Source organism: Diabrotica virgifera, chromosome 9 (assembly GCF_917563875.1).
Source record: "Diabrotica virgifera virgifera chromosome 9, PGI_DIABVI_V3a".
NCBI classification, from domain to species: domain Eukaryota; kingdom Metazoa; phylum Arthropoda; class Insecta; order Coleoptera; family Chrysomelidae; genus Diabrotica; species Diabrotica virgifera.
In genome coordinates, this window is record NC_065451.1 from 39,591,882 (window position 1) to 39,880,239 (window position 288,358).

General features: G+C 33.7%; 2 protein-coding genes and 5 long non-coding RNA genes across 9 annotated transcripts; 2 read left to right on the plus strand and 5 right to left on the minus strand.

The window, feature by feature from the left end:
- Nucleotides 1–14,859: 14,859 nt before the first annotated feature.
- Nucleotides 14,860–64,564, plus strand: LOC114332828 (lipase 3-like). Of its 2 annotated transcripts, XM_050662304.1 has the most exons (7): nucleotides 14,860–15,126; nucleotides 18,629–18,942; nucleotides 28,514–28,757; nucleotides 41,448–41,612; nucleotides 55,162–55,246; nucleotides 59,803–59,945; nucleotides 64,170–64,564. In XM_050662304.1, the coding sequence occupies exons 1-7, from the start codon at nucleotides 15,025–15,027 to the stop codon at nucleotides 64,335–64,337; spliced, it is 1,221 nt and encodes a 406-aa protein (XP_050518261.1). In that variant the 5' UTR covers nucleotides 14,860–15,024; the 3' UTR covers nucleotides 64,338–64,564. The 2 variants fall into 2 exon arrangements, with proteins under 2 accessions (XP_050518261.1, XP_050518262.1); XM_050662305.1 differs by lacking the exon at nucleotides 41,448–41,612.
- A 2,909-nt stretch (nucleotides 64,565–67,473) lies between these two features.
- LOC126892663 (uncharacterized) lies at nucleotides 67,474–71,307 on the minus strand. The gene is made up of 2 exons (XR_007700957.1): nucleotides 67,685–71,307; nucleotides 67,474–67,608 (listed from the first exon to the last, which is right to left on the minus strand). It is a non-coding gene; the product is annotated as an uncharacterized LOC126892663 (long non-coding RNA).
- Nucleotides 71,308–92,914: 21,607 nt separating this feature from the next.
- Nucleotides 92,915–136,735, minus strand: LOC126892664 (zinc finger protein 226-like). Of its 2 annotated transcripts, XM_050662307.1 has the most exons (4): nucleotides 136,620–136,729; nucleotides 136,297–136,567; nucleotides 108,189–108,523; nucleotides 92,915–93,913 (listed from the first exon to the last, which is right to left on the minus strand). In XM_050662307.1, the coding sequence occupies exons 2-4, from the start codon at nucleotides 136,529–136,531 to the stop codon at nucleotides 93,809–93,811; spliced, it is 675 nt and encodes a 224-aa protein (XP_050518264.1). In that variant the 5' UTR covers nucleotides 136,532–136,567; nucleotides 136,620–136,729; the 3' UTR covers nucleotides 92,915–93,808. The 2 variants fall into 2 exon arrangements, with proteins under 2 accessions (XP_050518264.1, XP_050518263.1); XM_050662306.1 differs by lacking the exon at nucleotides 92,915–93,913 and having other exon boundaries at nucleotides 105,237–108,523; nucleotides 136,620–136,735.
- Nucleotides 136,736–139,088: 2,353 nt separating this feature from the next.
- On the minus strand, nucleotides 139,089–139,696 carry LOC126891798 (uncharacterized). The gene is made up of 2 exons (XR_007700573.1): nucleotides 139,424–139,696; nucleotides 139,089–139,349 (listed from the first exon to the last, which is right to left on the minus strand). It is a non-coding gene; the product is annotated as an uncharacterized LOC126891798 (long non-coding RNA).
- A 12,916-nt stretch (nucleotides 139,697–152,612) lies between these two features.
- On the plus strand, nucleotides 152,613–170,393 carry LOC126892285 (uncharacterized). Its single transcript, XR_007700763.1, has 2 exons — nucleotides 152,613–152,844; nucleotides 170,183–170,393. It is a non-coding gene; the product is annotated as an uncharacterized LOC126892285 (long non-coding RNA).
- Nucleotides 170,394–259,282: 88,889 nt separating this feature from the next.
- On the minus strand, nucleotides 259,283–261,564 carry LOC126891359 (uncharacterized). The gene is made up of 2 exons (XR_007700496.1): nucleotides 261,129–261,564; nucleotides 259,283–260,495 (listed from the first exon to the last, which is right to left on the minus strand). It is a non-coding gene; the product is annotated as an uncharacterized LOC126891359 (long non-coding RNA).
- Nucleotides 261,565–271,076: 9,512 nt separating this feature from the next.
- Nucleotides 271,077–273,354, minus strand: LOC126891358 (uncharacterized). Its single transcript, XR_007700495.1, has 2 exons — nucleotides 272,919–273,354; nucleotides 271,077–272,289 (listed from the first exon to the last, which is right to left on the minus strand). It is a non-coding gene; the product is annotated as an uncharacterized LOC126891358 (long non-coding RNA).
- Nucleotides 273,355–288,358: the final 15,004 nt, after the last annotated feature.

Consider the following 288,358-nt stretch of genomic DNA (forward strand, 5'->3'; position numbering starts at 1 on the left):
TCAATACTTTTCGAGTTATTTGGCAGTGAATATGTTCATTTTTTCAACAAAATAACCACGATTTTAGACAGTTTTTCGCAAATAACTCAAATTGTAAGTATTTTGTCGAAAAAGCATTCCTAGCAAAAATATAGCCTATAAAAAATTTAAAAAAATAGTGAATATATCACGTTTTTTTATTTAGTAGAAGCAGAGTTATAGCTAATGAAATATAGGTTCACATTCGTCAAATTCCAAGTGGAATACTTTAACGTGAAATAACCAAAAATGAAGCACATTTCGGGGAAAACTCATTGAAACTTATTTAAAGTGTTTAAAAAAAGCTTCATTTTTGTTTTGTAAAAAAAATTTCTAGCATCAAAATTAAACAAGTTACGCTCAAAATAAAGTTAGTCCATTTTGGTTTTGGTAAAAAAATCGAGAAAATCACCCCCTAATTAGTATCTTAAATGAACTTAATCGTAACGACTTCACAAGTTTCTTGAATCGTGTATATATTGTTTATATGATCTGTAAGTTTCATCAGTTCAAAGTTCTTATTATTGAAACGGCTGTAGTTAAAAGGGGTTGAACGAGTCACTGATCACGAATGTATGCAAATTTAGAAACACCAAATCTTGATCAATTTTTGTCTAACAGAAAAACAAAAAAATACATGATATTCAGAAAAGCAAATCTGACTTTTTTTGTATTTCAAGACTTTTGGTATCTCTAACAATTTTTAAGTTATTTTGAAAAAAAGCATATTTTCAAATTTTAAATTTTTAAAAATTTTACTTTGAAATCAAATTTTTTCAAAAATAAACACTTTGAATCGATGAAACTTACAGATCATATAAACACAATATAAGTAAAATAATTTATGGAGCGGCAACGATTAATTTCATTTAAGTTGCTAATTAGGGGGTGGTCTTCCCGATTTTTTTTTGCAAAAACAAAAAGGACCAACTTAAATTTGAGCGTAACTTGCTTAAATTTCATGCTAGAAACTTTTCGTAAAAACAGAAATAAAGCTTTTTTAAACACTTTAAAAAAGTTAAAATGGATTTTCCCCAAAAAGTGCTTAAATTTTTGGATATTTCACGTCGAAATATTCTATTTGAAATTTGGTGAATATGAATATATATTTCATTGGCTATAACTCTGGTTCTACGAGATCCAGAGACCTAACGCGTACACCATTTTTTTTACTTTTTTATAGGCTATATTTTTGCTAAGGGCGGTTTTTTCGACAAAATACTTACTTTTTGAGTTATTTGCGAAAAACCGTCTAAAAATGTGGTTATTTTGTTGAAAAATGAACATATTCACTCGCAAAAACTCGAAAAGTGTTGACTTGGCGAAAAAGCTCTATAGAACAAAAGTTACTTAAAATTAGTCAGTTTACCCATTTCCGGAGTTGTTTTGGACATATATTTTTTCACCCCCAAGAGGGGGTGAAAGTCACCCCCAGGGCAAAAGCACACGTCGGCACAATATCACTTTTTTTCTTTGACATGTAAGCTATGCGTATGCCAAATTTCATGTCAATCCAAGCGGTTCTTTAAAATTTAGAGAAAAAACCGTGAAAGAATGGACTAATATAATAGCCAGGGAGGTAGTGTCAAATTTGACCGGAGCATTTTAGCATGGCTGCTTTCTTTTTATTTAGGTAGGTGTTCCAAAGCTTATTAACAAATGATGTGTCAGCTGGCCCAAAACCGGGGATTTTAGTCAAGAAAAGGTGAAACATGAAAGTTGATGGACCAACGCTAGAGCTTAAATGTCAAATATTTATATACGTTACTCAGAACATTTAATGGACTTGCTTACTTGGCACCTACCTTTCACTCAGGAGATCCGGGTTCAAATCCTGCCGCGGAAAATTCTTTTTGTTTTTTTTAAATTGACATTTTATTTTGAAAAATATTTATTTTTATAATACCACGTTTTTACTATTTATACGAGACAATATAAAAAAATCTATATGTCTTTTATATAATTAGGCATAGAACTTATGAAATAGCATATATACATTTGATCATAAATATGATGATTGACCTTAATAAGCAAAATTTTTGTACATGAACCCCTGAAGCTTCCTGAGTTAGTACGACCAATCTAAGTGAAAAAGGGGGTTGGCCTCCCCACCCCCCTCCCGACATTTTTTTTATCTTTTTAGACAAACTGTTTTTTGCATAATTTTATGTGATGTAAAACCAAAAGATACATACAACCCTAATTTTTCACTTTTCTATCACCAACCCCCATTTTTTTAATAGCAATCTAATTATTTCCCTGTTCTCTATAACATATAAAAATAATTTTTGTGTGTATGTCCCTTATAGAATCGTAAACTATGCATTTAATCATATGATGACCTCAGCAAAGTTTTTGTACTTACATGAACCCAGGAAGGAGTTAATACTTAATAATATATATACTTAATATACTTAATAATTAATAGAGTTAAAAGAGTTAATACTTTTTTATTATTAACTAGCTGACCCGGCAAACTCCGTACCGACTTAAAACTAAATAATGTTTGAATGTTTAATACCTAAAATTACCAGAAAGCCAAAAAATACTAAAAAATATTGCGTACCTATACTTTTTTCTCCCAAATGCATAGTTTACGATCATAGGTACAGACAAACATTCATTTTTATATATTATAGAGAATAGGGAAATATTTAGATTGCTATTAAAACATGGGAGTTGGTGATAGAAAAGTGAAAATTTAGGGTTGTATCTTTCGGTTCTACAACATATAAAATTAAGAAAAAACAGTTTGTCCAAAAAAATAACAAATAATATCTCCCTTTTCACTTAGATTGTTGGTCTTACCCACTAAGGAACCTTCAGGGGTTCATGTACAACAAATTTTCTTATTAAGATCATAATATTATGACCAAAAATGCATAGTTTGCGATTCTATAAAAGACATACAGATTTTTTTATATTGTCTCGTATAAATAATAAAAACGTGGTATTATAAAAATAAATATTTTTCAAAATAAAATGTCAATTTAAAAAACAAAAAGAATTTTCCGCGCCAGGATTTGAACCCCGATCTCCTGAGTGAAACGTAGGAGTCAAGTAAGCAAGTCCATTAAATGTTCTGAGTAACATATATAAATATTTTACATTTAAGCTGTAGCGTTGGTCCATCAACTTTCATGTTTTACCTTTTCTTGACTAAAATCCCCGGTTTTTGGCCAGCTGACACATCATTTGTTAATAAGCTTTGGAATACCTACCTAAATAAAAAGAAACCAGCCATGCTAAAATGCTCCGGTCAAATTTGACACTACCTCCCTGGCTATAAGTACAAGTATAGAATGCATTGTAAACTGACAAATTAATTTTAAGAGGCAGGATCGGTTGGGGCAGATTGGATTAAATAGACGTTTGTCCTGAAACCGGGTTTGACCGGTAACATATATACCTAAATGTATAATAAAAAAAGTTATAATGAGAAATTGTCGGTCAGACGGCTCAGTGGGCAAAGGCGCACAGTAGGCGGGCAAAGGAGCCTCAGCCCGGTCATTTGAAATTAATAAAACGGCCAACGTCGTAGTTAAAATTCTATATAGAACCTACGACTTGGTCTGGAATAAACTGGTGCCTGATAAGCCTATGGAGGAGCGGTACGGCAAAGTATACGGGCTTGCGTCTTGGTGATACTCCTCCATCGATCCCTACTGAAGGGCTTTGACGCCTAAAAACGGTGTATATACAGTATGTCCCTGTAAGTTGTATCCATATGGAAAACTTTTTTATTAGTAATTTTACGGAAAAAAGTTATTCTTCATAAAAAGCTCTGCATGGTCCAAAACCTAAGATTCAACCATCAAATATCAATTTTTTTGAATATTATACGAGGTATGTCAAAAAGTTTGATTTTCACTCAAGAGTAAAGTAGCTTTATTTTTCACATATTGAAAATTGCTATTATGAAAAGTTGTTTGGAATTAAAAACTATATTCTAATATGCAATTACATCCTTCTAATTGAACAATTTTTTTTGAAAAATTATGGATAACATAACATTATTTTCAGTTATTTCAATTATGATAACTCTTTTATTATTAATTTTACGAAAAAACTGATTCTTAATAAAAAGTTTTGGATGGTCTAAAACCTAAAATGCAACTAACTTATATCAATTTTTATAAATTTTATACGAGGTATGTCAAAAAAGATAAATTTAGATCAAAAGTAAAGTACCTTTATAGTTCAGAATATTTCAATTAAAAGGATGTAATTACACACTGAAACATAGTTCTTAATTATAAATAACTTGTCATAATAACAATTTTCGATATTGTGAAAAATAAACGTATTTTACTCTTGAGCGAAATTCATATTTTTTGACATACCTCGTATAAAATTGATAAAATATGACATAAGATGGTTTTATTTTAGGTTTTAGACGAGGCAGAATTTTTTATTAAGAATCACTTTTTTTCGTAAAATTAATAATAAAAGAGTTATCTAAATTGAAATAACTGAAAATAATGTTAGTTATCCAAAATTATTCAAAACAATTTTTTTTATTAGAAGAATGTAATTGCATACTAGAATATAGTTTTTAATTCCAAACAACTTTTCATAATAGCAATTTTCAATATTGTGAAAAATAAAGCTACTTTACTCTTGAGTGAAATTCAAACTTTTTGACATACCTCGTATAATATTTAAAAAATTTGATATTTGATGGTTAAATTTTAGGTTTTGGACCAAGCAGAGCTTTTTATCAAGAATAACTTTTTTCGTAAAATTAATAATAAAAAAGTTTTCCATATGGATACAACTTACAGGGACATACTGTATAATGAGAAATTTAAAAAATAATCTGAAAAAAACAAAAATTGTTATAAGTGTATAAAACTTGCTGAAAAACCATAACTTGCTTAAAAATAATCGTACAACCTTATACAATAGATCATTTTAATGGTACCTAATTTACTTCTCTACCTACTAAATGTACCATTGCATGCATATACAATATCATTGTACCTAGAAATGCGTAGAAAAAAGTTATAGAACAATGTTTGCGAAATAATGGGGAAAATGGCCCAAAAATGCTGTGAGCAGCTAACTTTGAAAAATCATATTTCGGAAACTGTAAATCCAAGAGACTTCTATCAAACGTCATTTTAAAGAGGAAGGATGGAATTTTTTTTGCGTAGCAATGCATATTATGTATCTATATTCCCGTGGAAAAAGTTATGGGGCAAAAACCAAAATTGCTTTTTTCCTTTTTTTGTTTTTTTTTTTAATATATTTTTGTAAACAAAAATATTTTTGACTTTAAAAGGTGATATTTCGATAGTAAATTTAATTTGGAACAATTCTTCTGTAGACGTGTTTGTACCAAAAGCAGTTCCGGATTTACCACTAGGCCGACTAGGCCGCGGTCTAGGGCCGCAAGCAAAAGGGGGCCGCGGCGTTTTGTAAAAAAAACTTTTTTGGTAAAAAAATATGTAAAAAAAGCCGTGTCCGAATATGGGCACTGCTTTGCGCATTCTACTATGCATGATGACATCTAATACATCTGGAGAAAGATCATTCAGCGTGTTGAAAAGTATCAAAAATTGACGAAGATTCTAGATTGTCTAGTTTGGTTAGTTTTGTTTCAAATGATAAGAGCTTTTTCAAGCCTTAGACTTTAAAGCCATCGGTACATAATACGCAAATATTTTACGGCTATCCCTATTTTTAGGGCTATTCTGTCTTTACAAGGCAAATTAAGTGTAGTAAAATTCTCACTGGTATGGATATGCAAATATTACTACTTGACAATGTCATCATTAACTTTAAAGAGATGGCTTTTGAATGTCCTTGGATAACTGTTACTTGTATAATTGCAAATTATTAATTAAGTTGATAAATTTATGATTATTTTTTCACTAATTATGTATTCAGTGATTGTAATAATTTATATACTGTACAACAAAATCTAATACTCAATCGAGAAAAGAGAAAATGTGGTAAAGTGATTTTTTAATAGTATATTGGTTCTATGGAAAGCTTACAATTTTGAACATATTTAACAACAAAATACTTGGATCACAGAATATATCCTGGTCAATTCTCTGCTTGGAATTCACTTTTTATTAAGTTTACGTCTTGAATCAATTATTTATCAAATTCACTATCAATATTATTTAATCAACAACTCAAAATATCCCCGATACCATGTCAAATATTTAAAATTGTTACTGCCTTGTCATCATATTCTATTTGACTATGTAAGTGCGTTGTATGACAAAGATGGCGAATGTTGAAACACGACAAATTAGATAAACATGTGATGTACATAAACTTAGAAAAAAATTCGTGCTACATAATTTAAAATCGCACAGGCGGCTCTAATCATCAAGAGATTTTAGGGTGTGAGTTCATACAACAATATTTAAGCTAAAGAAAAGAAATTATTAATTTTTTGGGCGCCATTAATAGATCAGAATCTATTGCTATTTATCTATATAAAAATTACAAAAATGTTACGAAAAAAATGGTATCCCTTTGACTACTAATGGTACTTACCCTTGTTGTCTGTGGTAGGCTGCGTTTCCTAATACAATAAGGATACATAGATGGATTGTGCGAACAGAAAAAGACGAAATAAGTTTTAACATAGTTACCATTTATTTATATAGAAAACTGTCATTAAACTGAGTTGATTAGAAAAATAAAAAAAAATAAGTCTTTCGCGTTTCATCTTAAAAGTTCAAAAAAAAAAGAAAAAGGAACGAAACAGTTTATTGCAAAATACCTGGTGATGATCCGTTGTTGTTGAATTGCTGGAATCGGGTTAGCTCGCCAGAGTTGTGGATACGACGAAATCACTTTCACTTTTCACTTTCATTTTTAGAGTTAAAGTACTGTTACATAATTGTTATTATATTATACGAAAAAATAAAAATTCCATAGTTCTTTTTGTTTTAGGAAAAGAAAATAACTGCATTCATGATTATTAGTGCTACTTCTCACTGACTTGATAATTAAACATATTTTATTTAGACCATTGTCTTTTAAAAAAATGGAACTGCGTTCCACGAAGATTGAATTAAGTGCGGTTTATATGAGACATATTAAACGGAAGTCTGATCCGCAAATGTTGAACTAAGTTCTGTTTGAACGAAACATATTACACGCCGTACTAAGAAAACTATTATTTTATCGTACCGGACACAACACAGAGAATATACCGGTATGGTATTTAAGACAACATATCGCACTTGCGATTTTCACGACAGAATCTTTAAGATTCCATTTTGCCTATTTAGGCACAGACAAGAAAAAATGCAGGTCTTCACTGCATGACCGCTAGAACTTAATTGATTTCTTCTTGTCCTACTCTCGGACAAGATTCCTCTCTGCTCTCCATATTCACCTCCCTTTTTCACAGCTATCACCTAATTTGACCAATAATCATCATTCCGAAATTTTCGTACCAATCACATAGCTGGAAAATAATGTTTAGACCAGCCTTATTATGATCATACGTTTCTTTTTCGGCCAATCACCACGAGTGTCCTTTTTGTAACCGTTTAAGGATTCCCACGAAAGTTACTGCGTTGTACTTTTTGTGGAATTCTTAGATTTCTATCACTCAAACATTTAACAATCTTTCCTATTCTTCTTTTTATGAGGCATATCCTGTGCAAAGTAAATACTTTTAGGAAAGCTGTCTCCGAGCTCTAAAGTCTCTTTGTGATTTTACTGCCTGCAATAGCTAAATTATCAGCTTAGACGTCTAGAATTTCTTAAAATATTAATCCTTCCGCTTTCTTGTGGGTGGCCTAAAAGAACGCGTTGGGAAGTACATTTCGTCTTACTTCTATCTATAACGGCAGAGACGGACTTTTGCGATATTTAGATTGTGATTCTTCGAGCCTGTTTCAATGTTCGATTTGGAAAATATCACCACGCACATGGTGTCCATTTTTTTCAAATCCTGAAAAGACTAATAAATATTTTTTAAAAATTTAAACGCAGAATGAAAGACTAAATTATTATCGAGGGCCGAAAGTCCCTTAGAATAAATAAAAAGTTTCGTTTGAACGAGATATTTGAAATTAAAAATCGCACTACGTTTTCTCTTAGTGTTTCATCCCTGTACCTTAAGAACATGACATTGACGTTTTTTCAGTATAAGAGAATAATGTGGCAATTTAACGATCTAAAAGTTTATTTGTGGTATTCTTAATATTTATTTTATTTTTCAGTACTGTTATACAGTTCATATTATTTTGCTTGTTCTTTTATTTGTAAAGTCTTTTCAACTCGCCTTTTTTATCTTTAATTATCACCTGTATCTACTTTTCCCCTGATGAAACAAATGCTATTTAATTTTAACAATTAAGGACAGAGGCGCAAAATGTCGCCTGTCAAAATGTTCAATGTGATTTACCAATATACTTTTTGTAGTACCAATGTTGTACCAATTTTAAAAAGTAAAATTAAAATAAACGTTATGTAGTAATATTATGTGCTTTATGCTTTAATTACATAATCGTGAAGTTATCGGGGGCCGCTCGGGGTAATTTGACATAGGGCCGCAAGCACCCTAAATCCGGCACTGAGTCCAAAAGTACATAGAACTTACCCTAACTCACCCTGTTCCTAGGGACTAATTTACCTCTTTCTTAAAAATGCACCCCTTTAATGGTAGCGCTTCGCGGTTTCTTCATATTTAGAGGTCCATTGACTATATGAAACAATAAAACCCCGTTAACGTTGTAGTTCCTGTCTAAAGTACGCAATTAATAGCCTAAATAGTGCATGGCACATGAAGAAGTTCTGTTAACCATCTTTATTTTACTGCTATTATGTCTTTTGTAATCTTGCTGTCTATGCTACGCGACTACTGGAAGGGTAAATATGAAGAATACAGGGGAAAAACAAGGAATGTCACTTTTCCATGAGTTTTAGCTTTTCTCGCCAAGTGATAGCAAAACCTGAGTACTATCGACTAGACTATCGATTCAGAACAATAACCAGAAAGATTTTTTTTCTCTGATTCTGGCCTTGGTTTAGAACTAGAACCTTTAGCCACGTAACTGTATAACTTATCACGTGTGTTGAGTGTCTTGTTACTTTGCAAAGTCGACGTCATTGTCTTTGCAAAGAGACGCTAATTGTATCCGAACGTCTGCGGTCCCTCCAACCAGAAAGATCAGTCTATATATATATATATTTTTTTTTTTTATTTGTATCCAGGCGAAGGACCCGGATGCATATTTACAGACGCTAGCGTGTGTAGACACCAGGGTGTTGAAATCAGTTAGGGTTTGGAAAAACAGTACATTGTACAGATGCTAGCGCGTGTTGACACCACGGTGTTAAAATCGGTTAGGGTTTGGAAAAACAGTACGTTTACAGATGCTAGCGTGTGTTGACACTAGGGTGTTGAAATCAGCTAGGGTTTAGAATTTAGAAAAACAGTACATTTACAAATACTAACAGATTTGGACACCAGAGTGTTGAATGCAGCTAGCTTTTTTAGTGGTAATACATGCATATGCTAACGGTTGTTGACATTGATTTTATATACCTACTGCTGTGGAAAAGTATTTAAGTGATTTAGGTATTAATAAATAATTAAACGTTGTTGGGATATAAACAATAATATATGAACACAAAAGAACAACACAAAAAATAATGTTGTTCTGAAGCTATTTCCTTGTGGCATTTTTATAATTAACTATTTAGATGGGAAATAAGCCACAATTAAATTGAAAAAAATAATTTTATTAACGTTTCGACGCCTAAATCGGGTGTCGTTGTCAAAATACAAAATACTACTAAATTAAACAAAAATGTTGTTGCTTAGTAAAAAATTCTTCTAATAATTGAAGACCTAAATGAAAGAAGGAAGTATGTTACAAAGCCTACCTTTTTAGATATAGGCAGTTAAAGTTTTTATTCCTCTACTTTTATCATGAAAATATTTTTTGTGTTATTTGGTTTTATTTATATTGCTATAATCATTCCTTTACATATAATGTTGATAATTTGTTTTGACTTTTAGTATTTTTTCTAAAAATAAATAAAAACTTCTTCCATTAATTTTAGTTTGTATAACTATCCTTTATCTGAATGGATGAAGGGGGTATGTGGCATGAAATAATGCTCTATATTCAGTTTTAAAGAAATTTATGTAATTGAACACAAAATAATCTTGTTCTTCATGTTGCTATGTTCATGTTGGCTATCAAACTGGCTATAGTAATTTTGTTAATGGCAGCTCGGTAAAGGGATGCAGAGGATCTGTTAAACCATTCTTACAGGTGTCTAAGCCATGACGGTCTTCTGCGACCTGGCCTTTCTTCTTCGACCTGGCGTTTCTTCTTTCGTCTACCTTGCCTTTTTTATTAATAGCTACCCTAGCCTTAGCTACATTTATAAAAAAAAATTTAAAAAATCAATTTTTTCAGCCTGTGTATATTATTTTAGGTTCTTTTGATCATTGGAAACAAAAAAGGTCTTTTGTAATTTTTCAAAGTTAATAGTTTCGAGTTATAAACAATTTTAACCTGAAAAAGACGAAAAATGTTTCATACCTCCTTCTTTCATTCAAGAATTGTATTCTATATGTTACGTACCTCCTTCATCCACTAGAATATCTCTTATTAAGCTTTTTAGAGGTACAGTAAAAGTGGCATAATATGATAGTTAAGTTACATACCACCTTCATTCACTAAAAAACTCAAAATTTTAGAAAATGTTACATACCTCCTTCTTCCACCTAGGTCTTCAATTTATTTAATCTTATTTAAATATATAAATAATATATTTAATATTATAAAAATGACTCATTTATATTGGCAATTCAGACATATATTATACATTTTAAAGTATTCTTTACTAAACAACAACATTTTTGTTTAATTTAGTAGTATTTTGTATTTTAACAACGACACCTGATTTGAGCGTCGAAAGGTTAATAAAATTATTTTGTTCAATTTGATTGTGGCTTATTTCCCATCTAAATAGTTAATTATAAAAATGCCACAAGTAAATAGCTTCAGAACAACATTATTTTATGTTTTTCTTTTGTGTTATTTGTAAATGTACTGTTTTTCCAAACCCTAATTAATTTCAACACCCTAATGTGAACACACGCTAGCATCTGTAAACGTACTGCTTTTCCAAACCCTAACCGATTTCAACACCGTAGCGTAGTGTCAACACGCGCTAGCATTTGTAAATGTACTGTTTTTCCAAACCCTAACTGATTTCAATACCCTGGTGTCTACACACGCTAGCATCTGTAAATATGCGACCCGGATTGTCCTCACGCCACTGGAAGAAAATAAGGAATGTTAGCAGTATTTTGGTACATTATTAAATTAATAAGTTAATATAGTCCAGGAACCGAAGCTTTTCAGAATGGATCGATTTGATTGAAAATTTGAGAACAAGTATTGGATAGTCCAAGGATCAAAATCTATATCATGCCGGAAAGGCTTTTACCATAGGGGTGGTTGCCACCCAATCTCGGGGGTGGAAATTTTTTATTATATTTTGATCACAAAGGTTGATAAAAACATTCATTCTAAGCAAAAAATGCTCTATGCATTTTTTTGATGAAATTAATAGTTTTCGATTTATTCGCTATCGAAAGTTTTAGTTTCATACCGATAAAATCAATGTTTTTCGATAATATACTCATTTACGATTCACTCAATATTTGCCGTAGAAAAGAATTTTTTAAACCTAGTTCTTGGGAATTAAATAACCTACAATTTCATATTTAAACATTTTTTCGTATCTCTGATGCTAATCTTTCTATTCTGAAGCAAATGGCATGTTTTACAAAACTACAAAAATTCGTTATTCATCTTTAACTCTTGTTTTTTAAAAAACTAATCATTTTATGCCAGTCAGACTTCTAAAATCTATTAATAATACATAAATAAAGAAGAATGAATAAGGCCAATGACTAAAAACACCGCTAACTTACATTGTTATGCTTCCAATTGGATTTTTTTTTCAAAAAAATATATTGATTTTTTAACCGTAACTTTTTTATTTTGTATCTTAGAAAATTTGGTAATACGAATTTTGTAGATTTTTACAAGATCTACAATCCTATTAAATCTTTTTAAAATCCTCAGTCGCAAATACAGGTGACTTTGAAAGGGTTGGTAAAGGTGGTTTTTGCATGCTATTACAAGTTTTCATTGTCAATAGCTCACTCAATTTTTGCCTTAGAACAAATTTGTGTAAACCATCTTCTTGGGAATTAAATAAGCTACAATTTTATATTGAAACATTTTTTCGAATCTCTGATGCTAATCTTTCTATTCTGAAGATAAAGCCATTTTGTCCAAACTACAAAAATTCGTTATTCGCTTTAAACTCCATTTTTGTAAAAACTAATCATTCGAAGTCTGTCAAACTTCTGGAACCTATTAATAATACATAAGTAAAGAAGACCAAATAAGGTCAATGACTAATTTCAATTAGGTTGGTGATTAGGAGGTTGCTTCCGATCACTTTTCGCTGAAAAAATAGGGACTGATATTCTTTTCATTATAAGTCACTTAATTTTTAAGCTAGAGACTTTTTTTATTTCAGAAGATAGATATTTTTAAATACTTTAAATTAGTTTCAACAAGTTATCCTCGAAGAATGCATAGTTTTCCCGTCTTTTGATTTTGAAACTACAATATTTAGCGTTTGACGAAGAAGAGCTAACATATAATAAAGTATAGCTCGATTACTATTGGTCTTAAAGAAAATTAAAAACGCAGTTTTGTTTATTTTTTCAAAAGGTACATTTTTGTTAAGTAAAGTTGTTTTGGAGTTATTAGCATGAAACTTATTAAAAACATTGATTTTTCGATATAACACTAACACTTTCGATATCGAATAAATCGAAAAATATTAATTTTATCAAAAAAATGTATAAAATGTTTTTGCTTAGAATGAATGGTTTTACCAACTTTTGCGGTCAAAATTTAATAAAAAATTTCCACCCCCGAGATGGGGTGGCAACCACCCCCATGGTAAAAGCGCCTTTAGGCATCATATAGATTTTGATCCTTGGACTATCCACTACTTACTCTCAAATTTTCAAGCAAATCGATCCATTCTGTAAAAATTGCGAAGTTTTGGCCTATTTTAAGCTTAATTACTTGGACTAATATAGATTAATATTATATTTAGGGCCGGTTGTTCGAACGCTAATCAACAATGATCACTATCAAATATTTAATTACTGTCACTAACTGTGAATTTCAACTTTGATTGGGTTGCTGAAAACATAATTGATTATAATTATGAGATAAGTCAATCAATTAACATGACAATTATTAACATAATTGATTAAATAATTTCATAATTGTAATCCATAATTATGTTTTCAGCAACCCAAACAAAGTTGACATTGACAGTTGGTGACAGTAATTAAATATTTGATAATGATCATTTTTGATTAGCGTTCGAACAACCGGCCCTAAGATTATAGACTAATAGACAAGACGAAAACGGCGGGATCGTTGCGAAAAATATTCTCATGAATTTTTTTGCATAATTACATCCGTGAGACATCCCAGAATAAAGTTCAAGAAGTCGCCCACGTGAAAAGTGGGCCAAATTTGTTTAACAATATTTTGTAATCAAATTGCAAAGATCAATATTTTTGGCCCGGACAATCTTTTTGTAGGTTTTTTGGACCATTCTGGATAAAAAAGGTCTCTTATAATTTTTCTCTAAAGTTGATCGTTTTTGAGTTATAAGCATTTTAAAATTGAAAAAAAACGTAAATGGCTATTTTCAAGGCTTAATAACTCGGTTAAAAGTTATTATTATGAAAGTCAGAAAGTGACTAAATCAAAGTTTAATGCCCACCTACAAGATCCTAAAGAAATTTTTGTCATTATTTTATTACTAAGCTGTTATTTTTAAGTAATAATATTGAGCGCCATGCACGTGGTATCCGGCCGTAAATTCTGAGTGCGAGAGAGATGCCACTCCGGCAGTCCAATTGTGCATCTTACTTGCACTCACATTTACGGCCGCCTACCACGTGCATGGCGCTCATTATTATTACTTAAAAATAACAGATTAGTAATAAAATAAAGACAAAAATTTCTTCAGGATCTCGTAGGGGGGGGGGGGCATTAAACTTTGATTTAGTCACTTTCTGACTTTCATAATAATAACTTTTAACCGAATTATTAAGCCTTGAAAATCGCCATTTTTCGTTTTTTTTTTTTCAATTTTAAATTGCTTATAACTCGAAAACGATCAACTTTTAAAAAATTATAAGAGACCTTTTTGATCCAGAATGGTATAAAAAACCTACAAAAAAATTGTCCGAGCCAAAAATATTGATTTTTGCAATTTGATTAAAAAAAGTGTTAAAAAAATTGAACCACTTTTCACGTGGGCGACTTCTTGAACTTTATTCTGGGATGTCTCACGAATGTGATTATGCAAAAAATTTCATGGGAATATTTTTCCCAACGGACCCGCCGTTTTCGCCTTGTCTATAATAATTGCTAGAATTCTGCTAAGAATCTCCTAAGTAGTTTTTAGATATCATACGAATTAAACCTTTATTGGTGTTTATCTCAATATGTATAAAATGTGACAATCCTTGTTTTTCCCCTGTACTCTTCATATGCAAATTTTGGTTCAACATTGTCGATAAATATATGGGTAACATTTAGTTGTTATGCTTGTTAATATAAACAAAATTAATCAGGTAAGGTTCGGGTAAGGTGCAATGCATGTAAAACTGTTGTGTTACTTCTAAATGATAATAAGTGTCCAAACTAATGGTAATTTGATGTACATATAGGTAAATATTTGTAGTTTTACACATTTTTGTAATTAACTTTTAAACAGGTACCAATTTTAACAAGAAAATTTTGTATTTTCACAAGATTATAAGGATAGTATTTACTACTTAGCAAGGCTGTGCATTATGTTAAATATTAAAGTGGATATTATTCCAAGCTAATAATGTCACAGACTACATTGATAACTTGAGTTTAGCTATTATTAGTGGACTGTAAAATGTTAAAACGTTTGATAATTATTTTCAGCACATTACATTTAAATATTTTAAATTCTGAAGCCTTTGATTTTCAATTTCATCCTGATAGCCGGTTGTCTATAGTAAGTATGGATATTTTTTAATACCTATTTTTTTTTTTATTTACAAAACCCGCTTTAACCTAATCAGGTTGTTATCGGAGCGGTAACAATGCATATTTTCGTTCTGTCTTGACTCCCCAAATAGTGTTATTAGACCGGACTGTATCGTCGCCCCCGTTAGCAAAATTATTCCGATTCGATTTTTTTGGCAAAAACTTACTCAAAAAGAGGTCCTTATAACATCTCCACAGGGTGCCGGGCGGTGCCGTGGTCGAAAAATTGTTTAAACAATTTTTTTAAACAAATTCACAAAAATAATTTTTTCATTTCGAACCTTTTTTTAGTTAATTTGGGTCATTCTGTAACTAACGAAAAGCGTTTCTTAAAAATATTATTTTCATATTTTTTTATTTTTTACTTTTTAGTCTTAGACTTTTCAAACATTAAAATAGATCGTCATGTTTAATAAAATATGTATAAAACGTATGATGTACAAACATGAAAAGTAGTCGGAATCGGCAAAAAATTTGAAACTTTATTGTTTATTTATGAAGCATAACGTAAACAATTAACGTAAAAAGTGAAATTATGTATAGTTCATATCATTAGCTACAATCAGTAAAAGTTTTAAGTTTCTTCATGGTAAAAAACAAGAGAATTTAAGCATTTTCCGTTAAAATCTTTTTTTTTTATTTAAACAATTAATAAATAAAAAATGTTTTATTAACTATTCGTATATTGTTCCCGCAAATGCGTATGTCTGCACTTCTTCTTCTTCAAATGCAAATCCACTAATGGATGTTGGCGATCACATTTTCCATTAACTCTCTGTTTCTTGCAATGTGGATCAGTGATTGTATGTCGGTAATCCCTGTCCATTGCCTTATGTTTCGGAGCCAGGACATTTTCTTGCGTCCTATTCCTCTCTTGCCTTCAATTTTACCCTGGATTATAAGTTGAAGGAACTGGTATTTTTCGTTTCGCATGATGTGACCCAAATATGCCGTTTTTCTTTTCTTGATGTTTTCGAAAAGCTGACGTTCTTGGTTGATTCTTTTAAGGACATCCACATTTGTGACTTTCGCCGTCCATGGTATCTTTAGGATACGGCGATAAAGCCACATTTCGAAGGCTTCTAATCTGTTTATATCCCTCGTTTTGAGTGTCCAGCCCTCTATGCCATATAGCAGCACCGACCACACGTAGCATTTAGTAAACCTTAGTCTCAGTGTAAGGTCGAACTCTGAGCAGCTCAGTACCTTCCTGAATTTTACGAAAGCTTGTCGAGCTTGCTCAATGCGACATTTTACTTCCCTGTCCGATGCCCAGTCTTCAAAAAGCCACGTTCCTAGGTATTTGAATTTGCTCACTCTCTCAATGAACTTAGTATTCAGTGTTATGGTGGAGTTTTCAAATGCATCCAAGTTTCTGGAGATGATTATGAATTTGGTCTTTTTGGTATTAATCTCTAATCCCATTCACTTACTGTATTCTCCGATTATAGTGACAAGTTGTTGAAGATCTGCTATGTTGTCGCAAATTAAGACAGCATCATCAGCATATCGTATGTTGTTGATTAATACTCCATTCACTTTGATTCCCATCTCTGCATCTTCCAAAGACTCTTGAAATATGGCTTCCGAATAAATGTTAAATAAAAGAGGGGAAAGCACACATCCCTGCCGAACACCCCTTCTTATATGTATGGATTTGGATATAGAATTGTCTATTTTTAATTGTGCTGCCTGATACCAGTACAAGTTTTCAATGCATCTTATGTCTTTTTGGTCTATATCAAGCTTCTTGAGGATCTGCATTAACTTGTGATGTTGGACACGATCAAACGCTTTCTCGTAGTCTAGAAAGCACAGGAATACGTCCTTCCTCTGATCGTAACAATTTTGGAACAACACCTGTGTTGCTACTATTGCTTCTCTTGTTCCCAAACCTTGCCTAAACCCAAACTGAGAATCACTGATGTCCCATTCACATTGTGTCTGCACATTTCTATTCATTTGCATTGAAGAAAAGGCAGTCAAATTAACGTCCAAAGATTTGACCCAAACGATTGAGCTAAAGAACAGCCGATAAACGCCGAGTTATATATAAACAAATATATGAGCATTCAAAATTTGAACCTTTATTGTTTATTTATGAAGCATAACGTAAACAATTAACGTAAAAAGTGAAATTATGTATAGTTCATATCCTTAGCTACAATCCGTAAAAATTTTAAGTTTCTACATTGTAAAAAACAAGAGAATTTAAGCATTTTTCATTAACATCGTTTTTTTTTATTTAAACAATTAATGAATATAAAAAAAAATTTATTGACTATTCGTGTATTGTTCCCGCGAATGCATATGTCTGCAGATTTTCATTCATTTGCATTGAAGAAAAGTCAGTCAAATTAACGTCTAAAGATTTTATGCAAACTATTAATTGAAGTAAAGAAAAGTGAGGAAACAGTAGCGATCAAGAGGTACCGAAAACGCGTTCCAAGATTGCGGCTGTAATTTTAAATATTTTTTCGAGATATTTGGCACACGTATTCGTAATATAATAAAGAATGACGGTACAGAGCTCAATTTGAAAAATATATTAATATGTGAAAATTACTCTGTAATTAAATACAATATTAAAAAAACGAGCATGTACAACCATTAAGAAGAACAAAAAATACACTTTCTTCAAATAAACTTTTTATCCGATGCCTAGATTTTGTGTCATTTTGGAACTACTAATGAAATAAAAAATTTTAATAGTTCCAAAATGACACAAAATCTAGGCATCGGATAAAAAAGTTTATTTGAAGAAAGTGTATTTTTTTGTTCTTCTTAATGGCGGTACAGGCTCGTTTTTTAATATTGTATTTAATTACAGAGTAATTTCCACATATTAATATATTTTTGTAATTGGGCTCTGTACCGCCATTCTTTATTATAATACTAATACGTGTGCCAAATATCTCGAAAAAATATTCAAAATTACAGCCGCAATCTTGGAACGCGTTTTTGCTGCCTGTTGATCGCTACTGTATCACCTTAATAAAAATGATATATTTTATACTTGAATAAGTAACGCTCGGTTTCATAATCAGTTAAAGTGGACTTAAAATTTTAAGCTGATACCTTTATCAATGCAATTCGTATGGGTAAATGTCAACTTTAAAGTGAACTTTAGTTAATGTTCACTTTAAGTTGATTATGAAACCGGGCGTAAGTGTTTTAGCTTACAATTCCATGTAAATGATAAATATCAATCAAACCGTTGTCTTTTTTTTTGCTTTTACATTGTTATTTTCAATTCTCGATTGCATTCGAGTGTGAAACATTCTAGCAACATAAAGTATAACGTTGCTCGAATTATCTCGAGTGTGCACAGTTTGGCCAATCTAGGGCGCTCGAGTTAACTCGAGCTTGTAGATTAAAGAGTTAAGATTGTGAGTATTGACTCACTTTTTATACATTAGTATTATGGACTCACATTGGCAACCTTTTGATCATTTACGTTTTGCATTTAGACTCAGATCTTAACAAAATACGGCTATCCAGTTGAAATCCATAACGTTATTACTGAAGACGATTATATCATTACGGTATTCAGAATACCCCATGGCAAAAATTCCACAAAAACTCATAAATATCCAGTAATATTGGTACCAGGAACATGTGGTTGCTCAGAAAATTTCATCGGAGCAGGAATAGACCATGCTATAGGTTACTTTTTATCGGATAGAGGATTTGATGTCTGGTTGACAAATACCAGAGGAAACCTCCACGCTCAAAAGCATAAGACGATGGACCCTGAGAGAGATAGAAAATTTTGGAATTTTGGGTAAGTTGTAAAACGTATCAAACTTTTTCAAACCTTTACTTGTTCTTCTAGTGCCGACTCCACGAATGAAGGTTGGCTATAACAATTAAAAATTCGTCTCCGTCTTCTGCTTGTCTTAAAAACGTATGTGTGTTTAATCCGGTCCAGTAGCAAAATTTCTTCAGTCAGGATATTTGTTGTCTATCTGGACTCCTTTTTTCTTCGATTTTAAGGGTCGTTTAAACACAGCGATAAATCAAACAACTTATCAAGGTCAATCGAGTTGTTGCAACTTATCATTGTGTGTAAACGGTGCATCGCACGACTTATCAAAGTTGGAGTTGGGTTGAAGTTGGTATCGGATTGAATCAATTTGGATTGAATCGTCGTGTCTAAACGGTACAGCGATTTATCATTGGAGTTGGGTTGCATCAATTTAGGAGAATCTTACCGAATTAGAATTTATTTACATATCCAATTAAATGTACAGGGTGATTGATTAGTGGGGTAAAGCTACGTAGATCCGTTATAGTAATATAGATATAATAATTATATAAGTATATAGATCCAATAAAAGTTAATAACAAAAATTGTAGCCAACTTTGAGATTCACATTTCAAAATTAATTAGAATGTTCGATAACATAGTGGCAGACCTAACTTATGTTTTTTTAAATGGAACACCCTGTATTTTATTTTATATTCAAAATCTTCTTAACTTCGCTATTACAAATGTATAAAGGATTGTTATGTTATACAGGGTATTTTACAAAGTTATAACCAATTTTAGACGAAAATTGTAACAAGTTAACTCATTGTATAAATAAAAATAAGCACAAAAGCAATGGATTATTGATGCCATATTTTTTTATTTATTATCAAAATTTTCATAAATTATTATTCTTCTTCTTTTTGTATAGGCATGACTGCCTGTTTTTTCAATGTGCCTCTAGTAAGTTGTCGTTCAATCGTTTTCATGGTCTTACCACTGATCGTCTGCCTATTGGGAAACCGTCTCTCGCTATCCTGACTACTCTGTTGTCATTCGGCTTATGTGGTCATTCCATTCTATTCTTCTGTTTTTTACCCTGTCTTCTGTCCTTCTGCACTTCCAGCTCTGTCCCATAGAGTCTCTCCATCGATTTTTCGAAGGGTTTTCATCTCCGCTGTTTCGAGCAATCTTTTGGTCCTCTGTGTGTCAGGTCGTGTTTCTGCACGCGTATGTCATCATTGTTCTGATGACTGTTTTGTAAATTCTGCCTTTCACATCTTTTCCGATATTTTTATTTCTCCATATTGTGTCATTCAGGCAACCTGCGGCTCTGTTTGCTCTATTAACTTGATCTTCCACTTCTGTTTCGAACCTTCCGCAGCTAGATAGTGTGATGTCTAGGTATTTAAACTCCATTACTAGTTCTATTATCTGACCTTCCAGCTCCAATTTAAATCTTATTGGATCTGCTGTTATAACCATGCATTTTGTCTTTTTTGGGGAAATTAACATGTTAAATTTTCTGGCGGTTATGTTAAATTGGTGCAGAATACGTTGTAAATCATCTTCATTTTGAGAGATTAGTATTGCATCGTATGCATAGCAGATTATTTTGAGTTGTTTGTCTCCCATTTGGTATCCGTTTTTAGTTCTTACTTTTTTTATTATTTCGTCCATGATCAGGTTGAACAATAAAGGACTCAATGAATCCCCCTGTCTTATACTATTGCCGGCTTCAATTAGGTCAGTTAGTTTATCTTCCACTTTTACTTTTATTGTGTGGTTCTGGTAGATGTTTAAGATCGTTTTAATTATTCCTAGAGGTACCTCACTCGAGTATAACAAATGGATAACGTCCCTTAATTTGACCATGTCAAATGCTTTCTTAAGGTCTACGAAACATAAATATGCCAGTTTGTTGTATTCCAACGATTTCTCTTGAACTTACCTCATTATAAATATAGCGTCAGTGCATGACCTTCCCGACCTAAAACCTTGTTGTTCTTCTGCTAATGGTATAATTTCAGTCAATTTGTTTGTTATCACTTTGGTTGTTAATTTGAATGTCGTGTTTAATAAGTTAATTCCTCTATGATTCTCCGGGTCCGATTTTTCTTTATTTTTGAAGGGAGGTATTAGAATGCTTGATCTCCATTGTTGTGTATGCTTGATCTCCATTCTTCTGTTTTGTTCTATTATGTTTTGTATTAGTTTTAATAGTTGTTTAGTTAGATCTTGTTCTCCGTACTTTAGGAGTTCGTTCGTATATTATTATCATAAATTATTGATATTGCTAATTTTCTTTATATTGAATACAGGGCGAATCAAAACGCAACTACCTACATTTTCTCAGTAATTTTAAATGGAACACCCTGTATTTTATATCACTATCGAAAAGTATCATTACCGTACTTTAATTTTTATAAAACATTTCCTATGTCTAAAGGACCCCGCACAAACCTTATGGAAAATAGGTCCCAGTGGATTTCGTTCATATTTTGGGAAAATACTCTTTGAAGCATCCTGATAAAAAGTTCTCATGGGCACAACTCAATCGTATGAAGGATTTTCAAGATATAGAGGTCCAAACTCGGAAAATTATAAGATTTACGGGGTATTCCAATTCCGTAAATTACTGGTTATTTGGCAACTTGTAGAAGTTTGGATCAAGAAAAAGTACTAGTAGTATATGATTTTATCCTGGCTATCCAATGTTGACCTTTACTTTGACCTTGACCTTCAACGGACGTCATCTTCTAGAGATTCGAGGGTTTTCGGCATTCAATTGATATAAACAGATTACTTATGGATTTTTGGGATCGCTAAACACGAATATGCCATCAGAATTGACCTCCGGATGACGTGGTGGCCAGACCCTCTACAATGGACGTCGTCTTCTAGAGTTTCGATGGTTTTAGGCATTTAATTGATACAAATGAATTACTGGAGGGTTTTTTGAGGTCGCTAAACACAAATATGCTACCAGAACCGACTCCCGGAGCACCTGGTTTCCAAGGTCAATGAAAGGGGCTCCTGGAGTTTCGAGGGTCTTTGGTATTACATTGATGCAAACGGATTAATTATAGGTTTTTGGGGTTGCTCAACACGAATACGTGATCACATTGTGCCGTAGGCACAATGTGATTCGTGGGTCGGATCTGATAGTGTATGCATGTTCAGCAACCCCAAAAACCTAAGAGTAATCCATTTGATTCCTCCGAAACTCCAGAAGATAACCTGTCTTAGGCACCAGGTGCTCCTGTGTCTGTGCTGATCACGTATTCATGTTCAGCAACCCCAAAAACCTATAACTAATCCGTTTGCATTAATGTAGTACCAAAGACCCTCGAAAAACCAGGTGCCCCTTTCATTGACCTTGGAAATGAAAATATCTCGAAAACTAATAAATTTAGACATAGGGAATGTTGCATAAAAATTAAAGTACGGTAATGGTACTTTTCAATAGTGATATAAAATACAGGGTATCTCATTTAAATTTTACTGAGAAAATAATGTACTTGAGTTTTAACTCACTCTGTATTAGATATAAAGTAAATTAGCAATTAATCATTTTTAAAATTTTTGATAATAAATAAAAAATATGGCATCAATAAACCATTGCCGTTGTGCTTATTTTTATTTATTTATACAGTGAGTTGAACTTGTTACGGTTTTCATATAAAATTAGTTATAACTTTGTAAATACCCTGTATAACATACACAACCTTTATATTTTTGTTATAAAGAAAGTAACAGGATCTATTTGTTTATGATGAAAACTAGTTAAAATTTATTGAAGGGTCTAAAATGTACACAATGCTCCCCTCTTCAACTTGTTGTGGTCAATCACATCGCGATAAAACACATCAACTTATCGCAGCGTCTAAACAGCGTTTCAACTTGTCATCACAACTAGTTGCTGTGACTTATCGCTGTGTTTAAACGACGCTTTACACTTCATAATCAGCTGCAACAACTCGTACTTATCATTTCTATGTGTTCCAAGGATGCTGTATTTCACCTTTTAATCCTTTCTCCGTTTAGTCCTTTCTTCTTTTTAATTATGGTCTAAAGATATCTGTCTCTTCCATTCGGTGCAACACCATTTCGTTTGTCATTTATGGCCGGTGCATAATATTTATGAAAGGCACCTGGCGGATCATAAGGGCCTTCACATTTTACTCATTTTCAACTAGTCTTGAGTGAAATGTCTTTAATCTTTCCTATCAGCCTCTCTTGGCTAACTCTTGTTTCTTACGTCCGACCCCGAATGGCTATTAGGTTTCCGAGGGCAGACGGGTCACTATATTTCTTTCTACTACATACTCTTCACCGAATGATTGCCGGTATAAGCAATCCCCCACTTAATGACCAACGGCTTCGGGCGGATGAGTTGGTAAGTGGTCGGGCACTCTTTTGTCCTAGGGTCACGAAATTGGCCCTAAAGGCGGATGAACCAATGAAGTGGTCAACGGCATAAGGATACGGAAGGGAACAGAAAACCACTATATTAAAGATCTAAAATGGCATTGCTAGAGAATCATAATGGCATTTGAGAAAGCCCAAAGACACCTTACTGATCATGGAAGTCGGAAACCAAGATCCGGCAGGAGAGGTACACTTGAAAAATATGAGGCCTCCCAGGTCGTCAGCAAACTAAACCCTCATAATCAGAAGGAAACCAAGAAAACTATTTGTTTAGAAAAAATAGAAAAAGGAAGAACCCTAAGACTGGCCACATGGAACGTGAAGAGTTTGTATCACAGGTAAGCTCGATAACCTAACAGCTGAAATGGATCGCCTTAAGATAAATATATTCGGTATCAGCGACGTTCAATGGCCCGATTCAGGAAATTTAACCACAAACAACGGCATGATGTATTATGTTGGTAACAATGATCCAAGACATAGATATGGAGTTGCCATACTTGTAGACAAAGAGACAAATAAATCTGTAGTTGGTTTTACCCCCTACTCAGAAAGATTGATGATGATTCAGTTACAAACATTCTCTAAAAAGATAAACGTTGTCCAAATATATGCACCTACTGCCGACAAAGATGAGGCCGAGATAGAAAGGTTCTACATGCAATTGAACGAAATCATAAGATCCACAAAAAAAGATGACATATTGTTGGTGATGGGAGATGTCAATGCCAAGATTGGAAAAGGAAAAGTGGATGGACACGTGGGAGAATTTGGCTTGGGAGAAAGAAATGAAAGGGGGACAGACTTGTCGAATTCTGCCAAAGCGAGGAGCTGGTAGTAATGAATACCTTATTTAAGTTACCTAAAAGAAGACTGCATACCTGGATATCACCGGTGGATTCGGAAGATCACATTGTAATAAATCAGATAGATTACATTTTAATCAAATCCAGATATAAAAACACTATAAAGTCTGTGAGAACATACCCCGGAGCTGACATAAATTCAGATCATAATCCATTAGTACGCGTAATAAAGATAAAACTGAAAAAGATCCAAAAACAAACAAATATACCACGACTTGATGTCTCAAATATAACAGAAGAACCTCTACGTCAGAGGCTAAAAGAAATAAATGATAACTTAAAGAAAATCAAACAAGACGTGATAAAAACAACAGATATTAATTACCAATGGAACATGATACAAGAAACGTTAGTAGAGGCAGGAAAGAAGATATTACCCACAAAAATAATAAAAAAACAGAGATGGATGACTTCATAAATCCTAGAGCTAATGGAGGAAAGAAGGAAAGATAAAGGCAGGAGTAAGGGAAAATACAAGGAAATCCAGAGATTAATAGGAAAGAAAATAAAAGAGGCCAAATCCACCTGGCTGACAAATCAATGTAGTGAAACAGAAGAATATTCTAAAAAGTATGATAGCTTTAACATGCACAAGAAAATAAAGGAAATCACAAATACACAGCGAAAAAAGAAAGATGGCCTTCTTAAGGATATAAATGAAAAAATTATTATAGAAGTCAAAGAGAAATTAAAAAGTGGAAGACATACATAACAGATCTGTTTGAGGATAATAGACAAGAACCGGAAGAAATCGACAGTGAAACGGGACCAGAGATTATAATAGATGAAATCGGACAAGCAATACCAAAAACAAAAAACGGAAAAACTGTAGGTCCAGACGAAATACCTGCGGAATTACTGAAATATCTAGACGATGAAACTCTACCGGTACTACTGGATCTGTTTAATGAAGTATGTATATAAAACCGGAAAAATCCCTCAGGAATGGTTGGTGTCCACCTTTGTAACAGTACCAAAAACAATTTATGCCAAAGATTGTTCGGACTATAAGACAGTGTCAGTAATAAGCCATACCCTCAAAATATTTCTTAAGGTGATTCATGGAAGATTATACAGAAAGCTAGAATATGATATGGACGATACCCAATTTGGATTACGCAAAGGACTTGGAACAAGAGAGGCATTGTTTGCGTTTAATGTCTTCTCTCAAAGATGCTTAGATATGAACCTGGATATTTATTTCCGTTTCATCGACTTCGAAAAAGCATTCGACAGGGTCCGACATGAAAAACTAATATAATTATTGAAAAACAGAGATATAGACAGACGAGATTTACGAATTATCATCAATCTGTATTAGAATCAAAAGGCCAATATAAAAGATAAAAGAACAAGAATCCGAGAATATTAATATAAAGAGAGGAGTAAGACATGGTTGTGTTATGTCGCTGCTACTGTTTAACCTGTACAGTGAAGCCATATTTCAGGAAGCGATAGCGGAGCTAAGTGATGGAATCTCTATAAACGGAAGAATAGTAAATAACATAAGATTCGCTGATGACACCGTTATAATGGCAGACACCCTGGAATCGCTACAAGAATTGCTAAATATAATTAACGATTATTGCATTCGATACGGACTAAAAATAAACAAGAAAAAAACTAAACTTATGATCGTCTCAAAAACAGAACATGGAAATGAAAGGTTAATGATAGAGCAAACCCAAATAGAAAAAGTTAAGACATACAAATATCTGGGAACCTGGGTTGATGACAAAAGTGACCAAAGCAAAAAAATTAAAGTCCGAATTGAAACTGAAAGGCAAGCATTTATAAAAATGAAGACACTGCTTACAAACAAAGACCTTCAGTTGCCTCTCAGATGGAGGGCTCTAAGATGCTACATATTTTCTATATTGCTATACGGAATGGAAGCTTGGACATTGAAGAGACAACACATAAGAATTATAGAAGCGTTCGAAATGTGCTGTTAGAGAATAATATTGAAAATTCAGTGGGTTCAAAGATTACCAATGTTGAAGTGCTACGACGTTTAAATAAAGAATTAGAAATTATGGAGAGTATAAAAACTAGAAAACTGGAATATTTGGGTTATACATTACCAGAGGAGAAAAATATGAGTTGCTGAGAATTATTATGTAAGGAAGGATCCAAGGAAGAAGAAGCATAGGAAGAAGACGCATCTCCTGGCTGAGGAACCTCAGAGAATGGTTTAACTGTAGTTCATTACAACTATTCAGAGCAGCAGCCAACAAAGTTACCATAGCTATTATGATATCCAACCTCCGATAGGAGAGGGAACTTTAAGAAGAAGAAACATGATATTTTCAACATTCTCCTAAAAAAGCCACATCTCAAAAGCTTCCAACTTTCTCAGTAGTTGATCTTCAACAACTTGTCATTATAATCGGAGAATACAGTAAACGAATGGGATTAGAGATAAATACCAAAAGTACCAAATTCATAATTATCTCCAAAAACTTGGATGCATTTGAAAACTCCACCATAACACTGAGTACCAAGTCCATTGAAAGTTTGAGCAAATTTAAATACCTGGGAACGTGGCTTTTTAAAGACTGGGCATAGGACAGGGGAGTAAAATGTCGCATTGAGCAAGCTAGACAAGCTTTCGTAAAATTCAGGAAGGTACTGACCTATTCAGAGTTCGATCTTCAACTGAGACTAAGGTTTACTAAGTGATACGTATGCTCGGTGTTGCTATAAATATGACGTAGATGGCTGGACACTCAAAACGATGGATATAAACAGATTAGAAGCCTTCGAAATGTGGCTTTATCGTCGTATCCTAAAGATACCATGGACGGCGAAAGTCACAAATCACTTTTCAAAACCATCAAGAAAAGAAAACGGTGTTTACGGCAGTTCCTTCAACTTATAATCGAGGGTAAAATTAAAGGCAAGAGAGGAGTAGGACGCAAGAAAATGTCCTGGCTCCGAAGCATAAGGCAACGGACAGGAATTAACGACATACAATCTCTGATGCACATTGCAAGAATCAGAGAGTTAATGGAAAATGTGATCGCTAACATCCATTGGTGGATTTGCATTTGAAGAAGAAGAAGAATTATCAAAGATGCAGTAACAATGTTAGTAAAATACAAGCTATCCTTTAATACGGAATCTACATATTAATACTTACGCACAGACTCTAAACGACGCTATTCCTCAATACGGAATAACTCCACACAGTATCGCATTCACGGAATCAAAATATCAACAACCACACACAGATCCTTGCATCTACTCGATCCCGACTGGCGAACGAAGCGAGCCTTCAATACAGAACTGCTTCGGGGCAGGCTCCGACTCCATACGTCGCAATACTGGGGATGTTCCCAACTTTATTCGTTGGGCACTGGGTGGCCACCGGCTGGTGGCTCGGGTGAGTTCCTTTTAGCTCAGTACGCTGGGTGGAACCGATTTTCTGTTGCTCCGCTCTCTATTAAATATTCTGCCTCCATATTGCAAAATGTAGAACCTACTGGCACTTTAATTTATCTGTTTTTTCCCTTGTTCAGTGTTTAGTTAGATGTTAATTTAAGTTTGCCACCAAATTATTTATTTTAATTAAATGACATTCGAGGATACCTTCTTTTTATTGACGAGATGCCCCTGAGGATGCGCTAGATAGCGAAAGTATACTTGGGCAAGATTTAATTAAATTCAGTGCTCGATATCTGCCTTTTGACTTTTAAAATTCATATATATTCGAGCATTCAACCATTTCCTATATTTCTCTATTAAATACACTTTCGGCAGCTCATCTCCTGCGCTCATCGGTATGACGGGTCATGTTCGTCCGTCTAAAAATCTGGTCTACTGGCAAGGATCTATCCCACCGTAAACCGATAATCTCAACGGAAATAAGGACTAGTGCGACAGTCGTAGCCAACTACGATTGCCTAATAAAGTCACATTGATTTGAGCCTTTCGACTCTCGGAACTCCAAGAGATATCGTTGCCACCTTTGACGGATAGAAAGGATACGGCCTTAGAGGCGTTCAGGCATAATCCCACGGATGGTAGCTTCGCACTATTACCAGCTCGCCCGCTCGAGTAAGTGCGTCAACCAAATGTCCGAACCTGCGGTTCCTCTCGTACTGAGCAGGATTACTATCGCAACGACGAGCATCAGTAGGGTAAAACTAACCTGTCTCACGGCGTCTGAGTACTTAGTACCCAGTCTAGGTACAAAGTCGGCGAGTTGAACTCATAGCTAGAGAAGCCAATCGTTACAACCTGTCATAAGATATAATAGTGTACACTAATCATTTCCATATTTTATCAACATATTTGTTTTCAAGGTGGCACGAGGTCGCTATTTATGACACAACAGCTCTAGTAGATTATATTCTGAATGCTACCAAAGCCTCTCAAGCATTTTATATCGGGCATTCACAAGGTACCACTTCTTATTTTGCATGGCTTGCAGAGAAACCAGAGTACAATGAAAAAATTAAATTGGCAGTTCATCTTGGTCCAAGTGTTATATATACAAACGTAAGGAGCCCTGTTGCTGTTATGGGAAAGCATGCAAGTTTGATTGAGGTTCGTATCTAGGGTAACGAAATTTTAAATAAGATATATTAGGGAGTAGGTTTATTAGTCCAGAAACTGAAGCTTTTCACCTCGCAATTTTTACAGAATGGATCGATTTGCTTGAAAATTTGAGAACAAGTAGTGGATAGTGCAAGTATTAAAATCTATATGATGCCGAAAGGCGCTTTTACCATGGGGGTGGTTGCCACCCCATCCCGGGGGTGGAAATTTTTTATTGTAATTTGACCGCAAAAGTTAATAAAATCATTCATTTTAAGCAAAAAATGTTCTATACATTTTTTTGATAAAATGAATAGTTTTCGATTTATTCGCTATCGAAAGAGTTAGTTTTATATCGAAAAAATAAGTGTTTTTCAATAATATACTAACTTACGATTCACTCAATTTTTGCCGTAGAAAAAATTTTCTCAAACTAATTTCTTGGGAATTAAATAACCTACAATTTCATATTTAAACATTTTTTCGTATCTGTGATGCTAATCTTTCTATTTTGAAGAAATCGACATTTTTACCAAACTACAAAAATTCGTCATTCGATTTTAACTCCAGTTTTTTAAAAACTAATCTTTCTAAGCCAGTCAAACTTCTATAACTTATTAATAATACATAAATAAAGAAGAATGAATAAGACCAATGACTAACAACATCGCTAACTTACATTATTATGCTTCCAATTAGATTTCTCCTTTTTTTTTTAAATATATATTGATTTTTTAACCGTAACTTTTCTATTTTTTATCTTAGAAAGTTTGGCGAAATAGAATTTTGTAGATATTTATAAGTTATATAAGCCTATTAGTATTAATTCTTTTTAAAATCCTCAGTCGCAAAAAGAGGTGACTTTGAAAGGGTTGGTAAATGTGGTTTTTGCATGTTATTACAAGTTTTAATTATCAATAGCTCACTCAATTTTTACTGTAGTAAAAATTTTTGCAAACCAGTTTTTTGAGAATTAGATACGCTACAATTTCGTATTTAAACATTTTTTCGTTTCTCTGATGCTAATCTTTCTATTCTGAAGAAAAAGCCATTTTTTTTTCAAACTACAAAAAATCGTTATTCGCTTCTAACTCCATTTTTTTTAAAACTAATCATTCTAGCCAGTCAAACTTCTAGAACCTATTAATAATATAAAAATAAAGAAGACCAAATAAGGTTAATGACTAATTTTAATTAATGTGGTGATTAGGAGGTTGCTTCGGATCACTTTTTCGCTGAAAAAAGTAGGGACTAACATTCTTTTCAATATACGTCACTTAATTTTTGAGCTAAAGACTTTGTTTTTATTTCTTTTGATAGATATTTTAAAATGCTTTAAATTAGTTTAAACAAGTTATTCTCGAAAAATGCATAGTTTTCCCGTCTTTTGACTTTGAAACTACAGTATTTAGCATTTGACGAAGAAGAGCTAACATTTAATAATGTATAGCTTGATTACTATTGGTCTTAAAAAAAACTAAAGGAAACTGTTTTGTTTATTGTTTCAAAAGGTACATTTTTGTTAAGTAGAGTTGTTTTGATAAAACGAAAACTTTTGGAGTTATTAGCCGAAAACTTATTAACAACATTGATTTTTTCGATATAAAACTAACACTTTCGATAGCGAATAAATCGAAAACTATTAATTTTATCAAAAAAATATATAGAACGTTTTTTGCTTAGAATTAATGTTTTTACTAACTCTTGAGGTCAAAATATAATAAAAAATTTCCACCCCCGAGATGGGGTGACAACCAACCCCATGGTAAAAACGCCTTTCAGCATCATATAGATTTTGATCCTTGGACTATTCACTACTTATTCTCAAATTTTTAAGCAAATCGATCCATTCTGTAAAAATTGCGAGGTTTTGTCCTATTTTAAGCTTCATTACTTGGACTATATTTGGACTAATTTCAAAACAGTTTTTATGTACTCGATACAGGGTGTAACAAAAATGCCAGTCATAAATTAAATCACATATTCTGGGACCAAAAATAGTTCGATTGAACCTAACTTACTTTAATACAAATGTGCACATAAAAAAAGTTACAGCTTTTTGAAGTTGAAAAATGAATATCGACTTTTTTCAATATATCGAAAACTATTAGAGATTTTTTATTAAAAATCAGGAATCAAGACAGGAGCATCGTAACAAAAAATAACAGTGAAAGGACCACGGAACACTCCTTGGAAAAGTGGTCCCGGTCAAATTTGATGAAAGTTTGGTCAATGATACTTCTTGATGTGTAGATTAAAAAAGTCCATGGCACCTGGGTCTGAATAACTCCTATTCTCGAGTTACAGCCTTCTGAAGTTATTGGATTCGAGTGCTCAGTTTACGTTAATTGCACTAATTTACGGTCAAGTGAACTAAAATATTTATTATTAGAAGAAGAGAAACTCCTGTTCTTCATACATACTTGCGTGTCGTATATGAATTCGTGGTCAAAAATAATTGGATCGTATTTTAGTCTTCAGAAAACCTCCGAAAAGTCCTCAGAAAACTAAAGAAGTGCGGTATAAATGCTTCTCAGTTATGGAATACCAGCAAAACTGCAGGTCTGGCTTATCTTTAGAAAACTACTGAACAGTGGCGGATCTAGGGGGGATGGGGGTAATTCCACTCGTAACATGTTTCAGAATAATTAAAGAAAAAATTGTTTAAACATAAAAAAATACATTAGCTGGCATGTAACTTGTCCTGCATATCAAATATAAGACAGGTAGAAAACATGGACTTGATTTCAATACAAAAAAAAACAAAGTACCTGGTAGTCTCTAAATGCTAAATATTAATTACAATTGTCTATGGAAAAATCGGGTTTAAATCATCTTCGACTATTTGTACGTTAAAATTTGGCTGATTTCTTTTAGACGCATCATACGTCGTGTTAACTAACGACCTATCAGGATACTTAACATTGGGTTGATGCCTTGAAAAGCCTAAAAACCATAACACACTGGAGATTGACAGGTACAGTAGTACCCGTTAATCAGTTCTTCTGCAGGCTCATCTTCATCATTATCTTCATCAACCGTATAGGAAATGAATACTTGGCGTTTTGAGCTTGCTGAACTCTTATGAATCCCGGTTCATCCATATTCTCATCAATTTGAAACTCTTCGTCATTTTCTCTTATTATTTTATCTTGTATGTAAGATGGTGCCAGTTTAATTTGATATATCCCAATCGTAAGGCCTTTTAGGTAGTCTAAGTCGAAAACAGGAAAGTTAGCAAAATAATGATTATGAAGCCTTCTCCATTGACCATTTCTTCTAGTCAGATTATCAGTCTTAACTCTAGCTTGTACAACATTGGGAATTAGTAACCTCTGTAATAACTGTTCAGCTGCTTCAGCTGTAGCACCTTGCATGTGGATCGGTGGGTGATTTAATAGTGCACCAGCAATACGGTACAATTCATTTAGTTTTTTTGCATGGTCCATGTTTATAGGATTGGCAAAGAATTTAAAGATAGAGCGTAAATGACCATTTCTTCCTTCTAAAATCCATCGATTTTTCGTAATAATGCGTGAGTTATTAACATCATACTCTGGGCCATGCGGGGCGGGCCCCCTTACTTTTCGGGTACTTTGAATTATATATGGTTATTCAAAGTATACAAAATATAATGTGCAACATCTTCACGTTTGCCCCCCCCCCCCTAAAAACTTTTATAGGGGCGCTCGTGCTCTGGGCCTACGTCCTTTCGTCACACTATCCGCTCTTTGGATATAAATGTGTTTTGATGGCTCCATCTCGTTCATTTTCGTTATATAAAGTTTTTCATTAATTCTGGAACATGTAACCGGTGGAATTACCCCTATCCCCCCTAGATCCGCCACTGTTCAGTAGTTTTCTAAAGATAAGGCGGAACTGCAGTTTTGCTGGTATTGCATAACTGAGAAGCATTCATGAAAACGTGATAATGCTTATATCGACATTTTATACCGCACTTCTTTAGTTTTCTGAAGACTTTTCGGAGGTTTTCTGACGACTAAAGTACAATCCAACTATTTTTGACCACGCATTCATATACAACACGCAAGTATGTATGAAGAACATGAGTTTATCTTCTTCTAATAATAAATATTTTCGTTCACTTGACCGTAAACTAGTGCACTTAACGTAAACCGAGCACTCGAATTCAATAACTTCAGAAGGCTGTAACTCGAGAATAGTAGTTATTCAGACACAGGTGCCATGGACTTTTTAAATCTACACATCAAGAAGTATCATTGACCAAACTTTCATCAAATTTGACCGGGACCACTTTTCCATAAGGAGTCTTGCGTGGTCCTTTGTACACCCCATAAAAATTTTATGAGGTTTTGATCCCTTAAACCCCCCAAACTTTTGTGTACGTTCTAATCAAATTATTATTGTGGTACTATTAGTTAAACACAGTGTTTTTAAAAAAAATTGCCCCTTATTATTTTTTCGATAAGCCAGTTTTGATCGAGATGCAGCTTCTGTTTTAATATGTTTACATAAAAATTGTATGGGGGTTTTGGTCCTTTAAAACCTCCAAATGTATGTGTGCGTTCCAGTTAAACTATTATTGTGGTACCATTAGAGTTAAACACAGTGTTTTTAAAACTTGTTTGCCTCTTAGTATTTTTTCGATTAGCCACCTTTCATCGAGATGTGGCTTATTTTTTAATATGTTTCAAAATATACCTAACAATGTAAATTATAAATAAATTTCAGATTATTAATAGGTCTCTATAATCGTACTTAACCATATAAAAATGGGTGGTGGATTCAAACAATATTCAAAATATCTCGATAAACACTTGCTTATCGAAAAAGTACTAGGCAAAAAAATGTGTGTGTGTACTTTGTACGCACGTAAGAAGTTATACTTCTATTATATGATTTCGACGAAATCAATATATTATCTACTTTAAACAGCTTTTTGTATTTTATTTAAATATTAAACTAATTTTAGAAAGAACTAAAAGAATACCAAAAAAAAAAGAATATGAATTGTCCGGATTCGAACTCGGAACCTCTCGATCTGTAGTCGATTGCTCTACCAATGGGCTACCACCGTTCTGTTTACATACAATCATTTCTCGGAAATAATTACAATCACGGTGACAAATAGATCAAGTGAATATACATGTTCAATAATACTTATTATCTTACTCCCGAGGAAGACAAATCCAAAGACACATCTAAAAACACTAATATATTATTTTCACACACACCTTATTTGCGCTAAATAACTTAAAATATTTAGCAACTAATACCATACTAAAACACGAATTCTCAACATCCACAAAAAGATCAAAGAAGCAGCACGCATATATAAATCAAAAAGGCCGGGACACTTAACAGACGCTCAAGGAAATCCAATAGTTGATATTGAAGAAACAAAAACAACATGGATGGACTATGTGACAACAGCATTTGAAGACGATAGGAATGTCACCATCACACAAAATAAAAATGACGATACCGGACCACCTATTCTCGAAGCGGAAGTAGAAGCTGCTATAAACAACTTTAAGGAGGGAAAAGCCGCAGGACCAGACAAGTTCTACTCAGAATTTTTGAAAATAATGGATAAAGACGAAGTAAAAAGACTTACCTTGATCTTCAACAAAATATACCAAAGTGGAAAAATACCCCAACAGTGGCTAAGATCAACTTTTATAACAATCCCTAAAAAACCCAATGCCAAAAAATGTGAAGATTATCGAATAATAAGCCTTACGAGCCATCTCCTGAAAACTTTTTTAAAAATTATACATAAAAGAATATATAAAAAGTGTGAAGAACACATGACAAACACACAATTCGGCTTCAGGGATGCATGAGGTACTCGAGAGGCACTTTTTGCAATACAAGTTCTCTTTCAAAGATGTAGAGACGTGAATTGTGATATATATGTGTGTTTTGTTTATTACCAGAAAGCGTTCGATAGAATAAAACATGACGAACTGATGAAAATATTAAATTCAATTGGTCTAGACAGCAGAGATCGCCGTATAATAAACAATATCTATTACGAACAAACTGCAGCTGTTAGAGTAGGGGATCAGTTAACAGAAGACATAAAGATAAAAAGAGGTGTGCCACAGGGATGTATATTGTCCCCATTATTGTTCAATACATATTCAGAGCACATTATGAACCTAGCGCTAACGGACATAGACGAGGGAATACTTATAAACGGAGATCGATTGAACAACATAAGATACGCTGATGATACTGTCATTTTTGCAGACAGTCTTGAAGGTCAGCAGACACTTGTCTCCAGGGTGGCAGAAGTAAGTAGCAGGTTTGGGCTTGATTTTAACATCAAAAAACCAAATACATGGTTATAAGCAAAAATAGGATACCACCTGGTCAATTACTAGTTAACCAACAACCTATAACACAAATCACCAACTTTTGTTATTTGGGTGCAAACTTAAATGAACAGTGGGGCCAATCAACGGAAATTAAGATAAGGATCGAGAAGGCAAGATCAGCCTTCGTCAAAATGAAAAAAATCTTTAACAGCCACGATATAAAATTGGAAATAAAAATTCGTTTACTAAAGTGCTACGTATTCTCCGTTCTTTTATATGGCGTGGAGTTATGGACCTTAACTGCAGCATCACTGAAGAGAGTCGAAGCATTTGAGATGTGGTGCTATAGACGCATGTTGAGGATTTCCTGGATAGACAGAGTTACCAACGAAGAAGTTCTACATAGAATGGGTAAAGAGCGCGAACTAGTCGTAACCATAAAACGTCGCAAACTGGAATACCTGGGCCATGTAATGCGCAATGAACAACGATATGACCTACTTCGGACCATACTTCAAGGTAAAGTGCATGGGAAAAGAGGTCCAGGACGAAGAAGAATATCCTGGCTGCATAACCTGCGAAAATGGTTTAACTTAACCACTACCGGACTTTTCAGGGCAGCAGTCAACAAAGTCAGAATAGCCATGTTAGTGTCCAACATCCGTAACGGATAGGCACCATAAGAAGAAGAATACCATACTGTCGGTGTGCGCAGGCGCGTGGGATAATAAGAATTCACTCTCAATCGCGCCTAAAGAAGTATAACTCCAAAAATTAAAAACATTTTGTTTAACTAATTGTACCACAATAATAATTTAATTGGAACGTACACAAAAGTTTGGGGGGGGGTTTAAGAGAACAAAACCCCCATAAAATTTTTATGGGTGCACAAATTTCACTATAATTTTGTTTCACGATGTTCCTGCCATACGAATGCCACACATGTCCATTTTCAATAAAAATCCTTTAATAAAAAATAGACTAAGCTTTCAATCAAATAGCACATAAAATAACACTAAAAATATTACTCTACATCCCACCAGATTCAAAACAATGGGAATCTTCTCTGGTTACACCTCCGAGGCTTCTAAAATTTGCAAGCCATAACGGATGCTGAGAATAAAGAAGATGGGGGAATTTTACAATTTATAATTCACGTCCCATCTGCTCAGCGTGGTAAAGTTCCAACGAGAATGGTTCCCTTCGTACTCCAATCAGAGTAAACATGTAAATCAAAAATAAATAACGATTTTCAATTTCGTTGCAACACGAAACTATAGCCGCATCATATTCTCGTTCATACAGACAGTACTGCACGCCGGGGTTTATCCTGTTTGTATCAGAGAGATCAGTATATGTGCCTCCTGATGAGAGACTAATAAGTTTCGAAACCGGTAGATGTATTTCAGTGGCGTACTGAGCATGTTTCCGCGGGTTTTTTTTTGAAAAATTAACATCTTTACTCACAAATAACTCGAAAAGTATTGAATTAGTGAAAAAACTCTGTAAAATGTAAAGGTGGCTTAGAATTAGTCAGTTTATCCAATTCCGGACTTATCTTAAACGTATGTTTTTCACTTGAGAAAGGGTGAAACACCCTTAGCGCAGAAGGGCACATCGGTACAATAGGTCAGTGATTCTCAACCTGTGGGGCGCGCCTCCCTAGGGGGGCGCGCTTTTAGCAATGAGGGGGCGTGAAAATATAAAAAAACACCTAAAACATTGACTAATTTACTAAAATCAAAGCAAAACAAAATTCTGACAAACAAAAAATAAAATACCCATGAACAAGAAGCTATTCATAGTTATGAGCACTGAATACAAAATCAACTAGTTTAATGTAAATTTGTGACTTCCTTGGGCCTGTTTTGCAGAGCAATGCTTATCGAAACAGGGTGTAATATTAGAAATAGACGCTCTCAGTTCTTTCTCTATATTTAGCTGCGATCTTTATTTGGTCTTTAAAGCAGCCATCGCGGAAAATCCTGTTTCGCAAAGGTAGGATGGTGAAAACGGTAATAGTATACGGAACGCTCTGGTTTTCAGTGCAGAAATCTCATCATTTACCCCTGCCCAAAATTCAAAGAGGGATCTAATATTAAACTGTTTCTTGATTTCGGCATTTGCTGTGAAGTCTATGAAGATTTCTTCTTCTGAAGTAGACAGCTCTTCGGGTGTAATTTGAAACGGATTCCCGACCCACTCATAACTATTAGGTACGTATTAATTGGTCGTCGGCAAAAAAGTATCTTCCAAAATTTTTTGTCAGCATTGCTAAATGATTTTCAATGGTTACAAAAAAAAATTTCACGTGTTGTTCTTCAACCTGGTAAGTTTTAAAACATTCATCCACATTTTCAAATATTTCTAGGTTTTTTGCTTTAAATTTCTGCTCCGCAATTTCAATTTTCTACAGAAAGCGTTAACTTTATCATTCGTATCAAATATATGTGTATTGGCCCCTTGAAGTTGTAAGTTCAAAATATTTAGTTTCTCGAATATATCAACCAACTAACTCAATTTCATCAAAAATAAACCATCGTGAAACATTTTGGTTTGCGGCCTCTTTTCTTCTTCTAGAAAAATGGCGATTCCATGTCTTAATTCAAAACACGTTGTAAAAATTTCCCACGTAATAACCAGTTTGCCTCACAATAAAATAATAATGCTGAATGTACCGCATCCATGTCTTTGCAAAGTACAGAAAAGATTCTAGTTTTCAAAGGTCTCATTTTTATGTAGATAATTAGCTATTTTTAAAACCGTAGTTAGCAAAATTTTCAAGCCAGAGCTTCTCTGTTGATCATACAGTGTCTCTATTTTTGCTTCATCTATATAATCATTTACTTACTTACTTACTTACTATAATCATTTAACATAGCAAATAATGCAAGCGACTTTGCTATCAATTCTATTGGTTTGCAGAAAAGTAGTTCTGCTACTGATCTGCCATCACAAAATCGAACGCAGGCAATAAAATGAGCATATTTATTGCTACTGTTGCCTCATCAAGCTGAATCGAAAACGGCTTTCCACGCAACTTCCTGATTAGCTGATCCTGTACATATTCAGCTATATCACCAATTCGGCGGGCAACAGTATCATTTGATAGAGGTATAAACTCCAATTTTTTAGCAAAATTATCTCCAAACACAGTTTCTACAATTTTGATTGCAGTTGGTAATATAAGATCTTCACCAATAGTGTTAGGCTTTTTAGATCTGGCTATTTGATATCAGACTTTATAAGAGGCAAGTAAAGCTATTTCATTCACAGTCAAAGTTTTTATTAAAACTAATTTTTGCTTTTCACGCCATTTTAATTTTAACTCGAAGAATTCTCGGGGTTTGTTAATGAACTCACTATATGAAGCGTTTCCCAATGTCTTTTTAGTTTATTAGGTTTTATGCTGCTCAGAGTATATTATTATTGCATAGATATATCGTTATTGAACGAAGGGGGCGCGGTGAAAATAATTATGGAATATTGGGGCGCAAATGGTAAAACGTTGAGAAACGATGCAATAGGTATCACTTTTTTTTGTTCGACATGTTAGCTAGGTGTATGCCAAATTCCATCTCAATCCAAGCGATTCTTTAAAATTTACAGCAAAAACCGTGAGTATATGGACTATAAATTAGCTTGAGTTTTTATGATATATTTTATGATATAAGATGAATTATATTTAATGTTTTGGGCGGGGGTCCCCATCCCAACTGGAACCAGGGTACGCCGATCTATCACTATGCTACTGATGTGCTTGCTGCACTGTCTGATTGAACTAGAATATGATGCGGCTGTAGTTTCGTGTTGCAACAAAATTGAAAATGGTTATTCGTTTTTAATCCTTTATAGTCCAATAAATGACCGTTTTGGAGTGTAATTTCCAGAGGCAACTCCGAATTGCATGAAAATTTGGATTAATGTTCTACTTACCCTCCATTTCAAAGTTGAATTTGTGCCGTTGGTTGCTTTTACTTGGGGGTGACATTTACCGCTTTTCGGGGGGTGAAAAACGCGTGTTTAAAATAAGGCCGGAAATGGATAAATTGACTTATTTTAAGCACCTTTTGTTCTATAAAGTTTTTTAGGTAAGTAAATACTTTTCGAGTTATTCGCGATTTAAAATGTTGATTTTTCGACAAAAAAAACTACGTTTTCAGACCGTTTTTCCCAAATAACTCAAAAAGTAAATATTTTATCGAAAAAAATATTTTTAACAAAAGTGTCGCCTATAAAAAAACGAAATAAATGGTATAAATGGTAAAGTCTACAAATTGAGAAGAAGCAAAGTTGTAGCTCATGAAAAATACGTTCTTATTCGTCTAATTCCAAATCGAATAATTCAACGCGAAATCACCGAAGAAAGAAGCGTTTTTCGGGAAAACCTTATTAACATTAAAGTATCGAAAAAAGCTTATTACTTGTTTTTTACAAAAGTTTCCAGCATCAAAAATAAACGAGTTACACTAAAAAAAAGAGTTGGCACCTTTTTTTTGGTAAAAAAAATCGTGAAAACCTCCTTCTATTTGGCACCCTAAATGAAATTAATCGTTTGGCTTTACCATCTATTTTAACTGTATGTGTATTGTTTATATGATCTGTAAGTTTGATTGATTTGACGTGCTTATTTTTGAAAACATTTGGTTTTATATTAAAAAAAAAATTTTTGAAAAATTTCATTTTTTCAAAATAACTTAAAAAGTATTATTGATAAGAAAAATCTTAAAAAGTAAAAAAATGTAGGTTTTGCTATTATAAATATGCTAGTTTCATTTTGTTTCTCCGTAAAACAAAAATTGGTTAAGATATGGCTGTTCAAAATTTGCATACACTCGAGATTAGTGACCCATTCAAGCTTTCTCAATTATAACCCTTTCAAAAATAAACACTTTAAACCGGTGAGACTGACAGATCATATAAAAAATAGATAGGTAAGTAAATTGTTTGTAAAGCAGTAGCGATTAATTTCATTTGGGGAGCCAAAAATTCCCCAAATAACATTTGGGGAGAGCGAGATTTTCATGATTTTTTACCAAAAAAAAAAGAGGGCCAACTTTATTTTGAGCGTAACTCGCTTATTTTTAATGTTAATACTTTTGTTAACAATTAAACCAAAGCTTTTTATAATAAACACTTTAAAAAAGTTTAAACGGGTTTTTCCCGAAAAGTGCTTAATTTTTCGGTGATTTCACCTTGAAATATTTGATTTGGAATTAGACGAATAAGAACGTATTTTTCATGAGATACAACTTTGTTTTTATTTGATTGATAAACTTTACTAATACACCACTTTTTGGGTTTTTTATAAGCTACACTTTTGCTAAGGATATTTTTTTCAATAAAATATTTACTTTTTGAGTTATTTGCGAAAACCCGTCTGAAAAAGTAGTTTTTTTGTCGAAAAATCAACATTTTCAATGGCAAATAACTCGAAAAGTATTGACTTAAGTAAAAAACTCTATAGAACAAAAGTTGCTTAAAATCAGTCAATTTATCCATTTCCGGTCTTATCTTGAGCGTTTGTTTTTTCACCCCCCAGAAGGGGTGACTGTCACCCCCCAAGTAAAAGCAACCAACGGTACAATTTCAACTTTGAAGTGGAAGGTAAGTAGAACCTAAATCCAAAGGACATCGCACACATCTTATGGAAAACATAATGTCACTCAAATTCAAAAAAAAATTTTTACGAATAGATGCGTTTTAAATTAACGGTCAAATCTTATCATTGCGCCAACTCTATATTTTCAATAATAAGAGCAGAAATTGATATAAATAAATCTGAAATCAAATGGGTACGTACATAAGTTAGAGAGAGAAAAAATATTTTAAAATACCCAAATTGTCGGTACTCCATAAATCAGCGGATTAGTTTCACTAATCCGCTTAGACCCAGCGGGGTTTAAGCTCTTGTGAATAGCACCCAGAGCAATAGTAATTGTAACTGGCACTTTTACTGACTCAAAAAATGTGATTTCGATCAACTTTAATTGCAATTTGCGCCGTAATTAATCATAATTAAGAGTTGGAGCAATGATAAGATTTGACCGTTAATTTAAAACGAATCTAGTCATATAAATTTTATTGAATTTGAGTGACATTATATTTTCCATAAGATGTGTGCGATGTCCTTTTCATGCAATTCGGAGTTGCCCCTGAAAATTACACGGTATCGCCGAATTTCCCGTTCATTTACTGGGCTATTAATATTTTCCGATATATTGGAAAAAATCGATTTTCATTTTGTAACTTCAAAGGGCTATAACTTTTTTTTGTGCACATTTTTGTACTAAGGTAAGTTAAGTTCATTCGAACCCTTTTTGGTCCCAGAATATGTGGTTTCATTTATGACCTGCATTTTTGTCACACCCTGTATATTATTTTCTTGTTTTAGAAAATAACGAAAGCATTCGGTTTACATTATTTGTTTCCAAGACCAATCACTATGTTCCTGAATTTTCTAGTTAGAACATTATGTGCAGAGATGACAGTATTCGTGGATTTGTGTTATTTGATCATCTATTTTGGGGCTTATTCTAAAACTAATTTCGTAGAACCAGTGAGTACAATGTTTTTTTTAATTTCACGTAGAGGTTACATACAGGCCGTACAATGTACAGGGTGAGTCACCACTAACGGGATGGAAGATTACAGCGAAATGGTAAAAGATTGGTAAAAAATTTTAAATGAATAGTTTGTAAGTTGATAAAAGCTACATTCTAAAATTATTTTGAAATATACAGGGTGTCCCAATAAATAGCGACGTATCAAAGTTATATTTTTCTTATGGAACAACCTGTATTTTATTGCATTTTTAATTGTCCGCAAAAAATAAGGTATAGTTTCATAAGGTATACCTATGTACAGAGTGTTCGGAGTTATGTTGATTTTTTTTTAATTTAAAGTTTTAATAGAAGGCTTATTCTTAAGTTATTTAAGAAATTATAAAAAAATTACTTTTAAATTTAAATAGTTGGATACGGTCGAATGTATTCCATTAATGAGTATTACGCATTTATTTACAGAGTGTTAAAAATTTACAGTTTCATTATTGGATTATTCAATATGTCATATTATCCTTATTTTAAATAGAACACCGTGTATATTAATAAATAATTAAACTAAAGAGATTTTGTAGCGGTCATGCTACTTATCCTTTAAATTAATCCCATTTACTGCCCCTTTATGAATTTCATCTTGGAGACGCCTATGGGAATGCCTACATTCCCATATCAGTTGCCTGCATTCGCAACGAAGCGAGAAGAAGGCACCGCGCATGATTTAATCGGATCGAGAACAAAAATCGATTTTGGTCGATTGGAACCTCAGTCACAGTTTTTTTGCTTATACGAAAATTGTTGTATAAACCTATATACTGTGCCTCAGTCTGGGTTGCCATATTACACGAATTATCGTGTAATTACACGATTTGTTCCTATTTTACACGATTACACGAATCAAGTACGAAATCTTACGATTTTTACCATTAAAAATTTTCAGTAGTGTTTTTAATACATTTTTATTAAAATTCACTTAATACTTCCCTGTATTGTTTAAAAATTACTTTGCAAAGAAAGAGAAATCCTCACATATTTGTAATCTATACTTTCATACCTAATCATAACATACCATAATAAACATCTTTGGAAGAGTCTCAAGTTAAGTACTCATTTACACTAAAGTAAAATATAGGGGAATCCCCTGAAAATATTAGGAAGGTATAAACATTAGCCAGTCACCAACCGTTCTTGAATGGTTACGCGCATGCGCGATAGCGAATAATTATGCGCAGTAACACAGTTTCCGTTACTGCGCAGACTCGTAACCATTCAAGGACGGTTTATTAAGCATTTTCCGACTTACACGATTTTACACGATTTTCAGTAGTCGAGTTTCACGATTTTTGCTTCACTTCATCTGGCAACCCTGGCCTCAGTTTCGTCAGTAAACTCGTCAAGGTAACATGCCGCATTATTTATAAGTGGCGGAGTTTGAAGCGAAATCTCAAAATGAAACATAACTAAAAGGATATCAAACATCAGCCAATACCATGTGCCAAAAATAGTATATCAAAATTAAATATATCTGGGGACCTATTCACATAAAAGGAATTATAATACCGCTGGCGTGTTGCTTGTTCAAGTAAGTATATTGATATATTTCTCATTATTTCTTCATCATAAAATCGAATGCATCACGGTATCTAGGTATTTTCTTTAGATTAATTTACCATATAAATTCCAAATTATAGCTCATATTATCCTTTATTCATTTGCAAAGGAACAGTCAGTCAAGACCATAGGTTTTTAATGTTAAAGTTAAATTCCAATTTCTCATTAGGCTTTTTCCTCTAGGTTTTTTTGAGGTAATAATATAAAAAATGTTTTAACGAATATCAGACATGTCATGCGCATGTCCGTGCCATGTCTGATTTGATGATTTGAAGTAGTTTCAGGAATTTTGACATGACATATGTATACCTAACCTGAGTTTTTTGTTTTGGTTTCCAGTACAGTGACCCTGTGCTGTCTACACATAGTGTTATAAATAATGTAATTAAATTGATAAAATTTCTTTTAGATTCCGCCACTTAGTTATTTAGTCACGTAACGTGACTCTATCACGTTTATTATGTACCTGATTTTTACAACATCAAGGATTTTCCGGTAGGACTTAACCCACCACAGCAGCCAAATAGCTTTGTTGTGCCAAGAGGATTTTTCTGAGGACTGTAGGACTCAGGACTATTTGCCCCTTTTAACAACCGGCTGTTGTAAAAGCTAAGTTTTTACCTTTCTTTTATATACTTTTGGTTCATATATATTTTCGTACAGTGTAAACTTTTCGTATGCATACGATCAGGTAGAATACATATTTTCGTGATAGATAGGGTTTTAGGTCGTTGTTTTTTTTTTGGTTCAATATAATTAGTAGTTTATTTAAATAAATAAAATCAGGTATTTTTTAATAATAATTATAAATAATTGTAGCTTAAAATTTGATAGTGAATCGGGGGTAAAATTTTGTCGTGGATTTTAAATAGGGAATATGTCTAGGCGGTTTTTACATTGTATATAAAGAGTCACTGACCAGCTCATTTATATAAATCAATTACATAATTATTATTATTTTGCTAGATGAGATACTTAATTTTTTGGTAACCGTAGCGTTCTAGTAGTGTATCTCACTCTAGACGAGTTCAATTTAGGTAATATTACTAACTTTGAGTTGTAAGGACTTTGTGCTATTCCAACGGACTTTTGCTTTGGATTTTCTACTAATACCTTTACTTAGCGCAGTGTGTAGTGGTTAATTGCATGTTAGTGGCTTTTTGGTCCTGTTTGACCGTTACACCACCCACTACCACTGTTATTGTGTTTCGAGTTATATATTACATTGTCAATATATGTATAATATAGTTATTATTATTAATATATTTGTTATTAGAAAGGTTGATGTTTTATTTCAGTCTGTATCACTAGTACATAAAATAGCAGGACAAGATTAGTATTTAGTATTTTGTATTTCAGGTGGTCGTAACCAGTGTGATTTAGTTCCTGTTGTTTGTTACTTCTAAAAATCTCGAGCTGTTCAAATTCTGGGCCCAAAACTTAGTTTTTTCTTTTTGCTACAGCTAAGTAGAATGAGCTTTCAAATATTGTGCCCCAGAAGTTGAGCTGTCCTAGTTGGCGCCCATTTTCTTCTCTCTTTATCGTTCCTTTTATTTCGATCTATCTCCAGTGGTCTTACCTAGCTGTATTAAGTTTTGGTATTAACAGGTCTCATCTTCTTCCTAGTTACTATCATTTCATTATCAAATCTTTCCTTTTATATGTCTAAAGCCAATATTCGGTGTATTGAAGCTAGCCCGAACACTCACTTAAGATTTAGTGTCTCTCTGCCCTTTTGATTTTTCTTTTCCTTCTGAGCTAAGCCCCTCTTCTCTTGTCTTAAATCTCTTCTCTCCTATTTTCCCCTTATTTCGTCAGTGCTTTTCTTTAAAAATCTCTACACCCAGAGTATAGAGGTTTCAATTTACCTCTTTCGAATGGTGTATGGATGTCCTATACCTAGGTCTCATAGTTTTTTGCATAATTTGCAATTATTTAAATTCTTAATCGGTAAATCGATTTTAAAACAAAAGATGTAATTAATTAATGTCATTGTATGACATTGTCATTTTATTACAGTACGGTCTGGTAATTATCAAAAATATAAACATTCGTGTATGATATTCAAATTTAATTGTTCCTAAAAATGAACAATCACGCTATCTCCGAAAGCCACCTAGTTCACCAAGATCCAAAATTGACAAAGATGGATTTTTTAAATGGGGTTTTATTAAAAATATTGTATATTATGCTACACTTCCTACTACCTACTCCAGATGATATGTAATTAGGAATTTCAAACGGTTTTGCGTCTATAACACCCTCTATGTTAAATAATGTAAGCAAATCGTTTAAAGATAAAATCGCTTGTTGTATTGCACAAGAAAGCAAACATTTTTAACATTTATTTCATAACTGATAATTTTTTACTTATAGTAATGTATGGTTCATTTTGTATTATTTATGTATTTGTTTCATAAAATTCTTTGTTTCGTTATGTATTTAATTATTTTCAATAACGAAAAAATTTATTTTACAAATCAGCAACTAAAAGTATACATTTTTATTTACAGCTACACTTGTTTATACCAACTATGCCAAGATAATGGGTTTAAAAATCGAGAGTGACTCTAAAACAAATATTTTTAAAATCGATTTACCGTTTAAGAAAATTGTAAATTACGCAAAAACTATTACTCCTAGTTATAGGACATCCATATACAATTCGAAATAGGAACCTTTGTTTAGTATAATAATTTATTAATATACGGTGTTCTATTTAAATTAAGTCAATTTAATCAATATGACACATTGAATAATCCAATAATGAAACTGTAAATTTTGAACACCCTGTAAATAAATGGGTAATAATCAATCATGGAATACATTAATTATAAGATAATTACCAGACGGTACTGTCATGAAATGACAATGCGATACAATGACATTAATTAACTACATCTTTTGTTTTAAAATGGATTTAAAAGAATTGTAAATTACTCAAAAACTATGAGACCTAGGTATAGGACATTCATATACCATTCGAAAGAGGTAAATTTATTTAGTATAATTATTTACTAATATACATGATGTTCCATTTCAAATAAGCATTATATGACACATTGAATGATCCAATAATGAAACTGTAAATTGTGAACACCCTGTAAATAAATGTGTAATAATCAATCATGGAATACATTCAACCAATATACAAATATTTAGATGTAAAAGCAATTTTTTTTTATAATTTCTTAAATATCTTCAGAATAAGCCTTTTTTTTAACATTTTAAGAAAAGTCAACTTATCTCAGAACACTCTGTACATAGGTATAGGGAGGCTTTATGAAACTATACCTTATTTTTTACGGAGAATTAAAAATGCAATAAAATATACGGTGTTCCATAAGGAAAAATATAACTTTGATACGCCGCCATTTATTGGGACACCCTGTATATTTCAAAATAATTTTAAAATGCAGCTTTGATCAACTTACAAACTATTAATTTAAAAAAAAATTCAAATCTTTTAGCATTTCTCTGTAATCTTCCGTCCCGTTAGTGGTGACTCACCCTGTATATACCGTTGCACGTCATTCGCGTCATAAACTAAACAATTAGGAATGCACATCATAGGTTTAAGAGGCTACAGTAGCGCGTCATCAAAACGGAAAACGCGTTCCAAGATTGCGGCTTTAATTTTGAATATTTTGTCGAGATTGGCACACATATTCGTAATAATATAGTAAAGAATGGCGGTACAGAGCCCAATTTGAGAAATATGTTAGTATGTGGAAATTATTCTATAACTAAGTACAATATTAAAAAACGAGCCTGTACCATTAAGAAGAACAAAAAAATACACTAAGTTCGAATAAACTTTTTTATCCCATGCCTTGATATTGTGTCATATTGGAACTACTAAAATCTTTTTATCTCTAAAGCCGGACTCAAACGACTCTTGTACTTGGCGAATAATCGTCACTTGCGTATACTGGAAATGCTGTTTGAGTGGGTTACTAGTACAATTATTGTACTATTTGTCAAACACTAATAATAATAATGTTAATACTACTATTAATTGTCAAAGAATTGTTCTAGTAACCCTCCCAAAAGACATAGTAAGTAACGCAAGTAGCGATTATTCGCCAAGTACACGAGTCGTTTGAGCCCGGCTTAACAAGAAATCGAACATATCCCGCGTATGAAAAAAAAGTTGAATAATAGCAAGCTGAAAATTTGTTAATAGCTTAAGGGTGTCTAGTCGGATAAACTTTGATATATGGGAACACTGGAACAGGGGCAGTTTTAATTGTGGAACAGGTTAAAAATTTGGAACGGTCAGACCACGAAACCATTTATTTTGTCCGACAGAACAGACTTAAACTCTCCGAACAGATTAAACGCTCATGCAAAAATCAGACTGCTAATTATCACCTATCATAATTCCTGTCATTTGACATATTCTAAATGTTCCACTCATTAAAACACCGATTTGGTGATACATAGTAGTCTGATTTTTGCATGAGAGTTTAATCTCTGTTCGAAGAGTTTAAGTCTGTTCTGTCGGACAAAATACATGTGCCGTTTTCGTGGTGTGACCGTTCCAAATTTTTAACCTGTTCCACAATTAAAACTGCCCCTGTTCCAGTGTTCCCATATATCAAAGTTTATCCGACTAGACACCCTTAAGCTATTAACAAATTTTCAGCTTGCTATTAATCAACTTTTTTTCATACGCCGGATCCAGACCTATTAGTTTGCGCTCTGTTACATAAAAATATATTATTTTGTTGTCTGGATGTTAATCTAGGAACCCATATATTAATTTGTGAAAGTAACTTAGCACAATCTACCTTATTGTTTAACAATTTATGAAGAAATATGACAGAAGCTTGATTTCTACGCTTTTCTAACGAGACAAAGTCAAACTGATTGAGTAAGTTCAAGTAATTACAACCTCTAGGAGGATAAACTCCTGTCAGTTTAAAGCTTAAATGTTTTAAAAACTTCTTTTGAACTTTCTCAATAGTGGATGCATATTGAATGTATATTGGGTTCCAAATAATTGATCCATATTCTAATTTTGGTCTTATTAAACTATAATATAGTGAGGTTGGTACAAACAGGTTATGAAAATTTTTACAATTACGAGTAACAAATCCATACGTGCGATATGCAGCATTGACAATTACATTGATGTGTTCGTTAAAAGTAAGCTGTGAATCAAAATAAATTCCTAAATCTTTAACAGTGTTGCTTCTCTCCAGTACTGTATCGTCAATCGTATAACGATATATGACTGGATTATTTTTACGACTACATGTTAAAATTTTACATTTAGAAATATTTAAATAAAGCAAGGGCGGATCCAGGGAGGAGGCCATGGCTCCCCTCCGAGAATTTAAAAAAAATATAAATTTAAATATTTGCAGTTCAAATGTTTTTAATTTCAAACACATAATATATATGTACAAAACGGGATTCATATGTTTTCTGGACTAGAATTAAACAAAGGCAGTAATGGAAGCTTCCATGAAGCTAGCGTGAAGCTAGCTTCACGAATCACATAGGATGTTTTAGAAATCAAAATGTTGATAATTTTACAAACCGCCAATTGTTAGAACGACCTTTACAGCCATCAAAATCGTATCAATTTCCATATTCTATACACACAAAGAATAAAAAAGAAATGAAGCATTACTACAACATCGAGACCATCGTGATGATGGCCTTCTGCTTCTGGACGAAGATGCTGGACCTAGCAATGAGGGGAATTGTTAAGGTTTAAAATCGCATCAGGAGATAAGACTTTTAAATAACACCTATCCACAGCATCTTTCTGAGCAACATACATTAGTAGCACCAGTCAAAATCAATTAATGTTAAAGTGAAGAAATAATTGAGCAAATAATGGATGAGGTTCAAAGTGCAAATTATTACTGTGTCATATTTGACGAAATGACAGACGTATCCCACGTGGAAAAGTTTTTCCTAAATTTGATATACAACAACAGACATTTGATACAATAACAACATTCGTGAAGACTTTGTCAAGTTCAATGACGCTTATGAGAACCTAAAAATAAGTACTGAAAATCAAGAAAGAGGGAAGAACAAGGCCTGACAGGAGAAGCATTGGGGAAAACGGTATTATTAAAGTTGTTGAAAGAACTGCACTTGGATCCAAAGAAATGTGTAGGAATCGGTTCTACGGCAGGAATGGTGAATTTTAAGGCACTTTTCACACACGGTAAAAGTGTATGAGAAGTGCCTTAAAACTCACTATTGTAACCCCAATTTTGAAAAATTTTCACCCCCCTACCTACGGTCCGCCTCCCCAAAAAAAGTTCATGGCCCCTCCCAAAAATCGGTCCTGGATCGTTAACTTGCCCCTGCAACCTAATACAGTCATTTAAACAGGAAATGGACATATATAACTTCAGATCGTCTGCAAACATTAATTTGTTATCCTCAAGTACGTTACATAGATCATTTATAGAGATTATAAATAACAATAGTCCTAGATTAGACCCTTGGGGAACCCCACTTGTAGCAAGGTAAGTGTCCGAACAAAAACCATTATAACAAACACACTGTTTACGTTGTGTTAAGTGGGTCTAGGACATTTCGCCGTCGCCGTTTCGCCGTCGCCATTTCGCCGTCGCCGTTTCGCCGTCGAGTCATTTCGCCGTCGCCGTTTCGCCGTCGAGCCATTTCGCCGTCGCCATTTCGTTGTTAGCATTCGTACGTATAATTTCGGGATGATCATTACATACTTGTATATAAGTTTTGAATGGTTTCCGAACGATTATATACTATCACTTTTGCATAATGAAGTTTTTTATTTTTAATACAGTAAAAACAATTGAAATTGAAATACCTTTTCTCAATATTAAGATTAGTCCGAAACTTCAATGCCGATGGAGATATTTTAGAATATCTTAGAGGACTTGCCCATAATTATGAAATGTAACTTTTTAAATATTTTTAATACTGTAAATATTTTATTTTTCAGACGAAAACAATGTATAGTTGAATACGAAAATATAACTTGGTTTTACGTGGTTTTACTAGCAACATCAGCATTTTATTTACACTGACATTTAGTATAAAAAAGTTAGTATGTTGTTATCACGTTCTTGTAAACTTAACCAATGCAGGGATGCAGACGAAGAAACGGCCGACGGCGAACTGGCTCGACGGCGAAATGGCGACGGCGAAACGGCGACGGTGAAACGTCCCAGTCCGGTGTTAAGAAGGATTGTAATAAATTATAATATGTACAGGGCCCCCGCTACCATATGTGCAAAGTATGCAATGCACACGGGCGCCATCCTTTAGGGGCGCCAAAACCCAGGGAAAAAAATTGCAAAAGATTTGAAAAAAAAAAAACAAACAAAAAGAAACAAAAATTAATTTTAAAATAAAAGTTGAGAAATTAAATATGATTACGTATAAATAGAAGAAAAACATGAGAAAAACAATACTTCGGCCATATAATAATTAGAGGACCTATATTCCATCTACTTCGCCTTATAATACAAGAAAAAGTGGAGGGAAAGAGATGGATTCGTCGAAATTAACTTTCATGGTTGTGAAATATTAGATAAAAAAGACGAAGATCACACAAAATTTTATTAGTAGGTATATCACCCAGTTACTGCCGATTCCTATATGCAAGACCATGTCGGAAGTCAGGAATTGTAATTTATTTTGTTATGATTTTATTACGTTTGTTTCATTTTGATATTTTAGTCTACAAAAATAATAGTCCATTTACTCACGGTTTTTGCTGTGAATTTTAAAGAACCGCTTGGATTGATATGAAATATACATTGGCATACACTTAATACACATAGCTAACAAGTCAAAGAAAAAAAGTGATATTGTGCCGATGTGTGCTTTTGCAGCGGGGGTGGATTCCACCCCTTCTCGGGGGTGAAAAACATACGTTCAAAATAAGCCTGGAATTGGATAAACTGCGTAATTCAAAGGAACTTTGTTTCTATTTTTTTTTTACTTTAATACTTTTCGAGATATTTGCGAGGGAATATGTTAATTTTTAACAAAAACCCTCTTTTTATCGTAAAAAATTAAGTATTTTATCGAAAAAAATGCTCTTATCAAAAAAATAGCTTACAAAAAGTTTAAAAAATGGCTGGCATATGAAGTCTGTAAACCCAGTAGAAGCACAGTGGTAGCTAATGAAAAGTAGGTTCTTATTCTGCAAATTCCAAATCGAATATTTCAACGTGAAATAACCAAAAAATGAATTTTCGGGGAAAGCTCATTAAAACTTCTTTAAAGTGTTTAAAACAAGCTTTATATTTGTTCTTTAAAAAAGTTTCTTGCATCAAAAGTAAGTAAGTTATGCTCAAAATAAAGTTGGGTCCTTTTTTTGATAAAAGAAATCTTTTGGACAATTTTTTTTTTATCTTGAAAAAATTGCTTTTTTTTAAATAGGTTAAAAATTATTGGTGATACCAAAAATCTCAAGCAGTAAAAAATGTAGGTTTTTCTATTCTGAATTTTAACTATTTAGAATGGGAAATAAGCCACAATATTATTAAAAAATGATTTTTATTAACGTTTCGACGCCCAAATCGGGTGCCGTTGTCAAAATACAAAATACTATTAATATAAACAAAAATGTTGTTGCTTAGTAAAAAAATTCTTCTAATAATTTATTTAATTTGACTCATTTATATCGGCAATTCAGATACATATGATACATTTTAAAGTAGAAGACTTTAAAATGATATTGCCAATATCCATGAGTTGCGTTCCTGGGACGACTTTACTGAAAGATAGTTCATTCGATTACATGAAATCAACCCCAACTCAAGAATATCCGTCACAAAAAAATCATAGCATGTGATCTGTCTTTAAAAAGACAACCACATGCAACGGTGACATTAAAATTCTCACGTTAGAGATCTCATAGTAAATCACGAGGGAAAACCAGGAAAAACCTCGTGATACTATCCCGACATCGTAAGTATTTGGTCTTACATTTAATTTACTCTCAAAATTAATACCAAATTCTGACTTTACTATAATTTTGTTTAAATTATAAATAATATCAATAATACATGGGTATATAAGTAATACTAAAATATAAAATATGTACTAACTCGACTATTGACTTACTAATTGTGGTATTTTCTTTCTATTGACTTCCTCTTTCAGTATGGGTATCCACATCCTACTGCATTCCACCGAGGAATTTGCGACACAATTGGTTTCGTTTGGCATAATTAGAGCCGCTTCTTTGATTTTTCTCTTTTTACTATCTGTTTCTTTCAGGACTATACTTGAATCTCTCCACTGAACTCTATGTTCATTATCCCATGCGTGTTGACATATTTGAGATCTATCAAATTCTCTATTTTTAATATAAGATTGATGTTCACTTATTCTAACGTTTAATGGTCTTGATGTTTCACCTATATAAAACTGTTCGCATTCACAAGGTATTTTATAAATACAATTCTTTGTCCTTTCTTGTTCATTGTTAGGTTTAGTTTTAGATAGAATAGATCTCAATGCTTATTTCGCATTCTAAATAGTTGAAATTGTAAAAATGCCACAAGAAAATAGCTTCAGAACAACATCTATTCTGAATATTTTGGATTCTTTGTTTTCCTGTAAAACAAAAATTTGTTAAGATATGGCTGTTCAAAATTTGCATACACCCGTGATTAACGACTCGTTAAAGCTCTTTTAACTAGAACAGCCTTTTCAAAAAAAAGCACTTTGAACCGATGAAACTTAAGATCAATATAAACAATACATAAGTAACTTGTAGTGAAGCGGTAACGAATAATTTCATTTGGGACATTTGGGACGCTAATTAGGGGGCGATTTTCACGATTTTTTTATCAAAAAAAGGACCATCATTATTTTTAGCGTAACTTACTTAATTTTGAAGTTAGAAACTTAAAAAACAAAAAAAAATTATGTTACACTTTCACTTTCTTATAAGCCTGTAAGAACATTTTGTTCGATAAAATACTTACTGAACTTACTGAAAAAACTCTATAGAACAAAAGTTGCTTAAAATTAGTCATTTTATCTAATTCCTTTTTTGAACGTTTCTATGTTTTTTTACCACCAAGAAGGGGTGAAACTCACATCCAGGGCAAAAGCACACATCCGCACAATATCACTTTTTTTATTTGACATGTTAGGTCTGTGTATGCCAAATTCCATGTCAATGAAAGCAATTCTTTAAAATTCGGAGGTTTTGCAATGTTTTACCGTGAGTGACTGGACTATATTAAGTATGACTTCTAAAGTTCAGTTTTTTGCTTTATTTCAAGAACCTACCTACATCCTACCTTCAAAAAATAAATAGAAAAACATGATCCAAAATGCCTTAAGGGGCGCCAAAATCCTTTTTTGCACACAGGCGCCAGTTACCCTTACGGGGGCTCTGAATATGTATTATTGATACCCAGACTTTTAAGTTTCTGAAGTAGTATTGAATGGTTAATTTTATCGAAAGCCTTCGAGAAGTCCGTGTATACCACGTCAACTTGTCCTCTATCGTCTAAATTTTCACATAGATAGTGCACATTTTATCTTATACCGGGTGGTGAATCGTAAAAAGGGCCATAGGAAACTCAATGTAAAATTCTGAATTGTTGAATTCCTCCTTCCCTAATTACTTTACATCAAAAGTCATAAGAGAATACTTGTAGAGAATTAAAATCTGTATTAAAATCAAAAGTTAAAATTGTTCTAAGATTTAAATGCATTCCAAAATTTTGAAAAATATGATACATTTGCCACAATAGGTATGCGTGTAAAAGTAAGGCCACACGTTACTATTTAACTGACAGTGCTCATACCATTGACTGAATAAAAAAATCCTTATTATTAATCCTTTCTCCGCAACTGAGGGTATCTTATCAACTGTATTGTTTTTAAACAATAGATGATAAAATAAAAATATTGACAATTCAAAAATGTGAACATTATTGCATTGTGCCTAAGTTTGGGCTGAAAACTAAAATGTATTACATTTTTACAAAATTTTGGAATATGTTTAATTACGTAGACCAATTTTAACAGTTATTTCCAATACAGATTTCAATCCTCTACAAATCCTGAGAAAACCTTCAATCCTTTTTTTCGAATCCTGAGAAAACTAATAAATATTTTTGAAAAATTTAAACTCAGAATGAAAGCCTACATTATTACCGAGGGCTGAAAGTCCCTGAAAACTTCTATAATGTTTATTTTAATAAGTTACAGGGCTGAAAATAAAAGAGAAGTGTGATATTTAATTTCAAATATTTCATTCAATAGAATCTGCTTGTTGATTCTAAGGGGCTTTCCGCCCTCGGTAATAATGTAATCTTGCATCCTGCGTTTAAATTTTTCTAAAATACTTGGTTTCCTCAGGATTCGAAAAAAATCATATTAGGATCAAATGACAGTAAACTCTCGTGACGTAATCTCACCCTTAATGTTCATTGGTTAGTCGATTTAGGCAACCGTAGTAATGTCTAAGAACCGTGGGTATGTATACTGTAATGACTGTACCTGTACATATAGGGCTTTTCATCGATTGTCATTTGTTTCGAGGTTCTGTCATGTGTCACATAATATTAATATATCTACGTCATACGTCTTTGGTTTGTATTATCGTATATACCAATAACGTATGTCGTAGATATATTAATATTATGTGACACATGACAGAAGCTCGAAACAAATGACTGTAAATGAAAAGCCCTATACCTCTTATGTATAAGGAAAATCAGACTGTTTTATTAATTTCTCGAGAAATTTGTTGTAGCTCTTTAATATACAAGTTGCTTGACAGTAAATATACGTAGAATAGTCCAACAGAACTTATTTAGCAATACAAAGTATAAAACCTTCCAAAAAAGAAAAAAACATACTTAAAAAACAGAATAACAATAAAATATAAAATATTCTGTCTGTTAGTTTATGCAGGTACTAATTAATCTTTGTTATAAACTGTAGAAAAATGTTCAAGTGCTTCTTCAGACTTTTCCTGCCGGATGTTCAGTGAAGGAATTATTACATTATTTTCAAATTATACATTCAGGTAAGTTTTAAAGCAATATATGTTTTAATAATGCTCTTCAGAGCATAGGCGCAAATATTTCACGGCTATCCCTACTTTTTCTTTCTTTACACGGAAATTACGTGTAGTAAAATTCTCACTGTAATGGAGGTGTAAGCATTGGTTGACAATGAAATTGTCATCATAAAATTAGATATGGCTTTTGAATGTTGTTGGATAACCGTTACTTGTGTACTCGCTTAATTTATTAATTCAGTTACCTAATTACTATGATTATTTTTTCACTAACAATGTATTCAGTGATTACAATAATTTATATATTATACAATAAAAACTAATAATCGGGAAAAGAGAAAAAGTGATTATTTTAATAATATATTGTTACTATGGAACGCTTAGATAAATTTTGAACATCTTTACCAACAAAATACTTGGATCACAGAAAATATCCTGGTGTATTCTCTGCTTGGATCTTCCATAAATAATAAACAATAAATAACGCTTTACACTACTCAATATTATTTAATAAACAACTCAAAGTATTCCTGAAGCTGTGTGTCTTGTTTGTCACTGTTTTGTCATCATATTCTGTTCGACTAAGTGCGTTGTATGACAAAAATAGCGAATGTTCGATTTGTAAAATATCATCACCGACATGGTGTTCATTTTTTTTTTCGAATCCTGAAGAAACTAATAAATATTTTTGAAAAATTTAAAAGCAGAATGAAAGCCTACATTATTACCCAGGGCCGAAAGTCCCTTATAATAAATAAAAAGGTTCTTTTGAATGAGATAATTGAAATTACATATCACACTAAATTTTCTCTTTTTTTCACCTCTGTAACTTATTTAATAAATATTATAGCAATCCACAAGGAAGAACTTCCTGTAGTTGGCTGTATACCATTAATTACAAGTGAAATTTAATAAAAAATGTTCTTTTTTGTAAAAGGTATATTAGTTTAAAAACCATAAAGGGCTACAAACATATAAACAAAACGTTTTTGCTCTATAACAAGAGCATCATCAGTGTTACAAGAACATAGTGAGCCAACCAAAAAATACAAAGGTCAAAGCCTTTCAAAAAACAGACAAAAGTCTTATATAAATTAACACATCGAAAAATCCAAAGGATGGATAAAATTCCTGTTTATATGGATGTTATAAGAGGTGGCAGGCAACTAACCACCTCTGAGTTACCTGCCACCTCTTATACCATAATGACCTAGTTACCTTTTGACCCACTTAACACGTGTGGGAGTCATATGTTGCCCTAGGGCCGTATCCTTAGGAATTTTATCCATCCTTTGGATTTTTCGATGTGTTAATTTATTTAAGAGTTTTGTCTGTTTTTTGAAAGGCTTTGACCTTTATATTTTTTGGTTGGCTCACCATGTTCTTGTAACACTGATGATGCTCTTGTTACAGAGCGAAAACGTTTTGTTTATATGTTTGTAGCCCTTTAGGGCTTTTTAAACTAATATACCTTTTACCAAGAAGAAATTTTTTTATTAAATTTCACTTTTAAATATTATAGCAGTTTTCAGGGACTTTCGACCCTCGGTAATAACGTAATATTTCATTCTACGTTTAAATGTTTCAAAAATACTTATTAGTTTTCTCAGGATTCGAAAAAAATGAATGCATTTAAATAGCATTGGAGCCGAAATTTTGCGTCTATCCCCTTAACATACTTAAAATTTTAAGCATTGTATTATTTTGACTAATATGTACCTATAGTCCAAGAGCCCGTGGCCGCTAGGCATTCCATATTTACTAAATGTTGTTCTGAAGCTATTGTATATACTAAATATTTACTAAAAGCTGAAAGTTTCTCTGCTCATGTCCTAAACACAGGTAAAAACGATCAGCGATTAGGTAGCTTGGATCGTGGTTACTTGAAAAGGGCGGCGATGAATCGTCCTAGACCCATAAAAAAACGAGAACTTGAGTACTTAGGTCATGTGCTGAGAGGGCAAAAAATACTCATTATTACAACTTATTATGCAAAGCAAAATCCGAAAACAGCGAAATGTGGGAAGACGAAGAATATCCCGGTTTAAGAACTTAAGGGAATTGTTCGAATTCAGTAGTGCAGAACTATTTAGAGCGGCAGTCAACAGGGTTCGCATAGTCATGATGATTTCCAACCTTCAATAGAAGATGGAACTTAAAGAAGAAGAAGAAGAAGAAGAAGAAGAAGAAGAAGAAGAAGGTGAGATGTGACTTCTCTATCATATAAAACTTACACTTTACCTCTAAAAAGCTTAATAACATTGTAATTACATTAATATTATTAGGTACATTAAGCTTTTTAGGTTATTCACTATATTTTGACCCCCCTGCAAACTGCTTTATTTACAGAATTAGAAAAAAATATTACATGCAAAAGTTATTCGATTTTTAAATTATGATTTTTTGACATATATATCATACTAGTGACGTCATCCATCTGGGCGTGATGATGACTATTTTTAAATATATTTTTATATAAAAAATCGACTATTTTTAAATGAGAATAGGGGTCGTGTGATAGCTCATTTGAAAGGGTATTCAATTCTCTATTCAGTAATATAAACATTAAGATAATTATTTATACAGGGTGTCAAAAAAAAAATTTTAATTAAATTAATTGACACAAAAAGAAGAATGTATGTAATTTATTTATTTCAAAATATCTTCTACTGCTGTTAGAAAATAGAAATAAAAGTTTATTGCACAAATAAAGATTTCTTTTTGCTTAAATTCAATATTTAAACTGCCAAGAGGCAGATGAGTGGCAGCTTGAACATTGAATTTAAGTGAAAAGTAATGTTTATTTGTTCAATTAACATTTATTTCTGTTTTCTGACAGCAGTAGAATGTATTTTGAATTAAATAAATTACATACACTCTTCTTTTTGTGTTAATTAATTTAATTAAAAAAAATTTTTTGGACACCCTGTATAAATAATTATCTTAATGTTTATATTACTGAATAGAGAATTGAAGAACCTTTCAAATGAGCTAGCACAAGACCCTTATTCTCATTTAAAAAAATATTCGATTACGTCATCACGCTTAGATGGATGACGTCACTAGTATGATATATATGTCAAAAAATCATAATTTAAAAATCGAATAACTTTTGTATTTAACATTTTTTTCTAATTCTGTAAATGAAGCAGTTTACAGGGGGGTCAAAATATAGTGAATAACCCTTTACACTGTAAGTTTCATATCATAGGGAAAGAACATATCACCTTCATTCACTAGGAAATTACAATTTTAGAAAATCTGACATACCTCCTTCTTTCACTTAGGTCTTCAAACTATACAGGGTGTTTCATTAATAATTGTCCATATAGTAACTGGAGAAACCTTAGCACAAAATACGAAGATTTAACCTAAAACGCTTAAATAAAATGTGGTTCCTTACTGAGTTACAGGGTGTTTTATCTAAATATTTAAAAACTATTTTTGCTCAGCATTTTAAAACTATTCGACGTATCCTTTACATACTTGTCAGAAAGTGCGACTACTATACACCCTACTAAATTATGATACACAACCGTTTATAGCTACTACCAGAGGCGTACGACAGGGGATAGTGAATGGTTGAACCTTCTTAAATTCTACGCCACTGAAGGAATTACTATTTTAGTGCCACTTTTAGATTCTCTAATACTTTCTACGTACATAATATACTCTTCATTAATAACGATAAAGTCATTAGTTTTCGAGATATTTGAAGTTAAATATGAAACGGCACAGTAGTTATTTTGATTAATTTACGATATGACTCATATGATTAAAATTTAAAAATTATTTATACCCAGTACCTTAAAACTATTTGGCGTATCCTTATCATACTTGGCAGAAAGTGTAGGTACTGTACACCCTACTAAATTAAGATAAACAAACGTTTCTAGCTACTACCAGAGGCGTACGACAGGGGATAGTGGCTGGTTGACCCTTCCCAAATTCTACGTCACTGACGAAATTGGTATTTTAGTGTAATTTTTTGATTTTTCAATACTTTTTATGTAAATAATATACTCTTCATTCGTAACGACAAAATGATTAGTTTTCGAGATATTTCAAATTAAAAATGAAGCGACACAATACATTAATCAAAATAACCGTGTCGTTTCATTTTTAACTTCAAATATCTCGAAAATTAATGACTTTATCGTTACGAATGAAGGGTATATTATTTTCATAGAATGTATTGGAAAATCCAAAAATTGAACTAAAATAGCTATTCCGCCAGTGGCGTAGAATTTGGAAAGGGTCAACCATTCACTTTCCCCCGTCGTACGCCTCTGGTAATAGCCACAAACGTTTGATTAACATAATTTAGTAGTTTGTACAGTACCTTGCCAAGTATAAAAAGGATACGTCGAATAGTTTTAAAATTATGAGCAAAAATAGTTTTTAAATTTTTAGATAAAACACCCTGTAACTCAGTAAGGAACCACATTTTATTTAAGTGTTTTAGGTTAAATCTTCGTATTTTATGCTAAGGTTTCTCCAGTTACTATATGGACAATTATTAATGAAACACCCTGTATAGCTTAAATGTTCATGATTTTTAGGTTCATTTACCAAATATGATTACGGGGCTAAAGGAAATATGAAGAAATATGGAACATATACACCACCGTTGTATAATCTTTCTAATATATTAGCTCCTGTAAGTTTATTTGTAGCACACGGAGATAACGTAGTGCCCTGGGAAGTAAGTATTTTGAGTATAAGTTAAATAGGAAAAAAATGAAAATGTAAAATCCCAGTGGTTGGCTGTATCATCATCATCAATGGTGCTACAACCCTATAAAAGAGCCTCGACCTTCCCAATTCTATTACGCCCGTCAGTCTTATCCATTGCCAACCGTTGCCAGTTTGCTGCGCCTATTTTTCTGCCATCCTCATCTACACCATCCTTCCATCTGAGTTTTGGCCTACCCTTATTTATAATTCCCACAGGTTATGACATGAGGATTCTTCTAGGAGGGTTGTTCTGATGTGATCTTGCCTGATATCATACCCATCTTAGTTTTTTCTATTTTTATAAGAGATACTACGTCTTTACCATCAATTATATGTTTACATCTACGGTATATCTCGTAGTTGTATCTCCTCCTTCAAACACAATTTTCACATATGCCACCAAATATTCCTCTCAAGATCCTTCGTTCAAATATAAGCAGAAGGTTTTCATCTGCTTTGGAGATGGTCCATGTCTCCGATCCATATGTCAGCACTGGTTGTGTAAGGGTTTTGTATAGTGTTATTTTTGTTTTTTGGCTTAAGTTTCTCCTTTTCATATCTCTACTCAGTCAAAAATAGCAATTGCTTGTTAGGATTATCCTTCGCTTGATTTCTTCTGTCATGATGTTCTCTTTAGTGATCAGTGAGCCTAAGTATGTGAATTTGTCCACCACTTCAAAGGTAGAGTTATCAACCGTAAATTGGTAACCGATGTTTCTGGTCCTATTGTTGCGTGTTGATGCCACCATCTTAGTTTTCTCCTCATTTACTTCTTCTTTTTGTATAGACATGACTCTGTCTGTTTTTTCAATGTGCCTCTAGTAAGTTGTCGTTCCATCGTTTTCGTGGTCTTCCCACTGATCGTCTTCCTATTGGGGAACCGTCTCTCGCTGTCCTGACTATCCTATTTGTTGTTCATTCGGCTTATGTGATATTCTATTCTTCTGTTTCTTACCCAGTAATTAATGTTATCCACCTTGCATATCCGTCGTATATATGTACTTCTAGCTCTGTTCCATACATTCTTACCATCGATTTTTCGAAGGGTGTTCATCTCCGCTGTTTCGAGCAATCTTTTTTCCTGTCTGTGTCGGTTCGTGTTTCTTGTCGCGTATGTCATTATTGGTCTGATGACTGTTTTGTAAATTCTGCCTTTCATTTCTTTTCCGATATTTTTATTTCTCCATATTGTGTCATTCAGGCAACCTGCGACTCTGTTTGCTCTATTCACTTGATCTTCCACTTCTGTTTCGAGCCTTCCGTAGCTATTGTGCGTCCCACCTTGACTTTACAGTACAGGTTCTTATGACCAACAGTGATGCCAAATTTTATCAGAAACAGGTTTTAAGCAAACATACTTTTTTCTATAGCATAACTGTTGATAACTTAGGAATTAATATTATTGACATTCTGTGGCTGTCAGGGGTTCTAAAACATTTTTCTTTTCGAAAAATACGTTTGTGAACAAAATAAAAATAATTTTGTATAAAACATTTATATAATAATTTATTCAAGCGCATAAATTTGTTAAACCTTAGTAAATACGTAGGTACTTACAGAAATAATTAAAATACATTTAAACTATATATTTTAGCTTCTTTCTATAATCCCGTCTTCCTCACTTTCACTGCCACTGTCGTAGGATATAAACTCATTAAAATGACATTAATTTCATCTTGGAAATCAGTCATTAAGAATAACAATAAACTGTAATTGGGATCCAAATTTTCCAAATAAGCAATGAGTTACTCAATACAATGTTATCAGTAATAATTTTAGGCTTATTTAATATTCTTTGTTATAATTTAATTTAGGTGAACTGACCATCAACAATAATTATACTTTATTTATTGTCAACTGTAGGACCTGGTAGGACAATATAAAACTTTACTTAAACTTGACTGACAATCTATTTTATATTTTTCTTGACATTACTTCAGAACTGTCTATACTGTCAATACATAAATTAACAACCGTAGAACAACATCCACTTTTAATGTTGAATATTCTAACATTCTTAACCAAAAACAGTTATTACGCATATCGATTATAAAATTGCTAATTACTTTTCGAAACACTCACAAACAAACAATGAAAAATATTGTTTTACTTGACTGTAGTGGGTTAGTTTTAATTTAACATTTTTAGGGGCCTACATTTTTAGGACCTTGGTAATGTCCGATTAAAAATTCTTTTGAAGAAAATCGGCATCGCCGCGCTAAAAACTCCCATAACGATTGTATTGCCGTATGTTCGTGTACTGTAAAGTCAAGGTGGGACAGACTATAGATAGTGTGATGCCTAAGTATTTAAACTTCATCACTTGTTCTATTATCTGACCTTCCAGATCCAATTTACATCTTATTGGATCTGCTGTTATAACCATGCATTTTGTCTTTTTTGAGGAAATTAACATGTTAAATTTTCTGGCGGTTATGTTAAATTGGTGCAACATAGGTTGTAAATCATCCTCACTTTGAGAGATTAGTATTGCATCGTCTGCATAGCATATTATTTTAAGTTTTTCTCATTTACTCATTTACTTGCAGGCCCATATTTTTTTAGGCATTTGTGAAGGTGGTATACATTTCTTCTACCTTGCGTGTTGTGCAGGTAACTAGGTCCACATCACCTCATATGCCAAAATTTGGGATGATTTATTAAAAATATTTCCTCTGTCGTCTGTATACCATAGTTGAAACAAACTTACAATGAAGTAAAAAACTTCTTATGTATAACCGTTTTTTTGTTAAGAAACTTAAAAAATCATCAAAATGGATTATAAATCTTCAAAACGTTTTCGATCCAGTCGGACCATCATCAGTGAAATATCTTGAAAATACCTAGTTGAAACAGTTAGGTATACCACTGCCTGGGGTAATTACGGGGTGGATCGAGTAGCTCTACGTTTACCACAGCCGTCCCAAGCCCGGATAAAATGTGTTGGATGATTATCGAGGTTAGCAATCTACCAATCATCAAAAATATTACTGCTCGAAAAAACAATGAGAAGCCTCTGAACCGGATTGACAATATGAGGATAATTGAAGACAATCAGACGTTGGCCGTCATCATGTTTATGAGTTCTTGAAACCATTCTCTATCGGCTGCTGCGCAAAATAATTCTTCTACTGTGGGACCACACCATTGTCCAATATTACGCAACCATGAAAGTTTCTTTCGGCCAATCCATCTCTTTCCCTCCACTTTTCCTTGTATTATTAGTCGAAGTAGATGGTATATAAGTCCTCTTATATGGCCGAACTATTCTGTTTTATCTTCTTTATAATTATAAAGGTATTGTCCTTTTCATGAGCATTTTTCAGTGCGTAACAAATGATAGGAAAAAGGGTAAGTCCGTGATAATACACATTTATGACATTTATTCTGACATGACATTTTAGTTAAATCTGACAGTTGTCACATTTTATTTTCAATTTGGATTAAAAACAAATCAAATGTGTTTCTTGCATTTATAAAATGGTATTTTCTTTGACTTGTATAGTCTTATAAATTATACAGATTATATTTGTAATATTATTATCTAATTAAAAAAAAATATTTTTTTTATTATGGCGGCATCTATCGACAACTAGAATAACTAGAATATATGTTATAAATGTCACCGACGAAATGTAATCACCGACGTGCCTTTTATTCTGTCACATACAATTTAATGCGTTAGAAAGAAATCGAAAAACTGTGACGCACTGAAAGATGATCATGAGAAAAAGAATATACCACTGCCATTAAACATTATAATGTTTATGTTTATTCTAACTACATATTACTTTAGTTTAATTTCTAATAAAAATATTTTTTCTACAACCGTGTTAAAAATGCAATTTTTAGCACTCCATACGAGCGTTAAAAATGCTACTTTAAGGCACTAAGGCTTTAAAAAATTTTTAAGGCACTGCAGTTGGTATTGACCGAATATGCAATTTTGATGTAATGTCAAAAAAATATAAAATTGGAATGTCAGTCAAGTTCAAGTAAAAGTTTTTGTAGATATTGTCCTGTATTTACGTTTGTAGAAAAAATATTGGATGATATGCGTGTTAAAAAGTACATTTTTAAGGCACTCATGTGAATTGCAGAACTCGCTTTCGCTCATTCTGCAAACTTTCACATGCGTGCCTTAAACGTGTACTTTTAACACTTATATCATAAATAACTATTATATTTTCAGGGAGTACGTGATTTTATCACCATGTTACCAAATATTGACTCCGTATTTGACATTCCAATAGAATCGTTTAACCATGTGGACTACATTTTCAGTAACATTACCACACAATACGTCAATGAACCAGTTTACCAATTGTTTATGAAACATTTACAGAATAAAAAGACTTAAATACTTATAATTGATATTTCTAAAATACCTAATGCCTTATACAGCAGAGTTCCGCTAATCCGAACTTCGGTAATCCGAAAATCCGCTTAAACCGAATCAGAATTTGGTAATAGATTTGAGGAAAATAAATGTGCGGTGACTCTAAGAACCTCTACTTTATAATATATCTAAAAATGACAATAAAATATTATTTCAAGTACTGAACTGTAATAAACCTTTTTAAATTTTTCTTTTTTTTTTTTGAAAAAATCAGTTAAATTTCTTTGCTTTAATGAAAAATTCCTCTCCCTCGAAGCTAAATTACGCCAGCGTCTCAAAAACATGGTATCCACTGGCGTGGCGTCGGGGTTTTGCTCTATACGTAGCGTAGCGCTAGATCAAATGCAGCCGCAGTGTCTGCGTTGGTTATCCTCTGTTCGCTGTCGACATTTTCTTCCCCATCACTTTCATTAGAGGGTTTTGAGGGTTCTTCTCTAACCATTTCAATGATTTGCTGATATATCTCGTGGCCATCATCACCAGCTCGCACCCATTCTCCTACCATTTTTCGTACCAATATCATTGTTCGCCTCTTCACAGCCAGGAATATTTTGCACAAGGTCCCTTAATACTAACACATTGGTTTCTCTTCAGCCTCTAGATCTGGCATTTCTTCGTAGGTAAGGCTTGGCGAATTTTTTTTTTCTATGAATTTCTTATAACTTTCTCATTCACAAATTCCCAAGTCTCTGCTACTCAGTAAATGATGGCTTTTATATTTATTTGAGTTTTTCTAATAGTGGCAGTAATTTATCTTCATCACTGATTAGTCGCCTGAAGAGCTGCTTTCTGTATAACAATTTCATGTGTTGCAAAACGTGCTGATCTATTGGCTGTATCAGCAGGGTAACATTTGGTAGTAGGAAACTAGTTGTACTTAATGATAGGCGTATTATTTATGTTATTCTTTATTAAAAGAGTGTTTTAAGAAAATTTGTTTAATTCGAAAAAGTGGGAAGACCATGAAAACGATGGAATGACAACTTACTGGAGGCACATTGAAAAACAGACAGTCATGTCTACACAAAAAGAAGAAGAAGAAGAAGAAGAAGACATATACAGAGTGGAACGCACTTATGGAATAAAATGATTTCTATCAATTTTTTAAAAAAATATAAAAAACGCTGAGACCCATCAATTTTTATGCATAAATGTGCGCTTTTTAAACATTTTAAATATACAGGGTGATTTACGCAAGTCTAGTATAGTCCAAAAGCTTTATTTTTAATGGAACACCCTGCATATTTTTTTGGGGTAATGAACACTTTGTTACTAAAAAAAAACAGTAAATCCTGTATAAAAGGTATATTTAAAAAAAATGTGAATTTGATGTGGCCTTTTTGAGGTTTTTTTTAATATACCTTTTATACAGGATTTACTGTTTTTTGTATCACATGGTATACAGCCAACTACAGGAAAACTTTTTCCTTGTGAATTTTGTTACTATCTACTGAGTTCCCCTACAAAAATACATTATAGCACATGTGACTGTAAGCAAAGCTACTAGTACGTGTAGTCTGATAAGTACTTAGCCTACAAAAGGAAAATTTTGGAAAAGTGGTAATTTATTTTTCTACAGTCTCCTTTTAGCTTTTAGCTTTAGCTTTTACACTTGACCCAGCGATGCTCCAACTTCTTTAACCCGTCTGAAAATATCTTTTCTCGAGGTCTGCAAAATAGGCTTCCGTGGCGGCGATAACCCTCTCATTCGACTTAAATTTCTGCCCAGCGAGTATCTTTTGCAAGTTTGGAAACAAATAGTAGTCACACGGGGCCAAATCTGGATAATAGGGTGGATGGGGCAACAGTTCGTAGCCCAATTCGACCAATTTGGCCATGGCGACGGCGGATGTGTGAGTCGGTGCGTTATCATGGTGGAAGAGCACTTGTTTCTTTGCCAAATGGGGTCGTTTTTTCTTCAATTCGGCGTCGAATCGGCCCAATAATTCGGCATAATAGGGCCCTGTGATCGTTTTTCCCTTCTCTAAGTAGTCGATGTAGATCACACCTTGTGAATCCCAGAAAATGCTGGCCATCACCTTTCCGGCCGATTGGACAGTCTTCGCCTTCTTCGGAGCACGTTCGCCGGGTGCTGTCCACTCTTTCGACTGCTTCTTGGTTTCTGGTGTATACCAGTGAATCCATGTTTCATCGACGGTTATGAAACCACGTAAAAACTCCTTTGGATAACACTTAAATAGCGTCAAACACTGCTCTGAAGTGGTCTCACGGTTGCGATTATTGTCTGAAGTGAGCAAACGCGGCACCCATCGCGCCGACAGCTTTCTCATGCCCAAAATTTCATGCAGGATATGACCTACGCGGTCTTTTGAGATGCCTACTGTGTCAGCTATCTCGCGCACCTTCAGTCGGCGGTCTGCCAATACCAGATCGTGAATTTTTGTCACGTTATTCTCTGTGGTAGCCATTTTCGGGGCACCTACGAGTGGCTTATCAAAAACTGACGTTCGTCCACGTTGAAACTCATTAAACCAATTTTTGACAATTGCCATCGAAGGGGAAGAGTGACCGTACACAGCATCCAAGCGCTCTTTGATTTCGCTGCGTGATTTCCCTTCCAAAAACAAGAATCGGATCACCGACCGATATTGCTCTTTTTCCATTTTATTAAAATCCGCGGACACCCTGACTTTCACACGCAATCACAACAATTTCGATTTGGCTGAAATTTTGACATTAGTCGTCTACGAAAACGCATTCATTAAATGACAGTACACTTCATTTCGATAGTGGCGCCATCGGGCGGAGAGGCTAAGTACTTATCGGACTGCCCTAGTATCATAGAAAAAAGTGTTGTGTGATTTGGTAGAATGCGATCTTACCCTTCAAAAAATATGTCACGTATTTCAGAACCTCTTTAATTGGAAGGATACTACAAATCTGGCCTCCACATAAGTGGTCTGTAACTTCTACATGATAGGTGTGAAATTTTAAACATTCTTGCTGTTGATTGGATAGGAAGAGTGGCATAATCTAGCTTCCATGCTAGGTACATCATAGCCTCCATCCATACGGTACTTCCAATATTTAATATTTTATTTATTCAAGTGGACAATAAAAGTAAAACACAAACAACTTTTGTTTCTTACTTATTTATTTAAACAATAATATGACATTTTACATAGAAATATGAGTAATTTGGATTAAATAAATGTTTACTTGTCGAATTTTTCCACCGTCTGCACACAACAGCTGAACGGAGCCATTAGACCTAACAACAAAACGTGAAATAAAATGTGTATTTTAAAACTGTTGGATAAACAGTACCTACAATCAGAAAAACTTACCTTTAAAAAGGTACTAGGTAAAAAACACGACTGAATATCAGATTTTTATGGTGACACCCAAGTAGCAATTTTTCGACGCATTGGTTGTCAGTACAAACAAATGCACTGTATATAACGTTGCCCGAGAGCATTTTAAGTTGTTTCGGCCAACGTCCCCTATCCCGACTGACATTGCGATGTTACAACTTTAAGTAATACCTTTAGTTACACGGGCAACTAATTTATTACCATTGTGACAACTACATATCACAGTTCAGTTTTTTCAACAATCGCAACGACTTAAAAACGTTATAATGCTAAACTAATTTACGCCCTGGCCGACTCTGAAGTTGTCTGTCACGACCCTAGGTGTTGTTCTAGGTGTGTGACACCTTTGCGGCAACTTCAGAAGGAGAAAAAGAATTTACTTTATAACCTTATTTTTTTCTTATTATTATATGTTTTATTTTGCTGGAAATTTTCGATTTATTTAACAACCTGTTTGTTTATTTTTTTAATAGCTGGTTTCCATTCCATTGTCCACTGTTTTATCAGTAGATTTGATAACCTTAATCTTTCAATCATAAGGTTTGTTCCAACACGACCGAGAACCGTCACGAAACGGTAACGCTTCCGCGCAGTAAACAAAATCCGTCCCAACAAAAATATGATCGTCATCGGATCGTCCTTCCCACTGTTCCAACAAGAATTGTGATCTTTCGGTGACGGTTTCGTGATGATCATTTCAGTAATCGGGCAAATGCATAATGTGCTGGTTGGACTGACTTGCGCACTAGGATTTAATTCTTTAAAGTTTTTGAGACTTTGATCGACTAAAAGCACACAAGCTGTCACCAACAAAAATGACAAATATATGATTACCGTCATGGGACGATAACTGGGCGATACAATTACGAACATGCGCACAACAAACGGTACAAGTAGTTTCGTGACGGTTTCTGGACCGTCCAAAAGTTCATGTTGGAACAAACCTTTTGTATCAGCTTTGCTAGACGGGGTTGCCTGCTAGACGGGGTTGCCAGGTCAGTTTTTACTCTTTCAGTAGTTTTGCTTTCACAAAATCAGTAGATTCTTTTTAGGCCATGTAAATACAGTATACTTATACAGTAATCTGCATATCCGTCTTAACTGTCCCAAGAGGAATTCCAAAAAATTGGAAACCTAATTATTCCAAAACAACAACTGGTAATTACCATTTTTTAGCTAAAATCTACTAAATCAAAAACTAAAATATACTTAAGGATTTTTGGGATATATTTGGGATTTTTGATAATAAAAACAACAGCTAACTTAAGGGGATAGGCGCAAAATGTCGCCCGTTAAAATGTTCAATGTATTTTAAATGTTTTCATTTTTTGAGAATCCTGAGAAAACTAATAAGTATTTCGAAAAATTTAAACGCAGAAAGAAAGATTACGTTATTACCGAGGACCGAAAGTCCCTGAAAACTTCTATAATGTTTATTTTAATAAGTTACAGGGGTGAAAAAAAGACAAAATGTAGTGTCATTTTAATTCCAAATATCTCATTCAAAAGAAACGTTTTGGTTTTTCTAAATAATGCAGTCTTTCATTTTGCGTTTAAATTTTTCAAAAATACTTATTATAGTTTCCTCATGATTCGAAAAAAATGAATAGGTACATTTAACAACTAGAATATTTTGTCATCCACTAATTTTAACAGCTGCATGTCTGGATCAAATTCTTCAAACAATTGTTTCGCATTTAACATTAGAAACACGTGAACACAACATTTTGTGTTTTGCAAAGTTACATATGTTTAGATATTTTAGTTTTCCATCGTTAGCTTCTAATAGGCTCACCGAATGCCAGAACTCTTCAATAACACCTGAAATACTGCTTGCACTGTTACTTGAAATCTGCAAGTTTGTTACACAAGAATCCAGTTTCCAGTTTCATTTCTCTGTAATATTCATCATCTACGTCCTGAATCTTATTTTCGGTAATGACCTAATTATTCTGAATCTTATTTTCGGTCTTATTTTCGGATTGGGAAATTGTAACCAAATGTGTGAAAATTAATTTAGAAATGGGGTAAATACTATTAAAAAGCAAATTTTATTTTAGTCATAACAAAATGTTGAAATATAACAAAAATCTACTAAACAATATTACCTACTAGAATATTTTAAAAAATATCAAAAATCTACCAAAAAAGTAGAAATCTCCAAAATGTGGCAACGCTGTTAAGGAGAATGCTACACTTTTGACACTGGTCACATGACCTCTCTGTCACCCAATAAGAGGGTGCGTTCTAAAATGGTTGGGATAGTCAGCGCGGCCGGGCTTGGTTGGCGATTGGACTTCTAAGTTGTCTTATCGGTCTAGGGTTGGTAATAAGGTATTTTTTTAGTAATAAGGTAATATTGTTTAATGCACCATTTTGGTTTTACTTGAGATTTTTGGGATGTAAAGAAAATGAAAATACAGAATATAAAAAATGATACCTTTTTCTGATACCTTTAAAAGTACCATCAATACATTAAATTTATACAGAACATCTTTAACATAAATTTTAACTTTTATATTAAAATTTGATTTTTTTAAATTTGCATATTTTTTGTCAAAAATGTCGTAAAAAAGTAGCGCGTGTGTTTTTTAAAGGTGAAATATCCATATTTGACGGTAATCTGAGATGCGTTTATAAATTTTCAGATCAGGTAATTTTGTTTAAGTCCTTTATGTATTTATATAAATTTAAATACCTAATACGATGTCAAAATAGTTACCATTTTGGTTTTCGCATTCACCATACAGGTGTTAAAAATATAGGTAAAAAAACATAACTAGTCTGACTCCTTGAGCAACCATTACACGCGCAGGTTCTTTTTATAGTCGCTTCAGTTGTCTTATGCAACGCTTACGAAACGATGTTGCTTCATAGGAGGTTGCCTAGGCAACGTCAAGACAACTCAAAAATCGTCCACCAAATTAGTGCAGAATAGGGTCGTCTTCTAGGCAATAACAACGTTGTAACAAAACGTTGCCACGCGGTAGACAACGTTGTCGCGTCGACAAATTGCTACTTGGGCACAAACACATCACATAACCGACCATATAAAATAAGTGAACGACAACGAATGAACGAACACGAACACAGATTACAGATTCACAGATAGCGCAGGATTTGTCAAAAGTCATGTTCCACCAATCACAAGGCCGACATCAGCGCCTCTGACTAAATGGAAGGAAAATAAATACGATTACATGTTTTATATTAGAGTGAGCGGGGCATGCCTAGTATAATAAACGTTCATTAATGCCGAAATGGGTAGTGCGTTTTAATTATAGATAATAGGCCAATCAAGTTAGGTTTTTACTAGACATAACGGATAAGACGAGGTTTGATAGTTGAAATGTGTAGTATGAGATATTACAAAAAGACTACCATCTTGGGATTCATTTTCATTCAATTTTTTAGTGGAACATTTTTTAAATAAACAATCAAAACGTCAAACTTAGTTTTTTGCTCATAACTTAAAAACTTGTTTATTTAGAAAATTGACGTCCACAGGTAACTTTTTCAGAAAAAGAAGATACATCGAATGAGATGTAACGGGTGACAAAATCACTGTTTTTTAATATTGTTAATACAAATTTTATTATTTATTAAAATATGTTTTAATATACCTAAAATTGAGTGCATTATGGTGTTTGAATGGTGTGCAAAAAATGGTCCAGATCTGTTAAATAGTTTTCGCAAAATTGAATTTGTTTATAAAATTTTTTGAAAAACGAGCTAATTTCTGTGGCTGGTCCAGTTAATATAGTTGAATGTATCTCAATAATCCGGGGCTCATTTCCTTCGTTAAGATGTATACTAACAGCCTATGAAAAAAAAGTAAAAAAATACATATACGTACACAAAATTATTTGTTAATAAATAGCAGTTTTTAAGCTTATAAACAATTACAATAATTTCGTAGAAAGTACATCAAATTAAATAACAATAAAAAATACGGAAAGCTGGTTAAAATACACAACTTCTAAAAAAAATTTTGGGTCCTACGACCCTTGGGGTCAGAGATGGCCCCTTTTTTGAAAAAATCACTGTTACGTTAATTAACAACAATAAGAGCTGAAATTAACCAATCTTTTATAAGAAAAGTCAAAGTTTGTAACAAAGTTTTTAGCAAGAAAAAATGTTAAAAATTGTTTAAACAGTAATGTTATAAACAAAGAGTATTTTGCGTTTTGCGTTCCGACTAAAGTAAAAAATAGCGGGCGTAGTCGACTGACTGAATACTGGGCGCGGTTGGCGACCGGCAGCAACTCCTAAAATTACGTTATACCGACCACAAAAATCAACTATAAGGTGAATGACAAATTTTCGTCATTCCTTGTGTTTTCGAGGTCTTTGGATCCGAATATGGAGTTTATTTTTTTCTAGAATTAGTGGAACATGTTCAAAAATCAAATTTTATGCAAAAATGCGAAAAATCAATTTTGATGATTTTTCAATTTTAACTCACTGTATTTTTGGTCGTTGTAAATATTTCCTTTTGAAAATTTTACTGTGTTATCTTTGAAGCATTTAGATAACAATGAGATTTGTCCAAAATGATTAAATAACACATTAAAAGAGAAGTTGTTAATTTTTAAAAATTTTGTCGTCAGATTTCGTTTGTTTCATGTTTACTTAAAAAGTTGAGTGACAAACTTTTTAGTTTATAATTTTAATGAACACAGAAATAAAATATAATTCATGAAGAAGTTTTCCAAAAAAATTTAATTTAAATATGCAATAGGAAAATGTTATGTGACTTTATAGACGAGCGGCACACCCCAAAAAAAGCTTATTTCTCGAGATACTAATACTAATTTTGTTCATACTTTATATTTTTGATAGTGCTGAAAACGAAAATTAGGGTTGTTTTGAATTTTACGTGGGGAGCATTATCAAAATAGCAACTTTACCCTAAAAATAAAAAAAAAATCACATATTTTTGCGTTTAACTTGCTATAACTCTGTTCCATTGTAATATTTTTTTCTGAAATTTTTATAGTATATATTTCTCACCTTTCTGAAGACAATGGGACCTGCTTCAATATTTCTGTCTTGCTATAAAGTTATAAATTGTTTGAAGGAAAAGGTGCAGATTCTTGAATTGCAAAGTTGAATTGCAAAAGTTGAGTGACAAAATTTGAAATTTAGCTGTTTAATTAATTTGATGTTAAAATCTAGAGTACAGAGAAAATGTTTCATAGAAAAAAAGTGATGTAACTTTTAATCTTAAGAAAAACGTGGATTTCATTTTTTTTTTATTTTTAGGGTAAAATTGCGATTTTGACAATGTTTCCCCATCTAAAATTCAAAATAAAACTCATTTTCGTTTTCAGCACCATCAAAAACATAAAGTAGGACCAAAATTAGCCATTCACCACACCGTGGTTGATATCTTGAGAAATGAGCGTTTTTTTTTTTTGGGAGTACCACTCGTCATAAGGTCGCATAACTTTTTTTCTGTTGCATATTTTGACTTAATAATTTTCCAGAAAACTTCTTCAGGACCTATGTTTTAATGCTGCGTTGATTAAAATTATAAACTAAACAGTTTGTTACCCAACTTTTATAAGTAAACATAAAACTAATGAAAAAATAGTTTAAAAAATTTTCCCGCCGCGGTAGCTCTTGGTACCCTCTGGATTTGTTATAAGGAAGTTTTTTTTGAGTAAGTTTGTGCAAAAAATACGAATTGGAATAATTTACTTTACGGGGTCGACGATACAGACTGAACTACACACGGATTCAAAATAGAGAAGAAAAAATGGCCTATACCTACCAATCGGGTTCTACTGTACCAAGTTTACTATTTTTTTTATCTATTGTACCACATTAAAATAATAACATTTATCTTATTTTCATTGCAAAATTATTCAAAACAAAGCAGCTAATGGGATGTATAAACCTTTTTTGAAGTGGCCTTTTTATTGTTATTTTTTAAATTTATTTATTTAAAATATAATTTTACTAAATAAATGTGCAACATAATAATATTCATAAAATTCAAGTTTCTACCAAAATATATAAATATAATATTAAGCCTCAAATCCGGTATACTGTCAATGTTAAAAATGAGCTGAAACGGTCTAGCGCTAGCGAATGGTAGTCCGCGAATTTATTCTCATTCGCAACGCAAAATACTATTTGTTTATAACACTACTGTTTCAACAATTTTTAACATTTTTTCTTGCTAAAAACTTTGTTAAAAACTTTGACTTTTCTTATAAAATATTGGTTAATTTCAGCTCTCAGTGTTCTTAATTAACGTAACAGTGATTTTTTCAAAAAAAGGGGCTATCTCAGACCCCAAGGGTCGTAGGACCTAAAATTTTTTTTTTAGAAGTTGTGTATTTTAACCGGCTTTCCGTATTTTTATTGCCGTTTAATTTGATCTAATTTCTACGATATTATTGTAATTGTTTATAAGCTTAAAAACTGCTATTTATTAACAAATAATTTTGTGTACGTACATGTAATTTTTTTTACTTTTTTTTTTTTTTTCATAGGCTATTAGTATACATCTTAACGAAGAAAATAAGCCCCGGTTTATTGAGATCCATTCAGCCAAATTAACTGGACCAGCCTCAGAAATTAGCTAGTTTTTAAAACAGTTTTATAAACAGTTTTCAATCGCTTATATAACAAAAACTATTAACTTAAAAATAATTTTAGGAAAAACCCCTAATCTTTCCCCTCGCCTGGCAAAATCTTAGGCTCTTCAGAATCGCCTGTCATTGTACACATTTCTTCTAAATGACTTACTCAAACACATACTTAAATTTAAACCTTACAGGAGAAAGTTTATTTTACCCCTAAACTATGACCTTTTCGATTCACCTGGTAGATACACGTGCACGGCTGATGCCTGCCACGTCATGGTTTTTAGCCTTGGTGTGCTATGAATTATCACTAGACAAATTTCTAGCCTTACAGGACGACCATTAGTCGGAGGGTTCATTAGCTCCTAGACTAAAAACTCAGATGGAAGGATGGTGTAGATAAGGATGGTAGGAAAAAAGGCGCAGCAAACTGGAACTGTTGGCAATGGATAGAAGTGACTGGCGTACTATACTTGGGAAGGTCGAGGCTCTTTTATAGGGCTATAGCTACGGTTACCATACGTCCGGATTCCGTCCGTACAGTCAGGATTTGAAAGGCATGTCCGGATATGAGAAATGTCCGGATTTTTTCTTTACTAAAAAAATGGAAAACACTTGGCACTTGGCCCAATGATGGGAAATTTCATTCTGCGCAGCACCTAGTTAAGTTGGTCGCACTGCCTGTCAACAGCGCACGAGCACGAGCAGACAATAATCGGTTGACAGTTAGTTAAGTTAGTAGGTTTGTTCCAACTCGATACAAAACCGTTCTTGAATCGTTACGCGCATGCGCAATAACGACCAATTATGCGCAGTAACACATTTTCGTTACTGCGCATACTCGTAACGGTTCAAGAACGGTTTTTGTGACGGGTTGGAACAAACCTAGTGTAATGAGTAAGTGCCAGATGCATTTCGCATATACGTACAAAGTAGAGGTAGCAACACAGTCAAATTTACATTTTACATTTTCTACCCCCCTTTTACTACCCCTGTCCGGATTTGGCCTTAATAAATTATGGTAACCCTAGCTATAGCACAATTGATGATTAGACTTAGGCAAATATGCAAATAAAAAGGTATAAAATATGCAGTATTTTACGTAAAAATATTCATGTTTATCTAGAAAATTATGCATGTAACAAAAAAAAATTGACTATATTTTTTTATTTACAAAAATATTTACATATTATGAAATATATTCACATCCTATATTAATTGACATAAATGTATATATTTTACAATAAGTTTATGTAATAAAATATTTAAGTATTTTAACAAATAAATAATATAACAATAGGAGCAGACAGTTTTTAATGGTCATTTGTTATTCCCCATAGGAACCTCTATACGAGGTAGGAGTATGTACAGTTCCTCATGACTCACCCTGTATATCATCATCATTAGACTTATGCAAATTGCATATTTTGCATATCATGCATAAAATATGCAAAAATGTCAAAGTTTTATACTTGTACAAATGTCAAAGTAAAATATTTTTACAAAAGTGCATATAATTTGAAATTTTGGTTGTATATACCCATTTTTACATTCATGTAACAAATATCATGTAACAGATATCCCAATATTTATATTTGTTTTATAATATCTTGGTATTCAAATTTTTGGTATCGGAATGTAGTACCAAACTAGCCTATAGTTTTGTCACGTTTTTCCGTGAATATAAGGGTTCCAAAATCTGTAGTTTATACAGAAGGTAAAAAATTTATTTTGAGGGTCAGTTTAGCTATTATAAAATGAAAGGCCTGAACACGTATTTTTGTAATTTGTGAATAATTATTGTGCTTTGAAAATGCCGAAAATAAACTGTGTTTCAACTGATAAAACCTTCCAAAGAGCTATCTGTGGATATAGATAAAGTTTATTGCTCATTTTGTGGCAATAATATGTACTCCATATGTGGAAAATTTTGAACAGCATTCGATAATTTATTGTTACCACAATTCTAAATAATATTATTTAGAATTGTGGTAACAATAAATTATCGAATGCTGTTCAAAATTTTCCACATATGGAGTACATATTATTGCCACAAAATGAGCAATAAACTTTATCTATATCCACAGATAGCTCTTTGGAAGGTTTTATCAGTTGAAACACAGTTTATTTTCGGCATTTTCAAAGCACAATAATTATTCACAAATTACAAAAATACGTGTTCAGGCCTTTCATTTTATAATAGCTAAACTGACCCTCAAAATAAATTTTTTACCTTCTGTATAAACTACAGATTTTGGAACCCTTATATTCACGGAAAAACGTGACAAAACTATAGGCTAGTTTGGTACTACATTCCGATACCAAAAATTTGAATACCAAGATATTATAAAACAAATATAAATATTGGGATATCTGTTACATGATATTTGTTACATGAATGTAAAAATGGGTATATACAACCAAAATTTCAAATTATATGCACTTTTGTAAAAATATTTTACTTTGACATTTGTACAAGTATAAAACTTTGACATTTTTGCATATTTTATGCATGATATGCAAAATATGCAATTTGCATAAGTCTAATGATGATGATATACAGGGTGAGTCATGAGGAACTGTACATACTCCTACCTCGTATAGAGGTTCCTATGGGGAATAACAAATGACCATTAAAAACTGTCTGCTCCTATTGTTTAATAATATAGAAATAGAAATAGAAATATTTATTCATCCTTTTAAGACATTTTTACAAATGTATAGGACAGGTCATATACAGTAATATAACTGTTACAAGCTAACATTGTTTAGCTACACAATTTTTTATAGGTACCTAACACCTAACACATATTATAAAATAACATATTTAGATTAACATTTTTAGACATTTTAGACTTTGTATATACAAAACAATTTATACATAAAAAATAAAATAGTGTAAAATAGCTTATAGGCTATCGTCAAGGAATTCTTTGACGGAATAGTAGCATTTGGCTAATAATAAATTTTTGATTTTATTTTTGTAACTGTTAAAACTAGCAATCTCCTGCATTTCATCGGAAAGTTTATTGTACAATTTCATTCCCATAAATTTAAAACTATTTTCTAATCTTGATGTTTTAAACTGGGGTATTCGGAGCTTATTACAATTTCTTGTATGGTAATCATGTCGATGAGCATTAGTTTCAAATTGATTGAAATTTTCTTTGACAAACAGAAGAGTGTGGTAAATGTACAGACTATAGAATGACATGATTTTGTATTTTATAAACGTTGGTTTACAAGTTTCCCGAAATTTTAGCCCGAATATTTTTCGAATAATTTTTTTCTGAGTTACAAAAATTTTAGGGCTGTCAATAGAATTTCCCCATAGTAGTATGTTGTAACTCATATGACTGTAAACAAGGCCGTAATAGATATTGATCAGTGCTGATATCGGCATAGTATCTTTTATTCTAGAAATAGCATAAAACGATTTATTTAATTTTGTATTTATTGTATTGACTTGTTCAGTCCATCTCAAACGGCAATCTATATTTAAACCTAAAAATTTTGTTGTTGTAACTGACGAAATAAGTATATTGTCAAATTTAAATGATAATGAGTATACATTGCTAAGAACATTTTGGGAATGAAAATATAAAAATTGAGTTTTATCAACGTTTACTATTAATCCATTTGCTTTGGACCAATCTACAAATGACCCAAAGACACCGTTGGATAATAATATAAGTTCCTCTTTACTAGGCGCAGAGATCGCTAGTGCAGTATCATCTGCGTAAATAGTAATAACTCGAGATTTAATGTAATCAGGAAGATCATTCATAAAAAGAATAAATATAAGCGGTCCTAAAACAGATCCTTGAGGGACTCCTTTATCAATATTGAAAACTGTCGAAGCAGAATTCTGATATGACACTAACATTTTTCTATTGCTCAAATAGTCTACTATCCAGTCCAAGAAATCTCCTCTGAAACCTAGGTTGTAAAATTTATTTTTAATAAAGTTAAAATCCAGACAGTCAAAGGCACGGGACAAATCAAAAAAGAGACCTGCCACATGCCTTCCCCTGTCAAGATCTGTATATATATAATTTAAAAAATGACATGCAGCAGTCATATACAGGGCGAGTTTCGCATTTTGACAGAAACTTGTATTCGTCATAATTTTTGAACGGTCAGATCGATGTGTCTCTTATTTTTGTCAATCGTTACACTATTACCACCTAATCAACTGATTTATTCAAACTAGAAAAAAATCAGGTCCGGCTTTAAAAAATTAGTTCGTTTGGGTCTTAGAAAAAATTTCACCCTGTATACGCTTTTTGAAAACTTTAATATGAATTTTACAAATTAGACAAATGGGCAATTAAAATAGCATATTTATTTATTTCCCCGCACGATTACTTAATTTTTTTTATAAAAAAATCAAATTTAACTATGAATAATTAAAAGTTTGGTAAAGTGAACCATAGATTTAAAAAAATTAACTTTTATTACAAAAATTAACTTTTTTGAACAAATATTTAATTTATGTTACCACCCAATCAACTGATTTATTCAAACTAAAAAAAATCAGGCCCGGATTTAAAAAATTAGTTCGTTTTGGTCTTAGAAAAAATTTCACCCTGTATACGCTTTTTGAAAACTCTAATATGAATTTTACAAATTAGACAAATAGGCAATTAAAATGGCATATTTATTTTTTTCCCCACACGATTACTTAATTTTTCATTAAAGAAATCAAATTTGTTAAAATCGGAATTTTAACCTAAAAATGAAAAAAAAAAAAGGTATCTTCGGAAACGGTTTAACTCGCTAGAACTTTGTTTCATTTTAATATTTTTTTTTCTGAAATTTTTACAGCACATATCTCTTACTATTGTGAAGACTATGAAAATTGTTGTAGACTTTCAGTCTTCTTCTCTTAAAAGTTATGAATTTTTAAAAATAAAAGGTGCAGATTCGTGAATTGCAAAGTTAAATCGCAAAAAATAAGTGAAAAAAATTAAAATTTATCTATTTGATCACGTCTATGTTAAACTATAGAGTCCAAAGAGAAGTGTTATGGGGAGTTTTAAATCTAGACGGGTTATAGAAAAAAAAAATGGTGAAACTTTTAATTTTAAGAAAAACGTTGTTTAATTTTTTTTTATATTTATGGTAAAATTGCGATTTTGACAAATTTGATTTTTTAATAAAAAAATAAGAAATTGCTATTTGTCTAATTTGTAAAATTCATATTAGAGTTTTCAAAAAGCGTATACAGGGTGAAATTTGTTCTAAGACCCAAACGAACTATAGTAGAACGTCGATAATCCGGACGTCAAAAATCCGGACCCTCAATAATAATTAGATTTGTATCTAACAAAAATATCTGATTCTTTTAAAACAATTTAAGAACTTCGCTGCCAAAAACGAACCTCTACCGCAGTTCAAAAATATTTTACACATTTTTTAAAAGCCCAAATAGTGTCTGATGTTTTTACTGTACACATGGTGCTATTATAAATTAATTACAATACAGTGTTTAATCATAAAAAAATGTTTTGATTAATTTCACCTCTAGGCACTTTACTGTACAAGAGAAAACATAAAATTTTAAAACGTTTGTTGCACTTTAATGTGTATACTGGCCTTTTTTGAGGTAATTTCGATAATCCGGATAATTTGATAATCCGGATGGGGTCCGGTCCCAATTAATCCGGATTATTGACGTTCTACTGTAATTTTTTAAAGCCACAGAATCGAAAAAGAAAGCTGGAGAGAGAGGTATCTATGAAAAAGGTATTCTTCGACCCGGTCATCGACGGAGGAACATCTTGAGGCAAATGAAAACCAAGGTGATTCTACACCGGAACTCCTCTCTTCAACGTCGTCACCGATATACTCCGCTCAACTTACACATCCGAGCTTACAAAAATTACCATCAAGCTGAAAATTGGCAGGATTGTTCAAAAAGGTCATAAAATAGTTTTTAGCGATTTTCAACGAAACGGTAAGTTTTATCATAAAATTAGTTCTAACAAAAAATATACATTAGATGATTAGATATTAGATAATTATTTATAAAAAATGTCTTATTACTTTTTTCCTAAGAGCCACCGTTTTTGAAATACAACGATTCAAAAAGTTGTAATCGTCATAATATGCGCACACCACCTTTGAGGTAGTGTACTTAGCACGGATCTGTTATGATTCTTTTAATTTGAAGCTATTGAATAATTGATATTTGCAAGGGTTAAAAGTGATAAAAGTTATAAAAAGCGATATAAATTAAAAAAAAGGGAAATTTGTCCCACTGGTTCATTATTTTCTAATACTTCTGCTTCCTCTTCTCCTTGTTCTTCTTCTTCTTATTCACCTTCTAGTTCTTCTTCTTCTTCTTTTTGTTCTTCTTCTTCTTGTTCATCATGGGTGCAAGTAAATTGCCCCAATAATGACATATCGCATGGCTCCTCGATAGAATCAAATGAATCCTCAATCGTTGGTGATTCAACATTGGAGCACGACCGATTTTGGCAATTAGTGCATGCTACCGAACAAAACAGTCCAACTTTTTACAGTTGCAAAAAATTGTGTTCAGGAGTTTTTCTGGCGCAGGTGGGAGTAAAGTTTGAATTGGTTCTAATGAACTATCGACTAATTTCCATCCCCAGTCTTTTGGATCTAGCTGATAACCAAGCCACACTTGAACTTGGTCTTCTTCTTCTTTGAGTGCCTCTCCTATCGGAGATTGGATATCATTAGGGCGATTCTAATTTTATTTACTGCTGTTTTGAACAATTCGTTAGTGGTACAGCCAAACCACTCTCTCAAATTTCTCATCCAGGACATTCTTCTACGGCCTGGATTTCTTCGTCCTTGGATTTTTCCTTGCATTATATTTTGTAGGAATGTGTACTTTTGTCCTCTCATCAGGTGGCCTAAGTATTCAAGTTTTCTCTTTTTTATATTCAGTAGAACTTCTGGCTCGTTATTTATTCTGCGTATTACTTCTTCATTTGTAATTTTATCCACCCAACTTATTCTTAGTATACGGCGGTAGCACCACATCTCAAAGCTTTCAAGATTTTTAATATTCCTCTGTTTAAGAGTCCATGACTCAACACTGTAGAGCAAAGTACTGAATACATAGCATTTTAACATTCTAGTTCGTAGATGAATACTAATATCACGATTACAAAATAATTTTTTCATTTTTATAAAAGTAGACCTGGCAATTTCAATACGTCTTTTTATTTCGTGATTTTGGTCACCTGTTTCATTGATAAGGGTTCCCAAGTATTTGTATTCGTTTACTTTTTCAAGTTGGGTACCGTTTATTGTGATACTAGTGTCATTTATTGGATTCTTACTGAAGGTCATATACGAGTATTTGGTTTTTTTGACGTTCATCCTTATGCCGTAGTTATTACATATCTCATTCATACTTTTAACTAGATGTTGTAGATCTTCCGCTGTTCTTGCCATTATCACAGTATCGTCAGCATATCGAATCTTACTGATAACTTCTCCATTGACTATTATCCCTTCGTTTGCATATGAGAGAGCTTCTTGGCATATTTGTTCGCTGTAGACATTAAACAAGAGCGGTGACAATATACAACCCTGTCGTACCCCTCTACGTATGTCTATTTCGTCCGATGTTTGGTATTCTATTTTTATATTAGCTCGCTGATTCCAGTACAGATTTAATATTATTTGTATGTCTCTGGTGTCAATGTTCTTACTCTCCAGGATTTCTTTGAGTTTACTGTGGCGTACTTTGTCAAAGGTCTTTTCAAAGTCTATAAAGCAGGCGTGTACCTCTTGGTTAACATCTAGGCATCTCTGTGTTAGAACGTTCAAGGCAAAAATAGAGCATCCCTTGTACCTAATCCTTTTCTGAATCCCATCTGTGTATCGTTAATATCGATGTCTAGTTTTTGATAGATTCGGTTGTGGATGACTCTAAGAAATATTTTAAGCAGGTGACTCATCAAGGAGATTGTACTTGAACTTGGTAATACACCCGAAAAAGATGTTGAGCAGCCGCAGACGTTTGAAAAAGACAAGATAACTACACTTGTTTTTTATTTCGAGTATTTTTAAAGAAACATGCATATCGAAACTTATCTAAGCACGTAGTTTTTTTAGGCGCTCCATATATAGAGAGAAGAAAGCTAATTCTGTTGGAAATAACTTCTTGTTGAGTTGAATTAGTTTTTTTAAAAACTTCAGCACATTCAAGTAATATATTAGGTTTAACACGTATTTTCACTCCGGAGTAGTACTAAACTCAAGACTAATTAATACCTCGAGGGTGTCATCTACCTGAACAGTCCCGGATTAAGAATAATGAGGCCTCTAGGCAATCCAAGCTAGGAGGCCCCTTAAGAAATTTTTGTCTTTTTCTTCCAAAACCGCGGATAACCCGAATAACCCCTCCATCGCCGAGCGGTATTCCTTTGATTAATTGGTGGACATTTTGTAGATTTAAACTTAAATTTTTGTTCCATTTTGTAAAACGTGTTGTTTGAAAAAATAAAACAAAGAAATAGTCAAGAAACTATTTATATAATTTTGCAATAAAAATTATTTTAGTTTATTTTTTTGTTGTAGTTATCAATAAACGAACGATTCATTTTAAAGTATAATATATAATATACTATGGGCTATTCCACGAATATACACCTGTCTTGGATTATCGCGACAACGAATATTTTAGTATGCAACATAAGAAGTGCGAAAATATATGGCTCTAATAATTGTTCCAATAAACAACAATGTATTTTGCAATTTACTTTCGTTCTTCATAATTTGCACAGTAAAATATTCGTTGTCGCGATAATCCAAGACAGGCGTATGTTCGTAGAACAGGGTATATAATAATTTTTCTAATAATGAAAAAAAAGGTCGTAGAAAGAGTATAGTATTCTACTCACATGTAATGGCTATTACTCACTCTGAGTAGTACCCATCATTACATGCTCGTTGTTATTGCATAATTATGTAATAATAAATAATTATGGATTAAATTTAGTTTGACTTTTCAAAGCCTTATAAATTATTTAAATTATAATAAAGTAACTTTTCTGAGTTTCATAGAAACAAAACTACCTACTTAAAACATCTTCAACTTTCAAATTTTCGAGCACATCGTTCTCAATAGCCATAATTGAGGGAAATGCGCCAATGCGAGTCTATTTTGTGCCACTGTCGAACGGTGACAGTTTTTAATAATTTTAATTTTTGAAAATAACCGTTCGCCTGTTGCATTTGTAATCATTAGCGTAAGCACTGACAAATTTCGAAACTTCGATTCGAATTTGTTCTCATAAATAACCCAAAAACACTATGAAGCAGGAATAAATTGTTCTCGCTGCAAGTCCTGGAGATGGACTATAAAATATTTGAACTGCAGTAGTTCATCTTAAATTTCCGGTCCAATATCATCGGTATAGTTTTCATGTATTTTTGAAGCACGCTCCTTTATTAATTTGAGTATTTCTCAGTTTTGGAAAAACACACAAAACACCAAATACTGAGTTACTGACTCGTAGCTTATCCAAAATTGTTACATTCGTTTCGACTTAAACTTTTCTCCACCCTATAAAAAAACTTCATTGAAATAAGCATCATCAAAATGACATGTAGTTTTCTTGTTTGCGTTTGTTTACTCTCGTAGGATAATAATTGAGAGTATTGTAGATCGCAGACCTTCTGCTTGTAGTAAGCAAAATTATCTCTTTGGAATTTTAGGAACTCCAAAAGCTATTTTAGAAGCTGAACTACAGTTTCAAGTTCAATCTCTTCTCTCTGTAATGATTTACTGACAGCATTGATGAGTTCTAAAATTGTTGACCAAAACTCAATAATTATGGGTGTTTCTGTTTTGACATTTCTTTCAACAAACACTTAGCCTTATTATAGCACAAGCCTCATTAACTGTTTCAGCTTTCTGATTAGGGTCTTCAACAAAAGTATGCAGAGCAGATTTACAGACATTGTAACCTTTAGATCAGTGGTTCTCAACCGGTGTTCCGCGGAACACTAGTGTTCCGCGAATTCCTTCCAAGTGTTCCGCGAAATACTCGCAATCCTACATACCATTTTGCTCAATTACTCTTTTCAAATAAATATTTTCAAATTTTAAAATAGCCACTTACGTACATTTTAATTTAATAAAATTCTGCAGCGTAAATGTTCATTTGCCCAACGTGACAACACCGCGTCGGCACAGTGCACACGTTGGATTTTATAAGCACCGAGCGCCGAGTGAGCTCCGCACTGGCCACAGCCAATATGAATCACCCACGACGGTATGCCTCGTATGCCTATTCAACATTGAACGATGCGCGATGGTTTTGGCTCTAAAGACGTATAAGCATACCGTATATTTGTGTATCGTGGAATCACCTAACAGTCTGCAACTGAATGTTGAATTTGTTACATCGCACAAACGTAATACGTGAAAATCGCTGTGTGAGTTTTTTATGGTAACGTGTACGTACGGCTTATCTATCAAAGGTAAGTAATTGCATATTTTATACAAAATGTGAAGCATTCATCCGCATTATTTTGTTTAGAGACGAATAAATTAAAATGGATAAGTTCCTCAAACTTAAAAGAAAAACTACTGTGGAACAACTCATAATTAATGATGATGAAGCGAGCACCAGCGGAGATACTGGAACTTTACGAAGTGGGGTTAATGACAAATCGAAGCGCAGCAAAAAAATGTTGAACCGGCAATATTTGGATGAATATTTGGATTATGGCTTCATTTAGACTGGGGAAGAAGACTGTCCAATTCCCAAGTGTATTGTTTGTGGGCAGACACTCGCTAATAGCGCAATGGCTCCGGCTAAATTAAAACGCCATTTTACTCCAAACACGCTAGTGTAGCTTCAAAAAATAAAGATTATTTCAAGCGACTTTTGGAGACACAAGCTAAACAAGCGAAACAATTTGAAAGGTCGCTAACAATTTCCGACAAAGCACAAATAGCTTCATATAAGGTCGCCGAATTAATTGCTTTGTAACAGAAACCACACACTGTTGCAGAATCTCTTATATTACCAGCATGTTGTGAGATAGTCAAAATTATGTTTGGCAACGATGCACAAAACGAAATACGGAAAATTCCTATGTCGGATGATACAATAAGAAGGATGATTGTTGATTTATCTGCAGATATTGAGGAAAAAGTTACAAATAAACTTTACAAAAAAAACTTCGCGTTGCAGGTGGACGAATCCACTGATATTAGTGGCAAAGCTCATTTATTAGGATTTATTCGATTTGTCGACGAAGGTGAAATAGTCAATCAGTTTTTATGCTGCAGAGAACTTACAGCACGTACAACAGGTCAGGATGTATTTGATTCCATAACGTCATATTTAGAGAAAAAAAATATATCATGGGACTTTTGTGTAGGAATTTGTACGGATGGTGCCCCTTCCATGGTAAGCTCAATAAAAGGTTTTTGTACCCTTGCAAAAAAGCGAAATGAAAATATCATATCTACGCACTGTTTCTTGCATAGAGAATCTCTAATTTCAAAAACGCTACCAGCTCCTTTAAAATCTGTATTAGACCAAGTGGTTAATGTCGTGAATTACATCAAATCAAGACCACTAAAAACCCGTCTTTTTAAACAACTCTGCATCTCAATGGAATCAAAGTATGAATGTTTGTTGCTGCACACCGAAGTTAGATGGTTGTCAAGGGGCAAAGTATTATGTCGAATTTATGAACTTAAGTCCACTTTACATCAACAATAATTGAACAAGAAATTGACAACAAGTTATTCAAGGTCAAATTTGACTTATACAAAACACAATTCTACATCCAATTTTGCCGTGAATAAAAAGAAAATAAAGAAATTTGACAAAATAAAACATATCCAATTGTTCTATTCCATCAAATTCCTTCATTTTCTTTTACAAACCATACATTTTGTACACGACAAATTTGGCCTTGAATAACTTTGTCAATTTCTTGTTCAATTTATTGTTGATGTAAAGTGGACATTAGAACGGAGCTGTTAACTTTTTTCCAAGAAGAAGGTAATGACACATTTACCACATATTTTGAAAATGATGCATGGTGCACTAAAGTGGCATATTTGGCCGATATTTTTAATTATTTAAATGGCGTTAACTCAAGTATGCAAGGCAAAAATGAAAATATTTTAACATCCACGGACAAGCTGTCAGCTTTCCAGAAAAAATTGTCATTTTGGAAGAAGCGCATTTTAGAGACAAATACAATGGATATGTTTCCATTGCTTCAGAATGAAGGTGATGAAGATAAAGAACAAGAAATCACGCATATAATTACAGAACACTTATCACTATTAGAGGAGACAATTGCCAGGTATTTTCCATCTCTGAACGTAGAAAAATATGACTGGATAAGAAGTCCTTTTAGCACAGGTAATACAACCAATTTCCAGTTTTCTCTGAACCAAAAGAATTTATTTCGTTGTCATCTGATCGTACTCTGAAAATTAAGTTTTCAGAAGTGAATGTTCAGGATCTTGGTCCAAGAGGAATATCCACTTCTTGCCAAAAAAGCGATTAGTATTTTAATACAGTTTTCAACGTCTTATTTATGTGAATTTGGGTTCTCATCTTTAACAAACATTAAAAATAAGAAACGGGAAAAGCTGCTAAACTTAGAACAAGAAATGAGAGTAGCTCTTTCCCACATCAGGCCTGATATTGAGCAAATTTGCAAACGACACCAGGCACAAGTGTCTCACTAATTTGAAGTATTTACTCATATGATGTATTTTGATAATTACGCTTTTGTTAATTTTAAAAATGTTTTTTGTTTTCATATTTTAAGTAAAATTTTACAAATTTGAGTACGTATAACGAAGTTTATTACAGAATTTATGTGCTAATCCTAATCTGTTTATCAATATATGCATGTTATTGCTTTGGTGTTCCGCAATTTTTTTCGGTAATTAAAAGTGTTCCGTCGCCACAAAAAGGTTGAGAACCACTGCTTTAGATAAAGTTCTTGTTGCATCAGCCCTTGCAGTCCATCCAGTGCTGCTTGTTCTTTTGCGGACAAGGTTTAAATCGTGGCGAATGGGATCGCCTAGTTAAGTTTCATTTACGCATTTGATCGAAGCTCCCCAACGGTGGATACAGGCTGAAAAAAATTTGTACACGGACTGAATAAATCCAAAATACGATATTGCTTCAACGAATCCAACGCAACTTTTAGTATAATTTACTCCAATTAAAGCGAGTGTACGCCACAAAAAATGAAAATTTCAAGTTTGTTAATCTTAGAAAATGAGCCTGGAGACCATTGTATTTGCCTGACATGTAGCAAAAGGCATGAGTAATGAAGGAGAGGGTCGCGAGGGGGCGTTGACTCATTTGTTGCTCTTGCTCTTACTACTTTTCTCAGAAACCGTGCAGACTGATAGTCAGTACATTTTTATGATATTGCGCGATATTTGAATTTTTCAATATAATATGATTTACAATTTTTATTTAAATCTAATTACTTATAATTTTTTTCATTTTGGGCCCTGCGAGGCCCCCTATGGGGCCGAGGCCCCTAGGCAACTGCCTTCTTTGCCTATTGGTTAATCCGGCAATGTACCTGAAGGATTTCGCCACCCAAGAAGATAACGGTGTTATTTGCATAATAGTAAACAAACTAAATTTGCATAAAGTTTATTGTATATTGAAATGTTTATTAGTACTTAGCAATAAACATTTTGCCTAGAAAGTTGGCTTTCATTATTATGTTCAAACCCTTCTGAGAAAAGAATAGGTAGTGTGATTAGATTAGTCGACGTACCGAGAGAACGTGTTTATTCCGACAAAACCCATCTTTACAAATTGAATAAGATGCATAAGTAAGAAGAATTATTATAAGTTAATACTTTGTCATATCAATATACTATTTATGTTGGGAATAAGCCGTAAAATTGAAATAATAATTCTTATTCTTTTCGCGTTACATTCACTTTGTAAAGATTTTTTTGTTGGCACTGTAATATAAGTTAAGTTGACCGATAGAATATGTTTACTTGTATTACAGCTTGAGTGATGTATATACGTGGTGTAGGTACTAATATACAGGGTGTCCCGAAAATATTGGTCATAAATTATACCACACATTCTGGGGTCAAAAATAGTTGGATTGAACCTAACGTCTTCTTCTTAGGGTGCCTGTCCGTTCCGAACGTTGGCGATCATTCTGGCTATGATGATTCTGTTAGTTGCTATACGGAATAGTTGTGTTGAGGTCTTTCTATACCATGCTCTCAGGTTAGCAAGCCAGGATATTCTTCTTCGTCCTGGAGCCCTTTTTCCTTCAATTTTACCTTGTAAAATGCACTGGAGCAGCCCGTATCTGCCTTGATTTCTCATTATATGCCCTAAGTACTGCAGCTTACGGCCCTTCACGATGTTGACTAAATCTGCGGTTGTGTTCATCCTCCGTAGTACTTCTTCATTGGTGACTTTGTCTGTCCATGGTATCTTCAGGATCCTTCTGTACAACCATAGCTCAAAAGCCTGAAGTTTCGATAGAGATTCCGCCTTCAATGTCCACGTTTCTACTCCGTATAGAAGCACTGAGTACACGTAACATTTAAGGAGCCTTATTTTTGTTTTTAGAGTGATGTCATGGCTATTGAACACAGAGCTCATAGCCAAGAATGCACTCTTTGCCTTTCCGATGCGACATTTAATCTCTTGAGTATTGTCCCACGACTCATTGATTATAGTTCCCAAATAGTTGTATTGTGAGACACGTTCAATTCTCATTTGGTTCACATATAGATTTACTCCAGTTATGTTTTGCTTGCTGATGATCATTAGCTTGGTTTTGCTGGTGTTTATGTCTAGTCCATATGTTCTACTGGTTTCAGTTATTTTATCCATTAAGCTTTGCAGCCCTTCTATGGTATTGGAAAACACTATTGTGTCATCTGCATATCGCAGGTTACTGAGCTTGACTCCATTTATTGAGATGCCTTCATCAATATCTTTTAGAGCCTCTTCAAAAATGTGCTCTGAGTACAGATTGAATATCAGCGGTGAAATTATGCATCCCTGTCTCACTTCCCTTAAGATTTTGACCTGATCTGTATATTCTCCATCTATTCGGAGCACTGCTGATTGATTCCAATACAGGTTAGCTATTATTTTCAGGTCTCTTCCATCAATCCCTGTCCTCTTCAGCACTTCCATCATTTGTTCATGTCGGACTCTATCGAAAGCCTTTTTGTAGTCAATCGGGCATGCAAAAACATCACAGCTGACATCTCTACATTTCTGAAACAACACCTGCAAGCTAAATAGAGCCTCCCTCGTACCAACAGCGTTCACAAATCCAAACTGATTGAGCGCAATTTGTTCTTCGCATTTTCGGTAAATTCTATTATGGATGACTTTTAAAAACAGCTTGAGAAGATGGCTCATTAGGCTTATGGTCCTATAGTCTTCACAAACTTTTGCTCCTGGTTTTTTGGGCAACGGTACAAACTCAGATTTGAGCCACTCTGCTGGTATTTTTCCTGCCTTGTATATGTCATTAAATATTTCAGCTATTATTTTTATTTGTGCTCCATCTAATAGCTTTAGCAGTTCTGCAGGTATTTCATCAAGTCCCGGTGCCTTTCTATCCTTCATTTGTCTGATGGCTGTGGTTACTTCTTCTGGTAGAATTTCGGGACCTGAATTATCTTCAATGGTGGGTTCTTTTCCTGTTCTAAGGTCGTGGAAAAGTTTCCCCAAGTATTCTTCCCATACTTTCTTTTTATCTTTTTTCGTTATGGCAAGATTGCCTTACTTACCTTAGTACAAATGTGCTCATAAAAAAAGTTACAGCCCTTTGAGTTACAAAATGAAAATCGATTTTTTTCAATATATCGAAAACTATTAGAGATTTTTTGTTGAAAATGGACATGTATCATTACTATGGCAGGAACATCTTAAAACAAAATTATAGTGAAATTTGTCCACCCCATAAAAATTTTATGGGGGTTGTGTTCCCTTAAACCCCCCAAACTTTGGTGTACGTTCCAATTAATTCATTATTGTGGTAGCATTAGTTAAACACAACGTTTTTAAAACTTTTTTGCCTCGTAGTATTTTATCGATAAGCCATTTTTCATCGAGATGAGGCTTCTTTTTTAACCTTTAACTACCCGCGCATCAAGTTATAACATAACTACACGCGTGGCGTACTTTATACGCCACAAGAGAATACACTTAAAAACAGCGGATTTGTTTAGTTTTTTTTTTGAAAAAATACACTTAGTTGTTTGTTATAAACCTTATTCGGCATCAGTGAATACTTGGAGTTCCTTCTCAGTAAGCCAATTGGGATGTATAACTGGAATCATGAAATAACTGGATTCCATGATAAATAAAATTACTAATAAAAAATTTTTGAAAATGTGATTTTTTACAGGAGAAAAAGTATTGTTTATAAAGAAAAATATATTTTGTGCCATAATGACTAAAAAACAATTGAAATATGTACTTATATTACTACTTATATTAATATAATCGTGACGTATATTGTCCACCACCGGAAAAAACAAATAATAAACTGTAAATTACGATCTTCCCAGAAAGCCGATTATAACTAAACTAAAACCAAATTGTAAAGCACATTCCAGTGATAGGTTAGAGAGATAAACAAGGTCAAAAATTAAATTTTTAAATATATTTGCAGTAGAATTCTTATATCTGGCGTACAAAGTACGCCAGCGCGTGTAGTTAAAGGTTAATATGTTTACATAAAAATTTTAAGGGGGTTTTGTTCCTTTAAACCCGCCAAATGTTTGTGTACGTTCTAAATAAACTATTATTGTGGTACCATTAGTTAAATACAGTATTTTTAAAACGTTTTTGCCTCTTAGTCTTTTTCTGATAAGTCACCTTTTATCGAGATGTGGCTTCTTTTTCAAAATATACCTAAAAATGTAAATTATAAATAAATTTTCAGATTATTAACAGGTCGCTACAATCGTACTTAACCATATACAAATATGTGGTGGATTCGACAAATATTCAAAATATCTCGATAAACACTGGCTTATCGAAAAAGGACTAGGAGGCAAAAAAGTTTTAAAAATATTGTGTTTAACTAATGGAGCCACAATAATAATTTAATTGGAATGTACACAAAAGTTTGGGGGGGTTTAAGGGAACAAAACCCCCATAAAATTTTTATGGGGTGCACAAATTTCACTTTAATTTTTTTTTTTAAAGATATTGCTACCATAAGAGTGCCACATGTCCACTTTCAATAAAAAATCTCTAAGAGTTTTCGATATATGAAAAAAAATCGATTTTCATTTTGTAACTTCAAAAGGCTGTAACTTTTTTTGTGTACACTATTGTATATAGGTAAGTGAGGTTCAATCAACCTAGTTTTGACCCCAGAATCTGTGGTATACTTTATGACCAATCTTTTCGGGACACCCTGTATACAGTCGGAAAATGAAAGAATACCCATGAACGATCACATCAATCACTTATTTTGTATTTGCTGTCTTTTTCTATAAATAACAAACGTTTGTTATAGAAAATGACAGCAAATGCAAAATAAGTGATTGATGTGATTGTTCATGGGTATTCTTTCATTTTTCCGACTGTATTTATTATGACGATTAGAACTCTTTCAACTCTTTGAATCGTTGTATCTCAAAAACGGTGGCTATTACGAAAAAAAGTATTAAGATATTTTTTATAAATAATTATCTAATCTACATTTTTGGTTGGAACTAATTTTATGATAAAACTTACTGTTTCGCTGAAAATCGCTAAAAACCATATTTGGTGACCTTTGACCCAGCGTAAATTTTTTAGCTCAGGTCGGATTTATGAGGACTTTGTAGATTTCATTTATGATGGTATTTTGAACAATCCAGCCAATTTTCAGCTTGATGGTAATTATTGTAACCTCACTCCTATTTTTGAGTCTAACTAGACCGTTCTAATATTCTCTTCGTCCTTGGTAGTGGAAGCGTTCCCGGAGAATATGCTTTAAGGTCAACATTGTCACAAAGTCTATTGACAAATTTATCACTAGTAAGTATTGAACATGAAATAAAAATTTAAGTAAGTGATATTATTCAAGATTTTGCTAATGCAAAAGCACGAAAAGTAACTTTTTTATAATTATATGTGCATCCTGTGATAATTCGTTAATAAATTATTATTTTTTTAAATAATCAGAAAGTTGTTTTTTATTCATCTAACCAATTCCTTCCTAAAAGTACTATTTACTCGTGTACTCAAATCTGTCAAATTTCCTCAACCAATGTTCAACCTTACCTCATAGATAAGAAGGTTAATTTTTAATTAAATATTTTTAACAGATTTGGGTAGGTTGTTCTGACGCCGTGAATACGTACTAGGTCTTGACATCATTTAATATTGCACTATTTGCATCTGGATTTTTGTTTACATTATAGGCGTACCTAATACGCGCTAATACCCTATGTACTAGTACTAGGTAGGTACCTATTCGACTATTCCATTTTGACTGTGCGTCTACCAAAGGGCGCCAGGGCATCGACTGCACACGGGCGCTACATGGGCTAGAGCCGCCTTTGAGTGTGCATGTTCAAATGTTTTTTCAAATTACTTGATTGGTCAAACTGCTTTAAACAAAATTCACACTTGGTAAGGTTTTTCTCCAGTGTGCACTCTCAAATGTGTTTTCAAATTATCCATTCGACTAAATTGCTTAAAACAAATTTTACACTTGTAAGGTTTTTCTCCAGTGTGCATGTTCAAATGGGTTTTCAAAGAATATGCCTGAGAAAACTGCCTAAAACAAATTTCACACTTGTGTGGTTTTTCTCCAGTGTGCACTCTCAAATGTGTTTTCAAAGAACCTGCTTCCCTAAACTGCTTAAAACAAATTTCACACTTGTGAGGTTTTTCTCCAGTGTGCACTCTCAAATGATGTTTCAAATGTTGTACATTACTAAACTGCTTAAAACAAATTTCACAATTATGAGGTTTTTCTCCGGTGTGCACTCTCAAATGTGTTTTCAAATTATCCATTCGACTAAACTGCTTAAAACAAATTTCACACTTGTGAGGTTTTTCTTCAGTGTGCACTCTCAAATGTGTTTTCAAATTATCCATTCGACTAAATTGCTTAAAACAAATTTTACACTTGTAAGGTTTTTCTCCAGTGTGCATGTTCAAATGGGTTTTCAAAGAATATGCCTGAGAAAACTGCCTAAAACAAATTTCACACTTGTGTGGTTTTTCTCCAGTGTGCACTCTCAAATGTGTTTTTAAATGACTTGCTTCCCTAAACTGCTTCAAACAAATTTCACACTTGTGAGGTTTTTCTCCAGTGTGCACTCTCAAATGATGTTTCAAATGTTGTCGATAACTAAACTGCTTAGAACAAATTTCACACTTGTGAGGTGTTTCTCCAGTGTGCACTCTCAAATGTTTTTTCAAACTATGTGTTCTAGAAAACTGTTTGGAACAAATTTCACAACTGTAAGGTCCCTTTCCAGTTTGAACTGTTATATTGTGATTTACAGTTTTTTCCTCAGCCTGCTGACTCGAACAGTGTTCTTTATGGGATGCATATTCACAAAATGTTTCCATAATTTTCGTATTGCTCTCCTTCTGAGGAAAACCTAAAATACAAACCAACTATAAACAATTACGACTGGAGAAAAATTAATAGACACAGAATAATAAACTAATAAGTTATACATAATCAAAAGTCAGGCAGCAAAAGTCTAGCCAATAATACATATAATCAATAGGATATCAAGATAACTTGTATATTGTGTCACCCTGGGAGCTAAGGGTGGTAGTACTTCAGGTTCTTTTCAATGTTAAGTAGTTAAGGGAGAATAAAACATCTTACCTCGACGAACACCAAGTTCTGATCTTTTAATTATACAGTATGTATATATATATATATATATATATATATATATATATATATATATATATATATATATATATATATATATATATATATTATATACATACAGTTGAAGAGGGCGAAACACATTTCTAAGAGCTGGTGTTTGGATCTTCGATTCTATTCAAAAAATTTTTCCCAGCCCGAAGTAGTGGATGTGTGAATTGTTCGTAAGGAGATTTTTCCGCATTCTCTATTTCATTTGTTTGTTTTCGTACGAGTGGTCGTCCAAACCAGTACCTGTGGATCTTTTGATCACTGAGTGTGTTTCAAAGATCTACATCTTTTGTTTTTTCATATATATATATATATATATATATATATATATATATATATACAGTATGTCCCTGTAAGTTGTATCCATATGGAAAACTTTTTTATTATTAATTTTACGAAAAAAAGTTATTCTTTATAAAAAGCTCTGCATGGTCCAAAACCTAAGATTTAATCATCAAATATCAAATTTTTTGAATATTATACGAGGTATGTCAAAAAGTTTGAATTTCACTCAAGAGTAAAGTAGCTTTATTTTTCACAATATTGAAAATTGCTATTATGAAAAGTTGTTTGGAATTAAAAACTGTATTCTAGTATGCAATTACATCCTTCTAATTGAAAATTTTTTTTTTGAAAAATTATGGATAACTAACATTATTTTCAGTTATTTTAATTCTAATAACTCTTTTATTATTAATTCTACGAAAAAAAGTGATTCTTAATAAAAAGTTCTGCATGGTCTAAAATCTAAAATACAACCATCTTTTGTCAAATTTTATCAATTTTATACGAGGTATGTCAAAAAATATGAATTTTGCTCAAGAGTAAAATACGTTTATTTTTCACAATATCGAAAACTGTTATTATGAAGAGTTATTTAGAATTAAAAACTATGTTTCAGTATGTAATTACATCCTTCTAATTGAAATATTCTGAACTATAAAGGTACTTTACTTTTGATCTAAATTTATCTTTTTTGACATACCTCGTATAAAATTGATAAAATTTGATATAAGATGGTTGTATTTTAAGTTTTAGACCATCCAGTACTTTTTATTAAGAATCACTTTTTTTCGTAAAATTAATAATAAAAGAGTTATCAGAATTGAAATAACTGAAAAAATAATGAGCTATCCATAATTCCTCAAAAAAAAATTTTTTTCAATTAGAAGGATGCAATTGCATATTAGAATGTAGTTTTTAATTCCAAACAACTTTTCATAATAGCAATTTCCAATATTACGAAAAATAAAGCTACTTTACTCTTGAGTGAAATTCAAACTTTTTGACATACCTCGTATAATATTCAAAAAATTTGATATTTGATGGTTAAATCTTAGGTTTTGGACCATGCAGAGCTTTTTATAAAGAATAACTTTTTTTCGTAAAATTAATAATAAAAAAGTTTTCCATATGGAAACAACTTACAGGGACATACTGTATATACAGGGTGGTTCATCTTATTCGCCTCGGTCTCTGTACGGAAAACCACTTGATATTTTAAAAAAATTTCTTCACAGAACTATACAGGGCCTTTAATACTACAACCTAAAAATAATGTGAATTATACAGGGTGTTCCAAAAAAGAGTGGTATATCAAAGTTATATTTTTTCTTATGGAATGCCCTATATCTGATGACATTATTGAATTGACCTTAAAAAATAAGCTATACTTTCATAAGGGTTCCCTATACCTAAATACAGGGTGTTTTGATTTATTTCGATTTTTATAAAAATGTAAGGTTTTAGAAAAGAATAAATATCTACCAATCTAAGAAGCAGTAACAAATTCTTTCTTGGATCTTAATAAAACACTATTTAGCATACTTAAACAGATGCTTATTGCAACAAAATTTCTTACAGGGTGGTCAAAATATGAGATTGTTCTATTAACAAATTCAAGCTGTAATAACTTATTATTTTAAATGGAACACCCTGTATCTTACTAGTCTATTGCGTAGAAAATTTACTTAGCTTTCAATTTGTACTAGGGTTTCCTATACCTATCTTTTTACAGGGCGGTCAAAATATTAGATTGTTCTATTAACAAATTCAAGCTGTAATAACTTACTTATTTTAAATGGAACACCCTGTATCTTACTAGTCTATCGAGTAGAAAATTTCCTTAGCTTTCAATTCTTATTAGGGTTTCCTATACCTATCTCCCTTCATTTTTTAAATATTTAAAGATTTCCTAATTTGCAAGCTTTAAAAATTAGAATTACATAAGTACCTATGTCGTGTTTATGTGCAACACATCACCAACACCGGCAATATACTTAGACAAGATACTGCCGTTAATGAAATTTTCAGTGTTATCATGTAGTCACACAGAGTGTTGTATTATTTTAGTTGATTTTGGCCTACATGTGAAATTGAATAATACGTTTATTTTAAACTGCATACCCTATATTAGATGCCGTATTCTGGAAGATATTTAAATTATTTTCATTCCGTATAAGTATTTTCCATATCTTAACCCAACGGTTATTAAGTAAATTTAAGAACGCCACTTTTTGTTTGAATCTTTAAATCGCAATTACAAACAATTAAATGCAATGACTACTTTGACGAAAACGAGCCTATTGTACAAAAATATGTAAAAATGGGTATTTACAGAATAACATGGGAATTTATAACTACAGAATAACATGTGTATTGAGAATGTTAACATGGAATTGAAGAGATTTTAAATATCTTCCATTATAAAGAATATAATATCGAGTATGTCATTTAAAATAAGAACACTCTGTGTGATTTAATGATAAAAATGTGAATTTTATTAATGAAACTATCTTGACTAAGATATTTAAGTATATTGCCGGTGTTGGTGATGTGTTGTACATAACCACGACATAGGTACTTAATTCTAATTTTTAAAGCTTACAAATTAGGAAATCTTTAAATATTTAAAAAATGAAGGGAGATAGGTATAGGAAACCCTAATAAGAATTGAAAGCTAAGTAAATTTTCTACTCGATAGACTAGTAAGATACAGGGTGTTCCATTTAAAATAAGTAAGTTATTACAGCTTGAATTTGTTAATAGAAAAATCTAATATTTTGACCACCCTGTAAAAAGATAGGTATAGGAAACCCTAGTACAAATTGAAAGCTAAGTAAATTTTCTACGCGATAGACTAGTAAGATACAGGGTGTTCCATTTAAAATAAGTAAGTTATTACAGCTTGAATTTGTTAATAGAACAATATCATATTTTGACCACCCTGTAAGAAATTTTGTTGCAATAAGCATCTGTTTAAGTATGCTAAATAGTCTATTATTAAGATCCAAGAAAGAATTTGTTACTGCTTCTTAGATTCGTAGATATTTATTTTTTTCTAAAACCTTACATTTTTATAAAAATCGAAATAAATCAAAACACCCTGTATTTAGGTATAGGGAACCCTTATGAAAGTTAAGCTTATTTTTTAAGGTCAATTCAATAATGTCATCAGATATAGGGCATTCCATAAGAAAAAATATAACTTTGATATACCACTTTTTTTTGGAACACCCTGTATAATTTACATTATTTTTAGGTTGTAGTATTAAAGGCCCTGTATATTTCTGTGAAGAAATTTCAACGAGGCGAATAAGATGAACCACCCTGTATATATATATATATATATATATATATATATATATATATATATAAAATCTTGTTAATTTTGAGGTTGCAGTCATAAATTTCATTACCTAACTGCTTTATATATATATATATATATATATATATATATATATATATATATATATATATATATATAATCGGTTCATAACGTTCTACGACGTCTTCCGATTCCCAATCGCCATTGCTCTCGATCGTAGCACATGTCTTGGTTCAAGCCTCTTTCTCCGATTTCCCTATGGATTCCTTCTATCTAGCTTTTCCTAGGTCTTCCTCTCTTCCGCCGTCCTTTTGGTGCCCATCGTAGCACTTGCTCGGGTAATCTGTCTTCTTCCATACGTTGTACGTGGCCAAACCATCTTAATTGCTTTGTTTTTATATCGTCCATTATTGTATGCTTTACATCCATTATCTCCAATATTCTTGTATTTCTGATTTTTTGTATTCTTGATATACCAGCAGATCTTCTCCAGAAGTCCATTTCAGTTGTTTTGAGCATATTTTCGGATTTTTCTTTAAGTGGCCAAACTTCGCTGCTGTATGTTATAATGCTCTTAACAATGATGTTATAGATGTTACGTTTATTTTCTTTGGAGATACTTTGGTCCCATAGGATTTTGTTCAATAATGCGATAGCTTTCCTTCCTTGTGTGCACCTTTCTTGGATATTCTTGTCCAACGTTCCATCTTGTGTAATTGTAAGACCCAAGTATTTATATTCCTGACAGTGATTAATAGTTATTTCATTTTCCAACGCTAGATCCTGCTGTATGCCTCCAACGCACATATATTCCGTTTTCTTGGTATTCACTTCTAAACCCCAGTTCCGGTACTCTTCTATGATTTTTCGGGTCATATATTCAATATCGTGATAATCCTGGGCCATAAAAATCTGATCATCCGCAAAACATAGAGTGTATAGCATGTTATCATCATTTAGCAGTATACCCATATTCTTACATTTCCTTTTCCAGGACTTCAAAACTTGCTCTAAATATATTTTAAATAGTGTCGGCGATAGACAGCAGCCCTGTTTAAGACCCTTATTCACTTCAAATCCTGACGAGATTTCCTTGCCTAGCTTAACTTTTGCTATATTATGTTGGTATAGATTTTTTACAGCTTTAATGAGGTTCAGACTGATGTTAGTTTTTTCGAGGGCTTCCCAAAGTTTACTTTGTGGTACAGTATCGTATGCTTTTTTTAAGTCTATGTACACTAAATGCAGTTCTTGATTGTAGGTTATTTGTTTGTCTATTAACTGTGTTACACAATATAGGTGGTCAGTGGTGGATCTGCCAGCGCGGAAACCGGCTTGCTCTTCGGCCTCTAAGTCCTTGTATTCTTCTTCTATTATTTTTTTGGATAATTTTTCCGTAAACTCTGCTGATGGTGCTTGTGACAGATATTCCCCGGTAATTATCGCATATATTTATATTTAATTATCGCATATAATTATATTATTTTCAATAATCAAAGTGTGTTATTGTGTTATTGTTACAAAGCACAGGCTGCTTCTTCAGCACCAGCAAGTGGCTCAAGGATTCGTACACTTAATATTTAAACAAACAATGAATGCAAATGTTAGTCGATATTACACAATCTTGACCCAGTTCTTTCTTCTTAAGGTGCCTATCCGTTCCGGATGTTGGCGATCAGCATGGCTATCCTAACTTTGCTTGCTGCTATTCTGAATAGTCCGGTTGTCGATGTATTAAACCACTTTCTCAGGTTTTGAAGCCAAGATATTCTTCTTCTCCCTGGTCCACTCTTTCCAAATACCTTGCCTTGAAGAATGAGTTGCAGCAAGCCATATCTCTGTTCATTCCTCATAACATGGCCAAGATATTCTAGTTTGCGCGCTTTGATTGTGTTAATAATCTCGCATTCCTTGCCTATTCTACGTAGAACCTCAACATTAGTCACACGATCCACCCACGAAATTCTCAAAATGCGCCTGTAACACCACATCTCGAATGCCTCGAGTTTTCTCAAAGAAATCTCGGAAAGTGTTCAGGCCTCTACTCCGTATAATATCGTAGAAAATAAAGTCGGAAAAATGAAAGAATACTCATGAACGAACATATAAAACACGCTGTATTTTCCTGTCACCGTGTCACAAAGAAAATTGCCCAGCGCAAGTACATGTAATAATAATTATTGTAATTATAATATATGTTCGTTCATGGGTATTCTTTCATTTTTCCTACTGTACTTAGCATCTGATGATAGAGATTTTGGTAGGAAGAGGTAAATTGTGGCTTCTGAAAAGAGACTTCATCATTATGAACGCTGATATCGCTTTTCCTATGCGTTGTTTTATTTGATTTGAGTGGTCCCACTGGCTGTTTATGTTGGTACCAAGGTATGTGTAGCTGTCGACCCTGTCAATTAGTTGTCGGTTAACCAAAAGCTGTGTATTTAATATTTCGCGCTTACTGACTACCATGTACTTTGTTTTTTTCGTATTGAGACCGTATTCTCTACTTATATCTGATATGCGCGACATTATTCTTTGCAAACCATCTAGACTGTCTGCAAAAACTACAGCGTCGTCGGCATATCTAATGTTGTTAAGACGCACTCCGTAGACTAATACGCCTTCCTGTAGTTCTCCCAGCGCTTGCTCGAAGATACATTCAGAGTATATATTAAATAGTACCGGGGACAGGATGCATCCTCGCCTCACTCCTCTATCTATGGAGACTGCCTCTGTCAATTGATCATCCACTTTAATATTGGCAGTTTGGTTGTAATACAAATTATATATGATTCTCAAGTCTCCATCATCTACTCCCGCTTCTTTCAAGATGTTTATGAGTTTATCATGTTTTACTCTATCAAACGCCTTTTTGTAGTCGATAAAACAAATATACACGTCACAGTCAACATCCCTGCATCTTTGCATAAGCACTTGGACAGCAAATAGAGCCTCTCGGGTGCCTAAGGCATCGCGGAATCCAAACTGCGTCCATGATATCTGTTCTTCGCATTTTTTATATATTCTGCCGTGTATCACTTTCAGAAACGTTTTGAGTAAGTGGCTCATTAGGCTAATTGTTCTGTAGTCTTCACATGTTTTGGCATTTACTTTTTTGGGTAAAGTTACGAAGGTCGACTTTAACCAGCTTTGGGGTATTTTTCCAGTTACGTATATTTTGTTGAATACAGTTGACCCAGTTCAATATTGGATATTATTTAATATTAATTCATCTTCTGATACTGATAAAAATCTTAATCTCGTAATCTTATTCCAGGACAGAAGGATTAGTCAGGGCAGGGCCGTCTCAACCCGGGGGTGCAAGGGGTGCGAGGCACCCGGGCGCCAAGTCCAAGGGGCGCAAGCCGAACACTTGCTAGGCTAAAACTTGCGCTTCTTGTCCGTAAAAAAACTATAAATATCAAATATATAAGTGCACTTTCGGTATTTTTTACACAGGCTATTAATGCTTAAAAAAGTTAAAGCTTAAAGTGAAAAAAATGGTGTACGTAATATGATGTCTGTATACCCAGTAGAGGCAGAGTTGTACCTAATGAAAAGCAGGTTCTTATTCGTTAAATTCCAAATCGAATATTTCAACGTGACATAACCCAAAAATGAAGCACTTTTCAGGGAAATCTCATTACAGCTTTTTTAAACTTAAAAAAGCTTTATTTTTGTTTTTTTATTGTCTATTTGGCATTTATAAGTAAGCAAGTTACGCTCAAAATAAAGTTTGTACCTCTTTTTGGTAAAAAAAAATCGTAAAAGTTACCTCCTAATTAGCATCATAAATCAAATTAATCGTTACCGCTTTACAAGTTACATTACTTAGATATCTGTAAAAAAATGTAAAAATTTGGTTTTATTGAAAGTGATTTTTTCTTATTTTGCAAAAAAATGCTTTTTTCAAAATTATTTGAGATCCCAAAAATCTCAAAGAGTAAAAAGTAAGTTTTGCTTATTTAAATATTTTGCATTTGTTTGTTTTTCTGTAGGACAAAAAAGATATAGCTGTTCAAAATTTACATACAATAGTAATTAGTTTACTATATTGTTGTTAGGTTCGTTTGTCTGAATCCGTCAAGAAAGCTTGCCGAAGTTAGAGAGCATTTTCTAGGTTTTTTTACCGGTTACTGATATTAGCGGACAATGATTATCAAATTATTTGTTAGAATTTTTGAAATTAATGAATTATGATTTAGATGATTTACTAGGCCAAGGATATGATAATGGGGCAAATATGAGGGGAAAAATATTGGCCTTCGAAAAAAAAATAATTTTAGACATGAATCCTCGTGCGTTTTATGTTCCTTATGGAGCTTACACCCGTAATTTAATGCTAAATGATGCTGCTAAATGCTCATTGTAAATAACAATTTTTTTAATTGTTCAAGAAATGTATGTTTTTTCGCATCAATATTACAGTGGAATGTCATAATGAATGAGATACCCACTATTACATTAAAACCGCTTTCAAATGCGCGATGGGGAGTAGAATTGACTCATTAAAAATATTTTGTTTTAATATGGGGAAAATTTACGAAGCATTTATACTCAATTTTTGATAACAAATACGACAATGGCACAAGAAACATCACAAGCTCATTGATGACAAAATTAAACAACTTGAAAGTTTATCTGCTATGTCGTGACATGGAACAATATTTTCAGCAAAACTTTGCAAACGAGCGATATTATTATTTCGGAAGCTGTTAAGATGCTTGATCAAGTTAGTTATGATTCAATAAAATTGTGTTTTGACTAGGAAAGTTTTGGGGTAGTTCTGATTTCTTTCATTATATATGGATTTTGGGCTGCTGAATCCGAATATGAGGTTTGCGGACAAAATTTCTTGCCGGAACATTGAAAAAATCGCGAAAAAGGCGAAAAATTTCAGCTTTTTTCCGCTTTTTTGCTCAAATCTCGAAAACTATGAACTTTTAGTAAATGGTCTGTTAACAGAAATTAGAGTACTTAAAATTATCTACAAATATCACTATTTACTTTTTTCAGACGAACCGTTCGGTCTAAAGTACAAGTTGAAAATTGCAAATTTTTAACGGTCTCGGCAAAACCCACTTTTTACATTCCAAAACTTTATTTTTTATTAGAATGCTGTCATTTGATAATTTTCTCCTAGTTTTCTGCACAAATAATAAATGTTAGTTCATGGGTATGGTATGTCTCTTGTAACAGCTTCCATGAGTCCATTCCGTCCTAAGAGGCCGGGAATGTCTCTGCTTCTCCCTTAGAGCCACAGAAGATCAGGCACAGTTTCAGTTGGTGTAAACATTTCCTTCGGATTTGTTATCTTGATTTCTGATGAACCTTGAGGTTTTGTCCTTTCAAAATGAATTACCGACCGGAATTCAAAACCGGCCATCATGCAAAAGTCATCTGTCATTACTGTCATACGAATTTTTTATTTCGTCTAAAATTAAAAAAAATTTCCCAAAGTTGTAAGTACGATTCATGATTGACGATACAATTTTGTACGCACCACCTCAATACTCTTTATCGAACGCGTCTGTTGCTCGCTTCACTTCCTCTGCTCGTAATATCAGACTCGTTCGATAAAGAGCCACTTTACTGACTTGGTACATAAATAACTATTAAACAATTTTTCGACCGCGGTACCGCGTGACACCCTGTGTATTTGTTATAAGGATTGTTATACGGATGTATTTCTTTCGAGTAAGTTTGTGCAAAAAATCAAATCAGAATAATTTACCTAACGGGGGCGACGTTACAGACTATACTAATAAGTAGTTAAAACAGTCAAAACAAAGAAACGCACACTCATCAAAAATGCACTTGAGATTCTCGTATAATCAACATTTACTGAATCGATCCAGGAAGAGTCAACTCCAACTAGTAAAAGTTGATTTAAATTTTTAAAATCAACTTTTACTGCTCGTTTCAGTTGGAGTTGACTCCAACTAGTTGGAGTCAACTCTAACTGAGAATCAACTTGAACTGTAACATATACACTAACAATCTCGCTACGTTAAATCAACATAGCCTGGAAACCGCATTTCACTGCAATGCAGTCACTCGTTCCTCGCTTCTACCGCCTACTGCGATAACGATCATGGCAAGACCCACGTCACTACTGTGGCGTCCGCCTAGGCATAGTCCCACTTCACAAACGGTGCATCTTTGCCAAGCCAGCTAAAGCTCGTTCAATAGGCGAGCAACAACTGTTGAGCCATGGTTAGTTCAATTCGCTAGCCACGACTGATTTTATCATTCTCCTGGCTCGCTTTAAGTATGCTCTTACTGCCACTACTCCTTCAATTTCCCCCAGTGGCGCTATGCGCCAACGCTGACACTCCTTCGGTCGTCTCTGCTAGAACAGCTCATCGATACTGCGATAACGATCATGGCAAGACCCACGTCACTACTGTGGCGTCCGCCTAGGCATAGTCCCACCTCACAAACGGTGTATCTTTGCCAAGCCAGCTAAAGCTCGTTCAATCCGCGAGCAGCAGCTGTTGAGCCATGGTTAGTTCAATTCTACGACTGATTTTATCATTCTAGTGACTCGCTTTAAATATGCTCTTGCTGTCACTACTCCTTCAATTTCCTCCAGTGGCGCTATGCGCCAACGCTGACACTCCTTCGGTCTTCTCTGTTAGAACAGCTCATCGCTTGTCGTGGCATCACATCGTTACATAGTATACCAATATAATTCATTTTCCAGTCCTATTTGTAATAAAATACATCGTCATCTTAAAAAGAGAATAAGTTTTTGCTGCAAAGACATCCATAAAGCTGCATATTTTGTGGATCCCCGATTTAGAGGAGAAGGCCTTTCCGACGAGGAGATTTTAAATTATATAGAAGTTTGTCAACAAATTGCAATTCATTTCAATCTACAGGCAAGTGTAATTTTTACTAATGCAGCAATATATAAATCGAAAACAGGATTTTCTCAAGATCTCTTTTATGGAAAGTTGCAAGAAAAATTGACTGCCAACCATTAGTGTGGTGACAAGATCTTTGTACTAATCAACCCTTGCAACCTGTTGCAGTACGTTTGCTTCAGTTGGTAACAACCTCTTCTGGATGTGAAAGAAATTGGTCATCATTTGAACACATACATTCAAAAAAGAGGAACAGACTTACAAATCCCCGAGTTGAAAAACTTGTTGCACTTCGCAGTAACATGTTTGTATATTTCGGATGAAAATGTCGCAGGAAAACAGAAAAAAAAATGACACTGGAGATTGTGATTACTACATACATATTTACATAAATATAAAAGCCACATCACTCGAAGTGGAATTTGGTAAAGGTGAAGACTTACTATATTATACAATGAATGATCATGAAGAGAATGAGACTTCTGACGATGGCGATGAAGAATGTTAAAGTACAATTTCTGATATAGAGGAAAATTCAGATTAAAAAGTATTGATTTAGAAACAGTATTTTATTTTGCTTTCAAGTTAATGCAATTATTGGTTTGATTTTGTTTTAATGAAAAGAATATATATTTCGTTATATTTGTTTTGTTTATACGAATATTGATAATTTTATTTTGTATTACTTGAGAGAATATATATTTTGTTATTGTTTAATTTTTATTTTATATGTTGTTATGAAGCTATTTCCTTGTGGCATTTTTATAATTAAGTATTTTCTATGGGAAATAAGCCACAATTTTGCTAAAAAAATGAATTTATTAACGTTTCGAAGCCCAAATCGGGTTTCGTTGTCAAAATACAAAATACTACTAAAATAAACAAAAATGTTGTTGCTAAGTAAAAAAATTCTTCTAATAATTTATTTAATCTGACTCATTTATATTGGCAATTCAGACGTATAATTATACATTTTAAAGTAGACGACTTTAAAATGATATCGCCAATATTTATGAGTTGCGTTCCTGGGACGACTTTACTAAAAGATAGTTCATTCGATTACATGAAATCAATCCCAACTCAAGAATATCCGTCGCAAAAAAATCGTAGCATGTGATCTGTCTTTAAAAAGAATTTTATTTTATACATCACTCTTTCAAAAACAACCTCATTTCAATCAACTTTTTTGGTTTCTTTTCCGGACCTTCGAAAAAAAAACGAAAAAAACCGACAGTTTTTTTTGAAAAAAAAAACGATTTTTCCGGACCTTTAAAACACTAGTGGGAAGAGAATAGTAATACCCAGAGAATGGACAAATGCAGTAATTATACCTATATACAAGAAAGGAAACACAAGAGACTGTAAGAACTATAGAGGTATATCACTACTATGTGTAGCAGCAAAAGTATACGAAACCATAATAGAAAGGAAAATCAGAAAAGAAATAGAACATAAATAAGAGGACGTACAAAGTGGATTCAGGAAAGGACACAACACACAAGACCATATATTCACCATGCAACAAGTAATAGAAAAAGCATTAAAGAAAAATATATCTGAGAAAAAGTATTCGACTCAGTCAAAAGAAAAGATATATGGGAAAGCCTAAAGAAGAAGGAAGTAAGTGAAGAACTGATAGAAGCAACAAAGAGTATATACATGAAAACAACAAATACAGTAAGAATGTTAAATATACAGTCAGAACCATTTGAAACAACTCAAGGAGTTAGACAAGGGGGAAGTCTCAGCCCAGTGCTATTCATAAATGTAATAGATGAGATAGTGAAAGAATGTAAGAAAAATTCAAGAAATACTGCATCGGTTGGAACAGAATGCAAATGATAAACGCTGAGATGTGTATATTTGCAGACGACATAGTATTAATTGCGGAAACAGCAGAAAAACTGAAATACAACTTAGAGAAATGGAACCTAGAAGCAAGCAAATACAACTTAAACGTAAACAAAGAGAAGACTCAGATAATGAAAATATCAAGGAAACAAGGGACGGAAGATCAAATAGAAGTAATGATGGACCAACAAAAAATAATACAGACAAATTCATACAACTACTTAGGAACGATCTTAACAACAGAATGAAAAACACAGGAAAGCTATTCCAAGCACTAAATAGAGGATTCCTTAATAACAAAGAAATATCAATAAAGACCCAGATGACACTATACAAAACAATATATAGACCTACGGTGACATATGGAGCAGAAAATTGAATATTAAACAAAAGACATCAGAGCAGAATTCAGGCAACAGAGATGAAATACCTTAGAAGAACGATCGGAGTAAAAAGAACTGATAGAATCAGAAATGAAGAAATAAGAGAAAGACTCAAAATCAAACCGATACTCGACTCAATCAAGGAGAAAAAATTGGCATGGTTCGGACATCTAACCCGGATGGACAATAATAGACAAGTAAAAAGACTGTGGGACGCCAAACCGATAGGGAAGAATAAAAGAGAAAGACCCATTAAAGAATGACATTTCCCAGATACTGCAGAGTAAGGGTAAGACTTGGCAGGAAGCAACACCGATGGAATTCAATAGGAAGGAATGGAGAAAGTTCGTTAAGAGCTAGGACAATTCAGAAGATTGTAAAATATTGTAATTTAATGAATTGTATTATAAATGGCCCAACACCGAAAGGTATAAATGGGTCTACTGATTAAGTAAAGTAAAGTAAGTAACACTAGTGCACTCTCATATGTTTTTTTAAATTACTTGCTTGACTACATTGCTTAAAACAAATTTCACACTTGTGATGTTTTTCTCCAGTGTGCACTCTCAAATGTCGTTTCAAATTTTGTCGAGAACTAAACTGCTTAAAACAAATTTCACACTTGTAAGGTTTTTCTCCAGTGTGCACTCTCAAATGTGTTTTCAAAGAACCTGCTTGACTAAACTGCTTAAAACAAATTTCACACTTGTGAGGTTTTTCTCCAGTGTGCACTCTCAAATGTCGTTTCAAATGTTGTCGAGAACTAAACTGCTTAAAACAAATTTCACACTTGTAAGGTTTTTCTCCAGTGTGCACTCTCAAATGTGTTTTCAAAGAACCTGCTTGACTAAACTGCTTAAAACAAATTTCACACTTGTGAGGTTTTTCTCCAGTGTGCACTCTCAAATGTTTTTTCAAATCACCTGCTTGACTAACCTGCTTAAAACAAATTTCACACTTGTGAAGTTTTTCTCCATTGTGCACTATCAAATGTTGTTTCAAATGTTGTCGACAACTAAACTGCTTAAAACAAATTTCACACTTGTGAGGTTTTTCTCCAGTGTGCACTCTCAAATGTGCTTTTAAATGACTTGTTTCCCTAAACTGCTTAAAACAAATTTCACACTTGTAAGGTTTTTCTCCAGTGTGCATTCTCAAATGTGTTTTCAAAGAACCTGCTTCACTAAACTGCTTAAAACAAATTTCACACTTGTAAGGTTTTTCTCCAGTGTGCACTCTCAAATGTTTTTTCAAATCACTTGCTTGACTAACCTGCTTAAAACAAATGTCACACTTGTAAGGTTTTTCTCCAGTGTGCACTCTCAGATGTTGTTTCAAATATTGTTGATAACTAAACTGCTTAAAACAAATTTCACACTTGTAAGGTTTTTCTCCAGTGTGCACTCTCAAATGTTTTTTCATACAATGCGTTCTAGAAAACTGCTTAGAACAAATTTCACAACTGTAAGTTCCTTTTCCAGTCTGAGTTGTTATATTTTGATGTACAGTTTTTTCCTCAGCCTGCTGACTCCAACAGTGTTCTTTATGGGATGAATGTTCACAAAATGTTTCCATAATTTTCGTATTGTTCTCCTCTTGAGCAAAACCTAAAATACAAACCAACTATAAACAATTACTACAAGAGAAAAATTAATACAAACATAAAATAATATCCCACATAGCAATGATGTTCGCATAATGTTCAAAGCATATAGTACCAACATTCGTCGGAGTATATTCTTTTTAGTATATGCGTAGTACAAGCAGAGCATGTTCCATAAAAAACATTCTAAATTTCACGTTCTTTGCATATACTTCAAAGAATATTATCGTACCGAATATACTAAACACATTGAATATGGTAACATTCTGTCTAATTCTTAACCTAAAACATTGTTGTAACACATTGCAGATTCTGGTTTATTAATTTAAATACTCTCCAAACAAATTTCAATATTTCTTAGGTTTATTAAAACTTTTTTTAGTTGTTTTTCAGTTTTTCCATCTAGATGAGCTTTTTATATGTACTATTTATAGGTATTATTTATAGGTATTATTATCTTGTTACTCTTCATTTGACAATTATTGCCTGTTACAGTAGTATTGTAATACACAGTACTTTGTATGTTTACTGTGCAAACAACTTTACTATTAACTTTTGTCTTAAAAACTGTTTTTAGTTAATGCCTTCTATTTAGATGAGCATGTTTATAAATATTCTTATAGTTTATTTTTCATTTTAATTTACGAATTAAATTATTTTGAAAAGAAAATAATCGTTTTCGTTTTGATTCAATTCGAGTCTCTTGCCATCCTCTGACACCGTGTTTCGGGGTCTCTACCCCTTATCAAAGAGGCTATGCAAGTAGACTGAATTGAATCAACTCGAAACGAAGAAGAACTGCATATATTAAAATATCTGCAGCAGAGTGTGGTTAGACTGTCCTCTAACGGGGAATGACAAAATAAATAAAAATAAATTTCGACCACGAGTCAGGATCCTGTTAACCGAGATACGATAGTACCAAGCGGCGCCGCTAGGAGGAGCACTCCATCAATGCGCCTCAGAATACTTTAACGAAACGTGGTCATTTTGTGACCACGTTTTGGAGCATTGTGGAAAATGCTCCAAATACTACCTGTGACAATCAATTAGACAGAGGTCCCAGTGAAGTCAGATGTCATAAAAGCAATACAACAAGCCAAAAACAATAAAGCACCTGGACCAGATCAAATCCCTGTTGAGCTACTTAAACTTTTGGATGAGGAAAACATTACCTACTTGACTACTTTCTTTAACAAAATTTACAACGAAGGAAAAATATCAGATGATTGGTTGGAGTCACTGTTTATAACATTACCAAAGAAAAGCAGGCCCACCAAATGCAGCGATTTTAGACTAATCAGTTTGATGAGTCACACACTTAAGATACTTTTACGTATTATACAAAACCGAGTATTCCTTCTGTGCGAAACTAGAATGGGTAATAAGCAATTTGGATTTAGAAATGGTCTAGGAACTAGAGAAGCACTATTTTGTATGCGCGTTCTATTACAAAAAAGTTGTGAATTCTGAAAGAACGTTTATGTTTGTTTCATCGACTTCGAGAAGGCATTCGACCGAGTACAACATGATACACTTTTCGATTGCCTGCAGGCAGCAGGACTTGACCACTACGATATAAGACTGCTGAAATACTTATATTACAATCAAGTAGCCTCTATTCAAATTGGAGACAGTCGTACTGAAAAACTGCCGATAAAACGTGTAGTACGACAAGGTTGTGTTTTATCACCCACCCTTTTTAATCTGTACTCTGAAGAAATCTTTAGGGAGGCTTTGGATGACAGACAAGAGGGAGTAAGGCTAGGCGGAGAAGTAATCAACAATATTAGATACGCTGACGATACAGCCATTCTTGCTGAAAATTTACAAGATCTTCAGACACTACTAAATCTAGTCAGTGAAGCAAGCTGTCGGAGAGGCCTTAAAATCAACATTTCAAAAACAAAGTGGATGGCAGTTGGAAAGATTAATATAGATCAAGGTCAGCTTTCTCTTGATGGAGAGGAGTTAGAATGGGTAAATCATTTCAAGTACCTTGGCAGCTGGTTAAATGTAAATTGTGACTCTGATGAAGAGATAATAACTAGGATCGAAATATCACGGAAGGCTTTTATGACCTGGAAACCAGTTTTATGTAATAGAAACCTGTCGATGAATATTCGAAAGATGGTGCTGAAATGTTATGTGTGGTCTATCCTATTGTATGGTTGTGAGACATGGACGTTAAAAACCACAATGCTAAACAAAATAGAAGCATTCGAATTGTGGTGCTATCGACGAATCCTAAAGATATCGTGGGTTTCGCACACTTCCAATGAAGATGTTCTTCAAATGATGAATTCGGAACGTCTGCTCATAAGCATCATAAAGAGGAGAAAAACAGAATACTTCGGCCATATAATTAGAGGACCTAAATACCATCTGCTTCGCCTTATAATACAAGGAAAAGTGGAGGGAAAGAGATGGATTGGTCGAAAGAAACTTTCATGCCTGCGTAATATTAGACAATGGTGTGGCTGCACAGTAGAAGAATTATTTCGCGTAGCAGCCGATAGAGAGAGATTTCAGGAAATTGTAAACATGATGACGGTCAACGTCTGAATACAGACACGGCACCTAAAGAAGAAGAAGAAGGTCATTTTGTACTCTAAACCGAGTAAGGTATGAAAAAGAAAAGAAAATAATCGAATTGAATCAAAACGAAAACGATTATTTTCTTTTCTTTTTCATACCTTACTCGGTTTAGAGTACAAAATGACCACGTTTCGTTAAAGTATTCTGAGACGCATTGATGGAGTGCTCCTCCTAGCGGCGCCGCTTGGTACTATCGTATCTCGGTTAACAGGATCCTGACTCGTGGTCGAAATTTATTTTTATTTATTTTGTCATTCCCCGTTAGAGGACAGTCTAACCACACTCTGCTGCAGATATTTTAATATATGCAGTTCTTCTTCGTTTCGAGTTGATTCAATTCAGTCTACTTGCATAGCCTCTTTGATAAGGGGTAGAGACCCCGAAACACGGTGTCAGAGGATGGCAAGAGACTCGAATTGAATCAAAACGAAAACGATTATTTTCTTTTCTTTTTCATACCTTACTCGGTTTAGAGTACAAAATGACCACGTTTCGTTAAAGTATTCTGAGACGCATTGATGGAGTGCTCCTCCTAGCGGCGCCGCTTGGTACTATCGTATCTCGGTTAACAGGATCCTGACTCGTGGTCGAAATTTATTTTTATGTATTTTGTCATTCGCCGTTAGAGGACAGTCTAACCACACTCTGCTGCAGATATTTTAATATATGCAGTTCTTCTTCGTTTCGAGTTGATTCAATTCAGTCTACTTGCATAGCTTCTTTGATAAGGGGTAGAGACCCCGAAACACGGTGTCAGAGGATGGCAAGAGATACGAATTGAATCAAAACGAAAACGATTATTGTCTTTTCTTTTTCATACCTTACTCGGTTTAGAGTACAAAATGACCACGTTTCGTTAAAGTATTCTGAGACGCATTCATGGAGTGCTCCTCCTAGCGGCGCCGCTTGGTACTATCGTATCTCGGTTAACAGGATCCTGACTCGTGGTCGAAATTTATTTTTATTTATTTTGTCATTCCCCGTTAGAGGACAGTCTAACCACACTCTTCTGCAGATATTTTAATATATGCAGTTCTTCTTCGTTTCGAGTTGATTCAATTCAGTCTACTTGCATAGCCTCTTTGATAAGGGGTAGAGACCCCGAAACACGGTGTCAGAGGATGGCAAGAGACTCGAATTGCATCAAAACGAAAACGATTATTTTCTTTTCTTTTTCATACCTTACTCGGTTTAGAGTACAAAATGACCACGTTTCGTTAAAGTATTCTGAGACGCATTGATAGAGTGCTCCTCCTAGCGGCGCCGCTTGGTACTATCGTATCTCGGTTAACAGGATCCTGACTCGTGGTCGAACTTTATTTTTATTTACTTTAAATTATTTTCTTATTGGTTATAATGAAACATAAACAACACATCAAACTTATTCTAAAACAATTCATCCTTACCACAAAAAAAAAACACCAAAATAAACATTAAATAATATAAAAGTGACTAAAAATGATTATAAAAGGAACGTCGAAACGCACAAAAATCCAACTGCCGTGGAACTACGGTTGCACGCTGTGCGCTATGAAAAATCGGGTCGGAGCTCTGTAAAAAGGAATGTCTTAGCGCATCACTACGGTGACAAGGTGTTCATTGCGGAAATTCTTACGGCATGCTTTTAGCGCACGCTAAAAGGAACGCAGTGTGGACGTAGCAATATACTAAAAAGATGTGCGTAATACATTCTAAGTATATAAATAGAAGGTTTGCACCTCCTTAGAATATTCTAAAAAGTATATTCTTGGTATATACTGAAAAGAAGTGCGGTAGTACATTTTAAATATATAAATAGAATGTTTAAGTACTGTAATGTAGTATATACTCAGCATCTGCTCTGCACATTCCCAATGATAATTACGCATATTCTCAGCATATACTTTTTCTGAAAAGTATGTTCTATGAATATACTAAGAACATGAAATTGTTATGTGGGATAGTGCTTTCGCCAGGGCCAGCTTTACAAAAGCCTCCTCTATCTAGATAACTTACCCAAGTCTTTTATGTATTTGCAAAAGAAACAAGTAGGTCTTTTAAAAATGTCCCAAGTCAACGCAAAGAAAACTGCCCGATATAAAATATACCAGCTCGGCTCATGGGTTATTAATTGTTGCTATCAAATAATTTTACATCTCAATGGAAAAAATACATTTATAGAATAACTTTATCAAATACATAGATATATAATTTTGGGGACATAAAATATACCAGCACGGCTCGTGATATTAATTGTTATTATCAAATAATTTTGGATAGTCTGGATAGTGGAAGTCTGGATGCTGACAACATCTTGGTTAAATGTCAAACATTTAACCAAGCTTTATCCTATGTATCAGTAGCGAAATCGATTCCACGGCTAACATTTTCAACCAAGAGAAACTGTTTCTTAAATTCGCAAAAAAACCCAAAATTTCTGTACAATATTGAAGGAAGGGTATTGTGGGTAGGATGTTTTTCTATGTTAATAAGAAATTTTTCCCAATCTATAATTCCAAGATAAAATTATTATTATAAAGTCGAACCCGCTTATTAGAATACCGGTTAAAGGAATATCCCGGTTATAGGAATATATCTGCTTGGCACGAAAGCTATTCCCATACGCGGGTTTGACTATACCTACTAATGGGGTACTAATACCTACCCGTTAATCATCGATCCGACCTGGGGAGTTTTTAAAATGTACCTGGGTTATCATAAAGGACTAAAGGATTATAGTGAGCCGAGATGGGAATACCCCTTTGGGTCATTCTAAACAAAAATTTTTTTTAAGTTTTTTCATAGTTTTCGAGATAAACGCAGTTAAACTCTCAAAAAATCGAAAAATTGCAATTTGTGAACCCGAATAACTTTTGATTAAAAAAATAAAACATTTCTTATTGCCCCATTTGAAAGTTCAAGTCAAATTATACCGGTTTTGGTTGTTTGCACTGCTAAAAATTAATTTTTTTATGGTTAAACAAAGCTTTTTTTTCTCTCTCTGATTCTGGCCTTGGTTTAGAACTAGAACCTTTAGCCACGTAATTGTATAACTTATCACTAACTCAGGTGTAATGTGTAGTGTGTGTGTGTTGAGTAAGTGTCTTGTTACTTTGCAAAGTCTACGTCATTGTCTTTACAAAGAGACGCTAATTGTATCCGAACGTCTGCGGTCCCTTCGGTGAGTACCGATCCCACAAGGACAGAAACTATTTTCATTTATTAATTTATAATAAATGAAAAAATTCCTGACCCTGGTGGGATTCGAACTCACTACCATTCGGAACTTTCGATCCAAAGGTTAGGCGCTCTTACCACTGAGCCACTGAGGGGGTAGTTAAACAAAGCTATAAACAAATAGTGTTTGAGCGTTTTGATGCGTGCCCGCTATGCATGCTAAGTAGAAATTGCCTATTTGTGGGTAGGTTTTCGATTTTAAATGAGAGATGCACTGAAAACATCACTCAAGCACTATTCGTTTATAGCTTTGTTTAACAAAAAAAAAATGTTTAGCAATGCAAATAATCAAAACCGGTATAATTTGACTTGAACTTTCAAATGCTGCAAGCAGAATTGCTAGTATATTTTTTAGTCATAAGTTATTCTGGTTCAAAAATTGCAATTTTTCGATTTTTTGAAAGTTCAACCGCGTTTATCTCCAAAACTATGCATCCTACAAAAAAACTTGTAAAACAGTTTTTGCTTAGAACCCAAAATATACCAAAAAAATGTGTTGTTTTGCGAAAAATCGCTTTTTTGTAATTTTGTTTATAACAATCTTATCGACATCTGGACCAACTGTTAGCCAAAAAATTCGTGTTCTACGGGTCAAAATACATGAAAAAACTTGGGTAAGTCCAACTAAATAAAGGAGGTCGTTGTACCCCCATGGCGACAGCACTAATAAACATAATCAAAAGTCAGTCAGCAAAAGTCTAGCTAATAGAATCGTTTCAATACGTTTTAGGCACCTGTGTTTCTTAATGTTGTTCTAAAGTTATTTCCTTGTTGCATTTTTGTAATCATCTATTCTAAATGGGAAATAAGCCGCAATTTAACTAAAAAATGATTTTATTAACGTTTCGACGTCCACATCGGATGTAGTTAACTGACAGTTGTCGATATGACAATATGACATATTGACAACAACATCCAATGTGGACGTCGAATCATTAATAAAATCATTTTTTAGTTAAATTGTAGCTTATTTCCCATTTAGAATAGTTGATTACCTGTTTTCTGTTACCACGAGATAAGGATGATAAAGCAGGCAAAAGAAAAACACTTTGAAGAGAAATGCAAAGAGATCGAGGACCTTCAAAAAGGATGCGATCTATTTAATTTACACAAGAAAGTCAGAGAAATGGCAGGACTAAGAAAACCAAATCTCACTGGTGCAATTCTGGATAGACACGGATTACTAAAACAGACTGATGAGAAAATACAACACTGGGCATGATATATAATACATGTTATAAAATGAGTTAGGTGAGCTAACTAAATGACCATCAACGATTAAGAATTTATTCTTAATTACATGACAATAGGAAAACATTTTACTTGAACATGACTTGTATAACTGACATTATTATATTTTCTTGACATTACATTACTTCAATTATCAATACTGTCAAATACATAAAGTGGCAACCATAGAGCAATAGCTACTTTTTATATTGTATATTCTAACACTCTCCCTCAATATGAAAAGTAGATAAGCTAAACATTAGACCCTAAAACAAAATCATTATACAATTTTGGTTTATTTCTAAAACGCGTAGGGTAACGCCTAAATTCTTCAACACCATCGCTTCTTTCTACACTTTCCATATTCTTAGATTCCACAATTTCATTGATACCACTTTTCCCTTCTTCGGAGTTTTCATTTACACTAAAACATTCCGACTGATTCTGGTTCACTGGTTTAGCTTTAACTTCAGAAATTCGCAAATTGCATGTAACCTCAGGTTTAAATTGTACGTCGTGGCTCGATACGATTCTTCTTTCAGATGGAATCCATATTCTAAAACCATCCCTGTCATTCACGTAACCAACTAAATAACCATGTATCGCCTTGTCATCAAATTTACTGCGAAATTTTTTGTTTACGTGAACATAACATTCAGTGCCAAATATTCTTAAATGTTTCAAACTCCCAACTGGCTTTCCATACCACAATTCATAGGGACTTTTATTCTCAATTGATGACTTTCCTGTGCGATTCAGAAGATACACTGCAGTATTACATGCTTCTGCCCACAATGCTTTGGGTAACTTGCATGGGTTTAACATGGAACGAGCACACTCTACAATGGTACGGTTTTCTCTTTCAGCAACACCATTCTGCTGAGGTGTATAGGGTGGAGTGATACAATGCTCTATACCTCTACTCGCAAGAAGTTCAGATACCTTTCTATTGTCAAACTCTCTCCCTCCATCACATCTCAGTTGCTTTACTACATGGCCATTTGTGTTTGCTTCATTTAAAAATTTTTCTAAGAAGGTACATACCTCACTTTTGTGTTTCATAAAGAAAACTTTTCGAAACTTACTAAAGTCATCATCAAAACATACGTAATAACGTGCTTTTCCCAGTGATTCTATAGACATGGGTCCATTCACATCTGCATGGATCTGCTCACCAGTGACTTGTGGCCGATTGATCCTAGTTTTAAATGGCAATCTATGCATTTTTCCAATTGCACATCCATCGCAAAAGCTTTCTTTGCACCCATCAATGTCTATATTCATTTTCTTCAAGACCTTCTTTACGTGTTGCTTATGCTGATGACCAAATCTTTCATGATACACTTGTAACATATCTGTTGACTCTACTAAGTTCGCTTGAATGGGATTGGTCGGTTTCATAACACGTATATCAAGTGCATACAGGCCATTACTGAAGTACCCAGTCATTACAGATTCAAGAGTATTTTTATCATGTATATTTACACCTTTATCGTCGAGTACTGTAACGAACCCTCTTTGTGCAGCAGCTTTCACAGAAAACAAATGAGCGCTTGCTTCAGGAACATAAAAAACATTCTTCAGTTCAGCATCTTTCCATTTATTATTCAGACGCGTTTGAATTTTCACCGTTCCTTGTCCACAGGCTAGCATACATACATCCTTCTTACCAAGTGATATCTTTTCGGGTTCAGCAAACTCTGTATAAGATGAGAAATATTGCTTATCTGTAGTGATATGATTTGTGGCTCCACTGTCACAATACCATTTCCCAGCTTCAACACAATAATTGTTAGATGAGGCACTTAAGACAACAGACAAAAAAACAGCATCATTACTTTTATTCTCGCCTAAATTCTCAGCAGATTTTTTCAATGGACATTCTCTCGCCCAATGGCCTAATTTCTTGCATCTGTGACAAGGCAATTTTTCTTTTGCACGATGTACATTTTTCTTTGACTTTGTAGTAGCTGTACTTTGGCTCTGTTTGTATTTTTCTGTCGGGCTATTGCGTGCAACAAATGCAAAAGATTCTGTGGTACTTTGGTCACGTAATTCAATGGCACACAATTTCTCAATCAATAAATTCAAAGTTTGATTCTTCGATGGTATCGTGTCCCACAAATCTTTGAAATTATCAAAGTCCTTACCCAAAGTTGATAAGATCCGACCATTTAACATTCTTTCGGATAAAACATTTTCATCATGCTTCAGCAATTCATCATTCAAATCTACAAACAGTTTCTGTAACTTCGCAACATGTGTGCTAATATCTTCTTTTTCATCACGCTGGACTCTAAAAAAAGGCTTCAATTAACATGTTTAACCGTTGCGTACTGCTACGTTCAAATCGCGCACGTAATTTGTCCCATATTTCACTAGCATGAGCACATGTCAACACCAGCTCGGCGACAGTTTTTCCTAGCGTACTTGCTAACAAACTTGCCGCTTTTGCATCGTCTTTTAACCATTGTTGATGCTTCTCTACTTCCAATGAAGTTGAATTTCCAGCAACCTCGGGACACTTACACGTACCGTTCACAATGTCTTCAAGTGCATACGCTCGTAATAACATCGAAACGTGCCATTTCCATTTTGCCCAGTCTTCAGGACCCTCAAGTTTATCGACTTGAATTTTATAATCGTTATTGCTGGTCGCCATATTTTTTCACCTGTTCACAGTTCACGTGAATTGGGCCCGTAACCTGTTATAAAATGAGTTAGGTGAGCTAACTAAATGACCATCAACGATTAAGAATTTATTCTTAATTACATGACAATAGGAAAACATTTTACTTGAACATGACTTGTATAACTGACATTATTATATTTTCTTGACATTACATTACTTCAATTATCAATACTGTCAAATACATAAAGTGGCAACCATAGAGCAATAGCTACTTTTTATATTGTATATTCTAACATAATTTACACAAGAAAGTCAGAGAAATGGCAGGACTAAGAAAACCAAATCTCACTGGTGCAATTCTGGATAGACACGGATTACTAAAACAGACTGATGAGAAAATACAACACTGGGCAGAATACATAGATGAACTGTTTGTTCTATGATGAAAGAGAAGAATAGATGTTTTGTAAAAGCTCAATTTAATTGCAAACCATCTAAAAATAATTAAATCGTTGTTGGGTGTGGTGGGCTAAAATTGCGATGTCTTAATTTTTTAAGCCCGGTCTTTTCACCTCCGAATAAATATGATCTATCTGGCAGTTAGCTATCTGGAGGATAAATATTTATTCGCCAGATAAAATGTACCCGTCTTTTCATGTCAATTTATGTTCCAGTTAGTTATCCGGTAGATAAGCTTAAAAGTAAGTTTGGATTCGAAACACACCTGATATTTGTGTTTATTTTTATAATTTCAGCTTTAACCTAACCTAAGATAATTAGATTCACATAATCAAGGTGATTTTATTTCCATTTTGGAATAAAGAAATGTAAGTAAATCAAAGAATTAAAGCTTAAAAAAATAAGTATATAAAGTCATAAGGTTTAAAAATACATTTCCATATTTTAATCAGACAACAATATTGTTTTAGAAAGAAAACAGAAAGAGAAACAGAAAGAGAGCTTGAACTGAACAAGGTAAATCAATTTTAAATTAGTGGAAAACTGTTGATTTGTATGTAAAGAAGACAAAGGCAAGTTTAAATAAAGACAAGCTAGCTAATGAAACAGGTGTAGTGGTAATTTTGTTAACATAATTATTATATGTACATACATGATTATTAAAATCTATTAAGTGTTCAATTCTGTAAAAAATTTTTAATGTGTGGAAAACTTTTATTTAAATTCAATACTATATTTCTGCAGTGGTATGGCAAAACTTGATATTATGTCTGATTTTAGCCAGAATGAGATTATTTGCTTGATATGCTATTTAGTAACATTTCTTCAAGTTGGTAGAGTTTGGTATGTGTATGATAAAGGTAAAACCCCCCTTGGTTCCACATATCTTTTGTATAAAAGATATGTCCCCTTTTAACTTACAGTAGAACCCCGATTATCTGGGTGGGGATTATCCGTGCTATGATTTTCTATTACTCAAGTTGCATGTTTGAGGTTTTATCAAAATAGCAGCATCGTAAATCACTTGACGGAAACTCTATATGACGAAAGAGACTCATAATGAAAGATTTATTTTTTCTGTTATCTTTTTATGGTAGGTACATATGTGTATGTGTATACGTATGTATTATACATAAGAAATACATGTTCGGATTATCCGTGCTTTTTAATTATCAGTGGCACCTTCGGTCCCGAGGAGCACGGATAATCGGGGTTCTACTGTATTATGTAGGTAGGCAAGAACGGGTTGGCAAAACATGATTCAAACTTTCAAAATGTGGGATCGGTACTCACCGGAGGGACCGCAGACGTTCGGATACAATTAGCGTCTCTTTGTAAAGACAATGACGTCGACTTTGCAAAGTAACAAGACACTTACTCAACGCACACACTACACATTACACCTGAGTTAGTGATAAGTTAGACAATTACGTGGCTAAAGGTTCTAGTTCTAAACCAAGGCCAGAATCAGAGAAAAAGAAAAAAAAACTTTCAAAATGCTCTTCTGAAAAATTAGGCTAGATGTACATAGCAATCATTGTCAAAACGCTACAGATTTATAATCCGTCCAACTGGTATATTGAATAGTAAACTAGGGATAAACCAACTATGTATATCAAAACACAATATTTTTAAAGATTGGATAATTTACATGGTAAATTGAAGAATCCCAATAACAAGAATAAAACCTAATTTTAATATTTGTTAGTAGATACCTTTCACTTTTCTAAATAAAAAAATTAGTTACAGGTGTCAAGTCCTTTGTACTTAAAGGACGTAAGTATTTGTAATGAAATAATACTCGATGTAAAATACTTTATTTTAAAGAATTATGCACATGGTTTCCATTTTCTATCGCAGTATTAAGTATGTGACCGCTGTCGTTCAGATGACAGTAGTACCAACCTACATTCATGGTTAAGGGAGTTTTACACGAACATAACACCTCCTCCCTTGACCATGAATTACAAAAGTTAACTAGAAGTAAAAGTACTTACAAATTCAGTCTGGTAACAGGTTTCCTTACTCTAGTGGAACGCCTTAAAATGGGTTCCTCAGTTTCAGTTTGAGCCCCAGGTACACTATTCGAACTTTCCATATTGTTTGAAATTTCGGATTCATCAGTAATCACTTCGGTAGGTGGTGGTGAGACACTGTGCTCTGGAATTGATGCCTCCCTCGGAATCAAATTGTGAGTAATGGTATCCGGAATGTAACATGTTGGATTATTTTGAGATGGAGTATATTCCCCAATTTGCCGTATTTGGTCTACATGACGTTTCCATGTTCTACCATCATCTAACTGAATTAAATAATGCAATAACCCTAATCTGAGTACAATAATGCCAAATTGCCATTTAGAATGAAAATAATCCCTCACGGAAACCCTAGTTCCTATATCAAAGTTTCTTAGACTCATATCAGTATAGGTAACTCTATCACTACATGAAGGTTTAAGTAAATCTAATCTATTCCTTATTTGTCTTCCTAACATAAGTTCTGAGGGACTTTTACCTGTAACTGTATGTGGGCTTCTGCGGTATTGCATAAGTAGCTTACATAATTCAAACTCCCTGTCATTTCCCTCACTTCGCATAGCCCTTAAACATTTTTTTAGTATTTGGACATATCTCTCTCCCTGTCCATTAGTTGCAGGATGGTAGGGTGCAGTAAATTTTTGTGTAATTCCATTATCTTTCATAAAAGTTCTAAACTCATGAGAGTCAAATTGTCTACCATTGTCTGTAACAAAAACTTTAGGAATACCAAAAGTTGTAAAAATTTTTCGGCAAATTTCAATAGTAGTTTTTGTAGTAGTATTTTTTGTAAAATGAATTTCAGGCCATTTACTGAAGGAATCTACCAATATAAAATAATAACCTCCATTGAAAGGTCCAGCGTAATCAGCATGCACTCGTTCAAAACAAAATTTTGGTGGCTCCCATATATGAGAATTATCTTTAATTGGGTTGTTCTTGTGCTTATTGCACTCTAAACAATTTTTACAAAGTGACTCAATATCCTGGTCTATGTGAGGCCACCAGCAATAACTACGAGCTAAAGATTTCATTCTAACTATTCCAAAATGTGCAGTATGTAATTCTGTCAAAATTTTATTTCTCAATTTAGTAGGTATAACTACTCTTTGTCCTCTCATAATAACATCAGATTGTAATGAAAATTCAGCTTGATTTATATTGAAGCTAAATCGTTTATCAACAGGTTTTCCTGTTTTTAACCCAACAAGTAATTTTTTTAAGGTATGATCATTTTTTGTATGAAAAGCTAGATCTCTAATATTTGTAGGCAAAGTTTCAATTTGATTTATTTCAAAAATATCTGGCTCATCATGTGTGAAATTTTGTTCTGATTTTATAGGTAGACGTGAAAGTGCGTCAGCATTGAGATGAGAATCTGTATTTTTGTAACGAATGTCATAATTCAAACCTTGTAAGAAAATTGCATAATGTTGCATTCTTGTTGCACTTAAAACTGGTAGGCTTTTATCAGGTGCAAAAATTTGAACTAACGGTTTATGATCAGTGAGCAAAGTAAATTTCCTAGCACATAAATAATTGTAAAATTTTTTTACTCCAAAAATTATGCTGTAAGCTTCTTTGTCTATTTGTGAGTACCTTTGCTGTGTAGTAGTAAGAGTTTGAGAAGCAAACTGTAAGGGTCTCTCTGTACCATCTGAAAAGATATGTGAAAGTACTGCACCTACCCCATAGGGTGATGCATCAGTTGCTAGGACTAATGGTAAATTTGGGTCATAGTGACATAAAACATTTCTAGAACAAATGAGTTTTTTTGCTTTGTCAAACGCAGTTTGACAAGTATTCGACCATTTAAAATTGACATTCTTTTTAAGTAAATTATTTAATGGTTGTAAAATTGTAGAAGTATCTTTTAAAAAACGTCTGTAATAATTAATTAGGCCACAGAAACTCCGAACTTGAGTTCTGTTTGTAGGTATTGGAGCATTTGCAATTGCAGTTACCTTATCTGCACTAGTAGACACACCCGTTTTACTCATCTTATATCCACAGTAGTCAATCTCGTCTTTGAAAAATTCGCTTTTATCCAAATTTATATGTAAATTATGTTCAGATAATTTCTTTAAAACTTGTTCAAGTCTTTGTAAATGTAAGGTATTATTTGGAGCTGTAATTCTTATATCATCCTGAAATATTGAAATACCATCTATTCCTTGTAGCATTTGCTCCATTAAACGTTGCCATTTGGCAGGAGCACTAGCAATTCCAAACATTAATCGATTTGGTTGAAATAAACCTTTATGGGTGTTTAATGTAAGTAAATGTTTCATTTCATCTTTTATTGGCAAGTGTAAGTAAGCTTTCGTAATATCTATTTTTGTATATTTGTCCCCACCTGCTAATTGGGAAAGTAGGTCATCTGGTGTAGGTAAAGGGTATTCATCCACTTCAATGCAAGGGTTTAATGTGATTTTAAAATCACCACAAATGCGTATGTCCCCATTTTGTTTAACTACAGGAACAATAGGAGTTGCCCAGTCCGAAAATGCTACTTTCTTTAAGACTCCCTGATTTACTAAGGACTCTAATTCTGCCTCAACTTTAGGGCGTAATGCAAAAGCTACAGGACGGGCCTTACAAAATTTTGCTTTAGTACCAGGTTTTAGATAAATTTCAGCCTCTAACCCTTTTATTTCACCAACTGACTTTTCAAATAAATGTTTATATTTATCTAACAAAGTTGCAATTTCAAAATTTTCATGTAGAATTGTATTTACCTGATGTAAATTGATTTCCAGAGCATGTATCCACTCTCGACCAACCAGTGAGTAGCCATCACCATCCACCACATACAACTTTAGAGTGTGCTTTAATTCCTGGTGCTCAACCTCCACTGAAACTAAACCTAAAACATTCAAATTATTTTTGCAGTATGTAGTTAATTTAACATCCGATTTTTGTAATTGTAATGCAGGAAAATATTTTTCAAATATATTTTTATTTATGATTGTAACAGCAGCGCCAGAATCAATTTCAAAATTTAAAATATTACCATTCACTTTTAAATTTATAAAAAATTTATCTTTGCAATTTCCAGCATTTACTTCTAAGACCTCTTGAGCAGAGTTTACTGAATTTACTTGCCTGTGTGAATTTTGTTGTGCCTTTAAACAAACTTTTTGAATGTGTCCGACGTTTTTACAAAAGTTACAGATTAAATGCTTTTTATTACATTTATCGGCTAAATGCGAGGTGTCTCCGCATCTATAACAAGCCCTATTACGGTTATTTGACATTGTAAAAGTATTATTAGGAGAGCTACTATGATTATTTACTGTATTATTATCATTAAATTTACTAGTGTTTGTATTTTTATGAAAACTTTTTGCTTTCGCATTTAAAACATTTATACTAGCCTGATTGTAATTATTGTTGTGAGAAAATTGATTACTATCCTTTTCTGAAGTTTCCATGCTTGCTGCAATTTCTACGGCTCGGTCCAAGTCCAATCCCTTTGTTTCTAATAGTCTGGCTTGAATCCTCTTTGACTGTAAACCAAAAACAAACTGATTTCGTATAGCACTTTTTAAATATGTGGAAAAGTTGCAGTTTATGGCAAGTTTCTGTAGAGAATGTAGGTATTCTTGTATACTTTCGCCTTCTGCTTGTCTTTTTGATTGAAACCTAAATATTTCAGCAATTTCAAGTGGTGCAGGGTTGTAAAAATTATCCATTAACTTAACTGTATCCTCATATGACTTGTCTTCAGGGACCTCTGGAGCTAGTTTATCGCACAGTGTATCGTATGCTTCCGACCCCATGTAATGTAGTAAATAGGGCAATTTCATTTCCTCTGGAATTTTAAAAACTTTGTATGCTCCTTCCAGCCGTTTTACCCACCTGGACCATTTTGTAGCTGTCTGGTTAAAAGGTTCAACGGAAAACTGGAATGTAGAAACTTGTGTAGACATTACTGGAGCTGTAGCAGGTGCAACTATCGCAGTTGTAGTCGAGGAACTCGTGTTTGTACCGGCTGTAGTTGGAACGTTGTAGTTGATGTAGTGTCTGTAATATTTGTATCCATTATCCTCGTCGCCAAATGTCAAGTCCTTTGTACTTAAAGGACGTAAGTATTTGTAATGAAATAATACTCGATGTAAAATACTTTATTTTAAAGAATTATGCACATGGTTTCCATTTTCTATCGCAGTATTAAGTATGTGACCGCTGTCGTTCAGATGACAGTAGTACCAACCTACATTCATGGTTAAGGGAGTTTTACACGAACATAACAACAGGTACGACAAACATCTAGAAGATGGAATCCTGCGTTCTTAAAGAAAAAAGCTGGTTCCAGAAGTAAGCTACCAATAACAAACTAGAGAGTGTATTACAAGAAAGAACAACGCTAATACTCAATATCACTCAATTGTTTCAGATAGAAAAAGAGGAGGAAAGGGTACAACACAAGCGTGCCAGAGAAAATGAAAGGGCAGAAGCGAGACACAAAAATTCATTGATTTATTAAATTTAAAAATTTAATTATGCAAAGGACAATTAAATAAAGAATAAAAAAATGATACATGTATAATAATGATCCTTTTATTTCTCCATAAAGCTTGTTACTGACCAGGAAGTATACTATGAGTGATATATTACATCTCATATTGCTCACTATAATAATGAGTGAGCCTGCATAAACGAAACCATAATATACATTATAGTTCCGTGTATGCAGCTTCACTCATTACTAGCGTTACCAGGTGTCCCGATTTGCGCGGGACGTCCCGATTTTCAGGGGTCTGGGGACGCGTACCGATTTGTACCTGATCGGGACACTAAATGTCCCGATTTTCACACACGAAAACCAATTTCTGGTGGACTTGCTGTGAATTTTATAACTATGTTATAAAAACAAGGCACTCCTAAAAGCGGCAAAATCGAATGAAAAATATAATTTTAATAAAAAATAAATAATTTACGTAACATACAATTTTTTTCTAATTTCATCTGATTATTATTATTATTTAGGATTAAAGTACGGATTATAGAATCACCTTATAGTCCAATAAATGAACGGAAAATACGGCGATACCGTGTAATTTTTAGGATCAACTCCTCCGAATTGCATGAAAATTTGGACGGCTTGTGCCGTTGGTTGCTTTTACTCAGGTGGTGACAGTCACCCCTAGTTGGGGGGTGAAAAACCGCGCGTTTAAAATAAGTTCGGAGATGGATAAATTGACTAAATCTAAGCAATTTTAGTTCTATAGAATTTTAACTTAGTTAATACTGTTCGAGTTATTTACGATGGAAAATGTTTATTTTTCGACAAAAAAATCACATTTTCAGGGGATTTTCACAAATAAGTCAAAAAGTATTTGATCGAGAAAAATATTCTTAGCAAAAATGTAGCATAATATAAAAAAATGAAAAAAATTGTGAAATTGTAAAGTTTATAGACCCAGCAAAAGCAAAGTTGTAGCTCATGAAAAATACGTTCTTATTCGTCAAATTCCAAATCAAATATTTCAACGTGAAATAACCAAGAAATGAAGCACTTTTCGGGAAAAACCAGTTAAAACTTTTTTAATAAAGCTTTATTTTATATTTTAAAAAAGTTTCTAGCATCAAAACTAAGCGAGTTATGCCCAAAATGAAGTTGACTCCTTTTTTTGGTAGGAAAATCGTGAAAATCTCCGCCTACTTAGCACCCCAAATGAAATTAATCGTTACCGCTTTAAAAACAATTTACTTTACTTATGTTTTTTTACATGACTGAAAGGGCCTGAACGAGTCACTAATCACGAGTGTATACAAAATATGAAAAGCCATATTTTAACCAATTTTTGTCTTACAGAAAAGCAAAATGAATCTATCATATTTATAAAATCAAAACCTACCTACTTTTTACTCCTTGAGATTTTTAGTATCCCTAATACTTATTAAGTTATTTTGAAAAAAGGGCATTTTCCAATATTTTAGGAAAATGTTTTTTACTATAAAACCAATTTTTTTTTCAAAACTAAGCACTTCCAACATGTAAACTTTACAGATCGTAAACCGTATAAACAATACACATATAAAGTAAATGGTAAATCGGTAACGATTAATTTTATTTACGGTGCTAAATAGGGGGAGATTTTCACGATTTTTTTTTACCAAAAAAGGGTCCAACTTTATTTTGAGCGTAACTCGCTTAGTTTGAATGCTCGAGACTTTTATATAAAACAAAATTAAAGATTTTTTAAACACTTTAAAAAATTTTAATAGGTTTTGCACGAAAATTGCTTAATTTTTTGGTTACCTCAAATTGAAAAATTCGATTTGGAATTTGACGAATAAGAACATATTTTTGATGAGCTACAACTTTGCTTTTACTGGTTTCATAGACTTTTTGAACATAGGTACATTTATTTTGCTTTTTTAAAAGATTTTTGCTAAGAATATTTGTTTTCGATAAAACTACTCGAAAAGTATTGACTTAGTTTAAAAATTATATCGAACAAAAGTTTTTTAGTGCTAGTCAGTTGATCCATTTTGGGACTTACTTTAAACGCGCGTTTTTTACCCCGAGAGGGGGTAACTGTAACTGTCACCCCCCAAGTAAAAGCAACCAACGGTACAAGTTCAACTTTGAAGTAGACAGTAAGTAGAACCTAAAACCAGATTTTCATGCAATTCGGAGTTGACTATGAAAAACACTCCAAAACGGTCATTTACTGGGCTATTGTTGTTTATTTGTCCCGATCTACAACCCTAAATCCCGATTTGTTTTTGCTTATGTACCGATTAAAAACAAATCGGACCTGGCAACACTACTCATTACTATAGTTATTATGAGTTATATTTTAGTATAGCTCCCCGTGTGTGATAAGCTTAACACAAAAATTTTTATAAGGTTATCAAACATCGTAACTTCAGTAAATTCAATAATTTAGCTTACTTCTGGTCTATACTTAGCAATTCATTTTCAAAATTATCTTCATTTTCATCTCTCTCTATGTTATAAATATATTGCTTCAGTGTAAGATAGGACAATTGAATCAATTTAATTGTTTTGTTTTCAGCCATATACAAAAAGGGATGTATTTGTGGACTCATTGAAAATGGTTTCAGGGGACAATCAGAATTTCCAAATAACAACCCATTGCTATGATCTGAATTTAAACAGCGATAATACAGAATTATTTATAGGTCTGGATCCCGCGTATGAAAAAAAAAGTTGATTAATAGCAAGATGAAAATTTGTTAATAGCTTAAGGGTGTCTAGTCGGATAAACTTTGATATATGGGAACACTGGAACAGGGGCTGTTTTAATTGTGGAACAGGTTAAAAATTTGGAACGGTCGGACCACGAAAACGGCACATTTATTTTGTCCGACAGAATAGACTTAAACTCTCCGAACAGAGATTAAACTCTCATGCAAAAATCAGACTGCTATTTATCACCTGTCATAATTCCTGTCATTTGACATATTCTACATGTTCCACTCATTAAAACGCCAATTTGGTGATAAATAGCAGTATGATTTTTGCATGAGAGTTTAATCTCTGTTCGGAGAGTATAAGTCTGTTCTGTCGGACAAAATACATGTGCCGTTTTCGTGGTCTGACCGTTCCAAATATTTAACCTGTTCCACAATTAAAACTTGCCCTGACCCAGTGTTCCCATATATCAAAGTTTGCCCGACTAGACACCCTTAAGCTATTAACAAATTTTCAGCTTGTTATTAATCAACTTTTTTTTCATATGCGGGATCCAGACCTATTATATTTGGCACAAAAAATATTAGTAAGAAGGTACCTATTTAAAACATATAAACAGGGAGTATTACGAAATTGTCAGAATATAAAATCTGTCCTCCTCATATTCTATAGATTTGTTGAAAATTTTGAGAATTTCATGATACACCCAGTATGTTTTGGATACTTAACTCTGCAGCTTTTTTTTCAAGGTAGGTATCTACTGTTTTTGAGAACCATGTGCATACATAATTCTAGTTACTATATCAATACCTTTCATTTTGGAATCGTAAAATATTTGGTAATTCAAAGAAACCATTCTTTTAAAAATGAGAAAAATAAACAATTTTTTAACAAAACTAGAGGTAAAACTTTTACCAATTTCATGTTTGACAGATTATTCTGGTGGGTAACTTTAAGATAGGTATCTATGCAAGATGGGATAAAAAACTATTCTATTTTTATTTTTTACAACTTCTTTTCCTTTGTAAATGAATATAGTTGGGTAGGTATACAATAATACATACCTATCTATTATAATTTTCTCAAAGTATAACCCATCTTTAATTTAATATCTAATAACTTTGCTCAAAAAATTACAGTAGGTATGTATAAATAAAAAACAAAATAACAAAAAATTTGTGATTGAGAATTTTTAGAAAGAACAAAATTTTACTTTTGCAATAAATTTAATCAGACCTACAAGATTTTCGGTTATATTTTTAGTTTCGTGGTAACCAGAAACCATGAAATATACAAAAAGCAAAGTTTATCCTCCAAATAACTTTTTATTCGGTACTTTATTCGGCAGTTAAATATTTGACATTTAATGTCAATTTATCTGCCGGATAACTTTATTCCAGAGTGAAAAGACGCTACTTTTTTAATCTGTCAGATAAACTTCCTAATAACTTTTATTCGGAGGTGAAAAGACCGGGCCTTAATCACATAGAACGTAAAAAAATAAAAAAAGATATTCAAGCTTTATCGACCCCAAAAAATATTATTAGACCCGCAGAACCCCTTACAAAACTTGAAAAAAGGTGGTTTTTGGGATGTTTAAAGGCGTTTCGCCCAATTTTTGAATATCCTAAAATACTCAGTTATTTCAAATTATATTGAATCTACAGTCGAACCCGCTTATTAGAAACCCTGTTACAGGAATATCCCGGTTTATGGAATATAAATTCGAGGTCTTAAAACGTTTCTATTTACTTCTTAATAAATTTATCCGTTTATTGGAATATGTTCTAATTAAATAATACCGCTTAATGTAATATGTCTCAGGTCATCCAATAAATTTCTTGTACAATTTACTAAAAATTTAAATTATGTTCAGTATTATGGTTTGTCGTCAAGGGCCTGTATAACACCTGTATTGCTGGTTTATATTATTAGTGTTTCACAATAAGTAGGTAATAAATATTTTGGTAAGAGTACCAATTCGATTTTTAGCCGACAAATTCATGGGTCATAAAGTAATTTTTATTTGTCTACAAAATTCTATACATATTACCCACTTAGTTGCCAGTCATAATTGTTAGAAGCAGTTTATTTATAATTCACCTAGAGAGTACCTAGTACTTCTTGTTTGCAAGAAGTGAATCATGGCTTTGTTAAATTCGAAAAGAAAAGATCTTACTTTAACCCGACGTGAGGTTGAATAATGTAACAATTCATTTCTTGCCGCCAATACAACTTCGATTCAACCAATAAATTAAGGATGACCACAAGGATTAACAACAAAAAAGCTATAATTGCCGATGATTTCTCAAGAAAAAAATAAGTAATTTTGTTATAATATATGCATTTTAATGAGAAAATATTTATTGCAAACATTTCATGTTAATTACTGTATTCATTCACATACATACTGTAATTTGGAATTTAATACGTAGATAAGTAGTAGTTACCTTACTGTATAATTTACATAAAAAACCTAAAATCATATAGGTACATATACATATTGGCATAGTTCGTAAAACTACATATTGGCATAGTATGCAAATACTATTATTACGTATATTCGGTATTTATTTCGACTAGCCACCAATGATCGGTTATTAAAATATCCCGGTTTTATAAGAATATTTTTGACTGGCACGAAGGCTATTCCAATAAGCGGGTTCGACTGTATTAACAAAACCTTGAGTTGACCTATTTTAAAGTCTGTACAATGGAGAAAATCCTCCAAAAACCCCCTAAAACACAGACCTGCAGATCTCCAAAAAAAGTTGTTTTAAAATAATTTGAGGTTATGTACACTCGACCAACGGGTCCATAAAAAATGGACATGTTTTGTAAAAGCCTCAACTACACGTTTGAATTTTTTGAAATTTTTAAATCAATTACAACCCTTCTTCTTCTTATACTTGTTGTAGATCTGTGGATCTGTTAATTCCCACGTTGAAGTATTTCTTGAGAGGTAGACTGCCAGCTATCTCTTCATCTTTTTGGTGGTCTCCCCAGTGGACGCTTGCCTGCTGGTTTTCCTTCTAGCGCAATTCTTGGTAGTCTGTGCTCCTCCATTCTTTTTACATCTTCTTCTTCTTTAAGTACCGTGCCCAAATTTTTAGGCGTGGGTAGCTTCCATAACAATTTGCCGATATCGTTCTCGATCTTGTGCGGCATGTAACAATTGATCTGCTGATAAGCCAGTCCATTGACGAAGGTTTCGGAGCCATGAATATTTCTTTCGACCAATTCCTCTTTTTCCGTCGATCTTTCCATTGAGTATTAACTGCAGCATCCTGTATCTGCTACCTCTCATTATATGCCCCAGATATTCAAGTTTTCTTTTTTATCATCTTCATTAAGTCACCTTCGCCTTGACCTACTCTGTTTAAGACTTCTCTGTTTGAAATGCGTTGAACCCAAGATATTCTGAGCATTCTACGATACGACCACGTCTCAAAGGCTTCTAATTTGTTCATCATGTTAACCTTCATGATCCAGGTTTCACATCCATATAGTAACACAGGATACACATAACATTTTAGGAACTTGATTATTAGTTGTAAGTTCAGCTGAGAGTTGCTCAGAATAGATCTAAGTTTCATAAATGCTTGAGAGGTAGACTGCCAGACTGCTGATTCTTTTTACATGACTGAACCATTCTCTTCGTCTTTGTCTGCCCCATCTGACTACATCTTGCACGCCACATTGTTCCCTGATGATGTTGTTTCGTATTCTATCTCTTCTTGTCTTCCTTGCTATTGCTCTTGGTGTATTCATTTCGGCTGTTCGTAGCATGCTTTTGGTTTTATTGGTGTCTTCTCTTGATTCAATGCCCTACGTCATAACAGGGCTGATGCAAGTTTTTATAAATTCTAAATTTGCTGTCCATTCTCACATATGGGTTATTCCAGACAACATCTCTCAAACATCGGACATGACTGTGTCTGGCTGTGGCCTTATTTATTTGTCCTCTTAGGTCTCTGGCTTGGTCATGATAACTTGATAAGTCTACACCTAGATATTTGAACTGGTTTAGCTGTTCTATGGGTTTCCCCTCTACCACGAGCTTGCATCTAATTGGATCTTTCGCAATGGTAATGCATTTTGTTTTCTGCATGGATATGTTCATGTTGAGTCGTCGACATGCTTGGAAGAATCGATAAAGTTGTCTTTGTAGGTCATCCTCATCTTCTGCAATCAGGGCTGCATCATCCGCATAGCACACTATACTGATTCTGCTGTGACTTAGTTTGTATCCTAGTTGTAGCGATTCCACATCTTCTATTATTTCATCCATTAGCATATTGAATAGAAATGGGCTGAGGCTATCTCCCTGCCTGATTCCCCCTGGTGTTGGTATGTTGGCCGTAGTGGTGTCGTTTGTTTTAATTTTTATCGTGTTGTTATTGTTCCTTTGATTTATGACTTCAACAATGTTTGCCGGTATCCTTTGTTGTTTCATTTTCTGTAATATATCGCTAAGTCTGACTCTGTCAAATGCTTTCGTTGGGTCTACGAAGCAAATATATGAGGGTTTGTTATATTCTGTTGACTTCTCTTTCACTTGTTTCATGACAAATATTGCGTCTGTCGTCAACCTATCTTTTCTAAATCCTTGATGTTCTTCTTTATTACAACCCAACTAAAAAAAATAAAATCTAAAATTTACCTTTTTCGCTGTGGGGGGAGGCGTAAGGGGGGTGACTAGCTAAAATTCTGCTTTATCTTATTTTTTAATCGCATTGTACCCTTTGTCGTGTCAGGACGTGTGTAGCGTTGTTGGTCTGATTTCTGACTCCAACACGGATGTTGTGTTATCTAAGCTAATTTTTGTGTCTTTGGATTTGTCTTCCTCGGGCGTAATATAATAAAATATCTATTATAGCATCTGTGTACTTCACTTGATCTATTTGTCACTGTGATGTGTAATTATATCCGAGACGTCAATAACACGGGGCTTGATAGCTTGGTTAGTAGAGCATTGGACCAGAGATCGAGAGATCCCGGGTAGAGAAGTGGTAGGTAAGAAAGTTAGTTTAATATTTAAATAAAATACAAATAAACTGTTAAGTATATTTATTTCATTGAAATTATATAATCGAAGTATAACTTCTTACGTGCATACAAAGTACACACACATTCTTTTTTATATTATGACCTGTAAGTTTCACTGGTTCAAAGTACATATTATTGAGTGGGTTCTATTAAGGGCTCTAACCAGTCACTAATGAGTCTATGCAAATTTTGAACAGCCTTCTTAACCAATTTTTGTCTTACAGAAAAACAAAATAAAACCAAAATATTTATAAAATACTACTTTCCAAAAACCTACTTTCTTTACTATATGAGATTTTTCAATCACTAATACTCAAGGGCTGATCCAGGACCAATTTTCGGGGAGTGGCATGAACTTTTTTAATGATACATGCATAGCTTAGGTTACTCCACACTTTATCTAGTTCAGCACAACCTTTACTACCTACTGTTCAGGCCAAAGATAAAAACATTTTTCTGGCAGCAAGCAGGATATGTGTTTGAAACTAAAAACATATGAACTACAAATATTTCAATTTATATTATTTTAAATTCTCGAGGCGAGCTCTCTGGATCCGCCCTTGCTAATACTTTTTAAGTTATTTTGAAAAAAGGGCATTTTTCTAAAATAAAAATTTTTTTTTACTACAAAACCATTTTTTTGTATATAATATCACAAGAGAGAAAATTTTGCCGGCAATATTTTCGACTGGTATGAAAGTTTGTTGCCTGGCAATTTTCGCGAATTAAATTTTCTCGACTGACGTCTCGTGATTTTGTCAAAATTTCATAAGCGAAAATTACCAAAAGGCAACGAACTTGAATGAAACCAGGAGAAAATTTTGCCGGTAAATAATTTTCTCTCGAATGATATTCGACAAGACTATTTCACGAGACAATTAATGCACCATATCAACGAAATATAATCTTTATTTATTTGTTATTACCAGACACTTTCGTGACGGATCTGTCATAATTTTGTCGCTGAGAAATCGCTAAGGAGTTTTGTCAGTAGAAAACGATGCGTTGCTATGCCGTTTTATCAGTTAAAAACAGTCTAGTGAAATAGTCAGAAATAAGAACTTTAAACCTATCCAACTTAGGGGGAGATTTTCACGTTTTTTTAACAAAAAATGGTGCCAAGTTTATTTGGAGCATAACTCACTTATTTTTGATGCTAGAAACTTGTTATAAAAAATCAGGCTCTTTTTTAAACATTAAAAAAAGTTTCAATGAGTTTTCCCCAAAAAGTGCTTAGTTTGTTGGTTACTTCACATTGAAATATTCAATCTGAAATTGAATGAATAAGAACAATTTCTCATGAGATACAACTTTCCTTTTACTGTGTCGATAGACTTCATCAATAGGTACACCATTTTCTTTGTTTTCTATAAGCTACATTGGTGCTAAAAATATATTTTCAATAATATTTAATTCGACAAAATACTTATTTTTTGAGTTATTTTAAACATATTTTCACTCCCGAGAAGGGGCGACTTCTCTAGAATCTAAATCCAAATTGCCAAGCAAATATGTAGTGACGCTGATAATAATTACATTCCAAAACAGTCATTTACTAGGCTATTAGTGTATTCATGCACTGTTTGTGATAACTTACATTTATTACCTTTATTGGTAAAGAATAAAATAGAAAGAAAATTAATAAACGACTACATTATTACATAGTATTCTATGAGATGAACAACTTTCTTCGTGTACTATTATCAGCGAATATATCTACAATTTTATTAATACATACATACATACGATACATTGTATCTATCTGATGGGCAACTTCATCTTCAGTACTGCATTGCTTAAAAAACGTTGCGTATGTATGAGCAAAATAATATAACAATAACACATTTTTACATATTAGACCACAAGATGGGTACCTGACATATTGGGCCCCTGCAAGTTCGGTAAAGGGACACCTATTTCTACGCTCTGCAACTTTATTCGCACTTTTAATTATATTGTCCAATTATATTAGTCCTGGTTACTGGATAATTGTCAAGGCCATAGTCCAAAAAAATAATGAGAAAAAAAATAAGATTCAGGTTATGTTATTAAAACGTAAACAATTGTATGTAGTAAATAAAATTAGTTATTAAAATGCAGTACTGCAAGCAAAAAATACAATTAATTAAATTTACCTTTATATAATAATTGCATATCATATCAATATTGTGGAGCAACATATAATTTTTCTTCTTCAATGACATTAGATATGAAATGTACGTCAATTTGACAATTTCGATTGACGATATGAATTATTTAAGAAAGTTGCAATATTTCTCCGCTATTTGTGCACAATCGTTTCTCAATTCCCTTCCAAGTATTTGCACACCGCGAATAACAAACAATTTGTGAAATCAGATATAGTAGATTTATTATTATTCTTTTTTGTTTTGTTAATTATCAAATTGGATATAATTTTTTTTTATTTTATTGTTATTATTATTACAGTAGAACCATGAAAATCCGAACTAATTGGGGGACAGCCTGTTCGGATTCCAAAAAGTTTGGATTATCCGAAAGTTAGCCTAACTATTGTTTGTTTTTTAACCAAGAGGAGTGATTCAAATTTACCACGCCGTAATGCTTGTTTCTAATTGGTCCAACCGCAGGCAAGTTTACTCCACTGTTATTAAATTTTGACACTAATGACATTTATGAAATTTTGGCACTTCTGTCATTTTATAGGTTAATTAAGTATATCAGCGATTTTTTGTGTTTTCTGCATTATTCCTTTAATTTTTAGATTTTTAGTCTACTTTTATATAAAAACAGTTGTTTTTAGAACTCTTTAGCGATGTGTTAGTATAATATAATATGCATGGATTATCATCGAAAGCTGCTATGATCAACAAAAAAAGAAGATGAATTTGGTGACTTTTCTAGTAAATTTCTTGGGTGTGAATCTGTCTTTTTAGTTTACTCCTCATGGTTAAAAAATCAACATTAGTAATTCAAAGCTTTCATTTTCGTTGGTTTTGAGTCACAAAATGTTCTCGCAAGAGTGTGGGCAATATTTTTGGACTCTAGTTGACTACAAGAGAACCTAAGTAAGTTTATGTTGAACCGTTATAAGCACTACATATTAAAGTATGTATTTATCATAAGTTTTTGTCTTGAGTTTTTACATTTTTTTACTTTCCGTTAGTTCAGATTTGCGGGGTTCTACTGTACTTTTTAAGGTTTTGAGGGGTTATGGGCGTTTCAAAATAAATAAATAAGAATGTGGAAGAAGGATGTGTGGCAGAGGACCTGAGAGAAACATTTAAATAAAGAAGACATGATTGACAGAAATGAGTGGTGAAAATGAGTAAGGAACAGAAACCCCTGAGCAGGGAAAATCTGAGAAAGAAAAAGACCTGTTACTTATCTTGTTAATTGATACTAACCTTTTTCAGTTTTTTGGTTTTCTTCAGATGGGTTCAGTTTATTTATACCTTGGTATATTTCAGTATGTGTAGAATATTCCTTCAAGTCTATACAATCATATGTGTCACATGTACTCTGTGTATTGGATTCCTGTTTAATTTCACATTTGAAGCCGTCCAGAAGAGCATCATCTAAGTCATTATACTCTATTTCTACTTTACATGTCTCCTCACTAAATTCTTGTTTTACTTCCATATTATTAAAATTATAGTCTCCAAGAAGTGTAGTATGCTAAATTTAAGGTGAAATTAGAAAAATATAATTATGTATGCCTTGTACTCACTTTTGTAATGCTCTAAATATTACGGTATCTGTATTTCAATGCATATTTTTTCTATAATTCTTATTTAAAAATCACTGTTTTGACATAAATTTTCAAGTCATCCGTTTTGATTGTTCTGTCACTGTCTGTCAGTCACTTGTCACTTGTCCTTAACGTCATGTCACTTTTCTACCAATGTTGCCATCATTTCAAAAAATATTATTTTTTACAAAATAAAATATGTAAATCAGTGGTTCCCAACCTTTTGTGTCTGGCGACCCACCTTCTGATCTTTTTTCACTACCCATCCCTCACCTCACCTCCATCGGTTGTAAGCCCGACACATTTGGACCAATTAGTTCCATTTTCGCGAATAAAACTATCTAGGAATGGAAAATGTCTTGGCCAGTTGTAATGGTGTGTGTGTGTGGCAAATTAACAATTTCTTCTTCGACTGATCCATTGAAACTAAACCTTACTAAGGATAACAAATTAACTTTGTCAGCAATATCTGTACTTTCGTCTAATGGTAAATAATAAAAGTAATTTTCTTGCATCAATTCAATCTTCGCTTGCTACTGTTGGATATAGATCTCCCTCATAATTTTCCATCTATTTCGATCTTATGCCTCTTGCAGCCAATTCCTATGACGACGTTTTAGATCATCAGTCCAACGTGTTGGTAGGCATCATGAGACCTCGACTTCGGTAGGCATCATCTCTTGGTCTCCATTCCAGTATCCGCGTTGTCCACCAATTTTCTGTCATTCGAGCCACGTGACCTGCCCAGTTCCATTTCAGTGTTGCTACTCCTCTCTACTGCATCAGCCACTCCTATTTTTTGTTATTCGCAAAATTAAATTCCAACAGAGGGCGCTCAAAATTTCAAAGATGGACGACAACGCTAGGAAAACAATTCATTTTGTCATTTGAATTCACAGTTCTAAAACGTTAAATTAAAATCATTTACAGGAGTGTTTTGCCAAAGTAACCACTAAGTTTTGCAACTAAGACATCTTATAAGTTAAAGACGACTCAAAATTATGTTTAATCTGTATGCATTCATTAAAATTTGATGCTAACTACTGATTTGTTTTTACCTTTTTTTCATAAAAAAATCTGGCCCCCGATAATCACACAGCGTTCTAAAAATTATTAATCTATCTTAGGATTTCTAATTTTGTTTTTAATTTAATTAATAGGTGCACTACAGTTTATTTTACACCGACAGATAACAATTTTTAATTAAATAAAAACTGGAAACTTGGAAACTAAGTAGGTGAATTTATTTTATAATAATTGTGTTCTGGAAATTACGAAGTGGTCGGGATGTTTTTCATAACAATGTACATTCTATGTACAGAATATATACTACATTTTATTCATTTATTTAATTTTGCAGTCGCTTAAACATTAAAAAATACTACATTTAATACAAACGTTAAATTAACAAAATGTGTGATTTGGCATTGGTTAATTTAGGTCATTACGTAGAGTATAATAGGAATGAATACTGAGGAACACTGCAATAGTTTTTTTAAGTCGAAATTATTGTTAATTACAACATAAACTGACCGCAAATATGTACACAAGTTAATGACAAAGTCAATGTTTTCCTTGAGTTGATGCTTTTCAATTTCGCCACCAGGCGTCGCCAACTTTGCGGTTCCTCGCTGACGGTTTGTGGACTTGTCTCGTAATGAAACGCCCAACATAGCCACTGTTGCCAGATGCGATTTTCTAAATGCGACTTTCAAACTAAAATTCCCCCAAATTGAAGCTCGAATCTCCCAAATTTAAATTTTTGCCACATTTTAATAGCTTTGTTCGCGGAGACAGTCTCTGACTGGTTACCGACTGATTCCGTTTTCAAGCAGAACTGCGCATGCGAATCGGTCATAAACCTGTCATGGACTGTCCCCGCAAACAAAGCTAAAAAATTAGTAGCAGTAGTACACGGTAGTACTCAAATGTAGAGAACAGTAAACCAAAATTATACTACTTATCAACAGAGAGCGCTGAAATAATTCATAGGTTTTATCCAAGGTTAATAGATTAGGGCGTAGGTTGTCTCATAACTGTAGACCAATCAAAGGCTGGCTTTTTAAAGGCGGGAATACGTCATCCGTACGACAATTTTAAAATTGTCATAAGAGTCAATGCTAATAAAAGGTTCAAAAACTTAGGTTTTGCAATATATTTTGAGATTTTCTTGGGTATAGGTATATTTATGTGGTTCTTATATTGGTAATTATATCAATTTTTCCCTTAAAAATCAATAGTCTGCTAACAAAAAACTAGAATTCATTTAACACTTATTATGTGTGTTTTAAATGGAGAAAACAATTTAATTAGCACAAAAATCCAAAAAAATAGAAGAAAAAGTTTAAAATCAAAAATACTAATATGTAGGTACTTACTTATTATGTTTTTCGTGGAATGTGGAGCACTTTTATCATTTTTGGTGGTATGCAACAACAAAAGAACGAATAATATAAATAATTTATTATTAGGTTAAAATATAAAAAAGACGTAACATAATATTAACATATTCAGACACGAGGAAATGTTTGCTACCTATTTTCTTATGTTTAGAGGCCCATTTATCTTGTAACATTTTATTATCCATTATTGTTTGATAATTTAAGGTATTTGGGAAATGTCCAAAAACATTATTTTGTTTCCATCTGGTTCAGGAATTTTGGAGTTGCTTTTACATATAGCTATGCTACAAATGTTACCACCACTCATCTAAAAAATGTTTTATTATTATAACATACCAAACTACATATTATTATGTGTAATATTATAATTGTTAAACTAACCTTACACGGTTACGAAAACACACTTCACAAGTCATTACTGCCTTTGTATAGGACCCAAATAAGTAATTATAGTAATATAGTCCTTATATGCTTAAAAACTCAACAAATATTAAACAAATAAATGATATTATAAGAAAATTCCACAAAAATATGCAGAAATATAACCACATACAACTGTCAAACTTGACTTTGTCGTACGAGTGACGTAGGCATTCCCCTCCCTCTCGCTTCCGCCCACATAGTTATGAGATAACCTAACCCCTATCTATGAACCTTGGGTTTTATCATCTCCGATTATATGGGAGTAGAATATATGTACAGTTATTTCATACCTACATAGATTTAACTTAAAAGACAATGAATATTGTGAATGTGGAGAAATAGGCACACCAGAACACATAGTATTTATTTGCGAAAGACAAACAAATACACAAGAACTACAAAGAATGAGAAGAGACCTTCTTGGCATAAATATAGAAAATATAATACAAAATGAAGAATTATTTAATACATTAAACAATTTAGCGGACATAATATCAAAGAAACAATTAGAATTATATAATATTAGACGAAGAAGAAATCAAGTAAATAATATCCAACCTCTTTGAATTTAAATAAGAAATTATACAAAAAAAAATTAAAATTACCTATAAAAATATAAAATAAAATATTGGAATAATTAAATAAATATTTATATAATAAAAAATTAAAAATTAATATCAAATATAAAATAAAATAAATCAAAAATAAAAAAATTATTAATCAAACAAAAAAAAAATAAACTAAAAGCCTGAAATTTTAAAACTCAATGGTCTGAGGCTCACCGAAATACCATTAAGAATATCATAAAGTCGATTAGACCTGCACTTAAAATTATTCGTGACTATTTTTAGATGAAGAATGCTGGCATTTCTCATCTGAGAATGAGAAATGGGAGCACTTTTATAAAAATTATATGTTCAAAAAAAAATTAATAATTTATATTTTGTTTATTGGTTTTTGTTTATTTGTTATTATTTGTTCATTAGAATTATTTATTAGAATTGTTTACAATTTGTAGTTTTCATAATTAGTAGTAGATTAGGGCTATTGTTAATTAGTCAAATATAGAAAATTCTTAAAATAATAATGTAAAGATAAACTACTGTAATCCCATCAGGAAACGACCTGGATTAGTCACAAGAGGCCAGGTCATTTGTACAGTACTATAAATAAATAAATAAATAAATAAATAAGTTATTTCTATGTACATTCACAAATTTAATTTACCATAACCGTTAAAATTATCCATAATTCTTCCCCCAAAAAATCCCCCAACCATTTCTGCTTATAAAAATTCCCCCAAACGCTTTCAAAATACCCCAAAAATGGGGGGAATACCCCAATCTGACAACTCTGAACATAGCACGCCTCATCGCCGTTTGCGACATACGAATTTTTTGCACTGTTCTCTTTGTCATGGTCAACGTTTCCGCACCGAAGTCAACACCGGCAAAACACACTGATTAAAGGTTTTTCTTTTAAGGCATATTGGTATGCCAGATGATTTGAAAATATGGCTCAGCTTGCCGAAGACTGCTCAAGTCAGTCTTATACGACGGAGAAGCTCAATGGTTTGGTTATCTTTTCCTATGCCAATCTCATGACCTAGGTATTTATAAGCCATTACCTGGTCTATGGATCTTGTTCCTACGTACATATCTTCGCTGACTTCAAGATTTATCATCATCTGGGTTTTAGATATATTTATTTTCAATCCCCCTTCTAGCGAGGAAAGTTAGAGCTGATTTAAAAGTTCTTTGGCCTCATCTATCCTATCAGCTATTAGTACTGTAGCGTAATTACTGTTAAATAATAATACTCTTGGTTCGTTTATACGAATTTATTTATACAAGTTACAGACGAATTTATATTATATACTACACTATTTACAAAAATTGTGCCTTATATACCCTAGCCGTTATTGTCGATCATTCCAGGTTAAGCCACCTCTGGCTATCGTGTGACGTCTCCGATTCCACGTATATCGTTATTCTGCCAGAAAGTTCTCGAGATCGAACCGTTGGGAGCTGCTACTTGCGGTCGATGACTGATTCTTTTGCTACATTGCTCCCTTCTTAAGATCTGAGCGTCCAGATCAGCAACTCTAGATGAAGGCCCAGGATGGCGGAATCTACACGATTCTCCAGCTCTGCATGCACCCTTCCAGAAGAAATAACAGTCTACTGTCTTTGAAGGGTACGACATCTTCGGGTTCATGCAACACACAGTAATTTGTACGCCAGTTTCTCTGAAAATCACTTCAAGCATGCTTCTCACAATCTTCCAATCCAGATTTTCTACTGCATGGCCTATTTTTGGTAAAGCCAAATTTTTTATGTCATAATTACACACGATTTTCTTCAAATTAGTTAGAGTACCCCATATGTCCTCGGAGCTTGGCGTGTCTGTATAAGACTTTCTGGTCACCATATACAGCAAAGATCGAGGACCATCTTCCAATCGCAGTACTCTTCCAATTTTAGGATGCTGATTTCTTAACTCGTCCAGGCGGCTGAACTTTCTATTGAATACGGACGATATTCCTTTAGTCATCTCGAGGTTTTGGGCAACACAGTAGGTTAAAGAGACGTTTTGTGGAACACTAAACAGATCTTGCTGAACTTCTGTGGTCACGCCGAATGTAGCACTCTTTCTCTCTGCGTAATTTGACATAAATTCCTTAATTAAAACTTGGTTGTGCGGCATCTTTCATCTCCTGTTGGAGGACTCGTACTTCTTCTGTTTCATTTGAGCCAGCATATGGTGCAAGACGATTTATGTGAATAACTTTTTGTTTACCGTTTGGCAACTTCTTAATTCTGTATATTACGTCATTTATTTTCTTCTTAACTTCATACGGACCTTCCCATTGTCTTTGCAGTTTAGGACACAAGCCTCGACGACGTTGTGGATTATAAAGCCAGACAAGATTACCTACTTTGAAGCTTTCATTCTTGCATCGAGAATCATATTGATTTTTCATTCTGTCACTGGCTATCTGGATATGTTGTCGGACAAGTTCATGAATTTTGTTCATTCGTAACTTCAGGCGGTCGACGTATTCTTCGCCTGCAACATGTTCCTCGAAGGTATGCAGCCAAACTCTAGGTCGCAGGGCAAACGAACTTCACGACCCAACATCAGGCAGGTTGGTGTCTGACCTGTAGTTTCACTTACGGCCGAGCGGTAGGCCATCAGGAATAAATGAATGTGCTGGTCTCAATCTCGCTGATGCTCAGATACAACTTTGGACAAGTGTTTACCCATCGTTCGGTTCATCCTCTCGACCATCCCATCTGATTGATGATGCAGGGGTGTTGTTCTGGTCTTACACCAATCAACTTACAAATGTTTTGGAAAAGAGCTGACTCAAAGTTTCACCCTTGGTCGGAGTGGATCTCCAAGGGAACACCAAATCGGCTGAAGAATTCTTTAACAGGTACCTCTGCAACGGTAGCAGCTTCTTGATTCGGTAATGCATAGGCCTCGGTCCATTTCGTAAAATAATCCATGGCTACCAGGATGTATTTATTTCAGCATCGGTTTCTGGAAATGGACCTGCAATGTCGATTGCTACTCTTTCCATAGGACTGCCAACAATATACTGTCTCATGGGTGCTCTCTTTTTATCAACTGGACCATACCGGATGCACACAGTTCACATTTCCGGCACCATCTTCTTACATCATCTCTACAGTTCACCCAATAGAACCGTTCTCGAACCTTTTGCAGAGTTTTCGTAGTACCAAAGTGTCCACCCCATGTACCGTCATGCAACTGACGCAATACTTCTGACACTTTACTTTTAGGTACAATCAACTGCAGCTTAGATTCTGTAACATCATCGTTTTCAAAGGTTCTGAACGAAGATCATCTTTTAGTACCAGGCAATTCCATTGGCTCCAGTAAGCCTTGACTTCTGGACTACATGCACTAATGTTCTGCCAACTAGGTCTCTCACCTTGCCGCATCCAATCCAATACTCTTTTTATACATGGATCATCTTCTTGGGCGTCTTGTAACTGTTGGAGCTGCCATTGCTTATTAACGACGGTAGTTTGTCTCACGGGGCAAAGCTGTTCCTCTACTTTAAGCCGGTGACTACAACTTTCACCGCATGGCCGTATCGAGGAAGCATCTGTATTTGAACGAACTCTTCCAGCCCTCTTGACGCGTCTATTCGGCATGGTGTTACGAATCACTCTCCGTACCATTTCCACCAAACGTTCATCTTTTCTCTTATCGCCTTTTCCCACGGTCAGTACTTGATTGTTTCGTGAAGCTTGGCTAGCTGCTTCGTGTTCCAAGGCAATAGCAAGTGCTTCATCTAAAACTTTCGGTTTTGCTAGTCGTAAAGCTTTCTGTAGTTCACTATCTTTCAACCCATTGACGAAGGTATCTACCGCAATTTCTTCTAAAACGCTGTCTGGCACCTCCGGAAAAGACAACCTCACCACACGAGCCACATATGCTTCAAATTCTTGCAGATTCTCACTTGCTCGTTGATTTCTACTTCGCAGTTGTGCTTTGTATACTTGTTGTAGATGGGCATCTCCATAGCGTTTTTCTAGACGACTGAACAAGGTCTGGTAACATTTTTCTTGACCCTTAGGAATTGACCTTAATATGTCTGCAGTATCACCTCGTAAAGCAGCAGTCAAGGAAACAGCCTTTTCTTGTTCGGTCCAATGATTGGCGGTCGCAATAGCTTCAAATTCTCTAAGGTATATGGACCAAGAAGACTTTCCATCGAATGGTGGTAATTTAAATCTCATATGATGCGACGTTTCGTCTCTCGCTAGTTCATCTTTCACTACAGGATCTAAAGCTACTGCATTAACTGGCGGTTTCACTTTTGTATTAGTTATTATACTCTCTAATTCTTTGATCTTTTCTTCTACGGTCTCTAATTGTTTAATCTTCTCTTCTAACATTTCTTTATTGTCGTCTACACTTTTCTGTATCTTATCGGTTGTTCTAAAAACTTTTTTAATTACCTGAGAAACACTTTCAAATTTCTCGTTGTACTTTCTACTAGTTTCATCGGTCTTTTGAGAAATGGTTTCGAATTTCTTATTATTTATCTTAGACGTTTCATCGATCTTTTGAGAAACGTCTTTAATTATTTGAGAAGTCTCGTCGAATTTCTCATTATTCTTTTTTTTCATCAATCGTTTGAGAAACATTTTTTAATTTCGATAAGATTGCTTGTTCTGCTGACTGGAAGTGGAATGTCTCTGGATCATCTCCGTTCTTCATGAGGACTTCCTCGAGTCGTGTTTGTAGGACTTTCTTCGTCCCAATGCTATCTTAATCACGTTCCTCTAGCTGTTCACGGAGCTGTTTTACGGAAAGGTCTTGTAGCAACATCTTTGGTCGGCACACACGTACTTTTCAAAATGTCTTTCAAAAGTCTTTCCGAATACCGAACAATCAACGCACTTTAATTATTCCCGACGAATAAAGTTCAAAAGTCTTTTTTTTCACTTTTAATTTATTTACACTCCACACCGTTAACACCACTGTAGCGTAATTACTGTTAAATAATAAGACCCTCGGTTCGTTTACACGAATTTATTTATACAAGTTACAGACGAATTTATATTATACACTACACTATATACAAAAATTGTGCCTTATATACCCTAGCTGTTATTCTCGATCATTCCAGGCTAAGCCACCTCTGGCTATCGTGTGACCTTCCACCCACTGCGCGTCTTTCTCCTACGATTCCACGTATATCGGTATTCTGCCAAAAAGTTCTCGAGATCGAACCGCTGGGAGCTGCTACTTGCGGTCGGTGACTCATTATTTTGCTACAGTACATTATCATCTGCAAACATCAGATGATTAAGCTTTTCTACATCTATGTTTATGCCCTTGTCACTCAGTAGTGACACTCTCGTCGGCGCCTTAAGGCGCGTACAGACCAAAATTATTCGCGAACTATAGCGTGCTGTTCGTTAATTATTCCCGAAGAAGACGTCTACACCAAAAATGACTGTGGTTCGCGAACAGTTCTGGAACAGTTCGGTGTGGTTCGCATTTCTGTTGCTAATTATGGATAATGACGAATTAGTTGCTTGTGCTGCATTTCTCCATATTAAAATGGTTTCTGAAAAATAGAAGAAAAAGCGTATACAAGATGGTGGCAACGAAATTTATTCAAAAGTCATTTGGTTTATGGAAGATCTCATTTATTGAGAGATTTTTAAATGGAAAATAAGGGGCTATTTAATCATTTTAACCGTATGAGTGTATCAGATTTTGAAGAAGTAATAAATATTATATTTTTGAAGATATTCTTCTTTAGCGGCGAATCGATTGAGGGTAAAATTTGATTGATCCGCGCGCATGCGCACACCGACAGTATGGTATTAGTTGTTATACGGACTCTGATTGGGTGTTGAAATTTTGAAATGATCTGTCAATAATTGTTCAATATGGAGGTTGTCGGTAAACAAAAATATTGTATAATATTAGTTTTTATTGATGTGTGGACAGAAATAAAATCAAATTTATAATTATAGTGACTTTTTAAATAGTTTTGAAAAGCCGTAGGTACGTAATTCTAAATGTTTCAGTTGGAAATACCTAATAGTTTCAATACCTATCTATTTGGAAAATGTAAAAAAAATAATGTAGTTACCTATTATTAGGCAATGCTTTAATTTACATAATCTGATTACGAACAAACTTTCTACAAATCTTCATCTCATATATCGTTTTCTTACTCTATATTTTGTTGTATTTTATTTCGACAAAAATCAAACTAATAATTTTCTTAAATTCATATAAATTTATGGTGTAAACGTTTAGTTTGTGTATATTCCCACATGACGTATACGAGAGTTTGGTGCAGTTTGAAATGGCGTCAACTTTCGTACGGCGCGGTAGACGTGAAGTGGGTTCAAGCCCCAAGCAAGTTATTATTTTTTTATTTTTTTTTATAGATTTTATCATTGTAAGTATATTATTATATAATTTTTGAAGATATTCTTCTTTTTTGAAAGTGGTAGATAAGAAAGTTAGTTTGATTTGTAAATAAAATAAGTACAAATAACCTTTTAAGTATATTTACTTCGTTTAAATTACCTATTATATAATAGAAGAATATCTTCTTACGTGCGTACAAAGTACACACACATTATTTTTTTGTAATATCTCCGCTATTTCTCTGATGGAGTAATTTATCCGATTTTTCTTTTTATATTCGAAATTTTTCTGTTCCCATAAATTTGCATGTCTACGATATTCTTCTATCAAGATAATTATTTCGTCTTCGGACCATTTCATTTTCGATCAAATAATAACTATAACAATTTTACAATTACTTCTTCTTTTTCTTCTTCTTCTTCTTCTTCTTCTTCTTCTTCTTCTTCTTCTTCTTCTTCTTCGCGCGACTAGGATTACTCCTGTTTGTCTGCCTCTTATTCTGTTTCAGTTGTTGTTGACTGTACATTGTCTTTCCACCTTTTTGACAGCCTTCCAACGGGTCTTCTGCTATACGGCTTGTTGTTTTTACAGATGTTCGCTAATCTATCTGGTTCCATTTGGTTTACATGTTCGTTCCAGTTTTTCTTCCTTTATTTTTATCCACCTGTTAATATGTATTTTGAATTTTGTAACTACCTACTGTAAAAACAATCAACGCTCATAGAACCGAACAGAAGCCTCGGAATTACAATTATTGAATTATAAAAAAAAAAAAGAATGTGTGTATACTTTGTACGCACGTAAGAAGTTATACTTCTATATACTTCTATTATATGATTTAAACGAAATTAAGATACGTTTTATTTATATTTTATTTAAATATTAAACTAATTTATACTTACTACTTCTCAAACATTTTTATTAAAACAGTGCCAAAAATTAAAATAATAAAAGAATAAAACACACACAAACACATTAAAAATGCCACAAATGATTTCTGAACATTAATTGTCGGAAATTTTTTTAACTAAATACGTATTTTCCGGAAATCAAATTATATAATAAATATACTTACAATCATAAAATGTATGAAAAACATAAAAAAAATAAAAGTTTCTATTGGGGTTCGAACCAGCTTACCAGCGCGGTTGGTATTGGGGTTCATTCGCCTTAAACGCTTCGCCACGGAGACAATGCGTCATTATGTGCGAAGATCGACTAAATAAACGGATTAAACTTTTGACATTTTTGAATTAAATCAAATTATTTTGATTTTGAATTTAAATGATTTAGAATTGAAAAAATACAACAAAACATAGAGTAAGAAAACAATGTATTAGGTGAATATTGATGGAAATTTTGATGGTAATCAAATTATGTAAATAAAAGTATTACATACTATGTATTTTGGTAGGTTCAAATAGTGTTTACCTCCATATTGAACAATTATTTATTATTGACAGATCATTTCAACACCCAATCAGAGCCCGTATAACGACTAATACCATACTGTCGGTGTGCGCATGCGCGCAGATTAATAATAAATTCACCCTCAATCTCAATCGCGCCTAAAGAAGTATAACTTCAAAAACTTGAATATTGGTAACTCAAAAATAGTGAAATAATGCTTTCCATTTGAAGGTAGAACAACTGGATGAACTTACTGTCATACAATAACATCTAATAGCGAAAGAATACAGTGGACTGCTTTTAACTATAGAAACGTAAACATGACATGCGGTACGTGATCCCACAAGAAAACTTTATTCAATGTAGCCCAAAGAATAAACCATACTAAAACTGCATCAGTTGGGGCAGGTACAATTACACACCACTCAAAGGTGTGTACTTGTACCACTTAAAGGTGTGTACTTGTACTCCACAGATGGTGTTCTAGAAATCTTTTGAAATCTTTTATAAAACACGTTTTACAACAACATATATTTTCGGCAAGGTATAACATACCACATATCAGTGGTGAAATGTTAATTCTACAACCCAATACTTGGTCATATCAATTTTTTATAATTTTAATTGGGAATAACCCACAAAATTAGTTTAATCTCAACTAAAATAGTAAATAAAGATATAACAAAGGATTATTTGTAAAATTCAAATAATAATTCTTCTTCTTCTAACACGACGGTAGACCGCATACTATAATAGCACCATACAGTGATGAGTGAACTAATAACCGGCAAAATATCGCAAAAGATGGAAAACACATAAAGTTGTGAGATAGTAAGAGATAACGCTAGTTCTTATAACCTGTGAGCTTCGCTGGTATCGCCAACTAGCGGATTACTAGGGCAACTTCGGTTAGAAATTTAATCTGTAATATATATTTACAACGCAAAGAAGTAATTAGATTGTAATCGATGGTTAATATAAGTACAAGATTTTGGATCCATTATAATTATAATTATTTTTAAGATTCTGCTTATCATTTTGACGTTTATTTACTGCGAATAGCAGTTTCCTTCTTTCCTACTTCCGACACTTTCACAATTATCGTGTAGATGACGCTTTGATTAATAGATTAATTATATTATAAAATGTTAAAAGACCAAATATTAATATTTAAAACCTAAGTACTTATTTAAAACTTTAAGAACTATGTGTGCCCGGTACCATGATACTATAAATAACGAGATAATATCTTCCCGTAGCTCAAATACGTCCGAGTTCGCGCATGATGACGTAACTTTAGAATTCGAACTTCAATCTATTCGAAAAAAAAAATTAGTGTCGAGATTCCTGTCAAAATAACTGACAAATAAAATATAAAGTACACATAGGGCCGGTTGTTCGAACGCTAATCAACAATGATCATTATCAAATATTTAATTACTGTCACCAACTGTCAATGTCAACTGTGATTGAGTTGCTGAAATCATAATTATTGATTACAATTATGAAATTACTTAATCAATTATGTTAATAATTGTTATGTTAATTGATTAACTAATCTCATAATTATAATCAATTATGTTTTCAGCAACCCAATAAAAGTTGACATTGACAGTTGGTGACAGTAATTAAATATTTGATAGTGATCATTGTTGATTAGTGTTCGAACAACCGGCCCTTAGGGGCCGGTTCATCACATAATTGAATCACATATCACATAATTGAATATAATTATGAGATTAGTTAATCAATAATTAACATAACAATTAGGGATGGCGGTTTTTGACAAATCACCGGTTTTCGGTTATACCGGATTTTTTTCCTTACGGTTTAACCTGGCGGTTATAACCGGCCAAAAAAACCGGTTTTTGGAAAAACCGGTATTCGGTTTTTTTAATCCAATAGGTTACAAAGTTACATTTACAATAACTACTCTATAAACTACTTTAGTTTGCGATACTCCATTCGATTCGATATCAATATTATCAAAATTAGTACTATCGAAAGAACATATATGTACCTATTACTTTTAACTCGTTTGTACATTTGTAGAATAGGTACATTTTAACTCATTTAATACTTCCTGTGTGAGTGTATCGTTTTGAAAACGTAGGGAAATTCTTTGGGGATTCGTATTCGTAATCAGTAATTCGATATTCATAGTCAGAGCATTATTTTTGGTAATCAGAAAAAGTCATTCACCCACTTTCTATGTCAAGAGTTAAGTGTGAAAAATAGATGATGTTTGATGTTTGCGTCTAATTCAACCAGATCACTTCTTATGTAAATATTATGATTACAAATACCTTTTCAAAGAAATATTATATTAAAACTTAATAATTGTTTCTGGCTAATGTAAGATTGCACTTTCAGTTTGCTTCTGTATTTTATAAAATAAAATAAAATTTTAATTATGGTTTTGTTTGGAATAATTACTTGAGAATAATAATTATGATTGGGATCCAAAATAATACCTAACCTAATCCTAATCACCGTAAAAACCTAATAACCGGTTTTTACTTTAAAAAGAAAAACCGGTTATAACCGGGACCAAAAAAACAACCGGTAAAACCGGTTATTGCGAAGTAAAAAAACCGGTTGTCGGTTAAAACCGTTAGGTTTTTCCCATCCCTAATAACAATTATTAACAATTGATTAACTAATTTCATAATTGTAATCAATAATTATGTTTTCAGCAACCCAATCAAAGTTGACATTGACAGTTGTGACAGTAATTAAATATTTGATAATGATCATTGTTGATTAGCGTTCGAACAACCGGCCCTTAGCTTACAACTGCGAACTATTCAAACGAATCGGATATTACGAATGATTACGAACCAATCCGAATTTGCCGGTCTCCAGTTACGTAACGACCTCAGGGTGTGCAATATATTATCTTGTTATTCACAGTATCATGCCCGGTACTATAAAACTATTTGACATATCCTTATGATACTTGGCAGAAAGTCTAGGTACTGTACGCCCTACTAAATCATGTTAAATAATCGTTTCTGGTTAATACCAGAGGCGCACGACAGGGGAAAGTGCATGGTTGACCCTACCAAATTCTACGCCACTGATGAAACTACTATTTCAGCATAATTCTTAGATTCTCAAATACTTTATATGCAAATAACATACTCTTTAATCGTAACGATAGTCATTAGTTTTCGAGATATTTGAAGTTAAAAATGAAAAGGCACACTTACATATTTTGATTAATATATTATGCTCCTTCGTTTTTAGCTTCAAATATCTCGAAAACTAATGGTTTTATCGTTACGAATAAAGAGTACATATGTTATTTACATAGAAAGTATTGGAGAATCGAAACATTGCACTAAAATAGAAATTACGCCAGTGGCGTTGAATTTGGGAAGGGTCATCCATTCACGTTCCCCCGTCGTACGCCTCTGGTAGTAGCCAGAAACGTTTGCTTAACATAATTTAGTAGGGTGTATAGTACCAGCCAGGCACGGATCTAAGGGGGGGTCAATGGAGTCAATTGCCCCATCCTTGAAACCTCGCCTGGTATCTACTGACACTGTTTTTAAGAAAGAGATTACGATTGAACATATATAGTGGATTTTGTGTCCTGATAATTTTGTAACTGATCAGTTATTCGAATAACTGAAACATAAATATGGCAGAATTCTTTGATCATTTAATAAAACCCCCAGAATAAGAGCCGCCTTTAGAAGGATGCCCAAAGTATTATGTAACAGACCTAAAATTGGCATTAAGGATTCGACTACTTCGTTGCTACGTATTCTCGGTCTTACTGTATGGTGTTGAGTCTTGGACTGTGAATAAAATCGATCTAAATCGCTTTGAGGCTCTCGAAATGTGGTGCAATAGAAAAATTTTAAGAGTTTATTGGATGGAGAAGATTCGAAAATCCACAATACTAGAATGTCTCAGCAAGACTACTGCGATTATAAAAAGCATCAAGAAGAGATATAATAGCAGGCAAACGCAGTCCAGAACGAAGAATAACTTCATTTTCGATTTAGGGTGGCAATAAATAAAATTAAGATACCTATGATGGTAACTAACGTTCTGAAAAGACATGGTACATGAAGAATAAGAAAATAACAGCCCATCCCTAAAAATAATCCTGCCAGTCACGAGAAAATTTTTATTTCATTCTCCCCACCTTGCAAGGTTGCTGGATCCGCCGTTGCTTGGTACCAGCACCTCTTACCAAATTTCGTGTTGTTGTCCCATGCCTGTCAGGAAATATTCAAAAATAAATAAAATAAAATTTTAACTTTGACACCCTGTTTCGGTTATTATCAACTTTTGTACTAAGGTAAGTAAGCTTAAATCGAGCTATTTTAACCTGAGGAATCTGAGTTTAAGCTATGGGCCATTCTTTACCAAACTGTGTGATCCCAGTCCTTCATATTACCTAAAAAATATTGTAACTATTTATAATGGGAAATAAGCCACAATATTATTAAAAATGATTTTGATTAACGTTTCGACGCCCAAATCGGGTGCCGTTGTCAAAATACAAAATAATTATTATTTATTAAAACTTATTTCCCATTATAAATAGTGAAAATTGTAAAAATGCCACAAGAAAATAAATTCAGAACAACCTAAAAAATAATTCCTAAATGTCATACTAACGCCCGATTTCATCATAAAGTTAACGTCCACTTCGCCTAAATCGCCCGTTATGCAAAGATAAAGTGGAAGACCTATAGATCTAGCAGAAAATTTACTAAGTTGGCAACCCTGATTTCAGTTGATTTCTCATTTCCGATTATCATGCGCAGTCGCAGCGATGGCGATGGCGGGATGGCGTCACGGAAGTAGAACTGTTCAAGTTCAAAGTTCAAAGTTGAAATGCACCTCTGCACCTGTAGCATACAGGATTAATGGAGGTGAAAGTATGTTTTGTTTGTTTGTGAGTAGTTATAAAGTTTGATATCTGCAGAGGCATATTCTCCCAAAAAAATGAATCTATAATCAAACTACTAAATTTATATTTACGTGTTGTGTCGTCGATTACACTGAACAATGTAAGTAATATATTTAGTTCACCAATTCTATTGTTCAATATTTTGTTGTCTTGATGTATTAGATAAGACAATAACCGTTGTAGCATACATTTCCATATAAAATAAAAAAATATACCATCGAGATTTTCGTACCATACACAGTATTAAAATCTAAAAGCCGGTCTGTGGAAATGTACGGCTTCTGGACGCCATTTTTGTCAAGTCCCTTTGTATTTGTAAAAATAAATTTAGGTCCCATGGAGGCCAGCTATATTATTTATTAAATCAGGATTCTTTCCTTGGGAATAGTTAATCAAGACGTTAGTCTAACTTGGGGGTCAAGTGTTAAAATTCCCATCCAATCTACATCACGGCCTTTCTGCATTATAATGGCACTAGTGACGTCACGGAATTTTTAGAAAATGTCGCTTAATTATTGCAAGTACATAATAGCTAAATCTGATGTTTTATTATGGGAGGCTTTTCGTTTCCGTTTCTCCATCATCATCATCAACAGCTATTCCACAGGTGTTTCTCCTTTATTTGCTTTAAGTTTTTGTTCTATTTGAAGCATATCCTGAGCATAGAATGACACTACAGCCCAAATTGAGCCTTGGCTTCCTTTATATTTTTTGCCTCCACCCTCATTTGTCTATGGCTGCTCTTCTCCATACATGGACTCCTAAAAGGGCTTGTGCGTCCTGTTTATTTTGTCTTTACAGCTCTTTCTTGGCTTTCCAACCAGTCTCTTTCCCTGCATTCTAGTGTTCAGTGCTCTTTTTGGCACCCTATCCTCTCCCATTCTTATCACATGTCCAGCCCATTAAAATCGTTGTATTCTAATCAAGTCTGACTGGGGTGTTTCCTTATAAAGTTGATAATTGATAAAGCTCATTGTTGTATCAGCTTCTGAAGATTCCGTTTCCCTCACAGGTCCTAGCATTCTCATCAGTACTTTCTTTTTGAATGTGCGAGTTTGTTTTTGTATGTTTCTTTCAGGACCCATGCTTCACTGCCATAGCATGGTATTGGTTGAATTAAGGTTTTATAGATTCTCATCTTTATATTTCGGTGGACACTTTTAGACCAAAATATATAGCAAGAATTATTGCAAGTTATTGTAGCCAAATTCGATGTTTTTATCATGTGGGCTTTTTGTTTCCATTTCTCCATCATCATCATCAACAGCTATTCCACAGGTGTTTCTCCTTTATTTGCTTTAGTTTGTGTTCTATTTGAAGCATATCCTGAGCATATAATTCTTCTACGGCACTACAGCCCAAAAGCCACTTGAGCCTTGGCTTCCTTTATATTTTGCCTCCACCCTCATTTGTCTATGGCTGCTATTCTCCATACATGGACTCCTAAAAGAGCTAGGGCGTCCTGTTTATTTTGTCTTCACAGCACTTTCTTGGCTTTCCAACCAGTCTCTTTCCCTGCATTCTAGTGTTCAGTGCTCTTTTTGGCACCCTATCCTCTCCCATTCTTATCACATGTCCAGCCCATTAAAATCATTGTATTCTAATCAAGTCTGACTGGGGTGTTTCCTTATAAAGTTGATAAAGCTCATTGTTGTGTCGGCTTCTGAAGATTCTGTTTCCCTCACAGGTCCTAGTATTCTCATCAGTACTTTCTTTTTGAATGTGCGGCGTTTGTTTTTGTATGTTTCTTTCAGGACCCATGCTTTACTGCCATAGCGTGTTATTGGTTGAATGGTTTTATAGATTCTCATCTTTATATTTCGGTGGACACTTTTAGACCGAAATATATGGCAAGAATTATTGCAAGTTATTGTAGCCAAATTCAATGTTTTTTTTATCATGTGAGGCTTTTTGTTTCTATTTCTCCATCATCATCATCAACAGCTATTCCACATGTGTTTCTCCTTTATTTGCTTTAGTTTGTGTTCTATTTGAAGCATATCCTGAGCATAGAATTCTTCTACGGCACTACAGCCCAAATTGAGCCTTGGCTTCCTTTATATTTTGCCTCCACCCTCATTTGTCTATGGCTGCTCTTCTCCATACATGGACTTCTAAAAGGGCTTGTGTGTCCTGTTTATTTTGTCTTCACAGCGCTTTCCTGGCTTTCCAACCAGTCTCTTTCCGTGCATTCTAGTGTTCAGTGCTCTTTTTGGCAGCCTATCCTCTCCCATTCTTATCACATGTCCAGCCCATTAAAATCGTTGTATTCTAATGAAGTCTGACAGGGGTGTTTCCTTATAAAGTTGATCATTGTTGTATCTGCTTCTGAAGATTCCGTTTCCCTCACAGGTCCTAGTATTCTCCTCAGTACTTTCCTTTCGAATGTGTCGAATTTGTTTATGGATGTTTCTTTCGCGACCCATGCTTCACTGCCATAGCATGCTATTGGTCTAGTTAACATTTTATAGATTCTCATCTTTATATTTCTGTGGACACTTTTAGACCGAAATATATGAGAGAGGGCAAAACAAGCTGTGTTTGACTGTGATATTCTCTTACTTGTTTCTCCATCTTCTATTTCTGCTCCCAGGTATGTAAACTTTCCATCTTTCCACAGAATTGCTTCCCCCATAACTCTCTTGGTATAGTTGATTCGCTAATCTGAGACACAACCAGTGGCGGCTCGTGGTAATTTAAGGAGGGTGTTCAATTAAAGAATGTAATTATACAAACGGTGAATAAGCGAAAAATTTTTGGGGCCTCGCCAAAAGATGTTCTGCAAAATGAAACCTATCTTTGACCCGATTAGTCAGGATGTCACACACTTTTTTTGTTTTGTGCAGAATATGATACCTACTGAATGATGGCGCTTCTTCGGTGGTGAAGGTGGACGCAGAAGTTACGAATATTGTAATGGCTTTGTCAAAACTGTTTAAAAATCCGTTTATTTTAACGGAATCCAAAGACCGAGATTGAAATTATAGTTTTATTCTTTGAAAACACTAAACATGGAAAACAAAATAAAGAATGTAGTTTATCACACCCGCATAATCACGAAGTTTTTCTATATTGTTCAACTTTAAAACAATGTTTAAACTTTTTGTTTCTCATTGCACATTCTTGTACCAAGTTTATCTCCGGCCAAGTTAGTCCATTCTTTTTATAAGAAGTCAATTTTCAAAACTATTTGCATTATCTTTTATAAACTGCACTGAATAAGGCTCCATCCTAACAAAACTACCTACCAATATTGTATTTAATAAATTCACACAATAGAAAATGCCAAACTGTACATGGAAACCCTCCGCCCCGGTCTCTGTGTGCAGTGCACAAACCCACAATGTTTTAAGATAGGAGAATCGCTGGTTCACAGATTTAAGAGCTCTTGTTCATCTATAGGGTTACTGTATAGTGGCTGGGTTCAATTTGAATTCTGCACCTACCACGTGCATCTAGCGTAGCGGTGTTGTGCAAATAAATTATGTGATTAATAAATACAGTTATATTTTAATGATACTATGATATTTATGAGATTTAAGAAAAAATATTTTAATGATATTTATGAGATTTTTAAAAATATGTATTTTAATGAAATTTGATTGGGTGTTCACTGCACAAGGGAACCAATGGAGAAACCGCCCCTGGACACAACTGTCTACACTACAGTCACAATAAAAATGCACTATATAGAAATAAACAAACCAAGACACGTTGAATGTTCGAGGAGCACTCCCAAATCATGATTTGGGAGTGCTTCTCGTGCTTGTTTATTTCTAGTGCATCTTTATTGTGATTGTAGTATAGGCAGTTGTGTCACAGATTAGCGAATCGACTATAAATAGAATGGGTCTTCCGAATAACGTTGTAAGTGCCACATTGTTTGTTTTTGAGAAGTCGAAGAAAAAGTTTTAAAATTGTGATAATGGCGAGTTTATACATTTTAAGGGTGAGTAATACAGTTTGTAATTTGTATTTACAAACTTTATTACTAACTCTTGAAATGTTTCAGTTTGCCATTGATATAATTTTAAAACTTTCCAGTTTCTTAAAAACGAGTGATATGGTGCTTAAAACGTTATTCAGCTTACTTTGTCTAATAGGCTTGTGTTCCTACTCTCCGAAATTTGCTCTTCATTCTAATTTGCTTTGTTTTGCTCTTCATTCTAATTTGCCTACTGTCCATGCTTTGCTTTCAAATACTTTTTTTTTTTGATAAATCATTATTGTACCACCTTGTGGCAGGCATTTCTCCATTAAGTGGAAGAGAGGCATTGTAATAGTTAATCCCTAAACCTTACACTAACCATCAACTACCCCAAAATTACCATCCAATCACCCTTCTCCCAGTAATTGGAAAAAAATTTGAGAAAATTATCCAAGGAAGATTAATATAATGAATTAAACCAACATATTCCAGCACACCAGTTTGGATTTATAGTCTAGTAAAATAAAATTACGCTATATGTAAATCAAAATGTAAATTCGTACAGGTTGAAACAAATTTTATATCGAAAGTTTAGGTGGGTACAAAAGATATTTTTAAGAAAGTATCCAAATCATACAAGGGGATCATTGTTTAAATAATTAAAAAGGGGTCATTTTTGCAACAAAAATCCTTTTTTAATTGCTGAGGTCATTCAATTACCAATGAAGATCTATACTATTGTTTTCTGTAAAGTTGAAAGGTAAATCTTTTACATAAGACTTACTAAATTAAATTTGACCCCCTATTTATTTAAATAATTATACATAAAGCTTTAAAAACAAATATGCAAAAAATTATTTTTAGCGTTTTAAATAAGCACTATAAAATATCTTATTTTACAGGAGAAATTGCTCTATGTTATCAGTATTTAAAAAAAAAATTGGTCCAAAAATATTTAATATTTTTTAAGATATTGAATTTGTTTATTAAATGTTACTCTATTTTCAATTTCAAAAATGCGGTTGTTGCCAAATAAATATTCATCTGTATTAAATCTTATTATATTTATTTTTATGTTTATGTTCGATAAATGTATTGATACATTCAAATTTCAATTAAATTTCTCCCTAAAATGGCATTTGAAAATTATTCAAATTTGTTTATAATTTGTTTTTTAATAACGTCGCGGGGATTAAATATTTTGAAATGCCGTTTCGATAATTGGATTCCTGGGATCTTTTTACTAATTAACAAATTTTTTTGTCTTTTTTCCTCTTCTTTTTTTTTCTTGGAGTTATATTACTACGGGCCCTTTTAGAGTTAAGTTTCATTAAGAATGTCAAATCTCTAAGTTGTAGATTCTAGACCAAAAAATATTAAGATTGGTCTAAAATCATTTTATAAAATGTGGCTACTTACTGAGTTATAGGGTATTTTATTTAAAAATTTAAAAATTATTTTTACCAAGTACTTTCAAACTATTTAACGTATCCTTATCATACTTGGCAGAAAGTGTGAGTACTGTAAAGTCTACTAAATTGTGATAAACAAAAGTTTCTAGCTATTACCAGAGGCGTACAGCAGGGGATAGTTAAATGTTGACCCTTCCCAAATTCTACGCCACTAAGGGAATTACTATTTTAGCAAAATTTTTCGATTCTCCAATACTTTCTATGTAAATAATATACTCTTTAGTGGTAACGATTAAGTCAATAGTTTTCGAGATATTTCTCGTTAAAAATGAAACGGCATAGTTATTTGATTCATTAATTCATTCATTTTAAACTTCCAATATCTCTCAAACTGATGACTTTATCGATACCAATAAAGTTTTTTACATACAAAGTATTGGAGAATCGAAAAATTTCACTAAAATAGTAATTCACTCAGTGGCGTAGAATTTGGAAAGGGTCAATCATTCACTATCCCCTGCCGTATGCCTATGGCACTAGCTAGAAACATTTATTAAACACAATTTAGTATGTCACACTATATGTAGTAATAGCCACACTTTCTGTTAAGTATGATAAGGATACGTCAAATAGTTTTAAAGTACTTGGTAACAATAATTTTTAAATAAAACACCCTGTACCTCAGTAAGTAGATACATTTTATTTAAGAGATTTTAGTTAAATCTTAATATTTTTAGGTCTAGAATCTACAACTCAGAGATTTGACATTCTTAATAAAATTTAACCCTAAAAGGGTAGTAATATAACTCCAAGAAAAAAAAAAGAAGAAGAAACAAAAAATTTTGTTAATTAGTAAAAAATTCCCAGAAACCCAATTATCGAAACGGCATTTCAAAATACTTAATCCCCGCGACGTTATTAAAAAAAACAAATTATAAACAAATTTGAATAATTTTCAAATGCCATTTTAGGGGGGAGTTTAATTGAAATTTGAATTTATCAATACATTTATCGAAAATATACATAAAAATAAAAATATTGAGATCTTAAGCAGGAGAATAGTTCTTTGGCAACAACCGCATTTTTGCAATTGAAAATATAGTAACATTTAATAAACAAATTCAATATCACCAAAAATATTAAATATTTTTCGACCAATTTTTTTTTGCTTAATACTAGTAACATACCGCAACTTAGTCTGTAAAATAAGATATTTTATAGTGCTTATTTAAAACGCTAAAAATATTTTTTTGCAAAATTTGTTTTTAAAGTTTTATATACAATTATTTATATAAATAGGGGGTCAAATTTAATTTAGTAAGTCTTATATGAAAGATTTAGCTTTGCAGAAAAAATCCCGTAGACCTTCATTACTAAGTGAATTACCTCAGCAATTAAAAAAGGATTTTTGTTGCAAAAATGACCCCTTTTTAATTATTTAAACAATGATCCCCTTGTATGATTTGGATACTTTCTCAAAAATATCTTTTCTACCCACCTAAACTTTAATATAAAATTTGTTTTAACCTGTACGAATTTACATTTTAATTTTTTTTTATTTTATTAGGCTATTAGAGAAAAATCATCTACAATCCTTTTTCAATAGTAACATCCAATATACAGGCAGCAAGTTGCAAGGACTAAAGGCCGCTGGAGTTTTCTTGGACATCAAAAAGGCTTTTGACTCCGTTTGGCATAGAGGATTGTTATATAAACTTCACAGAATGAAATGCTCCCCTTCTCTAATATGGATTATTGACGAATTTCTTAGAATACGCAGGTGTATAGTTAAGATCAATGAAACATATTCCCACTCATTTTCAGTGCAACAAGGAGTTCCACAAGGTTCACCACTCTCCCCTCTATTGTATAATCTCTATTGCAGTGACATATGCGACAATAGACTAACCAATACTAATTAGCTACAATTTGCTGATGACACTGCAGTGATATCATATGGAAAAAATTTAATAAAGACAATGGACTTATTGCAGAGGCAGGTGGATGACACAATATCTTGGATGAATAAATGGAGATTAACAATAAATCCTTCTAAAACAAGACTAATAATATTTAACCATAGAATCCAAGATCACTCACCGACTGTAAACATTGCGACAATATTATTAAACCCTCCCAAACTGTTAAGTATTTGGGAATAGAAATAGATAACAAATTGAAGTTCAACCACCACACAGCAGTTATAAAAAGGAAAATTATAACTAGAGCAAAACACTTCAGAAGTTTAACATATAAGAATGAGAAAGTTACGATTGAAACAGCAGCCAATATTTATAAAATGATTTGCAGGCCCATGCTGGAGTATGGTTCTGCAATTTTCTATAATTCTAAAGGTCCTGCCAAAAATATTATAAAAGTGGCTGAAACAACTAGCCTTCGACAAATTACTAGAATGCGCCATCCTGATAATCCACTTCATAATCCATCCAACAGAATGCTGTACGAGAAAACTGGAATTGAACCTATTAATGAGAGACTCAATAAGCTGTTTAAATAGCTCTTTATTAATGAACATAACAAAAATTTGATTGAGCCCCACATTGTGATGATACCAGAGGACAGTGCCTGTAGATGTCCAGGAAGAACTCTTTTTGAAGAAATCTGCTACACATCAAGACAATTAACAACTCTATTTAAATCATCATCTGTATTGTAACTAATTGTCAGTGATATTTTGATTACCGCCACATACAAATATTTTTTTTTAATTATTGTATTGTATTAATATTAACAAAAAACATATACTGTATTAATGTCTATTAATTGTGTAAATTGGCTGAAAGACTTCGGTCGATGGCCTTTTGGTACATTGTATGTCTCTCTCTCTCTCAAAAGTATTTTCAATTTTTAACTCATTATTTTTTTATTTGACTTACAATATCATTCTAGATATCCTCATATTTTGAAATAAAAAAAATTCCCTATATTTTACGAATAAAAAATATATTCTGAAGTTGATGTTTAAAATTCCGTCTATTATGTGTAATTCCAAGTAGTTTTACGCTAATGACGTAGACTTCGCAAAGTAACAAGACACTTACTCAACATACACACTACACATGACACTAATACTCATGTTGTGACTGGCTGAATGACAAATTTCATGCCATAAAAAAACTTTTTTTTTGTTAATTGTCATTTTTGACCTGGGGTCATTTTTCCCCCTCCTTGGTCATCCGTGTAACAAAAAAAGGTTGGTCATCGGAAGGTTAACCAGATAATAATAATGATATACATATTCTGTACTGCAAGAGCCACTTTTAATAAATAATATTTCATAATTTTTCTTTATTTTTTCTGTATAGCGTAACAACTCAAAATTATTTTTAAATATTTTTAGCAGAATTAATACAGTATTTTGTAGAGCTTCAAAAATCTTTGTAATTGACATAAATATTAATACATACTAATTTTAACAGTTTTTAAATTAAAACCTGGAAAAGTTCTAGCACAAATTTTAAATGTTGTTTTCTCTATACTTTGCTTTTTTGACTTATGACACTGTTTGAGCAGAGGTGTGATATGCTGAGCATAGAATTGCTTACCCCATAACTCTCTTAGTAAATTACTCTCAGTAAATTTGGTCCTTACTTCGTCTAATAAGCTTTTGCTCATTCTCTCTGAATTCCGTTTTCATTTCCATGACAGTGATGAGCACAATAATAACCGACAAAATAATGCAAAAGATAGAAAATATTAATACATTGTGAAATAAAAGAGATGAAACTAGTAGAGGTGGAAATTATTGATATAGACTTGTGAATTAATATTACATTACATAGTTTCCCACCTTTAGACGTATCAGAGGGGTACGACAACTGTCACTGTGACAGGAGAATTTTATAAAATACTCCTGTCACAGACAATGTTAATTTATATGTTTATGTCGATAACTTCCACCTCTACTAGTTTCATATTTTTTTACTTCACAATTTTTTTCATCTTTTGCACTATTTTGTCTGTTAACCTAGCACCTGCCATGTGGCTTTGCAAGGCGTCAACTGCCACGTGGCTTTGCAAGGCGTCAACTGCCACATGGGGTGCTCACAGCACCCCTTAAAAATTTTCTGTGATCTACTTGTTTATAAACAAAATAATGTGTTGAGTTACACAAGTATATAAAAACATGTTTTATTAACTTATTAGCTACTAATATATTATAAAAGTTAAAAAATAAAATTAAAAAGGTGTTAAAAGCAAATTAGTGAGTACCAACCCATAATAAATGAAGTGAAGTAAAATATCTAAAAAAATTAAAATTTATTGAGCATAGAGACTATATTAATAATTTAAATCAGTTATTACAATAAAAAAATGTAAATCTGACCTGTTTATCAAAAACACAAAAAAAATTTAAAACTTGCAGATACTGCAGATAATGACACCCCGATTCGACTTTAGAGCTACAAGTTCAGAATGACACTAAATATCCACTTCAAACGCAAACATATCTATGCTATATAATATTATAGAAAGCTACTATGACACACAGCACGGTTAACAAACTTGAAATATGAAATATTTGATGAAAATGTGTTATGGTGTGCTGGTAGCACCCCATGTGGCAGGTGGCGGGCTAATAGCAGGCGCACCACTGTATAGCATTGTATATTCCATCTTAATTAAAATTCCTTCATTTTTACCATAATCTCCACCATTATAAATTCTAATTCTTTGCGTTATTAGATTATGCTGTTTTAATTAATTTAATACGTTAAGCGCCATCGCAGTCCCTAGAGACTGCTGTGTATTGACGAAACTGCTATGACAAAATGTCTTGGCCTGTAGGCATTTTTTCAATATATTATTTGGCAGTTAACGTGGTAACAAACAAATAATAAATTCAATTTTGGTAATTTAAAAAAATTTCTTAACTTTGTTATAAACACCCTAAACATAGTTGTACAAAATGACAGTGTAGTTTACCTCCGAGGTCCAGATATAGGACTATATCTTTACCTTGGTATCAATAAAACAAGTCAATGTGGTAATATAAAATAAATAAAATTATTTGGCTGTGGATAAAATTGGTACTAGATATGCCAGTTAATTATCGTTTTTTTGCTTCTCCTGAAAAGTTGACTAAATTGACATACACTTTTTTACAGAGCACCCTAGATTAATACTTGCAAATATTTATAACCTTCAAATGTTACCTTAGTTACCCGATCTGAAATATCTGAGTATCAACTGACAACAACGATGTTTCATATGTTAAGGATAGTTCCAGATTTGTAGTGTTTAAATTAGAGTTAAGAATTGGTACAAAATGAGAAAAATTCCTTTATCATTATCCATTATCAAACACTTTTTTATTTTTTGTTGTATATTTATAACATTTATAAAATGGTTTCCTAAAGATACTTCTAATATCTTTGTGTCTATTTGTATCCTAATCTCGTGCCATAAATTACACAGGCCTACAGTGTTTTTGGTGCCAAAGTGCTTAGAGCTGATTTTAGGTATATTTGGGGTGCTGATTCCGAATATGGCTTTAGTTTTGCGCTATCAGCTCTAGTTTTCAAGATAACGTAGGTCATGCCAGCTTTTATGCATTAAAATACGAATATGCTGATATGGATATACTAAATTGAAATAAAAACCACACAATTAAAAAATACGTATATTTTAAGTCATTTCATTATCAACGTCCAGCCCTTTGCGTCCACTGCTGGACATAGGCCTCCCTCATTTTTGTCCATTTTGCTCCATTTTGAGCACTTTGCATCCAATTTCTTGACATTTTTTTGAGATCGTCCGTCAAACGAGTAGGGGGTCTTCCTCTACTACTTTTGTCTAATCTCAGCCTCCACTCAAGTAATCTCTTCGTCCACTTCCCATCCCTGATTCGGGCGATGTACACGGCCCAGTTGCACTTGAGGGTGGCAATTCGGGAAATTACATCGGTAACTCATGTTCTTAGTCTTAATTCTTAATCTCCAACTCGGTCAAGAAGCGACATACTCAGCATTGACCTTTTCATTTTCCTCTGAGCTGTTTGCAGCATTTTAGAAGTTGTAGCTGTCAATGTCAAAGTTTCGGCACCATAAGTCACCACAGGCAACACATATTGGTCACATGTTTTGCGTTTTAAAGAAATTGGTATATCGCTTTTAAAGATGTCTTTGAGTTTTCCATAGGCTGCCCATGCTAGGTTTATTCTTCTTTGTAGTTCGCATGTTGGGTTGTCTCTTGTGATCTTTATTTCGTGTCCAAAGTATATGTATTTTTCCTCTAGCTGTACTTTGTTGTCCCCAATATTGATATTTCCGCTAGGTAAAATAGGTTTGTCATGAATTTTATTTTGGAGTTGTTTATTTTAAGACCTACACTGGCACACACTAACTGAAGTTCATGTAGCATTGCACATATTATCTTGTTGAGGTTGTCAGAGAACAAAACTATGTCGTCTGCGAATTAAGCCATTTAACTACAATAAAACCTTTTGTACAATGAAACAGATATACAATTAATTTTGAGAAAAAACTAACAAAATAGAAAAAAACTTTACTTCACGTAACGAAAGCTTCGCTTGCGTTGATTTCCTGGAATAAACTTTTAAACAGCCTCTCTTAAAACCCCAGCAAAAATCTGCCACCATATGGGTGTCCATCTTCCTTGGTAGCGGTCCTCAATAGTTTTTATCTCTAGGTGAAGTCTCTCACCTTGCTCCTCACTTGTGTCACCTAAGTTTTCAGGGAAACGGACCAGGTGGCTGTGAAAATAGTTGACTTTGATGCTCATATTCCATCCAAGTGATTGGAAGTTATTCAGCAAACGGTTTACCAGCTCAGCATAGTTTTCACTTTTGTGATTTCCCAGAAAACTTTTCATAATATCCACAAATGAAAACCGAGCTTTTTTCTCTTCCTCATTCATTGACCCCACAAAAGCCGGATCCTTTGTAAGAAGTCTGACCTGTGCTCCATCAAATATTCCAGCTTTAAGTTTTTCCATACTTATCTGGGACAGCTTCCTTTCTATGTAGGCGAAGGATGGCCCATGGGCTATGAGCCATTATTAGGTGGATGCTGAATGGGTTTACAAGTGGTAAATGTATCATTTTAAAAGTTTAAAAATACGCTGTGTCTAGGTACACGCTAACGTGTACGCAAATAAAAAAGTTAGGTACACGCGAAATGTCATCAAGTCAGTGACGTCACTATTTAGCGTGCACTGTTACTGGTTTTTTACATACACGCTAACTTAGCCACGTGTATGCTGTGGTAAGTAGGTATATACCGCGAGTATCAGAGAGTCAGAGTGTTAGAATTTGTTTAATCGCGTTATATTTACACTTTAATATTGGTTAGTAAAGAGATTTATTATTTTTTATTTATTTGTTTAGTGTTTATTTTTAAATTAATTATGGAGTGTGGACAAGTATTTAGGTAGTTCTTTTAATCAGTTTAACAACATTTTAAAACAGTATGAAAAATATAAGAGACTACTAAATTAATATAATTATTAATTACTATTAATAACTATTAAATTAAACCAATAATTAATCTGAATAATTTTTGTATTTTGACAACTACCTCCAATTTGGACGTCGAAACGTTAATCAAATCATTTTTTTAGTTAAATTGTGGCTTATTTCCCATTTATAATAGTTGATTATAATAATTAACTTACGTATAAAAATTATTTTAATATTTTGTACATGTCATGTCAACTAAATACATTATTTATTTTGCTAACCTGAAAATAGGTATACTTTTATAATATAAATATGCATTGATTTATAATTAAGTTTGAAACATAATATGAATAGTTCTGCTTCCCTTCCCTTAACAAATATTTTTCTATCAAACAAACACTATACATATCAAAATAGCGTGTACCAAAATATACAGTCACTGTGCACGCTAAATAATGACGTCACTGGCTTGATGAAGTTTAATTCGCGTGTACCTAACTTTTTTATTTGCGTACACGTTAGCGTGTACCTAGACACAGCGTTAAAAATACTCTTCAAGCTGTTTTATTTCCTTATAAAATAGTAATATAACGACATTAAAGTATTATTTCTTCCATAAATAAGGCATAATACAGTGAGAACAACAAATATATACTGAGGAATAAGTTTAATTAACAATGTATATTCCTTTGAATAGCATACTCTTCATTATCTCAAATATTAAAACTCTAATTTCGGAATTTGTCATATCCATAAAACTAGAGCTGATACAAAAAAACGAAATCCATATTTCGATTTATCGCCCCTAATATAGTAAAAATCAGTTTAAAGATTCACGGCACCAAAACAAATTTTTTTTTCTGTAGGCCTGTGTTATCTATAATATAGTCTTAGTTACTAAATGTTATGTCTCCTTACAATAACTATATCACTCCATTTAGAGAAGAACGTTATATCTCAAAAATCAACATTATGTCAATATCGTGATGTAAAGATTATTGTTTTTTTTAGTTAATTATATTATTTTAACTTTGCAAACAAATTAAATGCTTTTATTATGGTTTGATGTCACGAGGCACGATAGTTAACTAGAAGTAGATTGGTATGATGGTACTTTCTCTTGGATTGACAAACTTTAGAATGAACTACTTTTGTATTTCTTCTTCAGAAAAATATAGCATTTTTTTATTATTTTGTTAAAACTTTTTCTGTTGGTAATGTTATGTAAATGTTCTGATGATCTTGCACATAAAAATAGGTTACATTATTAACTATTTTTATGTTGTCTAAAATATATGTCGTTCCATAAATGGAGCGATATGTATTTATTAACAAAATTACTTTAAACAAAAAAAAATTATTTAACTTTTCTTACTTGTTTTCTCCACCATATTAGTCATAGTGATTTCATCATAATTAATGTTCTATCAAACTTCACATCCCTGGAACAAAACATTTCTTCAGTTTACTTTGTCTAATAAGTTTGTGATCATTCTCTCTGAAATTCCGTTTTCATTTCCATGTAGTGTAGCAGTGTATATTCCATCTTAATTCTAATTCCTTCATTTTTTACAAAAATCTCATAAATGTTGTACATTTAAATCAGTTCAAAAATACATTCAATTTTGCTGTTTCGATTTTCACTTCATACTCGTTATGTGATTTATTTCATTTTTTTGATATGTCATATTATTTCCAAGAAAAAATTTGAAGTGAAAATTGAAAAATATAAAATATTGTAATTAACCTTCTTTTTTATTACTATCCTTAACATAAAACTCATAAGAAAGCACTTCAGAATTTTTATAAAACTCTCCTGATTTATATTGGCTTGATATAGGCAATGGTTCATGTTTCTCACTCAACAACAGTTGTCCTTACAACAATTTTTGTTTGTGGTAGCTAACAGGGGTAGCAGGGGTGAAATATTTTCATGCTACCCCTGTTAGCTATCACAAACAAAAATTGTTGTAGGACAAAAGTTGGGCCTCTCATCAAATTGAAGCTATTCAAAATGAATCAACATATGGACAGCGTTATGCATAACTCGACCAAGCGCGATTTCTTTAATATCGAGATAACAGCGGATTCTGGTGACACATAGCTTAACCCTGTAACCGTCACACATTAAATTCATTGAAATAAAATTCTAAAAATTTGTGTGGGCGTTTTTTAAGCGGCTATGAACATATCGGTGGGGTTGGTATATGCAATTTTTGTATAAAAAGTGGAGTTTGAAAACGTTGCCCTCAAGTAACATTGTCCATTAGTGGTATATAATGAGAACGTTGCTCCAAAGCAACAGTATCAGTTTGAGGTTAAAATTTTTGCATTGTGCAAACGAGGAATCACCATCAACAAAAGTAATTTTTTTAGGGCTTACAATATGTAAAAAAGCTACAAAAATAAGCAAACATGAACTTTATTACTTACACAGTTACAAGAAAAACAAAGATAAAAATTTATGGAGAGTTATGGAAATTAAAGAAACAATTCTTGCCCGGTGTAAAACATAATCTCATGTCACATTTTTGACACATAATTGTCATGTAGCCATTCTTGCAAAAGCGGCATCTTCCTTTTGGTCCATAGATGGGCCAGTGTCCCACGTTGTCTTTCCTAGTGATGTCATGTGGTCGACTTTTCGTAGGAGTTACAATTTTTTCGACCGTCTCGTTCAGTGAAGGCCGCCCCTTCTTTTTTATTTTACCTGTCTGGTGAAAAGATTCAGCTATGTCCATTTTAAATTTTTTTAAAGGCATTGGTTATACTTTTAGCTACCTATTTGTAGCTACCTATTTTTAGCTACCTATTTGTATTTCATCATATTCATCTCCCGAATCTGCAACTAAACACTCATTCAAATGCTTACTTTCGATGTCCTTATCATCGGATATACTCTCTGTATCTGATACATCTGCTCTAACAGGAACTATGTATGTAGCTGGTTTTTTTTTCATAAAACGTAACAGGAGGGATGTTCATATTTCTGAAAAGAAAATTTAGCTTAGTTTTTACCATTACCACTTAGCGTCAACGTTGATTCTAAGCAACATACTTTTTAGGCAAAGTTTTTGCTAAAACTACTTTAGGCAAAGTACAAAGTAGATGTATGTTTTAGATTATAAATAAACCTTTCCTAAATATATTCTAAAAATATTACAGCAAAATACGTGTTTTTACTTACCGATTTGTTTATATTTAACTAGCAACGTCGGCACTACAACACTTCCATTGAAACCTCACACTCGAAATGATGCTTACTAAGTTAAAAAATTGTAATACAGGTGGCGCACATGCCAGAATCATAGACGAACGGTTGTCGCTTGGATACCACACCGTCCTACTGTGGTAAAATTCGACGTATATGGAAAGTTTGAAGTCAATGTTGCTTGAGAGCATCATGCGCGCTTACAGGGTTAAACTATCTTGGAAAAAATCCCTGTTATTGTCACGTTAACGGTTACTAAGAAAAACAACATTAAATCAAGCGACATTAATCCACTTACCATTAAGCGACCATTAAGCAACCCAGAAACGAAAAACTTTGAAGCCGTTTATCTCAAAACTATGTTTTGGCGCTTGGTCGAGTTATGCATAACGCCGTCCATATTATGTTGATTTGACGATTCTCAAAAATTTATTACTAACTGGGTTATTTTTGTTAATTCTCAAGATAATTCTCTCAAATAGCCGAAAAAATATTTGTCCTACAAAATGCAAGGTCTTACCAAAGAGTCCCCTCTTTTCAATGTGTATCATTAACGAGGTCATGATAATAATTACTAGCTATCTGATTTTTTATGTTGATTAGTTAATATTTATATAATGTAGCACACACTGTCCCACAAATTGCTTGGTACGTTATCCTGGTCCTACATTTAAAAGTTGTAGTGAAAATACCTTACGTAAAAATAATTATTACTATCAAGATTGAATCTTCGTGAATAGCTTCGATTCGATGAGACGCCCAACAATTTACTCTAAGAAAATTTTCGTTTGTGGTAGCTAACAGGGGTAGCAGGAATGAACTAACTGTATTTTTTAATTCTCAAGATGATTATCTAAATTATTCCAAAAAATATTTATCCTACAAAAAGCAAGGATACATTTGTTCTACAGTACAGTACTAATAACAAAGAATGATCTTGTGGTATTGGTATTAACAACTTTTGAACGTAGGACCAGGACAACATACCACATAATTTGTAAGACAATGTGGGTGTTAAATTATATAAACATTAACTAATCAACAGAAAAAAAATCAGATGGTTAGTAATTAGTTTTCATGACTTCGTTGATGATACACATTGGAAAGGAAGGACTCTTTGATAGGACCTTGCATTTTGTAGGACAAACAATTTTTCAGCTAATTGAGATTATCTTGAGAATTAACAAAAATAGTTAGTAATAAGTTTTTGAGAATCGTCAAATCAACATATTTCATCCCCGCTACCCCTGTTAGCTACCACAAACAAAAATTGTTGTAAGGACATAAGTTGGGCGTCTCGTCAAAATGAAGCTACTTAAGAAAAATTAACTTGTTAATAATAAATAGTGGAAATGGGCCTGGGACCCCGAACTATAATCTTTATTTTTTAATATTATTTTGAAACATATAGATGTTGATTTACTCTAAATTCTATTTTTTTTTCAGGTTAAGAGCAGAAGCAGCGCCATTACAGTGTCTGGATACATATAAGTGGATTTTTTAATTATTGAGAACATGTAAAACCTCATCAGATTTTGAAACAGCCTTTGAATTTAGAAAAAAGACATTGGCGAATATTATTCCAAATCTTGATCTAATGTGTAAATGGAGTAATGTACTCCCTAAAGTATTGTTAATATTAAATGTTTTTTGTGTTTTTGTTTTATTTTTTTGTAACTAGTTTCAGGTTTTTCAAGTTTTGTTCAAAACATTCAAGGAGTAGATACTTACCAAGATTTTTTTAATATTTCGTTAGTATCTGCTGTATGTTTAAAAAATCGAATGATAATCATGCAAAAGGAAGTACAGAAATAAGTGAAATTCAAACGCCTCTGCCAATACTAACGAAAAGATATTTATTGAATTTTTATGACGTGAACAATCGTAGTCAAGGATTTTCAACTCCATGGACGACATCAAAAATATATAGAAAAAGACTTCACAACTTTGGGCAACAGCTACGTGCGGATTTATTTTCTTGTGGCTGCCTATGTTTGTTCTCCTTAACTATACATTTTGTAAACTGGACTTGGACAGTCCATAGTAAACTCGGACCAGTTTTTGAACTGAGTAGAGAACTGCAGGGTTTGCTATGGAACTCTGAGGACCTCATTGTCTTGTGACAGGCTGATTGACACCTAGTCAACGCCATTAAAAAAGATCTGTAGATTTATTTATAACAATCATTACGATAGGATTGGCTTCAAATTTGAAAAGTCAATTTATGGTTTGTTATAAAACGAGAAGCAGATAAGTTATCAACCGTATGCTGTTCTACAAATTATTTATGTATTTAACCTTACCTTACATTTCTGAGGTTTGGATCATTTTTCTAATGTATCATTGGGATATTAAAGTAAAGTTAAACTTTAATCCTAATCGATATATGTATATACATATAGAAAAAATGTGGAGAGCGACTTGGACAGTCCATAGAAAACTCTAACCAGTTTTTGAACTGAGTAGAGAACTGCAGGGTTTGCTATGGAACTCTGAGAACCTCACTGTCTTCTTTATATAGATACATTATTTATAATCACCAGCTTTTGAACTGAGTAGTAAGATGCAGAAAAGTTTGGTATGGAACTCTGATATTCTCTAGGGGAGGGTGGTCCACAGCAAGTCAAAAATCATATTTCTTCAAATGGAACTCAGAACTACGGTTTAGATGTCTATTTGCCAACAACACAATAGATTAACTTAAGAAAAAAACCTAACAATTGTGAACAAGCGGTTATTTTTTTCATTAAAATTCTCACTGTAGCTCATGCGAAGCACAGTGAGACATGGGTATTTCAGTTTTCTTATCAAACATCGAGTACCGTATATCGGGGTTATTCCGGACGATTTTTTCAGTTTTTAGCTATATTTTGACAACTGTTGAAACTAGCTTTTACCAATAATATAATTTTGATAGGTCTCTATACAAGCTTTAAATTTTATAAAAGAAAGTTTACCCTCCTCTCTTGGGGGAGGGGTTTTTTAATTTTAAAGGGCTGTCCAGAATAACCCCATAAAGCGGGGATATTCTAGACACTATGGAAATAACGCTACTATTAAAGTTAATTCTCTTACAGGGCTTCTCTGGACAAATAATTTTTTTTATATACAGTATGTCCCTGTAAGTTGTATCCATATGGAAAACTTTTTTATTATTAATTTTACGAAGAAAAGTTATTCATAAAAATCTCTGCTTGGTCCAAAACCTAAAATTTAACCATCAAATATCAAATTTTTTGAATATTATACGAGGCATGTCAAAAAGTTTGAATTTCACTCAAGAGTAAAGTAGCATTATTTTTCACAATATTGAAAATTGCTATTATGAAAAGTTGTTTGGAATTAAAAACTATATTCTAGTATGCAATTACATCCTTCTAATTGAAAATTTTTTTTTGAATAATTTTGGATAACTAACATTATTTTCAGTTATTTTAATTCAGTTAACTCTTTTATTATTAATTTTACGAAAAAAAGTGATTCTTAATAAAAAGTTCTGCCTGGTCTAAAACCTTAAATACAACCATCTTATGTTAAATTTTATCAATTTTATACGAGGTATGTCAAAAAATATGAATTTCGCTCAAGAGTAAAATACGTTTATTTTTCACAATAGCAAAAATTGTTATTATGAAAAGTTATTTAGAATTAGAAACTATGTTTCATTATGTAATTACATCCTTTTAATTGAAATATTCTGAACTATAAAGGTACTTTACTTTTGATCTAAATTTATCTTTTTTGACATACCTGGTATAAAATTGATAAAACTTCAAGATAGTTGTATTTTAGGTTTTAGACTATCCAGAACTTTTTAAGAATCACTTTTTTTCGTAAAATTAATAATAAAAGAGTTATCAAAATTGAAATAACTGAAAATTATGTTAGTTATCCATAATTTTTCAAAAAAAAAATTTTTCAATTAGAAGGATGTAATTGCATATTAGAATATAGTTTTTAATTCCAAACAACTTTTCATAATAGCAATTTTCAATATTGTGAAAAATGAAGCTACTTTACTCTTGAGTGAAATTCAAACTTTTTGACATACCTCGTATAATATTCAAAAAAATCGATATTTGATGGTTAAATCTTAGGTTTTGGACCATGCAGAGCTTTTTATAAAGAATAACTTTTTTCTGTAAAATTAATAATAAAAAAGTTTTCCATATGGATACAACTTACAGGGACATACTGTATATATTTTTATAAACGAAACATTTTTTTTATCAAATAAAAAACAGTGTTTATTTCAGAAAAAATAATACAAACATTGGTAACTAAGTCAAAAACATTATTTAAACAATGTTTAAAACTAATAGGAACTTGGGTTACCTAACGTGTAAAAAATAATACTTTAATACAGTAATCCCTCATTATCCGCGGACTCATCTACCGCGGTTTCACTTATCCGTGGTTGCGAATCTGTTGAATCTTTAATGAGAATGTTTTATTATTTTTATATATTTTTTATAATTTGACCAGTCGCGTTAAATTACTCATGATACACCACTGGGGCTTGTTCTTAGTAGTAATACTTCGGCAATTAGTTTATAGTTCAGAAGGTTTAAAATACCCGCGAATGTAGACGCTGATCTCAGCGTCTTTATTTTTGTTGATATGATAATACATATTTCACAGATACGCAATTTCATCATATTTATTTCTATGTATTAATATACGTATCCAACTTGGGATTATGTCATATTCTTCTTTGGATCGTAGATCCCTCGCCAACCACGGTTTCACCAACCGCACCTTTCTCTTCGGAACATAACCCCCGCGGTTGAAGAGGGATTACTGTACCTAATACAAAACTTGCTAAAAAACTAAAAAGGAAATTATTGCCAGTTAAAGGCTGATAAATCGTCGTCAGGAAAATTATAAAACAGTCTTTTTCCTGTTCCAGTTGTTTTCGGTTTTCTCAGTTTTTTTTAATCACATCATCTCCAACATTATCTTATTATCAACATTATCTATTATTCTTCTGAGGATTTAATAAAAGAGTCAGATTTAGTGGATTTTTTTAGGAACTCCACCTCATAAGGGGTATCATAGGTGTCCCAAAAGCCAACAATTTTTCCAATAAAGTGACACGGAATACTCTTTCTTGTGTATTCAACAACCACCCAGTCATTTACGGAAAAATTTTTCGGCTCTGTTTTCTTTAAAATTTATTAATGGAATTTCGTCGTCGCTGCTGTCTGATACATGCTGCTCTGGTCTATTTTGATATTGTGAAAAAGTTGGTAGATCACTGCCAAAACTCTCCGGACTTTCGCCACCTTCACTGTCTGAATGAACTGTCCTATTCTTCATCAGTGGATGGTGGCATCATAACTTTTGCTTTTTTGGCTGGGTTTTTTGGTTTATCGAATTTTTTTCGTTTTTGAACTTTTGAAGATACCGGCGTAATGTCTTCAGCTGATACGCTTTTGCCAGGTTCTACGGCGATTTTTTTTCTCCTGTTTCTGCTGGTCCTGTGAAGCGGAATCGTAGCGCATTTCTTTGAGCATATCTACGACAGCTTCCGAAATTATACGAGCTGGCGAACCAGTCTCGTTTTGCCCAGGAGGTAATCTTTCCTTTGGTTCGGATGGATTAAAAGGAAAGAGGCCAGTCTTGCGGAAACCAGGATTGATTTTCGTCTAGTTTATTCCTAAGTTGTTTTAGTAGCTTAGGAAATACATCTTTAGACAAAGATGCCATTTTTCGCCTCTCTGTTTTTTTCCAGTGCGTAAGTATTTGCCTCCAATATTTTTTAAGAGGGGCGTAAAATGCCACATCCAGAGGCTGCATCAGGTGGGTGGAGTTGCTGGGCAGACATACAAAAGCAATATCCATTTCTTCACACTTCTTCAGCACCTCTGATGGGAAATGCGATGACAAATTGTCCCCAACTATAATCTGTAAGAAATAAGACGCAGTTTTAAAAAAATAAAAAAAAAGAAAGCAACAAGCATACAGACCTTTTTTCTAAAAAATGGAACAACAATTGTAAAGAACCAGTCCTCGAAGCAGGCGGCATCGAAACACCCACTCTTCGAACGGTTGTATCGTGCTCCAACCGGACCTCCCTGTGTCCAACTGTCCCACATATGGTCTGCCTTATAAACCGTGTATTCTGGTAGAAGCTGTCCATCTGCGGTCCCAGCGAACATTAAACTAATTGCAGTTTTTGTCGAATTTACTACCCGTTCCGGGTACTTGCAGCCTCTTTTAAAAATAAATTTTTTCGCACCAGGATTATCAGTTAAATTGGTCTCATCATAGTTGAGAATTAGGGAAGGATCTATGCCCTTAAACACATCTTTAGCATTATTAAAAAATACATCCAAGTTTTCCCTATTCACTTTTGCTCGTTTTGTGGATATATTTGCTGACAGGCGGTTGGAGATTCTGCCTCTGTGCCGTTTTAAAAAGTTTGAACCCCAATCGGGGCCAGGAGTGTTGTTTGTGAATCTGCGTTCGACGCGCCCCATTTTATCCAGGAATGACTTAACCAGCAGGCGTAAGTCTAACAGATCAAAAGGAAAACCCCAGGCGGATAATGTGTTCAAATGATCAATGATCAGGGTTTCTTCCTCCATTGTCAAAGCGCATGGCCTTCCTGCTACACTAAACGTATTCTTGTTAGAAGCTCTTAAATAGAGAGTAGATCGAGGAACTTTATATCTTGTTGCTGCCTCTCTGTAAGTTAAATTCCCACACTGAATCTCTCTTAGGGCGTCCTGCATGTTTGTTTCGGTGTAGCTATTATACGGCGTATAGTTTTGGCCGTTGCGACTGTGATGAAGAGTCTTTTTGTACTCTCGAACCATTTTTCCACTGAAAAATTAAAAAAAACTTTTAGTAAGGGGCTATTCTGGACTACGGGGCAATTCTGGACAGTCAAAAAATGCCTGTCCAGAATGGCCCCGGTTGACAAATATACTTATAACTTTTTTTTGGCTAGAACAAAAAACACAACCTCAAGGGTCAATAATAACAAGCCATGTAACATTTTGTTAAGGTGAAAAACATTACCATTACTTACTTGGAAATGAGTGCAGCACAGAAAGCTTGACCGCTATATTTTTTTAACGGTTTTTCCACGAAATTTTGTTTGCGCGCCAAAAGGTGAAAATGCCCAGCGCGGACCTTCCAACAGTTATCAACCAACTGGCTGAATTTCTCGCGAAAAATTGTGAAAATCACGCCACCCGCAAGTGCAGGCTTTCGGCGCGGTTGCCACGTTTACCTGAGAAAACGCGTTGTCCAGAATTACCCCGCATGTCCGGATTAACCCCGTTATACGGTACCGAAAATTTTATACCAAATTTAAAAATGTTGCATTGTCACTTAGTGGGGGCTGAAATGGATCTGGAAGCAAAAATACCACATCTGGCTTTCTTATAAAAGCGACATCCACGCCAGGAAAGACGAAGCATTGTCTATTTTATTGCTTTTCCTCGAATATGACACTGAACTCTTCATCTTGTTTTTACTTCTGTAATTAAAAGAAAAGTTTAAAAATATGCAATGGTACGAGGTATTATAGCTATATTGTTACCTGTAGCTTTGCCAACATAGTGTACTCTACTAGGGAACCGTCGTTAGCCCATACGCCATTTTGCTACAGGTTTCCAAATACTCTTTGAATTATAAGAACGGTGGTCATCCAATTTGTGATAACGATCCATTTGTTGATCGAGTGTCATGCAATTATAACCTGATATCAGTTCGTTTATCTCTGTTTGATTTTCAACTATGTACATTACACTAGTGTCATGTTCTATGAGCTTATTTGACGTCTTAGATGAGATAATCCATTTAAATTATTCACAATCTGCGCGAGGAAAATAAACTTGCTGTAGCTGGCTTTATACAATAAATCACAAAAATACTAGATTTATTGTAAAAGGTAATTTAGAGTTAAATTAAATTAAAAAAATTTAGAAGGTTAAATTTAAAATACCCTAAAGAAGGATTAGATTAACACGTTCGCGGACACCTAGTTTTTATAGGGGGTCGCAAAAAACACTTGTAAAAATCTTAAAATTGTTATTTTTCTGTCATAAAAAAGTAGTTTCATAATATTTTAGAATGTTTAGGTTGTTTTTTTTTATAAAAAAAGGTGCGGTAAATGCCGCTACGTCCATATATGTCACAAAAGTTGTGCAACTGGACAAAGCGGTACATGCCGCTCTCGATTAGTAAATGCAACTAAATCTTTATTTCTGTAAAAAATAATAAAGAAATATCCTTATAACGAAAATCTAATACAGAGATACGCTTATAAAAAAATTTAATTTTTGTGGTACAGTTCAAAACACGGTACAATGCAAAGTGCTGGTTTATCGGCACACGTTTTACACAAGTATCTGGTTTCCTTGCGTTTTTTGTTTCGTAAACACCACTTGCACCTCACATGGTGAGTTTTGCGGGTGTCTGTAGGGTGTGGAATTATATCTGGAAAGTGTTGTTCATTGTTAGGGTTGACAACTATATCCGCTTCCATTCGAGGTCGTTTTCCACCGTGCAAAGCTCACGCATCAGTTTTCTCCCATCATTCATATCTTCTGGAATGTTCAATAATTCTCGTACCAAATTTTCTCTGTATTCCAAAAGGGTCAGTTTTACATTTTTGTGCTTCTTCATTGCATAGTAGGAATTCCATATAGTAAGTGAAACATCACTTTTTTGTACCACCTGATAGTTTTCCGCGGAGAAGAATAATAACTCACCATTTGATCGCTCCTATTTATTCCTGACATGTACTCATTGTACCTGGCAACTTCTTCAGGGTTTATTACTGTCTTTCCAAACCTGTTCTGTACATTTATAAGTTTTGGGTGATATTTGGTTGTTATGCAGAGTACTTCCCTTTTATCCTTCCACTTTGAAATATAGATGCTACCGTCTCTTCGCCATTTGTGTTCTCCTTTCTTTAGATTGGTGTTTACAAGAGCTTTTGGATTTCCTTTTTTGTTTCGTCTAAGAGTTCCTGTAGAATGAGTTTTTCTTTCCAAAAGGGATTTTGACAGCAAAATGCTGTTATAGAAGTTATCAAGGAATAAATGATGGCCTTTATCCAAATAAGGTTCCATAAGTTGCAGTACTAACTACTCAATTTTAGATAATCCTTCTACATCTTCGGATTTTCCTTTATAAATTTTTATATTCAATACGTATCCGTCTGCTGTACATAGCTCGTAGAACTTAATGCCATATTTCGCTTTTTTTCCTTTGATATACACCCGAAAACTCAACCACGAAAGAGAAGCAATGATTCCTCTAGTGACATTTCTTCTGCAGGGTAATAAGATTTTTGAAAATTGAGTAATAGTTTATCGAGCAGAGGATTGACTTTTTTCAGTGGATCAGTTTCTGTTGTTTCCTCTTTACAAGCACAGCTAAAACACCGCAGCATTTCTTCAAATCTACCAGATAGGGTGTAATGAAAAACTGGTGCATAATAAAGTGGATTCATTGACAACAACTTCCTTACAGAGGGGTATTTTATTTGACCCTGTAATATGCATATAGCTAAAAATGATTGCAAGTTCCTCCATAGTAAATGGCCTAATGGATGCTTGTGTGCTGTATTTTTGCTTGGGCCTATTTACATTAGTCAATATTTCAAAGTATTTGTTCATTGAATAAAAAATTAGCTGCATAATTTCTTGATCCCAAAATTTAAAAAAATAGTCTGTAGCTTTAGGAGTATCTGTGTCAAAATTAAGGGGGGTATGGTTTGAAATATTTAATTTTTTTTATTATTTCAAATAAAAGTGCATTCTTTCAAGAATACTCCGAAAATTTCAAAATAATCTGAGTAAAATTACCAGAGATACAGGGTGTTGAATATCCCTACCTTCGACTCACTTTGCCGCGGCTTCGCGCCAGCACGCTTGAGCGTAGTGAGAAACGTTAAACAACTGTTTGCCTTTTCTTTTGTAGATTACTCCGCAATTTAAAAAACATATTCCAATGTTCATCACTTTACGATTTGGCAGACAAATAAGAAGATGAAGATGCAGTTGTCAAAACTTTAAACGCATTTTTCTCAAAACTGCTTTTTCAAATGTGGTGGACATTGTAACTGAAAAACTACTTGACCGATCTACCTGAAATTTTGCATAGGTTTTCTTTAGACATTTCGTGAGGTAACAACGTCGAGATATTTTTTGTTTTGTGCATATTTTTTGTTCAACAATATTAAATCTGTTGGTTTTCACAAAATTTTTATCAAAAATTTCGTATTTTTGACTTTCGAGTGATACTAAAAATTCAAAAATCATTAAAAATAAAAAAAGTCAACGTTGTTACCTCGTGAAACTCATAAGCTAATTAAATCTTTTTGAATTTTTTGTTTCGTATGATCCAGTGATGAGTTCTGTCCACCGCAAAATCAATTTTTTTACCGGTGTTACCTTAGCCATAAATTTCATCCATAAATTTTTTTTTCATATCTTCACAAAAATTTGGTATAAATTTATCAAAAATGAATAAAACAGATAATATTGACAAGAAAAATGTTATATATGTTTGGAAAAAAAAAATTAAACGGGCGATGTATTGACGGTGAGTAGATAATGCCACTCAAATTCAAAAATCCTTTATGTATGGCACGTTAGTCAACTTTTTTTTTCAATTTTTTGTTAAATGCTCAAAGTAAATATAATAAAGCATAACATAAAAAAACGTGATGGAAGTATTTTCCAAAACAAGAGAAAAAAATTCTGAAACAGATGTATTGCGGGCTATTCGGTAATACGTCTCAAATTCAAAAATCATGGTTGGTACGTTAGTCAACTTTTTTTTTCAATTTTTTGCTAAATTCTCGAAGCATATATACTAAAGCATAATATATAAAAAAAACGTGATGGAGGTACTGTCCAACAGGGATCTCGTGAATAGGCGGAGCTTGTACTACGCAGACTGAGAAAACTTTAGGGCAGAGAAAGATATACTGGAAGATTTACGCTCGAGTTCACGCTGGAGAATCATTAAAATTTTTACAATGTTGTCAATATGTAGATGATCACAGTAATATTAGGTATTTTTAGTACGATACTATCTAAAGAAATGATATTGTTCCGAAGCTATTTACTTGTGGTATCTTATGAAATTTACTATTTTATTTGGGAATAAGCCACAATTTAAGTTTGAAATTAAATTTATTTGACTTTTCGACTTTCACTTCGGAAATTGTTATCAAAATACAAAACAATAAACTAAACAAATGTTGTTTTGGTTGCTTTATCTGACTCATTCATATTGAAAATTCAGACATAATATATTATGCCTACATTTTAAAGTGGATGATTTTAATGATATTGTCAATATTTATGATAGGAAAATATAAATGGTAAATTGCTAAAGAAAAGAGATTTTCAAATAATTTAATGATTAAAGGTATAAGGGAAAAATTTTTGGATAGGTATGATATACAGTGTGAAAAAGCTCTACATAACGTGACATGTTTTAAAGATACACTCCCCGGCAAAAAATTCCGGCACTCAAAATTGTTGATTAGGTTTGACAAATTATATATTTATTTTTACTCCGATTTTCAATATTCTTGTATCAGTTTTTAGGTACATGTATTGACATCGTTTATTATTATACCGGCAACAAAAAATTTTTGCTTAGATAACATTATACGGGGATGAATGGAAGCGTTGTATTTTCTCCTAACTTTAAAAAATTCTGTAAAAAATTCAAGGGCTATTTTTGTTTCATAATCCTTTCGTATTATCTCGGAGGCATCCCTAAGATTTTGCTTTTTTTTTCATTATCCGAACATATGCTTTTTTGTAAAAGCTGTAAATAAAAATTATGAAACAAAAAGATTAAGATTATGACTATAAAAAATTTTATGAAAAAAAATCAGCTTTTCAATTTTTCCACAGAATTTTTTAAAGTTAGGAGAAAATACAACATTTCTGTTCACCCCCATTTAATGCCATCTAAGTAGAAAATGGTATTACCAGAATAATAACAAGCGATGTCAAGACATGTACCTGTAAACTGATGCAAAAATCTTGAAAGTCGGAATACAAATAAAAAAGATATATTGTCAAACTTAATCAAAAATATTTAGTGGCGGAATTTTGTGCCGGGGAATTTTGTGTAGAATAGAAAGAAAACAAAATGATTTGATTAAAATTTATTTATTTATTTACCAAACAATAGTAACTATGAGGTCATTACAATACAATTACGGGACTTTCACTTTAAAAGAACTTGGAAAACTTCATTACTTGTAAGTATTTAACGATACAATATTTAAATAAGGTAATAATATTTTATTCATTATATTCACGGTTACACATTCGACAAAATTATTAAAAATATCATAGATAATTATGATATCATTACGATACAATTAAGAGGCTTTCATTTTAAAAGATTCTACTTGGAAAAATTCATTAGTGGTAGATAAGTAAGTATTTAATGGTTTAACTTGAATAAGGCAATAATTATATGATTCTTACTTCTTATGTATTAACAGAAACACACTCTACAAAATAATTATTTTTAATGCAAAAAGTATAACACTATTTAAAATATAACTGAAAATTATATTATTAAAAATAAATAAGATTTTTTTACCCATGGGGCTTAGTGATCCCCGGTATCTGATTCATCATCGGAAAGATCCCATTCCGAATCACTGTCTCTTAAAGTAATGACAATCTTTTCCATATTATTTTCTATGGTTGCTAGTTGCAGCAAAAATTCTTGCTCGCATTTTTTTGCATGGTTGCATCGGCTTTGCCACTCAGTAGGAGGGAAAGTGGCAAAGAATTGTTCACATAACTCCTTTACATTATTTATATTAAATGTGACATTTTTTGATGCTACATACGATTTTAAGCTGGCCCAGACCAGCTCAATTGGATTAAGATCTGGGTGATAGGGAGGTAATCTTAAAATTGAATGTCCATGTTTTATTGCAATCTCGTCTATTGCATAGCGAACATATGTTGGTTTATGTATTTTCACTAAATCGTAGAGTTCCGTCTTTAGCATACCATTGTTTATTGGAATGTTTCTAGCCTCTAACCATTTCTTTATAATTTCTTTTATTGATGCTGATGTTGGTGCCTTCTCAATTTGTTTGTTGTGGTAAGGTGCATTATCTATCACTATAACACTTTGTGGAGGAAGATTTGGTATTAGTTTGTTTTCAAACCATTTACTATAATTTTCAAATGACATATCGTCGTGATAGTCGCCTGTTTTTACACCAGATTTAAAAACTAAAGCAGCCCCTTGAATAAAACCACACTCACCACCAGCATGTACAATAATCAAACGATTACCTTTTGATGTGGGCTGCTTAACACCTTCCTTCGAATCATCACTCCAACTTTTTCGTGTGGTATGTGTTGAGTGGATGTATGTTTCATCCATATACACTATAGGGCGACTTTCTTCTCGGTACCTATTAATAGCTCTTAAATAGTGTATACGAAGCTTTTGGATGTCATGTCTCTCCATTAGAACTTTTCTCTTGGTTTTTGTTTTTCTCCAACGGAAGCCAATGTCTCTTATAATCAATCTTAAAGATTCTCGACTACCTTGATATCCTACAGCATCTTTGAATTTAGAAAGAATATTCTTCAGCTGAGGTACTTCTGCATCACTTATATGCATATTATGAATAATACGCCTTAAAACCCCTTTGTCGACGTCGTCAATAGTCTGCATCTTTTTTTCTTTTACAATATCTTTCCTTGGGGAGGAAAACGATGAGCATTGTCCTGCAATTAGATAAATATATTCCATTAGTGTTAGAGTATAGAAGTTGCTATGGATATCATATAAAATCAACCAAACCCTTCTTTCAGTGTATCATAGTTTATCGAATTCTGAATCGCCATTTGTCAGATTTGACTAAAAGGTCATGCAAAATTAATGACGCACTGACAGAAGGGTTTGGCTTAAACTATGTAGGTATTTTTTTACTACTTTCTATATTACATACCGTCTTCAATTTTTGTTTGTTCAACCGAGACTCTGTAAATTGTACTTTCGGAAACACCTGTCACTGCTGCCACACGCTCTTTTATGCGATGGTGAGGTACTGTGACACCTTCTTCAGCTTCCTTTTTCATAAATGCTAACACATTAGCAATTATTTCTCGGCTTTGACACCTAATAGGCCGTCCGGATAATTTGCTCTTAAACTCCATGCTACAATTAAATAACACTAATTTAGGTATGGCTACTTTTTATATTAAGTCTATATTAAAACTATTATACAAAAAAACTTGAACGAAAAACTTGCAACACTAAATGAAACAGAAGGTAATAATGATGTAAACAACCTATGGAAGAACTATAAGAATCTACTACTGGAGTTAGCTAAGGCAGTATGTGAAATAAGTAAAAATACTCGACAAAGAAACAAACAACGCAGTGGTTCGAAAAAATAAATAGCAAGTAAAAGGGAAGCAAATAACATGGAAACAATATCTGAAAGATAAGACAAAGAAGAGCTGCAATAACTATAAAAATGAAAGGAAAAATGTAAAAATATGAGCAATAGCAGCAAAGAATTGGGAAAAATTCAGAGACAAAATGGAAGAAGATAGCAAAAGTAACCAACAATCATTCTACAGAACCCTGAAGACAAGAGGAACAAAAAAAAAACAGAAATATACAGAAAATATACATTTCTTGGCCTTTAAAAAGCCTTCAATAACGTACCAAGACAGAAACTACGAAAAATATTAGGAGAAAAACACACGCTGACAACACGCTACTAAGAATGATACAAAAAATATACAATGAGAGCAACAATGCTGTAATTAGTAATAATTATTTAACATTTTACATACGTTTACAATAAATGGAGGTTTAAGACAGGGAGGAGCACTTAGCTCAAACAATATTCAGAATATTCTAAGGACAAAATTATTAAGAACAAAAGAAATTATGCACAACAAGGAATAAAAAACTGAATGTAGGGTATAGAAATCTACAAAGAGTAGAAATCTCAGAAGGATCATTTGCTGACAATGTGCTAATTGCATAAAATTAAAAAGAACTTCAGAACAATTTGGAAATATGGAAAGAAGTATTTAACGAAAACGGAATGAAGATAAATATCAACAAAACAAAAGTTATGCAGATAGAAGAAACAAGAGAGGAACTTGTGTACACATGACCAAAGAATGACCAAAAATAGAATAAGTTGAAGCTTTTATATACTTAGAAGTACCTAATAATAGAAGAAACAAGATCTTTAAATGTTGTTCTGAAGCTATTTCCTTGTGGCAATTTTATAATTAACTATTTTGATTGAGAAATAAGCCACAATTAAATTGAAGAAATAATTTTATTATTTTTTCAATTTAATTTTAATATTTTAATAAAATTATTTTTTCAATTTAACTGTGGCTAATTTCTCAATCAAAATAGTTAAGGATCTTTAGAAGAAGAAATCAATAGAAGAGAAGAGAAAACGCTACAATAATTTTATCTCAAAATAAAAAAAAATTATGTGCAGAAAAGAAATACATTGATTTTTATTAATATATGTTATGTATATAATATATTACAATTTATCTACTTACTTACTTACAAAATAGTTAAGGATCTTTAGAAGAAGAAATCAATAGAAGAGAAGAGAAAACGCTACAATAATTTTATCTCAAAATAAAAAAAAATTATATGCAGAAAAGAAATACATTTGATTTTTATTAATATATGTTATGTATATAATATATTACAATTTATCTACTTACCTTTACAGTTTTTAATTTTAGCAGAGTTCTGAAAAGAACTTTTGCATAAAACGAGTACAACTTAAATGAAAAGAAATAATGCAACACATATTGCTCACACTAGAACGTCTGGCGCACGAATGCCTTTACTGGACGTGGCTAAACCCCCACTTTCCACCCAGTTTTATGCGCGGTGACAACTTTATTTCACGAGATCCCTGTCGGCCTGTAGTTTCCAAAACAAGAGAAAAAAATTCTGAAACTTAGATGTATTGAGGTAATAAACCCGACGTCAAAGGATGTATTAAAAGGCATTTTCCAAAGTCTTTATAACGACATCAGCCTTATGTAACCCGAAAAAAAAAATTACAAAAAAAGCAAATTAAGATATAGACTTCACCAACAATGATAATAAAAATGAAAATCATACACACACGCACACGCAAAATGAGCCCATATCGAATCCCCTTGATCTGCAATGCCCAGGCCGGCCTGTGCACTTGGAGAGCAAAGAGTTTCGAACCACCACCCCCTGAGCCAGTCGTTCAGAGGCCTCATGTCTTTATTTGATTATTACCTAACTTCCCTGAAGGGGCTGTTGGAAAGTTTGGCGTGCATTCTGCCAAGTAAGAGGTGACGCAAACCGTCTGTGTGTGCTTCGGACTTCCCTGAGAGGGTTGTCGTCAGTTGTGTGCCGGCCTCGTCGCCAAAGTTCCTTGTTCAGGTGTTACGAATCCAATCCAAGGAACCTTAACCGGCCTGTCATTCAAATAGTACATGCATTCACACTTTCATCTACTCACTCCGACGCGTAATTTTGTCGACCTGAAAAAAATAACCTGAAAGAGAAAACATTATTTTTGTTTTTTATATTTTATTTTGGGTGGGAGAGCCAAGTAGTGTTCTAGTCTGTGACTAGGCCCTTCCGGTTTTTTTGGTGTTGGAGTAAAGACTCCGACCGGAGACGTTACTCCTCCGTTTTGTTGGATTTTTCACGGTGGTTTGTTTGGGTAGGTAGGCGAGGCCCCGGAGAACCGGCGCCTCGGCTACCTGGGGTTTTTGTTGGTGGTAAGAGTCCAGACCCCAAGTTCAATTGAAGTCGGTGCCCGAACTCCTCCCTTTTTGGGTTTTTTTGGGAAAAAATGAAAATCAAACGCTTTCGATCCTATAAGATTGAATTAATATTAAGAGGGTAGAATATTATATTTTATTGTTCCGTATCTGTACACTCGTCTGAAGAAGACTCTAAATTGGGTTCAATTACGATCGGGTTGATAGACGGCAATGTTCGATATTCATTTTCTTCTTTTATTACATGACCTACGCTATTTTTCCAGACTTGTAAATATTTTGGATTAGTAAATACTTTCCGTATATTTTCAATGACCATGTTATTGTTTTAGATAATGCGTCGTATCATTCGCATCAAATGAATAAAATACCGAATTCAAATACCAAAAAATCGGATATAATAGCATTTATGACACATAAAAGTATACCAATTCCTCAAAAAATGACGATAAAAACAAGATTGTTGGAAATTATAAAAACTTATAAATTACGTGGTTGATAAAATGGCGAAAGATGAAGGTCGCACGGTACTCCGTTTACCTCCTTATTACTGTATTTTCAACCCGATCGAGTGTGTGTGGGGTTGTTTAAAACAAGAAATTAGAAAAACTAATAGTGCGCTATCCTTAAGTAACATGGTCATATGGTCATTGAAAATATAAGAAAAATATTTACTAATCCAAAATATTTACAAGTCCGGAAAAATAGCGTAGGTCATGTAATAAAAGAAGAAAACGAATATCGAACTTTGCCGCCTATCAACCCGATCGTAATTGAACCCAATTTAGAGTCTTGTTCAGATGAGTGTACAGATACGGAACAATAAAATATAATATTCTTCCCTCTTAATATTAATTCAATCTTATAGGATCGACCAGAGCCACGTTTTTAGTTTTTATATTTTGTAGTACCTATACTACTACCTTTACATAAAAAGCACTGGCTTTTAGCTGCTACATAATATGTGTTATCCGCACAGTTGTCGTGTATAAATCTGTCGCATGTTACACATTGAAATGACTTGGAAGATGTAGGGGAGAACATAATATCGCAACCGCAAACTAAACAGCGATGTTGCATGGGCAATGAACCCTGTAGAATTGCCCGTTGTAAATCTATTCTGAATTTATCCAAGTTTATTTTATCGTTGATTAATTTATTATCAATAATACATTGGCTGACATAAATTACGCCAACACCACAATGGAGAAGTTTCATAGTGTTGATAATATGTTTTTCAGTCAAATAGAGTCAAAGTATAGAATAAAACTGGTAAATCAGTAAAAGAAAGAATGAAATCCGTTAATAAATGACTGAGATATGGAATATTTAAAGTTGAGAATTTCCGCGCGAAATGATTATCGCTTCGACTTTGTTTCTGACGTCACGTCTCCGTATTGGAGCGGCAGAGTGCAGAGTCCCGAACGGTCCATTTATTCTGCATTGAACCAGCAAGTGTTATACGTGTAGAGTAGTGGATATTTGTACTAGCAAAATGAGGAGGGACATCTGGCAGTGAACATCCGGTCTAAAAATAGGGTGGGGGAATATATGATATTTTATGAGCAAAATGTGGTGGAACATCTGGCAGTGAACACCTGCATCCGGTCTAAAAATAGGGTGGGGGAATATATGTTATTGTGAGCAAAATGAGGAACATCTGGCATCCGGTCTAAAAAATAGGGTGGGTGAATATATGATATTGTGTACAAAATGAGGAGCCCAATGAACCGCCGGTATATCTAGTCTAATATTTATCCTTTTAGGGAGAGAAAAAGATTCTAGACAATATCCGGGTTAAAAATAGTCCGATTAACCACTGGTCACCCAGCCAGCAGGACATTGATTACTAAACAATAATTTTAAAGGTCATTTCTGGTTGGATTGAACTGGACGTAGTCCCAAATAAACAAAGAAATTATTTTAATTTGTATCATTAAAAATAAATTACATAGCTCCATTATTTATCGATGGGCATCATGGACAGTGGTCATTTCTGGCTAAATTGAACTGGACATAGTCCCAAATAAACAAAAATAAATTATTTTAATTTTTATCATTAAAAATAAATTACATAGCTCCATTATCGATGGGCATCATGGACAGTGGTCATTTCTGGTTGAATTGTACTGGACATAGTCCCAAATAAACAAAAAGAAATTATTTTAATTTGTATCATTAAATATAAATTACATAACTCCATTACCGATGGACATTGATCACGAAACAATAATTTTAAATGAACTTCTGGCTGGCTGGATTGTCGCAATGCATGTTAATTGCATAAATTAAAAAGTCATTCCCGCCAAATATGAAAACTAATTCTCAGACGGATATGCAAAAAACCATCCGTTCCCAGTGTATAATTACATTTGGCTTAAAACCAAACAACAAAAAGTTGGTTTTTTAGACAAACATATTCCCGGCAAATGAACTCCAATAGTGTCTGACTTTCAATTCCCATCGCATCTTGAATCACATCTGGCTTGCTATTACGCAGCATAAAAATTTTTGTATGTATGCAGGATGTGTGTAATTAATGCTCTTCTTATTATTAAACGTTATAGCAAACACAGAGGCGTCCTAAGATCTATTTATCTCTCTTTAAGCTATCAATTATGTATTCATATTTTTTTAAGACAAAAATTATTGAAAATAACCATATAATAATGCTCTTATTAATAATAAATGTTATAGCAAGCACAGGGGCGTCCTAAGATCCATTTTCCTCCTCTTTAAATAATTTATGTATTAATATTTTTTAAGACAAAAATTATCGAAAATAACCATATAATAAGGTATAGCGCATAGTTGTTTGTCTTTTAAAATCAGGCTCATTGAAAAATTATTCAATAGATTTCTACGTTTTTATTATAATCGGTTGCATGTGATTTTTTTCAATTATTTTTTAAAATAAGTTTTATAACTTAGTCAAACTTTGGTTAATGCAAAAATCTTTGTGTAAAAATTAATAAAGCGTCCTTTTATCTTTTCAAATAATTATCAGAAATACGCAAACACTGTTTAAATTTTTTCTTAATAACAAATGAGAAAAAAAAGAGTAACACATGATATTCATGTGGGAATTCATTTCATGGCTTTTCTCACGCAAATTGGCAGAAAACAGTTGTCGTAAAGCATAAAAGACATCTGGACCTAATTAAAAATTTAACTGAACCCCTACACATACGTGGGTGGTATTTTTGTGAAAAATTAAGAGAATATGCAGAAACATAAAACAGACTGTGAGAGACACATGGATGTTTTTTTTGCAAAAATCATATAGATGGTGATTCAGTTCCTTAAGAAGGAAGCTCTATTTCCATGGAGGGGGGTACAAAACTTACAAGCCAAGCACCGATATGGGCGTGGTGTAGCTATCCCATTGGTTGGTTCACCCTCTTAAGTGGTGGCTAACAAAATGTTTTAAGAAGCGGGGGATTTTAAATTTTTTAGATTGGTCTACTTTCTTTCCCACTTCAAAAAGCTATAAAACCATGTGTAGCAAGTAGATTAGTTTTATTAAAATTAGCTCATACAAGTCGAATTGTCGAATATTCCAAAATGAAAGTGAAGTTTGCAGTACCTGAATGTTCGAAATCAAGTGCCAAAATTATTTCGCATTTCAGAAAGTCCCCCAATGGGAAAAAATTTAGTGAAGTGAAGTTAAACTCCAGCGCGGACGGGGAAACATTTAATGAAGTGAACTTCCAGCGTGGAACTAACCGAAGGAGATTTTACTTGCCACAGACCAATGGAGGCCATTTGAGCAACAAGTTATGGCGTCGTCCACCCCAATAATCGACCCAAAATACGATACTGTATCATCTGACGACGAAGGAGAAAAAGAAATAGGTAATGGCTCTTTTCACGGGTCAAATCTTATTCAGAGTGATGATTTTAATGAAAGCATGGAAGTGTACCTCATGGTGAAAAAGAAGAAGACTACCTAAATATTACCACAAATTATGATAATATTGACAAAACTGTCAAAACTACAGATGATGAATATGACAGTAAACATTTGTAAGTGAAAATACTCGTTATTTGGAAGAAAACCAGATGGGTTGTGCTACTTAAGAAGATTAGTGGTTATGAGAAAAAACGCGATAGGGCGCAAAGGAGTTTGGACAAAGTTTGGACATTGGCATCTGCAACCAAATTCTGACATCTATAATGACCTGTAAACCTGTGGATAATTAGTGTGGATTGCAGTGATAAAAAACGTTATATTTTTATGTTGTATTCTAAATTGTTTGCTTAACTATGTAAATTAATTGTTTTTTTAACTATGTAAATTAATAGCATTTTTGCTTATTGGTTTATTTAGTTAAACAAACATATTCTAAAATGAAAATTTTACTTTCATTTTGGAATATTAGACAAAACTTAGTAATTTTAATAAAATAAACATTTTAAATAATATTTTAGTTATTTTTTACCCACACCTTAATAGCAGATAGAAGGTATTGTTACATCACCGACGAAGTGAGTTATACTGTAATGCACACAATAGTAACATGCGAAATTACAAAATAGAGCCAACAATACACCTACCTAGTTTGCCAATAATTACCTCGTAATATATAAACACTTACCTAATTTATATATATTCCAATATTTCTCATCACAAAACACAAATCAAATTCCATTTATGAACACATTATTTGTCCTTCCCAAATATCGCGTGCATTTTAGCCGGACAAGTCAAAGAAGACTACATTTAAAAATAGATACTACAGACCGTGCTTTCTTCGTTAGGCGGGAGGTCACCGCGAATGTAGAAATGTATAATATGCATCCTAAAATAGAAGATACCATAAACGTACTCGAAAAATTTTTAAGCTAAAATATTTATTGATTTAAAAATTAATTTTTCACTTCATTTATGAAAATTAAAAAAGATATTTTAGAATCATATTTTAGAAATACAGGTCTAGTCAAAACTTGGAAAACAAATTTTTATTAATAATTTTTAACTGGGTCCACCAAGAAAAATTTTGTCAAAACAATATAATGTTGTATATCAATAAGGAAAAAATAACAAATTCGAAAATGTATAACTTATTTGTTTAAAATTTAATACAGGGGGCGTTTCATTTGTACTTAAATAAAATTATTTCACCATTTATTTATGAAAATCAAGAAAAGATATTTTAGAATCATATTTTAGAAGTATAGGTCTAGTCAAAACTTGGAAAACAAATTTTTATTAATAATTTTTAACGGGAACTCATCAACAAAAATTTTGTCAAAACAATATAATGTTGCATATCAATAGGAAAAAAAATAACAAATTAAAAAATGTATAACAAATTAAAAAATGTATAACTTATTTGTTTAAAATTTAATACAGGGGGTTTTTCATTTGCACATAAATAAAATTAAATGGAAAATGGAAAAGGGAATTGAATAAAAACCTTTTTTATTGTTGTAGATTTATATTATTACAAATAATACAGTATTTACATCGGCAGGAAATATACAAGTTCATATTGCAACAAAAACAAGTACGTGCAATAAGATTATCTGTCTTCCCACTTGAATGTTCCGTAATATGAACAGCTGGAACGTATGATGGCACTCCGCTAATAGTCTCAAAAAAACAAGAAGGGCACAAACTTTCATTGTCTATTACATAATAATATTTGGTCATACATACTGTTTGTCCGCTTTCATATGACAGAAAGCGGACATTGTTGACATCATCCACTTTCATTATTTTGTTCTCTGCCTCTGGGGAATCCATATCTAGCACCTCACAATCTTCCAGGTCTGACAAATTTTCGGTGGATACCGAAAAAACGAAACTTTCGTTAGAAGAGGCACTATCACTATCTTCAGCTTCATGTGGTGGTATGACATCCAATGGATTAATAACTGCTTCATCCATTGCTTGATTTTCATGGTCACTATCTTCAGCTTCATATGGTGGTATAACACCCAATGGATTTATAACTGCTTCATCCATTGCTTGGTTTTCATTTTCTAGCACCATTTTGATATTACCACAAAAATTATAAATGCATCAGTTTATATATTTTCAAGTAGAATAAAGAGGGGGGCTTAGTGCCATATGCTTTTCACATCTAAAAAATAGCTCAGCGATTTGGCCATCTGGTGTGTCTAGACAGTATCCGGTCTAAAAATAACTCGGGGTTAAGGACCAATATCTAAAAATAGCTCAGCGATCTGGGCATCTGTTAGTCTAGACCATATCCGGTCTAAAATGAGGTAGAGGGGGGACCCATCTGCAACTGGTATCAATGAGAGTGGGGAGGATGTAAGAGTACAGAAACATCGATAATGTGAACAGTATGTGCTCAAGAAGTCTTCGTGAACGTGTTGAACAATTTAGTAAAGGTATTAACAGAATAAAACGTGATATTTTTAGTTTATGAAAAAACAAGAAATATTAAACGGTTAGAAAAGAAAACCAGTTAATAAAAAAAATATAAAGGTAAAGAATATATGTTTAAAAACTTTTCACGACTTAGTATAAGTGATGCGTTTGCGTAGTGGAATACTCCAGAAGAAGAAAATAGACTATTTTTTGTTTCTCGAGGCTTTTGTCAATCGAGGAGCAAAAGTGGATAGACTTGGTGTTTAAAAACATTGATCGTTTTAACAATAATGGAATGTTACCAGAAAAGAATTGTGATGAATCAACACCCACAAAAACCTTTATACCTATTCACAGAAGCAGAACTACAAAACTTTACCATACCATACATTAGAAAATTTGTGGATCCATACGAACTACTTCAGTCTTGGCATCACCCAGAAATTTGTGCAAGATTTTGAAATTCGAACTCGACTTCCGTGTTTTGTTCATTTCAATCGTCCCGAATGGAGAACAGAGGAAGAAGGATTAGCTTCTGCTCAATCCAGTTGCCGTTTATGCAGATTTGCACTGGAAAATTTATGTAACAATTATAGCGGTTAAATAAAATACTATTTTTTATTAAGGTTTTTTATTAATAAAACAAAATGTAAAAAAATTCTTTATTACATCATAAAAGTATCATACAAATAAAATACATTAGATAACGCACATACACTATTATTATTTAAATGGTAAGGACATTTGGGTTCCATAAATTGAGTATGGAGCCGCGGAAGATAAAAAACAAAGAAAAACTGTGGGTTGGTTTAGGGTCATATAATAATAATAACTTTTCTGGAAATTAGCAAACATCTCACAGTTTGGTAAATCTATTAGTTTTAGTCTAGTTGAAGGTCATTATAGGGATATCTTTCAGAATTTAAAAACACTTTGATATTTTTTAAATTGCAATGGTCAAATTTACTCACATCTTTTGTTAATTTCAATTTTTTGGTTCCCACTGACCATGTATGACGTGTAGAGTTAGTTAGCGCTGGATATGGTAGAGTTATATAGTGCATAAGACTAGGGTAGTTAAAAGTGTAACTATGGTAGTTTCACCCCAAAAGTTCCAAATTCTCCAGCAAGATGGGAGGGACTATTTTAATGGAATCTACAATATAGGCTGTCATAGTTCGGTTATTATCCGCTAGGTGGCTATTTTTACATTTTCTAATTTTAATTAGAAATTAATATGAATACATAAAACTTGATTGTTGTAGGGATGTAGGTATATTCATAAACTAAACATATTTCTTACAATTAACTATATATAGATGTAAGTTTAGATAGCAGAGTCTTTAATTGATATAAAATATTTTCGTTTGGACAAGGCACTCCAAATAAATTCTAAATAAATTGTCCACCTGCGACAACTTTTCGTGTAAATTCATTAAATTTATAGTAATTACTTTGACGGAAAAAGTAAATATGGCCATCAGTCCATCGGAGTGCGAGAGAAATATCTTCAGGTAATTGTGTAGGTACATAATCGATAAGGAGTTCTGGTTGAGATGGAATAATCATTTCATTCAAGTCTAGTTTCCATACAAATTTGTCATGAGCAATATATAATCGATAATTTGAGAACTCTGGGGCAGTGGCTAGAAACATAAAATCTGGAATAATATCACACACATTTTTGAGGATCAGCTGCTTACGAGTCGTAGGTCTTGTCGTTGTACCTGATGGTGCATTCAGCGTTGTATGGTGTGGTTGGATTGACTGCTTACGAGTTGTAGGTTTCATGGTTGTAGTTGATGTTAAATGTAGCGTTGTATGGTGCGGGTGGATTGACTGCCTACTAGAAGGTGGTAGTATTGTGGTTGTTGAGATATTTGTTGGTATATGCATGTTTGTGAACTTTGGGATTGGAGCGTATTTACTTTTAGCCCCATATAAATATTGCACAGCATTTATACAGAGAACAATAACCACAGAGAAACGACACGTCTTTGATCTTTCGTGGCTAAGCCGACAACAACACTTAAAGCAACCAGAGCGACCATCGAAGCAATAGTCAGTGGGCATATCACACAATATAAATTCGTAAATAAAATTAAACATTTATGTTGACTTTCAATAAATATAAAATATCTCACCGAGAAAAAAGTTGCGTACAGGGCCGGCTTTTGTTGGCATTCTTTATAATAATGGAATTATTTTTGATTTACAAAAGGTTGCAAATATATCGCACAATGCAAAGTAATGGTGAAAATCATATGGATTGGAACCATAAATGAAAATACCTTTTTGTTTATCCTGATTTTGGCATTGAAAGACCAATAATAAAATATATCTATTTATTACGGTAGGTGTGACATTCACTGCTTGTTTTTGGCTTGGGCTGATACAAGATATAATTTGTTCGTCGAGGTATTTCCTAATAAATTATATTTTTTAATATAGGTTATCGAAAAAAAAAACACAGCCATTGTAACGGCCACGGAAATGTCACAAACTCTGAAAGTTCCAATTCTCTTTGGGTGACAAATGTTCGTGATCGATAACAAGAAACTTTATGTTGAAATTGAATGTCAATATTGTTCTTGTCTTGGAAACATATCAAAAGTACATTTTTCCTTTAAAGTCGAATATCGGAGCAAACGAATAAAAACCCAAGAAGTACTGTAAAACAATAAATAAACAATAATCAAAAAAGTCTTATACGAATCATTACAATTACACCGATTTGTAACATTACATACACTACATACATTCAGTATCATTGTAAATCCAAGATGTCCACCGCTATAAAATGGCGGATTACATATTTTTTCACAACTACTTCAATATGGGTATCAAATGAAAGGGCTTGACTATTAATAAAGAGTTCATTATAGAAAATCCAAAAGGGTCGCCAAAAAACAGAGTTTGATTCGTACAGCCGGTATACAATGAAAATTTACCTGTTTAGCAATAATATGATTACATCCCTATTGTTTAAGAATCAAGCTACAACATATTAAGAAATCACTTAAATCGGCCAACAGGTTTAGGAAATACGAGATATCAAAAATGACCAAATTTTTAAATGGGCTGATTTCTATGCACGCAAGTTTATTTCTCCCTCGCTTTTTTGCGGCACTCCCCATCGGCTCGTGCCAACAAACTTCTGCGCTCGTGAGAAATACGTGTTTTTCCTCACTTGTTGTACAATATACTATTTTTAACTGAAATGAACACAAACCTAAAACGATAATCTTTTTTGGTGGTTCTTGAATATCTTCACCGTGGTCAATTATATTGCATGGAAATATTGTAGGTACTGCGTCAGGGACTAATGTTTTTCTTGTATTTCCTTTTAAAATAAGCTTGTCTTCAAAGTGCAGTTCACAAATCCTATAACTATTATATAATGAATCCATTTTAAATAGCAAATCTTGTCTGTTACAAGCTTTTATCCATGCTTGGGCACTACAAATGTTAAACAAAGAATTTATAGATTTTTAGATAGAAAGATATTTTTAAATTTTATGGACTATATATGGACTCTGATATATCTTTGGAGCAAAAGTATGAAGACATTTTACATTTAATTCTCTCCATGTTTCATAATTTGACAATTTTTCTTAAAGTTGAATTTTATCTCTGTATTTTAAATAATAGTAATAATAATAGTTTTAATATTTTAAATAGCTCTAAGCAGTACAAATATTGCCGAACGTCAAGAACCTAAAGCTTGTCACGCACGGGGACCTATACTATAATATTCGGTGATAAGTGCGCTAATACCCGAAAAAATAACGCAAAAAACGGAAAGCATAATACGTTGTGAAATAAAACACAAGACTACAATATAATATCGATGTATCCACCTTTGTACCTCTGCATCCACAAAAGACATGTTAAACTACAAAATCGTATATTTTCTTTGTTTCTAAAGATATCAGGTACATTCAAAAAACAAAATGTTAACAAAACATGACTACAATACGATTTAGATGTATACTCCGATCGATATATTTAATCTTTGTTATATTTAACGAATTAAAAGTTGGCAATATTTTTGTATACTGCACTGCAGAAGGTATATAAGTATTTAATTTTTTCATAATTTAATGTAAGTTTGTTAATTTGCAACCGTGTTTTTGCAATTTTGAAGTCTTGTTCTGCTATAATTTTAAGATTTTCAAAATTATCGCCCCAATTATGTCTCCAACAATTTTTAGTTTGAATAGTATTCTTTTTGCGTCGTTTAAATCAGATCAGAAATTGTCGTGTATATAGAACTCTTTATATATTTTTATTTCATAAAAATAGGATATCTTGGAATGCGATGACACCCGGACAACACCTGTTTTGACCTGGTTGGCCCTTTGCAGACTTGCGTCTGTTACGAAATACATGCACTGACACCAAATTTATTATTTTTTGAAATATCCGTTGCTTGGCAGAACGAAGTTTAGTTTTTTTATGCATTACTTAGGGGTAATGTATACAAGAAAATGAATCACTTTCGTCATGATTTATTATCAATAATATTTAATCAAGTCAAGTTAAGACTATTAGAAACCTAATAACTAATATGTATAAATTACAAAGCAATAACAATTACCTGTTATTATTCTTAGGAAATCTAAATAAACTTATTCCCCTTCCTGTCGCAGAGGAACATCCGTGAACCACACACAAGTAACCAGACATTTTAACTATTATGTATAATTATTATATAAATGCTCAAACAAACTTGTTAAGTCGAGTATTTACCATACACGCCTACGGACTATCGTAAAACAACCAGAGCGACAGAATTAGCTGGAATTAGCATGTGTTGGGAACACTTAAAGCAACCAGGTTCGCGCATGCGTCTACAAAAACAGTACACGTTTTAAGTACGGTCGTGACGCTTCTCTGTGGTTATTATTCTCTGATTTATATCATCATCATGTAAAACACGAATCTTATCTGCATAGACGCTATACATGATAGCATTTGGAGTAGCACTATGAGCTATTCCAAGAGCATGTCCAATTTCATGAACTAATACCATAAGAAAACTAGTACGACCTTCGGGTATAGAATCAGTTCCAAAATGCCAGGACTGATCTATATCTAAATCGATTTCTATACATGTTCCGTCGGAATTAGGAAAGTAAGAATGCCCTAAAACAGCTCCACCTACTTTAGTTGGGCATTCATCACCACCCATACAATTTCTTCTAAAATAATGAGTTTTACTAACCATAGTTATGGTAATATCAGGAGGATCCACACCTGGAGTTGTAACCATTGTGAATGTTAAGTTTGAAACATTTTGCCACATCTGAAAAGCCATTTCCGCATCTTTCTGAGCATCAACCGTTCTTTGAGGAAAATACCATTGCAGGTGATGTTTCTTCCATGCTGTTCTTGCTATAAAATCGTTATCACCATGTTGACAACGTGGGCGACGCATAAATTTGATAGTTTCATTATTAAGCAATCCATCCACCGGTAAATTATACCTTTCTTGGAAGTTAATCAACAAAGTTGAGAGATCTGTTTTATTATCGATATTATGTTCATATATCTATTTAGATAAACAATAGCATCTTTTTCAGAGAAATTGGCACAAAGCACATATGTGAGACTTAGGAGAAAAACTAATACATCTACCCCATTCAACATCTTGATGAAGACTAATTTTAAAATATTAAATAACAAGTATATAATCGCCTACGAATTTTTTAAGATTTCTACTTTTATTCATATTGGTGATGGGAATATTGGGACCGTGCAAGTTCGTAAAAGCGACACCTGGTTTCTACGCTCTGCAACTTTATTCGCACTTTTAATTATCCAGCAAACAGGACCACATGAGTTATTTAAGATAGTTGCAGTATGTCTTCTTTACCTTCTATCATTGCCTTACTGCAAAAATGGCATTACAAATTTTATTTCCTTTATTATATCGAAATGCTGCACCCAACAAATATTGACATAAGTTCTTAAATCTCATGTAATAGTTTTTATCGCTATAAATAGTCATACAACTTAACCTTCGTCTTAACAAATTATTATATCAAAAGAGATTACGGTATCGTTGATAATCGTCACAGTCACACAAACTGTAGACGGAGTTATATCTTAATACAAATGACCAATAAATCTTAAGTGGTCTTTGTTAAACAATAAAAAGTGAGATAAAAGCTTTGTGGATTACTTGGAAAGACACAAAATCGAAAAGGGTGGCAAGAAAAGATATTCAAGAGTGTAATGAGAGTGTGTTGGCGAGGTGAAAATGTTACAGTGGATGTTAAGTTAAACAGGAACGGGTTGATTAAGGCTTAAAAAAATATTTAAGAACAAATACTGAAGTTATGTCACATTAGACGTAAAAATGAAAACTAAGTGTAACGAATGATAGTTCTGTTAGAATGGATCGAGACCTAAATTAACTTAGAGATACTTACTTAGAAGAAAGCTTCTTCATCAAGAAGAAGATGAAAGAAATGTCTGGAAGAGAACTTTAGAGGAAGGGTGGAAAAGACTCGATGGACAGAAATGATTGGTGATTGATAAAAATAATATTGACTTAGATAATAAATAAAAAATTTAAATAAAATTATGTCATATTCCTTGTCACTATCTCGTCACTATCTCACTAAAAACATAGATAAGTTTCATTTTTTAATTTTATTGAGGTGTTACAGGACTGTCACAATATTATAAACTATAGGTATATAGTGTAAATATGGAGAATTGTTTGAGTACTTTTGATTTGATGCTATTTATTTAATCAAATAACATCAATTTCACATACTCATTTTTACTCTAAAACTGTGTGAAAATAGTGAATTTACTCAATTTTCACTATTTTCAACATGTTTAAACCTTCCTGCAATTCCTACTGTAAATGTTTGATTTTTACAAATAAATTTATATGATTTTAAGGTACCTATAGTTTTGCACCTAGGATGGAGCGTTTTGTTTTCTTGTATATTGAAGTTTTCAATAAATTTTGCAAACAAACTTTTACACGTATCACAATAAAATGTGCCTTCTATAAGAGAAGCACATCTTGGAGCGCAATTGCATTTATACATGATTTACAATTTAAAGCGACGAATAATAAAATGTAAATTTATATCAACACATACCATTTAAATATCTTTTCTACCGCCCCCTACTGGGGCGTTTTTACCACGCCCATATAATAGGATTAGCCGTTTTAAACGATTTCTTCCAGGGAGTTCTGAAAAAGTCCCTCGGGAAGCACAAATGTCCCGTATTTACGTTGGGTGATTTTTGTATTTGAGTATATTTTCTCTCTTTATTTTTTCTTCAATTTCGACATTTGTTGCTTAATCTTATTTCTCCCTCTTTTGTTACAGTGTGGCACAATATTGTTCTTATTATTATTTTTTTAATTTCAGAAGGCGCTTTTCCCTCTTTCTTGTTAACCGTCGTTGTTCCCATCCAATATGTAACAACAGGTCTTATTAAGGCGTTATATCTGTGGTTCCAAGGAAAAGGGGCATGAGTCACATTTTTGTTGAAATCGTCAAAACGGTTTAACGAAAATTATTTTAAATGTTCTATTTGGTAAAAGGCCACATGTCTGAAAAATGTAATGCATTTATTAATTAGGGCCATTCAAAAATTAGGCATGAGTCAATATTTTATCTACACCAATAAAGAACAGGGACTCGACTTAAATTACGCCTATTAAATGGCACGCAGCGCAGGGTTTTAGTTTTGGAATAAGGCATCTTGTCGACTTAGTTCTGGAATGCGCTACGGAATGGCTCAGAACTCACAGGCGCTTCTTACGGTTAACGTTGTTTAAAGTGTTTTTATGTGTTTATTTTATACCTTTGTGTAAATAATACAGCTATTTAAGTGAAAATTTAATAAATAATATCGTTGAAAATGTCTCAGTCTAATAGAAGCAGACATATATTACGTTTTGTTGTTGGAAAATGCATCACAATAAGCAGGTTAATACAACATAACTTTTGCCATATTTGGCCCTAGGCAATAACGTAGTCTTTCGTTCTGCGTTTAAATGTTTCAAAAATACTTATTAGATTTCTCAGGATGCAAAAAAATGAATATACAGAGAGAGTCTGTAATTTGGAATAAATTCAATATCTCAGATACTAATTGTTTTTTTGAAAAATGCTAAGACCCGTCGATTAGTATTTCAAATTGTCCTTTTTGACATACAATAATAATGTATACAGGGTGTCCCAACTTAGAGATATGACGTCATCGTTGATTTTCTTAAATGGCAACACTGTCATTTTGATAGCTATTTTGATAGGGCGTGTAAAGTTATACACAACTGCAAAATATCAAATTTTTATTCTGTACCATTTACAAGATAATAGAGAAAATAACAAAGGTATATCTGTAATTTGGAATAAATTCAATACTTAAAATACTAATTGTTTTTTTGAAAAAGGCTCAGACCCGTCGATTAGTATTTCAAATTGTCATTTTTGACATACAATAATAATGTATACAGGGTGTCCCAATTTAGAGATAGGACGTCATCGTTGATTTTCTTAAATGGCAACACTCTCATTTTGATAGCTATTTTGATAGCGTGTGTAAAGTTATACACAACTGCAAAATTTCAAATTTTTGTTCCCTGCCATTTACAAGATAATAAAATATAACAAAGTTATGAAAAACAAGTAATTAAATAACACTTGAATTTAATTATTTCAATTAAGCAAATACTCATAATATTGTTGCCCTCAATTTATTGTCAAATTGTCAATGGGCAACGTTATGAGCATTTGCTTAATTGAAATAATTAAATTCAATTATTATTTGATTACTTGTTTTTCATAACTTTGTTATTTTTTATTATCTTGTAAATGGCAGGGAATAAAAATTTGAAACTTTGCAGTTGCGTATAACTTTACACACGCTATCAAAATGACAGTGTTGTCATTTAAGAAAATCAACGATGACGTCATATCTCTAAATTGGGACACCCTGTATACATTATTATTGTATTTCAAAAATGACAATTTGAAATACTAATCTACCGGTCTGACCATTTTTCCAAAAAACAGTTAGTATTTTAATTATTGAATTTATTACAAATTACAGATATAACTTTGTTATATTCTATTATCTTGTAAATGGTAGAGAATAAAAATTTGATATTTTGCAGTTGTGTTTAACTTTACATACCCTATCAAAATAGCTATCAAAATGACAGTGTTGCCATTTAAGAAAATCAACGATGACGTCATATCTCTACATTGGGACACCCTGTATACATTATTATTGTATGTCAAAAAGGAAAATCTTAAATACTAATCGACGGGTCTGAGCATTTTTCAAAAAAACAGTTAGTATTTAAGATATTGAATTTATTCCAAATTACAGACTCTCTGTATTTAAAACACATTGAAAATTTTGACAGGCGACTTTTTGCGCCTTTATTCCCCTTAAATGAAATAATAAAAGTTGTATTATGCTTTGTATAGGAAATTAAGGACTCTAATGTGGACCAGCGTACCTAATTATTAGCTATACTGTTAAAGTGTTTGGTTTACTTCTTTTCAGGCACTTCTTCAAGCAGTAACTTTCTTGTAGGAGAACAAATACCAACTGTTAATAAATCTAAAAGTATTGAAGATGGTAACCGGGTGCACATACATATTTTAACTATTTTAAATGTTCCTCCTTTGCCACACTTCATCTACACATATCTACATTACACTTTTTATAGATGCTTAAGTATGTGTTCGTATTTCCTCTATTGTTAATATTTTTTCTAAAACCCTGTAACCATCTTCTTGATATCGTCCTATTAGAGGTAATTATCACGAAGTGCACTTTTTTGAGATTTTGGCATTTTCATCAATTTTATCTTTCAAACACTACATTATAATAGTATATTATTTGTGTGGATTTAATTATCTGTTCGGCGATTGACTAAAGAAATGAGTTTAAATTTCTTTGTAATGGATAGCTGTAACATACCTAATCTATTTTGTGATTAAGCAGACGACTGGTATTGTATTGCTTAACCTGAGTATTATATTTTTGTTCCTTATCTTTTCGGCGATTGATTACAGAAATGAGTTTAAAATAAATTTCTTTGTATGTAACAGATAGCTTACCTAAAGGGTTTTCATAGTCTACTTTGCGACTTTTGTGGTTGTCAGTATTTTAGTGCCAAAAGTATTTTATTACATATTAATTTATTTTGGAAGGACAAATAGTAGACTACTATTTTTGATAGTTTCTTAGAAGTCAGCAAAATTTTATATACCTTTGTATAATATTTAAGTATAAAAATGAATCCCAAATTCACTTCTCAAAATCCAATAATTGTGTTCATGGAAAAACCACAACCACATGTGACTTTTTGAACTTTTCCAAACTTTTCAAAGGGCCACTTCAACTAACACATTTTGATATAAATGGAAGCAAATTTGTGTGGCACGATATTAGATTGATTTCATATGGCACTGATGAAGGCATTGTTAAGTACAAAACATCCCTAAAACAAGAAGAACCATTTAAGTGCATTTCATTTTGCCAAAGGGAAAAATTGAAGGGTCCATTGCAACCCGAAAGGTGCAACACCGGACCCTTGAGCTCTTCAGCATAAGCAGAGAGAAAAAGAAAGATTTACTAAGTATTTTGAATTTAATAGATTCAGAATGCCATGCATTTTATGAAAATTAACCAGACGGCAACAATGTCAGTGATGCAGATTATGTTTGTGATTCGGACGATATGTTTCAATAATATCCTAAACAAAATTTCCAAATAAATAATTAAAAAAACCTCTCTTTTATTTACCCACTGACAATACAAAGGGGCTTAAGTATGGATAACAATAATGTGTTACCTGTTTTATAATTTGGAAAAGAGACATGTCACAAAACTAATAAAAAACATTAATAATTCAAAAAGTACAATATTACACAAATATCACAAAAGAAGATTAATTAATAAATCATCCTTACTCTGGTTAGAAAGGCTTTATATATATATATATATATATATATATATATATATATATATATATATATATATTGTAATTTTGAAATATTTAGTTCGCGCATAGCTTCTATTTACTCTTTTGCTAATATTGGCAAATCCTAAAAATGACTAACTAGGTGACTTATGCCCCTTTTCCTTTGAACCACAGATATAGGTTCATATTATACTTAGAGTATTGCTTCTCAGCAGATTTCTATTCATTATATATGTTTTCTGCCTTTCAGAGTTCTTTCCTCTGTTCTCTCTTTTTCAATTTTCCTTATTGTTACTCCCAAGTAGTTATAGGTGAATACAGTTTCAAATTTATTGTTCTGTGTTATTAGATATTTGTAAGTTGTTGCGTCATCCTTCCCTGTTATCATATTATTGTATTTTGTTTTTTGCTGGTTTATCTCTAGTCCTATTCTCGTCGCTTCCTTATGTAATTTTCCAACTGCTTTTATAAGTCTCATCTTCGCCTTCGCTATGTTTTTTGTTTGCGAAGTTTGTCCTCTTCATGAATACTTTCTATATCAGATTAAATAATGTTTGAGAGATAGAGTCACCTGGTTTCACGCTTTCGTTTACATTAATCTCCTTAGAAGTTGTCCCGTTGAAACTGATCCGTGCTCTGGTGTTCTGTAGGCTCACTGTTTTCACTTGTCTTATCTCGTCATCTCACTGTTAGCTGGTGTATATCTTTATGTAATTCTCTTCCACCGTATTTTATTCCACTGTTATTTAATCATCTCCTGCTGCGTCTCCGTTTTCTAGGGTTTTAATATTTGTTTTTGGACTTCTTGTTCTCCTACAATTTTTACTTTCTCATCATCTTTTATGGCCTTCTTCATCACAGTGTGTTTCCTTGGTAGTGAATAGTATTTCTTCGTAATATTCTTCCCATATTCTGCTGATCTATTTGTCTTCAAAACACGGTTTCCCTTTTTTTGGTTTTTAGTCCTCTTGTTTCAATTCTGAGTGTATTTGTTGTTGCTCTGACTTTTTGTAAAATTGTATTTGATGGTTTTCCTTGTCTTTTTTCAATATCCTTCAGCGAAACCAATCATTCTTTCTTCTTTGGTGAGTTGGCTTTTTTTCTCGCTATTTTGTATTCTTATTCATATCGACTGGTGACTGGTAAAATCGATAGTTTCGATTACGTTTCTTTAAATGGTCAAGAAATACAATCATGTAAGAAGTTTTTTGTAAGACACTTTGTATATCAACGTCGTTAATCCAAGATGTTACAAAAAAGTGATATTCTGTTTAGTCTAGTCTTTTCCACCATGAGGGTCATATTATATTCGCTAAAGTTCATAATCGTAGATATTTAGACAAAAAATTTGAGTATAAGAAAAATGTATAAACTTTATATAAATGACTGTTAGCAGAAGAAATCAGAAAGTGTTGACGATATAATATGCCGAAGAATATTTTCTAACGACTATAATTCAAGCCTTTTTGTCACTTAAAAATCAATGTTTAGTTTGTAATAAATATGATAGGGCTATCCAACTACCAAATCGGATTTAGAAAACAATTACAGAGAACATCAGAAAAAAAAGAAGCATGGAATCTCTACAAACCAAATGATAAGAAAAGCTCCAATCAACAACGGAATTTTGTTTAAATCACTTTCGATCTGCAGGCTGTACTACAGATTCCAGATTGAGTAGACAATAAATATTATATTATTCCCGAAAATTATGTGTCTACAATTTGTGTATATATGAAGCCACATTTCCAAATGTAGGTTACCGTTTTGCCTGGTTAGAAATTAACGGTAGACGAGGATGTTCTGAAATAGAAAGCATTATGTATACTCACCTACTTATCAAAATGTGTCCCAAATTATGTAAGGCGTAGACAGGTCCTTCTGAATGGTTTTACTAATTTATCCCTTACGCTCCCGAACGTAAATGATTTTAAATATTGAGTTAAAATTTTAGGATAATGTTAGTTTATACCTTAATAAGAAGTCAAATTTTTTGCATAATTTTCAAAGTGACATTTGACAGGATTCAAGGACTAGCACAATTGTGTCATACAGTAGCACACAGATAACTAGCACAATTGTGATAATGAAACCAATTTGAGAAAAAGAAACCAAATTTATTGAATAAAGTTATTTGCAATGAAATTTAACAAAACAGTTTTGTTTGTTACTTAAACAAAGATAAACACCACACTTAGTACTACACCTTATTCTTGATCTACTTTGACAGGTTTCTAGACGACATGTGTTATGATTTTTTTGATTTTCATGAACAGGTCAATGATCAAACCCATCATACCTTTTGTCACGACAGGGCATTGAAGCGTACTTAACCCTTTTGATACTGGATTCTTCTGTGTTATCTTCATTGTCTCTTTCTGGTCTTCTGGTTTTTGTTCCACAGATCAAAAATTCACCCAAATTTAACCGAAATTGTAGCAGGTCCAAGATATCTTTTGTTTTGTATTTATTGTTTTTACAATCTTTACGATATTCCATCCAGCTGTTAACGATGGATAAATCAAATAAGTGAAGGATAGTTTTAAAAGTCCATTTACGAGTTTTAAAAAAGGTTCTGTAACATTCAATCATTTGATCGCATACATCGACACCTCCCATCTTTTCATTATATATGTTAACAACTTTTGGACAAGTTACTTCGACATGTTTTTTTTCTTGTTTGTCCCATCTCTTGACGTTTTGTAAAGGTTTTACTCCAAAAGCCGTGGAAGCCATAATTACGGATTTATTATCTTTCCACTTTGTCAAGCATACCTTTTTGTCACTTCTTACGTATTCTTCTGACTGACCTCTTTTCATTTCTTTGTCTTTTTTAAATACACATCCCTTTGTCCTGTTTGGCATAATTGTCCCCGTTCCTTCTATTTTCAGTTCAAGCAATTTATCAAATAATGACAAAGTCGAAAAATATCTATCAAAGAAGACGCAACTTTCCGGAGGCAAGGTTTCTACTAGGCGAAGAACGACCGACGGTCCTAAACCGAGTTCTTTATTTTTCAGCGGAGTCAGAGAGCCTTGGTAAATTTCAAAATCAAGTACTGTGCCACAAGATGTCGTCAAAACAAAATTTTTTAGGCCAACAGGTCTCGGCTTATTTTTTACAAATTGTCGTATTGGACATCGGCCCATAAAGGGTATCATTTGTTCATCAATTGAAAATGACGTCCCACGTAGTCTCTGAATTTCTAGACATCTTTTTCTTACTCTATCTATCATCGGCTGAATTTTCCAAAGGCGATTTTGTTGTTTTATCTCTTCAGTTACCGATAAATTATCTACAAGGTGAAAGTTTGTGCGTAATTTGTAAAATCTGTCTCGATTCATTACATCAGCTATGATTGGTAGTCGGTACTTTACACTCCAGTAAAGGTGTATTCTGGGAAACTTAAAACATCCCATGACCGCATGCATACCAAAAAATTGTTTGATTTCTTCGGGAGAAATATCTGGTTTTATTTCCATGCCAGTCTCTTGCAAATAGTATTGTGAAGTTAGTTTTGCTCCCATTTCAAAAAAATCATCATCTAAATATCGACTGAAATAACCAAATGGACTCAAAACGTCGTTGATATCATCAGTCCCATTGGATTCTTCCGAAATATTCTTGCTTGCGAATGAATCTTTGGTCCATTTTATGCCTACGGAAGGTACATTTTTGCTCGTAGAAGGTTCAGGATTTTCCTCTTCGATGTTATTTTCCTCATCAGACTTTTCATCAGCGATGTTTGGCTCAAAATAATCATCATCATAGTCGCTTTTAATCTCGAAATCGGACCCACATTCATCTATCAGTTCATAAATTTTATCCGGATTAGCCGTAAGTTCGTCCAAGTTAACCTTTCTTGTATCTCCTGCAACAAAAAACTTAGCTGGTTCTGTCTGTTTTTTTTTTCGATTTTTACTGTGTTAACTCCCGAACCCCACAATTGTGATCTAGCGCCAAAAGTAACTCATAAGAACATAACCTTTAATACATTTAATCATTTTTGTACGAAACTTAGTGAACATAAACCTATTTAAAGCAATAATACCCATCAAACATGTTTTAAACTGATTCTTAGTAATACTTACTATTTTTTGCCATTGCAGTACACACAAGTCTAAATTATTACGAAATACGTCCGTTCATACTCTAATCACGTCAAAGAATGAGAAGGGAGACGAACGGTACCGATTCAGCGTGACTACTCGCACCTAGCACAGTCATGTCGTGCGGGAGCGATTGGTGAAAATTTGATTTTAAGCCTAAAACAGCATTTAGATTAGACTCACACAATTGTAACATCATGGAGCGTAAGGGATATTGTTTTTTCATTTCAAGTTATATATTCTAGTAAAGATTGACTGATACTAAAAATTGAGTATTGCAATCTTTCTACTTATTCTTAAAATCCTATAAATTTATTTTTTTTTGTAATATTTAATTTTAATTTAACGTATTTGTTTGAAGACATACTTTCTAAATTTTTACTAGAGTTGCATTCCGTTTTCACTTAAAGTAATCCGTAGATATACTGAAAGCAGTCGATTTCCGTCAACGTTTCCTTTGACCTACCAAATGAGGTTCCCGTCTTTCAATGCACTCCTTCATGATCTTCGTGGTCTAAATCCTTTTTCTCTTTTGTGTTTTTCATTTCGAAATTTATTATTTCCATCTTGTATATTTTTTCCCCACATACCTTTTCCTCCGCGGAGGTAGGCAATCACCATTGCTATCTTTTGAAGCTTCTGCATGGAACTGCATCAAATCACTATCTAAGACCATGACGTTCGTCTTCACGTGTCCACCTTGAATCGTGTCATGCATTATCAGAATGTTGTATTTTTCACCATGCATAAGTAATTTTCATTGTTGTAGCTTCAGTTTTAAGGTGTTTCCGCTTTATGTCTACGTTTCTAATATGATCCACTCTTGTTATTCGGTAGCTTCTTGTTAATAAACTACTTTTCTACTGCTCGTGCTTCATATTTAGTTGGTTTATGATCAAATTCTCCGATACATATATCATTATACTGTTCCCGAGGAGGTTCCATAGGTCCTGAAGAGGCTGTACTGGGCTCCTGGGACTCTTTTCGCTCCTGTGAAGACGAACGAGATGTATTACGTGTGTCTACCATTGCGAAAGGGGAGATATCTCGTGTGTAAAGATATATTCGTCAAGAATTACGTCTTACACGAGAAGTTAGAGGACAGTGCGTGATTTTCTTAGCTTGCTAAGGAAAAATACCGCTGATTCCTAGTAATGTGGGTCTATAGTGTGTAATCTACTAGCGTAGAAGTATCACTCTGACCTCAGAAAAACAGAAACAATATAATATATTTTTGCACTATAAAATGGCATAAGAGGGACACTAGAAGTGCGTAACCTTCGAGGAGGAGTTCCACAACGTTAGTGTCTCTCAAAAAGAAAATATATGGTACAGAAAAAATGGCTAAGTATTTCCTTAACTTACGGAAGGAACCTTAGTAAGAGAGAAAACAAAAAGTCAAAAAAAAAATGTCTAAGTGTTTACAGAAGTAAACGACTTAGAGAAAATGCGACAATAAAATGGCAAAAATTCTAAGTTTTCCTTGACTTACGGAAGGAATCGACTTAGAGAAAAATATACATATATCAAATATAATGATAAAATAATGGGAAAATATCTCAGGTGCGTGACCCACGAAAGGAATTCCACTAGACGATATTTTCAAACAGTAAATCAGAAAAATGCAACAATAAAATGGCATAAAAATTCTAAGTTTTCCTTGACTTACGGAAGGAATCGACTTAGATCAAAAAAATAGACATATAAATGGGAAAATATCTCAGATGCGTGACCTACAAGAGGAATTCCACTAGAAGATATTTTCAAACAGTAAATCAAAAATAAATGCAACAATAAAATGGCATAAAATATGTGCCTTCTCAGCGCTTGGTCTGCAAGCAGAGATATCGCTAGAATAACACAACAAATATACAAAGCAAAATATATCAACAGTTTTGTCTTCTCACATTCAAATGGTAAAGAAATAAAAGGCAGATTCTAGGTGTAATACTACACAGAACCCAAGAGTCTTTGATACTACGAGAGCAATCTCTGACTGAAGAATTATAGAAAATCCACCTCCTTTTATATCCAATATTTCCTTTGTTTTAGGGATTATGACGTAGGAGATGGATTTTCCCAAGCGGTTGAACCAATCGCGTTGCGCGGTTTTGGTCAGAGATGCTCTCCGCGCGCTGATTGGTCCGTGACTGAAGCGTCGTTTGAGGACAATACTAAGTACCATGGTGTTATATGTTTTGAGTGTCAGGTAATCTGTTTATCCCACGTTCATTTTTTTTGATAAAATTTAAAAGACAGTTTTAAAAATAGGAAAATTATAAATTTTAATTTGAATTTTCGTTGTTTTTATTATTGAATTGTTTTAAGAAAACATAAATTGTTCAGTGTTTGTTTTTTCAGGCTGGTTCTTTTTTTTTGTACAGAAATTTGCTGAAGTTGAAAACACGCGTTCGCTTTCTGTTAATGTAGGTCTGATGGTTTTAAGTACATACAGTAAATAATTTTTTAAAAAGTCTAGTCAGCTTATTTGCATTTTCGTACAATGCCTAGCTCTTGTCTAATGGTCTTTTATAATTCTTCATAGACATAGTTTTAATTGAAAATAAATATTTGTTATAATTCTAGATTCTAGATGATTCAAAATGAATCAGGTCCGTCGCATAAACAATATAGTGTTTATGCTAACCGATATGGTACATTCTGATTTAACACCAAAAAAAAAAGGTTTAAAATATAATTGAAAAAGAAATAATTCAAGTGGAATAGTTAAGAATGCTTATTAAGCAGACAGAGATAATTGTATCAGAATCATTTATTAATTTTGAATTAGTAATATCTCTCCACTCATAATTTAAAATTGAATATTAAAAAAATCCCGGAAATCTGTAAGAATTCCCGGGAATCGGGATTTCCATTTTTTACTGATTTCCCCGGAAATTTGACCCGGGAATCTCCCGGGATTGCAGTTCTACAGAGGATGGAAAGCTAGATCAAGAAATCTCATACAGGACGAAAAAAGCAAATACGATCTACTATGCACTAAATAAAACAATACTTGGAAAGGAAGAAATAGATAAGAAATAAAACTGAAGGTATACAATGCAATATCTGTACCAACTTTAATATATGCAACAATGGGTAAACAATGCAAAAATAGACAGTACAATAAACGCAGCGGATATGAAGCAGCTGAGAAAAATAGGAAAAAACGAAATTGGACAGAATAAGAAATGAAGATATTAGACAAAAACTGAAACAGGAATCGATAATAACTAAGATCCAAAAAAAGACAATTAAAATGGTATGGACACATTAACAAAGAATGGACTAGGAAAGACTACCAAAGCAGGTGATGGAATCAAAAAGATATGGTAAAAGAAGTAAAGGGAGGCCAAGGAAGAGATGGATCGATGAGGTTATAAAAATTGGACAGGAAAAAGGAAAACTACATCAACAAATGAAAGAGCTAGCAAAGGACTGCAAGAAATGGAAGATATGGATAGAGGATGAATAAGACCTCCGGCGCCTCCGGAGTATCTTCGCCGAGTATCTTCATATTTTTGAGCCCTTTGATATGGCGTATCGTGCCGTTTTGGTATTTTATAACTTTGTCGAACTTTTGGTCTATTTTTTGTTGATACTGTTAAATCATATTCCACTTCAGAATCAGATACTGGATCATTTATAATGTTTTTATTATATTTTGTTGGTATACTTGGTGTTTTAAATAATGATTCTTTTTCAACTACATTTTTGCTCGGAACATTTTTTAAATTTATTTGTTTATTATTATTAGATGCCAATTTTGATTTTTTTATTGTTTTCATTAATTTTTTTTTCTATAAGTTAGAACAGGCTTTGGAGACTTATTATCGTCGTCTGATGTCGTCGAAGATGACGACAAAGATGCATCATCCTCATGCTGGCGTTTTTTATATGATGTTGATAATGATCAAGGACCAGCTTCATTATTATCTTGATAATTCTGATTATTATTCGTATCTTTTATTTCCCCAAATTCGTCATTATCTGATGGCATCGGTGTTATTTGCAAACGTCGTTCCTCGTCTTCTACATGTTGGTTATAATAAGGTATGTTCTCATTTTCAGGTATCGCTTGTGGTATAATTGGTGTATTTTTTGGTTTCGGTTGTATTTTATTTATTTTATTTCCTGAAGAAGACGAGGAAGAAGGTACTATAATTACATCATCAACGTTAGATAATATAGATGTGCCGGTCTCATAATCTTTTAATGGTGTTTGATATTTATCTAACTCTTGATGATGTGTTTTAAATTGTTTGCAATTTTCGATATGCTGATGAAAGAGAGATTCAATTTTTATTTTTTCACTTTCTAGATCCATTTTTTCATGGATCCATTCGTTGGTTGACTGACTGTTATACTCATCATCGCTTTCACTATCGTTACTACTAGTACTCGTAATACTACTACACACCGACATATTATCATCATCATCTTGTTCATCAATTTTTAAAAATTTATCAACATTAAATGTTCCTTCTACATGTTTATTTATATCAAAAATTATTTCATTATCCGTTTGACACCAAGTTTCTATATTATTAATATTAGTGAAAATATTATGATTTTTTAACTTTATTAATTCTTCATGAATCAAAGTCGCCATAGAAGAGTCACGCAAGACTGGATTGGTAGCCATCGAATAAATTATTGGATCTATACACTTTAAAATGATTAAATAAATGGCTCCGGTCAAGGTAATTACTACGGGTTCTTCGAAAGTTAGATTTATTGATGATGTCGTATTATTGTCGAGTGTAATTATCTCGTTGTGTATTACTCTTATTATTTGTTGATATTTAGATTTTAATGCTGGCATTTTTAAATGTAACGAATTTACGCTGTATATATTTTTATATTTTCTCATGAAAGCGTGAACGTGGTCCACTGTTATTGTTGATCCACCAGATAATATCGCGTTGTCGTGAATATATGCTGCAAATAATTTACATATAGTTTTAAATATATCTGCAACAGATTTTTGCAACAACGAAAAAGATTTTCTAAATGAATTTTGAAAACCTGGTACGTTTCTGAATATGGTCAAAAGTTCAGGTTTATTAAATTTAATAATGTCTGCATCAAATTGTTTAGTCTCCAGCATGTATTTCTCGTATCTATAATTAATAAATTTCTGAATTTCTTTTGCCTGTTCTACTATTGCCCGTGTTGGGTGTGGGCATAAATAATGGTGGATCTCGCATTTTCGCATTATATCGAACCATAACGATGATAATGCGTGGTATTTGCTAGGATCTCTCTCTTTATATGTTGCAACGTCATTGATAATAGCTTGAAATTTCAATTTTATCTGTAACAAACTATATCCAGAGATATAGGATGGTTCAGCAAAATCCAAATAGGAAGCTAATTCGTGTCGCAATTCGCAGTCAGTCAACCAACTACACGCTATTCTTAATAATGATTTTATACAACCGTTTTTCTTACTGTCGTCCCAATTTATTAAGTCCGTCGATTCTAAACAATAATAAGCTCTAGCGTACATTTCGATGGTGCCAGCAGGAAATAATTCAGTTTTTTTAGTAATATTATGACCATCGTCTCTATAATATTTAGTCAACATGTAGATAACGTACGATTTGCAGACACGAGGTATTGCGCCAGCTACGCAATAGTATTTAGACATGTAAAAATTGACATCGTTAATTTTGGGATAACTCATTATGCAATTTTGAGGGTAATCAGATAAAATTTTGAATTTATTATAAAAAGAAGAATTGGGTATGACATGTTTGCGAATTGTAATATAATTTTTACGTTCGATTATATTAATGCACTGACGTATGGATATGAGTTGGAAATCTGGATGATAAACCATCGTGTCTGCATTTGGACGTGATTTAGTAGATTTAGCGATGATAACGCATAGAATAGGGGTTGTTTGCAAAGAGGTACCTACAGGTACCAAATCTATTTTAGTCACTAAAGAAATATTAGGAATATCTTTAGGTAACGCTAAACGATAACCGGGTTGGACGAAACTACTTACTGGTCGACGATACAATACGGCTGATCTATATTTATTATCTTCCATATATAAAATAGAAGAATCTGCGACATTATAAGAATAATCGTTAAAGTAAGATTCATTATTTGATGGTAGTATTATCCAAAGTTGGCATATGTGATAATCTCGCAGATTTTCTAATCACTTTATTGATAAATTTTTTAGCAGTATCTGTGTCTATATCGAAATCGTTCTGTAAATATGATTTTGTTTTTGTTGTTATAGTAGTAGCATAATTCGTATGTTCATTTTCGGCAGTAATAGTTGATTCTATAGTTTTATCGTTATTATCTATATCGGTAATTTGTTCAGTATTTAAATTATCATCGTCTTCATTTAACTCGTTATTATCTATATCGGTAATTTGTTCAGTATTTAAATTATCATTGTCCTCATTTAACAATTTAGTCTCAATGATATGACCTAATTGATTTAATAAATGTTTCTCGTTTTCTAATGTCATATTTACAGTACAATTTTCTATATTATTTTCACAATTGTTGATATCTACAGATCCTGTTGGCGTTACTACGACTGTTGGTGATAAATTATTCTGATTATTGTGTATTGTATCGTCGATTTGTTTATTATTAGAGACTTTGTCGTCATTATGGTCATTTTCTGAATCAGAAGAAGATGACGAATCAGAAGATGACGAATCAGAAGATGACGAAGGAGAAGTAGAAAAACCTTGTGGAGATCGTTCATGATGCGGTGTCGGATGTAAAGGTGTTAAAATTATATGAGGACGATGTATAGACAATGGCGTAGACACTTGAGGTGAATATGATTTAGATAAATCATCATCTAAAATATCAGTGTCACGTTGTGGAGATCGTTCAGATCGTAAGTTGATGTAACTACATCACCAATATTAGAATCGCTAGTATTTGTAGCACCACAACTACCCGACAATGACGACCGTTTAGTTGACAATAATACGGGTGATGTTAATATTGTTGGTGTCGTTAGCGATGGTTCTGATATAACGACACCAACACTATTAGCATTGCTAGTGTTTACTTCAACATTATAAGAAGATGGTCCTATAAGATGCCCCACATTATATGAATTATCAGATTTAGCCATACGGCTCACACTCCCTCTAAGGGGAAAATTGACTCATCCCAGATACCTACGGTATCAAAAGGATTGAGCTCTGGTGGGACTCTTTCCGTGTTATCGAGCCCTAGGTGACTTGGAATGCAGGTGTATCTCCCAAAAATTTTCGTACACTTCTGGCCGTGGCGAGTAGTACAGCTTTCTGCATGGTCTTATAAAGATGTTCATTCAGACCCAGCTTTTTGATGCTTTCGAGGAGGGTCTTCGGAATGACTCCAGTAGTAGACATGATAATCGGTATCGTCTGGGTACTTTGCATTCTCCATTGCCTTCGTATTTGAATTTCCAGATCTCTGTACTTGGCGATCTTTTCAGTAAATTTACTATGTAGATTATTGTTGTTAGGTATCGCCACATCAATTAGTGTTGTTTGTTTTGTTAATTTATTAACTAGTACAAGATCTGGTCTATTATGTGCCACTGCTTGGTCTGTGAGTACAGTGCGGTCCCAGTATAGCTTGTAGTTGCCATCCTCAAGCATACTCTCAGGGACGTATTGATAATAAGGGAGATGGTCCGTTTGGAGAAGTCCCAGCTTGATAGCTATCTCCTGATGAAGGATTTTTCCCACTGCGTCATGCCGTTCCTTGTATTCAGTTGCAGCAAATGCCTGGCAGCCCCCTGTAATTGTTGGATGGTTTCTTGGGCTTGACATCCATATCGGCATCTGTCGTTTTGAACCTGAGGGTCTTTGACGATATATTTCAGGTAATTTCTGGTTGGTATAACCTGATCCTGAATGGCCAGTAATGAACCCTCCGTTTCAGGGAACATCTTTCCTGATGTCAACCAATAGTTCGACGCTGTATTGTCGACATAGTCTTGGCTGACCTCATTGGGATGTCGCCCGTGCAGAGGTTTACCCATCCAGGTGCGTATTTTTTCGTCTTTAGTGAGGTGGTTTATGCGCATTTCTGGTTCCCTCAGTTTGATCGGTGTTGTGTCATCTACTGCGCAAATAGCGCGAAGTAAAGTAGATGTCTCAGCTTGCAACTGAAAATAATTTCTTAAATTAGCAATTTGTTTATCTAATTGCTCACCTATATCCATAAGTCCTCTTCCTCCTAGATTCCGTGGTAATGTTGTTCTTTCTACTGCACTTTTAGGATGGTGTTTTTGTGCCTTTGTGAGGTGTGTTCTTACTTTTCGCTGAAGATTCTCTGTCCGTTTTTGTCCACTTAACAATGCCAAACGAATAGCTAAGCGCGGAACATGCATAAGTGTTTAGTGCCTTAAACAAATTTCTACTGTTAAGTTGTGAGCGAAGCAACTGTTTTAACCTTCGTATAAACTCTGTAGTTATCTCTGTTTTCATTTGTTTATGGTCAATTTTCCGCGCTTGCTTTACTCCAAGATATTTATACATATCGTTTTCACCCATGGCCTCGATGTTCTGGCCATTTTGCATATCGAATCCTCCGGGCTGTACTTTTCCTCTGACTATATTTAAAATACGGCACTTGTCTAGTCCGAAGTGCATACTAATATCATTAGAAAAAGTTTCTACAGTTTTCAGCATCTCATCGAGTTGGTTTCGAGTGGAAGCCATTAATTTCAAATCATCCATGTACAATAAATGATTAAGCTTCGCCACCACATTGTTGTTATTTTTGATGCTAAAACCTGCGTCTGTGGAGTTCAATAGCTGAGATAGTGGGTTCATAGCTAGACAGAACCACAGAGGACTCAACGAATCTCCTTGAAACAGGCCCCGGCTGATTGCGATATTTTCAGTTTCGATGTTAATTTCACCAGGTATTTGAAGGTGAATTCTAGTTTTCCACTCTGTCATTATATGCTCTAAAAAGGTCACTATATTATCATCGACTTTATATATTCTCAATATATCTATAAGCCATTCATGCGGCACTGAATCAAAGGCCTTCTTGTAATCAATGAAGGCAGTAAAAAGATTCCTCTTTTTGGAATATGCCTGGTTAGAAATTACTGAGTCGATGATGAGTTGTTCTTTGCATTCCATGGAACCCTTAGCGCATCCTTTCTGTTGAGGTTCCATGATATTGTTCAGAGCACAGTGTTGGTAGATACGCCGGGCTACACAGGATGTGACCAATTTATACAAAGTTGGAAGACAAGTAATTGGGCGGTATTTGGCTGGATCTTGGGTGTCATTTTGATCCTTCGGTATTAAATAAGTGGTACCCTGAGTTAGGAATGCTGGTATATCCTGCGGATTAGAAATAACATGATTAATTAATGTTGATAAGCATTCATGAACACTCCAAAACTTCTTGAGCCAAAAGTTTTGAACTCCATCGGGTCCAGGAGATTTCCAGTTATGAAGGTCTTTGATGATATTTGAGACTTCTTCAGTAGTGAAGGGTACGTAAAGGGTAGTAATGTAATGTTGGCAGTTCTGTGTCGTATCTTCTATCCATCCAGCATTGTTGTTAAGAGCAGCTGGTGTGGAAAGTTGATTTCCCCAAAACTCATGAATTTCTTCTTGGCTTGGGTAAGTCTTATCGACACGTTCTACAGTGGAATTGAGTTTTCGATAGAACGCCTTCTCAGAACTCTCAAAAAGAGCATTGTCGCTTTTGCGGTTGTTACTAACTTTGTACCTCCTTAGTCGCCCTGAATAAACGGAGAGTTTTTGTTTTAATGTATCCAGACACTGATGGGCTGTGTTGTTTTCTGGATCATATCTTGAGTGTCTTGCGGTACTCAGCATTATTTCTTCAGCTCTCCTGATGACTTTTCTACTTGTTACACCTCGTATGTATTCTGTGACTATACCAATATCCTTACGTAGTAATTCAATCTTTCCGAGCAGCCTTTTTTCCCAAGGTGCAATTCTGTTACCAGTTCTTTCGTTATTAGTACCCCGTCGTGTTCTGATCTTAACGCCCATTACATTAGCAATTGCTGTTGCTGCACAGTAGATTAGCATGTGCAAATATTCTAATGTGTGGGCTTCTGCGACATAATTGGGTAGGACTTCAGTGTTCACAATTTGTAACAGCGCACCTAGTTTCTTACAAGAGTTTATTCGTGGTAGCGGTGGTCTGCTAAGTGGGTTTGTTCCATTAAACTCCTGTACCGCACGTGCCATTTCGCTTACTAGATTATCACGTAACTCGTTGTTTTCCTGCTCTGTATTGTCAGGTTGAGTTTCTTGTATGGCAAGCTCAGGAATCTGTTCATGAACTTCAACAGGGACTTGATCTTCAATTACAACATCGTTCTGAATCTCCCGTTCGACTTCGCTTCTGATGGTATTGCGTCTAGCGTCTGGGATAAGGTTGTTTCTTATAATTACCCGGTATTGGTCTGATACTCGTTGCACCGATACTTGAATATCTGGGTATGTCCTGCAAAATTCGGCATACAGCTGTTGTCGGTAGCCGATTGTTTCTTGACCGAGGTTTGTCACGTTGTAGTAGAAGCGCAAAATGTTTTCATTAATGGACACAGTCCATTTCATGCGCTGCCTCGGTCGTCCCGCTTGAGAGAGCGCCGGCTGATGATCCAGCGCAGCACCTTCGGCGGGTGGAGCTCTTGTTGTTGTTTGGCTCGCTTGTGGTTGTGGTTGTGGTTGGGCTGTAGCTGATTGTATGACAGGGGCCCGCCTCCTCAACACCCTGCCACCGACGTCCCGCATGCTGTCACGTCCAGCGCCGGCTCCAGACGTGCCCTGACGATCCCCAGGCAGCGATCCTAAACATAAATTATTAATCTTCATTCTCATGGGTGTGCATTTTATACCTACTGCCAGGTGTCAGTTTTTGTTCCACGGCAAGTATTCCTGCTACTCTCTGGGTATTGGCGCTACGAATACCCAGAAAAATAGTAAAAATGTAAGGTTTTACGTTAAAATATTTTAAAATTGTTATTAAAATATATCAAAATTAGTTAAATATTCAGATTGTTTAAAAAAAAAGTTATCAAAGTTGCAATAAATTACGAAATAAAGTACATAGAACACAAATCGCTGATAAAAGATAGTTTAAAAACTCACGTTTTGTACCAGAGTCCTGCAGGAGGTGCACAGACCATCGGCGGTCCACCATAAGTGCACCAGGGTCCCATCAACCATCCAGAAGTGCAAGGCGAGCGTGCCTGCGGGAAGCCGGGTCGAGGCCGGGTGCCAGGCCAGGCATATTCCATGCTCAGCAGTTGCTACGTGGATTCCATGGTTTCCAGGAAGCCGGTGGCTACGGTGTCACGCTGTGTGTGGAACCATACCATACAGGAAGCAGCTAGTCAGGATCTCAGGACGTGGTGTAGTCCGAATTTTAGTTAAGCGCCATATCATCTCATCGGGAAATTACGGTCTGGAAAAGCCCCGTCGACCATCCTCCAATGTAGATGCTTTACCTATCTAGGTTAAGATAGGGTTGTGATTTGTGTCTTTCTGCTGAGCTGTTTATAGCACCTTTATTCCATTATTAAGCTTGAAGTTTAGTTTTGCAACTTGGCTTGCCAATTGGTGGCGTTTCTAAGTTTTTGAGATTTCATCTCTTATTCTTACATTTAAATCAGAAGGTAGTAAGGTATTAAGAACACAGTTTTATGTTAGAACAGGAACTGCAGCACAGTATTCTTGTTAAAGGACATCACTTGTCCGCAAAGAAGGCCACATGGCCGCCACGGCGTAGGCCGAAGCCCACTAGAGGCACGTACGGTGCTCGTCGAGACTAGAGAGTCAGAGAGAGCTTCGCAAGCAAGCAAGCATTATGATTCAACCCGACCCGTGAGACTTGTTCACCCTTTAAAAAATTACGTTCGGGTGTAACAATTTATTGGAGCGAGGTGTTTTAACCCGTGCCTATGGCAGGAGTCACTCCACCCCGCTCCAATGCTCCAGGCCTTCCCCCCCCCCCCCATAGCACGCTGATGCGCGATGGGGGCACAACTATCAGCCAAATGCTCTTCACATGGGACTCCTGGGTAATGAAGATTCCAATGTGGTGTCCTAATCGGTTTTGAAAACTAGGCCAGCGTGAAGCGCTTTTAGCCTTTGACTACTGGTGATTTGTCCGCGGTACTGTTTTTGCTTGCTTGGGTCCCAGGCTTAAGGCCTGGTCCCATTTGTTGTTATTTAAAAAAATGTCTTAGTTTGTGAGTCTTACCTGTGATTTTTCTCGTTTTGTTTTGTGTAGAGCTACGAACCGTCTGCTTTGTCGTTTTTTCCGTACCTTTATTCAACTATCTGTTGTTTAGGTCTTTTGTGTTTCCATCGGTGGAAAGCGTCGTACCTAAGTATCTCTCGCAATATTGGACTTGGATGATTTTCTAGTTCAGGGAATTTTGTCCTCGCTCTTTCTTTTATTGTGTCAATTACTCTGATTTGTTTGAGTTCTCTAAATAGGAATCTTTCTGCTACGTATCTTGGTACGTCGACTGCTTCCCTTAGGCTTCTGTTATGTGCCGCTTGAATTTTCTTTTTAGTTGTCATGCATACTTGCCCCCATGCGAGAGATGCATAAGTTATTATCGGTATTATTAAGCTATTTATAAGTCGTATCTTCGTTTTTATTTTTAATTTGCTTTTTCTACCTATGAGTCCTCTTATCGACGCTCTCGCAGCGTTGATGACTTTATTTACTGTTGTTTCTGCGTGTTTATTAAATGTAAGGCCTTTATCTAAGGTGACTCCTAGGTATTTAGCTTCGTCTTTCTACTCGATTGGATTTTCTAATAGCCTTAGTTGTTCACCTGGCTGGTCTCTTCTTTTTTTTGAACATTACCGCTTGTGTTTTTCCGCGTTTATGGCGATTTTCCACTTAGTACACCATTCTTCTACATCTTCTAGTGCGGATTGTAGATTCTCTACTGTTGTATCTATGTTTCTATGTTTGGCCGCTATTGCTGTATCGTCCGCATAAAGGCCTAGCATAGTACCGTGTGATCTTGGTATATCCGCGGTGAATATTGAATACAAGGGTGACAATACTGCTCCCTGTGGCAACCCTGCTTCTGGAGTTCCAAGTTCCGACAGGACTTGTCCTATCCGAACTCTGAATCTCCTGCCGCTCAGGTACGAAGAGATCAGCCTCGTCATTGCCTCACCATATCCATATTCTCGCATTTTATATATTAGGCCTTTATGCCAGACTCTATCGAAGGCTTTGCTTACATCCAGGAATGCTGTCCCTATGTATTGCTTATCGTTTAGTCCAGCTGCTATGTACTCTGTTATTCTGAGTACTTGTAGCTCGCTGGAGTGTTCTGCTCTGAAACCGAACTGGGCTTCTGGGATGATTTCTAGCCTGTTCGTTTCGGCTTGTAAGCGGCTTAGTATTATTCTTTCCGTTATCTTACTGATTGCTGGAAGGAAGCTTATCGGCCTGTAGTTTTGCGGAAATGTGTTGTCCTTACCAGGTTTAGGTATCATTATGACATGGGCCTGTTTCCATCGATTCGGGAATTTTTTGAATCTTAATATGCCATTTATTATATTCGTTAAGTATACTATAGCTCTCGCAGGTAGATATTTTACAGCTCTGTTGGTTATGTTGTCTGGGCCTGGTGCTTTTTTTGGTGAACACTTTTTAATATGTACATTTATCTCTGCTGGTGATGTTGGAGGGATATCTTCTTCTGGTTCGTCTGGCCTGTTTCTTTGATTTTCTACTTCTTCAATGAAGTCCACGTCCTCTTCTTGACGGAAATTTAGCCTGCATTCTCTTTCAAGGGTGGACTTCATTACTTCTGCTTTTTCGTCTATAGTATACAATACACTATACCGTTTTCGCCGTGTAGTGGTGGGATGGGTTTTCTATCGTTGCGTAATATTCTTTGTAATTTCCAAATATTTTTCATATTTGGCGCTCCTTCGTCCATCTCTTGTATGTAATTATTCCACGTTTCGCTTCGATGTTCGTTTAGTGCGTTTTTGACGTCTCTTATTAGTCTGTTTGCTCTATTTTTATCCGCTTGTTGTCCTGTTCATCTGGCTCTTTGTCTGGCTCTGTTCTTTTCCCGAATCATGTCTTTTATTTCTTGTGTAACATTTTTGAACCTTCCTGTCTGTATTTCGATTTCTTCTTCTGTTGTGCTGTTTCTTAGTGCATCTTGAATTATTCTTTCCAACTCTAGGACTTTTTCTTCGATGTCTCTCGGACTATTTATTACTGGAACGGTGTTTATCCCTTGGCTAACTAGTCGTTTGAAGTTTGTCCATTTTGTCCTCTTTTTTGTTCTTTTTGTGACGGTTTCTTCTTCCCACGTTCCTAGTTCTAGTAGTATTGGGTTGTGGCCTACTGTACCTTCGTTTATTGTTTGTAGTTCCGTTTGCATTTCTATGTTTCTTGCCACTACTATATCTATGTGTTGGAAGTCTGTTAGTTGGATAGTTGGTCGGTTCAATTGTTCCCATTGCCTCTATGTCATCTCTGTTTTCCATATATTGATGGAGTATCCGTCCGTTTCTGTTCGTAGCTCTGTCGTTCCAGTTAGGGGATCTTGCGTTTAGGTCTCCTATTATTATTGCAGGTTCGTCAATGTCGAGGAACGCGTTCAGGTCATCGTCTGACAGTGGGTCTAGTGGTCTTACGTATGCAGAGGTAATCCTGATTTCTCCCTGTTCCATTTGTATCCTCACTGTAGTGGCTTCCATATTAACTAATTGTGGTGTTGGGATCCTAGTATGTTTTATACCTCTTTTTACTAGGATAGCTGTGCCACCCGATCTTCCTGTATTGTCGTTCCTATAAACGTCGTAGCCTGGAAACTTCAAATTGATGATGTTGGTGATTTTTGTTTCTTGTAGTGCTACTACGTCCATTTCGTACCTGTTGACCGGTTCGTCCGAGATGTTTTGGTTGGTCCTTATTCCTCCTGAATTCCAAGAACCTATCCTTAAGTATACCCTGTTGTTTCTATTTAGTTCAGCGCTAACTTCATTTCGCTAATCGCTTTGTAGACTAGTGATGTTACTACGTCTTTCAGCATTTCTCTCAACTCGGTTTGTTGTAATAGTGACGCTGTCACTATGTTTTCTGTTGTCTTTTTCGTCGCTTGTGCGTACGAGGTTCCGTTTGTCCTTTCATTTCTTTGTGGTGCAGTTGTAGCTTGTTGTCTCTGTTGTGGGTACCTTTGCTGCCAAGTTGGGTAACGTGAGCAGCCTCTGAAATTAGCTGGGTGTTGTCCTTGGCAATTTGCGCATGTTGCCTTCTCCTCTCTGGGCCTTTTGCATTCTTTGCTTTTATGGTCGTCTCCGCATTTTACGCATCTAGGGTCCTTGTGACAGGCTGATTGCGCATGATGATATCCTTGACAGTTGTAGCATTGTGTTGGTTCTGTAGGTTTTCTTAATGCCTCCACTGTCACTTTCATGTGGCCTATGTTGGTGATCTTCAGGGCTTTTTGCAGGTCATCTTTGTTTATAGTTAATATAAACATGGGTAAACTCTTTTGTCTTGTTTTCTGGATGTCATATTTTTTACATCTTTGCCTTCTATTTCGTAGTCTTCATGTAGGTCTCTTAGTATGTCTTCTGGTTTTGTATTGGTTGGTAGTCCTCTTATTACAATTTTTTGTTCTTTTATGTCCTCTTCTAGGGCGAATGCTATCCATTGTATTGGTTTATTTGTGTTATATTCTTCTATTATGTGCGTCATTTTTCTGTAGTCTTCAGGGTTCTTTGCCTGTATCAATGTTTCGCGGCCGCTTCTTGACATCTTGTTTGATGTAATTACTCCCGCTTTTTGTGCTGTTCTTCAGGATGTCGTGTGTTTCGGTTACCGATTGAAGTTTTATTACCGGCGGTTTTCTATATTTTTTGGATGTCGGTAAAGTCAGCAGCACCACTTCATAAGACCAAATTCAGACTAAGACTATATTTTATTGCTAATTTATTACGCAAAGGAAACATTTATTCCTGTAGCCGTTTCCGAGAAACAGTGGGTGCTGCTAGCTTTACGGTAAAGCTAGCAGCACCCACTCTATATCTCGGCAATGAAAAGGAGTACAGGGATCATTTTAACGGCATATTTTATTGCTATTAATTGCTCTTGATTGGTATATTAACCAATCCTGAAAAGCTACCCCATCATCCCCTAGAGTAAAACTCACCCCCCAAAAAGATGATGAAAATCGAAAATTCAACCCCAAGGAATGAATTGCTAATTTATTACGGAAAGAAAAAATTTATTGCTGTAGCAGTTTTTGAGAAACAGTGGGCGCTGCTAACTTTACGGTAAAGCTAGCAGCACCCACTCTATATTTCGGCCATGAAAAGGAGTACAGGGATCATTTTAACGGCGTATTTTATTGCTAATTAATTGCTCTTGATTGGTACATTAACCAATCCCGAAAAACTACCCCATTATCCCCTAGCGCAAAACTCACCCCCGAAAAAATTAATAAAATCTAAAATTCAACCCCAAGGAATTAATTGCTAATTTATTGCTAATTTATCACGAAAAGAAAAAATTGATTGCTGTAGCAGTTTTCGAGAAACAGTGGGTGCTGCTAGCTTTACTATAAAGCTAGCAGCACCCACCCTATATCTCGACAATGAGAAGGAGTACAGGGCCCACTTTAACGGCATATTTTATTGCTAATTAATTGCTCTTGATCGATATATTACCCAATCCCTAAAAACTACTCCATCATCTCCTAGCGCAAAACTCACCCACGAAAAAATGATGAAAATTGAAAATTCAACCCCAAGGAATTAATTGCTAATTTATTACGAAAAAAAAAAATATTGCTGTAGCCGTTTCCGAGAAACAGTGGGTGCTGCTAGCTTTACGGTAAAGCTAGAAGCACTAAAGCTAGCAGCACCCAAGCTATATCTCGGTAAGGGAAAGGGTACAAGACCCATCTTAGCGGCATATTTTATTGCTAATTAATTGCTCTTGTTATACATTAATCAATCCCGAAAAACTACCCTATCATTCCCTAACGCAAAATTCACCCCCGAAAAAATGATGAAACTACCCCACGGAATTAGTTGCTAAGTTATTACGGACAGAAAAAATGTATTGCTGTATCCATTTCTAAGAAACAATAGTTATGCCAACTTTACGGTAAAAGCAATCATAGGTATATCTCGACTATTCTCGACAACGATAAGGACTATTATAGGGCCCATCTTAGCGGCATATATTATATTAGTAAAAGTATATCGGTCAAAACTACAAAACCTGAAAAGTGAAATGCGAGGTATTAATTACCTACTAATAGTAGGGGAGGAAAGTATGCTAAATGTGCAGTCACTCGAGCGCTTTGGCGATCTACTGGGTTGTAAAGAGTAGGTCCTAAAACCAAAAAAATTTAAGTAAAGTTTTCCATTTTAGTGGTGACTTTCCATTTTAGTGGTGACTTTCCATTTTTTATTTAATTTTCCATTTCCAACAATCGTTTTGCATGTACTTAACTTACCTTATCTTAATCTGATGATTTGGAGTTTTTCTAAGAATAAATTTTTTTTCGCCCCCCCCCCTTTACGAGCTACCCTGTATTAAGAGTCAATATATGGTAGAGGTACATTTACAGGGTACAAGGTTTCTCCCCATATGATAATCTGACGCTCTCGAGTAACTGCAAAAACCCCCGCTTGGGCTTACCTACCATAATTTATTTCTGAAGTTTTATGCCCAGAAACAATTTATTGTTGCAACTTGCAAGTGTTTACTGTTTACATAATAGTATTATATAGTATAGTGTATTATAAAATTAATAATAATGACAACTATTAAATAATGACAAATATTTTTATTATAGATGATTGGTGATTACTAACTCAGTAGTATTAATGTAGTATGTATTCTCAGGTCCCGCTGGCTACTGATACCGCATATCAACGTTCCATTATGCAAAAATTATGTATTTAGTAATTAAGACCAGTTGATACAGGGTTTCTATTAATCATTGGTGCAGGCAGTAGAAAGGTGAATAATGCAATTTATTGCTCTACCCTTTTCCAAAAAAAAAAAAAACAAAAAATATTTTAGCTTCATACTTGCTACAAAGTATGACATACCCGTCTACCGATTGTCTCTCGGAAGGAGGGGAATTGATAAAAGGTCCCGGCAATCACATCTATAATGACGAAACAGTAACATTGCCTAGCTTATTGGCAACAACGCATTCCATGCTTCCCAGCGGTGGTGCTAGTGCAATGTATCACAACAAAGATACTGACGTTGTAGACTTTTACAATGAGTATCAAATGTCGAAATTGTTGAGCCCTCCTGAAGGGTGCATCCAAACAGACTCTCGAGCATATCCTTACGACGTATACGAGAAATATGGTATTCGAGAATTTATTCACTACAGCGGTGACTGTATTAAATAGTGTGTTGTTACTGCCTTCTGGTTCTAATTAATTAAAAAGACTAAACACGTCTTACTATACATTTTATTTTATTCACTGGTATCCAATATCTAAACAATAACATGTAATGATTCATAGCGCCTCACCTTACTACATACTAACTTCTAATAATTATTTGTATATCTATATCCATACTGATTGTTCAGCGTGTTTTTATACCTATCTGAACCATAACAAATATAGTTCAAGTTCACTCGTAATAAACATGTGATACAAACTATAAGCTATTGTTTTTATGTATGTTCAATACCCTAAAGGTTAATAACATCATATTTAAATTATGATTTATACAGAGGGTTCATAATATACCACATCTCCGCCGTTTTTAAAAAAAGAAAGTCCTAAGAAGAGAAGAAGAATATCTGACGGTATATTCCTCTTTCCCTTTTACAAAATGTTTATGGTTACCTAATACTATTTTCAAAAATTAAATTTCCTAACTATCCTAACTAACTGTAACATGGTACATTTCAGAGTTTTTTTTTAATCCTAAAAATTGTTTATTATTATCACTAATTCACTTTCTGTTCCGTCTTGCTTTTTAGTCTTTTCTCCATTCACAAAACAGTGTCCACATAAAAACAGTGACTAAACCTATCGGGATTTTTAATATAGTATTTAGTGCCTATATGCATCTTGTCATCTCGGAGGGCGAAAGCTGGACTCTGCATAAGGTAGGTGGAGCCCTTCCTCGAGATGCTCTTGATACTCCATTGTCGTTGGAGGTTTGTGCTGTGTCCTAGGTGAGAGGTTCGTATATGTGAACTTCCTCTCATAGGTTGCCTTTCTAGGCGTATCTTTAAGTCCATTCTGCCTCTGATCTAGCACCCTGAAAGGCTAAGAGGGCTTAGGTGTCGAAATAAAGCACACAGTCGAGTTTAGGTAAGGTACAGCACAGATTCTCCTTCTATTTCGGCATTTCGCCTGTGAAACGGCCAAATGGCCGAAGTTGAGGCCGGAGCCCCGCTCGGTAGAGCGCTCAATACGACGAAGTGATGTTAGGCGAAGTAAGAGAGAGAATCAGAGAAATTACTTCAATTTATAGATTCGCGAAATTAAAGTAAGACGTAATTAAAATTCAAAGAGCAAAACCGACCAATCAGGAAGGTTCCTGGCCGGTGGGCGGAGGCTAAGAAAAATCAAACGCGAAGATATACGCGGTTTGATAACACCCCCCCTGCTGTGAAGAATCTGTGCTGCAGTGTATTTATTTAACAAAATACATACAAAAAAGATAGTCAAATAGGTAAAAAGGTCAAATCGAAATACATGAAAAATAGAAATAAAGTCGTGCGACAACTTTAGGGGAACAATGGGTACAACCTTTATTTAGAGGTTTCCCTAAAGTGTCCACAGAGATTCGAAATGTTGTGCATTTAATACAAAGAGGTAGTTTATAATCTATATTCCTAAACCCTACACTGTGGTATACTACTACTAAACAAAGTTTACAGTGTGTTAAAAAAAAAATCAGAATCATAAACAGTTGATACCATACACTTATATATTACGCTTAAATTAAAATTCTAACATTAGTTTCTGTTCAAATTGCAGCTCAAGAAGAAACGTTTTCGCAGTTAGTTTAAAATAAGGAATACCGAGGTTGGAAATCAAAAAAAAAATTAAAAAAATAAATCTTATGTTAATCAATAATAAAAAAAACAATTAATCATAAATCCTAATTAATAATAAAAAATATTAATTATAAATCTTATGTTAATTAACAATAAAATAATAAAAAAAATTAATTAATTATATCCGCCCTAAATTACTAAGTCGATACGAAAATTTGTACCGTGGAGGTAGCCCGATCATCTTCCTACGAGTACCATGGAGAGAGGTTCTGCATTATGTGGGTGTGTCCAGTCCTCGGCCAGACGACAAACCGATTGTGGATACGCCCTACTGGGGTAAATTTTAGAGTAATTATACACGCGGAGAAGACGATATCGACCTGGAGTATTCTTTAGGGAAGATGTATCCACCAGGTGGATCGCAGAAAACAACAGAAGAGTGTGATCCCCTAAATATAAGCTTAAGATATAAACTCAAATTTTACGTTTAAAAATAATTGCAGTCTACGCGCTAACTTGATAAGAATAGTAAAAAGGGTCAGAAATCTTAATTTCAACAAAAAATAGCAAAAAAAAACTTCGGCTTATAATCTAATCTTCATAGTAGTAAAAGGCAGACAGGAATGATAGTAACTAACAATAGTAAAATATTAATAATTGTAGTAGTAAAAAAAAAATAAAAAAAAATTAATTAAAGCAAGCGACTTAGACAGATTCTTGGCGAAAACTAACAAAACTTTTAAAACTTAGAAAACTTTTCGGAAGCCACAAGCGACTTGTAAAATTTTTCATTAAGACAAAATTCAATCGACTTAGAAAAATTAATAAAAAAAAAAAAATTTTGTGAAAACAAATGACATTTTACGGACTTAGAAAAAAAAATTTTTTAGTAAAATTGAGAAAAAGTAAAATGTACACTTATGGACTTGTAAAAAATTTTTCAAAATATCAAACAATTGACTTAGAAGAATTTAGTGAAAAAACTTTAAAATTTAAATTTCATGACTTAGAAAAGTTCTCAGCAAAGTAACAATGGAACTTAATGCAATTTTATGAGCCAAAAATCCATCCAGACGCGTATGTAGGTACAATGGTTAGACGTACTTTATGCAAAAAAAAATACGTCTACCGTGACTATGCGTCCGCATAGTCGAGCAAACGGTGTAGGTTTTGGAAGACAGAACTTCTGCTAAACCACCAGCCTTCGTCGTCCGGCGAAGGTTATGTCCAAAGACACGATTTTTTCTCTTTTGCGCCGCTGCGGAGTCTGTCCGTCTTATGCTGGTCGCAAAGACAATAGTCAATTAAAAGACAAATGTGTTGAATCCTAAGGAGGCTGTACTCCAAATTCAACACAGGTTTCCTCGGCGTCAGTTCGACCCGGGTGACTCCCTGACGGAGGTAAGATCCCCTACGTCGATTCTTACGAGAATCTTTACTATAGTAGGGAAGAGGCTCATGTTCTGTGTCGGTTCGTGACGAAAACGAACTCTACAGACGGTAGAACATGCGGCTATATTGCCTGTGCCTCTTGGTTCTGTCTGTTCGTTCTACCACTGTAGAACGACAGGAAAAAAAAACAAAGTCAAATTTGGGTGTGGGTGTGCTATTCCCACCAAACTCGCTGTGCAAACGGTTGTGCTGGACCCTAAAAGTTAGAAAAAGTAAAGTATGATATATTAAAGAGAAAAGGTGACAATTCTGAGTATCTAAGTGCCAGAAGGGCAAAGGAGGAGAAGAGGGGGGAAAAAGGCATGCCATGTGTCGATTGGTACAATCAACACCCGGTATTACCCCCACCACTTCAAAGACTTCTACGCAGATCGAGCACCATCTGACATCGATGCAACTACGCAGAAACCTTGGAAAAGTACTGGCTGTTTCCACTAACAAACAAAATGGACGCCATGGATGTTTCGCCCTCATATGTGTGCAAACCCATCCCCGGAGACTCAAATTTGTCCAGGTGCTGCAGAAACCTGAAACAAACGCAGCCCACCGTGATAGGGAGCACACAAGAGCCAGAAACAAGCAATGCGCACAAATGACTAAAACGCCGGCCTATATACCAAAATAACAAAAAAAAAAAAAAAAAAAAGTTAGTATACATATAAAAAAAAGTTAGTATACATATAAATTCAAAAGTTAGTACATTTATAAATTTGAAGTTATAAAAAGCGTGAAAATCAATATAAAATTATTAAAAACGTTTAGATTTAGTGTCAAAACGGCGTCATCAATTTGCAAAATATTAATTAAATGCGTACAAACATAAAAAAATAATTAAAAATGATCAAAAATTTATGTAAGTTAAAAATTGTATATTAAAATTAGTGGAAAAGACGTAGAAAATTATTCATTGTATCATTGTGAATGCTAGACAATAAAAGTAATTAAAAAAAAATTATTGCGCAATATGTTGTAACATGAGATAGGTACTCAAAATGCTGCGTAATTAGATACGCAGTAAAATATTAAATTTAAATTTCAACCCCTATGCTAGACCAAATATGCAAAACAAAAGATACTACTGTTGTGATGAATATTCAAACATTTAAAGTTAATTAATACCACAAAATTAATATGAAAAATTACAAAATTGATTAGATTACTGGAACACAACACAAAATAGTTAGAATTAGACTCACATATTGGTTGGAGAAGCGGTCCTGGCTGGTTCCATGTGGCTTCCGGTAGCTGTCCCTGGAATTTTCCGTCCACAGTCCCTTATCTTTCCTGTGCCTGCGGTCCCTACGCTCTGTGGAGGATACGTCCCACGGAAATGTCTCAGGATCTCTCTGGTTTCAGGAAACAGGAAACAGCATCTTCACCAGGCTGGAAGGCCAGGAACCGGCATCTCTAGGTGGTGGGTTCAACCAATCCACGTTCTGGGCGCCATGTCATCTCGGAGGGCGAAAGCTGGACTCTGCATAAGGTAGGTGGAGCCCTTCCTCGAAATGCTCTTGATACTCCATTGTCGTTGGAGGTTTGTGCTGTGTCCTAGGTGAGAGGTTCGTATATGTGAACTTCCTCTCATAGGTTGCCATTCTAGGCGTATCTTTAAGTCCATTCTGCCTCTGATCTAGCACCCTGAAAGGCTAAGAGGGCTTCAGGTGTCGAAATAAAGCACACAGTCGAGTTTAGGTAAGGTACAGCACAGATTCTCCTTCTATTTCGGCATTTCGCCTGTGAAACGGCCAAATGGCCGAAGTTGAGGCCGGAGCCCCGCTCGGTAGAGCGCTCAATACGACGAAGTGATGTTAGGCGAAGTAAGAGAGAGAATCAGAGAAATTACTTCAATTTATAGATTCGCGAAATTAAAGTAAGACGTAATTAAAATTCAAAGAGCAAAACCGACCAATCAGGAAGGTTCCTGGCCGGTGGGCGGAGGCTAAGAAAAATCAAACGCGAAGATATACGCGGTTTGATAACAATCTCCTATAAGCAGGGGAATAATCTAATCTACCTAACTAACAATCTCGTATCTAACTAAAAGTCCTAAGCTAAGCTAATATTACTCGAATAAGTAAAAAAATGTATCCTTTACTCTATTAATAATTCCTATTTCAGTCTTCTTTTGATTTATTTATATATGTCTTACTAACTTTAAAATAATGTACCTATAATAAAAATGCAATCTTTCTAAAAATTTCTAATATTTCTCTAAACTTCTAATAACTCTTTTGTAGCTATAATAAAGATTTAATCTCTGTTGCTGAATGTCTAAAAATTTCGCTTTTTGTGTCCCTTTGCTTACTATCTACTAACACTATTGTAAGATATTGTCTATCCTTAATTCAAACACTTCCATTTTCCGCGAAAATTTAACCTGAATTCATTATATACATTTAAAAATAAGTTATTTATAATTTACATTACTTTAGAGCAAAAAAAATTTACAACTTTAATTCTTAGACATAATTCAATGATTAGCTACTTATTTGCTTAGTATCTTCTTAATTTTGCTTCTTTTCTTGCAATTTTTATGTGTCTTCTTTCATTTTTCCCACATATTTTAATAAAAAAATTATCTTTTTTTCTCTTCTTCTTCTTGTCTGGTACTACAACTATATTTCTTCATTTTCTCCACATAATAACACTTCTACAGTGTACATAATTCATCTTCATATACATCTTTCATATAACAATCATATATCATTTATCTCATATATCATTTCATATAACATCATAATCATCACTTCATATACTAGCTCCGATACCTTCGTTTTACCTTAATAAAAGAGGTTTCACTCGGATGTCTTAGTTCTCCGCCAATATTAACCCGAATTTTCGCCCTGATCTGTACGCACCATGGAGGTGGTATAGTTAACTCAAAACACGAAATAGGTATTTTATGCGGTTCAAATTCTTCTAAAAATATCACAACCTCAATCCCTTGCTTTGAGGCCGTTGTTTATTCACGAATAATCATGAATAAAATAGGTACCCTTCAAAACACAGAGTGGGTCTCTAATAAGCTTTCAAGCTTCTATAAATCACTTAGTACCTTCCTAATTTGACAAGAGCAGTGGGTTTCTTATTGTCTCTAGTTGCCTCATAATATTTAGCTTATAATATTGTTAGTTCTTCTTCTAATTCCTTATCTCGACTCATCGGGTCGGATCGTTAAAAGTATATCTCTTGCTTATAGCAATGTTTATCTTAAGCTCTTATATCAACGTATGTCATCACTAATAATTATTCATTAAAAAAAAATCATTTATATATCATTAGTCACAGAAAAATTATTAATTCAGGTTCATATCATACAAAATTTAACACAAAATCGATAAAAATGTATCTAAAAGATCAATAACAAAAACAACTGCTAATAAAATTCAATAAAAATTCAAAAATAGCATATGCAAAAGTTAGATAAAAATATTCAAAATCAGTTCATATCTCAAAATTCGATAGAAATTTTTGAAAAAAAAATCGAGATTCCATAAAATATTCAAAAATAACCGGACTAAAAATCGAAATCGGATAGAGAATAAAAATTCAAAATTCAATAAAAATTCAATAATAACATATAATAAACTTTGATAAAAATATTCAATTCAAAAAATCAATTCATGTTTCAAAATTCATAGATAAAAAAAATCGATACTTCATAAATTATTCAAAAATCAGCAAAGATAAATATTCAATGTTCAATAATAATATAAAAACGAGGGAAGCATTTTTAATAAAGATAGACATTCTTACTTACATTTTATCACTTTGTCTTTGTTCCCTGGGTTCTCTGCATCTTCGTCCTGGTCCATCTTCGCCGTCTCCGTTTCCAATTTGTTACCGCCATCTCTGCTCCTTTCAGAAGACCTCCTCTAATTTGCAGGATCAGCCATGTATTAAATAGTGTGTTGTTACTGCCTTCTGGTTCTAATTAATTAAAAAGACTAAACACGTCTTACTATACATTTTATTTTATTCACTGGTATCCAATATCTAAACAATAACATTAATGATTCATAGCGCCTCGCCTTACTACATACTAACTTCTAATAATTATTTGTATATCTATATCCATACTGATTGTTCAGCGTGTTTTTATACCTATCTGAACCATAACAAATATAGTTCAAGTTCACTCGTAATAAACATGTGATACAAACTATAAGCTATTGTTTTTATGTATGTTCAATACCCTAAAGGTTAATAACATCATATTTAAATTATGATTTATACAGAGGGTTCATAATATACCACATCTCCGCCGTTTTTAAAAAAAGAAAGTCCTAAGAAGAGAAGAAGAATATCTGACGGTATATTCCTCTTTCCCTTTTACAAAATGTTTATGGTTACCTAATACTATTTTCAAAAATTAAATTTCCTAACTATCCTAACTAACTGTAACATGGTACATTTCAGAGTTTTTTTTAATCCTAAAAATTGTTTATTATTATCACTAATTCACTTTCTGTTCCGTCTTGCTTTTTAGTCTTTTCTCCATTCACAAAACAGTGTCCACATAAAAACAGTGACTAAACCTATCGGGATTTTTAATATAGTATTTTAGTGCCTATATGCATCTCCTATAAGCAGGGGAATAATCTAATCTACCTAACTAACAATCTCGTATCTAACTAAAAGTCCTAAGCTAAGCTAATATTACTCGAATAAGTAAAAAAATGTATCCTTTACTCTATTAATAATTCCTATTTCAGTCTTCTTTTGATTTATTTATATATGTCTTACTAATTTTAAAATAATGTACCTATAATAAAAATGTAATCTTTCTAAAAATTTCTAATATTTCTCTAAACTTCTAATAACTCTTTTGTAGCTATAATAAAGATTTAATCTCTGTTGCTGAATGTCTAAAAATTTCACTTTTTGTGTCCCTTTGCTTACTATCTACTAACACTATTGTAAGATATTGTCTATCCTTAATTCAAACACTTCCATTTTCCGCGAAAATTTAACCTGAATTCATTATATACATTTAAAAATAAGTTATTTATAATTTACATTACTTTAGAGCAAAAAAAATTTACAACTTTAATTCTTAGACATAATTCAATGATTAGCTACTTATTTGCTTAGTATCTTCTTAATTTTGCTTCTTTTCTTGCAATTTTTATGTGTATTCTTTCATTTTTCCCACATATTTTAATAAAAAAATTATCTTTTTTTCTCTTCTTCTTCTTGTCTGGTACTACAACTATATTTCTTCATTTTCTCCACATAATAACACTTCTACAGTGTACATAATTCATCTTCATATACATCTTTCATATAACAATCATATATCATTTATCTCATATATCATTTCATATAACATCATAATCATCACTTCATATACTAGCTCCGATACCTTCGTTTTACCTTAATAAAAGAGGTTTCACTCGGATGTCTTAGTTCTCCGCCAATATTAACCCGAATTTTCGCCCTGATCTGTACGCACCATGGAGGTGGTATAGTTAACTCAAAACACGAAATAGGTATTTTATGCGGTTCAAATTCTTCTAAAAATATCACAACCTCAATCCCTTGCTTTGAGGCCGTTGTTTATTCACGAATAATCATGAATAAAATAGGTACCCTTCAAAACACAGAGTGGGTCTCTAATAAGCTTTCAAGCTTCTATAAATCACTTAGTACCTTCCTAATTTGACAAGAGCAGTGGGTTTCTTATTGTCTCTAGTTGCCTCATAATATTTAGCTTATAATATTGTTAGTTCTTCTAATTCCTTATCTCGACTCATCGGGTCGGATCGTTAAAAGTATATCTCTTGCTTATAGCAATGTTTATCTTAAGCTCTTATATCAACGTATGTCATCACTAATAATTATTCATTAAAAAAAAATCATTTATATATCATTAGTCACAGAAAAATTATTAATTCAGGTTCATATCATACAAAATTTAACACAAAATCGATAAAAATGTATCTAAAAGATCAATAACAAAAACAACTGCTAATAAAATTCAATAAAAATTCAAAAATAGCATATGCAAAAGTTAGATAAAAATATTCAAAATCAGTTCATATCTCAAAATTCGATAGAAATTTTTGAAAAAAAATTCGAGATTCCATAAAATATTCAAAAATAACCGGACTAAAAATCGAAATCGGATAGAGATTTTTCAAATAAATTCAATAAAAATTCAAAATTCAATAAAAATTCAATAATAACATATATAATAAACTTTGATAAAAATATTCAATTCAAAAAATCACTTCATGTTTCAAAATTCATAGATATAAATTATTCAAAAATCAGCAAAGATAAATATTCAATGTTCAATAATAATATAAAAACGAGGGAAGCATTTTTAATAAAGATAGACATTCTTACTTACATTTTATCACTTTGTCTTTGTTCCCTGGGTTCTCTGCATCTTCGTCCTGGTCCATCTTCGCCGTCTCCGTTTCCAATTTGTTACCGCCATCTCTGCTCCTTTCAGAAGACCTCCTCTAATCTGCAGGATCAGCCATGTATTAAATAGTGTGTTGTTACTGCCTTCTGGTTCTAATTAATTAAAAAGACTAAACACGTCTTACTATACATTTTATTTTATTCACTGGTATCCAATATCTAAACAATAACATTAATGATTCATAGCGCCTCGCCTTACTACATACTAACTTCTAATAATTATTTGTATATCTATATCCATACTGATTGTTCAGCGTGTTTTTATACCTATCTGAACCATAACAAATATAGTTCAAGTTCACTCGTAATAAACATGTGATACAAACTATAAGCTATTGTTTTTATGTATGTTCAATACCCTAAAGGTTAATAACATCATATTTAAATTATGATTTATACAGAGGGTTCATAATATATCACATGACAAAGTTCATAGATGTTACATTTATGATAACATTGCAGATGTTTTGCATAATTTCCAACATGTAGCAGAGGTTGGAGAGTTGTTTAGAAAATTAGATGACAGGACGTTTGAATTTGCAGACGGGAAAATTGTTAGAGTTAACAGAGGTATCAGTGAAACGAAAATCATTGAATATTCATTTACATCGCATTCGATAAAATCCAAAAAATCTCAGACAGTTATTTTACTTACACCGACCCCTTTGGCCCCTAGTGAAATTCTAGATGGTAATGTGTACTTTCAAGCTGCTGTGGACTATACTGTGAGTATGGATGGTGGTCCGTACGATCGAAACTTTGCGATCGTGGCAAGACGCTCAAAAATCAACACAATTACGTTTTTGCATTCGCAGAACCACTTTTATCATTCGTTTTATCCATACAAGAGTTATACAAACTTTAGGAGAAGATACTTCATGTTCTTTGACAAGACAAACAACGAAGGTTATTGGCTCAATACATACAAAGATATGCATTCGTATCATACATTACTGGATTCATCACTCAATGACTTACCATTCGGTATGAGTTTCTATCCAATATTTGAGAAGAAAAAACATGGGTATTATGATGGTACTGTTTTAAAATACTACACTGGTGATTTCGATTTCGCTCTTAAAATCAAAGTAGTAATACCAAAGTCTGTTAATTATAATATAAATAATTTCAACAAAAATATCCAGAGCATTGGGTAATAACCCTTTAAATATTCACAGAATTTTTGAGGATTAAAACTTCACATATTAAAGTTCAATGGCCAACTGACAATTGTTTGTCGACAATGGAATGTCAACCATAAAACTTCACCATGGCTTCGTCGATTGACAGGTTTTTATGTAAAACGCCCCAGTGTTGAAATCTTTTTAAAAGTGACATTAGTGGTCACAATTTAGCCATTTTGTCGTGGGTATTCAGATTATCGTTATCTACCTTTTTATTTCCTGGAATCAGTTTCTTGACATAGTTTTTGCGAGTACAGGCACTCCAAGATCTTTATCAAGACTCCAATAATTACGTTCGCTTGGTAGTTTATGGTAGCTTGTCCGGAGTAAAATTGCCACAAAAAGTTTGAGATCAGCTTTTGAAACAAAGAAGTCGTGTCTTATTTTTTTTTGTGAAGAATACAAATTTGTTTGCAAAAATTTCTTCATCAAACAACTTTTCAAATACTTCAACTGGACTACAGTTTTCCAATTCATTTTTTAAAATTTCACAACGGTCAGCCCAACCGGAAGTTGCTGGCATAACCAACAAAATTTTTAGTCCATTTTTGATTTATCTTTATTCTTTTGGCCTGTTGTGATTTCAAGTTGTTCAATCTTTCAGGCAGTGGCAGGCAGTTTCAGACAGTAACACCTTTAAAGTTTTAAAAACCAGTGACCTCTTTTCTTTTGAATAATGTTAAAATTCTGGAAGAAATTTTTTATTTTTATTATACAACTACACTGCGCGTCATAGAAAACGGGCACCCTAAAAATGGGTCATTTTTAATGTCGCATATCTCCTTAACCTGTTGTCCGATTTAAGTGATTTTTTGAATATGTTATAGCCTTATTCTTTGTCAATATCCCTGTAATAATATTTTTGCTAAGCAGGTAAATTTTCATTGTATACCGGGTGTACGAATCAAACTGTGTTTTTTTCTCAAAGTTCGCAACACCCTGTGGAATATTCTAGCCTTTATAAAATACTGAAATTAAATCCCGACCATAGCCTCAGGTTTTCTGAACATTCTGTTATTTGATTCATTCTCTTATGTTGGATAATACAAAAGTTATGTACTTTAACAACTAGTCATGTTCTTCATCAGTGTAGGTTGTTTGTAAATAAGTGCGACAAACTTTAAGAGGCAATTCTGCATAAAAAATAATGACCGTTTGCTTTATAAACTTATGTCCGCAAATGCTTCGTTTACGAGATACGGGATGTTGAATTTTTTTTACAAACTGACGATTTATTTTATTGCCCTAAAACCGGTTGAGATATGCAAATGAAATTTGGTAGGTTCTAAGAGATAGTTATTGTGAATTTTTTGACTTGCAATCAAGAATTTTATATTCACTATTGGCGTGCATACGGGTAATATGACCGATCATATTACCCTTATGCACGCCAATGGTGAATATAGAATTCTTCATTGTATATCAAAAAATGTGCAATAACTACGTCTTAAAACCCACCACATTGGTGCATATCTCAACCGGTTTTAAAGCAATAAATAAATCTTCAGTTTGTAAGAAAAAATTCAACACATTCCGTATCTCGCAAACGAAGCATTTGCGGACGATTATAAAGCAAACTGTCATTATTTTTTAATGCAGAATTACCCCTTAAAGTTTGTCTCACTTGTTTTAGAAACACCCTGTACTGAAAAAGAACGTGGCTAATTGTTAAAGTACCTAACTTTCGTATTATCCCACATAAGCGAATGAATCAAAAAACAAAATGTTGAGAAAACCTAAGGCTATAGTTGGGTTTTAATTTCAGTATTTCATAAATGCTAGGATATTCCACAGGGTGTTGCGAACTTTGACCAAAAAACACAGTTTGATTCGTACACCCGCTATACAATGAAAATTTACCTGTTTAGCAAAAATATTATTACATAGATATTGACAAAGAATAAGGCTATAAGATATTCAAAAAATCACTTAAATCGGACAACAAGTTTAGGAGATACGCAACTTTAAAAATTACCCGTTTTTAGGGTGCCCGTTTTCTATGACGCGCAGTTTATAATAAAAATTAAATACAAATACACAACAAAAAATACTTGATAAATAAATATTCAAATTTAATGTTTACTCATCCTTTTTTTATTTGACAGCATCATCTAAAACACAGTTAGTACCCACACTCTCCTCATAGATTCTTACCAAGTGCACATGCTGACACAAGGTATTCCTCACCTCGTATACTCTAGTCACACTGATAACGGTGTATACAAATTTTGCAAACGCTGCAAAACAACATCTTACATTCACTTTCACACACTTGTCTTAAAGTTACATTTTGTAATATATTATGATCCGTAAGGGATCTTACCTGATATTGCCCATATACTTCCACATTCTTCGTAACCTCCATTTTCCTTTTAATCTTTTCTGCCCCTCTGAGCATGCATTATAATCCTGTCCTGATAATTGTTCGCGTTTGGTCGTTACCTCCACTAGCTCGGCCATAGTATCCAATAATTCGTCGATTCCCCCTGTTGCAGTCCTATTTAGGCAATTGGTCTTCAGTAGATTGTTTAACGACTCCAGGGACATGTTGGTATTAATTCCGGAATTTCTTCTATAACAATGGGCCCAAGTTTTTATTCTCTGTATAGACTTAAAGTACTTCCTAAAAAATATACTTAGGTGTCTTAAAATGTACGATTTCATACAATTATTTACTTTTCCAAATAATCGAAAAATTATGTCTTTTTTGCATTTTTTAGTTTTGTTAAATAGTTATCAAGTAATTCCATAAATTTTTCTTCATCAGTTTCTGTAATAATCTTTCTCAGGTCGTTTTTCATTTCCTTCTTTAACTTTGTATCCTTTCCTGCGCCAAATCGAGGATTGATCAAGCAGAAAAGGCCTTTTAGGACAAGACAAATACATAAACATAACCTCTCAAAAAATTCATCAGTATCCATGTCAAAATCAGCTGACGATGATGACCAATCAGAGCAAATCTATGACGACCAATCACAGCAGACATCCATGCGTCTTTTAGTGTAGTCTTGTCGATCTAATAGTTAGATTCTGATGTTGCTGCTTCACGGCACTTTCATAATGTTCAGGCGCTATTTTTTCATGCTTCGAGCCATAGGAAGTTTGCCTCGAGTAAAATATAACTTTTTGAGAATAACAAACTCCCTTTATAACCGTAAGCGAAGGGTTTTCTATAGAAGTTCTGCAAACTGATTTGAACTTAAAAGCTGTGATTCGTCCAGCTTCAAATTTTGGGATTGATCTCTGGTATACACTTCAACATTTTCAATTTGTTTTCCTGCAATGTTCATAACCTTGTTCTTGGAAATGCTTAAAATCTCTTCGTATCTTTTGTTTCTCATATCTTCGTCATACCATGATTCGTAAGGTCCTGCCACTGCCAATGAACCTGCTTTTTGTCTACGAGTCTACACCATATTACTCTCTGTCACCATAGATGCATTTCTCATTGGTAGAACAGGCCAAGAAGCCAGACGTTCTGTACATGCAATTTTTGATTCATCCTTCTTATTTGGTCTAAAGATGAAGGTAAAACAAAATTGTTGCTACGTGACTGCATGCTTCACCCAACCCAACCATACAAGAATAATGGACACCTGCAATAACATTTTTTAAAAAATAATGCATGTGTCCAGGGGCTTTTCCCTAAAGCTCTGCGAATGTCTGCCCTAAAACACAAAAAAATATATATCTGTATGCCGGAGGTAAAAGGCACTATGTCACAAATTTGTAATTTTACAGGGAAAGCGTTTTAAGTTTATTTTTGTGTTTCTTTATTCACAGGATATAATGTTAATACTCATTATGTCACAATTCCTGATCTAATTTATTCTTCAGATTATTAACTTTCCAAACACATTGTGATACTAAACTTGATTTATTTTTAATAAAAAAAATAAAACACAATGTAGTGGACATAGTGCCGTTTACCTCTTCAAGATCTTTTGGGTCATGGCATGGTACTAGATGTTTACTAAAAAAACATGCAATCTTTAATTTGTTTCTCCTTCATGACAAACATGACGGAAAAGTGTGATACTTTACCCTGCTTATTTACTACTGGATTTATTTTGTAACTTCCTTCAACCATGTGGGCACCATGTCCACATGGTGCCTTCTGCCTCTAAAGAAAATGTGACATGATACTTTTTATAACGTGCTTATCTTTAACTGCAGTATAATCCCAATATTGACAAAAATTGATATAGTGCCCTTTACCTCCGGCATACAGATATTTAAAATTAATAGAAACTTCAAAATTTATTGAGAAGTGCCTTTTAATCAGATTTATAACATTTCTTACCTTGCCAATGACAACATAGGTCTCATCCTTTACTTGTTTTGCCAAGATGCTTAGAACGGCGCCAGATTCAGTAAATTTGTAAGTCTGCAGACTCTTTATAGCTTTCAGCTACTCTGTCGTATAAAAACTATGTGTTATATTAAGTAAGATACCAAATCCACAATTGTTACGTTTGGCAACTCTAATATGCTTAGCGTACAATTTAGGTACATTGCCAATGGATAAGGAAGTGCCATGTTGTTGAGATCATGTAGTTCTTCTGTATTATAAAAGATGTCTATAAGGTAGATCTTCGTCTGGCTTATCTATATGTATAGAAACAGACTGTTTGACGTGTACACACTTCTATATAAATCAAAACGGGAACTGGTGTATGTTTTCAAAGACTGATAGTGTGTAAATAATTCCTAATCGACGAGATCGTTAATATTATTGATTCATGTACAAAATATCGTCACATCGACCCGAATCGAAAGCTCGATGCGTAGATTATAAATATATTTTGTTTACGAAATTAGCGAGTAATTAAGGCTAATTATATTATCTTTTGTATATTTTGATTCCAAATAAAAATGTATTACAAAGCGAACCTTTTGTCTTCGGCTGAATTTTGTTACCTGGAGCATCGAATACAACGACAACGTTACAAACCTTTTAATGGAAGATAACGGATATGCATCTACATATGAACTGCAGGGTGATACTACTTTATTGTCGAACCACGGAACAATTTCCACCCTCTATACTCTAGTCACACTGATAACGGTGTATACAAATTTTGCAAACGCTGCAAAACAACATCTTACATTCACTTTCACACACTTGTCTTAAAGTTACATTTTGTAATATATTAGGATCCGTAAGGGATCTTACCTGATATTGCCCATATACTTCCACATTCTTCGTAACCTCCATTTTCCTTTTAATCTTTTCTGCCCCTCTGAGCATGCATTATAATCCTGTCCTGATAATTGTTTGCGTTTGGTCCTTACCTCCACTAGCTCGGCCATAGTATCCAATAATTCGTCGATTCCCCCTGTTGCAGTCCTATTTAGGTAATTGGTCTTCAGTAGATTGTTCAGCGACTCCAGGGAATGTTGGTATTAATTCCGGAATTTCTTCTATAACAATGGGCCCAAGTTTTTATTCTCTGTATAGACTTAAAGTACTTCCTAAAAAAATATACTTAGGTGTCTTAAAATGTACGATTTCATACAATTATTTACTTTTCCAAATAATCGAAAAATTATGTCTCGTTTGCATTTTTTAGTTTTGTTAAATAGTTATCAAGTAATTCCATAAATTTTTCTTCATCCGTTTCTGTAATAATCTTTCTCAGGTAGTTTTTCATTTCCTTCTTTAACGTTGTATCCTTTCCTGCGCCAAATCGAGGATTGATCAAACAGAAAAGACCTTTTAGGACAAGACAAATACATAAACATAACCTCTCAAAAAATTCATCAGTATCCATGTCAAAATCAGCTGACGATGATGACCAATTAGAGCAAATCTATGACGACCAATCACAGCAGACATCCATGCGTCTTTTAGTGTAGTCTTGTCGATCTAATAGTTAGATTCTGATGTTGCTGCTTCACGGCACTTTCATAATGTAAAGGCGCTATTTTTTCATGCTTCGAGCCATGGAAGTTTGCCTCGAATAAAATATAACTTTTTGAGGATAACAAACTCCCTTTATAACCGTAAGCGAAGGGTTTTCTACAGAAGTTCTGCAAACTGATTTGAACTTAAAAGCTGTGATTCGTCCAGCTTAAAATTTTGAGATTGATCTCTGGTATAGACTTCAACATTTTCACTTTGTTTTCCTGTAATGTTCATAACCTTGTTCTTGGAAATGCTTAAAATCTCATCGTATCTTTTGTTTCTCATATCTTCGTCATACCATGATTCGTAAGGTCCTGCCACTGCCAATGAACCTGCTTTTTGTTTATGAGTCCACACCATATTACTCTCTGTCACCATAGATGCATTTCTCATTGGTAGAACAGGCCAAGAAGCCAGACGTTCCGTACATGCAATTTCTGATTCATCCTTCTTATTTGGTCTAAAGATGAAGGTAAAACAAAATTATTGCTACGTGACTGCATGCTTCACCCAACCATACAAGAATAATGGGCACCTGCAATAACATTTTCTAAAAAATAATCCATGTGTCCAGGAGCTTTCCCTAAAGCTCTGCGAATGTCTGCCCTAAAACAAAAAAATATATATCTGTATGCCGGAGGTAAAAGGCACTATGTCACAAATTTGTAATTTTACAGGAAAAGCGTTTTAAGTTTATTTTTGTGTTTCTTTATTCACAGGATATAATGTTAATACTCATTATGTCACAATTCCTGATCTAATTTATTCTTCAGATTATTAACTTTCCAAACACATTGTGATACTAAACTTGATTTATTTTTAATAAAAAAAATAAAACACAATGTAGTGGACATAGTGCCGTTTACCTCTTCAAGATCTTTTGAGTCATGGCATGGTACTAGATGTTTACTAAAAAAACATACAATCTTTAATTTGTTTCTCCTTCATGACAAACATGACAGGGAAAAGTGTGATACTTTACCCTGCTTATTTACTACTGGATTTATTTTGTAACTTCCTTCAACCATGTGGGCACCATGCCTTCTGCTTCTAAAGAAAATGTGACATGATACTTTTTATAACGTGCTTATCTTTAACTGCAGTATAATCCCAATATTGACAAAAATTGATATAGTGCCCTTTACCTCCGGCATACAGATATTTAAAATTAATAGAAACTTCAAAATTTATTGAGAAGTGCCTTTTAATCAGATTTATAACATTTCTCACCTTGCCAGGGCCGTAGCTAGGTGTTTTCCATGGGGGGAGGGAGGGTGTTTAGGTAGTACGAAAATTTTTTGCCAGAATAAGTTAAGAAGGACCGCTTAAAGCAAAAATTTTTTGGAGCCACGCCCAATTTTTTTCATCAATTAAACCAAGAATCGTTAAGCAAGTTTACAAAACTTATCTGCAACTGTCCACAATGTTTTAGCAATGCATTTTGTTCAAGAACTAGTTCAGAGAGGAAACCTCTTCGCTTCAGACCATTTTTTATTTTAAAACAGTAGATATGTAACAGGTATACTTACTTGAATAAAAGAAATTGTTATTTATTTATTTATTTATTTATTATAAAGGTATGTTGCGGTTTTTAAGACAAAATCTTTCTATTACGTTTTCAGAACTTATTCGAATATCTCTATGTACCGACATTAGTGCTAATCCGTTTAATCTTTCATTAAGGGTGGAATTTCTTAACCAAGATTTTAAACGTCTTAGCGTTGAAAATGTCCTTTCTGGAGTTGCCGTAGAGCAAGGCAAAGTTGCCAGTATTTGTAGTAGGTCCTTAATATTGGGGAAAAACGAGCCATCTGCATTAAGAAAAGCCTCAATGGCAGTTCTCGGGAGATTATCATTATTACAATTGGCATTAATCCACTTGTTCTGCCACACATGAAATTCTGCCGAGAATGAACAAAAATTTTTGTCATATAATTCACAAATTTGTTTAAAAGTTTCGAGTTTAGCTTTAGCGATTACACATTTTTCTGGTATAAGTAACTGCAAGTGGGAAATTAATTTGTGATGTTCAGAAAAACGATCTTTTAGTTCAACTAAAATGTGATCGATAAATGGAATATACAGATTTCTAAGATAGTATTGCTCAGCATCTTCAGCCGGAATGTTTCCACGCTGAGTTCGACGACTTACAGTTCTTGGTTTTGCAATCTGGCCACCAATATTCAAAACAAGCTTTTCTGCTTCTTTATAAATATTATTAAAAGATCTGTCGCAAGTGTCTCTAGATGACTGGATCGACTGTACTAATAAATCGACGTATTCAACACACGCTACCAAATCTACATTAATTTTCTGAAGATTTTTTGTTAAGTTTACGGTAAAAGAGAATAAGTTATTCAGTGTTAAAAGAGTGATAATAAATTCTGAATTCATAATAGTGGAAGATAGTTGTAAAGCCTGAACTGAAGTCTCTCTGTTAGGTTTCTCTTGAAGAACCTCAAGAGCTTCAACTATGTATTCATAGAGCTCTACAAATCGAGCAATCGATTCATGTTTTTCGATCCAGCGTGTTTCGCACAGACCAAGTAAAGTTTTGTGGTGTTTGCTCTTACATCGATTTTTTATAATACCGTCTAATACATCTGTTCGCAACGATGATATTTTAAAAAAATTTACAACGGATTTGACGGTTCCTATACAATTTTTAATCATCGGAATTTCACATGAATGTGCAATGACTAAATTTAATGTATGAGCACTACAATGAACAAATTGTGCTCGTGGATACTTTTCAGAAATAAGGCTTCGTACCCCTTTGTACTGGCCACTCATGACGGCGGCACCGTCATATCCTTGACCTACAAGACAATCTAAATTTAAGTCAAATTTTTTTAAAATAGACAAAATGGTATTGGTTAAACCCACTGCTGTTACATCATTAACTATGACAAAACATAAAAAATCTTCCCTAACTACTTCTTTTCTGCTGTCCACATATCTAACGCACAATGAAAGCTGTTGCTTTCGAGATATGTCCTGGGTTTCATCGACTAAAATTGAAAAATACCCAGCCAATTTTATTCGTGATAAGATTTCGTGTTGGACTAAGTCACCACATATTTGAATCAGTTCATTTTGAATGGTGGGACTTGTGTACATACTCCTAGAACCACAAGACTGTGACTGTAGATGGTTTAAAAGAATGACATCGCCACTTTTTGCCCTATATCTTAACAGAGACCTAAAATTTCCATCATTATGTTCAGGCTCCTCCAGCTCAATGGGACCAGCATCATTTGTACCTCGTAAAGCCAGTTCTTGCCGTCCACACAATAAAATTGTTTCAACTATAGGTTTAAGTTTTTTACGATTTTCTTTTGCTTGTTGTTCCCGCTTTGAGTCCAGCATGTTGACAATATCTGTGGCCCTTCCTTTCATTACAGACGTAAAATTTTCAGCTTTAACTGCTGCTACGTTTTTATGGTAATCCTTTGTCTGATGTGCCTCATAAGTCTCCTTCGCTTTTTTCCAGTTAGAAAACGGTTTAACCACTAAAGTTCCAAGGTCTTGCCTGCCTTTTCCACCCACGCGTTGACCAAATAAAACACAAACTTTACATAAAGCACCTTCTACTTTTTCAGAATATGTCAACCAACTATAAAGTTTTAACCAACTTCTTTGAAAAGATAGGTGTCTCTTTTCAGAAAGGGGAAATACATAATTTTCCGGGGGAGTCCAACAGTTGGTCAAAGCTTCTAATTTTAAAAAATCATCTGAAGAAGCACTGTCTATAAAATTTCCAATATCCAGTAAACTATAATCGTTTTTCTTTAACGAAGACTCAAGCTCAGCCTCAGGTTCAGCCAATTTAGGTGTATCAATGTTAAAGGTCGAACTACAAGCTGGTGCTGAAGGTGGATCATTACTTGTTGATTCTGGAATACTACTTTCATTGATAACACTTGACTTTTTTTGTTGACGGTCCCGATAAAACTGTCAATAGAAGTCTGCTGAAGTCGCTTCATATTTTTGCTGTAATAAAAAAATGCAGACGTTTTACCGAGCGTAATGCCGAAGCAGCCGAAGCTGAATAATAAAAAAATTATAGATTGTCGAAAAAACTGTAAAAAAAGGTAAATCTGACGTGGCAATGTGGCATAGAAGTTTTTATTTGATTAGTATAGAAATGTTAACGAAACTACACAAATCAAATACTGTTCGCTGTAAAGGTTTAAACCACAACGTCCATGATTTGACAGCTTATTGGGTTTATTTTTACTATAAATTAATCATTCGAACATATTTACATAGGTACTCAACCTAAATTTTTTAACCATCATGTAATAGCCACATATACTTTATAAAATAAAAAAAATCTATTCCACCAAATTAGCTAACGTCACCAAAGTGTTTTAACAAATATGAAGAAAATATCCGCATTTTGGTATTTTTATTTATCGGAAATAAAAATATATACATAAACCTATATTCTATATATTAAAAACTTAATAGCACATAGCACTTACCTAAATATTATGTTTTTAGTATTTTCGTAACCCGTTTTGTCGATTAAATAACACTCACACTCACAAACAAATTGCAACTGCAAACTGCAAGCAAATTACGCATGCCAGCGGCGCGATCGGCAAGCGTCGACATAGCGTCGGATCAGCTCGCCAGGCGACTGCAGCCAGGACACGACACGTCAGCAGTGCAGAATAATATTTAATCTCAATGCATAATAAGCATAACTTTTATCTTTGTTCTATGCATAAAAGTGGTACATATTTAGCCGCACCGTCGCACAGCGTTGAGCTTTAATATCGGCACGTTTATTAGACAATTCGCAATTCGTACAAACAATCTCTGGAATTTAAATAGGTACCTGTAACTTATTTGAATTTTTATTAGCACGGTATGTTGAGTTTAGTATGTACTTTTTGTCTCGTCCTCGTCTCATGGGGGGGGGGTTGAACCCCCTAAACCCCCCCCTTATCTACGGCCCTGCACCTTGCCAATGACAACATAGGTCTCATCCTTTACTTTTTTTGCCAAGATGCTTAGAACGGCGCCAGATTCAGTAAATTTGTAAGTCTGCAGACTCTTTATAGCTTTCAGCTACTCTGTCGTATAAAAACTATGTGTATATATTAAGTAAGATACCAAATCCACAATTGTTACGTTTGGCAACTCTAATATGCTTAGCGTACAATTTAGGTACATTGCCAATGGATAAGGAAGTGCCATGTTGTTGAGATCATGTAGTTCTTCTGTATTATAAAGATGTCTATAAGGTAGATCTTCGTCTGGCTTATCTATATGTGTAGAAACAGACTGTTTGACTTTTACACACTTCTATATAAATCAAAACGGGAACTGGTGTATGGTTTCAAAGACTGATAGTGTGTAAATAATTCTTAATCGACGAGATCGTTAATATTATCGATTCATGTACAAAATATCGTCACATCGACCCGAATCGAAAGCTCGATGCGTAGATTATAAATATATTTTGTTTACGAAATTAGTGAGTAATTAAGGCTAATTATATTATCTTTTGTATATTTTGATTCCAAATAAAAATGTATTACAAAGCGAACCTTTTGTCTTCGGCTGAATTTTGTTACCTGGAGCATCGAATACAACGACAACGTTACAAACCTTTTAATGGAAGATAACGGATATGCATCTACATATGAACTGCAGGGTGATACTACTTTATTGTCGAACCACGGAACAATTTCCACCCTCTGGTCATTATCGACCATTTGAAAATAAGAACCTGTACCTTCAGTTCGAAGTTCCTTTTCATCCTTAGTGGGGCATTTCCTCACTCTATTTATGCGTAAAGTGCCAAGTGAAAGTATTTCTTTAACATTGCGTAAATATGATACATGATCAGAAAAACAAAATACTACATACGTATTTGATTTGAAATAGTTTTACTAAGAGCTGTCACTGCTTGCTCACACTTATCCCAAGTCTGTTCTTATTCATTAAATGCAATATCTCAAAATGTATCATCGCCGCCGTAAGGTATGAAATCATAGACCGTTCCTGAGATTTCACAACGCAGAAACAATTTGAAGCCCCATTTTTTAGGCTTATTTTTGATATATTGTCGCCTAGAACCAGTTTTTTTTGTAGGAAACCATCATTTCGTCGATGGACATATGATCCATCACAGGTCTAATTTTATGATAGCGGTCATCACTAGTAGAATTATTATTATCGACGAAATGTGGAGACCTAACGACGTATTTCTTGATATTCTTTCAGCGGCCTTATGCCAGCTATCTTGTCGTATTTAAATTGACCACTCCAATAACACTGGACAACAAAAAAATAAAAAGTTTTTGTCCCAAGAGTTCTGTTGCCTGATTCTTATAGTACTTTTTATCCTGAATTCAAAAATGAAACCCGTTTTTTTCTATCACGTAAGGTTTTCTTGTGAAACTCAAATACATATAATACGTTATTCACCTATTCTTAGCTATAAGGATATGGGTGTACTTACGTTAAAATGTGGTTGTAAGCGATTTTCTTGAGTATTTCGCTTCTGGTACATCTCTTTTCAGTGCCCAACAGTAGTCAGCCAGCATTCTTGGACTCCATTTTCCTTGATATCGGTTTTCCATACTCGAAATATCTTGATGGAAGCGTTCTCCATGTTCATCACTAACATCACCAAGATTTTGTGGAAAAAAGTCCAAGTGGGAATCAAGGAAATGTATTTTAAGAGACATGTTGCATCCCAAATCACAGTAGACTGTTGACATAATCCTTGTAGTTGTCAGCTTTGTAGTTTCCCAAGAAATTTTTAACAACATTTTTGAAACAGGTCCATGCTATTTTCTCCAAGTCATTGAGTTTACATTCGAAATTGTTGTCCTTGATCAGATCTCTTATTTGTGGACCTACGAAGATGCCCTCTTTGATTTTAGCTTCACTTAGTCTAGGAAACTTTTCTTTCAAGTATAAAAAACCTTGTCCGTTCTTGTCCATAGCTTTGACAAAGTTCTTCATCAAGCCTAACTTGATATGAAGTGGTGGCAGGTAAACTTTCTTAGGATCAACCAAGGGTAAGTTTGCAACATTTTTCTTACCAGGCTCGAGGGACTTCCGCTTCGACCATGATTTTTTCTTGTAATGACTGATGCGATCTCGGCTGTCCCATTCACAAAGAAAGCAACAAAATTTTGTATACCCAGCTTGTAAGCCAAGTAACATAGCAATGACTTTGAGATCTCCGCATAAGTTCCATCTGCATTGGTCATATTGAATTTTTTCAAGAATCAGTCTCATATTTTCATGTTTCTTTCATTTTTGCCGCATGAGCCAAAGGAACAGAAGGAAATGCGTTTTCATTATGCAATAAAACAGCCTTGAGGCTAACTTTGGATGAGTCTATTAATAAACGCCACTCCTCGGGTTTATACTCATGCCCTAAGGTGTTCATCACTGCTGAAATATCATTACAGAATACTAAATCTCCTTCTTGGGAGAAAAACCCCTCAAAATCCTGTTGCCTATTTCTGAAATAACATACTTTAGTGCCTTTCCCAAGTAAGTTCCAACCCTTAAGGCGTGACCCCAACAGTTCTGATTGGTTTTTTGAGAGATTCAAATCACGAACCAAATCATTAAGGTCTCCTTGAGTTAATAAATGAGGCTCAGTGGATTCATCAAAACTAGGATCTTGTAAATCATCATTTTCTTCTTCATCTGGTTCAGGAATTGTAGCTTCATCAATTTCTATGGACGTTGGAGGAGGTGGTATGGGAAGTTCTTCACTATGCGGTACAGGTCGGATCGCCGAGGGCAAGTTCGGATATTTTAAAGTATGTTTTGACTTACTTGTAATCCCTGCTGTCTTTGTCAAACAAAAGTAACAGTCGGAAGTGTGATCCGTTGGCTCCCGCCAGACCATTGGAACTGCAAACGGCATGTGACGAGAAAACCATTGGCCCAGCCAGTTAGTAGTCTACCGCATGTTACACAGCATATGTGTGGGGCCCAGTTTTTGTCCTGATCACCCACTTTACAGCCAAAATAAAGTTCATAGCACTTTTTCATTCAAGGAGTAAGATTCCTTCTTTGTGATTTGAAAGTCAACTCACCACATACATAACAAAACGTGTCCGGATGGTTTAAACATTTGCGAGGCATGCTGAACTGAAAATGCACACTACACAACGTGAAAGCACTGTCACACAAATAGAATTCACTGTTCAAGGGACCAAACAGTACTGAGCGGCAGACTGAGCTCGACAGCTGCATAAGTCAACAAGTGCAATCATGTCGCGACATGTCTGTGACCTTCAACACAACCTAGACAGGAAATTACTCCCAACCACCCCCACCCACTCACTCTCAAACCATAACATTAAATGTTTAAATTAAATTTTTGGGAAGGGGTTTATTTCTAATATAATCAAATTTCAAAAAAGACATGAAAATCATAAAGACAAATGGGTATTTTCCAAGAAAACCTTGCGTGATGGATTATTTTTGATTACAAATTTGAATTCTACCCATCAAAATACATAAGAATTAGTGGAATTGATACATGGGACAAACCATGTGTTTACCAGTGTAATCTGTGTAAGCTGGGATCTGGATGACTCCCATGAATAGCCTCTAATAGTGACTATTACATTCACAATATCAAAACGATTTTTTCTTGTAACTAAGTAATGCATAAATCGAATGATAGTAATTTTTTTTTGTCCTGCGCAGGAATCACAAACAATAACAAATCCTTTTACTCCATGGGCAGAATATTATAATAAAAAAGTGATTCGGAATGGAACAAACATCGTCAACTTTTTTTGGTAATCTGAGTTCCAGTTTTTAGCAAAACATTACCTATTAATTAATAATACTCATGGTTCCTATGGTTATCATATGATTATACATTTTTGTAGAGCTGAGTCTAGTGTCTCTAGTTGAAAATGTGAAAGATATTCGCAATAAGGATTATTTATACCTGTACAAAATGTCCTAAGTGCTAAATTCTTAAAATAAGGTGACTTCAATTGTAATGTTTCCGCATTGTTATGCAGAGAAATATGTTGTAATAAATCATTTAAATGAGTTGTGATCCTTTGATAATAATCATCATAGTTTCATGTGGTTTTTGAACAGTTGTTGTTAATTGTGTGACTAGGATTTCCTCGGATCTCCTGTCGCCGTATTTAGCTAATAATGCGGGCCGAACATCAGTCCAGATATGTTTATTTGAAAAATTTAAAAAATCTCCTTTAATTTTAGGAAGGATATTTGCATTTAATATAAAGGCTTCAACTTAGCTAGGATTTTGTCCTGCTAAAAATTCGATAAGTGCATCTACAGATCTAATAAAGGTTGATAATTATGACCTGTGGTATACTCAGGGAGGGTAGCACATCGGCTGGAAATATCACTATTTGAAATTGGCATTTTATCGTTCGAAATCTGAGAAATTTCTTTTACAATAGGAAATCTACGTAAATGGCTTTTATTCTCTTTTATCTGTCCCACCACAAATGGGCTCACCACAAATCCAACAAAAAATTTTTCTAGGGTTTCTTTGTGTTTGGTAGGGAGGGAATTTCATCAAAGGAGATGGATAAGAAGAAGACTGATTTCTGTGGGGTGGATAAGAAGAAGAAGACTGATTTCTGTGGGGTGGATAAGAAAAAGAAGACTGATGTCTTTCGGGTGGATAAGAAGAAGATTGATGTCTTTCATCAGTATCTACTGGAGGATTGGGTCTCTCATTTCTCTGTCTGGAATTGGTATTGGATTTCTTAAAAGGACGATCTTGCTTTTCTGGTTTGTCTCTTTTAGGGGTTTCAGGCTTGTCTTATTTATTAAGTACCTGAAGATTCTCTTGGGGTTTCTCTGTATCTTCTAATGAGATACCAGCAAGACCTTTTGTAGTTTGAAGCAGAGGCAAAACATTTTGCTCCAAACGTTTAACAGTAGAGACTAAAATTTCTACAGTGGGAAAATCTTGAAGGGCTATGAGTGGAATATAATCCACTAAAATATTTTTTCTTAAGATTTTAACTCGTTGGGCTTCAGATGGGTACTCTTCCAAACGTCTAAAGAGATTCTCCATGATTGAGGAATAAATAGTGATCGACTCAGACTTTTGTTTTCGACTTTTAATATCGTCGAAGAGATTATCATTATAATCTGGGGGTAGGAAAGCAGTTTTGAGTAAGGTTACCAACTCATTCCAACTGTTAACTGTATTTCTAACACTTCTATACCAAATAGCAGCGTTTCCGTCAAATAAGTCAAAAGCTGATCTAAACAGGACATCTTGAGAAATATTTCTGGACCTAGCCGAATCTCTTATTTTTTCTAAAAATGTGGGAAGGGCTTTACTATCACCATTAAATTTGATATTTAAATCAGAAACTCTAACAGGAGTTGACACTTGTATAATAGGGGCCGAAACTGAACTAATAGGGGCAACAGGGACTGAAGTTGTATCACTAGTCGATGGGATGGACATATTATCGGATGTCTTCCTTTTCTAAGACATCTCCTGTCAACATCAATAAATCCATTTTATAGTTTTCAATAACTTCTTTTGCTTTTTCACCTACATTGTCGGGGAAATTTTTCTAATCTGAAATCCAGATGAGTTGACCTTGTTTTGAAACGAGCAAAGTCAGCTTTTGTTGACTGTGCATCCATCGTTTTTGCAATATTTTGCAAATCTTTGAGTATTACCTGGACTGTAGGTAACTCTTTATCATGATCGACTACATTTTTAGTAAAATCGATGGCAGGTGAGGTAGTCTCTTTACTTAACTGACCTCTCAATAACTTACGTTTTTCCTCAACATTTTTATTTTCTACCTTAAAACCTCTTATGAACAGTTCATAAGATAACTCGTCTGTTTTCAGATCATTTACCTGGGTAGACTTCATTTTTTTAAAATTGGGGTGAAAGTAACACACAAGGGAAAGACAAAAGGGAATAGTAGGCAGTATGACTTTCAACAAAGGACCGTTTCTATTTATCAAACGAAAGCAAACGTCACCTGTCCAACGCGACCGGATCCCAAATCACCAGCCTTGTCACAGCTTCTGCTCTTGGCCTACAATCATTCAGTAAATAAAAGAGGGGTCAATGAACTATTTGTCAAAAATTCACACTCACGTACTAACAGGGAACAACAGACTCAAAAATTTTAGACACAACAGGGATATTCAAACACAAACAATATTGAAACTTGCTTCTCGAATGAGCTTACACAGGAAACACCAACAATGGTTCTTGTTCCGATAATTAATGGAAGTGTTCCTAGACAACTAAGCACGCTTCCTCTATCACGAGTATTACACTTGTGATCTATTCTGGTACAAGAAGGGAAAGACAAATATTAATCGGACTGACTAACTCCTTTACTTTACGGGTAGGCTCCGACTAATTCACAGATAGGCTCCAAATAATTTACATGTAGGCTCCAACTAACCTTTGGTATCCTTAGGACACTGACAAAGCTAGATTAGTTGAGAAAAAAAAAATAATGGGACTAAAAGCTCAAACGGAAACTACCAGACTATACAAATATACTCAAACGACAAACAAAAGCACGTCTAAGTGTATGTCTATTCCTGCACACTACGAAACCTGTTATGCCAAATATCCAAAAGTTATAGAAGTTGCGCTGTATTATTTGATTTAACTTGGGTAGTCAATCAGATTCCTCATCCGTTTTAAAATCTCCAGACATTTTAATGGCCAATAAGAACATTCTACCTCTATTACTGCTGTAATCTTCGTTACAGGCTACCATTTGTAAATCATCAGAAGAGAATTTACATAACGTCACAATTAGTGACTTAACACTACTAGCTAGATCGACAGACGATACAAAGTCAGTACTCGCCGTACAGTATTTCTCGTTAGCATATAACTTTGCCGATGCAATTAAAGCTAAGATATTTCTAGCCTCAATGTCTATGTCGTTTGACCAGTCAAATTCAAGTCCAGATGACAGGATCAGGACTATCATACCGTATTTAATATACTTACAATTGCAACCATACTCCTGCATTGATGGGTTCCCAATAATCTTTATAATGCCATTTGCATGGTCATCCTGCGATAAACGTACATTATGTGTACTACATGACAAGTAATCTCAAAACACCTTAAAATCAATACTCTTAAATGCATTTTCTAACACATGCTTCTGAACCCCAAAAGATGCGTCTCTCACCATATCACTAACCATAGTATGCATTATCTTAATGCCTTCATCTTCTTTAATTGACTTTATCTCTAATCCATCATCAGAATAGATTGTTGTGAAAATCTTAGTTTCTTTATCCAGAGCCGCTTGGATTAAAGAATTTACAAATTCGTTGAACGCATCTTCGAGTAAGGTTCCAGTGCTATCATGACTTAATAATAGCGATAGATCTTCATCCAAAAATCTGGGTGAGTAGCAAACACCCATAGATTCATCATATTTCTTACTCTCATACTCCAACCCAACAAGAGTGGGATGTCTTCTAGCTTAACGTTATCTATGTCACGCATAGATATCTTGGTCGTAGCCGTAGATCTAAACAACTTGGCACCATCCTTATGCTGCCAAACATTAATGGCAGGCAAAGTAGTGCCAGTTGCGGCATTCCGCTTGCGTTCTAGCGCCGCGGTCAAAGTATCCTCAATTTTAGAAGCCATTACGGCTAATCAATATAGATCGAATTATAATTGTCGTTATCACTTTATATGCGATGAAATAAGCACTCTTACAAGTCCTCGGTTTGTCTCAGTCTCGTGACGTTGACCACTGAATCTCCGTTAAAAAATTTACAAAAAGATATACATACCTCTTACTTATACATAGGGTACAACTCACATGAGACTTCTACCAAATGGTTATAGTACGCTTGCTACGTACCACTAAATTGAAACCGACTAATATGGAAAATATATAAATAAATAGGCACAAGCCTGACTAAGAGAAAATACGATAATGAATTAAGCAAAATTAATGAATAAAAGTTATTGAAATGAAGTTAAATACCGAAACTAATTAACCGAACAAATGAAGTAAAGCGAATAGAACAACGAAATATCTGGGAAACAAGCTACTAATATTACAAAATAAATATCAAACCAATAACGTATAAAGCTGAGGTTATAGATTTAGGTATGTAGTAATATGAGTAATTATAGTGAAGCAAATAAAAAATGAAACTAGTCATCCAAAGCCACATGTCTTAACTAGTGATGAAAGAAGAGAATATTCTCAATCACAGGCATTTTTTTGTTGTCCACTTTTCTTGTACTCCTGCTAATTTTAAACACGTCTCCAAGAGTGCATCGTCTTCATTCTCTTTTGCTTCTTTTTGTCTTGTTTAAGTCCTAAAGAGCGTAATATATACCAATTAGTAAATTCTCAAAGCAAAAGAAACATTTTATGAAAGTTTTATGTGAAAGACATATTATGAACGTGGATAAGCAGAAAACGTCCTATCCACAGATTTTCAAAAATTAGATTTTAATTCGCGATGTTAAGTCACAAGGACGACCTCTCGTGGATTTCGACTGAACTAGTTTTAAGGTGTTTTCTTAATACTTCTCTTCATGTTAATTCAGAAAATTAAAAACACTACTCAACGGCCCCCAGCATGTTATTAAACGGTCGTAGAAATATTAATATTACAGACTATGTAAATAGTTGTTTACCTTTTCTTGTAATACTTACTGAGATATATTTTCTAATGCTCCCAAGTCTGGTTATAGCCTTTCAGAGCTAAATATTGCTCCACGATTACCCAGTGCATTTGGGCATGATTAATGTTTTCCTTTCGTTGTTCGTAACGTTCTGCTATGCTTTTATACTCCCTAATGGCATTTTTTTGTTGTCCACTTTTCTTGTACTTCTGCTAATTTTAAACACGTTGTATCCAAGAGTGCATCGTCTTCATTCTCTTTTGCTTATTTTTTTGTCTTGTTTAAGTCCTAAAGAGCGTAATATATGTGTTACACTCTTTAAAAATCCAGAAAACTCTTGTCAACCGCAATTTGTCCAGTGAAAGAACCAGCTTTTATGAATATATTAAAGTATGAGAGTAGAAAAAATCGATCCTTGCTGTAAGCAGATTGCTCATGCCATCTGGGGGTGTAAAAATATGGCTTGAAATAGTTAGGAAGCCTACCTCCAAGATGCTCTCCATTCCTGTAGTCGTAGGAAAGGTTGTGCTGTGTCCTAGGTGAGAGGTTAGTGTTTTTAGGACTTCCTCTCGTAGGATGCCTTTCTAGGCGTATCTTTTGTAATGTCTTGCTTTCAATCTGGCACCCTGAAAGGCAAGAGGGTTCTAGGTGGTTGAATAATAATAAGCACAGTTGAAGTTGGATGAAATCAGCAGCACAGAATCTCTATACACGAGGCATTTCGCCTGTGAAACGGCCAAAGGCCGAGGTGGGGGCCGAAGCCCCAGCTCGTAAGAGCGCTCAATACGACGATGTAGAAGGCGAAGTAAGAGAGCGAATTACAACATTCGCTTTAATTTATACCTTCCGAGGCATTAAAATAAGACGCAATAAGAACAACAAAGCAAAACCGACCAATCAGGAAGCTTCCTGGCTGGTGGGCGGAGGCTAAAGAAACTCAAACGCGGAGATATACGCGGTTTGATAACACCCCCCCTGCTTCGAAGAACCTGTGCTGCCGTGTCTTTTATTTAGAAAAAACACATACCAAGTAGATAAAAAATTCATAAAAAATACATGAAAATTAAAAGTAGTGCGACAACTTTAGGGAAACAATGGGTAGAACCTTTATTTAGGGGTTTCCCTAAAGTGTCAAAAAAAAAATTCGAACAAATGTTTTCTTTTCGTCATGTTTACAAATCATAGAATTCAAAATCGCTTATAAAGTTAAATCCTACAATGTAGAATAATACCAAGTAAAGTTTACAGTGTATATAAAAGAGTTGTGAACAGTTGATACCACGCTTATAGGTTACGCTAAAATAAGGACCCTAACATAAATTTCAGTTCAAAAGCTCGAGACGAAAGAAGAAACGTCTAAGGCAGGCTTACAAATAATATCGAACGTAAGAAAAAAAATTAAACGTCTAATGGCGCGTCCGCATTGGTTAATTTTTCGTGCGTACCAGCTGTTCGTCGCAAATATTTGCGTGCTCGAAGTAAATTGTGCTAGTGTGGACGTGTTCGTCGCATAAAACGAACGCAAGAATTTTCGACGCACACAACGCACACGATCCATCGGTTGTCAGTATTCGAGCGAAATCAAATGATTTGCGTCGCATTCGTTTTCCAGTGTGGACGCCGTTCTTGGTACAGTGTGAGTTTTTGTTTGTTTGTTTGTTTACAACATAGATTGAGTTTATCATGTGGGCTTATTATAGACGAGGGCATTTAGCACAAAATAAATAGATTTTTAAGTACAGCACCTAGAGACTTGCAGTTTTTTGCATTATGTTCAGGATGACGTCAGGAAAAAAGTCTACTATTTAAAAATGGGTGGAAATCCATAATTGCACTGGAATGTGCATAATATGCATCCAAAATTGCATAAATATAAAAATAAAAGTCAAAATCAGTATACTAAGGAACAAAATTTATTATTTGGGGGGTTTTTGGGGTCATTGAATACGATTACGCCATCAGAACTGACCCCCGGATCACCTGGTGCCCAAGATCACGGCAAGAAAAGTCCTCTTCTGAAGTTTCGATGGTTTTCGGCATTAAATCGATGCAAATGGATTATTCACGGGTCTTAGGGGTCGCTAAATACGAATAGTTAATAGTTAAACACGAACATGCCATCAGAACAGACCTCTGGATCACCTGGTGCCCAAGGTCATTGCAAGGGACGTCATCTTCTGGGCCTTCGGTATTAAAGTGGTGCAAACAGATTACTCGGGGGGTTTTTGGGGTCCCCAAACACAAATATGCCATCAGAATAGACCACAGGATTACCTGGTGCCCAAGGTCACTGCAAGAGACGTCATCTTCTGAAGTTTTAAGGGATTTCGGCATTAAATTGATGGAAGCGATTACTCGGGCGTTTTTAAAGTCGTTAAACAAGAACATGCGATCAAAATAGACCATCATAGCACATGGTGCCCGCGAGGGCGTCAGTGACGTCACTGCAAGGGGCGTCATCCTCTGGGCGAGGTTTTTCTGTACTATATTGACGCAAACCGATTACTTATAGGTTTTTGAGGTAGCGGAATACGAATATGCTATCAGAACAGACCACCGGATTACCTGGTGCCCAAGGTCATTGCAAGGGACGTCATCTTCTGGACTTTCGAGGGCTTTCGGTATTAAATTGGTGCCAACGGATTACTCGGGGGGTTTTTGAGGTCGCCTAACACGAACATGCCATTAGAATAGACCACTGGATTACCTGGCGCCCAACGTCACTGCTATTGACGTCATCTTCTGGGCTTTCGGTATTAAATTGGTGCAAACGGATTACTCGGGGGCTTTTTGAGGTCGCCAAACACGAATATGCCATTTGAATAGACCACTGGATTACCTGGTGCCCAAGGTCACTGCAAGGGACGTCATCTTCTGGAGTTTCGAGAGCTTTCGGTATTAAATTGATGCAAACGGATTACTTACGGATTTTTGGGGTCTCTAAACACGAATATGCCATCATAATTGAAGTCCGAAGTACCTGGTGCCCAGGGTCACTATTAGGGCACGTCATCTTTTGGGGTTTTGAGGGTTCTCGACATTTAATTGATGCCAATGGATTATTGGAGGGTTTTTGAGGCCTCTAAACACGAATCTGCCATCAGACACGACCCCCTCTGCACCTGGAGCCCAAGGTAACTGCAATGGACGTCCTTTTCTAGTTTTGAGGGATTTTGGTACTAAATTACGGTACGGAGGTTTGTAACAAAAATACTACTTTGCAGTAGTATTTGTTGAACTAAATGATAAGATGAAATGAATGAAGGAAGGGTGATGAACTGATAATGGAAGTATGTAGAGACAGAGGCAAACTGAATAGAGTTGGCTAGCTATAGATGCAAGAGAGCAACTTGACACTCAAGGATGGATACGGCTCGTTTGCATGCCTGTCGAAGAACAGTAGCTCAACCTAAAGAGAGATGATGACTAGAAAAAGGGAAATCTTTTAAGATAAAAATATATGTTCAGAAAATAAATTAGATAAATATAATAATATAATAAAAATAGAAGAATATAGGAGATAAATAAAATAGACTGAATTAAGGGCGCCAGAAGTTGGAATGGACCAAACTTCCAGGTATCTTACACTGCTCTTAAATAGTAAATATATTAAATTATTAAATTCAAAAATGGGAAAAAAAATAATTGGTATACAAAAACAAATAAATATTTATTAAATATAACTACTTAGATTTTTGACAACCTCTGAGTTAGAAAAATACAAACTATGTAACTCTAAAATGACAATGGGAAATAATTACCTATAGTAATATAAATATAATCTATAGTTACATTAGTAATGGAGTAGCTCTTATATGGAGCGTACCCCCAACTTACATATACTAGGTTAAATAACAACCTTCACCAAATAATTGTACGATTGCAATACGTACAGCAACGTTAAACCCTATAGAACTAATGAACCAGAATATAATTAAGGGAGGATTATTCACAATGAATAATTTCCGTAACTCTCAAAGAGTTAAATAGGCACTAGCCTCATTAAGGTGAACCTACGGTCTACTTGATATATAAAAATCAGTTGCTTCGACACGTAGTCACTAAAAAATATAACAAGTAAAATGGATAGCTATTCAAAGAGAATAGCGTCCAAAGATGTAATTAAAAATTGATTAAATGAATTTAAGTAAAGTTAAGCAAATAAGTTACATAATTATGATTGACTAAAGAAAGATTAAAGTTATATGAATAAGTTAATAAATTAAGCAAATTAAGAGGAAAAAGTATATAAATTTAAATTGATAAGTGGAGACAAGCAAGGTTAGTACTAAAAATATAAAGTTAATTAAGTAAATAAATGGTACAAGTAAATTTCAGGTAATATATAAAGGTAAAGAGAATCTCATATGGGGAAAAGATGATCTGAGCTCAAACCTCTTTGACCAGAGAGTTTACTGGTTTGGGGAACACTATCAACTATTATAGATATATAAAAACAATATGCAACTTAAATATTGAAACAAAATATGTGCGATAAACTATAAAACTTAATCATCAAAATAAATGTCCCGAGTCTTATACAAAAAATGAATGTGGTGTAATAGTGGAAGTGACAATCACTAGCAGATACCAAGTGTCCCAAAACAAACCCTATATGGTCCCCGAGAGTGTCCTTGCTACGGATTCCAAAATCCCTGGTAGGCGAATTAGCACAGGGATGGTGCTAGCTTGTACCAATTAATATACCGATGCCCTTCTGGGGTGCAGAGGGCAGGATACAAAGTAGGTATGTGGGAGGTTCTCCAGGCTGGTCTCCAAATGACCTGGCTTGGCGTAGAACGGTTGCTCCCAGTTGTGAGGGGAGCTGACGGACTGGTTACAGTTTAAGATTTCCCCCAAGTGGCTAAAAACAAACATGTCCCGTTTTAGTTTCAATGTCAGAATCTAAGGAAAGGTCAAAGAGCCAAAGGAAAAGAAATGAGATATCTTTTTTTTTCAGAATGAACAACAAAAAGATCATTAGCAAAAACAATGATGGATTTGACCTTGATTCACATTACACACATTAATTTGGGATTTAACTTTAAATTCAATATTTAATACAGAATATGATTTTTATCTGAAAAATATGTCTATAAAGGGTATTTTTTTTTATTATTAAAAATGGTATGGGATAATGTAATGTGTTGTAAATTTTAAGAAAAATACTGGCTTTTGGAACGAATTTAAGGTGGCTAGAATACACACAATCTAATAGAATAGAGAATAATGAATGTAATCTGTAAAATTTGAATTCAATATTATGAGGTTGACATAACCACACAAATCAAATGATATAATTTACAGGATATGTGACAAGATAATCTTCATCTGAGTGTATATTTTCGAACTATGGATATAATTAAAGATACTAAATTCAAAGAACAACTTCGATTCATACATTTACAGAAATAAATTCAATAGGAATTTAATATGACATGGTAGCGGCCATATTCGTTCCTTTTTCTCAAACTTTTTAAGAGTAAAAAAAATTTACCAGATGACATGACTTCCAATTCCTCCGGGATCTCCCAAAACTTAGTCTCCTAGCTTCTCCAAAACACCACCAATAATTTGCCACTAAATATCACTTATAAAAGCTTGAAACTATTGTATTACAATTTCCGTCCTTTTCAATCAGTCATCTGCCACTTTTCCGTTCTAGCGTACCAAGCGAAGTGTCCAATATTTCTCGTCGTTAGACGAGAAGCCCCACAGAACGAAACTTACATGACAGCGAATGGTGTCTAATACCAACTGAAGTACTTGTGCCAACTAATAGTTAAGTATGACGTCAGTCAAAGATTTATTTTAATTAGATCTTATTATTTTTAAGTATAATTTAATGACAAACCGTTATTAAAATTTAAATAAAATAACTATAAAGATAATTAAAGTTAACGGACTGTTATATTCCCCTTCTACTCGGAGAAAAAAAATTTTAAGCAAAAAAATTTTTTTTTTCAAAATATTAATAACCAAGTGGTAATAATCTATCATTCTACGTTGACCCGCAAGATTACAAGTAACCACAAATTAGGGATCAGGGAAAGAAGGATGATTACTACACCAAAACTATGAATCGGAAAAGATGACTCGAAGTCATATTAAACTGTCATCGACATTTTGTCTGCAAACCAAAACATAAGCTAAATAATATACTAAAGTTCGTAATGATAAATAAATGTCGAACTGGCACTAAATCCAAAATTGAACTATCCATGGACATCAAATTTAAAAAGGGTATATCCAAGGACGAACAACCAGGCAAAGGTATGAGCCAATTCGCACCATAACCCAAATAAATATACTAAAGTAAGCCAAAAAGAAATCAAAACTAAAATCAGTGACGAATCGAACACTTAATCCGAAATTGAACTACCAATGGACACCAGATTCGTAATAGCATATCCAGAGAAGAACAATCAGGAATATTTATGGAACAATTCTCACCAGTGCCAAATAATACAAATAGTAAGCATATCAAAGTTATCCAAAAACTAATTAATCAAAATAAATGTGGAATCGGACACTTAATCCAAAGTCGGACTATCAATGGACACCAGATTCATAAAGCATATCCACAGAAGGACGACCAGGAAGATTTATGGACCAATTCACACCAATGCTAAATCACATAAATTAATTAGGCCTATGTACAACCGCAACCGGTAATACGAGCCTATACAACCAAATAACAAAATAAGTGAGGACTCGGACGCTTTATCCAAAATCGGACTATCGATGGACACCAGATTTATAGGAGCATACCCAAAGAAGAACGATCAGGAAGATTTGTGTACCAATTCTCACTAATACTAAATAAACCAAACTAGGTCTATCGACTAAAGTAAGTCGTTGACTAACTAAAATTGGTCCGTGCTGTTGTTCACTAGCTATAGCATGTAGCTACAATAGATGCATGGGAATAAGAGATACAGATAACGTACCAATTGTAATAAAAAAAATCTAAATGGTGAACTGACAAGGTCTATGACACCATGATAAATGATAGAAAAAAAATATGACAAGAACGAGCAACCAATTTGGAATAAAACTGTAGATTCATACGTTCTCGCATACATAGAATTATCCAGGAAATATTCCTGAATCTCAACAACAAACTAATGCCTCAGGAAAGAAGAGGAAATCTACTAAAATAAGCAATTCATTTGTCCAAACACCTCAAATACTAAAAGGAACCTACTACCTATGAAGTACGGGACATAATGTAAACTAAATATTCCCTATCAAATGCTAAAAAATGTAACTGGAATAATTGGAATAATTACACAAGGATGGTCAGGACATGTGGCCAACATTTCCTGACCAGAAATATTTTGATGAATAAACATCTGCGTACTCTGCTATGAAAACATAGGTTACGAAATCGGATAGCAGTGATCAGTTGCTGAATTTCGAACCCACGCATTCACTAGGTTACCTAGGAACCCAAATTACAGAGCATTGGCAGACTAGTTCTTAAGAAGAAATCCATACATACATCAGAATTCCAAACTAATTCCAGAATCATACTCAGGGCATAAGGATATGAATTATTATAAAGTATTTAAGATATCTGTGACAAATGTTGATAAAGTAAACCAATATCAAATTAAGAACCACCCCATCTTTCCAATATGGCAAATCTAATAACAAGATAATAAAAGATACATATAAAAAAATAGTATGTAGTCAAATATCAAAAATACAACACACAACCTGAGATAAGTAGTGTATAATATTCTTAGTTCCATAGTTCCATACCAAATATCAATATTAAACCAACGTACTTGCATGAGCTTACATATTCAAATATATAAATATATAATAATCAACAACCCTTCTATGCTAAGGGGGTAGGTGCACAATCTAAAAATTACAAGTAGGTTCTTATTAACTGGGTAATCCTACTAACAGTATTAATAATTAATAATGTTGATGCATAATAATTAAAGTGCAACATTAATAATGAAAAAAAAAATGATAGGCTCATACATAAGCGTACTAAAAAAAATAATTAACCTAATGATTCATAAATTGGAAGTCATCTAACAACCATGCCAAAAGATAAAAATGGAGATATGTACCTGCTCTATCTGGTGAATAAAATATTAGACTAAAATACTGAATCTTAATAAGGATCGAGCTAAATACAAATAGAGGAAGAAGTTAGCTCAAACAACCCTATAAAGTTAATCTTCTTCCGAAGATGACGAATCAACCTCATCCATGGTGTTATCAGGCAGTAAATCCTTTATGTGAAATTGTCCAACTCGTTTGTTAGTCGAATTGTCCTTCAATTCATACACTAAAGGAGATATTACCTTCACAACCGTACAGGGAATATATTTCTGGCAAAATTTTGCCGAAATAGCATCACCCTTATTAGACTTTACAAAGTTTCGCTTCAACACTCTATCTCCAACGAAGAATCGCAGATCTCTTTTTCTCAAATTATACTGCTGCTGGTTCCTTAAATAGGAAGTTTTTAACTTCTTCCTAATGTCAGAAAAAATTTGAGGTAGAGTCTGGAGATCATCTAAGCGATGAAGGTTATCGGATATCTGAGGGAGATTTGTGGAAGTGTCTGAAATTGCACCAAAATAGTCACCAGATAAAGCAACATTTCTACCAAAATTGAGATATGCAGGAGAACATTGGGTAACCTCATGGACAGAGGTCCTTATGGCTTGAGCTATGGAATGGATATATTGATCCCAAGCTCTGTGATCTGGGAATGTATAGGACCTTAGGGCGGTGACGATACTGCGATTCACTCTCTCAGTATGATTGGCTTGAGGATGGTAGGCAGCATTATAAAAGGTCTTCTGGACCTTATATTTAGCTAAAAGGTCTTTAAAAGCCTTCGACACAAACTGAGGACCATTGTCACATGACACAATTTGGGGAACACCAAACAACAAAAAGACTTGTTCCTCTAAATATTTCAAAATTGCTGGAGTTGTGGCCTGACGAAGAGGACAAACTAAAGGAAATTTGGTGAAATAATCCACAACTACCAAGCAATAAGTATTACCCTTATAGCTACGAGGATAAGGTCCAATGAGATCCAATGAGATCATCTGCCAAGGAAAATTAATGTTCCTAAAGGAACCCATGAGTCCAGCTTGTGGTAAATTACTGGGTTTACAAGTGGCACAAACTATACATTTAGAGATATACCTTTTTATAGATTGGCGCATGCCAGGCCAATAATATAATTCGGCGATACGATGATAAGTTTTATAAAAACCAAAATGTCCAGCAGTAACTTCGTCATGAAACATACGTAAAATGTTCTCCCTATTTGGCGTAGGTACAACGATTTTCCATTCTGACATATTGGATAAGGTCTCTATAGGACTTAAGATATGTTTGTAGAGTATATTGTTCTCTACCTTAAAATCAGGATAATTTTGTGGGTCTTGAGTAGCCCTATCAATCATATTCTGATACCACTCGTCAGGAGTTAAGGTGGACAAGTCTAAGATATTAAGATCATGGACACGGGAAAGAGCATCAGCAACCACTACACCGTTGGCCTTTCGATGATTAATCTTATAGGAATAGGCAGCCAGTTTGCATATCCATCGGGAAAGTCTCTGAGATGGGTTTTTCATACTATGAAGCCATACCAAGGAACTGTGGTCCGTAATTATGGTGAAATTACGGCCCTCTAAATAATAACGAAATGCTTCCAACCCATGTATGATAGCTAAGAGTTCTTTCTCAGTGGTGGAATAGTTTTTCTGGGCCTTATTCAATTTCTTACTCGTGTAAGCTATGGGATGTTCCGAGCCATCTTTCAACTGGAACAATACGCCACCAGAAGCAGTATTAGAGCAATCAGTCATCAAATAAAAATGCTCATTAAAATTAGGTGACATCATGACTGGTGCGCTAGTTAAAGCCTCTTTAACGCGCCTAAAAGCTTCATCAGCCTCAGGAGTCCAGGTAATGGTCTGCCCCTTTTTCCTGTTCTTCAAAAGATCCGTAAGAGGTGACAACAAGGTAGAGTACGAAGGTACAAACCGGCGGTAATATCCACATATTCCCAATATCCTACGGACTTGGGTGGTGGTCTTAGGTATAGGAAAATTCTTAATAGCAACTATTTTCTCAGGATCAGTCCTTAGACCCTGATTATCAACAACATAACCCAAAAACTTAAGACTAGGGCGACAAAACTGACACTTATCCAGATTAATTGTTAGATTAGCTTCCTTAAGACGTAAACACAATTTATCTAAGATTTCCATATGAAGGGAAAAATCAGGAGTGACTACTAAAATATCGTCCAAATAATAGAAAACATAGGGCTCTAACTGTGGACCAATGACTAAATCCATCAGACGACACATTGTCTGAGGAGCAGAAACAAGACCGAAAGGCATGGTGACAAACTGGAATAATCCTTTACCACTGACAGCAAAAGCAGTATATTTCTTGCTCTCTTCACTCAGTGGGATCTGTAAAAAGGCCTTAGACAAATCAATCGAAGAGATGTATTTGGCATTCTGAAGTTTGCTCAAAATCACGTCGATTCGGGGAATTGGATAAGCATCCCTGTTAGTGGTGATACTGTTTAGTTTTCGACCATCAAAGCAGATCCTGAAGGATCCATCCTTCTTCTTTGTTAACCAGAGTGGGGAACAATAGGACGACGTTGAATGCTCTATGATATTTAAAGCAAGCATCGAATCTACTTCTTTTTCTAAATCTGCCTGCCAGGCTTGAGGTATGGGATACTGATATAATCTGAAAGGAGTAGGATTTCCCACCTCAATAGTGTGAGATATTAATGAAGTACGACCTAGTTTGTCATTTGAAGAAATAGTAGTAAACTGAGAGATCATATTCTCCAATTGCCTTTGTTCAGAACTAGATAAACTGGAAAAATCATGAATAGCACTAAGGGTAGACAGATTAAATTCAGATATGGAAAAAGAAAAATCAGAACAACTTAAGGTGCTATTAAAAGCATTGAAGAAGTCCATACCTAAAATTATAGAATTCTGTACAGAAGGAATAACATAAAATGTAATTTTCCTACATAAATTTGCCACTGTGATTTCAATTTGGAGTTTGCCTGTAATAGACTGAACTGTACCATCTGCTGTAGATACTTGCAAGGATGAAATGGGCATAATGGGAATATTAGCATTTTTCAATAAATTTAATGAATGTGCTCCTATCAATGAAATATTAGAGCCACTATCTAATAAAGCTAAACACGATTGTCCTAAAATTTGAATAGGTAGATATGGCCTATTATCATTTTGTTTCCTAACTAATAAAGAGTTAATATCTAAATCTAAAATATTTGGTTGGATACAACCATTATATGGAACTACTTCACCATCAATATTATTATTATACTTAACACTACCAATTAAAGAATTTGTGGCTTTTCAACCCTGTGAATCATGTGCGTTCAACGTATCATGACTAAAACTTAATTTCTGGACTGATTTTGATTTGTGGTGTGTGCTTGCTTCCTGAACGATGCCTTCTTCCCTTTCCGATTGGAAGATGGGTTTGAGTTGCTTGGTGTGCTTGGGCCAGCTGTCTCGTTTTCTGATGGGGTTTGATTCCCTGATTGGGTGTTGGACGGAGAAACGCTCAGGGGACGGACCTCCGACATTTCGTTTCCCGAACACTTGACACAATTTCTTTTGAGGGTATTTTCCCTACCACAACCGTGGCAGAAAATACGAGTTTGAGGGATATCACACTCATTGAACTTATGATTAGACTGGTGACAATTCCAGCAAACAACGGAACTAAAAACAGAAACATTACGTTCAGGGCCCTTATTTTGCCAAGAACGTTGTCTAAAGGAAGTTGGCTGAGAAGAAGAATTAGAAGAGGGTCGAGATGTGGATGGAGGCTGAGAAGACCAGGATAACGTTTCCTCCAAACGTTCGCACTTTACAGTGAGGTCATCAATACTCTGGATGTCCATAAGAGCTAACTGTTGATGGTAAAAAGGCAATAAACATTTTAAGATGATTTTTATTTTGGACAAATCAGATAAAGGAGTGTCTAAACGGCTACACATGCCTAAAATAGTGTTAATGAACATAGTGACAGACTCCCCTGGTTTCTGCTTACGGTTTTTGATTTCATCCAAGAGATCATCCTGGTATGAGTAAGGAAGAAAATCTGACTTCAACTTGCGAACCAGATCAGACCAACAAGATAAATTACCTCTATTATTCATGAACCAGGTAAAAGCAGGACCGGTAAACAATTCAGCTGAAGCAGCAAACAAATTTTCTTCAGAGACACCTCTAGATACTCGAAGACATTCGACCTTTTCTAAAAATGAAATCACATCCGTGTGCTGTTTTTCACCGGAAAATAAAACACCCCATTTGTGTACTTGAACGGGTTTGGAGTATGTAAAACTAGGAACGACACTGACTGGAGCATTAGGAGTAGATGTGGCTATGGGGTTAACTTTAGAATCAAGCTCACCCTCCAATGTAAGGATTTTAAGAGAAACAGACTTTTTAAAAGATTCCTGCTCTTCCGCAGTACACTGTAACAAGTGTACTCGGCCAGAAATATGAGCTAGACGAGATATTAATCTAACATATTCATTGTCCTGTACAGTTCCCCTAAACTTCTCTATTTTCTTCGACAAGCTATCCAACGTTTCGGATATTCCTTTCCGTTGGTCCTCAAAAGGGATATGTACAGCCGAAAGTTGGGTGAAACTCCTATTGCCTGCTTCTTGCTTCAAAGCACCCCGCAGAAGATTGCGTTTTCTATCGACGGTTGCTGACTCCTCTGGTACTACGTCCCTAATTTTCAACTCATAGTCCAATTCGTCCACCAGAAGATGTTCAACTTTAAAAGCACACATGGTGAAAGCAAAAATTATTGACAAGCAATCCAAAAGTCAGAAATACGAAATATACTTAAGTTTGTACGCAAAATATATAGGGACGGAGAAAATATTAGCAACACACCAACAAAATCAAAAAATGGCCAGCAATATATATATATATATATATATATATATATATATATATATATATATATATATATATATATAAAACATGAGATGTAGATCCTTGAAACACACTCAGTGATCAAAAGTTCCAAGGTTAATGGTTTGACGACCACTCGTACGAAATCAAACAGATGAAATAGAGAATGTGGAAAAATCCCCTTACGAACAATTCACACATCCACCATTTCGGGTTGGGAAAAATTTTTTGAATAGAATCGAACTGGTGTTTGGATCTTTGATTCTATTCAAAAAATTTTTCCCAACCCGAAATGGTGGATGTGTGAATTGTTCGTAAGGGGATTTTTCCACATTCTCTATTTCATCTGTTTATATATATATATATATATATATATATATATATATATATATATATATATATATATATATATATATATATATATATATATATATATATATATACAAATAGTATCTTAATTGACTTATTAGGAAATACGAATTTCTCTATTTTTGGGTATAGAAGTCAAACTGGGGCCTTAAAGTACACTATTATCCAATATTCAAGCTTTCGGAAATGTTTATTTCCTTTCTCAAGAATTTCTACAATGCAATAAGATAAAATTTAGAACATATGTATGAAAGAATAAAAAATATTAATGAGTAACTTACCAGAATTTAGATTATAAAAGAATGTTGATTACAATACATAATTAAAAATACTATTACTAAAACGGCTGTTTAACATTTCAAAAAACATAGAAACAATAAAAATTCTTCAGAAAACATTTTAGAAAAGATTAAAAAATTGATTAATTTTGAAGTTTTGATCTAATTTTGATTGACTTTTTAAAATTTATTTATAAATTCTAAATACATGGCTGACAAAGACTAAATGTAACTATGGTCATATAGTAATTTTAGTAATAGTATTTTTAATTATGTATTGTAATCAACATTCTTTTATAATCTAAATTCTGGTAAGTTACTCATTAATATTTTTTATTCTTTCATACATATGTTCTAAATTTTATCTTATTGCATTGTAGAAATTCTTGAGAAAGGAAATAAACATTTCCGAAAGCTTGAATATTGGATAATAGTGTACTTTAAGGCCCCAGTTTGACTTCTATACCCAAAAATAGAGAAATTCGTATATATATATATATATATATATATATATATATATATATATATATATATATATATATATATATATTTAAAGGTATTCAGCTAGTGAATTCAGAGGTTGGATCGGTCAATTTAGTTGGCAATTAAATAAAGAAGTCAACTACTTCATTGATATATTGAAAACGTTTCGCTTTACAATCAAGCTCACCCTCCAATGTAAGGATTTTAAGAGAAACAGACTTTTTAAAAGATTCCTGCTCTTCCGTAGTACACTGTAACAAGTGTACTCGGCCAGAAATATGAGCTAGACGAGATATTAATCTAACATATTCATTGTCCTGTACAGTTCCCCTAAACTTCTCTATTTTCTTCGACAAGCTATCCAACGTTTCGGATATTCCTTTCCGTTGGTCCTCAAAAGGTTGATATATATATATATCAAATAAATACCGTAAATAAGGTATAATCAAGTAAATATAGTACCTGAATATTGGAAAAAAAAATTTTAGTTATTATACTTGTACCCAAAAAAAAATATGTAAGTATTAACGATCAACTGTACATACAAATACACCACTGGCTGAAGGAGTAAAATTTGCAATAATATAATATATATGTTAGTTACTTATACTTCGTTTCAAATTCAACCTAGAATGTAAGCTGTATGACAAACTATAAAAGAGGTTTCAAAATCTCAACTAATTAATAGATACAGCAGTGACAGTATACCTGTTAAGTATTAATAAGTAATTAAAAACAAAATAAATCAGAACAGAATGTATAAAAAGATATCAGAAGGAAATAATATAAATAAAAGAAAAAAATGAACTAAAAGAACTACTGTCTTAGAACCTATAAAAGGTTGGCACCAAGTTGGGCTGCCGATGTAACAAAAATACTACTTTGCAGTAGTATTTGTTGAACTAAATGATAAGATGAAATGAATGAAGGAAGGGTGATGAACTGATAATGGAAGTATGTAGAGACAGAGGCAAACTGAATAGAGTTGGCTAGCTATAGATGCAAGAGAGCAACTTGACACTCAAGGATGGATACGGCTCGTTTGCATGCCTGTCGAAGAACAGTAGCTCAACCTAAAGAGAGATGATGACTAGAAAAAGGGAAATCTTTTAAGATAAAAATATATGTTCAGAAAATAAATTAGATAAATATAATAATATAATAAAAATAGAAGAATATAGGAGATAAATAAAATAGACTGAATTAAGGGCGCCAGAAGTTGGAATGGACCAAACTTCCAGGTATCTTACACTGCTGTTAAATAGTAAATATATTAAATTATTAAATTCAAAAATGGGAAAAAAATAATTGGTATACAAAAACAAATAAATATTTATTAAATATAACTACTTAGATTTTTGACAACCTCTGAGTTAGAAAAATACAAACTATGTAACTCTAAAATGACAATGGGAAATAATTACCTATAGTAATATAAATATAATCTATAGTTACATTAGTAATGGAGTAGCTCTTATATGGAGCGTACCCCCAACTTACATATACTAGGTTAAATAACCACCTTCACCAAATAATTGTACGATTGCAATACGTACAGCAACGTTAAACCCTATAGAACTAATGAACAAGAATATAATTAAGGGAGGATTATTCACAATGAATAATTTCCGTAACTCTCAAAGAGTTAAATAGGCACTAGCCTCATTAAGGTGAACCTACGGTCTACTTGATATATAAAAATCAGTTGCTTCGACACGTAGTCACTAAAAAATATAACAAGTAAAATGGATAGCTATTCAAAGAGAATAGCGTCCAAAGATATAATTAAAAATTGATTAAATGAATTTAAGTAAAGTTAAGCAAATAAGTTAAATAATTATGATTGACTAAAGAAAGATTAAAGTTATATGAATAAGTTAATAAATTAAGCAAATTAAGAGGAAAAAGTATATAAATTTAAATTGATAAGTGGAGACAAGCAAGGTTAGTACTAAAAATATAAAGTTAATTAAGTAAATAAATGGTACAAGTAAATTTCAGGTAATATATAAAGGTAAAGAGAATCTCATATGGGGAAAAGATGATCTGAGCTCAAACCTCTTTGACCAGAGAGTTTACTGGTTTGGGGAACACTATCAACTATTATAGATATATAAAAACAATATGCAACTTAAATATTGAAACAAAATATGTGCGATAAACTATAAAACTTAATCATCAAAATAAATGTCCCGAGTCTTATACAAAAAATGAATGTGGTGTAATAGTGGAAGTGACAATCACTAGCAGATACCAAGTGTCCCAAAACAAACCCTATATGGTCCCCGAGAGTGTCCTTGCTACGGATTCCAAAATCCCTGGTAGGCGAATTAGCACAGGGGTGGTGCTAGCTTGTACCAATTAATATACCGATGCCCTTCTGGGGTGCAGAGGGCAGGATACAAAGTAGGTATGTGGGAGGTTCTCCAGGCTGGTCTCCAAATGACCTGGCTTGGCGTAGAACGGTTGCTCCCAGTTGTGAGGGGAGCTGACGGACTGGTTACAGTTTAAGATTTCCCCCAAGTGGCTAAAAACAAACATGTCCCGTTTTAGTTTCAATGTCAGAATCTAAGGAAAGGTCAAAGAGCCAAAGGAAAAGAAATGAGATATCTTTTTTTTCAGAATGAACAACAAAAAGATCATTAGCAAAAACAATGATGGATTTGACCTTGATTCACATTACACACATTAATTTGGGATTTAACTTTAAATTCAATATTTAATACAGAATGATTTTTATCTGAAAAATATGTCTATAAAGGGTATTTTTTTTATTATTAAAAATGGTATGGGATAATGTAATGTGTTGTAAATTTTAAGAAAAATACTGGCTTTTGGAACGAATTTAAGGTGGCTAGAATACACACAATCTAATAGAATAGAGAATACTGAATGTAATCTGTAAAATTTGAATTCAATATTATGAGGTTGACATAACCACACAAATCAAATGATATAATTTACAGGATATGTGACAAGATAATCTTCATCTGAGTGTATATTTTCGAACTATGGATATAATTAAAGATACTAAATTCAAAGAACAACTTCGATTGATACATTTACAGAAATAAATTCAATAGGAATTTAATATGACATGGTAGCGGCCATATTCGTTCCTTTTTCTCAAACTTTTTAAGAGTAAAAAAAATTTACCAGATGACATGACTTCCAATTCCTCCGGGATCTCCCAAAACTTAGTCTCCTAGCTTCTCCAAAACACCACCAATAATTTGCCACTAAATATCACTTATAAAAGCTTGAAACTATTGTATTAAAATTTCCGTCCTTTTCAATCAGTCATCTGCCACTTTTCCGTTCTAGCGTACCAAGCGAAGTGTCCAATATTTCTCGTCGTTAGACGAGAAGCCCCACAGAACGAAACTTACATGACAGCGAATGGTGTCTAATACCAACTGAAGTACTTGTGCCAACTAATAGTTAAGTATGACGTCAGTCAAAGATTTATTTTAATTAGATCTTATTATTTTTAAGTATAATTTAATGACAAACCGTTATTAAAATTTAAATAAAATAACTATAAAGATAATTAAAGTTAACGGACTGTTATATTCCCCTTCTACTCGGAGAAAAAAAATTTAAGCAAAAATTTTTTTTTTTTTTTTTCAAAATATTAATAACCAAGTGGTAATAATCTATCATTCTACGTTGACCCGCAAGATTACGAGTAACCACAAATTAGGGATCAGGGAAAGAAGGATGATTACTACACCAAAACTATGAATCGGAAAAGATGACTCGAAGTCATATTAAACTGTCATCGACATTTTGTCTGCAAACCAAAACATAAGCTAAATAATATACTAAAGTTCGTAATAATAAATAAATGTCGAACTGGCACTAAATCCAAAATTGAACTATCCATGGACATCAAATTTAAAAAGGGTATATCCAAGGACGAACAACCAGGCAAAGGTATGAGCCAATTCGCACCATAACCCAAATAAATATACTAAAGTAAGACAAAAAGAAATCAAAACTAAAATCAGTGACGAATCGAACACTTAATCCAAAATTGAACTACCAATGGACACCAGATTCGTAATAGCATATCCAGAGAAGAACAATCAGGAATATTTATGGAACAATTCTCACCAGTGCCAAATAATACAAATAGTAAGCATATCAAAGTTATCCAAAAACTCATTAATCAAAATAAATGTGGAATCGGACACTTAATCCAAAGTCGGACTATCAATGGACACCAGATTCATAAAGCATATCCACAGAAGGACGACCAGGAAGATTTATGGACCAATTCACACCAATGCTAAATCACATAAATTAATTAGGCCTATGTACAACCGCAACCGGTAATACGAGCCTATACAACCAAATAACAAAATAAGTGAGGACTCGGACGCTTTATCCAAAATCGGACTATCGATGGACACCAGATTTATAGGAGCATACCCAAAGAAGAACGATCAGGAAGATTTGTGTACCAATTCTCACTAATACTAAATAAACCAAACTAGGTCTATCGACTAAAGTAAGTCGTTGACTAACTAAAATTGGTCCGTGCTGTTGTTCACTAGCTATATCATGTAGCTACAATAGATGCATGGGAATAAGAGATACAGATAACGTACCAATTGTAATAAAAAAAATATAAATGGTGAACTGACAAGGTCTATGACACCATGATAAATGATAGAAAAAAAATATGACAAGAACGAGCAACCAATTTGGAATAAAACTGTAGATTCATACGTTCTCGCATACATAGAATTATCCAGGAAATATTCCTGAATCTCAACAACAAACTAATGCCTCAGGAAAGAAGAGGAAATCTACTAAAATAAGCAATTCATTTGTCCAAACACCTCAAATACTAAAAGGAACCTACTACCTATGAAGTACGGGACATAATGTAAACTAAATATTCCCTATCAAATGCTAAAAAATGTAACTGGAATAATTGGAATAATTACACAAGGATGGTCAGGACATGTGGCCAACATTTCCTGACCAGAAATATTTTGATGAATAAACATCTGCGTACTCTGCTATGAAAACATAGGTTACGAAATCGGATAGCAGTGATCAGTTGCTGAATTTCGAACCCACGCATTCACTAGGTTACCTAGGAACCCAAATTACAGAGCATTGGCAGACTAGTTCTTAAGAAGAAATCCATACATACATCAGAATTCCAAACTAATTCCAGAATCATACTCAGGGCATAAGGATATGAATTATTATAAAGTATTTAAGATATCTGTGACAAATGTTGATAAAGTAAACCAATATCAAATTAAGAACCACCCCATCTTTCCAATATGGCAAATCTAATAACAAGATAATAAAAGATACATATAAAAAAAATAGTATGTAGTCAAATATCAAAAATACAACACACAACCTGAGATAAGTAGTGTATAATATTCTTAGTTCCATAGTTCCATACCAAATATCAATATTAAACCAACGTACTTGCATGAGCTTACATATTCAAATATATAAATATATAATAATCAACAACCCTTCTATGCTAAGGGGGTAGGTGCACAATCTAAAAATTACAAGTAGGTTCTTATTAACTGGGTAATCCTACTAACAGTATTAATAATTAATAATGTTGATGCATAATAATTAAAGTGCAACATTAATAATGAAAAAAAAATGATAAGCTCATACATAAGCGTACTAAAAAAAATAATTAACCTAATGATTCATAAATTGGAAGTCATCTAACAACCATGCCAAAAGATAAAAATGGAGATATGTACCTGCTCTATCTGGTGAATAAAATATTAGACTAAAATACTGAATCTTAATAAGGATCGAGCTAAATACAAATAGAGGAAGAAGTTAGCTCAAACAACCCTATAAAGTTAATCTTCTTCCGAAGATGATGAATCAACCTCATCCATGGTGTTATCAGGCAGTAAATCCTTTATGTGAAATTGTCCAACTCGTTTGTTAGTCGAATTGTCCTTCAATTCATACACTAAAGGAGATATTACCTTCACAACCGTACAGGGAATATATTTCTGGCAAAATTTTGCCGAAATAGCATCACCCTTATTAGACTTTACAAAGTTTCGCTTCAACACTCTATCTCCAACGAAGAATCGCAGATCTCTTTTTCTCAAATTATACTGCTGCTGGTTCCTTAAATAGGAAGTTTTTAACTTCTTCCTAATGTCAGAGAAAATTTGAGGTAGAGTCTGGAGATCATCTAAGCGATGAAGGTTATCGGATATCTGAGGGAGATTTGTGGAAGTGTCTGAAATTGCACCAAAATAGTCACCAGATAAAGCAACATTTCTACCAAAATTGAGATATGCAGGAGAACATTGGGTAACCTCATGGACAGAGGTCCTTATGGCTTGAGCTATGGAATGGATATATTGATCCCAAGCTCTGTGATCTGGGAATGTATAGGACCTTAGGGCGGTGACGATACTGCGATTCACTCTCTCAGTATGATTGGCTTGAGGATGGTAGGCAGCATTATAAAAGGTCTTCTGGACCTTATATTTAGCTAAAAGGTCTTTAAAAGCCTTCGACACAAACTGAGGACCATTGTCACGTGACACAATTTGGGGAACACCAAACAACAAAAAGACTTGTTCCTCTAAATATTTCAAAATTGCTGGAGTTGTGGCCTGACGAAGAGGACAAACTAAAGGAAATTTGGTGAAATAATCCACAACTACCAAGCAATAAGTATTACCCTTATAGCTACGAGGATAAGGTCCAATGAGATCCAATGAGATCATCTGCCAAGGAAAATTAATGTTCCTAAAGGAACCCATGAGTCCAGCTTGTGGTAAATTACTGGGTTTACAAGTGGCACAAACTATACATTTAGAGATATACCTTTTTATAGATTGGCGCATGCCAGGCCAATAATATAATTCGGCGATACGATGATAAGTTTTATAAAAACCAAAATGTCCAGCAGTAACTTCGTCATGAAACATACGTAAAATGTTCTCCCTATTTGGCGTAGGTACAACGATTTTCCATTCTGACATATTGGATAAGGTCTCTATAGGACTTAAGATATGTTTGTAGACTATATTGTTCTCTACCTTAAAATCAGGATAATTTTGTGGGTCTTGAGTAACCCTATCAATCATATTCTGATACCACTCGTCAGGAGTTAAGGTAGACAAGTCTAAGATATTAAGATCATGGACACGGGAAAGAGCATCAGCAACCACTACACCGTTGGCCTTTCGATGAACAATCTTATAGGAATAGGCAGCCAGTTTGCATATCCATCGGGAATGTCTCTGAGATGGGTTTTTCATACTATGAAGCCATACCAAGGAACTGTGGTCCGTAATTATGGTGAAATTACGGCCCTCTAAATAATAACGAAATGCTTCCAACCCATGTATGATAGCTAAGAGTTCTTTCTCAGTGGTGGAATAGTTTTTCTGGGCCTTATTCAATTTCTTACTCGTGTAAGCTATGGGATGTTCCGAGCCATCTTTCAACTGGAACAATACGCCACCAGAAGCAGTATTAGAGCAATCAGTCATCAAATAAAAATGCTCATTAAAATTAGGTGACATCATGACTGGTGCGCTAGTTAAAGCCTCTTTAACGCGCCTAAAAGCTTCATCAGCCTCAGGAGTCCAGGTAAAAACAGAATGTTAATAAAACCTGGAGCTATAGTTAGGCTTTAATTTAAATATTTTATAAAGGCTAGAATATTCCACAGGGTGTTGTGAAAATTGAGAAAAAAACCCAGTTTGATTGGTACACCCGGTATACAATGACAATTTACCTGTCTATCAACAATATTATCATAGCTATATTGTTAAAGAATAAGGCTATAACATATTAAAAAAATTACTTAAATCGGACAACAGGTTTGGGAGATACGAGCCATCAAAAATTACCCATTTTTTTGGGGTGCCCGTTTTTCGTGCCGGTGAGTGTAGATTAAATTAGAAGTTCATTGTAAAAAAGGAAGTAAACAAAAACACGAGAAAAATGAATTTATATAAGTAAATAGGTAAGTAAATATTATAGATTAAAATAAGTACAGAAAATATATAATTATAGAGATATATAATCACTTATTGTACCTTCATTTAAGGCTAACTTTAAAAGTAAAGCAGATCTGCTATTATTCATGTTTAAAAACAAAAGGCACACAAAACACTAAGTACGATTAGGACCGCGAATCTACAACAGATAAATGTCTGGAAACCGTTACACAGAGTTGCCAAAAAACGGAAGTCACACCGAGCGGTGTGGTATACGGAAGACGCTACGCGTTGTGTACATAACCTGTATAGTAGCACGGGAGCGACACTAGCGCTGGTGATATACCGTCGAACTAAAATCTGATCTTATGAGTATGTTAGATACGATATGACTTCCAGCGAAATTTTTAATATAAGCCTTCTGATACCATCTAGTAGCCAAATTCGTAAAAATATAGGCAAAACGTTGTGACTTCCGAAATCGGAAGTCATAACGGTATATATGAAGTAACAACGTATTACGAGAATCTACTTTGGAAGTCACATGGATACATGTATCAATATATATATATATATATATATATATATATATATATATATATATATATATATATATATATATATATATATATATATATATATATATATATATATATAATCAAAGGAGGATAACGGGTACTGGTAATATTTAGTGGAAGAGGAGATAATGCTGGGAGATACCCTTTTTTATACCTGAGGAAGCAAAATGAAACTCGGGTGCTTCGTTAGATGTGCCTTTTAATTAATAGTCTAAGCTTTCGTCAATGATTATTGACATCATCAGAGTAAACTACAAACAAACAAGAGAACAAACAATGAACAGGTGGAAATAAGTATAAAAATAAAACACTTACCCAAATTATAGCAAAAAACTCAGTGACTTGGGTGGAAAACAAAGAAAGTGTTATTGGTGTACATACTTAACATATTTTTAACTACATAGTAAGAAGTATCCATAGTTCACAATGTATTTTTATCAAAATAAGATCAATCTATTTACATAAAACCTAACCACAAATAATTGGAATATAGGTACGTTGTTCAAACATTACCTATTAATTAATAATACTCATGGTTCCTATGGTTATCATATGGTTATACATTTTTGTAGAGCTGAGTCTAGTGTCTCTAGTTGAAAATGTGAAAGATATTCGCAATAAGGATTATTTATACCTGTACAAAATGTCCTAACTGCTAAATTCTTAAAATAAGGTGACTTCAATTGTAATGTTTCCGCATTGTTATGCAGAGAAATATGTTGTAATAAATCATTTAAATGAGTTGTGATTCTTTGATAATAATCATCATAGTTTTCATGTGGTTTTTGAACAGTTGTTAATTGTGTGACTAGGATTTCCTCGGATCTCCTGTCGCCCTATTTAGCTAATAATGCGGGCCGAACATCAGTCCAGATATGTTTATTTGAAAAATTTAAAAAAATCTTTAATTTTAGGAAGGATATTTGCATTTAATATAAAGGCTTCAACTTCGCTAGGATTTTGTCCTGCTAAAAATTCGATAAGTGCATCTACAGATCTAATAAAGGTTGATAAATTATGACCTGTGGTATACTCAGGGAGGGTAGCACATCGGCTGGAAATATCACTATTTGAAATTGGCATTTTATCTTTCGAAATCTGAGAAATTTCTTTTACAATAGGAAATCTACGTAAATGGCTTTTATTCTCTTTTATCTGTCCCACCACAAATGGGCTCACCACAAATCCAACAAAACATTTTTCTAGGGTTTCTTTGTGTTTGGTAGGGAGGGGATTTCATCAAAGGAGATGGATAAGAAGAAGACTGATTTCTGTGGGGTGGATAAAAAGAAGAAGACTGATTTCTGTGGGGTGGATAAGAAAAAGAAGACTGATGTCTTTCGGGTGGATAAGAAGACTGATGTCTTTCTGGTGGATAAGAAGAAGATGATGTCTTTCATCAGTATCTACTGGAGGATTGGGTCTCTCATTTCTCTGTCTCCTCAAAACTTCAAAATTTTGTTAAATAAAATTGGACGGTTAAATAAAATTTTCAAAAATAGGATACAAACTTAAGAAAAGCTATCTCTGCCAAGGAAAGGTTGGTTATCACTTTACGCTTCCTGGTAACCGGTGATTCCTATCCCAGTCTACAATATCTGTTCAAGGTATCCAAACAGAAAATATCAGAAATAATTCCAGAAGTAGCTATGCAGTGCTTTAAGACGTATCCTCAGAATTCTTCGATTCTCTAGGTCTGTCCTTGTCACTAAGAAAAGCAATGCTTTTGAATGTATACCATTCTGATTTGTACACTTCCTTAGCCATACAAATAAAGAATCATTAATAAGAATCCTCTTAAACTTAAGATAATATACATGAAATATTTCATGAAATCCATGTTATATATTTTATTTTCTGTACAAAAATTCTTTACATCTCCCTGTTCCAACTGTTTCCTTGCCTTTGGCTTTTTCCCTTCTGTAAGAGCCTAATAAATTTAATATTTTTTTGTTTTCCTTGTACACCCTCAACATCAAAAACTCTTCCAATTTCTTCCTAAGAATCAGCTGTTTTATTTTTGTTATAATGAAATTTATTCTTTGGATCCCATAGATTAGGATGCTTACTATATTCCTGGATTAATAGTAAAACATCTTCCCTGGATAAATCCATAGTAATATTTTCTATCCGTCTACTTATTTAAACCGAAAACCAATTCTATGATTTACTCCACACAACCTGAGCAGGTACGCACAACGAACGATAAATAAATTTTCGCTGGTAGACCACCGCGTCCTCACTGGTAAAAATTTGCGACGCAAATTCTTGCGACGAAAATTCTTGCGACGAACCATTAGTTCAAAACGCACGAAAAATTTACCAATGCGGACGCGCCATAAGGTAGGTTTACAAATAAAGTCGAACGTAAAAAAATTTTTTTCGTATATCCGCCCTAAATCACCAGGTCGATACGAAAACTACACCGTGGAGGTGGCCATACACCGTCCAACGGGTACCACGGAGGAGGTCCATCATCGTGTGGGTGTGTCCAGTTCTCAGCTGTCCCGCGATCAGACTGATTATGAACACATCCCACTAAAGCAAGTTTAGAGTAATTGTACACACGGAGAAGACGATATCGACCTGGACAATATCCTTCAGGGAGGATTTATCCACCAAGGTGGACCGTAGAAAACGACATGAAAGCACATCCTAACATATGTACTTTAATATTAACTCAAATTTTACGTAGAGGAAAAAAAATTGCAGTTTGTGCGATAACTTAATAGAAATAGTAGAAAAAGGTAGAAGGTAAACGCTAGTAAAATAGTAGTAGTAAAAAAAGATTAAAACAAGCGACTTGGACAGCTTTTTGGCAAAGGTAAAAAAACTTTTAAACTTAGAAAACTTTTCGAAAGTCACAAGCGACTTGTAAAATTTTTCGTTAAGGCAAAATTCAATAAACTTAAAAAAATTTTAGTGAAAAGTAAATATCATTTTACGGACTTGGAAAAAATTTTCATACAACAAAAAAAATGCAAAGTCAGTGACTACTACAGCTGACATGCCCTCACACCAGAGGATAGTCTTTCGCTAACACTCTAGCATTTTTATTAGTCATTTCTTCATCCACCTCATCAAATGCTAGTTTCTTAAGTCTAATTAATTCTAATATATATATAAGTATCTATTATTAGTAGGGATTGCTCTAGTTGGCATGAATCCATTAAAGAATAGTTCCAATATTTTAATTACATTAGTTCCTGCTAAGACAGGTAAGTTACTTATTTTTTGAGACGAACTATTTCTGTCGTCAGAATGTGCTATGCTGCCTGAGAAGCTCAATAATGAATATTTGACTGACTCTGGGAAAAATTCCACTGCAGTCATGCGAGTGCGATTTCTTGGGCTCTGAGTTTTTTCAGATAACAGGCTTTGGTATACACAGTGGATAACAAATGCACCAGCATCATGCCTTGTATCCAGTGTTTTCAGTAGACTAGGGGTGAAATTTGGTGAAAATTTTATTGTCCCTTCTAGTCCGGGAGAGTCAGATTCACTTACCGGATTATTTAGCACATCACTTTCCTGGAGCTTCTGCCAAGCCAGGCAGGATAATGCCGCCATTGTCACTGATACTCTTGGTAATGTGATTGCCTCTTTGTTGGACCCTACTTTTGATTGTATCCCGTATTCACTGATAATTTGCTTAATATCATCAGTGTTACCACTAGAGTTTGAGTCTTTAATATTGGCTACATTTGGACCTCTTATGTGGAATAGGACAAGCATCTTAGTCATATCCTTGGCAAAGGTCTCCTTAGTTTTACGGAGCTCTGCTGCAGTGTCAACTAGTTTCTTAAATAAGGTGGAAGGATTGAACCCTTTGTATGCATAGTCCTTAGACCCAGTAACTATGGCCGTGAGCACATTATCAAAATCTCTGGTTGATATGAACTGCCTCAGATCTTCTAGCTTGAAGTCTGAAGTGATGATATCTGTACCATTGACCATGTTCACTTGTATATGAAATGAGCTAAGGAAAATCTTGGTTGTTTATCTACAAACGGTAGTTATAGAGAAATAATAAAAGATAGTTTATTTAATCAATTCTTTCCGACTTTGTGTTGTGTGTCGAACTAATCGAAAAATTTTAGTGAAAATTAAAAAGGTAAATGTAAAATAATAGACTTATAAGTAAGATACGTCTAACATGACTATGCAGATGCGGACTTAGGCCGCATATAACGCTGCATAGTTACAACGAAACGGTGTCAGAAGGCAGAACTTCTGCTAAAACCACCAAATCGATTATTTACAACGATCAAAATTGCCAAAACTGCGCTTTTGCGGAGTATATCCGCACTTCCAAGCGCAAAGACAAGTTATAGACAAATGTGTCGAATCCTTTTGGAGGCCGGACTCCTATTCGACACAGATTCCTCGACGTCAGTTCGAATCCAACGAATTTTCTTTTGACGGAGGATAAGGCGAGAGACCCAGGAAGATAGCTTCCGTCTCAATCGCAAAGAGTCAATTTCCAATGTTAATCTGTCGGTTCGGCGAAATCGAACACACGAACATTTTTTGTCCTGCGCAGGAATCACAAACAATAACAAATCCTTTTACTATATGGGCAGAATATTATAACAAAAAAGTGATTCGGAATGGAACAAACATCGTCAACTTTTTTTGGTAATCTGAGTTCCAGTTTTTAGCAAAACATTACCTATTAATTAATAATACTCATGGTTCCTATGGTTATCATATGGTTATACATTTTTGTAGAGCTGAGTCTAGTGTCTCTAGTTGAAAATGTAAAAGATATTCGCAATAAGGATTATTTATACCTGTACAAAATGTCCTAAGTGCTAAATTCTTAAAATAAGGTGACTTCAATTGTAATGTTTCCGCATCGTTATGCAGAGAAATATGTTGTAATAAATCATTTAAATGAGTTGTGATTCTTTGATAATAATCATCATAGTTTTCATGTGGTTTTTGAACAGTTGTTAATTGTGTGACTAGGATTTCCTCGGATCTCCTGTCGCCGTATTTCGCTAATAATGCGGGCCGAACATCAGTCCAGATATGTTTATTTGAAAAATTTAAAAAAATCTCCTTTAATTTTAGGAAGGATATTTGCATTTAATATAAAGGCTTCAACTTCGCTAGGATTTTGTCCTGCTAAAAATTCGATAAGTGCATCTACAGATCTAATAAAGGTTGATAACTTATGACCTGTGGTACACTCAGGGAGGGTAGCACATCGGCTGGAAATATCACTATTTGAAATTGGCATTTTATCTTTCGAAATCTGAGAAATTTCTTTTACAATAGGAAATCTACGTAAATGGCTTTTATTCTCTTTTATCTGTCCCACCACAAATGGGCTCACCACAAATCCAACAAAAAAATTTTCTAGGGTTTCTTTGTGTTTGGTAGGGAGGGGATTTCATCAAAGGAGATGGATAAGAAGAAGACTGATTTCTGTGGGGTGGATAAGAAGAAGAAGACTGATTTCTGTGGGGTGGATAAGAAAAAGAAGACTGATGTCTTTCGGGTGGATAAGAAGACTGATGTGTCTTTCTGGTGGATAAGAAGAAGATGATGTCTTTCATCAGTATCTACTGGAGGATTGGGTCTCTCATTTCTCTGTCTCCTCAAAACTTCAAAATTTTGTTAAATAAAATTGGACGGTTAAATAAAATTTTCAAAAATAGGATACAAACTTAAGAAAAGCTATCTCTGCCAAGGAAAGGTTGGTTATCACTTTACGCTTCCTGGTAACCGGTGATTCCTATCCCAGTCTACAATATCTTTTCAAGGTATCCAAACAGAAAATATCAGAAATAATTCCAGAAGTAGCTATGCAGTGCTGTAAGACGTATCCTCAGAATTCTTCGATTCTCTAGGTCTGTCCTTGTCACTAAGAAAAGCAATGCTTTTGAATGTATACCATTCTGATTTGTACACTTCCTTAGCCATACAAATAAAGAATCATTAATAAGAATCCTCTTAAACTTAAGATAATATACATGAAATATTTCATGAAATCCATGTTATATATTTTATTTTCTGTACAAAAATTCTTTACATCTCCCTGTTCCAACTGTTTCCTTGCCTTTGGCTTTTTCCCTTCTGTAAGAGCCTAATAAATTTAATATTTTTTTGTTTTCCTTGTACACCCTCAACATCAAAAACTCTTCCAATTTCTTCCTAAGAATCAGCTGTTTTATTTTTGTTAGAATGAAATTTATTCTTTGGATCCCATAGATTAGGATGCTTACTATATTCCTGGATTAATAGTAAAACATCTTCCCTGGATAAATCCATAGTAATATTTTCTATCCGTCTACTTATTTAAACCGAAAACCAATTCTATGATTTACTCCACACAACCTGAGCAGGTACGCACAACGAACGATAAATAAATTTTCGCTGGTAGACCACCGCGTCCTCACTGGTAAAAATTTGCGACGCAAATTCTTGCGACGAACCATTAGTTCAAAACGCACGAAAAATTTACCAATGCGGACGCGCCATAAGGTAGGTTTACAAATAAAGTCGAACGTAAAAAAATTTTTTTTCGTATATCCGCCCTAAATCACCAGGTCGATACAAAAACTACACCGTGGAGGTGGCCATACACCGTCCAACGGGTACCACGGAGGAGGTCCATCATCGTGTGGGTGTGTCCAGTTCTCAGCTGTCCCGCGATCAGACTGATTATGAACACATCCCACTAAAGCAAGTTTAGAGTAATTGTACACACGGAGAAGACGATATCGACCTGGACAATATCCTTCAGGGAGGATTTATCCACCAAGGTGGACCGTAGAAAACGACATGAAGGCACATCCTAACATATGTACTTTAATATTAACTCAAATTTTACGTAGAGGAAAAAAAAATTGCAGTTTGTGCGATAACTTAATAGAAATAGTAGAAAAAGGTAGAAGGTAAACGCTAGTAAAATAGTAGTAGTAAAAAAAGATTAAAACAAGCGACTTAGACAGATTTTTGGCAAAGGTAAAAAAACTTTTAAACTTAGAAAACTTTTCGAAAGTCACAAGCGACTTGTAAAATTTTTCGTTAAGGCAAAATTCAATCAACTTAAAAAAATTTTAGTGAAAAGTAAATATCATTTTACGGACTTGGAAAAAATTTTCATACAACAAAAAAAATGCAAAGTCAGTGACTACTACAGCTGACATGCCCTCACACCAGAGGATAGTCTTTCGCTAACACTCTAGCATTTTTATTAGCCATTTCTTCATCCACCTCATCAAATGCTAGTTTCTTAAGTCTAATTAATTCTAATATATATAAGTATCTATTATTAGTAGGGATTGCTCTAGTTGGCATGAATCCATTAAAGAATAGTTCCAATATTTTAATTACATTAGTTCCTGCTAAGACAGGTAAGTTACTAATTTTTTGAGACGAACTATTTCTGTCGTCAGAATGTGCTATGCTGCCTGAGAAGCTCAATAATGAATATTTGACTGACTCTGGGAAAAATTCCACTGCAGTCATGCGAGTGCGATTTCTTGGGCTCTGAGTTTTTTCAGATAACATGCTTTGGTATACACAGTGGATAACAAATGCACCAGCATCATGCCTTGTATCCAGTGTTTTCAGTAGACTAGGGGTGAAATTTGGTGAAAATTTTATTGTCCCTTCTAGTCCGGGAGAGCCAGATTCACTTACCGGATTATTTAGCACATCACTTTCCTGGAGCTTCTGCCAAGCCAGCCAGGATAATGCCGCCATTGTCACTGATACTCTTGGTAATGTGATTGCCTCTTTGTTGGACCCTACTTTTGATTGTATCCCGTATTCACTGATAATTTGCTTAATATCATCAGTGTTACCACTAGAGTTTGAGTCTTTAATATTGGCTACATTTGGACCTCTTATGTGGAATAGGACAAGCATCTTAGTCATATCCTTGGCAAAGGTCTCCTTAGTTTTACGGAGCTCTGCTGCAGTGTCAACTAGTTTCTTAAATAAGGTGGATGGATTGAACCCTTTGTATGCATAGTCCTTAGACCCAGTAACTATGGCCGTGAGCACATTATCAAAATCTCTGGTTGATATGAACTGCCTCAGATCTTCTAGCTTGAAGTCTGAAGTGATGATATCTGTACCATTGACCATGTTCACTTGTATATGAAATGAGCTAAGGAAAATCTTGGTTGTTTATCTACAAACGGTAGTTATAGAGAAATAATAAAAGATAGTTTATTTAATCAATTCTTTCCGACTTTGTGTTGTGTGTCGAACTAATCGAAAAATTTTAGTGAAAATTAAAAAGGTAAATGTAAAATAATAGACTTATAAAATTTTTGCAAAATACCAAATAATCGACTTGTAAGATACGTCTAACATGACTATGCAGATGCGGACTTAGGCCGCATATAACGCTGCATAGTTACAACGAAATGGTGTCAGAAGGCAGAACTTCTGCTAAAACCACCAAATCGATTATTTACAACGACAAAAATTGCCAAAACTGCGCTTTTGCGGAGTATATCCGCACTTCCAAGCGCAAAGACAAGTTATAGACAAATGTGTCGAATCCTTGTGGAGGCCGGACTCCTATTCGACACAGATTCCTCGACGTCAGTTCGAATCCAACGAATTTTCTTTTGACGGAGGATAAGGCGAGAGACCCAGGAAGATAGCTTCCGTCTCAATCGCAAAGAGTCAATTTCCAATGTTAATCTGTCGGTTCGGCGAAATCGAACACACGAACATTTTTTGTCCTGCGCAGGAATCACAAACAATAACAAATCCTTTTACTCCATGGGCAGAATATTATAACAAAAAAGTGATTCGGAATGGAACAAACATCGTCAACTTTTTTTGGTAATCTGAGTTCCAGTTTTTAGCAAAACATTACCTATTAATTAATAATACTCATGGTTCCTATGGTTATCATATGGTTATACATTTTTGTAGAGCTGAGTCTAGTGTCTCTAGTTGAAAATGTGAAAGATATTCGCAATAAGGATTATTTATACCTGTACCAAATGTCCTAAGTGCTAAATTCTTAAAATAAGGTGACTTCAATTGTAATGTTTCCGCATTGTTATGCAGAGAAATATGTTGTAATAAATCATTTAAATGAGTTGTGATTCTTTGATAATAATCATCATAGTTTTCATGTGGTTTTTGAACAGTTGTTAATTGTGTGACTAGGATTTCCTCGGATCTCCTGTCGCCCTATTTAGCTAATAATGCGGGCCGAACATCAGTCCAGATATGTTTATTTGAAAAATTTAAAAAAATCTTTAATTTTAGGAAGGATATTTGCATTTAATATAAAGGCTTCAACTTCGCTAGGATTTTGTCCTGCTAAAAATTCGATAAGTGCATCTACAGATCTAATAAAGGTTGATAAATTATGACCTGTGGTATACTCAGGGAGGGTAGCACATCGGCTGGAAATATCACTATTTGAAATTGGCATTTTATCTTTCGAAATCTGAGAAATTTCTTTTACAATAGGAAATCTACGTAAATGGCTTTTATTCTCTTTTATCTGTCCCACCACAAATGGGCTCACCACAAATCCAACAAAAAGTTTTTCTAGGGTTTCTTTGTGTTTGGTAGGGAGGGGATTTCATCAAAGGAGATGGATAAGAAGAAGACTGATTTCTGTGGGGTGGATAAAAAGAAGAAGACTGATTTCTGTGGGGTGGATAAGAAAAAGAAGACTGATGTCTTTCGGGTGGATAAGAAGACTGATGTCTTTCTGGTGGATAAGAAGATGATGTCTTTCATCAGTATCTACTGGAGGATTGGGTCTCTCATTTCTCTGTCTCCTCAAAACTTCAAAATTTTGTTAAATAAAATTGGACGGTTAAATAAAATTTTCAAAAATAGGATACAAACTTAAGAAAAGCTATCTCTGCCAAGGAAAGGTTGGTTATCACTTTACGCTTCCTGGTAACCGGTGATTCCTATCCCAGTCTACAATATCTGTTCAAGGTATCCAAACAGAAAATATCAGAAATAATTCCAGAAGTAGCTATGCAGTGCTTTAAGACGTATCCTCAGAATTCTTCGATTCTCTAGGTCTGTCCTTGTCACT

Excerpts from the sequence above, each read along its gene's own strand:
- LOC126892664 (XM_050662306.1), bottom strand. The coding sequence starts at position 136,531 with ATGGAAGTAAAACAAGAATTTAGTGAGGAGACATGTAAAGTAGAAATA. Across the intron at positions 108,524-136,296 it reads AAACCAAAAAACTGAAAAAG|GTTTTGCTCAAGAGGAGAAC; the intron begins GTTAGTATCAAT and ends TTTGTATTTTAG.
- LOC114332828 (XM_050662304.1), top strand. The coding sequence starts at position 15,025 with ATGTTAAAACGTTTGATAATTATTTTCAGCACATTACATTTAAATATT. Across the intron at positions 28,758-41,447 it reads AGCATGCAAGTTTGATTGAG|AAAATAACGAAAGCATTCGG; the intron begins GTTCGTATCTAG and ends TTCTTGTTTTAG. Across the intron at positions 55,247-59,802 it reads TTTTCAAATTATACATTCAG|GTTCATTTACCAAATATGAT; the intron begins GTAAGTTTTAAA and ends CATGATTTTTAG.